Source organism: Macaca fascicularis, chromosome 11, assembly GCF_037993035.2.
Source record: "Macaca fascicularis isolate 582-1 chromosome 11, T2T-MFA8v1.1".
Taxonomy (NCBI): domain Eukaryota; kingdom Metazoa; phylum Chordata; class Mammalia; order Primates; family Cercopithecidae; genus Macaca; species Macaca fascicularis.
The window spans coordinates 107,478,726-107,686,231 of NC_088385.1; the positions used below are offsets into that span (position 1 = coordinate 107,478,726).

General features: G+C 39.0%; 2 protein-coding genes and 1 pseudogene across 25 annotated transcripts; all 3 read left to right on the plus strand.

Moving 5' to 3' along the window:
* Window positions 1-37,732: 37,732 nt before the first annotated feature.
* Window positions 37,733-122,672, plus strand: NR1H4 (nuclear receptor subfamily 1 group H member 4). 17 transcript variants are annotated; one of them, XR_012420529.1, is made up of 12 exons: window positions 37,733-37,937; window positions 56,653-56,787; window positions 57,601-57,733; window positions 75,187-75,237; window positions 76,344-76,709; window positions 92,564-92,716; window positions 94,666-94,799; window positions 96,260-96,363; window positions 96,693-96,792; window positions 100,427-100,573; window positions 120,138-120,251; window positions 121,509-122,672. XR_012420529.1 is itself a non-coding variant. In XM_065524694.2 (12 exons), the coding sequence occupies exons 3-12, from the start codon at window positions 57,655-57,657 to the stop codon at window positions 121,745-121,747; spliced, it is 1,482 nt and encodes a 493-aa protein (XP_065380766.1). In that variant the 5' UTR covers window positions 37,733-37,937; window positions 56,653-56,787; window positions 57,601-57,654; the 3' UTR covers window positions 121,748-122,672. The 17 variants fall into 17 exon arrangements, 10 of the variants coding, with proteins under 10 accessions (XP_065380766.1, XP_073863694.1, XP_005572047.1 ...); XM_065524694.2 differs by having other exon boundaries at window positions 96,265-96,363; XM_074007593.1 differs by having other exon boundaries at window positions 92,564-92,704; window positions 96,265-96,363.
* Window positions 122,673-132,295: 9,623 nt separating this feature from the next.
* On the plus strand, window positions 132,296-185,189 carry GAS2L3 (growth arrest specific 2 like 3). Of its 8 annotated transcripts, XM_074007591.1 has the most exons (12): window positions 132,296-132,421; window positions 151,104-151,224; window positions 151,741-151,817; window positions 154,201-154,248; window positions 159,775-159,943; window positions 161,046-161,161; window positions 170,551-170,692; window positions 176,571-176,634; window positions 177,260-177,398; window positions 181,084-181,191; window positions 182,657-183,965; window positions 185,049-185,189. In XM_074007591.1, exons 4-12 carry the CDS (start codon window positions 154,231-154,233, stop codon window positions 185,051-185,053), a joined length of 2,070 nt encoding a protein of 689 aa, XP_073863692.1. In that variant the 5' UTR covers window positions 132,296-132,421; window positions 151,104-151,224; window positions 151,741-151,817; window positions 154,201-154,230; the 3' UTR covers window positions 185,054-185,189. The 8 variants fall into 8 exon arrangements, with proteins under 8 accessions (XP_073863692.1, XP_015286913.3, XP_073863693.1 ...); XM_015431427.4 differs by lacking the exon at window positions 185,049-185,189 and having other exon boundaries at window positions 182,657-184,015; XM_074007592.1 differs by lacking the exons at window positions 181,084-181,191; window positions 185,049-185,189 and having other exon boundaries at window positions 182,657-184,015.
* On the plus strand, window positions 137,233-138,927 carry LOC141408085 (phosphatidylinositol N-acetylglucosaminyltransferase subunit A pseudogene; annotated as a pseudogene).
* Window positions 185,190-207,506: the final 22,317 nt, after the last annotated feature.

Genomic DNA, 207,506 nt, shown 5'->3' on the forward strand with positions numbered 1-207,506 from the left:
CACACCACCACGCCTGACTAAATTGTTGTAGAGATGGGGTCTCTCTTCATTGCCTGAGTTCAAGTGATTCTCCCACCCCAGCCTCCCAAATTTCTGGGACTATAGGCATAAGCCACAGGACCTGACCCCCAAACTCCATTTTAAATGCCTGGAGGAGGCCACGCTTGATTCTGTTACATTGATCAATGGTGGTGTTTACCCAGAACAGTTTAACTCAAAAGAGTAAGGCCACCCTTTTCTTATAGCCGCGACACTACTGAGCCATCATCAGGGGTTGTGACTTGCTTCTTCCAAATCCTCTCAGATCTACCTATGACTTTCTGTCCCCAATACCACGAGCCATTTCCGCTTTACTGGATAAATGTACCAGCCTGGCTGAGGTTTCTAGCTCTTTCCTCTTCCTGTCTCCAATCTCCAATCTGTTCTAACAGACCAATTATAAGATATCACTCTCATCGTTTCTATGAATCTAGAGTGGCTTCCTCCAGGCATTTCCCATATCAGGGAACATATTTTCTGAAAAAAAAAAAAAAATACAGGAATGATCACCTGATGCATGCAATTTATTAGGTAGGAAAAAACTTTGAAAACTTGGGATTTATGTGTAGGAGGTATGGGAGCATAAAGGGGAGTACCTAGTGGTGAGAAATTTGGGGACAAACTAATCTAAACAGCTGCCTAAGAGGGTCTTGATTAGAGCAGTTGGTTAATTACTGAGAAATTCCAGGAAAAAAAAAGCTGCATTCTAAATAAACGTTTATCAGCACATAACATTTGACTAGTCTGTTCAAAGGTTCCTGTTGCAACTCATTTTGGCAGCACTTGTGTAAAACCAAGGTAGAGCAGTAAGTGACAAAGGTTTTATTTATCTCCTGTTATTATCTGTTGACTTTTAAAGGGCTCAGTAATGAACAGTTGCAGATTAGCTAACCCATGGGAAAGGGTGAAGCAATGTCTTGTGAGGCCCCAGGTTCCCGTCAGCCCCTTTGGAGCCCTCCAAGCCAGTCAAGGTCATGGGCTTATACGGGGAGAGAACACCTCAATGAACCCTTTTATTGTAGAGCTGTGTGAATGAGGCCCAAAGAGTGGGAGGAATGTATTCAAAGCCACACCATTAAATAAGAATCTGGCCGATGTAAAATGAAACTACTAATTTGAGAGAGTTCACATTAATTGTGCTCTGATCAAACCAGGCACTTTCTATGTGTTATATCCTCTCTTTAGTACTTCAATCTTGTGATATAGGAATTATTTTTCCCATTTTATATTCAAGAGACCTGAGACTCACAGAGGCCAAGTATTAATATCTCACCCAAGGTCCCAAATAAATGACAGAGCTGGGATTCCAGTCTAATATCTTTGACTATGAAAACCTTTGATCACATTTTCTGAATTATAGTGTCTCCAAATGGAAAAAAAATTTCTTTCTCTATAAGCCTCATAGTTCCTGTTCTTTGGAATTTATAAACAATGATGATGATGATAGTAATAATAATAATAACTTATATTTGCTGAGTGTCTACCAGTTATAGCAGGCATTATCGTAGCTTCTGGGAATACCTAAGTGAATAGAAGAAAGAAAAATTCCTGAACATAATATATAAGCAATTTCTGTAGTTTTTTTTTTTAAAGGGTGGTAAGTGTGATGAGGAAAATAAACAGGGCAAGATAAGGGGGAATGAAAGTATTTGAGAGTGTGGCAAGTTCAAAAAGGAGAATCAGGGAAGGCTTCGCTAAGAAGGTCATACTGGAACAAAGACCTGAAGGACGTAAAGATGCAGGTATTTGGAGTGAAATATTTGAGGCAGACAGAAGAGGATATGCAAAGGCCCTGAGGTAGAAACATGCCCTGTGGATTTGAGGACATCGAGATGATTACTATGACTAGAATGATTACAGTAAAAGGGAGAATGGTGGGACATGAGGTCAGGTGAAATGGGAGCCAGATTGTGTGGGGCCTTGTAAGCCATGGTAAAGATGTTGGCTCTTAATTCTTTGTGAAAGGAGGGAATCCTTTGCAGCGTTTAGCAGGGTAGAGACAAGATCTGGCTTCCAAATTAAAAGTATTCCTCTGGCTGTTGTGTTGAGGAAAGTCAAAGATGAGAAGGACAGTGAGACCACATAGAAATCTACTTCAAATATCTAGATAAGGCCAGGTATGGTGGCTCACACCTATAATCCCAGCACTTTGGGAGGCCAAGGTGGGCGAATCACCTGAGGTCAAGAGTTCAAAACCAGCCTGGCCAACATGGTGAAACCTGGTCTCTATCAAAAATACAAAATTATCCAGGTGTGGTGGCACATGCCTGTAGTCCCAGCTACTCGGGAGGTTGAGACAGGAGAATCGCTTGAACCTGGAAGCAGAGGCTGCAGTGAGCTGAGATCACGCCATTGCACTTCAGCCTGGGTGAGACAGAGCGAGATTCCGTCAAAAAAAAAAGAAAAGAAAAGAAAAGAAAAAAAATCTAGATGAGAGATGATGATGGCTTAGATTAGGGTGATAGCAATGCAGGTGGAGGAAAGTGACTGGGTTCTGGGTAAGATTTGCTGTGGGATTTAAGAGAAAGAGATGAATCAAGGATACCCACAGCTCTCCTGCTGGCTAGCTACCTCTCTCCTTGCACTGAATCCTCTAAATAACAATGCCACAGAGGATTTGTGTGTTCAAGAGCCTTCACGATGTGTATGTGACAGATGGCAAAGCATTTTACAGTAAACTATTTCATGAAAACAATCTATTCATGTCATAGTGTTGTGAACTCTAAGTACTAAGAATCAGAATACAGGGCCATTATCTCTCTGCTTGATCCGTGATCTGAGTCACTTAACCTCTCTGAGCCTCCATTTATTTTTCTGTAAAATGGGGATCGCTCTTCTGCTGCCTCAATTGTAAGGGAATGTGAACTCTACGAGAGTAGTGACTGTTGGAATATTGCTGTACCCAGGCATTTCCAAATGTGCCCAACCCGTAGTAGGTTCTCAATAAATAGTTGCTGAGTGACAGAATGAATGCGAAAGACCTTTGGGGAAAATACATAAATCTATGTTAGGTCAATTCTTAGTGAACTAAGGCAACTGCTGAGACAAGGAGATTTTGTGGAGACCTGAATTAACAGGATAATTACTTTGCTTTGACTCTGCCCGTCATTTCTAGTTGTTCATATAATGGAATAATGAGGACATCCCCTCAGAGTTTCTAGCCTCTGGTGCTCATAAGCATTTTCAGAAGCCAACAGCACCTGGACAACTTATATAAGAACAGCTTTGATGAACAACCTTTTTGAAATTAAGAACATCTGCTCCTTTTTTAGTCTCATTAGAGTTTCTTTGCACCATGAATCTGTTCGCTAGTGAAGTTGACAATACAAATGTACAAGGTACACAAAGCCAGGGGGAATTGAATTCTAATCTCAATTCAATGAGGGAATGTGAACCTTGTAACAGTGACTGTATTGGATTACCACTGTACCACGATACTTAAAAAGGTGACTGACACATAGTAGGTTCTCAATAAATAGTTGTTGAATGGCTAAATTAATGAGAATGTACTTGAATTCTTTTGGGGAAAATACATAAATCTATGTTAGGTTTATGTATGTTAATACATGAAAGCACTTAGAATGCCTATACATGAAAGCACTTAGAAAGCATGTTAATACATGAAAGCACTTAGAATGGCTATAGAAAATACTTAAGAAGCACTAGTTGCCGGGCGCGGTGGCTCAAGCCTGTAATCCCAGCACTTTGGGAGGCCGAGACGGGTGGATCACAAGGTCAGGAGATCGAGACCATCCTGGCTAACATGGTGAAACCCCGTCTCTACTAAAACATACAAAAAACTAGCCGGGCGCGGTGGCGGGCGCCTGTAGTCCCAGCTACTCGGGAGGCTGAGGCAGGAGAATGGCGTGAACCCGGGAGGCGGAGCTTGCAGTGAGCTGAGATCCAGCCACTGCACTCCAGCCTGGGCGACAGAGCGAGACTCCGTCTCAAAAAAAAAAAAAAAAAAAAAGAAGCACTAGTTATTCTTATCACCTGTAAATTCTCTCCTTCCTTCCTTTTTCCCTCCTTCCCTCCTTCCCTCCCTCCCTCCCTCTCTTCCTTCTTCTCCTTCCTTCCTTCCTTCCTTCTTCATTAATCCATTTGTTTTACAAATGTTTTCTGACACTTATTTTGTGGCAGGTGTAGGGGAAATGAAGGTGAATGAGACATTGCCTCTGCTCATGAGATATTCGCATGAAGCCAATTAGAAAACAATTTGGAAGTGGCATTTGACTAACCCATCTCTTTCTGACATACTAATGTAACATAAATGCTTGAGTGGGTATCCTTATGTTCCCCAGACTTTTGAGGTCCCTTCTCTCATCATAGTGAAACAAAATGACTCAAGCCTCCATTGTATGCACTGTGGGGAACCCAGGACCCTGCCCTAAGCTTCCTGAGTGGTTACTTCTTACTCCAGTTTCTCTCCTGCTCTGTTTGTCATTTTGCCTTCTACTTTCTCTGTGCTCTCTCTGAATGGATTTACCACAAGCAACCCCAAATCACACCAACTCAAGGTGACAATGGATAAGAGATTTTTTTTCATGTGTGTTTTGTGTGGCTAATGGGAGGCGAGGTATGTGATTTAAACACAGAATCGGAAAACAACTGCAATGTCAGATTTTGGTATTCCTTGAAATGTTCAAGCCATTTTCCTCAATTTCCCCATTAGAAATGTTCCTCTTTAGACTTTGGCTTCTTGCTCTCTAAATGGAACTCTCTTTTACTCCTGATAATGTTCTTTTATGACCCCTCCTGCTCTTTCTAGAAATTGGGGTGTGGGTGGGGGTGCAAGTGTTGAAACAGGGAGACCAGAAATAAGGCTGTGGCAGAAATCTAGGCTACCGATGATGGTGATTTGGAACATCGTGAGTGGAGGTGGTGAGAAATGGGCAGGTAGATTCGGAATTGCTTTAAAGGTAGAGTTGACAGGTTTGCTGATAGATTAGATATGGGGTTTCAGAGAAATAAAGTTAAGGACGGCTCCAAGATTCTTGGCCTGAGGAACAGGAAGAAGAGAATTAGTAACAGTAATTCATGTTTATCGCAGAGTAATGGAAAATATCTAAAATATATGTAAGGAAACAGGAATTGCTCACAATTGCTATAATCTAATGATCATCCTTGTTAACATTTTGGTGTGTTTCTATCTGGTCATTATTTTCTTCTTTGTTAATTGTTCCAGAATGTGTGTGTGTGGGGGGGGGGGTATGTGCGTGGGTGTACAATACGCATATTTTATACATATACATACTCAAACTTATATATTTATCTTGCATTAAGAAAAAAATTAACATAATGAAAATACTTCTGAGCTATTGATACCCAACATTTTTCTGTTAGCAAGCAGGATATGGAGACACACTTCTCTATAACATTATTTTCTAACATTCTGTCATTCTGTCATTAAAACATTCTAGAGGCCGGGCATGGTGGCTCACGCCTGTAATCCCAGCACTTTGGGAGGCTGAGGCAGGCAGATCACTTGAGGTCAAGAGTTTGAGATCAGCCTGGCCAACATGGTGAAACCCCGTCTCTACTAAAAATACAAAAATTAGCCAGGCATGGTGGCGCATACCTGTAGTCCCAGCTACTTGGGAGGCTGAGGCAGGAGAATCGCTTGAACCCGGGAGGTGGAGGTTGCAGTGAGCCGAGATCGCACCATTGCATTCCAGGCGACAGAGCAAGACTCCATCTCAAAAAAAAAAGAAAAGTTTTAGAAAAAAATAATTTTTAACAATGCATAATATACCATAGTATAGCTGTGACATAATGCCTTTAACTATTTCTCTATTTTTGGACATCTGGGTACTTTCCATTTTTGTACTATTAAAGATAATGCTGCAATCTTTGTATGTAAATATTTGTGTATATCTCTGATGACTTCCTCATGAGAGGAAATATTGAATGGAAAATCACCGGGTCAACATTTTTTAAACAATTCTGATCATTCCTCAGAATTATACCTAACACATGGTGGTGATAAGCTAAGAGTTTAAAGTCCCCGACAGTGAACATTTAAACACTCACTTACTCAGTTTCTCACCACGCTTTTAAAACCGGTGCCTACTTCTCTTCCAACTTTGATTAAAGTATTAATTAAAAGGCTAACTATTATTAATCTGTGTTAATAAGCATGAAGAGCATTTGAAAGTTACGTAGAAACTGATGATTATGAAATATCCAACACAGCGCCCTTTATTTCATAACAGAAGAATTTTCTTTTTGATCAACGCTATGTCGATTTCTTTCACTTGTAGACCTCTGTTTGACAGGGCATGGTGCTGGGCCCTATATTAGATATTCCTTCCTCCCTCCCTCCCTCTTTCTTTCTTTCTCTCTCCCTTCCCTTCCCTTCCCTTCTTCCTTCCTTCTCTCTTTCTTTCCCTCCCTCCCTTCTTCCTTCTTTCCCTCCTTCCTTCCTTCCTTCCTTCCTTCCCTCCTTCCCTCCTTTTTTTTTTTTTTTTTTTTTTATTTTGACAAGGTCTTGCTCTGTTGCCCAGGCTGGAGTGCAGTGCTGTGATCACAGCTCACTGCTGCCTCCACCTCTTGGGCTCAAGCGATCTTCCCACCTCAGCCTCATGAGTAGCTGGGACCACAGGTGTGCACCACCACACCTAGCTAATTTTTTTTTTTTTTTTAATTTTTTGTAGAGACAGGATCTTTCTCTTTCCCAGGGTGGACTCAAATACCTGGAGTCAAGTGACCCTCCCACCTTGGCCTCCCAAAGTGCTGGGATTACAGGTGTAAGCGACTGCAACTGGCCAATTTTTCTAAAACTACAAACCAAATCTAAAAATAATGAGTGTTTTTCTAAACTGATGGCTTCTCCAGCTGCTAACTAAGGATATCATTTAGGATGATGATAAACAACTGAGACCTAGTAAAACAATTGGGGAATTTCAGATGTGCAGGCAAGAGAAAACATGAGAACAAAGTTAGATCTCTGGCTCTGAGGCAGACTTAGGCTTCCACAGTCCTTGCTGTATTGTTGGGTTTCTGATTTGGTTTGGCAGAGGTGCAGCAAGTGTGGTTATATTATTCACATTTAATATAGTTAGGCTCATTTGTTACTGTCTGTATTTCATTTTCTGTTCCCCTTCCTCTCTGCCTCCATGGACACACTCATCTTAGTTGGTGTTAATTGACTTTATTTTTTGACATGTGAAACATTACATTGATTCTAGAGTCAAGGCTATCCAAAAGGTATATTCAGAGAAGTGTCCCTGCACCAGCCCCACCCCCATCCCTACCACCCAATTCCTCTTTCTCCACCTTCTCTACTTAATTCCCACTTACTCCTTGCAGGTAATAATCTCATTAGTTTCTGGATTATCCTTCCTGCATTTCTTTTGTGCTAAGGAGCAGAAAGAGGTATATTTTCTTACAGAACCTTTTTTTTTTTTTTTTTCCTTTTTTTGAGACAGTCTTACTCTGTTGCCCAGGCTATAGTGCAATGGCACAGTCTAGGCTAACTGCAGCCTCCACCTCCCAGGTTCAAATGATTCTCTTGCTTCGGTCCCCCGAGTAGCTGGGACTACAGGCGCCCACCACCACACCTGGCTAATCTTTGTATTTTTAGTAGAGATGGGGTTTCACCATGTTGGCCAGGCTGGTCTCGAACTCCTGATCTCAAGTGATCCACCCACCTCAGCCTCCCAAAGTGCTGGGATTACAGGCCAGCCTGGCTCAGAACCTTCTTTCTTACTTGAAGGGTAGCAAATTGTATATACTCTTTTTCATTCTGCCTTTTTTCATTTGGCAATATAGCCTGGAGATTACACCCTTCCAGCTCATGGAAATGCTCCCCATTCTCTTTTCTTTTCTTTCTTTCTTTTTTTTGTCGGAGTCTTGCTCTGTCACCAGACTGGAGTACAGTGGCACGATCTTGGCTCACTCCACAGGTGTGGGTTCAAGTGATTCTCCTGCCTCAGCTGCCCAAGTAGCTGGGACTACAGGCACGTGCCACCATGCCCAGCTAATTTTTGTATTTTTAGTAGAGACATGATTTCACCATGTTGGCCAGGAAGGTCTCCTCTTGACCTCGTGATCCACCTGCCTTGGCTTCCCAAAGTGCTGGGATTACAGGCGTAAGCCACCAAGCCCAGCCTCCTATTCTTTTTTTACAGCAGCGTAACACTCCCTTGTGTAGATATATCATAGTTTATCCAATCAGGGTCCTAAATATGGGTGTTTAGGTTGTTCAATATTTTTCAGTTAAAACAGTAATGCAATAAAAATGCTATATATATATATATATATATACATACACACACACACACACACACACACACACACACACACATGTTGGACATGTATCTTCAGTGGGATTGCTGGTTCAAAAGGTAAGTGCAAATGTAGTTTTGTAATGCACTGCCAAATTTCCTTCCAGGATTATTTTACCAGTGTGTATTCCCATCAGCAATGTATAAGGGTGCCTGTTTCCCCATAGTCTTGCCAACAGAAAGTGTGGTCATACTCTCATTTGTGTCAGCTGAGAGATGGTACCTCTTCAAACTCTGACTTCTGTCCCCTCAATTTGGCAAGATTGCCAAGTGAGTTCTGTTTGGATAACCCTTCACGCACTGGGGTCTGGAAACTGCCTCCAGGAAGAAAGATGGCGCAATTGTAACGCTTAACTCATTTGTTTCACTTTTCTCAGGGATGATAGCCCTAAGTCCTATTACCTAATGTCTAAAAACCATCATTTCACATATTTTGTCTAGTTTTCTGGTTGTTTAAGGAAAGAGCATAAAGCCTTTCCCTGTTACCCAGTCATGGTTAGAAGTGGAAGCTGGTTCAACATTCACCTAAGATTTCCAGACAGAGAGAGGAAATAATCAAAGATCAGCAAAGCAATAGAAAAACATTCTAGAGCTGAACAGAGATATGTTCTTAGATTGAGAGGACCCAGAAAATTCCAAGCAGAATGAAGGCAGCAAAAACCCACGTGGTTAAAATTTCTGAACTCTAAAATGAAAAAAGAAAACAAAATAGAGAATGTCTACAGAGGAAAAGAAAAGAGAAAGAGAAGCTTTCTCTACAAAAGGAAGAGAAGTTGAGTAGTAACAGACTTCTTATTGGTGGAACACTAAAATACAGTGGGCCAAATTTTCTTTTTTTTTTTTTTTTTTTTTTGAGACAGAGTCTCGCTCTGTCGCCCAGGCTGGAGTGCAGTGGCGCGATCTCGGCTCACTGCAAGCTCCGCCTCCCGGGTTCACGCCATTCTCCTGCCTCAGCCTCCCGAGTAGCTGGGACTACAGGCGCCCACAACCGCGCCCGGCTAATTTTTTGTATTTTTAGTAGAGACGGGGTTTCACCGTGGTCTCGATCTCCTGACCTTGTGATCCGCCCGCCTCGGCCTCCCAAAGTGCTGGGATTACAGGCGGCCAAATTTTCAAAAGCCTGAGGGAAATTGATTTGGAACCTAAAATTCTGTATCCAGGCAAATTAGAATACGACTGGTAGTAGGATTTTAAGAGAATATTGTGAACAGCTTAACAGCAACAAATTTGAAAATAAAGTTGAGGCTGGGCGTGGTGGCTCATGCCTGTAATCCCAGAACTTTGGGAGGCCCGAGGTGGGCGGATCACGAGGTCAGGAGATGGAGACCATCCTGGCTAACATGGTGAAACCCCGTCTCTACTAAAAATACAAAAAATTAGATGGGTGTGATGGTGGGCGCCTGTAATACCAGCTACTCGGGAGGCTGAGGCAGGAGAATGGCGTGAACCCAGGAGGCGGAGCCTGCAGTGAGCCAAGATTGTGCCACTGTACTCCAGCCTGGGCAACAGAGTGAGACTCCATCTCAAAAAAAGAAAAAAAGAGTTGAACTGGATAATTTTCATGGGAAATGCAAATTACCAAAATTGACTCAAGAAGATATAGAAAAATTGAGTACACCTACATTCATAGAGGAAATTGAAAATTAATTTCAAAACACACCTACTAAAGAGGCACTAGGTTCAGAAGTATCTATAGGAGAGTTTTACTGAATTTCCAGGAACAGATGAGAAACTATGGAAAGCTTTGTAACTCATTCAAAGAGGCTACCATGGCTGGGTGCAGTGGCTCACACCTGTAATTCCAGCACTTTGGGAGGCTGAGGTAGGCGGATCTTTTGAGGTCAGGAGTTCAAAACCATCCTGGCCAACATGGTGAAACCCCATCCCTACTAAAAATACAAAAATTAGCTGGGCATCGTGATGGGTGTCTGTAGTCTCAGCTACTTGGGAGGCTGAGGCAGGAGAATCGCTTGAACCCAGGAGGTGGAGGTTGCAGTGAGCCGAGATGGCGCCATTGCACTTCAGCCTAGGCAACAAGAGTGAAACTCTGTCAAAAAAAAAAAAAAAAAAAAGCTACCAGACTCTGTTACCAAAGTCAGACAAAGATAATGGACTGTGAAAGTCTAGTTCGGAAAGTCAAAGCTTGCCAGTTATCGAAAAATAGTAAAATACAGGAAAAAATAGAAAACTAGATATGTAACACTGTTACTCAGGTAACTGAAAGGACAGAAAGAGAACTCTCAGTTACCACAATTTTAGCAGCTGCAGAAAGCAGTTTCTACTTCAGGGGGTGAAGGAATAAAGGGAATAAGTTGGATTTATTAGTATATAGAAGTTCGGAGGAGGAGCCACATGAACTGAAACTCAGATCTCTGAGCAAGGGCTGCTGCCCTGCCTGTACTGGTGTCTCTGAGGGGAGGGGCATGATGAGGCTGGTTCTGCAAGTGTTGGAAAACCCCGAACTGGATTCCATTGTTGCTATGGGAAAAGCCACTGTATGGATAAAGAAACATTGCTGGGCTACCGCACTCAGGAAAAGGAAGCAGACAGAAGAGCATAGCAAGCTGTCACGCAGGAGCAAATCCTTTCTTCCTCTTCTAGCCCTGCAGTCTCCTTTGTTAGTCTAATAAGAAGCCAGCTGGCAAGGCAGAAATACAGTTTTCAGAGTTCCAGCTCCAGCATCTCAAATCAAAGCATGGAAGGGCAGGCTTGGAGCTGAGAGACAATCATGGAACAAGTGACACAGTGAGCACACTCAGAAGGAAGTTTATGTCCATCCCACTTATAAATGGATGAAAAATCTTAAGCAAATAATTTGTATAAAAATGGGACTTTTTTTTGCCCAAAGAAATACACTATAGACAAAGCTAAGAAATGTGTGACTGGCTGGGTGTGGTAGCTCATGCCTGTAATCTCAACATCTTGGGAAGCCAAGGTGGGAGGATCACTTGAGTCCAGGAGTTTGAGACCAGCCTAGGCAATATGGTGAAACCCTGTCTTTATAAAAATAATACAAAAATTAGCCAAGCATGGTGGCACATGCCTGTAGTCCCAGCAACTTGGGAGGCTGAGGTGGGAAGATCGCTTGAGCCCTGAAGGTCAAGGCTGCAGTGAGCCATGATCCGCCCACCTGGGTGACAGTGACAAAGCGAGACTCTGTCTCAAGAGAAAGAAAAGAAAGGAAACGTGTGACTGATTGGGAAGAATGTTTTTGCAACATGGTTAACAAATACTTAGCCCCCATGACCTTTTCCAATATTAAATCTATAAATGTATGGATTTAGGACTTTTAGTTATTTATTAACAATGTACTATGAGCGAGGCACTATGCTAGCTCTTTGCAGACATGATTTAGTTCTCAGAACTACCCTATGGAGTTGATATTATTATCTCCATCTGGCAGATGAAAAACGGACACTCAGGAAGTATAAGAAACTTGCTTAATTTCTCACAGTTTCTAAGCGGTGAGGCCAACATTCAATACCAACTCTGACTAACTTCAGAGCTCTTTCCCATGCCCTTTCCTCTTCCTTGTGCTAAATTAGTTTACCTTGAACATTTCTAAAATTGAGCTATTATCTCACATAAAGTATTTTCTGACCTCATCTTTTATGCTATGATACAACACAGTATTATGCCCTTAAATTATCACTAGCACAAGGAAAGAATAAATGCATTATAAGGATAGTGTAATGTCACTGAGCCTACAAATATTTATTCTAAGTGCAGGGAGAGGGATAACTTATCACATCCATTCACAATTAAACACTTGGCAAAAACAGTAGCTAGTAGAGAAATTTGAAGTTGGCCAGTTCACTAATTTGGTGCATGATGCTGTCAGAATTATTCATCAGCTTGGCTTCATGCTGACAAGCAATTATTTCTCCAAGGCCAAGTGAATTTCATGACCCAAACCCATAGGAAACTCTTAAGCATGGAATTTAAAGATGTTCACTTTATCAACAAATGACTCCAAACTAATTCTTGATTTGGAATGATGGGGTGAAACAAAGAATGAAGGTCCCATAAATTAAAAAATCTTTATTTAGATTTTAAAAACCTATGGTTTCTGTTTTTCACTTTATCTTTGGCTAAATATTTGAACAGATTTGGAATTACACAGCCAAATGGATCGTTTTGAGTTACATTCTTTTTTTAAAAAAAAATACTTTATTTTTTAGAGGAGTTTTAGGTCCACAGCAAAATCGAAGAGAAAATAGAGTTTCCATATACCCCTGCCCCACAAATGCACATCTTCTCCTACTAGCAACACCCAGCACCACAGCGCTACATTTTTTACAATCAGTGAACCTACACTGACACATCTTTATCATTCAAAGACCATGGTTTGCACTGGGGTTCACTCTTGGTGTTGTACATTCTATGAGTTTGTACAAATGCATAATGATTTGTGTCCACTATTGTAGAATCAGAGTATTTTCAGAGTTACATTTAAAAACATTTATTTCCTCGTGGTACTGCTATATTATAACTACTGTTAGCTTTGTGATACGGGATGGTTAACATCTCTTGGGCTAGTTCTTCTCATACCGCTTGGCAGGTTCCTCTATGTCCTTTTAACATTGGCATTTTTCTGAGTTCTGTCCAAGACCACCTCTGCCAGCCTCATCTACTTCTATGACTCCATTTCTCAAGGGTATGCAGAAGATGTCTGTATGACGTTGGGAAACTCGCTGCATATGTCAGCGTCCCCAATAACGGCTTAACAATGATGATATTTAAGTATCTCAGAGAACAATAAGACTGGATATAGTCTGTTCCAGGGTTGGCTCAGGGGCTCAGAGGTGTCATCAGAAACCTGGGCTGTTTCTGCCTTTCAGCGCCGCCATTCACAGAGCTGTCTGGTGGCTTCAAGATGGCGGCTGGAACTCCAAGCTTTAGATTCTATCGTAACACGTTTAAAGTGAGAAGGCAGGAAGTTTTGAACGCGGAAGTGAGATTTCTTCTCATGCTGTTTTATCAGGGAGGAAAATCTTTCTTAGAATTTCCCCAGTAGACTCCCCTTGCCTTCGAAATGGATTATATGTGCACCCTCAACCAATCAGTGACAAAGAGAAATGGGGTTACCATGATTGGCTTAATTTTTATTCATCACGTAAACTGAGTACATCACTGCCTGAACAAAACTGGGGTTCTGTTAGCAAGGCATATGAGAGAAGAGGTTGTTCGTCAATTAGCAGTGTTCATCATAGCACTAAAAAATCAATGACTCCAACTCAGAACTACATGAAGTTTAGACCCATTTGTGCAAATGCCTACAAAATATCTCAGACCCCTCAGATTCCATGAACTCATCATCTTCTATGACAGTCTTCAGCCCAAATCCAGTCTTCGGCCCTCCCTGACAGTCTTCAGCCTTAACACACACACAAATCCCCTCCTTCTGCTTTAATGAAGTGAATGGGCTTGCCATTCATTCAGGTGCCCAAAACAGAAACCTAGGGGTATCCTTAATATCATCCATCCCCTAACCTTCACACTTTGAGTTCATAACAAATTCCGATTGGATGTATCTTCTAAACAGTACTCAGATTGCTGGACTTCTCTTTGTCTTCCCTTCTACAGAAGCAAGCCAATTCTCCAAATGATTGACTTGCCAATGATCCAACTCATTTATACAGTATTTACAACATTTATTGATCATAGTTTTAACATCTTTAATAGAACTTTTTACCAGCTTTAATAAACATTTTGAATTTTGTTTACTGATAAATAACATTTTTAAAAAAAATTTAAGCCAATTCTGTTAGTCTGGAGTCTCTAGAAGGAGAGTATGAAACAAAACGTACATGCTATTGCTTTTTGAAGAGAGGGATACAATCCTACAAAAGACAAAGAGAGGGAAAAGGGCAGATAAGGAGGGAAAGCAATACAAGCTGGTATGCTGCCAAGTTTAGGCACCGCTTCTTAGGAAAACATCGCTGACTAATGTGGGATTTCTCCAGAGTGGTCACGTGGAGTCACTGATTCTCAGAACAATATGCTGTGGAAGAAGAATAAGGGCAAGAAATTTATTTGCAAGTTTGTTTTCATCTTCTGTCTCATTGGTGAAAGTCAGCTCTTCAGGCCATTGAGTCTCCCTCATTTGCCAGTCCCTCTGGGTAATTGTGAGCTGGGAAAACTAGAGACTCCATGGGGTTAAGTCTGGTTGAACCTGCACAAAGGACGTGCTGAGGTTCCATGCCTAAGCCCAGTCCTCATTCCCGAGGAGGCTAAGAAAATTGGAGACATTAGGATATGAGGTGACAGTGGCAGCAGCTGAGATGTGAGTCTTCTCTGGGATTCCTCCAGCCTGGGAAGAAAGGCAAGTGGCCAAGGCTGGAGAGTGTGTGAGGATGAGTAGACCTGGAGTGGTGCACCCACTGAACTCAGTACATAAACCAAGGATCACACGCTGCATGAGAAATTAATGAGAAGATCCTAAAAGTACTTAAAATTTGACCCCTCCCCTGACATATGACAGAATTCTTTCAGCTATTTATGATATTTTTCTGGATACTTTTGAATGCTATTTATACTTTTTCAAAATCTGGTTCCTTTTGTTTTCTTTCACCAATCCCTCAAATGCCATAAGACCCATAATTTGTTATTCCTAGAATTAAAACATTTAAATTCAAATGATATTTACTTCTCCATGGATTAAAGATCTGTATTTGAAAAACAAAACTTTAAAATTATTAGCTTAAAATATACAGGGGCGTTTTTATGATTTCAGGTAGGAGAGGATTCTTCATCAGAAGACAAAAGCACAATTCATAGACAGAAAGAAGTAACATTAAAATGTTTAAATTATGTACATCAAAATTAAAAGACAGCTTATAGCCTGGGAGATGATAATATTTGCAATGCTTATAACTAAAAAAGGTTAAGATTCTCAAAATATAAAGAATAGCTATCAATGAACGGAACAGCCAAATAACCCAATAGTAAAATAAATCACAGTAAGAAAACTAAGTGGTGAGTAAACCTAGCCAGTAATCAAAGAAATGCCAATTAAATGATAATGAGATACCATTGAATACCCATTGTATTGGCAAAAAGTAAAAAAATCTGACAATATCATATACTAGTAAAGATATAAAGGAATGAGAGTATAAATTGGTAGAGCAAGTTTGGAGAGCAGTTTAGCAAAGTTTATTAAAATTTAAAATATGCATACACTATAAAACTACCATTTCATTTCTAGGCACACATTCTAGAAAATGAGCCTTTGCATCTGGAGTTAGAAAGTTCACTGAAGCATTGGTTGAAATAGTGAAAAAGTAAAAACAACCTTAATGTTCATTAATGGAAGAATGAATACATTGCAGAATAATTATAAAATAGCATTAAAATTAATGAACAAGAATCTAATGTTGAATAAGAAAGCAAATTGCAGAATGATATTCTTATAATTTATATATTTAAAATTTGAAAACACACTGATACTTATGATTAGGTAGATAGTAAAAGTGTAAATATATATGTAGGAATGATAACACACAACACACAACACTCATGAGAGTGGCTACCTTAAGGGAAGAAGGATGGAGAATGGGATCCGGGAGGGTCCACGGGGCTTCCAACTATATGTAAGGTTTTATTTCTTTAAAATAAAAACCTGAAACAAATCTGAAAAAATCTTAAGGTTTCTTGAATTTGATTGCTAGTGATTTTCCAACTGTATGTAGGGTTTTATTTCTTTCAAATAAAGAATTGAAACAAATTTGACAAAATCCTAAGATTTCTTGAATTTGATTGCTAGTGGTTTCTTGGGGTTAAAGAATTTTGTTTTTTTCTGAACATTTGAAGACTATACTTTTTTCAAAAAAATCTGAAAGAAATAAAAGTTATAAACTTAATAAAATCTACATAGAAATTTTAAATTGAACGTAAATGTAAACTAAAGTTAAATTCAGCAACATGCAAGATTAATTGGAATTGGTTGAGAAAAATCCCATCCCATTGCATATAAAATGCTAACATTTTAAATTTATAACCCAAAACAATAGAAGTCTGTTAACTTGATAAGAGTCTGCTGAATGATTCTACATGAAAGAAGAAAACAATAACACAAGAGAAATGAGCAGGGCTCACTCTAATGGATAATCTGATTAGAATGCCTGTCACATAACTGTTGATGCTGCTGATGTTTGCCAATATCTGGGTAAAGAGGTATATTTGGCAGGATACAGTATTAGTGGCAGTCACCAAGAACCAAAACAAAAGTAGCTTAAACAAGGGAAAAGTCTATTTCTCTCTCACGTAATAGTCAGAGTATAAATAGTCTGGGACAGGAACAGCAGCTCTGTAGTGCTAGCGACCCAAGCTCCTTCTATCTTTTTGCTCTGTCATTTTCAATACATACCATTCATTTATGGTCCAAAATGGCTGCTCCAGCCTTCACCATCAGGTCCACATTTCATCCAATAGGAAGGAGGTAAAAAGAAAGTGGAGGACATACTCCATGACTAGTAAGTTGCTCATATGAGGTCTGCTCATATTCCGTGGCTACTCCTAGCTGCAAGAGAGGCTGAAAAAGACAGCCTTTATTCTGGGTGTCCATATACCCAGCTAAAATTCAAGGGTTCTGAGTGAATATAGCAAGCATGGATATTGAGAAACCATTAGGAATCTCTGTTGAGGTGGCAAAAATAATTCTTTACTAGCTGGTATAAGATTCATCTTAGGGAAGGAAGTGCCTTTGTTTAGGAATATATCTTTAAGAGCCATTTGAGTGTGAAAATATAAGCATTGGCAGAGAGAAGGTAGAATAAAAGGAGTCTGGATGTTTCCCTGTATGAAGATATATATATTTTTTTCCTACGAAGAGGAGAGAGGAAGGGGTACCAAGTTACTTGACAGAAATCTTGTCCCCCCCAAAGTTTTTTGTCTGTCACACAAAGAAAGGTCTTGTGACGTTGTGTTTTATGTATGGGTATGTGTGTGTGTGAAAACCCAGGAAAGGAACTGAGGTTCGTGTGTGTGCCAGCATCACGAGTGACAGGGAGAGCACTTGAGTAAGTAATGAGTGCACAATTGGAAAGACGTAGAACCACCCCTCAGCTTTATACTGGCTTGTTACCCTTGAATCCAACTTTGGAAGAGTTATTTCCCTAGAGTCTCCTGGGTTTCTGTACTAAATGAACTCCTGGCCGGCTTCCTTTAACAGTCTTCTGACTGTGCCAAGTCCTAGGAAGAACACAGCCCAGGATCCAGCTGTGGGCCCTGCTAAACTCAGTCTCCATCTTGGGGACTTGGGGGTCCATTTACCCCTCTCCACTCTCTGCCCAAGCTTCTCCTGTCACTAAGGAGAAAGTACAACACCAAGATTCCACTCCAAAATGTTATGTGAACTTGATAATTTTGTATTAGTAGTAATGTTTGAGAATTTGGTGCAAATAGTCATGAAGAAAATAGTCAATCTCTTAAACACTGGGCGTGGCTTTGAAAGTTCTCTAAAAATTGACTCTGAGATTTTAAAACATTCTCGTTTTCTGGCTGAAGGTAAAAAATCATGTTTAAATTGTTCTTATTTTAAAAGTTATTTGTATCTCAAGTGGACTCGGTTAAATGATATTCATTTGTTCATTCATTCATTCACTCTGATAAGTGCCCCAGAAGACAACACACTACATTAGATATGGTCCTTGTCTTCATGTAGTTTTCATTAATTGATTGGTTCATTCAGTGATTCAACAAATATTTATTGAGCACCTACTATATGCTTGCTACTGGGCTAGGAACAGAGGATGAATGGGGAATGAGATGGGCTGCCAGACTTCAAGAAGTTTTTGGATGAGGCAGCCATGGAAATAAACACTATAAGACAGTATTATGTGTGTTATAGAAGAGACAGGCTTAATGTACTGTGCTTGTTGATAGCAAATACACAACTTTTAAAGTCAGAGTCATTTGTGGTTCTTTAAGACAAAAAAAAAAAAAAATTGCAGACTGGGAGAGCCCTCCTGGTTTTCAAGGCATCTGTGATTTCTCTGGTATTGTTTATAGAACAGAGCCTGAGAAAAATCTTTCTTGCTAACAAGCCAGAATTTAGTTTATAATTAGACAAGAGGACTCAACAACAAGGGGTGATGGAATATGACCGAGAATCTTGGAGAAGACTAAAAGAAAATAGTTTAAAATTAATTTAAAATGTGAGGCTTTAAAAATGTCCATTTATTTTTCATGGAAAGCAAGCTCAACCCACCTCAGAGACAAGGTATTTACGCATGGAATTATTTGCTGTATGTTTACCTGCTTTAACACAAGTAGTGACTATTAAACATTTACCATCTGCCAGGCCATGCTAGGTGCTTTTTATACATTATCTTATTTAATCTTCATAAACATCTCATGTGGGAATTCTTAGCCCCATTTTACAGGTGGGCAAACTGAGGTTCAGAAAGCACAGTTTGTCTCAGTTTATACTGCTAGTGGAGCAGAACTGAGATTTGACTCTAGAGGCTATGGGATTCCAAGCCCTGTGTGCTTAGCTCCTATGCAATTGTATGTCCCAGGACTTACCACATTTACGATAAAACTACTTTAGTTATTTATAACTTACATTTATTATTTCCTGGCTACTTCCAAAAGATGCATGTAATAAAAATACATTGTACTAAACATATAATAGAAAAGCACTTACAATAATGACAAAAAGGAAATCAGAGCTCTATGAGGCAGGGACAAGATAATGAAACTAAAGTAATCATTTTCCATAAATGTTCACTGAATGAATAAATAAATGAATTAAGCTACAATTAGAGGGTCCAAACTTGGAAGTTTCTAGAAGCTAGACCAAAAAGTAGAAACATGATGAGTTACATACATAACATAAGAAAGCATATAAGCTTAGCAAAACAATTTTTTGCATGGACTTTAATAATGAGGGTAACACAAATGACCATGTCTTCACAGTCATTTCAACTGTTATATTTCAGAAGAAACAAAAATGATTTGCAGATAAAAGTTGTTTATCCAATAGTCTCTAAAAAACAGATGGCAAATCCTTACAAAACATTTCTCTGAGGAACTAGCAAATATGCTGTAGGTATGTCTCCTTCAGTTATGCCAACATAATGCAGTACTTGAGCTTAAAGATTGTAGAATTGTAAGACTGTGTTTGATGAAAAATAGAAACCCCAGAACACCTGACAAACTGTGATGGAACCAGCTGTGAGAAACTCAGTAAGACTAGATGACCAAGGGCCAGACCCACTCCCACTTCCATTTGCCTTTGCTTTTTTCTTCACCCTCTGATCTTACATTTATTGAGCACCTGGGCTATGTGTAAAACCTGATGGTCAACCCAAGGATAGAAACCAAGATCAATAATAGTGGCCTTTGCACTTAAGGAGGTTTTATATTCTTTTCTGCTACCTAATACAGAAAGAAATATTCTCGCCTTCTTACAACGCAGCTAACACTAAGGGTTTCCTTCCAGGAATCTACTAACTGCACACCTGAGTGGATCCCATCTCATTCTCCCTACTCACATTCCTGGAAGGAAACCCTTAGTGGTAGCTGCATTGCGAGAATGCAGTAATATTTCTTCTCTGTTCTTTGTATTAGTTGTGGTTTTTGGTGCCTAAACTGCCAGAAGAATAACTATGTTTTCATGTCCAGCAAGCACTCCCAGATCCCTCGGATTCTTAACGAAGGAAAAGTCCTCTGCCCAGAGATTCCCCTGCATAGGGAAAGAGTGTAAGTGTTGGAAGACTGATGGGCCTTGGTTCACATCCCACTATTTGGACTTTCTAGCCTTGGCTTTAGGCAAGCTCCGTAGCCAGCTTCAGCTTCCTTGGCTGTATAGAAGGAAACAGGATCTACTTTGGAAACTTTGAGTAAGTATCAATTACATTAAAAATGGCAGGTCAATACATGACAAGTATGATGATTATCTAATTTTCTTTGATTCTTCTATTTGCAGCCATAGAGTTTTATATTAAGATTTGTCTCAATTACTTTCAGTTGCTTTTTACTTTTATGCATTTTTTCATTTTAAAAAATATGAAGTAGGTTTAGAGTTTGCTAGATAATATGCGTCATGAAGATAGAAAATGCATCAGCCTTGTGTTGTATAACAAGCGGCTGGCCTAGCACCATGACTCAATAAATATGTATTGAATGAGTGAATTAATGAATGAATTAGGGCAAAGTAGGGAGTGCTGTGCCATAACTACAGTCATCCTCATTACACTATGCATCAAGGTTTCTGATGTGGAAAATATAGTTCTTCTCATATTAAATTGTACCAGAAGATAACTTCTGTTTTTGAAGGGGCTGAGGGACCTAAACACCCCCCACCCCTCACAGGCCTGATTGATAGTCACATATTCCTTTTCCTGCTATTGCTAAAGATCAGTTTGATTTTTGTAATCCTCTTCATCTTACGTCTTTTTACACCTTAGGAGGGAAACAATGAAGTCCAGGTCTGATAATAACTTTAGACTTTGTATATGGTTGCTATAGACACGTTTGCTCATTTTACCATGTAGATAATATCTTTGCTTTCAATATTGTGCATTCAGCAATCAAGTCCAGGGAACTCACATTTGCTGATAGGTGATTTAATGTTATGCTATAAGAGCAATACTTTAACAAATTAGCCATTAATGAAAAATCCCACAGTTAGTTGTATTTGATCTTTGGCCATGGACTCACAGAGCTGATATTACCAAAGTGATTCATAGAGATTGGTGTTTGGAACTGAATTCTAAAAATCAATTAAGGAAAAGTGTTAATAAACCAGGAATGTGCACTCACAGATATATAATAATAACATCAGAAGGGATTTTACTGAGGAAGAGACATACGAGAGTTTTCTTCAGAAGAAGAAAATTTAAGTAGGCATCAACAAAATTAAACCCAGTAATTAAAACCCAATGAGTAATGATCTAGCGTTCTTTATAAGATAATGCTGGGCCTTGTTCTGATGATAATCTGATTCTCTTTGATAAATATAGTAGCAGGGAGGGATAACCTTTGAAAACAAACTTTGATGAAATAACAAAGCATTCACTCTTCTCAGCTTCATGCACAATATCTGATCCTCAAGCCTGATACAGACACACTCACTTCCTTTGCCTAGAGACTGGAAAGAGAAGGCTGGGATGACAGTGTCTTATGTCTGGAATAATTCATCATCCCACAGTGAGATGTGTCTCCCCACAGTATTACCTTGTCTTATATCTTCCCAATATGATAGATGATGATGAATCGTTGTAGTAGGAGGATGAGTTTATTTCTGAAACATAAAATCCCAGAGATTGGTGTAGATCTTTTGCCTATTGTCCCAGTCCTGCTTGTAAGACACCAACCTGGGAGCATATACCCCAGGGGTAGAGTCTGATTGGCTGGGCTGGACCAGGGGAGAAATTTCTCTCATGTGGCAGAAGCAGCGCTCTCAAAGGCCACAGTCTGCATGGTCCAGGAAGGAAGATTTCAGCCAGAGCTGCAGAAGTACCACCAAGGTCCAGGAGTGAGAAGGTTTAAAACTCAGACTAGAAACTCAAGTCTAGGAAAAAAATAAACCAGTTTGCTGTTTTGTTAAGCTGGCTAGAAAATAAATCTTGATCATCATTTAAGACTCTGCTCCAGAGTTGTGTCAAGATCTTACCTGTAGTCAAACTTTGCCCACCACAGAACACCATCCGTGGTGTTTGCAATTAGACTATCCATTGTCCCAGTCTGCATGAGACCTTGCAGTTCAGTGGTTTCTGCACCACACTTGGCGTGCCCAAATACTTAGCAGGACTTGGAATCCCTGGGAGTAGAGCCCAGTCTTTCTAGAAGCCCCAAGTAGCTATTCTTTGGAGGTCCTCCCCACTACCCAAGGTAAAGTGGAGTACGCATTCTCACTAACCTATTTCCACTTCCCAGTCTTAGGAATATCTTTCCTTTCAAACACTAAGTGGTAGATAAGTTCAAAGGCAGAATAAACAGGGCACTTGCCAGGCAGGGGTGCACACACGTATATAAACACATACAGAAGCTTTTAAAATAAACGTTTAAGAGTAAATAAAATAAAATCATAATATTCATCAAAAGGAAAACTTTGAATGTAATTGCACTTCTTTTACTGATTTGGATAAATATTGTTTCACGAAATCAATCTAGAGGGTCAGGATAAGTGTTTTTAAAAAATGAAAGAGTAAAATAAAATAGAAAATATCAAAATAGATGACACATAGAAAGTCTAAGTATTTTCTTGTAAGCTTTCATTTCAGTTACATGTGTACAAATGTGTGTGTCACTGTGCTATGATATGAAAGTTATTACTGTAAGTCATAGTCCAAATTCTTGAAAAACTCTGCTCTGTATGATATGCATCCAGAGAGTGAGGTTGTTAGAAATGTCATTTTTGGGAAAATGACTGACACCAGAACTTATAACCAAAGCAGATGAAATGAATGGTTTAATATTTATTCCAATCTTAGCTATTCAGGAGGCTGAAGTGGGAGGCTCCCTTGAAGCCACGTGTTCTAGGCTACAGTTAGCCATGATCATGGCACTGCACTCCAGCCTGGGTGACAGAGCAAGACCCTATCTCTAAAAAAATAAAGTGAATAAAATAAATATTTATTTCAGAAAAGTCAAGATTTCATTATATATATATTATATATATATATTTTATATATATGTATATATTATATATATATATATATATAACATTATTGATGACACACTTGGGATATTTTCTTGAATCAAAGAGACCTTCAGACCATCCCAAGTAACTGTCTCAGTCACTTAAAACCATGGCTAGTAGCCACTGTCTCTTTTGCCCTAAAGGGCGCTAGCTGCTATTTAATGACAATTTACTATATGTAAGGCCCTGTTCTAAAGGCTTTATATACAGGATCTCTTAGTCCTTATGACAACTTTATGAGGCTGGTATTCATTCCCAGAGTTGAAGATGAAGACACTGGGAAGCAGGCAAGGTGACTGACTTGTCCAGCAGAAGGATTCAAACCTGATTGACATCCACATCCCCAAGTCTAATCTGGAGGGAGGGATAGTGATACCACATCTTCCCTGAGAATCTGTCCCTTCGGTGCTTAGCAACTTAGCTTTATTCTGACAGAAAGATTTTCTCTGGGTCTAATTTAAATTGCTTATGCTGCGTCGAAGCCCTTTCCCTCTTTGTCTCCTTTGTGGCGGCCAAGAACAGCTGGTCACTGTCCCACTAACAACGATGCGTCGTTTAGTAGGGGACAGTAATTTTCCTCCTTCAGAACCAACAATCCCAGCTTCTTGAACTGCTTTTCCTTGGCCCTATTTTCTCCCAACCCTTCAATTACTTCTTTGTTTTTCGCCCAGTTCCTTGGGGATAGCTCCACAGCTTCGTTCCTTGTCAGCAATGGATGTGGGGGCAGGATGAGCTTGGGGCACTTCTGGTTTTTATTCCTCTGAATTTCCCTGGCTTCTAAACTCATTCAGCCACTGGGGGCCCTGCCAGCCCCTCTCAGACCCTCTGCACACACAGATCTTTCTTGGTTTCCACGCATCCACTTGGAATTGTGCAGGGCGCGGGCGCCTCCAGGGCCCTTCACCTCATGTGTGGATCACTATTGTTAAAATTTGTCAGTCTGCCTAACTCAGCTTCTCCCCCTAGGATGCCCTCCCCCACCCTCCAAATATCCTTGAAATCCCCTACTCAAGTGCTCAGCAATTCCTCATGACCAGGAGCTTGGAATCTCGCCCACCCTTGGCTAGCTACATGCCTTTTCTATTTCCTTCTAAGCTCTTTTTATTTTCTGCCTCAGAATTTTTATGTATGTGTCACATCGTTCTTTTTTATGATCAATTTGTAGTTTAATTTTTAAGACAGGCAAAACTTTCACATGGTATAAAATTAAAAAGGTACAAAAGGCACACACAGCAAGCATTTTTTCCTAATAACTTGTCCCCCAGAGGCACGTGACTAGGGTTACCAGTTTTTTTGTATATCATTCCAGACATATCCCACTTACCTATTTTGTGATTTTACATATACATACACACATTTATATGTGATACATATCCAATATTTGATAGATATACACATGCATATGTACACATACACATATATATGTTATCCACACATCAGATATCTACTGCACACAGTTTTCTGTGCTTTATTTTCAACTAGAAGTGTAGCTTGGTGAGTATTCCATCATGTTTATAAAGAGCTTCTCCATCTTCTTCATGGCTGTATAATACTCTGTTCCACGGATAAACCCTAATTTATTTCATCAATCCCTCCTGAAGGACTTTGATTTTAGGAACATAGACTTTGGAATCAGACTACCTTGATAGACTTCTGGCTTGATCACATATTAGCTATATGATCTTGGACAACTTACTTAACTTCTCTGTGCCTCAGTTTTCTCACTTGTAAACTGGCAATTACCATTGCACCTCCTCTTAGGGTTGCTGTGAGGATTAAATATGTTAATTAATGTCAAGTACTTAGAATAGTGAATGGCACATAGTAAACTCCAGTAAACATTAGCTATTGATTAGGTTATTTCTCAAGTTTTGCTATTGCGTTTTGTGCTGCAGTAAATAACCTTGAACATAGGAGTGATACTCAAATATTTAACAGCTATTACAGCGTGGGCACTGATGAATCAGAATGATGCTGGCCATAGTGCTGAAGCAGGGTTCCAGATGAACCATGTGGTCTCAGGCATTTACCTGTTGATTTGCTGGCTGCAGCAAGGGCTAGGAGTTCTCGGGGAGGGATTGTATGGCAAGACAGCAGCATTTACTCGTCAATAAGTAAGCATTTTTTTTTTTTTTTGAGACAGAGTCTTGCTCTGTCACCCAAACTGGAGTGCAGTGGCACGATCTTGGTTCACTGCAACCTCCACCTCCCAGGTTCAAGTGATTCTCCTGCCTCGGCCTCCTGAATAGCTGGGATTACAGGTGTGCACCATCATGCCTCGCTAATTTTTGTATTTCTAGTAGAGACGGGGTTTCACCATGTTGTCCAGGCTGGTCTTGAACTCCTGACCTCAGGTGATCCACCCATCTCGGCCTCCCAAAGTGCTGGAATTACAGGCATGGCCCAAGCATTTCAATATTCTAATAACCAGCTCTGGAGCATACCAGAAAAGGTGCAGTTAGTTAGCTATGCATTCACATATCACTTTATACATATGTGCATATATCTTTTAGGATAAATTCTGGGAAGTGGAATTGCTAAGTCAAAGATTACGAACACTTGCAATTTGTCCTCCTTGGAGATTGTACCAATTTGCATCATTTCCAGCAATATGTGTGGGTAGAACTTCTTTTTATCTTTGCCCATCTAATAGGTGAAAAATGATACCTCAGTGTGGTTTGCATTTCTCTTATTGTGATTGAGTTTGAATGTCTTTTAATCGACTTAACAGCCATTTAGGCTGGGCACAGTGGCTCACGCCAGTAGTCCCAGCACTTTGGGAGGCCAAGACAGATGGATTGCCTGAGACTGGGAGTTCCAGATCAGCCTGGCCAACATGGCGAAACCCTCTCTACTAAAAATGCAAAAAAAGTTGCCAGGCGTGGTGGTGTGTGCCTGTAGTCCCAACTACTTGAGAGGCTGAGGTATGAGAATCACTTGAATCTGGGAAGCAGAGGTTGCAGTGAGCTGAGATCACACCACTGCACTCCAGCCTGGGCAAAAGAGCAAGACTGTCAAAAAAAAAAAGAAAAAAGAAAAAAAAAGATTTAATAGTCATTTACACATTTTCTTTTTTGTCTTTTATTACGGTTCATATTATGATTGAGTTTTAATGTCCTTTTATGTGTTTAACAGTCCTTTACACTTCCTTTTCTGTGTATTGCCTTCTCATATGCTTCACCCATTTCACTTTTGTGTTGTTGGTCTTTTTTATATTGATTTGTAAGAGCTCTTTATATATCATATGCCATTTGTTCTTTTACTTAACTGTACACATTTATCAAGCACCTACAGCAGGCTTGGTGCTGTTCCAGGTCGAGGGATACAGAGATTTAAAAAAACAATAACACAGTACTTACCTTCAAGTAACTTCAAGGCTAGTGAAGGAGACAGGTAAAAAAATAAACATTCACAATAAAGAATAAAAAATAATTTGAGAGGGTGAGCATGGGGTGCTTTGAGAGCACAGAGGAGAGAGAAAACTGACATGAACCATGTCTGATTAGGGAATTCTGCAAAGGATGTTCAAAGCCTTTGAGTGGAAGATGCTTGATAAATACTTGTTCTGTGTGTAAAGACTGATTGGCTCCTGTGGAAAAGTACCTGGTTGGCTCCTCTGTTTCAGACTCATTTCTAAGGAGGCCAGTATTCTTTCTGACTGTCATCATATCTGACTTTGCTCCGTAGTTACAACCTATTCCCAGCCCCTGAAGCACACAAAGAATAGTGGAAAAGTGTCATTACAATCACTGCGAAAGCTCTAACTTCACACTTTTCTGATAAGTAGCTTTATCTCTGTTGAAGAAAGATAGTTTACCATTGAGCTATCAGCTGGATTTCACAAATAGTTGGGGGCTTTTCCAAATATAAAACAGGCCATATCCCCAAATATGGTAATTTGTTCTACCTATTAATCATTTAGCAACCTTTGGGTTTTCAATGCTGGTTGGACATAATATAGTACTCAGGCCCAACAGTGACCTTCATCTTTCTATTATATCTTTTATTGAGGACCTGCTGTGAATGTTTCACATCCAATTAACCCATATAGTAGCACATGCTTTTAAGTGGGTCATCCTATTTTAAGACTTCTTTTTAATAGTTGAATGCAGTTTGGACAATCTATTCCAGCTGGGACTGAAACAATTGAACACAAGCCTTGGGCAGAACAAAAGTTCTAAACAGCTACAGATTGCCTTGTGTGTGGTCTAGTGCACAGCTGATTCCTTGCAATAGTGTATGTCATAAACCCTCAAAGCAGCTCCTACCTTATCCACCAAGGCTGAGAGTTCTTGCTTCAGCTCTCAGCATTGCCAAATAAATGAACTCCACTTTTCTGTCAGGAAGACGGCATGTTGTCTGAATTAATGGATAAGAATGGCTACATAAGTTGTAGGGGCTCAGTGCAAAGTAAAAATATGGTACCTCTGGTTTAAAATTATTAATAATTTCAAATGATGACTGCAGAATATTAAACACAGCTAGGGAGAGGCAGAGGCAGATCGACAATCATAGATGTAATGTGGCTAAAATAACATGGAGAAGGGAGGTGCAGATTGTTTTCCATGCCCTGAAATGTATAATTTCCTCTATTATAAACCATAACTTATGGTATATATTTTTCAATAGCTAATTTTGTGCGCCTTCCTTCCCCTTCAAATTAGGCCCAGAATCAAAGTCTTTTGGGCCCCGATTTAATGAACTTTTGACTCACCAGTATTTTTCAAACTTTCTAAACTGTGACCTTACAACAGTGTTACCTTGAAATCTAGATCTCATCAACACACACATATACAAGTAAATAAAAGCTCTATTAATGGATGTTTTTACTCACAATGCAAATATTTGCTCTGCTGTTCTTTTACATACCATTTCATTGAGCACAAACACGTGCCAGTCATGACCCACTACACTGATTTTATGAACCGCTAATGGGACATATCGCACAGTTCAACAAATACTGCTTGAATGTCTATGTTGCTTATCTGCTGGCAGTGGTAGGTGAAGCCTGAGGATATTTCACCGAAAACCTCCTTTAGAAAAAGAACCACCAAGGCCCATATGAGCTGCTAATAGGGCAAGAAATAGAAATATTTGAACTCTAATAGGGGAATCTAAATTGGGACAATCTTTCTAAAAGTAGTTTGTTAAGTTTACTGTACAGTCTTAAAAATGTGTTCACTCTGACTCAGTGATTCCACCTTTAAAAATCAGGCCAAGGAAATAATCATTGATGTAGGCAAAGACTTAGCTACCAAGGATGATCAATGCAATATCATTTATATAGTGGAGGAAAATTGGAAATAAATGGTCAACAGTTGAGAATTAAAGGAGGGCTTATATCTATGAACTGGATGTACTGCCATTAAGTCATATATGTAATGAAAGGTTTAGTGATAAAAATATTTATGATTTTTTTTTTTTTTTGAGATGGAGTCTTGCTCTGTTGCCCAGGCTGGAGTGCAGTGGCCGGATCTCAGCTCACTGCAAGCTCCGCCTCCCGGGTTCCCGCCATTCTCCTGCCTCAGCCTCCCAAGTAGCTGGGACTACAGGCGCCCGCCACCTCGCCCGGCTAGTTTTTTGTATTTCTTAGTAGAGACGGGGTTTCACCGTGTTAGCCAGGATAGTCTCGATCTCCTGACCTCGTGATCCGCCCGTCTCAGCCTCCCAAAGTGCTGGGATTACAGGCTTGAGCCACCGCGCTCGGCCATATTTATGATATGTTAATTGAGGAAAGCAGGAACAAAACAGTATATACTGTCAGTATGAAAAAGATGAAGATTTATATAAATTTATATGCATTTAAGGCCAGCCACGGTGGCTCACACCTGTAATCCCAGCACTTTAGGAGGCCAAGGTGGGTGGATCACTTGAAGTCAGGAATTCGAGACCAGTGTGACCAACATGGTGAAACCCCACCTCTACTAAAAATATAAAAATTAGCTAAGTATGGTGGTGCATGCCTGTATTCTCAGCTACTAGGGAGGGTGAGGTGGGAGAATCACTTGAACCCAGGAGACAGAGGTTGCAGTGAGCTGAGACTGCACCACTGCTCTCCAGCCTAGGTAACAGAGTAATACTCTGTCTCACAAACAAACAAACAAACAAACAAACAAAAAACCTGTATTTAAACATTTAGAAGAAAACATATCAACTATTAACAGTGTATTCTCTGAATCTATGGTGTATTAGTTTGCTAGGATGGCCATAACAAAATACCATAGACTGGGTGGCTTAAACAGTAGACATTTATTTCTTACAGTTCTGGAGGCTGGAAGTCCAAGCTCAAGGTGTTGGTAGGTTTGTTTTCTCCTGGGGTTTCTCTCTTTGGCTTGAAGATGGCCACCTTCTTGCTGTGTCCTCAGATGGTCTTTCCTCTGTGCATGCATACTTCCGGTACGTCTTCCTCTTCTTATAAAGACACCAGTCCTATTGGAGTAGGTCCAATCCTTATGATCTAATTTAATCATAATTATCTCCTCAAAGGCCCTATCTCCAACTATGATCACATTTGAGATTAGGGCTTCAACTTGTGAATTTTGAGGAGATTACAATTCAGTCCATAACACATGGGTTGTAAGATTATGGGGGAATTTTATTTTCTTCTTTTTGATTTTCTGTATTTTCTACAGAAAACTTACAGACTCTACAGTAAACTTAACAAACACTTTTAGAAAGGTTGTCCCAACCTTTCTACAATGATCATTGTGTAATTTAAATTTAAATGACTTGTTTAATTAAAAAAATAGGCCGGGCGTGGTAGCTCACGCTTGTAATCCCAGCACTTTGGGAGGCCAAGGTGGGCAGATCACAAGGTCAGGAGATCGAGACCATCTTGGCTAACACAGTGAAACCCTGTCTCCACTAAAAATACAAAAATTAGCCAAGTGTGGTGGCGGGCGCCTGCAGTCCCAGCTATTCGGGAGGCTGTGGCAGGAGAATGGCGTGAACCGAGAGGCAGAGCTTGCAGTGAGTCGAGATCATGCCACTGCACTCCAGCCTGGGCAACAGAGCGAGACTCTGTCTCCAAAAATAAAAAATAAAAATAAAAATAAATAAAATAACCAATATAGGCCTCCTCTAAAAAGAAGAGTGGGGCAGGGAAGATAATGAAAGCAACATGCATTTGATGCAGGTAAGTGAAGAAACTCATTTGAGACTGTACAATATAACTACAATATAGTTATATTATCTAACTACAATATAGTTATATTATCTAACTACAATATAATTATATTTTATCTCCTGGGTTACATAGTCAATAAAGCAGTTTGTGGATACTTTCTTTTTAAAGGGTTCTAATCATTAGCACTGGCTGTCCAAGCTCTGATGAAGCTTCAGCTTTATTCTTCATCCATCTGTAGAAGAGTTTCTCCACAACATGGACCCAGGGACTTCAGTGAGTCACTTAAAATAGCTTGATTTCAGTTACTTAAAATAGTGCGATGGCTCATGCCTGTAATCCCAGTGCTTTGGGAGCCTGAGGCAGGAAAATCTATTGAGGCCAGGAGTTCAAGACCAGCCTGGGCAACAAAAAATTTAAAAATTATCAACAAGGGCCGGGCGTGGTGGCTCACGCCTGTAATCCCAGCACTTTGGGAGGCCAAGGTAGGCAAATCATGAGGTCAGGAGTTCGAGACCAGCCTGACCAACATGGTGAAATCCCATCTCTAATAAAAATACAAAAATTAGTCAGGTGTGTTGGTGCATGCCTGTAATCCCAACTACTCAAGAGGCTAAGGCAGGAGAATCGTTTGACCCTATGAGACAGAGGGAGGTTGCAGTGAGCTGAGATGGTGCCATTGCACTCTAGCCTGGGCGACAGAGGGAGACTCCATCTCAAAAAACAAAAACAAAAACAAAAAAAATTAAAAAAATAGCCAGTCATGGTGGCACAGGCCTGTAGTCACAGCTGCTACTTGGGAGGCTGAGGCAGGAGGATTGCTTGAGCCCAGGAGTTTGAGATTACAGTGAGCTATGGTCATGCCACTGCAATCCAGCCTAGGTGACAGAGCAACACTGTCTTAAAAAAACAAAAACAAAAACAAACAAACAAACAAACAAAAAACCAAAAAAAAAAAAAACCCAGCTGACTGCAGGGGTGGATGGGGCTCCCACATGGCTGCTAGCTTCTGGAAGATTTCATATCTAGTGGAGTATGCCATTTTCTTCTCTTCAATGTTTTTTACCACACACTTTCATGTGATATTTCAGGTTGATCCTTACAATAACCTTATGACATAGGAATTCATTCCCTACTATTATATATATTTTTTGTATGAAGAAACTAAGGTCCCAGAGATTGACTGGCCAAAGGTCACATGATCAGACCCAGAGTTCAGACCCAGGCCCCTGACCCTAACATCCATGCTTTCAGTACCACCCCTACCATGTTGCCTTTAGGTCTTGGAAATTTTGTCTCCTTCTGAGAACTCAGCTGCTGGAGCGCTGTGGTGTCTAATAAGAAAAAAGAAGTGATTGAAGGCTGCAGCCACCAAGCGCTTTCCAATAGATTGATTCCGTGTTGGGACAAAGACTCACACTCACAGCCAAGCCTGAGCCAGTGGGGAGAGAGGCCAGTTGGATTATCCATGCTCTTTCTCCTTCCCTTTCCTTGTCCATTTCAGTGTCCCCTTTGTGGCCACCCCTTGTGAAGCTGAATGCCCTGAAACTGTACTCTGACTGTAGTGCTCACTCAGGCCTCAGAGTCTGGCATAGACCCCTCCCTTGAAATACTAATATCCAAGGTTTACCTGTTTTGTTTCCTGTTTGTTTCAGAATCTTACAGTTCCTGACCTGTTGTGAACTAATTCACTGAGGGGGAGAGGTGAGGAGTGCAGATGTTTAATTGAAAAGAGAGAATCCTGGAAAGGATAAGGAAGTAAAAATATTAATAAAAATAATAATAATTTCTATGGATGCAAATCTTTTTTGGCAGGATGGCCTTTCTGCTATATTTGTAATATTATACCAGAGTTGATCACTAACAATATGTTAATGACTTCTATCTCTATTCTATTCAGCAATTAATTAAAATGTCCCAGTACTGATAAGCATTTCACAGAATAAATATTTTGATCTCACTTTCCCTGGGTTGATAGTGGAGTACAGGATAGGAGAAAGTCTATCAGCTTTGGAGAAAACAAACCTGTATTTAAAGCCCCTGATTTGTCTCTTTTGCATAAGTCTTTGTCTCTTTGCCTGAATCTCTCAGGCTTAGTCTCCTCATTTGTTAAAGGAAGATAATACTGTCTGGCTTCTAACTTGTAAGGACTAAGTGAAAGAAGCTTTCATTCTCCCAGGGCTGCCCTGGAGCCAGCTTACCCTGGTTCATGAGAGTCCGTTGTTAAATTTTCAGGGCATTCTGAGCTGGTTGTTGTTAAACATAGCCCTTATCAAAAATTAAATTATATAAACTTATAATTAAAGACATTAAAACAAACAAAAGTAATAAATACTCAAAACTGATCATGCCCTAATTATTTTGCTATTTTATGGTCGTCTATGCTCTTGTGGTTATTTATGCCTAGTGCATCTGTGTGGTGGCATATAATGCTGTGCCAGTTTATATCCTCCCCAAGTCCGTTGGTAGGTGACATTACATTGGTAGTTTGAAATTGGCCACGATGAGAATATTTATGACATGAAAAAAATTTACAAATCAAGACCTGATTTATTGTATTGTCGATTTTCTAAGGCAGGCTTGTTCAACTTTGGTATTATTGGTATTTGGGGCTGCATAATTCTTGGTTGTGGAGGGAGAAGCTGTGCATTGTAGGATGTTTAGCAGCATTCTGGTCTCTCCTTACTAAATGACACTCCCTCCGAGTCGTGACAACCACAGCTGTGTCCAGATATTGCCAAATATGCTTTGGGGAGCAGAATTGCTGTTTCTCTCCATTGAGAGCTACTGGTCTAAGAAGTTGGCAAATTAAGGTCAGTGGGCAAAATTTGGCCCATGGATGTTTATATACAGCCCTCAAGCTAAGAAGTTCTACATTTTTAGAGAAATGTAAAACATAACAGAGACTAGGTATGGTCTGCAAAGCCTAAGATATTTACTTTTTGGCCCTTTAAAGAAAATGTTTGTTGACCCTTAGTCTTAGTGATAAAGAAACTGTTAACAAAGAGATTAAACTTAAAAGTGCATGATGTTAGTAGCTGTTACATTGTGAAGAACACACACAATAACTGAAGAAATGTTCTCCCAGTATATGAAAACTATTATTTGATTCAGCAAAGAAGCTACTCACATCACTCACGAACAAGTGAATTTCCAACATACATAAAGTTGGAACTCAAAGAGGGTTCAGTTTAACAAAGATAATTGTATGAAAATCATAGTTTATCAGTAGATCACATATAACATTTCAGAATGATGTTTATATTGGGGAAAGGATTAGTGGTCTGGAATGCGATTCCATTTGTCAAACCATGGTTGAAAGGCAACCGTAAGTTGGCTATCAATACAAGAGTTTGGCAAAACTCAATGAAAACATTCCAGTTGACTCACTGGCTACATGGAATTTACAATATACAGAAATTGTATCTTTATTATTATTTGTAAAACATGTGTTACTTACCTGTTCTATCAGTAAAATTTAAAATAAATGTTTATATGTATATATTCACGCACCTCTCTGAGAGCTGGTTGTTAATCACTTACCAGCACTCCACTGCTCCCACCTCCTGTTCTACCCCTATTTCTTTGTTCCTCCCCCACATTCTTCCTTGAAAGGCATTATCCTCTTTATTTCATGGGATTTTCCAATCTCCCTCCTGTCTTAGAGCCTTTGCTGCTGTCTTTTCCTTACCCTGAAATGCTCCTTTATCTCCTCCTCAACGCCTTTCACTCCCCACATATCAGAGATCCTTCCATCTTAGCTAAAACATCACTTTCTTAGGGGAAGGCTTTTTAAACCCCTTTGGCATGGTGGGGGCTCCCTGCTAAATACAATCACAGAACCCTGTACTTCTCCTTCATAACATGCTGTCACAAGATAACTTACAAGATTATCTGTGTAGTTTTTATTAATTGTCTGTCTCCCACACCAGGCTGTAAATTGCATCACTGCAGGGACCACATCATTTTGTTCACTGCTGATTCACCAGTGCTTAACTGACTGTTTGGAAAATATTAACTGCTCAGTAAATGCTTGTTCCTTTTCCCCTTCTTTCTTTCTGTGCTAGTTAGAATTTATCCCATGAATACAGAGCACATTTTCTGTTTGTTATGATTAATGGAGAGTATTGTATGACACCCTGAACTTTTCCATCTTATCACGTAACACAAGTGAATGTTATTCATTCTTTATGGGATTTACTTTATTATTATTATTGCTGTTATTATTTTGCTGAGTCTCCCTCCTTCATGGGATGGTGAGCTTTCAGAGCTTGGGTTTTGGGCCTCTCCTACTTAGCACTAGCACATTGCCTGGGGCATCCAGTTATCAGGGACACAGTGGTGAACAAGATAGGTGTACTCGTCTATTTATGTCCCATATAGTGAGAGAGACATGAAATATGTCCATGTATGCCAAGTGGTGCTCAGTGCTTAGTGCTACAGGGTAAAATAAAGCAAGGTAAGAATGAGAAGAGAGGCCAGGTGTGGTGGCTCACACCTGTAATACCAGCGCTTTGGGAGGCTGAGATGGGAAGATTGCTTGAGCTTAGGCGTTTGAGACAAGCTCGGGCAACATGGCGAAACCCCATCTCTACTAAATACAAAAAATTAGTTGGGTGTCGTGGAACGTGCCTGTAGTCTCAGCAACTCGGGGGACTGAGGCAGGAGAATTGCTTGAACCCGAAATGCTGAGGTTGCAGTGAGCCAAGATCATGCCACTGCTCTCCAGCCTAGACGATAGAGCCAGAGCCAGACTCTGTCTCCTTAAAAAAAAAAAAAAAAAAGAGAAGAGATATCCTGGACTGAGGAGAGAAATGGCATTGTATTTGGTGTGTCCAGGAAAGGCCTCTCTGGTAAGATGAGTAGAAACCTGTAGCATGCAATGGAAGGTCTCTGGGCAAAAATCAATCCAGGCGATGGAACAGAAAGTACAGGGGCCCTGGGGAAAGAATGTGCTTTATGAGTTCAGAGAACAACAAGGAGGCCTCATGACATGTCACATGTCACTCATGACAGGCCACATGTCACTCATGACAGGGTGAGTGATAGAGGAAGTTAGAGCTATGGTGGGATGGGGTAGGATTCAGGGTCATTTAGATCCTTGGGGTCACTGTAAGGAGTTTGGCCACTACTCTGAGAAAGATGAAAGCCAGTGGGGGTTTTGAGCAACAGAACAACATGATCCTTTGGTTTTGGTAGGATCACTCTGGTTGCAATGCTGGGAACAAATGACAGAGTGCAAGCATAGAAATAAGGAGGCCACTTAGGAGGCCATGGCACAAACCCAGGTGCAAGAAACCTGGCATGGACCAGAGAGATGACAGTGGAGGTGGTGGGAAGGTATCAGATTCAATACATATACAGTGAAGGTAAAACTTAAACATTTGCTAATGGATTGATTGTGTGGTGTAAAGAGAAGAAAAATAATTGTTGAAATTTTTGAATGGGCACTTATGTCATGCCCAGCACTATGTGCTACACCTTTGGAGATCCAAAAGGATGAGAAATACATGCCACCCTCAGGGAGTACCCAGTCCAGTGGGCAAATACGATTGTCAGTGTGAAGGTCCAGAGAAAATAACAACAGTTAACCCCTACACAGCACTTTCTGTGTGTCAGGTACCAGTACTTTGCATAGATTAATTCATTAAATCCTTACAATAACCTCATATGAAATACATAGTAATTATACCTTTATTTTACAGATGGGGAAACTTAGACAGATGTTAAGTAAAAGCCAAAGGTCTAAGGTCACACAGCTTGTAAGTGGCAGAGCTGGGATTTGAACCCAGCCAGTCCAGTGCCAGAGTCTGTGTCTTCAGTCATTGTCTCCTTCTCTGCTGGAGAGAATGAAATCACAGTACAAACTCTTACCATCCAAGAAGAAATGGGCTTGGTGTCACACAGAAGTCACATAGGAGTCCCTCAGGCAGCCCATAGCTGCAGAGTGCAGTGAGTGTCAGTGCAAACTCTCTTCAAATGAAAATGTACAGGCCTGGGGTGCCCCTCTTCCTTGTGCCAAAGGGGCTGGAGGATGCACCATAGTACATTGGGAACCCCCAGAAGTAGGTAGGAAGTGGGAGCCTGTAGGACCTACAAAAAGGCTATTTTATAAGAGAAGCAGAATATAACATTTCTAACAGGTTTGAATGTAGATCTTCTACCAGCTGACCTTGTGACGGGAAACAAATGACACACATCACAGATGGGAAATGCACACATCACATACATACACACACACACACACACACACACACACACACATACGTGCATGTGCAGCCATGCTACTTTGCAAAGTTGGTTCTCAGCTCACTCATTGATTAACAGAGAGTTACACAATGCTTTTTCCGTGACAGGCACTGTGCTAAGCCAGGTAGTAGATACAAAGACAAGTCTACTACCATGCCTGGTTTTCATAAAAGAGATAAAACAAGTAGAAAACTATAATATATAAGGTCAGAGGAGTTAAGGGACAGCAAGGAAACTATAAATGAAAGATCAGGGAATTTGGTAGGGAGAGTAGGGGCAGATGAGGAATGGGGCTGGCTTCAGGGAGCACTCTGCTTCTGTTTCATGCCTGGAAGATGTGTGGGTGTGCAAAGAAGGTAACAGAGGTAGAAGGAAGAGTTTGTGCAAAGGAGCGGAGGCGGGAGAGCTTGGTACAGGTTGGCAGAGGTTGGGATGTCTGGAGACAGAATGTGAGAAAATCCTAGAGACATTAGGGCTAGATCTTCAGGGGTGGAAGGGGTTCTAAATGTCACACATTTTTGTGTTTGTTTTTTAGGCATAGAGAGTGCATTGGGGATTTTTGATGAGGGGAACGCCTAGCAAGTTGCTGGGTACATAGTAGGCTGACAATCAATCAATGATGGTTCAACTAATGAAGGAAAGAAATAATAATGGCCACAAATTGTTGGGTGATTGCTATCTGCCACACTTTTTTATAAACATTTTAACTGCTCATGTAATTCTCATCATAGCCCATGAGATGGTTTCTCCATATCCATTCTACAGATGAGGAAACTGAGACTCAGAGAGGCTAAGGGTCTTGCTCAAGGCTGTGACTAAAGAGTTGGCATCTAACCAGAGTCCATGCTTCCACACTGCTGTGCAATTTGGAAAGAAGAAGAAGGGTAGAGAAGAAAAAGGGGTTATGGGACCAATGTCATCCAGAAAGGAAGCTATGATAGGCCCAAATTAGGAGAAGAACAACGTGGGTTGGAAACAAGAGACATTCCAAAGACACAATCAACCCAAATCTATTATTGTTTGATATGAGTGCCTGGGCAGAGCGAAGGGTCAAAAAACCTCCCAGCTTTCAGTCCCTGGGAAGCGATAGAGCTATTCAAAGAAGTTGGAGTGAGAGAGAGGGAAGATGACAGTTTGGTTTTAGTTAATGTGCACAGAAATATGTGTGCCCAGGAGCCCCCAAAATGGCCAGAGGAGAAGTGCTTTCAAAGGCAAGCTGCAGGGCTCCTTGGTTTGGTCACATTCCTCATTCTGGGACTCTGCGGGTTTGTCTTGGGAATCTCGAGGCTCTCCCAAGGTTCCTTTCTATGTTTACATCATTTAGCAGGGAAGGATTGTTAATGACTAATCTGTGTCCATGAGGCACAGAGCCAAGGAAGAGATGCTGCTGCTAGCCCGGAAGGCCGCCTGTGATCATGCACAGCACACTAGAACTCTCTCCTCCTCTTCACCTCATTGTCTCCCTGACTTATCCTAATGCGAAATTGGATTCTGAGCATTTGTAGCAAAATTGCTGGAATCTGGAGAGGAAGACTCGATTCAGAATCCTCCCAGGGCCTTGAAAGTCCATCTCTGACCCAAAACAATCCAAGTAAGTACCTAATTCCTTTGGGAGTGGGGTGTCTATCTCATGGCAACAGAGAAAAAATAGTCACTTAAAAGTTTCTCTTTGACATCAGTAATTTATGTCAATAAATGAATTCTAAGTTAGTAGAGTTTGATATAAAGTCCTGAAAATTAAAAAAAGAAAGAAACTCAAAAATCAAAAGAAACAGAAGTAGAAGTTAATGAGTCTTAGCAGTTGCTTACCTATTGAAAACTTATTTAGAAATATTCTTTTAACATTGTGGTCACCTGAGTAAATCACTGGAGACAGTAAATTTCAGAAATGTTTCTGTTCTGATTCCATAAACAATTTGACCTGTATAGCGTGCTATATTTTGGTGATTTATCAAATCTTGAAGTGAGTTTGGGAATATTGCTAATGTCAGATGACTTGGGAACTAGGAATAGGACATTTAACCTATGCTTAATTGAAATGAAATTTTTCCCTAAAAGAAGAGTAGGTGGAAAAATTCTTCTTTCTTGACTTCAGTTGCAAATTCTTCTATTGCTTTGCACTTCAAATATTAATATCAAATGGAAATATTTTTAAAAGACAGAAATGTGAGTATAAGGAAGAACTTTAGTGATGAAATTGTCCAAGGACTAAATCTATAGATAAGATATCTCGTTGTCTCCTTACTGAAAAAGTGAATGGGGCAACTGTGGAGCCTCACTTACTTCTTTTAATTGGGTTTTTATTTAGAAGGGAGGGGCAGGAGGGAATGACAAGTGACTCACCTTGAATTCTTCCTCTAAGAAACACCTGAGCTTTGAGCTTTAAAGAAATCTGATGCTGTTTCTAGTGCTGTTTTAGAACCACTTCAGGAGTATTGACAAGAGGGGTAGGGACCCTTAAAATAATATTAGTGATAAATAAGAAGGCAGGAAGAAACTTTTGGAGGTGATGGATAGGTTTATGGTATAGATTGTGATGATGATTTAATGAGTGTATACCTATCCCCAGACTCATCAAAGTGTATACATGGAATATGTAAAGCTTTTATATGTCAGTCACACCTCAATAAAGTGGTTTATATGTATATAATTTTTTTTTCTGTTCCTAAAAAAAGGAAGGGAGAAGGGAGGGAAAGATGTACATGGAGCTACCATTTTGTTTCTAGTTGTGATTTTATAAAATGATAGATGCTTTTATCTTTGTGTTACCTTCCTACCCCCAGTCCTCCAAATTATGGATCTGTGCCATTTGTACCATGGACTTTTCTGTTTTCTGAGGATGTTGCAACAAACACTGATGCAATTCCTGGTTAACTGATGAAGTACTGGCCAGGGACAAAGCTGTCTTGACCCTTCCTCAAGATTTGCAGCAATTTCCCACCATGTACCTCTGCCCTCTCCCCGCAGCTGGAGAGGCAAAGCCATGGAATCCTTGTCCTTCCTCTCGTTTCCACCTCTCCAAGATTCGGCCAGTTGCAATGGAATATCCAATGGTTGTGAGGCCCTTGTACTCTGTAAGGAAAAGAAAAGAAATGTGTGTATGCATGAGTGTGTGATGGAGCTAACTTTTCTTCAGTGCCTACTAACATGTCCTAGCCTTTACTTCACCTGCCTGTTTCCTTCTTACAACAACTCTGTATGGGAGTTTTTCTTTCTTTATTTATTTTTTTAATTTATTTATTTTTTGAGACAAAGTCTCGCTCTGTCTCCCAGGCTGGAGTGCAGTGGTGTGATTTCGGCTCACTGCAACCTCTGCCTCTTGGGTTCAAGCGATTCTCCTGCCTCAGCCTCCTGAGTAGCTGGCACTACAGGTGCGCGCCTCCATGCTGCTAATTTTTGTATTTTTAGTAGAGACGGGGTTTCACTATGTTAGCCGGGTTGCTCTCGGACTCCTGACCTCAGGTGATCCGCCCGCCTCGGCTTCCCAGAGTGCTAGGATTACAGGCTTGAGCCACTGCACCCAGCCAGGAATTTTTCTTATACTCATTTTACAGATGAGAAAACAGACTCAAAAAGGACAAGTAACCATTGCACAGGCAGATGGTTAGGAAGTCGCAGGACCTAAATTTGAGGGTGAGTCTTTGTGACTCCAAAGCCTCTTCCTGGCTACTCCGATATTGGTGGAGGCTGGGAAAACTTGAAATGGGGAATGATGGGGGAGCGGGGGGATCCTAGCCATTAAGCATTCCAGCCTGACAGGGGTGATTTGTTAAACCCAGGAACAAGTTTGACGTTTCCTGAAACCTCCTGCATAGGGCGTTTTTGAGTGATTGCACCATCAGTAGGGAAACTGAAAAGTTTCGAACACTATTTGTTTTCACCCAGAGACCAGTCTAGGATAGCTTGTTGGACATTTCATTTATCAGCATTTTAATTAAAGACCACAATGAACTCTCCATGCTGCTGTGATTAGGGACATCTTAGAGGAGCTCAGAACTGCTGTGGCTCACAGTCTCTGGATTATGAGTGCCATGAGAATGCATATGATGATGTGACAGATTTTCACATTGTCATTAGGTGGGTGCATAAAGGACAGAAAAGGTTCTTTTCTTCATAGAAAGAGATTTCCCTTCTCTTTGCTCTCAGTCTCATTTTTATCTTAATCTGTAGCAACATAGATTATAAAGGGAAATTTAAAAATATAGGAACAAGCCAGACACAGTGATGAGTGCCTGCGATCCCAGCAGCTCGGGTGGCTGAGGTGGAAGGATTGCTTGAGCTCAGGAGTTCAAGGCTGCAGTGAGCTATGATCATGCCACTGTACTCTAGCCTGGGTAACATAGTGAGACATCACCTCAAATTTTTTTTAAAATAAGAAGTAGGAAAACTTTTCCTCCCATGTATTTTTTATTGTCACAGTCGTTCCTACCAGTGACGATGTAGCTAACAGGCATCACTATACGAGTGTCCTTAGTCACCAAGCTGTATAAGGAGGCAAAAATCATTATTACTTACAAATATCCATCCTTTTCTCTTTTCTCTCCCTTCTCTCACCCTGCTCTGGAATCCCCTAACCCCTTTGCTCTTCACAGTGAATTATTTTCTCCCTCAGTTTGCCCATTTCCAATTTTGGCCATAAAGGAACATCTACTATTCCTACTCTATCTGCTTTGTAAATTTGTGATAAAATGACACTAATATAATGCAACTTGATTGCAAAGTAAAATTGCAAATATTGCACAGGAAAAAAATAAGATTGGTTATTTGTTAGGATTAAGAAATATAACAGGGTTGTGGTGATTAAAATAAATATGTATAAATATAAAATAAATTTTTATTAATTTTCATTTTTTTAAGATAAAATCCTAACAAAACTTTGAGATTTTGCTTCCCATTTTAAAGAGATTTAGATGGCCTTTTCCAGGTCTCAATGAACCTGAGATAATCTGGGTCTCTTACACTTTAATTAATGTTATGAATGTAAAGAAAAGGAGAAATGGTATGGCTTTGCATTTTCAAAGTCCTGTAGATATATTTAACACAGTTATCTGGAAAACATGGTAAATAATATAGCTGTGCATGGAGAAGACAGTCCTGCTGTGGGATGTTGCTGATTACAGAAAATAAGAACACTGCTCTGGGCTGAGACTGTTCCTAAGCAGAGAGCTATTTGCTGCCATGTCCTCAAGAGCTATGGAAGCTGCCAGTGTAGATGACGAGTTGATACCAGCCTGGGGCTTAAGGAGCAAAAGCTGGTTGCCATCCAGAATTTGCAGGGCAGAGACGGGACAAAAAAATGTCATTCCAAAGTGGTCATGTAAAAGATTCTTGTTCTCCTGGAGTCCCGACTGAATGTGAGGCTATAATTGGGCTTCAGGGGGGCCAGGGTCACTTGAGACTACATTTAAAAATCTATGCATTTTACAGAGAATTTTCAGGGCAGTGAAATCATTCTATATGATATTACCAATGGTGGGCACATGTTATTATACACTTGTCAAAACCCATAGAATACACAACACCAAGACTGAGCCCTAATGTAAACTATAGTCTTTCGCTGATAAAGATGTGTCAGTGTAGGTTCATCGCTTGTAAAAAAAAAAAAAAAAAAAAGTGCCACTCTGGTGCTAGTTGTTGAAAGTAGAGGAGGCTGCGCATGTGTGGGGGGTTGGGGGGAAGAGGTATATGGAGGCTGTCCGTACATTTTGTTCAATTTTATAGTGAACATAAAACTTCTCTTAAACATGTATTAATTTAGAAAAATCTCTGTAGTTTGTATATGTCTTTCCTAGAGAGAGGTTTATAATTTTCACTGAAGCTCAAAAATGCTGTACAGTCCTAAAATTGTTTTAAGAAAATGAAGCAAACCCTTCTCTTCTAGAGAATCTAAATATATCTGCTTATAGCACCTGATTATATAATTGGCAAAATTCAGGACAGGAAATGATGCCCTAGGAGACTGACATATCTTAATGTAGTCACTGTGTTAAAAGTTACAACATTATAACTAAGTCTAAAATATTTTTTGACCTTCCCCTAGCCCCATTCTCCTCTACTTCACTGTTTCAATGCTAATACAAATCAAAACACTTTAATCTTGTTTAACCACTTCCTAATATTTGATACTATAGAGCACAGTTCATTTAGTCATTCGACTGTTGATGGTTTTTTAGGTGGCTGGTTCCCTTTCTGCATTAGAGACAATGTTACAATGAACATCCTGGTGCACACTGGCAAATATTTCTCTAGGAAAGATAGCTAGGAATTAAAATTGCACTTTATTTTAACATACACTGCTAAAGAGCCCTCCAAAAAGACTAAAATCTATGCCCCCACTAGCAATATGTGAGAATACATATTTTCATACACTTCGAATATTATCAAAGTTAAAAATTTTTGATAATCTGATAGGTGAGAATGGTATTTAGTTAGAGTAATTTCCATTTTTCTAATTATTATTAGTTTCAGATATTTTCTGTGTTCACTGGCCACTTGTGTTTCCACTTTGGTGAACTTCCTTTTCGTATCCTTTGCCAGTTTCTCTCTTGGATTGTTTATCCTTTCTGTTTTTATTTACAGGAATCATTTATATATTGTTTGTACTAATATTTTTGGTGTTATTTATGTTGTAAATATTTTCATCCATTTTCATATATTTAGCTTTGTTTATAATGCCTTAATCTCTGTCTTACACTTCAATGTTCTCAAATGTATTCTTTTCCTATTTACTTCTTATTTAATAAAGTCCTCAATCCCCAAATCCATAAAGATCATAAATATATTTTCTCCCAATAATTTTATAATTTTCAAAGTCTTTAATCCATCTGAGATGTATTTTTCCAAGAATGATGCATAAGGATATCTTTATTTTTACCCTCAAAGCATAGGCAATTTTCTTGCCACGATTTCTTGAATAGGTCATCCATCTTCCACTGATTTGAGCTGAGTCCACTAGCTACAGCATAGACAACATTTTAGGGTTGCTCAGAACACAGCATGCTATTTTCCCTTCCTATAGCCATCCCTGTCGTGTGCCGTTTTCCTAGCCTAATGCCTGTTCCTTCAAGATTAAGTTCAGGAATCAACCCTCCACGCTCAGAAATATTTCCTTCATTCTCCTCGCTATACCCTTGTTTAAAACTCATCAATTACTTCCATTTAGAAGAACATCCAAACTTCTTACCATAGCCCACAGGCCATACAAGAGCTGCCTACTCTCAGACCTCATCTCCTATAGCCCCTCCTTGGCTCACTCATTTCCAGCCTCGCTGGGCTGGTGTTGTTCTTCCAACACTCCAAGCCCAGGCCCTTAGCTTTTGCTGATCACTCTGCCTGAACTTATTTTCCCTTTGCGTGACTTACTCATTCTTGTCCTTCACATCTCAGTTCGAATGTCCACTTTTCAGAGAGCTCTTCTCTGACTCCCCTCTCCAAAATAGTGTTCGACTACAACACTGTATCCTTCTCTTTTACTTCCTTATTATCCTCATTAGAAATCCTATTATTTGTTGACTTGTGTATTATTCACTTATCCCTCTAGAATGTAAGCCCTCTGTCTTACCTACCACTGTATTTCTAAAACCTAGACTGAAACTTGGTATACTGTAGAGAATTAATGAATATTGGATGAATGAATGTCCCTGCTTGGGCTCCTGATGGCACCTGTGGTTAGCTCTGTTGTAGCAATCCTCACACTACTATAATTGGGTTTTTCTTGCCTGACTTTTCTACTAAGCTTTCTGAAAAGTCATTATTTTTTACTATGTCCAGTGCCTGTCAATAAATGGACACTGACTAAATAAATGAGTGAATGAATGGGAAATTGATGTTGAAATGCCATTTTTAAAGAGTAAGTACCTTACCACACATAGCTAAAGAGACCAACAGGCACATCCACCATACTAGTGGGAAATCTTAGATCTATGAGTTTATTAGAAACACTTCTATCTTCCAAGTTACCACAGGAGACAGTTTTACTGATGGTTTCATGATTATAAAAGGACCGCCACCTTCCCACCTCCTATGGGAATTTTCTTACTGCTCTTCCAGTTTCCACTAATGCGTCTCCTCGCTGCCCTTCTAGCCTCAGATCATCCCCCAATCCCAAAGCCCAGGCTATATATGTTAGGGGTTTTCTTAGACAGCATCTCACTTCTAGGTACTGATTTCTCTACCAGTTATTTATTTCTTTGTAACAACCATCCCAAAGCTTAGTGGCATAAAACAGGAATGATCCATTAATTCTCATAGTTCTGTGGGGCAGCTGAGCAGCTTCTCTGCTGGTTATACCTGGGTTCACTCATGTTGCTCGTTCAGATGTGAGATCAACTGGAATGAAAGAACCGAGATGGCCTCACTCATGTCTGGGGTCTTGATGTGGCTGTCAGCTGCGACAGTTGGAAGAGCTGAACTTCTTTCTCCATGAGATTTTTAAATCTGGGATATCTGCAAACAGTATGGCAATCTCAGAGCAGCATTCTTAGATGTGAAAAACAGAAGCTGCAAGGTTTCTTAAGGCCTGGCTTGGAAGTCCCACAACCTCACTTCTACCACATTCTGTTGGTCAAGGAAGTTATTAGACCAGTTCAGGTCCAAGGACTAGGGAAACAGACTTCGTGCATTGATGAGAAGAGTGGCAAACTCACATTGTAAGAGTGTGTGGAAAGGAAGCAGTTGTGGTGGCCATCTTTGCAAACAATTTACATGAGTAAGAGGCACAATGTTTCAGAAGATCCAATGAAGTATTTGAAAAAGATGACAAGTTAGTCACGGAGAAAGCATTAAACAAATAGCTTCTTGACCATTTTGACTAATGTACATACATGAAAAAAGAAAAAACAAACTTTCCTGATTATGAAGAGCCAACATTTAGAAGACAACCACCACAACAAAACTATTCCTGGTAGTTCTAATGGAAGAGAAATTAACAACGGGAAATTTGGGAGATTAATTAAAACTATTCCGGCCCAGCATGGTGGCTCACTCCTGTAATCCCAGCACTTTTGGGAGGCTGAGGTGGGCAGATTGCTTGAGCTCAGGAGTTCTAGACCAGCCTGGGCAACATGGTGAAATCCTGTCTCTACAAAAAATAAAAAAAATTAGCTGAGGCCAGGCACGGTGGCTCACGCCTATAATCCCAGCACCCGTCTCCACTAAAAATACAAAAAAATTAGCTGGGCATGGTTGAGGGCACCTGTAGTCCCAGCTACTCGGGAGGCTGAGGCAGGAGAATGGTGTGAACCCGGAGACGGAACCCGGGTTGCAGTGAGCCGAGATCACGCCACTGCACTCCAGCCTGGGCGACAGAGTGAGACTCCGTCTCAGGGAACAAAAAAAAAAAAAAAAAATTAGTTGGGCCGGTGGTGCATGCCTGTAGTCCCAGCTACTCGGGAGGTCGAGGCTGCAGTGAGCCAAGATGGCACCACTGCACTCCAGCCCAGGTGAAAGAGAGAGACCCTGTCTCAAAACAAACAAACAAAGAAAAAACAACAAAAACCCTGAAACAAAACAAAACAGTTCCTGGGGTGGTCGACTCATGTATAAAATAGTTCCCATGGGGAGACTGAAAAGCCTATTGCCTAAGAGATTTCCAGTAAAAATGGTTACCGTTCACTAATTAGTCTACATTGTGGAGAAGCAGACTTAGTTGTTAGGTTTTTTTATGTGACAAAAAAAAAAAAAATCCTTCTTCGGCTCTTGTGTGTGTTGTGTTGTATGCCTCTATTCACTAATTTCTGTCCTACGGCCCAAACAAGACTGATTCTAAAGGTGGTTATCTAGTAGGGTATATTATTCATTCACTTATTTATGTATTAGTTACTTTATTTATTCATGCAACCATTTGTTCGTTTACTCAATTAACAAGAATTTATTGTGCATCTAAGATGTACCTGGTTGGCATTGTGCTAGGCATTGGAGATCCAATGTAATCTCTCCCAGAGCTGCTGGTTTAATGGGAGAAACAGAAAACCAAATCCACAAAAACAAAGGTTGAATTACCGTCGTGACACCACTACAAAGAAGAAGTACCCAGGGTTATGAAAGTCTCCTGGAGTTTGTGCTAGTCAAGGAGTTGAGAAGCAGGGCTAGACCTAGAGCTAGGCAAGTGAGGCACTGAGGGTGCAAAATTTAAGAAGACATTCACTTCTGGTTTCCTGGTCCTAGAGGCCTCAACTCCAGGTGCTTCTTCTACATCTAGTTGGAAATAAAGGTCAGCTGTTGTTTAGGCACCATTGTGTAAGCTCCAGAGAGCAGAGAAGCTTCGAAAGCTGTGGATATCTGGTTGATGCAGGTACTTTTATTTATTTATTTATTTGTTTGTTTGTTTGTGACATAGTCTCACTCTGTCACCAGGCTGGAGTGCAGTGGCACAATCTTGGCCCACTGCAACCTCCGCCTCCCGGGTTCAAGCGATTCTCCTGCCTCAGCCTCCCAAGTAGATGGGACTACAGGCGTGTGCCACCATGCCCGGCTAATTTTTGTATTTTTAGTAGAGATGGGGTTTCACCATGTTGGCCACAATGGTCTTGATCTCTTGACCTCGTGATCTGCCTGCCTGGACCTCCCAAAGTGCTGGGATTACAGGCATGAGCCACCGCGCCCGGTAGATGCAGGTATTTTTGATGTATAGACCTGAAGGAAGTATGCCTTTCAATGGAGGTTTTAGAAACAGCAAAAGAAGTTTGAGAAGAAACAAAATAATACTGTGGTTAAACCCTGTTCCAACTTACCTGATTGATTTGTGCATGTGAACAGCTAATGCTGAGTGCCTTAGCAGAAGTGACTTTACAGAACTGCCCAGTGACCTTCACTAAGGATTGCGGGTGGCTGGTGGTAGTCTCGGTGGGAGAGCTGCATGACAGCATGGATTGAGAGTTAGACACAGGTTACATCCCCACTCTGCTTCTTACTAGTTACATGACCTGGGAAAGATTGCTTAGTCTCTCTGAACCTCAGTTTTCTCATCTGTAAAGTGTTTATATTAGCCCTTGCTTAGCTTATGATGGATTAAATCAGATAACATCACATGGAACCTGCTTACTCATTAAAGTTATTTTAAGTTTAATTTTAAAAATTTAATCAAAATGTTAATTTAAATATTAAATGTTATTTTAATCTATCACCAAAAAATCTATGTAGTGGTTACTAAGATAGTAATAAAAATTGTTTGGTCCTTATAGAACACTGTTTTCAGAATGATGTGGTCCAATGGCCGTATTGGCTCACAGCCATCCTTGTTGGCCATACATTGCGCTTGACGTGTCTCTGGATTTTTGGAAGTATCTATTTAATGTAAATCTGTATTTCTGTCCTGAAAAGAACTTCAGTTTGAGTGCTGCTTGAAGACCAAATGCTTGGAAAAATAAAATATTTTTTCTTTTCCTAGAGCTCTTTTCTCTTTTTCCTTAAGAACATATTTCCAGGCCAGGTGTGGTGGCTTATGCCTGTAATCCCAGCACTTCGAGAGGTCAAGGAGGACAGATCACTCGAGGTCAGGAGTTCAAGACCAGTCTGGCCAACATGGTGAAACCCTGTCTCTACTAAAAATACAAAAATTAGCTGGATGTGGTAGCGCATGCCTGTAATACCAGCTACTTGGGAGGCTGAGGCAGGAGAATCGATTGAACCCAGGAGATGAAGACTGCAGTGAGCTGAAGTTGCATCACTGCACTCCAGCCTGGGTGACAGAGCAAGACTCTGTCTCAAAAAAAAAAAAGTATTTCCACCCTTTGGGCAGAATCTAAGACTTCCTCTGAGCATAAAAAGATGATGGTTAGAAAACCTTCATGTTTTTTCCTACCCTTTAAAAATGGATTACATAGATATCCAACAAAGTGTACACTTTGCTATCAACAACTGAGTTCATCTGAGACAATGTCACCATGAATGATGGCTTGATGTGTAGAGTTCATAGTGAACTAATGCATGTAATCGGTTTTTATCTTCATCCTCCAAAAACTAAGATTCCTCTATCGTCAGAGTCAAAGTTATTTAATTGCAGCAGTGTCTTTCCAAGGTCTCCGATTGCAAGTGGTTTATGCTAAATCAGAGGAGCTCCATACACCATGAACTTCCCGTGACACACAGTATCTAAATAAGTAAATATTGATAACCAGAAAGTGGGAGTCCAAGCTACCAGTAACTATGTGTCTTATCACAATAAAAACAAACAGTGCATACCATTTCTAAAATAATTCCTGAGTCCTTAAAGGATGACTTAGGTTACAGCATTTTAGAAATAAACATTTTGTCCCTGCTTTCACCAATACCCAAGGCTTAAACTTTGCATCATCGGGCTGCTGCTTCTCCTTCCTCCTCCTTTTTGTATGGCGTACACAAGTTCCTTCCTTCCCACCTGTACTGACACCACACAAGTTCCTTCCTTCCCACCTGTACTGACACCACACAGGTTCCTTCCTTCCCACCTCTACTGACGCCACACAGGTTCCTTCCTTCCCACCTCTACTGAGGCCACACAAGTTCCTTCCTTCCCACCTCTACTGACGCCACGCTGCTGTGCCCTCTGGTCATAACACAACAACTTATTGAATGTTTCTCCTTCTTTTACTGCTTCCCCTCCCCAGCCCACCTTCTCACTAGAGTAATCGTAACTACTGATTTCATTGTGCCACTCAAAATTTCCAGTAGCTCCCCACTGACCACAGTTAGGCTCCCCAAGCATTTTATGGGAAGGAATTACTTTTTCCTCGAAGCTTTAAGAATGGTGTGTAGCAAGGGCAAGAATGTGTGAGAAAGAGAGAAGCCCCGTATGAACTTATGTATTTTTACATAGGAAGCTTTCCATATATAATTTCATTCGATCTTTTCATTGTGAAATATTTTCAACATGCAACAAAATAGAGTAATATAATCAAATTCCTTGTATTTACTGCTCAACTTAGAAGCAGAGTATTACAGATATTATAGATACTCCCCATGTACCTGCCCACTCACATTCTGCAGTTCCATTCCAAATATGAGGCTCATTACTTTCATTCACGTCTTTACAGTTAAGGCAAGGATCACAAGCGTTTTCTACAAAGGATAGACTGAATATCTTAGACTTTGCAGACCATATGGACTGTATTGTAATCACAGTAGTTAACTCTGTCACTGTAGCTTAGAAAGGAGCCATAGACAACAAGTAAACAAAAGGGCAAATCTGGTCTTTGGCAGGCTGGGTTGGGTCTGAGAGTCATAGTTTGCTGACCCCTGCAGTAGAGTAACAGTAGTAATATGTAGCAGTGTTTTGCATATCTTTACATCAAACTGTATGTATTATTCTGCAACCTGATTCTTTTGCTCAATATGATGCTTTCCCATTTATTCATATGAATACATCTAGTTCTAGTTCATTTTATTTTAGTTTAGTTTTTAATGTTTTTGAGATGGAGTTTTGCTCTGTTGCCCAGGCTGGAGTGCAGTGGCGCGATCTTGGCTCACTGAAATCTCCGCTTCCTGGGTTCAAGCGATTCACCTGCCTCAGCCTCCCAAGTAGCTGGGATTACAGGCATGTGTCACCACCCCCGGCTAATATTTTGTATTTGTAGTAGAGATGGGATTTCAGCATGTTGACCAGGCTGATCTCAAAACTCCTGACCTCAGGTGATCCACCCACCTCGACCTCCCAAAGTGTTGGGATTACAGGCGTGAGCCACTATGCCCAGCTGCTAGTTAATTTTATAGTCATTTATTTTAGTTCAGATTATAATTATTTTAATTGCTGTCTAGTATTCAACTGTGAATGTGTAATTTATTTATTGTATCCATTCTCTTTTTGATGGACATTATGCTGTTTCCAATTTCTTACCATTGGAAACAATGTGGTGAACTTTTTTATGCATGTCACTGTATACATATATTTGAAAACCTATGAAAGGTTCACTTTTTAATCTTTACAGCAACCCTATTATTTCAATTTAACCCCCCAATCAGGGGAGCCTCTCGGTGGTAGTGTCGGGAGGAGGTGCTGAGTGAGCAGTTCCAGGTCACGTGTGAAGCTATGGAAGGTCAGAACTGGCACTCCACCCTTAATCTTCTCATGTCTCATCCCCAGTGATATTTATACTAGACCAAAGCTATTATTTCTGCATACGTAAAACATGGCTAGCCATGCAAAGAGAATACAAAATAAATATAAGCAATGCTTCCTCTCTTCTAGAAGTTTACAATCTGGTGATATAGTAAAGACAAAAGAGATGAAGTCAAAGCATTAATTACTGTACGAGGAGGAGGGAGAGAAAAACGACAAGGAAGTATCCATCAACAAACTGGGACATACAGGGGAAAAACTGATAAGACTGAGAGGTATAAGAGCACATTTGAGCAAATGGAGACATGCTGTGCCCTTGAAAGGCAAAATTAAATATCAGAAATGAGCAGATTTTCTCCCTAAATATCTACATTTGGCACCATCTCAAACTCCCAAAGAAACTTTCCTTTTTAAGAGTGTGATACAAGATGTGATAATTTTATCATAGAAAACAAGCGGGAGTATCTCAGGAAATGTTGAAAGAGAATGATCAATAATAGGAAGGGATGATATTGATACAAGAAGTAACTGCACGATCAATGGAAAACTAAAGTCTTAATCAAAGGAGCATTATAAACCAATGGGTAAGGGAAAATGTACTCAAGAAGCAATTCTGAAAAAAAAATTCCACCTTGTACCATAAACTAAAAATAAGCAGCAATAAAAGTAACCTTTAAAAAATCTGATATATTTAACTACATACAATGCAAAACTTTTTAGATAAAGGTAATTTAAAGGCATGTAGTAAATATAATAGAATGCTAATACACTCAACATACAAAGAACTCTGCCAAGTCAATAAAAAAAAGAACACTTCAATAGAAAAATGGCAAAGGAAGTAAACTCAAAATGGAAACTGTCACAGATAGCCAATATAGATGTAAAGACATGTTTTTCAAACTTACTGCTAATCAGAGAAATGTAATTTAATGCAACAAGATAGAATTTGTCACCTAATAAATTAGAAAAAATTGTTCAAAGTGAGAGTGGGTGATGCTCATAAAGGTATGACGAGAAAGGCACTCTTATTTACTGCTGGTGGGAGTGTAAATGGAAAAAAAATGATAGAATACAACTTGACATTTTTTATGCTTTGCTGTATTGCCTCAATTTTCTGCAATGACCCTTTTATTTTAAAAATACTTTAGCTTAAAAAATAAATTTTAATAACTTTTCAGGAAAGCAGTGCATGAAGGAATTCTTAAAGTTGGGGTTTTATTAACAAACTATTAATTGAGACTGATTAAGCTAATAGAAGGGGCAGCTGGCTAATCCATCCTGCATCCACCCTATCCCTCTTCTAGGACAGGGGTGGGGAGTGGGGGAGTCAGGAGGAAGGTAGGGAAGTGAGCATGTTCAAATCAAATCTTTTTCTTTACCCGCTGATTTTTTTTTTTTTTTTTTTTTGAGACAGAGTCTTGCTCTATTGCCCAGGCTAGAGTGCAATGGCGTGATCTCGGGTCACTGCAACCTCTGCCTCCCAGGTTCAAGTGATTCTCCTGCCTCAGCTTCCTGAGTAGCTGGGATTACAGCAACCTGCCACCACACCCAGCTAATTTTTGTATTTTTAGAAAAGACGGGGCTTCACCATGTTGACCAGGCTGGTCTCAAACTCCTGACCTCAAGTGATCCATCTGTCTCAGCCTCCCAAAGTGTTGGGATTACAGGTGTGAACCACCACGTCTGGTCTTTCGCTGCATTTCTAAGGAGATTTGCTTCCTCTACTTCATGTGTTCTGCCAACTGTTGACCATGGCTATCACCTGACAGTGTTGTTTTCCTTTCTTTCTTTTCTTTTTGAGATAGAATCTCACTCTGTTGCCCAGGTTGGAATGCAGTAGTGCAATCTCGGGTCACTGCAACCTCTGCCTCCCAAGTTCAAGTGATTCTCCTGCCTCAGCCTCTTGAGTAGCTGGGATTACAGGCCTGCGCCACCATGGCTGGTTAATTTTTGTATTTTTATTATTCTTATGTTGGCCAGGTTGGTCTGGAACTCCCAACCTCAAGTAATCCACCCACCTCAGCCTCCCAAAGTGCTGGGATTGCAAGCGTGAGCCACTGCACCCGGCCATAATGTTGTTTTCCTTTCTGATCTGGTGTTCTCTCCTCTGCAATAGACTGCTTTCTCTACTTGTGCCTTTTGGCCTGGAGAATGAGCTGCCTCATTTGTAGAGACAGTGTAATGGACAAGGCGTAATTTTGATTAAATGGGTACTCATAATAGCTAGTCATAAAGTAAATCCTGAAAACTTAAAAAATGTTTAAAATCTTAAAGTCACTAGAAATGAAAAAAATTCAAGTTTATATACATATTTTAGTGGCAGAAAATATGATAAAATGTCCAATAACAGACTCTCACTGTAGACGTATGCTACCTTAGGATAAAATTCTGTCGTGAAGTGAATGGAATGAAATATAAACTTGAGGAAGAACAGAAATGATTAAAAAGTTTCCAGCTGTTAAAGAATAACTTCATCTATTTCTTAAAAGGATAAGGGAGGGTATAAAGTTGCTGTGATATTGAGATTTAATTGAATTATTTAAAAGTAATGCAACAACATGTAAAAATGTCAATTTTTATAATATGTCAGAAATTATATTTCTTGCAACTATTTTATTTTTTAGTGAAAGACATTAGATGTCAACCCAAAAAGTGTGTTGAAGGAGCATATTGTTTTTCAAGGGTCTTTTAAAGGTTAAATGAGCTTATTCTCAACCTGTAACATGACTCCTTTTATGGAAGGGAGGATTTGAAGGAAAAAAGAAAGACTTCAAGCTAAAGTCAAGGGTCTCCTGGGAGTTCTTCTATTGCAGTTCCTTCCCCGACATGAAAGTGAAGAGTATTAGAGAAAGAAGGGCACCGAAGTAACCGTAATTAGACAAATAACGTATATGGAAGCTCTTGGCAAATAGGCTAAAGCTGCTAATCTCAGTAAGAAGCTGTTAAGAGGTAAAGAAAATCTGACTATTATGAGATATATTTAATTAAGTGGGTTTACATCCCCAAGGTACTCTTTACATTTATTAATAGTTTACCTCTAATACTACTTTGATTGTTTGAATCCCTTCTGTTATTTGTTTAAGACAGGGATTAACATACTTTTTCTGTAAAAGGCTAGATAGTAAATATTTGTGGGTTTCTGAACTGTGCAGTCTTATGTTGCAACTACTGTACTCAACTCTGCTACTGTAGGGAGAAAAGAGCCATAGATATTCCATAAACAAGTGAGTGTGGCTGTGTACCATTAAACTATTTATAGGCACTGAATACGAATTTCATATAATTTCCATGTGTCACGAAATATTCTTCTTTCAGTTTTTTTTAACCATCTGAAAATGTAAAACCATTCTAAGCTCTCAGGCCACACAAAAACAGGCAGCCAACCGGCTTTAGCCTGCAGGCAATAGTTTACGAACTCTGGTTTTCAATACAGTATTTAAAGGCTCTTTTATACTGAAGAGTGAGAATATTCTGGAAGGATACACAAGGAACTAGCCATTGTAACAGTATTTGGGTAAGGGAAATGGGTGTCTGAACTGGGAAGACTTTTTTCAGTATACTATTTGAATTGTTTACCATGGGCTTGTGTTACCATTTCAAAAATTAGAGTTTTTTTTTTAAAGCCCATTCAGGAATTGTAAACCCAATGAATCTGACCTGAGTGGACCCTGCTATCTGGATTCTAGAGAGTTCTGCTGTTAGCTAATCAGGGGCATTCATATGGTGGGTCTCCAATCAGGGATAATAACTTAAATGATGCAGAATTAGAGGAATTGGACTTTTCATTTGGAGAGCAAGTGATAAATTATGTCCTAAGCTTTTTTGCCAATAGGGCTTATACCATTTCTCCAGGAAGAGCAAGTCAAATGTCATAGAATTTGGCAGAACTAAGCAAGAAAAACAATAAATGCAGGTAATTTAATAGAGCCAACATTTCTTGAGGGCTGACTGTATGCCAGGCACTTGATTTGAAGGTGCCAAGTTTATATATGAATGTATTGAAGAAAATATATCACAGGAATCCAAAATGAAGATGAGTGTGCCTGGAAAATATTAAAAAGCTGTAATGTGTGGTGGAAGTACGGGGGAGCTTGCTGAACATGGCTCAAGGTTAAAAAAGACAGAGACAAGGAGAGCACAGAGGGAAACCTAAAGTCAGAGTCACAGAGCTGTGATATTCTATTTTTAAAGACCAGAGGAAATGGGTTTTAAGTTACAGAGTATAAGCTTGGGTTGAATATTAGGAAAACTTTCTGACCGTTCACATTGTGAGTTCCTGGAAAATATTATTATGGGAAATGGTGGAATTTCCTATTCCCAAAATAGGAGAAGCTCTAAAACAATAATTGCCTAAATTTTGATGCAGAGTGGGAGTGTTTAAGTCCAGTTATCATACAATATACAGGCACGTATATACATGTAGTATCATGATTCAATATGTATTTATATATACACATTATATATATCCTTATACAATTGATATGTACATACTGAAATTTGAATTTCCCTAGTCCTCAACTAGCTTGTGAGTATGAATGAGGTTCTGTTAATAACAACAACTCAACTTTTTTTTTTTTTTTTTTGAGACTTTAGCTCTGTCGTCCAGGCTGGAATGCGGTAGCATGATCAGAGTTCACTGCAGCCTCGACCTCCTAGGCTCAAGTGATCCTCCTGCTTCAGCCTCCCAAGTAGTCTAGCTGGGACTACAGGTGTGCATCACCATGCCCAGCTAATTTTTAAATTTTTAGTAGAGATGAGGTTTTGTCATGTTGCTCAGGCTGGCCTCGAACTCTTGGGCTTGAGTGATTCTCCTGCCTTGGCCTTTCAAAGTGATGGGATTACAGGCAGTAGTCACTGTGCCTAGCCAGAAACTCAACTTTTACTGAGTTACTCTTCAGGACCTCCAGCTCCCTATCAGAGCCTCCTTCCCCGACAACTCCCCAGTTATTTCAGGAGTGCCTTGGGGTCTCTTCATGTTTATAACTAGGTGTGCTCTGGCTGTTCCTTCCACTCCATTTTGTGTCCATGGGGCAGAGCAGTGCCCAACCAGTAGTCATGATTCCCCTGCTGGGCACCTCTGTTGCCCAGCCCTCTTGGCTTCAAAGTTCCACTGTGACATATGGCAGAGTTGTTTGAGGATGAGGGTGAGGTTGAAATGAGCTCTCTCTCTTCTGCTTGTTGCATTGGAAGGCTCTGCCTTATACCTCAATGTTTCCAGACTTCATTTTTATTTACAACCCTTTTCTTCTCACCTCTGGGTGGTAGGAAGGTCTCCTGAATCTAGTTTGGGTTGGTCAAACACAGCTACACTGAAAATTACACATGTCTCTAAGGCTAAGGCTTTCCTTTGGGGTGAAGTTCATGGTCCTTAGCTCCCCATGAGTTTAGAATGGATTTTCTCCCACCAAGCCCCTTATATTAATGGATAGTAGAGTTTGGCAGTAGGGCGTGGTGGAATTTGATAGGCTATACCACTGGTTTACCAGAGGGACCCAGATATGCTTGGACCTGACAGTGGACACAGTTTGTGTCTCTTCTCAGGAGACTCTCCCTCATTCTTGCTTCTTCAGCTAGTTCCCTTCTGGTGTTTTCCCATCAGTGCAGATTGCTCTAGTATCACCTATCTTTAAAAATTGCCCTTGAAACTGCATCCTCCTTCAGCTACTTCTCTATCTCTTGACTCCCTATCTCTTCACATCCAAACCTCTCTGTTACAGCATCCTGTTCTTCGCCCTCATAAACAGCTTTCATGACAATATATAATCATCTGTGTATTTGTGTGATTATTTGTTTAATATTTATTCCTAATTAAGCTTGATGTCATGGATCATGAATGTTTATTTTCCTGTTGCCATTTTATCTTCAAATATCTAGCACAGAATTTAGTGCAGAATATATGCTCACTGAATATTTGTTGCAAGCATGAATAAATGAATGAATGAAGCAAACAGTTTTCTGGTGCACTACCTTCCCAGAAGCCAAGTGCATCTGAAACTCACTTCTGTTTGAGCTAGGACATTTGCTGAGTGAGAGAGAAAGAGAGACGTGAATAGTGGGTAAATACTAATGAAATACATACTTATCCAAAAAACCCACTATATTCTCTTCCTGGGCAGCAAATATAGATAGCTGTTTATTTGTAAATAAAGTCATGTCTTGGTGGAGACAGAAAAAAAGGTTTGAAAATCATCATCAGAAAACAGCTTGGGAAAAGAGATTCTGATAGCACACATTATCACTTTTAATTATTTATCCTTTCACATTACTTCTTTAGGGAGGTAGAAAACATTGTGGAAGGAGTGAAAGAAGAAAAGAAGACCTAGAGACATAGCTCAAAGTGAACACTGCTTCTCTTGGGTTCCTGGATTTCTTCTGGACATTTCCTCAAGATGAAACTTCAGACACTTTGGTGAGATTTACCATTATTTTTCTTTTTACTGTATCTTTTTAAAAAGCCCCAGATCAATACATGACCAAGGTAGATCATGACAGTGAAAATGAAAGCCCCTGAAATGTCCTCTAAAAGGCAGATATAAGGAAGATCTCTGATTTTCTGATCTGCTGACATAATGCCTAGATAGTAAAAAAAAATTCCAGTAGGAAGTGGCTTTAAATCACTATTAATATTTATAAAAACCTATTCCACTTTAGAATAAAGTTTAAGATAATGAATCATGGATTCATCTGATTTTATTTTATTTATTTTTATTTATTTATTTATTTTTTGAGATGGAGTCTCACTCTGTCACCCAGGCTGGAGTGCAGTGGCGCGATCTCGGTTCACTGCAAGCTCCACCTCCTAGGTTCACACCATTCTCCTGCCTCAGCCTCCCAAGTAGCTGGGACGGATTCATGTCATTTTAAATCAAGGCCTTTTATATATGTTTCTTTTTTCTAATAAAGACATAGTCAAAATGTCATCATATCTTGCCCAAATCTCCCAAAGGCTGAAATTTGAATGAAAACATATGATGTTTTTTTCAGATAAATTAGAGAGTATCTCCTATGAAAGCACATATCTTGGGCATTTTTAGGTCCAAATGAAGTATAAAAATGATAAATATTGAGAAAAGAGATATACAGAAAGGCTATAGTAAAATGCATTCAAAGGGAGCCATTTGTACTCTTGTAAACGATGTCACTCTTTCCTTCTCTAGCTTTCCTAACCGACCTGTACCCCATCCCCACAGTCACAAACTCTATTTATTTATTTTCCTTTCAGGAGTTTTTTTTGAAGGCCACCATAAAGAAAGTGCATTTCAATTGAAAAATTTGGATGGGATCAAAAATGAATCTCATTGAACACTCCCATTTGCCTACCACAGATGAATTTTCTTTTTCTGAAAATTTATTTGGTAAGTTGTCAAGTTCATTTGAACGTCACTAAGAACAAACTATGATTTGGGAATACATGAGGAAATGCCTAGATGATGAGTCCAACCCAGGGTCAAGAACATGTTTTTGTTCCTTCTAAGTACTCAATCAATGTTAGCTACTCTGCAAGGTTAGAGGAAGATCGGACCTTGGATTCATAGAACCTAATGGTCTTCATTTTTATAGATGAGGACTGCAAAAGCTTTGTGAATTGCTCAAGGCCGCGAGGCTAGATAATTAACAGAGCAGGGAGTAGAAAGCGATTCTTGCTCTAAGGCTAATTCCAATATTATTATAGCAGGTACTAAACTATGAAATCATGATTCTTATGGCTTAATATGATACCTATTAAAGGCTGAGTTTACTTAGGTTATAGCTGGGCAGATTTCCTTTTGCAGTTCCTCCGGTCCTGGGGGATCTATGGCACAGTGTCAGGATTAGTCATTTAAGCAGGATTGAGGACGACTTGTACTAAGTAGTTTTCAGTAGATCTGTAACTAGATGATACCATAAAATGATATATTGCTCCACTTTATGCATTTATGAAAAACATCTCATTATAAAGAGTTTCAACTGAGAACATTAACAAAGAGTCAGCCAAGGCAATATTTTGGGTGGGGCAGGGAGCCTTTCTGCCAGTGTTAAAATAATTCCCTTCTGCATAATGGCCCTGCTGGGAGCCTAGGATGCTCCCAGTTTTCACCCTACGTTAATATATGGGCCATGATATACCATAATAGTGAAAATGCAAACACTAGAAGTTCCTCAAAGTTCAATGTATGAAGGCATGACTGCTTATTTGCTTGCTGATATTCCTGGGACCTGTTAATTAATAATTTGTGCTGTTACCTATTAGTCATTAACACTTTAGTGTGTGATAGCTGATTAGGCCATTTCCGAAAAGGGATCATTATTTGTAATAATTATTTACATGTCTACCTGCCTCCATACAGTACAAATGCATTTAAGGGCAGTGACCATATTTCATTAATATTTTATTATTCAGTGCATATTTAGTAGGCACTTGATAAATAAGAGTCCAGTAATAAATAATAGAAAGGAAAGGAAAAAGAGGTTTAGGGAAAAAACAGATGTTGATCAGTAACTCTCAGAGAGACCAAAGGCAGCAGTAATTATTTATTAAATGCCAGTTCTCCCAAGTACTTGCTGCATCTTATTTCTTCCAGTTGGCTTATCTTCATCCTGTAGATGCAGTCAAGGGCAGTGGCAGGCCCTGCCTCCATGTCTAGCCACTTCACCATTTGCTTCTGTCCTGCCTCCCCTTCTATGGTTCCTCAGAACAAAATCAATGTATAGACATCTTAATGATTTTTTCCTCTAGCAATCAGAACTCACAGAATAATTAGGACTGTTGGCATATACCACAGATAAAGAAAAATTCCACTTAAGATTTTTTTTTCAAATAAAAACTGCCATTTCCTGCTGGAAAATTTTATGACTGTAGACTGAGATTTCTGAGCTTAGGCCTCATGATTCATAAACCAATCTATTCAGCTCCAATTTGTACACACACACAAAAAAATTGTAGTGTTTTCCTTCCAAGCTAGCCCAATTTTTAGCCAGCACACAAGATTTCAGGGTGATTTCTGCAGCCATAAGGTGAAAAAGATGTCAGTAAATACGGAAAAAACCATGAAGATGCCATCAGGTTAGAAGCATCTCAAAATGATTGCTAAGGAAGCACTGTGCCTTCTGCTTTTATGGTATGGTTCTCTCCTCTCTCTTTTTTGCTGGACCACATTCTTATTCCATTTCCTAACACTGCATTTAAGGTTTCTGAGAATATATAGCATGAGCTGCATGAGCTGCAATGCACAGCTATAATTCTTCGCTGGAGCAGTTTCCTTAACTCTTCATCTGGTCCCCTCTTCTGGTAAGCTAATCTGACCATGTGCGACCATTAGGACTCCTTTTCCTTTTCTCCACTAGGCTGTAGAGCCAAGTTTAACATTATTTTCAAATCTCTTTTCCCTAGGCCCTCAGTCTCACTCCACTTAGCATACCTGAGCTAGGCTGGGTGTGGTGGCTCACACCTGTAATTCCAGAACTTTGGGAGGCCCAGGTGGGCAGATCACAAGGTCAGGAAATCGAGACCATCCTGGCCAACATGGTGAAACCCCATCTCTACTAAAAATACAAAAATTAGTTGGGCATGGTGGCGCATGCCTATAATCCCAGCTACTTGGGAGGCTGAGGCAGGAGAATCACTTGAACCAGGGAGTCGGAGGTTGCAGTGAGCCGAGATCGCGCCACTGCACTCCAGCCTGGTGACAGAGCGAGACTTCATCTCAAGAAAAACAAAAACAAAATCATACCTGAGCTAAAGGTATGCCAAAGGGGAGGATGAAGAAAATTTTGATTCCTTTATTCCTCTTCCTCATCTTCTTGTGTGTCATGATGACACTGATGGCTTCTATGGCCCCTTCATGTGTTTAGAGTGGAAGGCATCAGGGAAAAGACTGGCCCATGAATGAGTAGCCCACAGGCCTAACTCAGTACTCCTGGGTCTCAGCTATCCCAGGGGTTCAGAAGGGTTAATCCATGGGTTCAACTGCCCAGAAAGCTGGACTCTTTTCCAGTGGTTAACTGTGTATTCAAAACAGCAGTCATGTTGTTACAATAAGGGCAAACAAGGTTAATGGAATAGTCTACAGATAGCTGTCATTTCTTCTCTTCAAATATCAGGCACTGACAATATGCTGGGCCTTGGAATAAAGCAGGGAATAGGACAGGCAAGATCCTAGTACAGAACAAACTCACAATAAACTTGTAAATAAAGCAATAAACAAAATAATATCGTTTTTATATCTTATTTGGACCTAAAGATGCCCAAGGTAGTGATACATGCTATGAAAGCAACAAAATAGAGTGATGCCCTAGTGTCTGGAGGGATAGGCTGCTCTAAGTGGTATAGTCAGGAAAGGCCCCTGAGGAGTCCACAGTTGAGCTCAGCCTGAAGAGAAGGCAATACCAAGTGCAAAGGCCCAAAGTCTGGAATGGACTCAGAAAGGCCTTGTCTTCTACTTGTTTTTATTTAGGGGTAGACAACTGCTTTCCCATTAACCAGCTGTGCAACCTTGAACAACTCACTCAAGTTCAATTGGTAAAGGTAGATTATCAGGCTGAGAATTCTAGGATCCTATCTAGGTTAAATATTTGAGTCTACAAAAATGCTACCGTTGGTGACTCAATGGTTCTCACCTGGTACATGGCTCAACAAGTCCTTTTAAGGTGGTCCTGGGCATGGTTCCCTTCACTGCAGGTTATTATAAAGGCCGTAATTCAATGACATCTTTAAGGCATTTAGAAGGTGACCTGAAGACAAACACTGACAAGCACTCACTATTGGGTGCTGGAGACACTAATGACCTTTTCAGTGATAACCTGCAGCTTCTTCTAGAGGTGACCATGGGTCCCTCACTCTTCAAAGGCTTTGCTTAGAGTGAAGGGGAAATGTCTTCACCCCTGTAATGTTTATTCCAAAAAACAGAGCCCAAATGAGGACTTGTGTGAAGGCAGTTTATGTGAGAGGTGATGGGGGAGCAGAGGCGAGGGAGTGGGTGATGTGACAGGGAAGGAGGGAAAACAAAAGAGGTCAGTTGTCAAGATCCCTGCTGTGGGTGAGGCCAGCTTGATGCCACTGGGAGTAGCACAGAGAACTGTCAGCAGAAGGGTCAGGGACTGGAGCATATATTAATATTAACTGGCCCCTGACCCCCGTTGGTTGAGCGTCACCCCAGGCGGCATTAACTCCCCGCACTTCTGGACTGTTTTTGAGCTCAGGCCAAGCTGTCTCCTGTGAGATTAGAGAAGTCCTGGGCAGAAAGCATAGGGATGGGCGGCATGCTCTTGAAATGACAGGCGGTCAGCCTGCGGTCATCATCTGAGCTCGTGTATGATCAGTTGCCACAGATATGGCCCAGATCAGAGATGGGCTGAAGGGATGTGACAGCACCACCAGAAAAAGAAGAAAAGAAACTTGGACAGAATGGAATTAGAGAGATGGGGGTTGGAATCACCTCCGTGAAGTCCTTTAATTTATTCTGTTGCCAGACATCCCTGATAAATCCAGATGGGAATCTAGCCCATCGGTAACTGAAACCACATAGAGGCCTGGGGGTGGAAGGACACAGTTACCACACAGAGATTTGTCTCTTTTCCTCTGGGAGATCCTGCAAGCCAGGAAGCTTGGTCAAAGATTAATTTAGTGGATAAAAAAGGCGTCTCTGTTGAATGAATAAGGCAAGGTTTTATGCAACTAGAGCATAATAAAAAGTAATAATGACAAAGTCCACAGCTACCCACCATTTGACAGAGTGAATACGATAGGAGATGGTATATTAACTAAAGTCTATATTTACTTTTAGCAAATTATGGTTTAAAAACTCAAAACTTACAAAAACTTAAAGACTAAATTAAGAGACAAAGCATTCCAACAATAAGAGAAGCAGCAAGAGAAAGTACAGTCTTATCCTCCCACAACCAATGCTCCTGGTACAGTGGTTCCTGATTCACGTAGCACAGTGACACTGGGAATGGAAATAAGGAATAAAATAGAGGGAACTGAAATCTCAGAGGCAAGTGAGATTCTCTGACCTTGTTTTCGCTCCTGTGAAATGAGGATAATAATGTCACACTTCACAGGTTGTTGGGAGGAAGGAATGGGCTGTGTGGGAAAGTGCTCTGTAAGCTGCAAGGCATCCTAAACTGTTACAATTAATCCAGAGTTTGAAATGTAGTTGTTACATTTTAAATTGTTGATAAACACCATTCCACTCATTAAAAGAAGGAAGTACTGCTAATCTCAACATTGTGGAGTGCAAAGAACTTTCAAGGGGCCAGAGAGAATCAACAATATGTAAATAAGGCTGGGCACTTTGGAAGGCCAAGGCAGGCAGATGACCAGAGGTCGGGAGTTTGAGACCAGCCTAGCTAACATGGTGAAACCCCATCTCTACTAAATATACAAAATGAGCTGGGTGTGTTGGCGCATGCTTATAATCCCAGCTACTTGGGAGGCTGAGGCAGGAGAATCACTTGAATCCAGGAGGCGGAGGTTGCAATGAGATGGGATAGTGCCACTGCTCTCCAGCCTAGGCGGCAGAGTAAGACTCAGTCTCAAAAAACAAACAAACAAAAAAACAAAACAAACAAACAAAAAAAAAAACAAAAGCAAACAATATGTAAATAAATTTCTGGGTACCCTAAGGAGGGAACACATATTCTATCTCACGTTTGCATTATTACATTGTTAACAACAGCTTTGGAATCCATGTCTTGTATTGCATTTAATATGGTATCTAATAGTCTTTCCAGAACCCCATTCTGATTGAGGCCTAGCAAGTGTCAGGAGGTAGATCCTAATCCCTTTCACTTCTTTTGGCTATTTCTCATTACCTTATGCTTCACTCAGCTGTGTATGTCCATTTTCTCAGGGTGTGCTTTATTTCTTTATTTTTATTTTTATAGAGAAAGGGCCTTGCTGTGTCACCCAGGCTGGAGTGCAGTGGCATAATCAGAGCTCACTGCAGCCTTGAACTATTGGGCCCAAGCCATCCTCCCTCCTCAGCCTCCTCATGCTTTCTTTGTATCAGAATACACTCACTTTGAAATCTGCTTCTTCTCTATGACTTATGCTTAAATTAAAAGAATCTTCCAGATGTTACAGAATCAGTCAGATGTTTTAAAATGCAATTAAAGGTTTTGAGATGCAGTTTTGTAGAATATTTCTGACATTTGATTTCAGGTATTTTTCCATCTCACTGAATTCAACTCAAGTGAATGTAGTTCTGACTTCTTGGGTGAATTAAAGTTGAAAGTTTCCAAAAGATGGCGAGATACCATTATCTCAGATAAAATGAAGCTTTGCTTTAGCATACTTGAAATATTTTGCCACTGCTGTTTCTTCTCCACAGCTCTTCCATAGCTGCAAGCAATCTCTAAGGCATTTAATTTACTGTGACTTTGGTTTTTTCTTTCCCAAGGAATCTCAGATCTGGTTCTCTTGTTAGTGGAGTAAAGAAATGGGAGAAGGAAAGAAATATTGAATGAGCCTTTTCTTATTACAAAATAGATTACTGCTTCTTTCAGCTAGGGCTTGCAGAGTTTGGAAAAGGTGTGCAATGAGTCAGAGAGTTGGCCAGTTGGTGAGTGATTCCACTGCAGTCTAGGCCTTAGCTCTCAACCTTGCAGGCTAAGAAACAGATTCTTAGGGATGCAAGTTGAAAAGGATTGACTATAAAATCATATTGCAAATATATTAACTTACAACAATAAAAATAACTGTAATGATAACAGCTAGTATTTCTTGAGTGCTTTATAGAAATTCATGTGTCAGATATCAAGCTAAGTACATTTTAGGTTTGTTAACAGATTTCCTGGGTTGATTTCAATCTCTGCCATCTACTACCCTGTGGTCTTGGACAAATTCCTTAACTTTGTGCAAATTACTTGCCTTATTTAATAGGGTGATAAGAAGAATGCCTGACACATCACAAGTACTCTATTTGCCACTAAAATTCACTCTCACAACACACCTATAAGGTAGGAACCATTACTATTCCCCTTTTATGGTGTGAAAATGAATATTTAGTGATGTTAAATAATGTGCTAAACATTCCATAATTAGTAAGTAGGCAACTGAAATATAATCAGGACAAGGAAACAAAATCAAATGTTTAGGTCTCCAGGCTTAGAGAATACTTCTATTCACCTTCTCAACTGGGAAGGTCTTTCAATAAGATTATCTTCCTTTAAAGTCTGCTGACCATGTCTGTTCTGAGGGATAGTTCTCAGAAAAAAAGCATTGCCAACATTTACTCTGGGACCTCCCTTTTTTCATGCCTTCATAACTGATGCCCCACTCAGCATGAGGGATACAACATTCACAGTGCTCCCAAATATTGTGCCAAACAGTGCCATCAGATAGAACTTTCTGTGATGAAGGAAATGTTCTAGATCTACTTCGTCCAATACGGTAGCCACTATTCACGTGTGGTTATTGAACATTTAAAATGTGACTGGTGTGACTGAGGAACTGACTCTAATTTAATTTAATTTGAATAGCCTGATATGGTTTGGCTCTGTGTCCCCACCCAAATCTCATCTCAAATTGTAATCCCCACATGTTGAGGGAGGGACCTGGTGGCAGGTGATTGGATCATGGGGGTGGTTTCCCCATGCTATTCTCACGATAGTGAGTGAATTCTCACGAGATCTGGTTGTTTTATAAGTGTGTGGTGCTTTTCCCTTCCTACTCTCTCTACTGCCGCCTTTTGAGGACATGTTTTGCTGCCCTTTCACCCCCTGCCGTGATTGTAGGTTTCCTGAGGCCTCCCCAGCCATGTAGAACTGTGAGTCAATTAAACCTTTTTTCTTCATAAATTACCCAGTCTTGGATAGTTCTTTATAGCAGTGTGAAAAGAGACTAATAAATAGACATACATAGCTAGTGGTTACTGTTTCAGACAGCAGATATATTCAGGAAAAAAAATCAATTTTTAGGGAAAAAATAATATGAGGCAATTGATCATCCCTAAGAGAAATGCAAAGGTACCCAATCTGTCTTGTTATGAGAACATTCTGTGTGAATTTCACTCAGCAACAAGGGTTTCCTGAGTCAACTAAATAATCCTGCTCATTTCTTATCTAGTATAGATGTTTCTGAGGGCAACCGACAGGTCCGTTTATTTTGGCCAGTGAAAAACTCAGTGGAGAATTCTTGAAATGGAAAATTCTGAATCATTTGTCTAGCTTCATATCCTTTGGGTAGCTCTTTCACCTATGATCCTCTCAGGGCAAGGATAGCTCTGGGATTGTGAGGAGGGGAGAATGAGGTCAGAAGTAAACTGAGAACTGAAAATGGTTTTGCAGATGGCGACCGTTGATCAAGCAATTCAAACTGAAATATACCTATAGACCACCACTCTTTTCCTCTTTCTTGGTAATTACAGCAAGTGTACCTTAGTTTTTCCACCACGGGATTTTGAGTCAGAAGACCTGGGTTAAAGTCCCAGCTTCATACCTTACTAATGGGATGACTATAGACAAATCATGACCCAGCCATCCCATTACTGGGTATATACCCAAAGGATTATAAATCATGCTGCTATAAAGACACATGCACACGTATGTTTATTGCAGCACTATTCACAATAGCAAAGACTTGGAATCAACCCAAATGTCCATCAGTGACAGACTGGATTAAGAAAATGTGGCACATATACACCATGGAATACTATACAGCCATAAAAAATGATGAGTTTGTGTCCTTTGTAGAGACATGGATGCAGCTGGAAACCATCATTCTCAGCAAACTATCGCCAAGAACAGAAAACCAAACACCGCATGTTCTCACTCATAGGTGGGAACTGAACAATGAGATCACTTGGACTTGGGAAGGGGTACATCACACACCGGGGCCTATCACGGGGAGCGGGGAGGGGGGAGGGATTGCATTGGGAGTTATACCTGATGTAAATGACGAGTTATACCTGATGTAAATGACGAGTTGATGGGTGCTGATGAGTTGATGGGTGCAGCACACCAACATGGCACGAGTATACATATGTAACAAACCTGCACGTTATGCACATGTACCCTAGAACTTAAAGTATAGTAATAAAAAAAAATAAAAAATAAAATAAAATAAAAAAATGTATTTCTAAATATATATATTTATATATAGATATATTAGATATATATAGATATATTAGATAGATATATTAGATTTATATATATAGATATAATAGATATATATATATAAATATATATATATTTAGAAATAGGTTTAAAGATAGTGGAAATTAGAAATAATACCTCCCTCAAAGGGTGCAAGTGAAGATCTGATGAGATAATGCATATAGAACCACTTTGGAAACTTGTGAAGGCTATAGAAATGTCTTAGCAATGATTATTCCACTTGTATAGCTCACCTTTGCCTTTTAAAACTGCTTTCATATTTACTATCTCATTTTATCTGCAGAACAGGCCTAAGTAGGGCAAGAATTATTATCTGTGTTTTACCATCTATTGATGTGGACAAATGGGGCCCACAGAAGCTGAGAGACTCACGTAAGGTTACACAGTGCATCTGGCTACATTATGCCTGGGCTCCACTCTGGATCAACTGAGTCCCCTTCTAAAGCCCTCATTTTTAAAAAACAACCAGTAGACTTAAGCTTGATGTCCAAAAGTTATGCTGCAGAGTAAAAAATAGAATTATTCCTGTTCAATAAGCAACCCAAGGTACAACATGAGTCCAAAGCTGAGCAATCATAACATCAACATAGTGATGACGGGTAGCCATCTGTTGTGCTAAGCATTTTATAAATACTATTTTAGTTAATAATCACATATAATTCTTTGAGGTTATATAGTTATCAACCTCGTTTTACAACCAAGGAAATCAAGGCAGAAAATGGTTCAGGAATTTGTCCATTGTCCACAGAGCCAATAAGTGCCAAGACAGCCTGGATGTATTAGTTTGCTGGGGTTGCTGTAACAAAGTAACATGCACTGGGTAGCTTAAACCACAGAAATTATCTCATAGTTCTGGATGCTGGAAGTCCAAAATCAAATTGTCAGCAGGGTTGGCTCCTCCTGAAGGCTGTGGGTGGAGGATCTGCTCCAGGGCTCTCTCCTTGGCCCACAGATGGTCGTCTCCTCTCTATGTGTTCACATCAACTTCCCTTTCTGGGTTTCTGTCTCTGTAACCAAGTTTCCAATTTTTATAAGGATACAAGTCATATTGGATCTTAATTTTAATTTGATTTTCTCTGTAATGACCCTATCAACAAATAAGGTCGCATTCTGAGGTACTGGGGTTTAAGGCTTCAACATATATACATCCTCATCTTACAATGGTTCAACCTACTATTTTTAGACTTCACAATGGTGTGAAAGAGACACTTTCAGCATAGTTTTGCATACATTACATGAGATATCCAGTTCTTTATTATAAAGAGGCTTTGTGCTAGATAATTTTATCCAACTGTAGGCTAATGTAAGTGTTCTGAGCATATGTAAGGTAGGCTAGGCTAAGCTATGCTGTTTGGTAGGTTTGGTGCATTAAATGCATTTTACTTATGATATTTTCAACTTATAATGGGGTTACTGGGATGTAACCCCAGATCATGAGGTCAGCAGTTCCAGACCATCTCGGCCAACATAGTGACACCCCGTCTCTACGAAAAATGCAGAAAAAATTAGCCGGGCGTGGTGATGGGCGCCTGTAGTCCCAGCTACTCGGGAGGCTGAGGCAGGAGAAGGGCGTGAACCCAAGAGGCGGAGCTTGCAGTGAGCCGAGATCCCGCCACTGCACTCCAGCCTGGGGGACAGAGTGAGACTCCATCTTAAAAAAAGAAAACGTACCCGAGACTGGGTAATTTATAAAGAAAAAGGTTTAATGGATTCACAGTTCCACATGCCTTGGGAGACCTCACAATCATGGTGGAAGCTGAAAGGCATGTCTTTTTTTTTTTTTTTTTTTTTGAGACAGAGTCTCGTGCTGTCACCCAGGCTGGAGTGCAGTGGCCCAATCTCGGCTCACTGCAAGCTCCGCCTCCTGGGTTCACGCCATTCTCCTGCCTCAGCCTCCCGAGCAGCTGGGACTACAGATGGCATGTCTTACATGGTGGCAGGCAAGGGAGAATGAGAGCCAAGCGAATAGTTTATATAGTTTATAAAACTATCAGCTCTTGTGAGACTTACAGCCTCGAGAACAGTGTCGGGGAAACCAACTCCATGATTTGATTATCTCCTACTGGATCCCTCCGACAACACATGAAAATTATGAGAGCTACAATTCAGATGAGATTTGGGTGGGGACGCAGCCAAATCACATCAAGCATTATGCTTTAAAATGCTTCCATTTTAAATCATACCATTCTGCCACCTTTTGATGGGAACAAACGTCAGGACCTGGAGCATGGCACTTGACCTCCAAATCCAGTTTTAGAGCCACTGAACAGAAACCTACCCTCTAAAAGTTCTTAAACTGGAAAAGTGCTCCCCCAAAATGTTTATCTAAGAGACTGGTTTCCAGCTTACTAGGCAATTTGGCATTGAGGACTTTTCTCATAAACATTTACAAATATTCTGCTCCGTAATGAAGTTAATCAGTAAACCACACAACCTCTGTCCTCTCTCACTCCTTACCTAGTCTCATTTTCAGTTGCTGTGAATAAGCTAAGAATGGTAATGCAGTTTCAGGAGTTAGAAAATCCAATTCAAATTAGTCCTCACTGCAGCTGTACACCGTCAGGATTTTTCACGGAAATGATGAGTATGAAGCCCGCAAAAGGTAGGACACCGTTCACAGGTGCTCTCAGGTCGTGCTCTTGCAACTGGACTGAGGAAATCTGGGGACATTGGTTGGAGATGACAGTAACAGATGTCTGTCAAAGATGGTGGCTCAGTCAGACCCAGAAGACTGGGGTGGGAGTTTGGGTTGGAGTGATTTTTATTGGATTCTAAACAGACGAATATCTTATTGGGATGAAATCTAAGGATGCCTCCCTTAAAATTATTCATAGACTATTATGTCAAATTATCACTATTCTTCCAAACCAAACATTAGACAGTTCTAACATTGATATCAGTGGACACTTGAAAAAACATTTTAACACACATTGTTTAATGCAGTGTTCCTAAAATGGCAAGTCTCAGTTCCCAGGGGATCACAAAATCTATTTAGTGTCTTCTGACCAGCATTAAAAACTGGATTAGAACATAATAGAATAGAAATACCAGAGTGTCCCTCAAGGAGTAAAGACAAGTGGTATTTCATGAAATCTTGTTTCAGTTACATATGTATAAGTATGTACAGGGGATATGAGATAAAATGTATCTAAAACTGTAGGTTGTGGTAAAATAAATGAAGAGTTTGGGAAACACAAATTAATGAAGTAGTTTCACAACAGGTTTCTTCCAACAGTCCATAAAAAATCAGATAAGCACAGAGTTGAGCTTTAGGCCCAGGCTCTTGGTTTTCTCTGAATTAAAACATAGATTATAATTAAAACAGTATAATGTAAATCACATTTTAATATTTTTTAAAACAGAAATTCATCTTTTAAATTTCCAGCAAGAAAAAACTCAAATAATTTTTATAAAACTGATCATTGTGAACATGTTTTTGCTCATAGACTTGGTAGCATACCATTTTGTTTAAATGTGATGTTTAAAAGTGATCGACACCGTATTTAGAAATGGAAATGAGTTGGAAGGCCAGGGAAGCAAATTTCCCATTTACTTCAATTTAACCAACATTTGATAAACATTTACTATGTGTCAGGCATTGAGTTAGATGCCAGGAATATAAAGAAGAGAATATAATCTAATATTTTCCATCAAAGAGTTCACAGACGAATCACAACAATCACAAAAGTATGCATGTTTATGTGGTGTCAGGCACTATGCAGTTTATATTCTTTGTCTTAGTTCATCTTTATTACAGCCTCTCATGCAGGCACTACATTATTTCAGCTTTGTAAAGGAAGCAACAGAAGCTTAAAGAAGTTCCATGTCTTTCCCAGGTTCATATCCCGAACAAGTTGTGGGTGAATTGAATCCAGATTTGTCTGCTCAGAGGGCACTCTTAGGCAGTATCTCATACCATCTCAAGTTCAGCGTGGAAGATAAGCCTGTAAACAAAAGAAATGATTGTATATACTTCCAATACGTGCCATAATAGAAGTGTGTACAGAGGTAGGAGAGGTGAATTCCACCTGGGGGAACTGGGGCAGGCCTCCTGCTGTAGGTGACCAGAAGTAGGTGATCAGCTGACAAGGCAGGGAGAGTCACTAACATCACAAAGGCCCAATGCCAGGAATAGCAAACAACTTTGCGGTAAAGCCTTGCCGTTTAGTGAAGAAACCATGGATTAAGAAATAAAGTAAGGCAGAAAAAGCAACTTTTCTAGGCACTGCAATTCAACAGAGACATTCATTAAACATTTACTGTGGTCAGCATTCTGCCAGGGATGAAAAGCTGGATATAACCTGGACCCTTTCTTAGGAGCATCAGAAACTCATTGTGAGATTATGGGAGAGTGCCATTGTTTTTATGCAAACCTGATTTCCCATTTGGGGGTACAGTGGTTCTGGTCCCAGACTCCTTAGAGCTGCACTGGCTAATATGCCACATGTGGCTATTCAACTTTAAATTTTAACTTAGAATTAAATAAAATTTAACTTTCAGACTCTAAGTATCACTTGCCACATTCCAAGGGTTCAATATCCCTATGTGGTTTAGTGGCTACCGTATTGGTAGGCATAGAACCCTTCTATCACCTCAGAAAGTTCCCTCAGATGACACTCCTTTAGAGAAGGTGTTGAAACCTGGAGACTGTCTATCTAGAAAAATTTTACTTTATTTTCAGGGCTTCTCAGACTCCCCTGGAGTCCATCCATGTGTTCTCATTTAAGAACTCTTTCCTAAACTTTCATGGAGAACCATCACAAAGGAATCCTAATTCTTATACTCTTTGATAGACTAATTCCAAAATAAAAATTCCTAAATGTAAATTTTAATATGTATTTTCCCTTTTAAATTGTATCAAAACAGAAATAAATTTACCTTTTCAGAAAACATACTCTAAAGTCAAACACCTCTATTCCCTCCACATCTTATTTTCTGCCAGACAATGTTGTATTTGTTTACTTGTTTACTTATTTTTGTCCCAACCATTGACATCCCCACTTCCCAAAACACACAAACAAGAGAAAGGCTGGGCCTTCATATGTGTCTTTTCACTTTCATATCCTCAGACCCTAACACAGTGACTGCTAAATAGCAAGTGTTTATCACACACACATACACACACACTCACACACACACAGAGAGCATGAGCATATGTTTATAAATATATATTTGTAATGAAAGAACTATCCTAATACTTATATCATCAAGACAGACTATGTGTTAATAATTACTTATTAACTATCAATTAACTATCACTAAAATCAGGATTTTGCTAGATTCTTTAGGAAACATCTCTTTTAATGACACTCGACTTACCAAAACTGCTTCTCAACAGCCGTATTTTACACTCAGAACTATCTTCTGAGATAGCAACAGTCCCATTTTTACAGAAGAGATTGAAATAGGAAAAGCTTAGCCAGTTAAGATCTCACGGTCAGTTAATGGTGGAAGTTGTCCTAGTCCAACCATTTTGGAATATGTTGGCCATGCTGGTTCTTTGGTTGTAAGGTTCCTGCGTAATTACTTCTCTATTTGTGGAGATTTAGGGGACACACTATGAAATGCTAGAAGTGAATGGGCTTTGAGTATAGAAGGTTTTTTGTTGTTGTTGTTTTGTTTTGTTTTGTTTTGTTTTGTTTTTTTGAGATGGAGACTCACTCTGTCACCCAGGCTGGAGTGCAATGGCGCGATACTGGCTCACTGTACCCTCTGCCTCCCAGGTTCAAGTGATTCTCCTGCCTCAGCCTCCCGAGTGGCCGGGTTACACACGCCTACCACCATGTCTAGCTAATTTTTGTTTCTTTAGTAGAGACGGGGTTTCACCATGTTGGACAGGCTGGTCTTGAACTCCTAACCTCAGGTGATCCACTCACCTTGGCCTCCCAAAGTGTTGGGATTACAGGCATGAGCCAATGCATCTGGCCAAGAATAGAAGTATTATTTAATATTATTGTGTACTTTTCTCATATTTTTACTGATGTCCTACTCTTTTAGCATGATATTATCTATATCTTTGTGAAAACTTTCCATTCTGATCTAGATTATTCCAGAGAGTGATATGACAGTGATATCATTATCTGACTTGACTTGGGACTCCTTTGTGTTTCTTGATTATGAAAATAATTGTTTTATTGAAATAATGCTTAAAGATTTTAGAATTGTCATATGAGGAGAAAAAAAACTGTACACATTTCCTTGGATGCTACAGAATCCAGATTCTATCGGTTTTTGATCTTGGGCAAATTACTTATCCTTACTAGAGCTGTGGCAGAGAGAAATTGGGCTGAGGGAGGAAGGGGAGTTAAGGGAATAAGATAGGTTAGAGGATAAAATCTAAGTGTAAGTGAAACTAAATGTTTTTAATACTTTTTAGTTTTTTTCAATTCCGTTCACTCCAGAAATTTTCATCGTATTTGGTGATGAAATAGATCAGGATTTTGCTTATTTTTATCTTTTCTTTTTGTGTAATAGTTCCATATTTTTCCCCTTCCATTTTGTGGTGGTAAGACAAGGCACCATTTCTAAAATATTTTGTCCGTTAGACATACTCTTTTTTGTTGTTGTTGTTTATTTTGTTTTGTTATTGTTTTTGAGACTGAGTCTTGCTCTGTTGCCAGGCTGGAGTGCAGTGTCGTGATCTTGGTTCACTGCAACCTCCACATCCCAGGTTCAAGTGATTCTCCTGCCTCAGCCTCCCAAGTAGCTGGGACTACAGGTACGCACCACCAAGCCCAGCTAATTTTTTTGTATTTTTAGTAGAGATGGGGTTTCACCATGTTGGCCAGGATGGTATCAGTCTCTTGACCTCGTGATCCACCCACCTCGGCCTCCCAAAGTGCTAGGATTACAGGCATGAGCCACTGTACCTGGCCTATGCTATTTTTATATGGATAAATCAGACAGAAGGAAAGGAAATTGATTTTTGTACAGATACTGTATACCATGTGCTCTGTCAATCATTTCCTGGGTTAAAGAAGAAAGCATTATTTTCAACATGTAATATGTATATTCTGAACTTTGCCAGTGTAAAAAGCCCTGAATTCTAATGTTCATAAACTATTAGTCATATACTTATGGAGACTTTTAGATATAAAGAAGATTTAGAAGATCATCTAGGGTGGAGTCTTTTCTTTACAGATAAACAGAGGGAGCCCAGGTAGGGTAAGTAACGGTTTTTAAATGCCATGTAAGTAGATTCAGGAACATGACTCCCAGGGACCTGGAAACCTCTTCTGTTGGGAAAACTTCCCAAGAGAAGCAATACCTACAGGGAATGTACAGATAAGTGGACATTAATGAGATGAAGCCCTGGGAGGGGTTGGCTGTGTTGAGAACCATTCCAGGCTCAGGAAGCAGCAGGTGGGAGAAATCCTGAGTCTGGAAGCAGCAAGGCACATTCAAGAAACAGAGACATCCAAACATGCAAAATGGCTGGAAAAGAAAGCAAGGGTAGGGTCATGCAGAAACCTGCAGGCCCGTTATATGCAAGCGGAGGCCGAGAAGGGGGTAACAAACGCAAGTAGGAGGTGCAGAGAGGGGCTTTGAATATCATGTTTTTAAGCATCACACACCTGAAATCACCCCCAGAGAGCAGCAATTCAGTGCATGGACTTTGAGATTAGACTCCTAGAGCTCAAATCGCATCTACTTAGGTAGGTAGGAGTAAAGTTGCTTGACTTCTACGTGTCTCATGGTACTCATTTGTAAGTGGGGGATAATAATGTTACCTAACTCATAGGGTTTTGTGAGAAATAAATGAGAACATACAAGTGCCTGCCGCTACAAAGAACTCTATAAAAGTTTTCTGCAAAATATAGTGATAGTAATCATAATAATTATAGTAATCGTTTCAACTATCTTTTGAGCACAGCAAAGAGCATTGCCAATTCGAAATCCCCAAAGCCCCAAAAAAACCACGTTTTTCTAAAAGTTTGGCACACACTTTTTTGGTGACAGAACCTGACCTGAATGAATGTGAAACTATTTATAGTCTTTACTTACTGCACTGACTGTGAATATTCATATATTTCACTGTGGAAAATATTGCTGTATTTGACTCTGGGTTCTGTTCCAGACTGTGCTGGGAGGGATATATAAATAGCACAGTATTCTGTTCTAAAATCCTGAAAATTCTGACTTCTAAAACACATATGACTGCAAGGGTTTCAGATAAGGAACTGTGAATCTGTATCATCTCATTCATTCCTCAGCCTAACCCTTGATATCGATGTTATCATCCCAAACTTGCTGCCATGAAAACTGATGTTTATCAATAGTTTGAATAATTTGCTCAAAGTCCCACTGTTCGTAAGAGATGGAACTGGAATTTTGGTCTAAAATTGTCTGACAACATTTGGAAGAGTCAGACACATTTGTAAACTTTCCTATCTCTTATTTATGTCTATTTTTTCAGCATTTGCATAATTTAAATATTTTTTATTTTCTAAAGAGCCATAGTTGATGTTTCCAGGAAATAGAAGCATTTTCATAACCTGATGGTTTTCTATTACCTAGAGGTTTTCTAAATAAGGGGCTCCTTTAATAATGATGGTAGTAAGAATAATAATTATTATTCCTATTTTAAGTCAGCTATAATTTATCGAGCACTTCCTGTGTGCCAAACATTTAGCAAAGCACTTGGCACACATTATCTCATATAATCTTTATATCAACCCAGTGAGGTAGGTATTATTATTCTCTGTTTTCTTAGGAGAAGACTGCAACTTAAAGACATTAAGGAATTGCCAGCTGCACACAGATTGTAAGTAACAGAGCAGGAATTTGAATACAGTAGATAGATTGCAGGCACTGTATTCTTTTTTTAAAGCTCCTCCTTTGTTTTATAATGATTAAAATAACGCATACATATACACATGGCAAAAACTACAAACAGTAAAAAAATTATGCAATCTTCTCTCCCAGAATATAATGTAAAAATATCACTTCTCACAGTCACCACCACCTACTTTCTTCTGTATCATGCAGAAATTTGCCTTTGCGCACACACACCTGCACACATACACACACACACACACACACACACACACCCCATTAGTGTTTAATACCCATGTGAATATACACATTGGTCTATAGCTTGCCTTTTTCATATAGCACCTTATTGTAGAAATTTTCCATGACAGCACATAGAAATCTAAATAATTGTTTTACATCTACTTAATATTTCAGTGTATGGATATAACAAATTTATTTGACCAGACTCATATGGATGAATATTTAGATTGTTTTCCAATTTATGGCTCTGCAAATTTGCTGCAAGTGAATATTTTTACAAAACACTTTTTCATAGAGGTTCAAGGATATTTCTAAAATAAATTTTCAAGCAGTGGAAGATTTATGCTGGGTTAAAAGGACATTGAAGTTTAAAAAACTGGAAAATATTCACAAATTTCCACCAAAAAGTATTTGTTTCCCCAACAGTGTGTATAATCAAACTTTTTAAACTCTCACACATTTGAAGATGAAAATGGTAATGTTTTAGTTTCAATTTAAATTTAATTATTGGCAAAGGTGAGCACATTTTTTCGTTTACAAAACACTTATGTTTATATTTCTAAAACTATTCCTTTCCTTTATCCCTTTTTCCATAGCTTCTCAAATGTTTTCTTATTGGTTTTCAAGAGCTGTTTATACATTAGTGAGATGACTCTGTCCTCTATGTTGCAGAACATTTTTAATTTGTCATTTAATTATATTATGTATATATACTCTTAAAAAGTTGTAAACTTTTATGTAGTTAAATGTTTCAATCTTTTCTTAGAGCCCACACTCCTAACCATTACGCCAAACTGCCTCTCTAATTTCCAGAATGATGACATTCATTCCAGTTTTGTTGTCACTTTTGTTCAGGTGTTTTAACAGAACAAGTGGCAGGTCCTCTGGGACAGAACCTGGAAGTGGAACCATACTCTCAATACAGCAATGTTCAGTTTCCCCAAGTTCAACCACAGATTTCCTCATCATCCTATTATTCCAACCTGGGTTTCTACCCCCAGCAGCCTGAAGAGTGGTACTCTCCTGGAATATATGAACTCAGGCGAATGCCAGCTGAGTCTCTCTACCAGGGAGAGACTGAGGTAGCAGAGATGCCTGTAACAAAGAAGCCCCGCATGGGCGCGTCAGCAGGGAGGATCAAAGGGGATGAGCTGTGTGTTGTTTGTGGAGACAGAGCGTCTGGATACCACTATAATGCACTGACCTGTGAGGGGTGCAAAGGTAAGCATCTTTGATTGGCAGTTTTCTCTTTCAGATTTTACTGTATTGGTTGTTGAAATCCCTGAACTAGTTGCTTCCCTTTTCCCAGGCAACTTCCCATTTTCTCCTTCTCTGCTCCTACCTCCTCACCTTTGTTGTGCAGTCACAGATCTGTAGGAAAAGACTATTAGAGTTTTTAGCTTAATGTTTAAGACTGTGAGAGTATCTAGCTTAGTTGGAGTATTTAGCTTTTTTCCTTTCCACAACCTCACACATAGCTAAAGGAAACTTATGATTAAATTGAATTTGTTGTAGGTTTTGTTTGTTTTTGTTGTTTTATGGTATTTGTCTTTCTGTGCTTGGCTTATTTCACTTAATGTAATATCCTCCAGGCTCATCCATGTTATCACAAATGGCAGGATTTCATTCTTTTTTATGGCTGAATAGTATTCCGTTATGTATACATACCACATTTTCTTGATCCAGTCATCCATTGATGAACGCTTAGGTTGATCCCCTATCTTGGCTATTGTGAATAATGCTGCAATAAACATAGAAGTGCAGATATCTCTTTGACTTACTGATTTCATTTCCTTTGGAGATATACCATGTGGTGGGATTCCTGGATCACATGGTAGTTACAGTTTTAATTTTGTGAGGAAACGTCATACTGTTTTCCATTATGACTACACAGATTTACACTCCTACCAGCAGTAAGGGTTGACTTTTCTCTACATCCTTGCCAAAACTTATCTTTTGATTTCTTGATAGTGATTCTAAATGGAGTGAGGTGCTACTTATTGTAGTTTTGGTTTACATTTTCCTGATGATTAGTGGTGTTGAGTGCCTTATGCCCATTTTATGGAAGTGGAAGCTGAAGCATAGACGTTAATCTACTTACCCAAGTTTTCATAGCTAATAAGAGCTTCAAAATTGTAGCTTATAATCTAACTCCAGAGCCTGTATGATTGACCACCAGGCTATGATGCCTTTTATTGGTTGTCTACTAAGTGATCATTCTGCTCTTCAGTTGTCTGCTCAAGGGTAATATTGACTAACTCAGTGGCGAGAGGAAGAAAACCAAACAGTCCGTTTAGGTGTTAAGGTATCAGTGTTATCTAAGCCAAGGGAATGAACCCCTGAAATCACTAACCTTGGATGGCTTATCTCCTTAGGAGTGAATTTGTCTTTCTCTCTTGTGAACTGGGCTTATGACCAAGTGAAACTTGATCCACCTGCAAAGAGTTCTGGGGCATGGCAGGGTAAATGGAGTGAGACCAGTGGGCCAAGGACAACCCTAGAAAACACTTACCTTAAAGGTGGTCAGGGGAAGAGAAACCCACAAAGGATATAGAATAGAAGTAATCAAGATAGACGTCTTCAAGGAAGTGCAGGATCACAGAAGAAAAGGAGATGAAGAAAGTAGTCAGAAGAGAGCCAACCTTTGGGGAGGTTTAGGAAGGAGAAGCTGGATTTGGAAATAAGTATATTTTTAACAGCAGAGAAAGACAAAATTTTTCCATTGATTTTGATTTGAGACTTTGCCCCCATGGTGTCAGGAAAAGGACAAGCATGTAAGGGAGAGGATGGGTTGGAGCCAGGCAGGGCCCATGTTCTATACCAGGGATTGGCACATTTTTTTCTGTAAACATCCAGACAGTAACAAGTTCAGGCTTCACACCACGGCAGCCTCTGTTGCAACTAATCAACTCTGCTACCGGAGTGCAAAGGCAGCCACATAGAAAATTAGCATAGCTATGTTTCAGTAAGCTTTACTTACAAAAATAGGCAGGAAAATTAAAAACAAAAAACAAAAAACAAAAAACAAAAACGGCTGGCTGCAGTTTGCTGAACACTGTTCTTGACCAATGACTCTTTTTTTTCTTTTGAGATGGACTCTTACTCTATCACCCAGGCTGGAACGCAGTGGCAATCTCGGCCCACAGCGACCTCCACCCCCTGGGTTCAAGTGATTCTCCTGCCTCAGCCTCCCAAGCAGCTGGAATTACAGGCACCAGCCACCATGCCCAGCTAATTTTTGTATTTTTAGTACAGATAGGGTTTCACCATGTTGGTCAGGGTGGTCTCAATCTCCTGACCTCAAGTGATCCACCTCTCTCGGCCTTCCAAAGTGCTGCGATTGCAGGCATGAGCCACCACGCCTGGCCTTGACCCATGACTCTTAAGGGTTGGAGTACAAATTAACTGGAAACTGTGTAGTGAGTGAGCACAAGACTCAACTCACAGCCCATATGTGAGAGAAATGTAACTTTATTTTTTTTAATTGGATTTAATTCAGTCTCAAGCTCTGGTGGAAACTTTATTTCATTTTATTCAGGATCATTCCTTTCACCCCAGCCAAAATTCTTCTGGGGGTTTATCTAAGTACCAGGATTAAGGTAGGGTTGTGGAGGGATTGGGCAATGGGGAGTGGGGCTCTGGTCTCACAGCTGTGGGACTGGGTGGGGCTTGGTGCCACAGCTGTTGACACAGTCCGAGATCTGTTAGAGTGCCGTTCTATTTGGTCTTCAGACCCCAGTGGAAAAGGTCTCTGTGGCATCATCCTGGGGTCCTGAGCACACTCCTCCATCACATCTGGCCCTGTCTGTCTCCTTCATTCAGCTCAGGTGGGTGGGTTCTGATGTTGCCTCAGTGCTGTGTTGGGATGCCTGGCTGCCCAGAGAAACCATGCCGCCATTTCATCTGCTCTATGCCATGCTGGGTGCAGAGAACCCTAGGGTTTTTTCCAGTTCTACCCAGGAAAGGGTACAAGAATCCTCGTCTTCTAGGATCCCAAATGACATAGAGTTTCTATCATCTCTCAATCCACCTATCCTAGAATTCTGTCTGGGGATAGGGAGTTGGGAGGGACAGAGCTCAGGACCTTCTCAGGTACCTAACATGTCTTAGCTCTTTGACTTCCTCTTTAGTTTTCTGCTTCCTCCCAACTTGAATAAGTTTTATCTGGTCTTTAGGATTTGGGGGCTTAAGCTCTGGTGACTGAAAAGCCAAAAACAGGCTCCTTTGTCTTCCTTACGTGTTCTCCTGTGAAAACAAATGAAAATTATCCTAGCTTAGTGAATAGACGAATGAGGAAGGGCTGTGAGGAAAACCAGAGGAGAAGGACAGAATAGGGTGGAGTGCACATCAGAGGACCAATGCCTCATGCCTGCAGGTCTTGTGAGAGCTGCTCAGTCAACCTGGTTTCCCCACTGACCCCGCCGCCCACTTCCCCCATGCACATCTCTTGGACATCTGCACTCAGCAGATGCAAAGCGAATTTTACTCTGTAGCTTTCCATCAAAGGGAGCATGGGCTTTGGGGGCTGGCAAGCTCATATTGAATCTCGGCTCTGCACTTCTTGGCTGAATAAACAAGTTACTTAATATTTACTGGTTAGAGTTCAGCGAAGTAAAACAGAAACCAACAATTCAGGCAGAAAGGAATTAATACAGAAGTTGGAAGAGTCAGAGTAACAGCATCTATGCTGAGTTTCCAGGAGACGCTCAGAGCCGCACTGCAGAACTGGCCTGCCGGTTGCTCTTCTACCAAAAGCAAGAAGATGGGGACTCAGGAAGCCACCTCAGGACTGTTGGCTCCAGGAAGACACTGCTTCAGCTGCCATCTAGGGATCAGGAAGTTGCCTTCACTGGCAATCACTAGCTCCAGAGCCGGGGCTTGCCTGCCAAATGTGCAGCTATAAACGATGAATACCCTGCCCCCTGCCTTTCAATACCCTCAAAGCTAGCGACTAGAAGCCAGGATGCTGCCACAGCAAAACTCCACCATCCCGCTTACCAGTAGAAACAACAGAACAGCTTGTTTCTACTTTCTAAATGTCTTACAAGAGCTTAAATCATATCCACCATGTTAGCTGCAAAGGGAGTCCGGGCAAGTTCCTGCCTCTGGTAATAGGATGTGAACTAGACTAGATGGGAGGTGCAGTAGATATAGAGCTAGCTAATCCTTAAAGACTATACAACACTTACTTTCTCTGAGCCTCAGATCTGCAAAATGGGGATATTATGTATTTTGCAGGCCATTTTTGTGGATTGTACAAGATTTATATTATATTATATATTAGAATTTACCAGCTCTCTTGCTTTAGGATTTCACTGGAGATTTGTCAGACCTGTGATACTTAAAACAAAGAAAACACAGGAGAATTTTTAAAAAAAAGAAACCTTAGAAACAAAACAAAGATCAGGGTTAAATTTCCTCATTACATTGGTCTCTTTATCTGGTTCCACTAAAAATATTTTAATTTGCTTTGGTGTTTTTATTTGTCATAAGTATTTATGGCATCAATGAGAGAAATGATGGTTTTCAATTTTTTTAAGTAATAACTTTGGAACACAAGCATCGTGCACAGTGACAATGACTGCCACTTTCCCAGCACTAGATTAAATCAAGAGCTTTCTTTTGCCCTCAGTTATCAGTGAGGCATATGGAAATGTGCTAATGTCTGAATGAGTTTTGATTCAAACTTCAAACCTCAACCAACAAAACCGATCAGCATCTGACTGAAAATTTCAAATGGCTGCATTTCCAAATAGGTGTCTGTCACATTCGTTTCAATGCCAAGAGAGTCTACACACATCAGAAAATGGTAGAATTCCTAAAAGATACTGTCTGAGTAAATGAGTGACCCTACTGCCTTTCTGAATATATTTTTGTATAAGATCGTGAACCAGCATTAGACTTAGCTTTGAAGTTTTAAAAAAGCTTCCAAAATTATTGAAACTATTCCAGTATAGAATAGATGTAGTGTTTCCAAAGGATCTTTTGTTTACGGACATTTGTGAAAGCTGAGGAGTGCTGACCTATATATAAACTTATTGACATTCTATTTAAGATCAAGTGAGGTCTGATTTTAAACAATTTAATAATGATCCTAATGAATTCTAGAGGTCAAATTATCTTGGAGTATGGTGCAAGATGGGGTTCCAAACTATTTCACTGCATTGGAAGCCTTTTGTAGTAAGTGTCATGAAAATCATGGGAAGAGTAGGACCCTGAGGGCAAGCAACATGGTTCCCTATCCCAGCTGATTGTCTTCCCAGGTGTCCTAAATTACTTAACCTTTCCGAGCTTTAGACTCCTTACCTGTAAGATAAGGACAACAATGAAGATGATGATAAGGATGAGGAGATGATGATGATGATGATGATGATGATGATGATGATAATGGTGATGATGGTGGTGATGGTGATGATGATGGTGATGATGGTAATGTTGGTGATGTGGTGATGATGATGATAGTAATAATCATGTTGATAGATAACCTATATCAAGTGATTACTGTGTGCAGGAACTGTTCTGGGGGGCTTTATATGTACTAGTTCATTTAATCTTCAAGACAGTCTTTTGTAGCAGGTATCTATAGATTGTCATGAGGATTAAATAAATTGATGTGTGTAAAGTACTTAACACAGTTCTTCCCAATGGAAAATCCTAAATCATTGCCTGCTATTATTACTATTATCAGTGAGTTGTTGTGAATTAAAAAAAATGGATATTGTTTTTAAAATATCTTGCTCAGTACCTGGCACTCTTTTTAAAAAGTATTTTTTTTAAAAAATTTCAATAGCTTTTGGGGGCACAGTTGTACAAGTGGTGTTTTGTTACATGAATGAATTGCATAGTGATGAATTCTGAGATTTCGGTGTATGTGTCACCAGAGTAGTATACATTTTATCCAATATGTATTTTTTTATCCCACACTTCTCTCCCCTCCTCCCTTCTGAGTCTCTGAAGTCTATTATACACTCTGTATACCTTTGAGTACTCATAGCTTATATGGCGTTTGGTTTTCCATTCCTGAGTTACTTCACTTAGAATAATGGCCTTCTGTTCCACCCAAGTTGCTGCAAAAGACATTATTTTATTCCTTTTTATGACTGAATAGTATTCCATGGTGTATATATACCACAGTTTCTTTATCCACTCATTGCTCGATGGACACTTAGGTTGCTTCCATATCTTTGCAATTGCGAGTTAGGTTGCAATAAACATTTATATGCATGTGTCTTTTTATCTAACTACTTTTTTTCTTTTGGGTACTCACTAATGGGATTGCTGGATCAAATGGTAGGTCTACTTTTAGTTCTTTAAGAAATCTCCATATCGTTTTCCATAGAGGTTGTACTAATTTACATTCCCACCAACAGTGAGAAGCATTCCCCTTTCACTACATCCACACCAACATCTATTATTTTTTGACTTTTTAAAAATGGACATTCTTGCAGAAGTAAAGTAGTATCTCCTTGTCATTTTAATTTGCATTTCCCTGATGATTAGTGATACTGAGTATGTTTTCATGTGTTTTTTGGCCATTTGTATGTCTTCTTTTGAGAAATGTCTATTCATGTCATTTGTCCCCTTTTAGATGAGATTACTTGTTTTTTCCTTTGCTGATTTGTTTGAGTTTCTTATAGATTCTGGATACTAGTACTTTGTCAGATGCATAGTTTGCAAATATTTTCTTCCATTCTCTGGGTTGTCTGTTCACTCTGATAATTATTTCTTTTGCTGTGTAGAATCTTTTTAGTTTAATCAGGTACCATTTATTTATTTGTTTGTTTTTTGTTGCATTTGTTTTTGGGGTTTTAGTCATGATGTACCTGGCACTCTTACCGTGCTCAATAATCATTAGATGCTATTTTGTTGATGAATTCTTATTTGGTATTCCTCTGTTCATCCAGCCTCCCCAGTTGGGGTCATACACTGTTTTCAAAACTCTCCCTATTCCTATTAATTAACCCAATTCTTTATTCAGCAAGTATTATTAAGTACCAATTTGTATGCCAGGCTGTATTCTAAGCATAGGAGATGCCTTGGTGAGCAAACCAGACCAAATTGTTGCCTTCATAGTCACCATTCTAAAGCAAAAGCAGAAAAACAGTCTACATAACTGAGCTAAAGTAGACAAAAAGAGAAAACAGTCAAGCAAACAAAAAGATTAAGAAATATAAAATCAGTAAAAGAGTATCGAAAAGAAGATAGAGAAAAATGCAATGGTAACAAGATAATTTCCAGGGGACATGAACTGATATTCCATATAAACACATAGGTGATGAGGCAAGACAAACTAAGATGATAAAAACTAAATTTAAAAAAGAGAACATGTTTAAAGCAAACATATAAACAATATGTATGAGTAGTGATTAAAAGAAACGTCCTAAAGCATAAATTACTAAATGAGAAAAGTTACAAATCTACACCCAAGAAAAAGTGGAAATAGGCATTTAAGCAGGAGTTTGGAGGTGAAAGGTTTAACCCCACAGAACAAACGAATTCACTTGGGCTCAGGCAGCTACAAGCAGCATCAGGCACCTCCCAGTGCTGGAATTCACCTATTAGGAACCCAGACCACCCCTAGGAACCCCAGGGAAGATGCTGGGAGCAGGTACTGGTCACTGTGGGCCACCAGCTTCTGGGAGTTTGCCTACCTGGCACTTTAAATAGTTGTTGAAGATATCCAAAACCAAGCGCCAGCAGAGCATCATAACCTCTGTCCTCATCCTCTCAGTAGACATCCAGTAGGTCTGACGGTGTCAGTGGGCTTTTGCTTTCTACTCCTTTAGACTCCTTCATCACTTAATAAGCATTTTGTCAAAGCAATGAGTGCACGTGATTCCAAAGTCAAATGGTAAGAAAGGCATATCATTAGGAAAAAGCCCCAGCCCTATCCTCTTCCCCTGCTCCTACAGGCAACCCCTAAGAACCACTTCAGTTTTCTTTGCTTTTTGTATTGTTCTTTCTTTCTTTCCTCTTTCTCTTTTCCTTCCTTCCTTCCTTCTTTCCTTTCCTTCCTTCCTTTCTTTCTTTCTTCTTTCTTTCTTTCTCTTTCCCTCCCTCCCTCCTTTCCTTCCTTCCTTCCTTCCTCTTCTTTCTTTCTTCTTTCTTTCTTTCTCTTTCCCTCCCTCCCTCCTTTCCTTCCTTCCTTCCTTCCTCTTCTTTCTTTCTTTCTTTTCTTTCTTTCTTTATTTCTTTTTCTTTCTTTCTTTCTTTCTCTCTCTCTCCTTCTTTCCTTCCGTCTTTCCTTCTTTTTCCTGCCTTCCTGCCTTCTTGCCTTTTTGCTTTCTTGCTTTCTTTTTTGACAGAATCTCGCTCTGTCGCCCAGGTTGGAGTGCAATGGCGCGATCTCAGCTCACTGCAAGCTCCGCCTCCCAGGTTCATGCCATTGTCCTGCCTCAGCCTCCTGAGTAGCTGGGGCCACAGGTGCCTACCACCAAGCCCGGCTAATTTTTTGTACTTTTAGTAGAGATGGGGTTTCACGGTGTTAGCCAGGATGGTCTCGATCTCCTGACCTCGTGATCCACCGGCCTCTGCCTCCCAAAGTGCTGGGATTACAGGCGTGAGCCACTGCACCCAGCCGTTGTGTGGATGGTCTTTATTTATTTCTGTAATACCATTTTCCCTCCCAACAAACATGGAAGAAAAAAAGAAGGGACTGGTGGGAAGAAATGCCCTGGAGGACACACCTCTCCAATCTTTGCAGTTTTGAAGAGGGAGTGTTGAGGTGGAAGGCTTGGGGATATGGGGAGGATGGCCAGCCCCTCCTCTTGTCTCCCAGGTGGCTCTTGGCAGCCTTATAAAGCTTAAACTCATCAGTTATTTTGGAGACAATGCTTTTAAAAGAGTTGGAAGTCTGGGATATATGCTTAAATGGAAACTGGTTGAGATATCTCCAAAGCAATTTGCACACCTCCATCTTCCACTGCACTGAGTTCTCTTGGTCCCACTGGGGCTGCATGCACAGCAGCATGCAGTTCTTGTACAGTCTCTGGAGTCTGAAGGAGTTCCATTTGATTTTATCAATGATCTGCACAACTACCTCTTTCCTAGTTAGGGTGTGTCAGGCCAACTTCATGGTTGCCAAGTTACCCTGGTCGATGGTCTTGATGAGCCAGTAGTTTCCAGGAGGGGTATCCTCAGCAGAGATGCCTGAGAGGTCCTGCAGTATGTTAAATGATAGGGCTTGGAGTCAGGGTGTCCCAAGGTAGGCTCAAATTTGGGAAACGCTGATTAAAAGCTTGGTCCAGATCATCTCAAAAGAATAAAACTTCCAAAGCCCACCTGATGACCTAATCTTTATAATAGAGTCAAAACACAATGCCAGAGAAAAATAAAAATAAACAAAAACAAATGCTAACACACTAAATTTAAAAAGCAAAATAAGAAAAAGAGATACGAATTTGTAGCTTTCCTTTCTTATAATGTCTTTGTATAGTTTTGGTATTAGGGTAATGCTGGCCTCATAAAATAAGTTAGAAAGTGTTCCCTCTGCTTGTGTTTTCTGGAAGAGATTGTACAGAATGGTATCATTTCTTCTTTAAATTCTTGACATTTAAATGCTTGACAGAATAAACCAGTGAAACCATCTGGGCCTGTTGCTTTCTGTTTTAGGTTATTAATTATTGATTCAATTTCTTTAATAGTATAGGCCTATTTTGATGACCAATTTCTCCTTGTTGAGTTTCGGTAGGGTATATGTTTCCAGGAATTTCATCTAAGTTATCAAATTTGCAGGCTTAGAGTTATTCGTATTTCTTTATTTTCCTTTTAATGTCCATGGGATTAGTAATGATGGGCCTCTCCTTCATTTCTGATATTGGTAATTTGTGTCTTCTCTCTCTCTCTTTTCTTGGTTAGCCTTGCTGTGCTTGGTTAGCCTAGCCTTATTAATTTTATAGATCTATTTTAGTGAATCTATTAATTTTTAAAGAACCAGCTTTTGGTTTCAGTGATTTTTCTCTATCATTTTCTTACTTTCAATTTCATTGATCTCTGCTCTAAAGTTTACTTTTTTTTTTTTTTTTTTTTGCTTATTTTGGATTTAATTTGTTCTTTTCTAGCTTCCTAAAGTGAAAGCTTAGATTATTGATTTTAGATCTTAATCAATATATGCATTTTAGTGCTATAAATTTCTCATAAACACTGCTTTTGCCACATCCCATACATTTTGATCAATTGCGTTTTCATATCCATTTAGTTCATTTTCACTTAGTTCTTTAAGTAGTCACCTCTATGTCTTCTATATGCATTATGTGTAACCTTTTAGAAATGCTTTGTGATGTAAGATGTGTTATATTCCTATATTTCTCTAAATCAAATTTAATCTCTTCTAAGTTCATAACTCTCCCGGCTGATGTGAAATTCATTTGGTCTGTGTTTGAGAATACTCCTTCCTCCAGGATCGTGCGCAAACCTCAGGATCATGTTCAAATTTTAATTGGTCCCTTGAATATGAACAACTCAGCCACAGTCCAGCATGGACATCTTACCCCAGGGTTTTCAAGGCCATGGTTCTTAGTATCTTCCTGTCCTCATCTCAGAACTACATCATTGGAGATCTGTCACTCCTCTAGAAGCTCTTTATTAGTGCTGGTTCAATACTCACAGAACCTCCCAGACTCATCCCATTCCCAATTCTACAAGCATTGACCTCCACCTTCAACATCTTTGAGATGATCCAATATAACCGTTTCAATGAGAGGTTGAAAACAAAAATCGTACGTGAGAGTTATCTTTATTTAGAGACAGAAACATTGCAGCTTTTGTGCCAGCAAGTGAAGAAGAGTTTCTGCCCTCTTGGGATGGAAAAGAAAATGAAAAAGCAATAGAAGCAAGAACAAAGCACACATAAATACCTTGATCAGTTATCCGTTCATCTTAATGTTCCTACAATTATTGCAAAACAATCATTTATGAACTCAAATTGGGGAAGGTAACAAGTTTGTTATGGGCTGGCACTTGCCATGCTGTGTAAAACTTGGGTAGATTCATGTCTCAAGATAATTTTTAAAAATGTAAACTTCCTACTAAAAGGACAGCATAAGGCAGTGGTTAAGAGCACAGAGTCAGCTGGGCACAGTGGCTCATGCCTGTAATCCCAACAGTTTGGGAGGTTGAGGCAGGAGGATTGCTTGAGTCCAGGAGTTTGAGACCAGCCTAGAAAACATAGCTAGACTCAGTCTCTACACAAAATTTAAAAATTATTAATAGCTGGGCATAGTGGGGTGCACCTGTAGTCCCAGCTACTCAGGAGGCTGAGGTGAGAGGATCGCTCGAGCCCAGGAGTTTGAGACGTCAGTGAGCTATGATTGCACTGTGCGCTCCACCCTGGGCGACAGAGCAAGACCTTGTCTAAAAAAATAAAAAATAAAAAGAGTGCAGAGGGTGAGCTTATCAAGGTTCACATCTGGACTCTACCATTTGTTCTCTGCAGGACCTTGAGCAAATTAACCTCTTTGTAACTCAGTCTCCTCTTTGGTAAGAAAGCGATAATAATAGTATCTGCCTCATTGGATTGTTATGAATAGGAAATGAATTGCCATTTACCATTTTAGAACAGTGCCTGGCACAAAATAAGTGCTGTATATGTGGAGACAGATCTAGAAGCTCTCTCCATTTAGGTCATCTTGAATGGAAAGATATCTAATTACTCACCTCTGTGTGTTTGCTGCTATTTTAAAAGCTTGTAGACCCTTAAACTTTTACAACATCAACCAATATTTTATTGATTGCAAAGTAGTGGGTGGCCTACTACCAGTCGCTACCAGTATCAGTCACTGGAGTCTGGTACGTGCATGTGTATGTACACATATGTGTGTATGACTTGAGAATAGGGTGTGGTATGTGGCTTCCACCAGTATAAAGAAGCACGAGAATTGCTTAAACCCAGGAAGCAGAGGTTGCAGTGAGCTGAGATCATGCCACTGCACTTCAGCCTGGGCCACAGAGCAAGGCTCCATCTCGGAAAAGAAAAAAAAAAATAGAGGTAGAAAAGCAGTGTGCAATATTCTGCAGAATCGAGGAATCCATATAAAAGTACCATCCTCTAGCTGTTTGCTTGCTACCCCAGGGATCCCACTGGTGCTACACATTCCCCAGATGGCAATGCCAACTCTGTCTACTCATCCTGTATTACTAGCAAGGCTCTGTTCCTCAGTGAATTTCCTTTCCATTCATTTTCAAATGACTTTTCTGATATGAGCATTGTTGAATATGCACAAGAAAGAGCAAGACAGAGGCAGAGTTATGTGTATGGATAGATTTGCATAAGTATAAATACAGTATATGTACCCATATTTAAATGATATAATGATAATATTGTGTTGCTATCTCAGAGTGAAAGCTAATTAATTCAACTATTGAGATGATAATGATTTCTTTTTCAGTTAATACCAGAGTCAAAAAACCCTGCAGAATGATTCCACGCACTGTTCCTTTGACTCATCTTGGAAGAAAGAGTTTTATTCTGTTAACTATTAAGCTGTCTATCAGTATCTATGACAGTTTTAAAGGAAATCATTCCTGGGAGGGGCAGAAGATTATTAGTAGGAAGGCTGACTCATGTAGGCTCAAGAGGACATTGAGGTCATGATTTGGTACCAGGAAAGAAAAAGTCCTCTTTTTGCTTTTAGTCTCTTAAAATGCATGCTTTGGTATTTGCACTCTCAATATCAACACTGATCTGCAGCACAAAGTCTTTTTTTAGACTTTATTTGGTTGGATTTGACATTTAGGAAAATGTTAAGATCTCTCCTACTGAAATTTACACCATCTGAAAAATTCACAAGCAAGTCCGTGACTTTCTTAACCTTGACATCTCTAACTTTTCCTTCAGCCTCTGTTTTCATATTTCACGAGTTACCAAAGCCTGATATTCTCTCTGTTTCCTCTTTTCTATTCTGTCCCACTTTAGTTCAGACATTGGTAGCCTCTCAGTTGTATTATGGCAATAGTCTCCTGTCTCTAGTCTCCAATACCCATTTCACCTTTCTTTACCTTGCTCTAAGGAGCTTCCCAACATACAGGTTAGGTCATACTTTCCCCTGTCAAAGCCTTTAATGGCTTTCCTCTTTCAACATGGTAAAGACTCAACTCCTTTGCTTGGTATTCAAGGACACGTCATCAGATTCTGTTCCTACTACAAGTGCTTACCCGTCTCCCACTAATTCTCTCCATACTCTACCCTACTGCCACCAAGACGGAGTATCCACCCTTTCTTGGAATTTTCATAACACCCTGTTTGTTCATTTTTCTGAATGTCTTTCCTCCCTCATGGTCCATGTTTCTAAAACCTTACTTATTCTTCAAGGCCCAAATCAAATTCTATTTCCTTCATGGACCTCTCCCTGATTCTGGCTACTCTTAATTAATCAGGATCACTCCCAGTCTATACAATGCCTTTTCTTCGAGGCACTTGACTTCTAGCAGTTAGGAAATTGTCATATTATACTTACCTTGTTAGAACAATTTTTAAGTGCCTTCTGCTGGAAAATTGTCATAAGAAATATGCAGCTCTACATGGGTGCAATGTAATTGCTGCCTCTCCTCCTTAAATGTGGCACAATCTTTACAAGCATATGGTGTGGACCTGCTTCTACATTTCAATAATTTATTCCTTGTTTAGCTATCTTATTACTCATATTTTGTATTATGCTGTAAATTTACTTCTGTTTATTCCAACTAAGTATGCAACTATGAAGACAAGAAATGTCTTATTCATCTTGGTATTTCCCAGGTCAGAGAATGCAGCTTTCAGATAGTTTTTACTTAACAGTAAATTATTTTACTCTCTTATGACCCAAGGGTGGTAATTGCAAGACAGTGGTTAAGAGTACAGGCTTTAGTGCATGACTGCCTGGGTTTGAACCTTCCTAGCCAACTACTAACCATGTGATCATGGCCAAGGTACTTAAACTCTCTGTACCTTTTTTCTTCATCTATGATATGGGGACAAATAATACTATCTTCATCATAAAATTGATATGACAATTAAATCAGTAAATGGAGGTAAAGTTGTTCAAACAATAGCTACTAAGTGCTTAATAAATGTTAGATATTATTCCAACAGTCTGTTAAAATAAGAAGGACTCCTCTCAGTTTTGATAGAGACATGAAGACACTAGATGCTACATTCCAAGGTGAGCCCATCTGGCAGAAATTTCACAGTGGATATTCAAGTACTAGTTAAACATGTCACTTATTTTGAGAGAATGAAGAGATCAGGAGTTGGAAATTACAGAGAGGTCTTGTAAAGATTTTGGAGCATGTGACTAGTGTGCTGTGTGAATCTTACATCCCTACTACAAAGGAGAATGTTGGAAGTGGGAGTGTCTGTCCCTCGGGCCACCACTGGAACGTGTAGTAACTTTTTGAGGATTGGAAAATGGTGTCCCCTTGTGTCCCCAAAATGTATACTAAAGAGGTCCTATTGCTCCAAGCCCAATGAAAGAGTCTTCAAGATGATTACTTGAGTAGGTTGACATGTATCCCCTGAAGCTGATAGACATGGGGACTTTGTGTCTCACTTTCACTTGAGAAGTTGAAAGGCAGGAAGCCGGGTGGCTGACTGCTCCTGGATAAGTGGGAGAGATTTCTCTGCTCCACAGAGATTGCTAGATCAGAGAAAGCCATTATGGGGTTATCTTAGGTCCATGTCAAGAGAACCACAAGGAGTGACCTCAGTGTAAAAATCGTGGAGTGAATCGCCAAATTCCTAGATGTTGAAGGAGACACATACCATGGGCTAGAATAGAGATGTATTTGCCCTCATCAAAAAAGTTCAGATGAGGCTGGGTGTGGTGGCTCATGCCTGTAATCCCAGCACTTTGGGAGGCTGAGGCGGGCAGATCATTTGAGGTCAGGAGTTTGAGACCAGCCTGGCAAACATGGTGAAACCCCATCTCTACTAAAAATACAAAAATTAGTCGGGCATGGTGAGTGGCACTTTTCATCCCAGCTGCTCCAGAGGGTGAGACAGGAGAATCGCTTGAACCCGGAAGGCAGAGGCTGCATGAGCCGAGATTGTGCCACTGCACTCTAGCCTGGGTGACAGAGTGAGACACTGTCTCAAAAAAAACAAAAAACAAAAAACAAAGTTCAGATGAAAGTATCCCAAAGATGAGAAGTCTCTAAAGAACCCAACCCAATGGAGAGTCAACTTTGAAAACTTGCTACACACAAACCGGCTTACAGCAACACTAGTCCAGTAACTGCCTTCCTGTCATTTCTTCTCTTACCTCTCTCACAGTCCTCTCCCTATTCAACACTGCCTCCTTGACTCTGAAAGTGTCAGGAACTATGGTTAGTCAGATGGAGGAGAAAGCAGAAAGTGGGGAAATGGAGCAGCAGAGTTGAAGCCGGTTACCTCCCTTTTTCACTCTAGGCATCTTACCTGTTAATAGGCTGCAGCTGTGCTATGCCTTCTCGGGGGAGACGTTTGCTTTTAGCTCAAGGTTGGCATTTTTATTATTATGCCAGGCTGGCATATAAAGTACTGAATTGAAACCTTGAATGCCATTTTCTCCCTGAATGCCTGGTTAACAGCAACTCACTTTCTAAAACTTAGCTCAATGCTCACTTCCTATCCTGACCTCTTTATCCCAAACTGAGGAGTCTGTGTGTTTGCTCTGCCGCCATGCAGTGTTTAGAGCCCAGACAACATGTAATTCCACTTGTTTCGTTGTTTGTGTGTCTTTGTCCTCAGCCAACCTTTAAACTCTCGGAGCCCAGGGGTGAATTGTTTGCCTTTGTACCCTCGGCACTTAGTGCTCAGTGGCATAGAATTGTCCCCCAATAAAGATCTATGAAAGTAATTTATCTTAGAAAACAAATTCACATTTTTCCTAAGAGAGGCTATAATTCAAACTTGTCTTTATTTCTGAAAGATAAATTAAAAACAACAGCCTTCTTGACAACACAATGTCATATAAAGTATTTGTCACTGGTGTGTTCAAGGGTGGCCTGGGTGCTCTTTAGCAGTTTGTGAGAAAATGTCCTGGCATCTCTCAATCCATACCTGTGTTTTTCCTGAGAAGCTGTAAGAGGACTTTTTACACTTTTCAGTGTTTCTCCCACAGGTTTCTTCAGGAGAAGCATCACCAAAAACGCCGTGTACAAGTGTAAAAACGGGGGCAACTGTGTGATGGATATGTACATGAGAAGAAAGTGTCAAGAGTGTCGACTAAGGAAATGCAAAGAGATGGGAATGTTGGCTGAATGTATGTATACAGGTATTCACTTCAAGCAACTACATTTCACTAAAAATCTCTTAAGGAGGCAGATGTCAGGTAACTCATCACGACAGTGCTACTTCACATATTAAAGAAGGAACCTAAGCCATCTAAGTTCTTGAAAAGGGTAATGAACCACTGAAATTGTCCAAACTGTCAACTAAAGAGCATTTTAGTCACCCAAAAGAAATGTCTATTTTTGTTGTTGTTGTTGTTGTTGTTCTTTGTCGCAGTGAACTATACATGGAGCCCAGTGGCATTAGCATACCATTCAAGTAACGTGCTTTAATAAGCTACGAATGACAGTCTAAAAGTTTCCTCTAAATTTGATTTTAATATACTTATTATGTATTGCTTAATTAGCATACAAATTCACTATTGTGGAAAAAAATAAGAGTGCTTTATAAGGTATAACTGCCTCTGAATTGTCTAAATAGAGTTTTAAACCAAGTCATTTTATTAAGAATCTGTCTTAGTGCAGCTTTGAACCAATTTGTATAGGTTTACACCGGAAATTAACTACTCCCAGTTTTAATATAATTTTGTCCTTCTATCTGATAAGGAGACACTGTATTAAACTGCTGGCTTTGTGAGGAACTATAATCTTCATCAAAAATTGGAATGCATGCTAGTATATAACATAATTAATTTTTCATTCTGCAAATTCTACAGACCACTCAGATTCTGAGATATGTCCTGTTTCTCCTCAAAACACAAATAGACAAACAAATGTCACCAAGGGGATGATAGCATTCAGGCAGGGAATGCCACATGAAATAAAAGCCTTCAGAAGGTGACTCCAGTTCTATTGTTACCAAACTGTACAGGCAACTGAGATGGACCCAGGGAAATAATGCGTGCCGGTTGGGGGAAAATAGGTCTGTGTAAATAATCCAGCTCTGGGTGGATGAAAGTTTTATAGCAGCTGATCACAATCTCATCTTAGCATACATGAAATGAGAGCCTGCAATAGGGGCTGCTGCTGGAATCCAGTCTCACAATGGAAACACTTACTCTGACACTGCGCAGCTCATATTGCTCATCACTTAGATATGAACTTGTTCCAGCTGGAGCTCTGAGGACATTTTGCATGAAGCCACATATAGCAATCTATAATATTTACGAACACAAACTCGTCCAGTAACAGATGCAGATATTTCATGGTTCTATAAAATAAATTACCTGTACAAAGAAATTCCTGGAACTTTGTTTTATTGGCATTGAGAGAAGAGTAAGGACGTTAAATGGGATGAAGGGAAGATTGTTTTACATTATTTTTAATAGCTCCCTTTAAGTGTAAATCAATGAGGTTGATTGATCATTCAAAGACATTTTTAAAGTCACCTTGTATTATTTTTATTTTTAACTATATTCTCGGGAATTGGCACTGTTCTCAAAATTAACAGGATTTTAAAAATATCCCTAAAGGATGCTAACATTTATTTTTCTCAATAAGTTTATATATGTTTAATGTGAAATTCAATATCCTTCTTCTGGTACAATATGTAAACATGGCTGAAACTAATATTAATGGCATGTTTTAAAACACCAATTTTCATGGTCCCCTAGAGCAGGAACAGGGAGAGTGTCATTCACCTTTTCATTGACTGAATCCCTTGCATTTGTACAATGCTTTCGTATCACAAATTCTTTATATAAAGGCCATTTTTAAATGATCTGATTGCTTTTAATCTACAAAAAACTCTATAAGGTAGATATTATTCCCATTTTACAAATGAGGAAACTGAGATTCACAGAGGTTAAACTACTTGTTCAAGATTAAGTCTCAAACCTTGGCCTTCCCTTTTTAAAACGCATAAAGGGCTAGCATTAGTTCTGTGTCATTGCATAGGGGATCTTCTGGGCCAGGTACATATCAGTGGTTTTATGACCACACACCCAACAGTACTTTCTGTGATTGGTGAAGTCTCTATGCTTATTTATTTTAGGCTTGTTAACTGAAATTCAGTGTAAATCTAAGCGACTGAGAAAAAATGTGAAGCAGCATGCAGATCAGACCATGAATGAAGACAGTCAAGGTCGTGACTTGCGACAAGTGACCTCGACAACCAAGTCATGCAGGGTAATAATATGCAATGGTGTCTGCCAAGACTGGCAGGAACTGAGTTTCTAGGTACATAGTGAGCTGGCCAGGAGGCTTTCAAATTAAAGCCACAGGCACAGCTGAATTTCTAGTCCAATTGTTCATTAAAATGGATTCCTAATACATACTTCAATGTAAACATTCAAATAGTAGCAGTGCATAAACTAAAAAGTGAAAGTTTTCCTTCTCTCTGACTCCATTCCAGTCCTACTACCTAGTGTTTGCCAGCAGGAATGATTTGGTGTATAAAATGGATTTTTTCCCACTGAGTATTGACCATTTTTTCCCTCTTTTTGAGAAGAAAGGCTCAAACTGGGAAGAATGTGGTCTCAATAGAGGCTATGGATTAATCCTTATAAATGAGTAAAACAGGGTGAATACACATGTGTGGACCCATAGAGAAAGTGCTACACACTGAGGTCACAAATTTCTCAAGAAATCCATTGAGCAACTCAAGACAAAATAGGGGAACATCATCCAAGATGTTTAGACAAACACATTGTGAGAATGCACAGGACACTTGATGGAATTTTATTTTGCCATTAGCTGAAAAACCAATAAGCTACGATTGTCCAAACCATACCCTTCTCAATATTTATTCATTATTGACAAAACTTTATCCACATTTAGTTTTATAAATCCATAATTTTATATTTATTTAAGAAAAAGTATTTTATATGAAAGCATTATTTTGCCATAGTGCTTCGTCAGTAACACTTTGGTATAAGAAAGCAAAGAGTTGACATAATTATTCACACTCTTCAAAAGATGCTGTAGAGGGAGAAGGAGATGTTTGGGGTCTGAATTGTCCAGATTATTGACTCTCTATTTTAGAGGTTGACAAACATTTTTCTTTAAAGAGCTTTGCCCACATAGTATCTACAACAACTACTCAACTCTCCCATTTTAGTGCAAAAGTAGCATAGACAACACATAAACAAATGAGTGTGGCTGTGTTACAATCCAATGGATTTGGTCCATGGACCACAGTTTGTTGATTCCCTCCTCCACATGAGTACTCTTAGATGATTTCTCCAAGTGGAATTCATGTTGAATACCATATGAATGTAGTATTCATAGTAGTCATACTATGTGAGAACCTTTCATTAGTTATAATTAAAGCTTGAACTTTCAGTGACCTTCAATATGAATGGGCTCACTAGTCTTCATATCCAGACTACCATTTATTCCTAAGAAATACACAAGTGAAATATTTTGTTATTCATATTTTATAGATGGGAAAATACAGTGAAATGTGATATGGCCTGCCCGAGGACCCAGAGAAAGAAATTATACACTCTATTAGAGCTCATAATTCCTGCTGTATTTATGGCTTTTAAAAAAAAATAATTTCTGCTATTAGTTCCCTCCAGATGAATGCCCATATAGAAAGAAGGCTTTATACACAACTTCCCTAACACCTTTTATTTTCTTGCCAGTGTAGGAGAAAACTGAACTCACCCCAGATCAACAGAATCTTCTACATTATATTATGGATTCATATAGCAAACAGAAGATGCCTCAGGAAATAACAAATAAAATTGTATGTATAATATCTGAAAATATGTGGGTTTAATGTTAATATTTCCTGGAGATTTTACTGCCTTGAAGGTATAATTTATATGTGAATATGTTACTTTGAAATGATTAGAGCTGAGAATTCAAGTTAGACTTTTAAACTCTTAGCAACATTAAACAATTCAAGAGTAAGAAGTCTCCCATCTATCTTGATAATTGCCCTCCAAAGATCTGAGAAACAGTAAGATGAGTTTTCAAATTTTATCATCTAAATCTAGTTTTTCTTTAGTCTAATAGGTTTTATATTATCATTTTCTTATCTACTTATTAATCTTTTTTTTTCTTAAAATTTAGTTAAAAGAAGAATTCAGTGCAGAAGAAAATTTTCTCATTTTAACGGAAATGGCAACCAATCATGTACAAGTTCTTGTAGAATTCACAAAAAAGCTACCAGGTACTTTTTAAATAATCAAAGTTAATATTTATTGAGAATTTAAATATGCGCTCACAGATTAGATTACCTGTTTTACACACGGTGTTTTATTTTTCAAAACATTCCTGTGAGATCAGCTCTATTTTCAGTATTACTTTGCCAAGTATTTTCACATGTACTTATTTCACTGCTATTCTCTGCAATAGTCTTGTGACATTGAGAAAGGCAGGTCTGTTCTTTGTAAAATGAAAATCATCTAATATCTGATTTAAACTAACAAGTCTAACTACTATAGACATAAGATATTAGAACTAGAAAGGATATTTAAAATAATGTATAATAACTCTTTGAAATCAGTAGATTAAAAATTGAAACTTTGCAAGGTTGTCATTCACCCATTTATTCCTTCAGGAAGCAGTTGTTGATACCTACTCTATACTAAGTGCCTGACTGTTACCTTCAGGGAGAGTGGTCAAAGGTGATAATAATAATAATAATAAATACACATACATACACATACATACAAAGTGCTGTTTGAACAGAGAGGAACTGGTTGCTAATTGTGTCTAGGAAAGATGGAGAGACTTCAGGGAGGATCATATTTGAGTTGAGTCTAAAAGAAAAAGAAGTTTTCCAGTTGGCATGGAGAAGAAGCAGCATTCCAAGATGAGAGATCTGCTTGTTTTTTTGTTTTTGTTTTGTTTTGTTTGAGACGGAGTCTCGCTCTATTGCCCAGGCTGGAGTGCAATGGCATGATCTTGGCTCACCGCAACCTCTGCTTCCCTAGTTGAAGCAATTCTCCTGCCTCAGCCTCCTGAGTAGCTGGGACTACAGGCACATGCCACCACGCCCAGCTAATTTTTGTATTTTTAGTAGAGATGGGATTTCACCATACTGGACAGGCTGGATTCAAACTCCTGACCTCAAGTGACCTGCCTGCCTTGACCAAAGTGCTGGGATTACAGGAGTGAGCCACCATGCCTGGCCGAGAGATCTGCTTGTTAAAAGACACTGAGGCATACAAGAATAGGATTATTCGAGGTGAGAGAGAAAATTCAGTGTGGTAATAGCATAGTGTCTGTGGTGGGCTCCTAGGTTAGACAATAAGGTAAGTTGGTACCAGACTGATGAAGGCCTAACTAAGGAATTTAATCTGTGTCCCCTGGATAGTAAAGAGATTTTGGTGGTTTTTGTAACAGAGGGAAATGATGAAGTTTTTGTTATACAGAAATGACTTAATCAGGTTCATGTAAGATGAATTTGAATGGAAACGGCCTGGGGGCAGGGAAGATCAGGTAGTATGCTACTGCACAAGTCCAGGCAACAGGGCTTGAAATAAAGCAATAGCAGTGGGGAAGAGAAGAAGAAACAAAAAGAAGAGAGATTCAAAAACTGATAGGGCTTGAGGAACAGTTGTATGTGTAAGGTGAGGGAGAGGGACTTAACTTATCCACACTCATTCTGATGGTGCCAGTATAGAAACTAGAATGTGGGAGTCTTCTTATATCCTAGCCTCAAATTCTTTTTGCCACATCATCAATGCTATCTAAGCTAATGGATTTTAGTTGTTTCAATGTTTATGAAAATATTGGTGTATTGAAATCCCATGGTCTAGAAGAGTGTAATAAATACCTTGTATAGCAGCATAATACTATAATATTAAATTACAGAAGATAACTTCTGATATAGGATGTTAATTAAACATGTTAATTTGCCTTCTTTTTGCCATCATTATGCTATTATTTTATTAAATGTGTCACAGATAGACATAAGCCTACATAAAACTCATAAAGTGTGAGGAGAAAGTTCTCACTATCATTGAAACACTACTATGCTGTCATTTCTTTATTAACAATGAAAGAGGAACTTAATTTACTATATGCTAATTAAACGGAAGACAGTATCAATAAAAAACTGGATGACATAAAAGTAAAAACTGTGGGGGAAAGAACTGGACAAGGGAGATGTTTTTGGTTATTTATGGGAAGAGATTTTGTAAGTTCACATGGTCACTTGGTCTTGAATCAAGAAATAATTGAAGACAAATAAAAACTTTATTCATAAGAAGGTAGCTTATCTGAAAGCAATAGTAACATCTTAGCATATCTTAATTCCCAGTGCCTAGCTTAATTCCTGAGGGAGTGAGTACAATTATGTGTGTTCAATGAGTAAAGCAGAAGGAAAAAATTTAAAATATGGAAGGAAATAAAAGGCAAAAGACCCTTGAGAAGGAAAAAAATGGACAATAATGACAGAGATAGCATTATTACAAGTAGTAATAGTAGAGATATAGTACCAATACTGAAGGGATATTTTGTGAAAAACTGAATTGAATCATTCCATTCAGTATTCATTGAGCACACCCTGTGCCAGGCACTGTCCAGGGTGCTGGAGTCCCTGAAAGCAGTAAGGCATGGCCCCTTTTCTCAAAGAAGCTCTTAGATTCTCTAGGATGGTGGCTCAGTCTTTAGCGTTGTTCTCTCCTCTATACTCCCTTTGCTATTTAGTTCTTCCTACGCCATTTAGACCCTTATGGTGTTATCTCTATTTATGTGAGTATATGTGCCAGCATGCACATGAGCTTGTGTTTTGTTTCCCATTCATTCATTCATTCAATCCGTCAATTATCCAACAAATAATTCTTAGGTACCTGTTATGTGCCAGGAAACAGAGATACAAAAGAAAATAAAAACAAAGCCTCTACCTCCAAGAAATGTACACTCCAGTAGAGGTGGCAGATAATTAATGAATAAGCAAATAAATCTATAATATCATGTCAGGTGGTGATAAGTTCTATAAATTAAAATAAAGAAGGTAGATACTAGTAGTGGTGGGGAGTATATTTTAGATTGGGGAATGCTGGAGCAGAGGCTTGATTGCAGGAGGGAGCGGGGCACGGGGCTTGGGGATATCTGGGAAGAACATTCATCTCTGAGGCAAAAAGAGGCTGTGTGCTCACAGCAGGGCCAGGGGGTCAGTGTAGCTGGAACACAAAAAGTAGGGGGAATAAGGAGTAGAAAATGAGTTCAGAGAAGCTGTTGGGACTGTACCATATAAGCCTGGATAACGACTTTGAATTTTCCAGGCAGTGTTATATTTCATCAGGTTGGCAATTCTTACCATATTTTTCTGATTTTCCCCTACCCTGTGTGTTGCAGTACTAAGTTCAGAGCAGATACACCAATTTGACTTTGATTGGCTTTTTTTTGGGAAATACTACCCATTCTTTAGCTTGACTAAAGACTCATGAGTTAGCTGAATATTCTGGGTGCATATGAAGTTTTTTCTGGCTTGTAGATGCTTCCAATCTGCAGAGTTGACCCTGTCACATCAGGTGTGACTAACAGAATGGCTCAAAGAAAATCTGCCTGCATCTAGTTTCTGAGGGTTTCTTCATCTGAATCAGTGTATCTATGCCATAATATATGTATCTGCTTGGACTTGACATCTCCCTTTGCCCAGCTTGTTTAATAAATTCTGCTCAATGAAGATAACAACCTCTATTTTGTTGGCGAGTACAAATGGACTCAACTAGACTACCCAATTGTAAAACAACTACAAAATCACTTAATGAAAATGTTTTATCAATGGCAATGATGGTTATCATAAAATATTGTTACTCCTTGATACTAATTTGATTATCATCATTACCTAGGATTTCAAACTTTGGACCATGAAGACCAGATTGCTTTGCTGAAAGGGTCTGCGGTTGAAGCTATGTTCCTTCGTTCAGCTGAGATTTTCAATAAGAAACTTCCGTCTGGTCATTCTGACCTATTGGAAGAAAGAATTCGAAATAGTGGTAAGTGATTTGGCTAATGGTAAAAGAGTTTGTTTCTATGAGTAAAATTTGTGTGCTCCATGAAGGCGGGGCTCTTGCCCATCTTACGCAATGTTATATGCCTGTTGTGCCTAGCATGAAGAATGACTCTAAAAAGATACATGTTAAATAGATAAGACTTCTAGAGGCTTGGTTCAAATATCTCTGTTGTAATAGCAAAGTAGCAAAACTACCCCTTTACCGCACTAAGATGAAGAGCCAAAGGAAGACTTTTGTAAAGATTGGAAAATTCATCTGATTTTTAAAAACTAGCACAAAGGAACTGGGATTCTTCAGCCAAAAAAAAAAAAAAAAAGATTATTTATTTAAAATCTTCAGGTATGTAAGACTAAGTATCCAGCTATTTTATATCTGTATCAAAATAAAATAAGAAGACATTTTAATAGTAACATTTATATGTCATTTACTAGGTTTCAGATACTTTTCTTTTTCTTTCTTTCTCTTTTCTTTCTTTTCTTTTCTTTTTTTTTTTTTTAGACAGAGTCTTGCTCTTTGCCCAGGCCGGAGTGTAGTGGTGTGACCTGAGCTCACTGCAGCCTCTGTTTCCCAGGTTCAAGCAATTCTTGTGCCTCAGCCTCCCGAGTAGCTGGGATTATAGGTATGTACCACCACACCCAGCTAATTTTGGTATTTTTAGTAGAGACAGGGTTTCTCCATGTTTCCCAAGTTGGTCTCAAACTCCTGGTCTCAAATGATCAGCCTTACTTGGCCTTCCAAAATGCTGAGATTACAGGTGTGAGCTACCATGCCCGACCAAAGTTAACTTTTTTTTTTTTTGGAGACAGAATCTTGCTCTGTTGCTTAGGCTGGAGTGCAGTGGCGTGATCTTGGCTCACCACAATTTCTCCTTCCTGGGTTCAAGTGATTTTTTTGTGCCTCAGCTTCCCAAGTAGCTGGGACTACAGGTGCACGCCATCACACCCAGCTGATTTTTATATTTTTAGTAGAGACAGGGTTTCACCATGTTGGCCAGGCTGGTCTTGGACTCCTGGCCTCAAGTGATCCACCTACCTCGGCCTCCCAAAGTGTTAGGATTAAAGGCATGAGCCACCACACATGGTCGGTTTCAGACACTTTTCTAAATACATATATGATTTCATCTAATCTTCTCAAATATTCTATGAATAAATACTATTATCATTCCCATTTTGCAGATGAAAAAGCTGAGACAAAGAAAGATTAAATAACTTTCCCAATGACAGAGAGGAAGTCTGATTTCAGAAGCTTTGTGTCAGATGGGCGCAGTGGCTCATGCCTATAATCTCAGAACTTTGGGAGTCAGAGGTGGGTAGCTCACTTGAGATCAGGAGTTCAATACCAGCCTGGCCAACACAGTGAAACCCCATCTCTACTAAAAATATAAAAAATTAGCTGGGCGTGGTAGCACTGTAATCCCAGTTACTCAGGAGGCTGAGGCAGGAGAATTGCTTGAACCCGGGAGATGGAGGTTGCAGTGAGTCAAGATTGCACCACCGCACTCCAGACTGGGCAACAGAGTGAGACTCGGTCTCAAAAAAAAGAAGTTTTGTGTCTTAACCACTATGCTATACTAACTCTCAAGAGTTGAGATAATAGCACAAGTTACTCAGTGTTTAACTTATTGTGGAGTAACACTGTGACAGGGAAGCTCAAGAGACATTGAGATGAATTACCAGGAATTCTGTGCAATTTATCTTAGAAGATCCTTAAGACAGGATGAGTTCTTATTTTCCCGAGAGATTTCATATATGGGTTGGGAGTGGAGAATGAATGAGATGACTTCTCAAGATCATTTCTTTCTAAAGTATTATCGTCTTATTATTAACCAAAGCAAATTTAAAGACTTTTAAAACCAATATTTTAGGATAGAGATTAGAGGGAAAGTTTTCAGGCAGTTCTGCATCTGTAATATAAGTGAAATAATTTTTTAAAAGGAAAATTATTTTTAATTTTAATGACATATTTCCATAGTCATTGTGTTTTTTCCTAGTTAAAAACAAAAAGTGTAACTAGCATCATTGGTAGATTTTAAAACCACACACTTTAAAAAGATGTATTATTCTTAACATATTCATTGATTTACTAGTCTATCAAATATTTAAGGGCAAGGTACTATGGTGGCAGTGAAGAGAGAAATCAAGCATGTTCTTTCCCCTAAGAAGCTTACAGTCTAATGGGAAGAGATTAACTGTCCATGATTATGATAAAATATGGAAGAGAAAAACAGAGAGATGGTGACTCCTAGTTGACAGAGCTCCAAAAAAGTTTTATTAGCATTTGAGTTGGGACTTGAATGAGATTTGATTTGGATACCCAAGGTGCAGGAGAGAAGGACCAGCAGGAGCAAAGAGAAAGAGGCAAGAAAGCTCAGGGAATGCACACAAAGAAGGGTGAGTAGCTGAGCTGACTGGATTAAGGGTTACATTAAAGGGAAATAGAGAGGAAAAAAAGACAGAATCAGATGATTGAGGGCCTTGGATGCTAGGATAATTATTTTGTTATTTCCCAAGTAACAGGAGACATGGAAGATTTTTGAGCAGAGGAGGGAAAATGTCAAAATCAAGCTTTACAAATTTTCTAGCAGTGTTAGGGTAAGCCAGTACAGAAGTCACCTCTTAGGAGGCAAGAAGTCTCAAAGATGTGACGCTTGCTGTCAGGAGAAATGGAGAGAAGAGAAAGGATCTGGGAGATATATCTTTGTGGCTTATCAACTTTCGAAAGACATTATGTTGTCAAGAAACATGGATTTTGGTCCTGGACTGATTGTGTGTGTGTCTGTCTGTCTATCTCTCTCTCTCTCTCTCTCTCTCTATCTCTCTCTCTCTCTCTCTCTCTCTGTGTGTGTGTGTGTGTGTGTGTGTGTGTGTGTGTGTGTGTGTGTGTGTGTGTGTTTGTCCAGGCTAAGGGGAAAAGGTTGAATCAGGTAACCTCCAAGGCACCATTCAGTTCTACAAGTCTTACTGCTTTTCTTCTCTTAACTAATTCAATTTTCCTGATGGGTGGTTTAGCTAGTCACTAGGCCAGCTACTGAAGTATCCTGATTTTAAAGCCACAATCAATAACTGACAGTTCAACTTAGGAAAGAATTAAAGGACAGGCTGAATTTTCACATGTATGGATATAATTGTTGTTTTAGACTATTGAACATACACTGGTGGTTCTCTCTTTATGCAGAAAATTATAGTGGCTTCAACCTGTGATGGGCAAGGCCTCAGCAGCTTAGCTTTGTCATTTATTTGATTCTGGCTTCCATGGACTGTGGCACTGCTCCCTTTAAGAAAATCCCAGTCAGCCGAGCACGGTGGCTCACGCCTGTAATCCCACCACTTTGGGAGGCCAAGGCGGGTGGATCACGAGGTCAGGAGATTGAGACCATCCTGGCTAAAACAGTGAAACCCAGTCTCTACTAAAAATACAAAAAATTAGCCGGGCGTGGTGGCGGCGGGCGCCTGTAGTCCCAGCTACTCAGGAGGCTGAGGCAGGAGAATGGCGTGAACCTGGGAGGTGGAGCTTACAGTGAGCCGAGATTGCACCACGGTACTCCAGCCTGGGGGACAGAGCAAGACTCCGTCTCAAAAACAAAAAATAAAAAATAAAAAAATAAAAAGAAAAGAAAAGAAAATCCATCAGTAAAATCTAATTCTTACAAAACTAATAAAATAAAAAGGAATGATGACTCATGACAAAATTTATGCATTTTACTGATAGGTCTCTACTCTCTCTACTCTAGCAAATGTGTGTTTGGTTTATTCATGGAGACAGTGGTGATTAAGGATACTGACTGTGGAATCTGGATTGAATATGGGCTCCGCTACTTATTAGCTGCATGTCCCATTTTTTTAAAGCTGTTGAAATAGACCTCATAACCAATTTGATCTCTTTGAAATCATGTTTAACTTTAATATTTATTCTGCAGTCTTGCCTGAAGTTTGATAATAAAAACTTAATAAGACAGGGTTTTCTTCTTTTTGAGTCAGTATTTTATCCCAGGCACCTAGCATGTGCCTGGCTCAGAGTGGGTGCTCAACAGAATTCTGTGGAACAAATGAAAAAAATGAATGAAGGTGTGTCCAGAGCTATAAAACTGGTCTGTTTATTTACTTTCCAGATGGTTGTTTCCCTGAATATCAGAGTTGTTAATGTCCAAAGCTGACAAGTAACCAACACAAAGTTGGTTAAACATTCTTCTAAACCTTGCCTATTGTAGTTAATTTGGGGAACAGATATCTCTTTTGCATTTGAGTGTAAGAAAAGGAAAAAGACAGTTTGGATATGGAAATTCTGTTGTGTTCTCTCTCCTCCTCCTCCTCAAAGATGAGTCATTTAAAGTTGATTCAGTTGCCAGACAATGAAAAAGAGGGGTGCAATGTCTGCCATATGAATGAAAATGTTTTAATGAGAGGGCATCTGCAGGAGAATTATCCAGTGGTTGTTACTATCTTTCTTTCCCTGTCTCTTTTTCTCTCCTGGATGCTCAGCTTCCTTAAAAAAAAAAAAAAAATCTTTGTCTGGCTCCATCAGATCTCCTGGGTCCTGAGCCAAGTCAGATGCTGCCATTTCCATGATGGCCACTGGGTTAGTACCAGATTCCTTCCCCAGCCTGAGGTAGGGAAAATCCCTTCCACTGTGGGTCAGCTAAAAGGGGAAAAATAGTTTTCCAAAAAGTTTACAAGACTACTAAGAGGAAAATTATGCTTATAGAAAGGCATGTATAAGGCTGAGCATGCTGGCTCACACCTATAATCCCAGCACTTCAGGAGGCCAAGGCAGGAAGATTGCTTGAGCTCAGGAACTTGAGACCAGCCTGGGCCACAGAGTGACACCCCATCTTTACAAAAAAATTTAAAAAATTAGCTGGGCATGGTGGCACGGGTCTGTAATCCCAGCGAGTTGAGAGGCTGAGGTGGGAAGGTCGCTGGAGCCCAGGAGGTGGAGGTTGCAGTGAGCTGAGATTGTGCCACTGTACTCCGGCCTGGGTGACGGAGTAAGACCTTGTCCAAAAAAAAAAAAGGTGAGGGTCATATATGCATAATGTTTGGATCTATTAATTATAGCACCAGAAAGGTAACAATTATTCAGCACCTACTGTGTGTCTGGCTGTATTCTCAGTGTTTGTGTGAGCTTTGGGTCCTACAGGAAGCAGATATCAACATGGGACTAAATGTGTCAGAAGTTAATTGGGGGAAATGCCTCTGAAGAATAAAGGGGGAGGAAGCAGGCGGAGTCCAGGAGACTCTACACCACCATGCTGATCTGACACCTGTGAAGGGGGAGCAGGAAGGCATGATTGGGCATGAAGAGCATCAGATCAGATCACAGCACAGTCCTGAGAAAGTCTCAGCTAGGCCATTGAAGAGGGACCTAGTCTGAGCTGCCCACTGAATGGGCCAGCACTAACACACCCACTATGCTCAGTCACCAGTTGAGACAAGACTGGTCAAAGTGTGTCCTCAGCACTCACAGGGTGGCATCTGGAAGCTATCAGCCAGCCATACTGCCTACTGTGGGCTGTCTTTAAGGGTGATCTGAGTGGGCCATCTCCATGGCTGACATTCTGCTACACGAAAAATATTGTTTGCTCGTTGTAGCACTTTGAGGTAGATATTACCAATTCTATGCCAGACCTAGACCCTGTTAATCCCAGTAACAAAATATCAGTCCCAAGTATCCGTTTGCTCTGATATTACCCTCTAACTTTCCAGCGTGCCACCTTCCAGTACCCTGACTCTAGGGATTCTTTGTTCCAAAACAATGTCCATTGCCGGGTGCGGTGGCTCACACTTGTGATCCCAGCACTTTGGGAGGCTGAGGTGGGTGGATCACGAGGTCAGGAGTTCAAGACCAGCTTGGCCAACATAGTGAAACCCTGTCTCTATTAAAAATACAAACTATTAGCCCAGCGTGGTGGCAGGTGCCTGTAATCCTAGCTACTTGGGAGGCTGAGGCAGGAGAATTGCTTGAACCCAGGAGGTGGAAGCAGCAGTGAGCCAAGATCGTGCCACTGCACTCTAGCCTGGGTGACAGAGTGAGACTCTGTCTCAAAAAACAAACAAACAAACAAACAAAAAAAAATCCATTTGTTGACCTTCCATCCACTAACTCTCCAGCCATTGACTCTACTCCCTTTTGCCTAACCACACTTTCCTCAGTACTTGCCTTAGGGTTCGTGGTTCATCAATATGATCATTTCCTTGGATCATTCACCAGATATCCTCAACTCTTTGTCTTTCTTTCACCTAAGAAAACCCTCTGGCTGATGAGTACAACTCTTTACCTACTCTGTGTTTGAGCCTGAGAACTGAAACAGTATGACTGGCTTACCCAAAGTTAGTGATCAAACACTTCAAGTGGACTTCAGTACTTTCCATGTATCCCTTTTCCCTAGTCAGTTCACTCTTGTTCTTATGGAAAATTGTCTTGTACCTTCTCTCTCTTCAAATTTCCAACATTTCTTCCCACTCATTCTCGACGATAACTTTGTTGAGAAAAGGTATCTTTCAAGAACATGCCATAGGAGTTGGGGCTCAAGGATATGTGGTCAAACCCCAGCTTCAAGGAAATGTGATTAAGCTTAGAGAAAGATGAACTCCCCAAGCTTAGTCAATATGTCAAGACAGGGGTTGTCACAAGAAACAAAGCCAGAGCCAAGTTCCTAGAATTAGGTGCACACAGAGCTCCCCAGGGTTTTCTGAGAGTTGACTTCATCCACATGATCCAATGTGACTCCCTACCATTTTGGTAACATTCCAGCAAGTGGGGAGGGCAAAGGGGAAAAAGAGTGGTACACCCTCCCTTTAAAGGAATAATCCTGAAGTGGTATGCACAACTTCACAGAGTTCCTCAGAGTTTTCTGAATCTGGGCCAGAATTGAACCTGTTGAGGCAAGTGGTGTGGTTCTAGCCATGAAGACACAAAAGCTTCAAAAACCAAAGTCAGGCAGGTTACACCTTGGGGCTCCCATGATTTCTGGCTACCACATATTGCTGGAGCCTCTCTGCCACAAATCAGCTACCTCTGGCAGAAACAATTGTCTTATTCCTCTTTTTATTTTATTTTATTTCTTTATTTATTTTGAGACAGAGTCTCACTCTGTCGCCCAGGCTGGAGTGCAGTGACTGTGATGTCCACTCACTGCAAACTCCACCTCCCAGTTTCAAGTGATTCTCCTGCCTCAGCCTCCCGAGTAGCTGGGACTACAGGTGCCCCCCGCCCCCACCCACGCCTGGCTAATTTTTTGTATTTTTAGTAGAGACGGGGTTTCACCGTGTTAGCCAGGATGTTCTCGATCTCCTGGCATGGTGATCCGCCCGCCTCGGCATCCCAAAGTTCTGGGATTACAGGCGGGAGCCAACGTGACCAGCCCTATTCCTTTTTATTAAATTAAGCACTTTATAAACACTGGTTTTTTGCCTGAAGAATATTTCTGATGGGCCAGGCGCGGTGGCTCACACCTGTAATCCCAGCACTTTGGGAGGCTGAGACGGGCGAATCACGAGGTCAGAAGATCGAGACCGTCCTGGCTAACATGGCGAAACCCCGTCTCTACTAAAAATACAAAAAAAAAAAAAAAAAAAAAAAAAAAATTAGCCGGACGTGGCGGCGGGCGCCTGTAGTCCCAGCTACTCGGGAGGCTGAGGCAGGAGAATGGCGTGAACCCGGGAGGCGGAGCTTGCAGTGAGCCGAGATCGTGCCACTGCACTCCAGCCTGGGCAACAGACAGAGACTCCATCTGAAAAAAAAAAAAAAAAAAGAAAAGAAAGAAAAGAAAAGAAAAAAAGAAAAGAAAAAGAACAAAAGACCCTCTGATGATCAGTTGTAAAGATGATTTACATCCTAAACCTTCAGAACAGGCAAGCCTTTCTGACTCGTGTCATCTCTCATCAGAATATCTTCTCATATTTCTCAGTGTGGTGGCTCATTAGCCACCCCCTCTCACTTGAGATCCTTAGTCAGCTTTGAATCTTATCATTTTCATTTGACTCTACCACTAGGGCAACTGTCCAGTAGCAATGGAAGATCATTTCTACTAGGACCTGTATTTGTTTACTTATTTTTTTTTAACAAGCATTTACTGAGTACTTCTATTGGATAAGTACACTGGTGGTACAAAGATGAATAAGATGAAGTCATAATCCTCAAGGACTTCATCTTCTAGGGGAAATATATATATGAAAAGAATTAATCACAATAAATTTCATGCATAATTTAAGTTAGAGGTTTGGCTGCTGTAACAGAGACAAAAAATAAAGAGGGCTTAAACAACATGGAAATGTATTTTTATCTTATAATAGTCTGGGCATGAGGAGAATGGGACTGATAGGAAATCTTCGTAGTGTCCCTCTGTCATAGTTCTATCCATACAGATGGATGTCATGCTCATCCATCCACAGAGAGCTGACTTCATCTGCATGGTCCAGTATGGCTCCCCACCATTTTGGTAAAAACACATTCCAAGCCAGGCACGGTGGCTCACACCTGTAATCCCAGCACTTTGGGAGGCCAAGGTGGGTGGATCACGAGGTCACAAAATTGAGACCATCCTGGCTAACACAGCGAAACCTCATCCCTACTAAAAATACAAAAAATTAGCCGGGTGTGGTGGCATGTGCCTGTAGGCCCAGCTACTCCGAAGGCTGAGGCAGGAGAATCGGTTGAACCTGGGAGGCAGAGGTTGTAATGAGCAAAGATAGCGCCACTGCACTCCAGCCTGGGCAACAGAGTAAGACTCCATCTTAAAAACAAGCAAACAAATAAACAAACAAAAACACATTCCAGCAAGTAGGGAGGGCAAAGGGGAAAAAGAATGGCACACCCTCCCTGTGAGTGAATAATCCTGAAGTGTTACACGTAACTTCTACTGGCATTCCATTGGCAAGAACTCAACTTCTTCATCACACCTTGAGACAAGAGACCTGTAAAGAGAACTACTAATGCAATAACTAGGTAAGACATGATGAGGGTCTTGCTGGTTAGAATACATATAATCAAAAAGAAAAAAACCTTGCTTGTAATTTCATAAGTTTCAGAACTTGTGATACCTCAAGTTTCAGAAAAGCTCAAGAATGAAGTTTTCCAGAATATGATCTGTGTAAATAAATATGCATGTTTCTAGTTTATAATAAGATACTTTCTCCAAATATCAACCATACATTGTGACAATAAAAAGCATCCAAACTCACATGCTGCTGAATATTTTATTATGTATAATGTTTTAATTTATTAATATTTATGAATTTCCTTCTCCCAGTGGATTTTCAGAACATTGCCTCTTCCCCACGACACATAAAAACCTGATCTTGCAAGATGACCTTTCAGACTAACTTTTTATTCTTATGCTAATACAATTCATTCTTATTTCTATTGTACATTTAATTCCAGAGTAACATAACGTCTCAAAGTTACTCTGTTTATGCCTACGGAACTCTTTAAAGAATATGATGTGAAATTTCTTTTTTTGTTCTTCAAATTCATACTCTTTTGTTTGCTATTATTAAATTCCAATCACGTACACAAAGATAAGTGTCTCTGAGATGCTTTTTAATGAGAGTTAGAGTGTTTATTTATGTTAATTGAGGCTTTAGAACATATCTGATATAATTTGTGCTTGAGTCGTTTCTATACAATTCTAGTGCATCATTGATTTTATTCCTAATGTACCATTACTTACAAACTAGGGGTTTAAGTTGGAATTGTTAATAAAAATAGGAATAATCATAGTATATAAAATATTATAGGACTGAAATAGGTTTTCTAACACTGAATGAGTTTATATTTTGTTTTGTTTTGTTTTTTTGAAACAAAGTTTTGTTCTTATCGCCCAGGCTGGAGTGCAATGGCACGATCTGGGCTCACTGCAACCTCCGCCTCCTGGGTTCAGGCAATTCTCCAGCCTCAGCCTCCTGAGAAGCTGGGATTACAGGCGACGGCCAACATGTCCGATTGATTTTTTGTATTTTTAGTAGAGATGGGGTTTCACCATGTTGGCCAGGCTGGTCTTAAACTCCTAAGCTCAGGTGATCTTTCCGCCTCGGCCTACCAAAGTGCTGGGATTACAGGTGTGAGCCACCGCACCTGGGGCAAGTTTACATTTTTAACATTAAGGAAATTAGCAATAACCTCTCAGAAATCAAAGCAATTTGTTCTGTTCACTTCAAATATAAATAACCCCTGACATTTATAGTAGTTTTGGGCCTTTTTCCATCCCCACAAGAGACATAAATAAAATATTCAATTCAGTAAGAATTTACCAGTATGACAATATATCTCATGTTTTGCAATGTTTTGTTTTCACATGCATCATCCTGTTAGTGCTGCTCTCAATGACCCTCACTAGGTGAGTGTTACACTCCTATTTTATAGATGCAGAAATGGGCTTAGAGAGGCAAGATGACCTGCCCAAGGTCATACAACTAATCAAAAGCATGTGAGGAAATGAAGGCGGGTGTTCTAACTCACAGCCCAGCTCTCTTTCTATATGTGGCATCTGTCACTCACCAAGGCCTAATATTTGCCCAGTTTTCTGCTAGCAGGGAACATAAAGTAAAACATGGCTTCTGCCCTTCGGTTGAGGGATAAAGTATAAGTAGCAGTTAGCAATTTCAAATTGCTTTAAGTCAGTGATCAAATGAATAGACAATGAAGTCAGAGAAAGGAGATAATCTTGTTAGAGTGATGAAGTTGTAGCCCTTAGTAGTACCATACTAAAGTATACTGTGCTTATTTTTGTGATATGATTTCACTGCTTTAGCCTTTTCGGCTTACACAAAATGAAAACAGTTACCAGAACTGCATTTTCCAAAGATGCAAATCTAAGCTGATTATCAGTTCAGATACTGTCTTTGAGAGGGGTTGGAAATGTAAAGAAACAAATGATAGAATATTTATAAGAAGGATAAATGCTTAAGTTAAAATTTAGAAATCTTAACACCTCTACTTTTGCTTTTGAAAGTGGTCACATGATAACTTTTGCATGGGCAAATTTAGGACTCAAATTATAGGAAGAAACCTTCCTTGGATTAAGAGGAAACATTAAAGAAATACAAGTGAGGATATTTCCATTGCCCCTGGGCAGAATCCATTGTTCCTCAGCTGTATTTCCCAAGTTTTTTGTACTTGTTCAGTTTTAGATATTATGTATTTATTTATGTCAAGCGGCCCCTTGATATCCATGGAGGACTGATTCCAAGATCTCCCTTGGATACCAGTTAATGGCTGCTCAAGTCCCTGATATAAAATGGTACAGCCTTTGTGTATAACCCATGTACATCCTGTTGTATACTCTAAATCACCTCCAGATTACTTATAATACCAAAAACAATGTAAACGGTATGTAAATAACTGTTTCACTATATTGTCTAGGGAATAATGACAAGAAAAAAAGTCTGTACATGTTCATTACAGTTGCAATACTTTTCCCAAATATTTTTGATCTGTGGTTGGTTGAATCCATGGATACAGAACCCACAAAGAGCTGACTGTATCTACTTCTTCCATTAACCTGTTAACTGCCTGAGGACTTCATATTCCCAGATTCCCAGCACTAATATGGTGCCTGACACATAGCAGGAATATAAATATTGGTGAATTTTGTTGAGTTGAATCTGGAACTTGACAGTCCAAACTCTGGTAACTCCTAAGCCCTGGTGAGACCTAATTAGGCCGGATAGTTTTTAGCCACTAGGACTAATGGGAAGTATATCATTTATAATATATTTTAAATTAAATATTTTATGTTTAAAGTAATTCTTTTTTGAATGGCTAGTTTAATGGCAGCTCTCTACTTAGGGCCAAAAGTATAACACAAATGACTCCCTGGGGGAAAGTTTAGCAGTTGAAATAGAGGACATAGTCCAATCTCTTAGCACCACAAGAATATGTCCATTGTCTTAATGGCATCCCTTGTCCCCATCATATCTCACAACTATGTCACCTTCATCATAAAGGACTACCAAAACATACTACTGCCTGATTTAACATGCATTTATTAATCTCCTATTATGTCTTCAGAAGAATGCTAATTATTAGAGATGCAGACGTGAATAAGAAATATCTGGCCAGTCACAGTGACTCACTCCCATAATTCCAACACTTAAGGAGACCGAGGTGGGAGGATTGCTTGAGACCAGGAGTTCAAGACCAGACTGGAAAACATAGCAAGTCCCTGTCTCTACAAAAAATAAAATATCTGGATGTGGTGGTGCACACCTGTAGTCCTAGCTACTCGAGACTGAGGCAGGAGAATTGCTTGAGCTACGCAGGATAATTGCTTGAGCTCCCCAGGAGTCCGAGCCTGCAGTGGGCTATGATTGTGCCACTGCACTCCAGCCTGGTAACAGAGCCAGAGTCTGTCATAAAAAAAAAAAACAAAACATCTATGAAGCACCCTTTATGGGCCAGGCAGCATGGCAGGCACTGGAGATATAATAACTGATTCCCACTCTTATAAAATGTGTATAGTATTTCACACTCCGGTGAAAAGGAAAGATGCGAATTGTGATAAGTTGCAATAGAATTGAAGCTAGACAAGAAAGTAACTAATTCTGCTTCTCTGTGGCAGGGAAAGCTCCATAGAGGAAGCAAAATTTGAACTTGGCCCTGAAACATGGATGGGGTGCCTTAGTCTAACAAGGATCCTGCCTTGTATTTCAGGAAAAAGCATGAAGACATAAAAAGTGTATCTCACTTGTTAGGGGAGCTGTCAGAATGCTCTTGGCTGATAGCTACAGAAAACAAACTCATCATGGCCTAAAAAAGTAAGAAAATGTCTTAACTCAAACAAGAAACCCAGAGGAAGAGTGACAGCAGAATTGATTAATTTAGGAGCAGAACCCACCATTGGAAACACGGATCCTTCTCATCTTTCTGCTTCGCTGTCCTTGGCGTATTGGCCTTCCCCACAGGCTGGTTCTCCTCCTGGTCATCTAACGGCCAAAGCAGCTCCAGGCACTATGTCTAGGCACAACACCGGTCAAATGAAAAAGAAATGCTCTCTTCCTCAATATGGAAATCTTCCTTAGGAACTTCCCAGTAGACTCCCCTTTAGTCTCATGGGCCCAAATTGCACTGCTGTCCCTAACTACACCAACCTCTGATGTGGGAAATGAGACCAACAGTGGCTCTTGGGCTGGAGCTGGGATTTGCCTCTACCATAGCGTATGGCCATGGGGCAGGGAGGGGGAAGGGAGCCTGTGTAGGCAACAAGCTGAGTCAGCTTTAGGAGCCTTAGATGAATCTGTGTCATTAGTTCCTAGGGAAACTATTGGGCTGCTGGGAGATTAGTTTGAAAGGAAAGCAGAAGGCAGATGTAGCCTTGTGTGCCATGCCAGGGGTTTATACCTTGACCTCTGTGCTACGGGGTGATGTCATTTCTAGAAAAGTTTCAAGTTGTGTGGTTTTAAGGAATTAGTATCATTTTTAACCAGATGCTCAGTCCATCTTGAGGACATCATCAGAATAAATCATATAGAGGTATTTAAGATGCCAGGATATATGTCTTGTGTAATACACATACTTGTAAATAACACATACACACACACACACACACACACACACACACCCACCCCTGCTTAGTTTTTGTTCCCAATTACGACTAGAAAGCTAATTAGGAAATAAAAGACTCTTAACATTTAAAATACCTAAAGCAGTATAGTGTTAATTCTATCATACGGTTATTCTCTCAAAGAATATTTCTGATTATTGAACATAATTTATTAATCACAGACCTCTTTTAACAAAAAGGGAAAACACATAAGAAACAGGAGCAGAAACATGAAATTATTTTTGCATTTTCAGACTTTTCCATGGCAAAGTCTTTCACGGTTAAGTTAGAAAATAGCCCCACCTTGTGACCAAAAATCAGCTAATTGGTCTTTCAAGCAAAAATGAAGCAAATTTTAAACAATTCTCCAGCAAGAAGAAGGAAGCAGGAAAACAGGAAAAGGCTGTCCCCTTCAGGATGATGTTAGTGTTACATCTCTCATGTTAGAAATTGCTGGTTTACACGCCCTTTGTTTATGTTGGCATGGTTAACTCTGACTGTTGACTCTAATTCCAAAAGTAGATTTATATTTATCTATCCTGTAGGAAAATTATTTTTTAACTCTCCCATTATTTCTTTTCTACATTTTCTCTATATTCACTCTTGGCTTTTACAACATGCACAAGATGAAATAATCATTTTAAAAGTTTAACCTTATTTTCCCCACATATTATCAATTGTAATTAGATAGCTAATGGAGGCAACATCTCTGGAGGGTGTGTGGGGATTTAGAAAGGCAAATGAAATAGGAAATTTGGTAATCAAAGCAATTTTTAAAAATTTTAATATTTTCAAATCAGCTGTCTTGAATATCATCCCCAAATCTTCATGTACTATTTAATTTAATGGCATAGTCATAGATTACTATTTTAGGTAACCACAACTGATGAGTGTAGCCTCTGAATGCTGAAGAAAGCATAAAGATTGACATTTTTTTGAAGATGACAAAGAACAACCTTACCAAGAAAATAGAGAACTTAGTGCAGCTTTAATACCTGGAAAAATACTGAGACAAATCACCGATCAGCCAGTTTGTATTTATCCCCAGTAATTTGCAGAATTTGTTGGTTTTTAAAAACCAACATGGCTTTGTAAAGACAAAAGTTCACACGTTTAATCTAAGACTAAGATGAACTGAGATTAAGATGGACTAATGTGTTGATTCAGTTCTCTTGAATAATGATAATAATAGCTACTATTATAATTATCTACTTGACATTTTTTGAGGATTGATTGTGAACCTGGCATTGTGCTAAGCACTCTCTATATATCTCACGTAACACTACTGTTATATGGAGTACACATTATATTACATGTGACAACATTTCACAGATGAGAAAATGAAGGCTTAAAGAGTTAAAGTAATGTCCCAAGACCAAGTCGTGGAGTTTGGTTTCAAACTCAGAGCTGGCTTATGACCTCTTAACCAGTAGGTTTGCTGGAAGCCAGGACTGGTGTTCTCCAGGCTCACATTCTCCAATCCTCTGAACTTTAAGTTGTATCTAGTTGGGTCATGGGTATTTAGTTCATTCTGTAACAGCTGGATAAAGGGCAATGTCCCACATGATGTAATCCCCAAACTGCTCAACAAAGACATTGTTGTTAATAGAGTCCACTGGAGTCAATTAAAGAATCAAAGTCAAAGGGGAGAAGAGGGTGGTATTTTGACCAGAGAGGAAAAGGGCAAGGATTTAATTTGGGAAGACTGTTTTTTAAAAAATATTTAAACATTTATTGTGCTCAAAAATTAAATAAATCCAAAAAATTAAATAAATCATGTAATTCTCTTTATAGGATGGGCACGGTGGCTCATGCCTGTAATCCCAGCACTTTGAGAGGCTGATGCGGGTGGATCACATGAGGTTGGGAGTTTGAGACCAGCCTGACTAACATGGAGAAACCCTGTCTCTACTAAAAATACCAAATTAGCTGGGCGTGGTGGTGCATGCCTGTAATCCCAACTACTTGGGAGGGTGAGGCAGGAGAATCGCTTGAACCCGGGAGGTGGAGGTTGCAGTGAACTGAGATCACACCATTGCACTCCAGCCTGGGCAACAAGAGCAAAACTCCATCTCAAAAACAAACAAACAAACAAACAAAAACACCTGTCTTTTAAAGTACAAAATAATTCATCACCTTCCTTTATTATTTGCCCATTATTTCATCTGAATGTTTATAGCTAAGATTTTCTTAAAGTAGGTTACCCATGATTACAGCTGCCTAAGAGACCTGTCTCATGGCATGTATATGTGTTTCATCAAAGGTAGTTTGGGAATGTGTGTGGGATCAAGATTCAGAAAATGTAGACTTGGGTTTTCCATTTATTATGCTAGTAAACTTAGCTTACCTCTCTGAGCCTTACTTTCTCAAGTCTGAAATAGGGATAGTAATACTGGCTTATCAGTACTTCCCGCACAGGATTCTTGTACAGAATCAAATTTGTTTACATATTTGAAAAATATGAAATACTGTATCCACGGAAAGGATGGGTACAATTATTGAAAAGAAGAAATCCTAGCGTACTTTGGGATCTTTTACTACCATTTGCACCACTGTAAGATAGAGAAAATGAGAGCTGTGTCCATGCATGTTAGAAGTAATTTTTTGGCCGGGCGCGGTGGCTCAAGCCTGTAATCCCAGCACTTTGGGAGGCCGAGACGGGCGGATCACTAGGTCAGGAGATCGAGACCATCCTGGCTAACACGGTGAAACCCCATCTCTACTAAAAAATACAAAAAACTAGCCGGGCGAGGTGGCGGGCGCCTGTAGTCCCAGCTACTCAGGAGGCTGAGACAGGAGAATGGCCCGAACCCGGGAGGCGGAGCTTGCAGTGAGCTGAGATCCGGCCACTGCACTCCAGCCTGGGCGACAGAGCGAGACTCTGTCTCAAAAAAAAAAAAAAAAAAGAGAAGTAATTTTTTTCCTTTTTGTATTCATTTTATTTTAATTTATTTTAATTTTACTTCAGATTCAGGAGGTGCATGTGCAGGTTTGTTCCATGGTGCGTTAATCTGTTTTGCATTGCTATAAAGGAATACCTGAGACTGGGTAATTTACAAAGGAAAGAGACTTATTTGGTTCATGGTCCTGCAGGCTGTGCAAGCATGACACTAGCATCTGCTCAGCTTCTGGGTAGGCCCCAGGGAACTTTTACTCATGATGGAAGGTGAAAGGGGAGCAGGCATGTCACATGGTGAGACAGGGAGAAAGAGAGATACTAGGCTCTTTTAAACGTTCATATTTCACAGTAACTAATAAAGTAAGAACTCATTCATTACCATGGGGAGGGCACTAAGCCATTCATGAGGGGTCTGCTCCAGTGATCCAAACACCTTCCACCAGGCCTCACCTCCAATACTGGGGATTACATTTCAACATGAGATTTAGAGGTGACATGCATCCAAACTATTTCACATGGATGTATTGTGTAACGATGTGATTTGGACTTTTGGTGAATGCATCCATCATCCAAATCGTGAACATTGTACCCAATAGGTAATCTTTCAACCCTCACCTTCCTCCCACCCTCCCGCCTTTTGGAGTTGCCAGTGTCTGTTATTTCCATTTGTATGTCCATGTGTACCCCTTTTTTAGTGAGGACATGTGGTATTTGATTTTCTGCTTCTGAGTTATTTCACTTTCGACACTCTTCTAAAAGTGAGAATTTAGGCTTTCTGGTAAGTATACCATTAGATGATAATTGTACTCTTTAGCGTCTGGAATCAAAGTTTATTCTGATTTGCTCAGCCAAAGCTCTTTAACTCTGGATCTGGTTTGGAAGAAATGGAGCAGTCTATTCTCATCTGGACCAATCCTGGGAAACATCCTCATCTCAATTAATCCATAAGTCACATCACAGGTTTCTTTGTTTGTTTTGTTTTGTTTTTCTGTGACCATGATTCTCCATCCAATGGCTCTTGTGGAATAAAGCAATGCACAGAACAGGCACCAAGGTAATATTTATTGAATGCAGGAAGTGGCACTAATAGTCTTTTTTATTTTTTGAGACAGCATCTTCGGCTGGGTGTGGTGGCTCATGCCTGTAATCCCAGCACTTTGGGATGCTGAGGCGGGTGGATCACAAGGTCAGAGGTTAAAGATCAGCCTGGCCAATATAGTGAAACCCTGTCTCTACCAAAAATACAAAAAAAAAAAAAAAAAAAAAAAATTAGCCGGGCATGGTGGCACACGCCTGTAGTCCCAGCTACTCAGGAGACTGAGGCAGGAGAATCACTTGAACCCAGGGTGCGGAGGTTGCAGTGAGCCAAGATCACACCACTGCACTCCAGTCTGGGCAACAAGAGCGAGACTCTGTATCAAAAAAAAAAAAAAAAAAAAGAGAGACAGCATCTCACCCTGTCACACAGACTGGAGTGCAGTAGAACAATCACAGTTTACTGCAGCCTCAACCTCCAGGCTCAAGTGATCCTCCCACCTCAGCCTCCTGAGTAGCTGGGACCACTGGCATGTGCCACTGCACCCAGCTAACTTTTGTAGTTTTTGTAGAGACGGGGTTTTGCCATGTTGCCCAGGCAAGTATCAAACTCCTGAGCTCAAGCAATCTTCCAGCCTTGGCCTCCCTAAGTGTTGGGATTATAGGTGTAAGCCACTGCACCTGGTTAGAAGTCTTAACTGACAAAGAGGAGTGAGCTAGATGAAAGAGAAAAGGGATATTTCAAGTAGAGAGCACAACATGTACAAAAACTGGGCAATGTGAATTGTTTAGGGAACTACAAGTGGCCGAGGGTGGCTAGAGGAAATGCAGTGTGATGGAGTGCAGCTTAGCCTTGCCACTGTCAGGACTTTGGAGCCTGCCAGCTTTGGTTTGAATCCTAGTTCCACCTCTCTCAGCCGAGTGTCTTTGGGCTAGTTATATAACCTCTCTGTATCTACCTCATAGGGTTTACAACTATTAAATGAATTATGGTATATTAAATGCTTAAAATATTGCACAATACATAATGACTACTCCTACTATTAATCTTCTTATTGTGAATAGTGAGATAGGCAGGGTACAGGTCCTAGAGGCTCCTACGTTAAAAGGAAGAAAATTAAAACTATATGCCTAAAGCCATGGGGAGGTTTAGATGGTTTTTGTAAGAAGTAGGGAGAAAGTGTGTGATTTGATTTTTAGAAAGGTCATTCCAGTACCTGGATAGAGGATGGATCAAAGGGAATCAAACTAAAGACAGAAAGGCCAGTGAGGAGCAACTGCGGTAATCCAGATGAAGAGAGTTGGAAGCTTAAATTAAGTAAATGCCAGGTGCGATAAAGAGGAGAGGGAGCATCAGGTGAGAGTGAGCAGGAGAAGTCACAGGCCTGGGTCCCTGAATCTCAGTTGTCAGGCCTGGGGAGTTGGGTGGTGTGGATACCACTCACCAAGAATGGGAACGCCAGGAAAGAAGTGGATTTGGAGAAACATGGGGGAGCTTAGTTCTGTAGTACATGGTGTCTTTGATTTTGGACATACTGGGTTTGAAGAGAACAGCCAAGTACTGACGCTTGGTAGGTAATGGCTTGGTGCTTCAGGAAGAGATCAGAACCCTTTGATAAGAGCACTGGCCCATTTAGAAATGAAGCTGTCTATACTTATGGACTGAAGAACTACCATTTTTTGTTAGTTGTTTAAGATGTGATCTCTGCCTTAATTATCGATAGTCATATTCAAAAGATTCACTAAATCTCACCTGGAAAATGGAGACGTTTTTTAAATTCTTTTGGCAATTCAGCAGCATTATCATTGATTATTCAGTAGTGACTGAAACAAAGACACTGCCAAAATTAGACATACACTCATTGCTTTGGCTATGTTTTGAGAATTTTGTCAACTGATTGTCTTTGCAATGTCCTTCCTTTGGACATATAACAAAAATAATAAATATACAGTCATTATTTGAATGTGTGCATATAGTTGCAAAATTAGCATGTGTTTATATGGATAATGTGTTTCTAGTTTTACACTGTTTCATCACTCAAAAATTTTATTATGACTGCAACTTTCCCCCATAGGTATCTCTGATGAATATATAACACCTATGTTTAGTTTTTATAAAAGTATTGGGGAACTGAAAATGACTCAAGAGGAGTATGCTCTGCTTACAGCAATTGTTATCCTCTCTCCAGGTAATTTCAATGTTACATTTTAATTTTTATGCCATTTTTTTCAGTATACTAGTAATAACATTTATTGAAAAAAATCTGGAAGACACAGAAATATAAAGAAAAAGTAAAGTGGCCTATAATTCTACCATCCAAATAGAACCATTATTAACCTTTCAGTACACTTCTTCTCAGTCTTTTTTAAAAAATCACACTTATTCATTTAATAAATGTATATTGAACACCTACTGTGTACTAACCATGGTGCTAAACCCTGGGAATGCAATAAGACACAACTCCCATGCAACTTGCATTCTGGTAGGATGAGAAAGATAATAAATGAAGAAACAATAATATTTTTTCAGAAGGTGGTAAATGCTACAAAAAATGTAATGAGAATATAAAGAAAGAGAGTGGCACAAAAATGGTGTTTTAATTCGTGGTCACGGGAGGCTTTTCTAAGTGGGTGGCATTGGAGCAGGGATCTAAATGAAATTACATACTTTTTAACATAATAGGGAACTTTTTTCTGAGTTTATATTTCTTCAAAAGTCATTTCCCAAGTCATTAAAAATTTACATTGGTAAAGTTGTAATATGTGCTACGTATTCCATTGTATGCATATACAATCATTTACTTAATCTTTACAACATGTTTGTATATTCAGGATATTTCCAGTTTTTTTGTTGTTGAAAATATTTTTTTCAACAGTTTTTTTGTTGTTGAAATGAATACCTCTTTCCATATTTTTTTTTCTATATTTTTGGGTTACTTTAATAATTTGGGAGTCGAATGATGCCATGTTCATGATTTGTAAAGCATAAAAACAATGCTAGCCTTAGACCATTTTTATACACTATATTGAGGCAGAAGCTAGTTGTTATTTTGCTTTACCATAAAAATTATGACTTGTGACTGAAAAGCTATTCAGCAGAACCTACTAAAGTTGTGCATGGATATGTCCTATGACCCAGTCATTTCACTTCTGAGAATATACTCAACAGCAAGGATGCTGATGTCCACCCTACAGGTTATCTTTAGGGGTTTTGATTGGAAGGGGAATTAGGGAGGCTTCTGGGAAGCATTACGTGTGTTGTATCTTGATCTCATTATAATTACGTGTGTGTGTGCATAAAAATTCATCAGGTTGAACACTTAATTTTTACATTTTGTGTACAACATTTAACTTACACTTCGAAATAGTTAACGTTGCTATAATTATGCTGAATTAATGCTTTTCCACTTTTTAATTTTGTCATTTTATTCTAAACTTCAAAACAGATAGACAATACATAAAGGATAGAGAGGCAGTAGAGAAGCTTCAGGAGCCACTTCTTGATGTGCTACAAAAGTTGTGTAAGATTCACCAACCTGAAAACCCTCAACACTTTGCCTGTCTCCTGGGTCGCCTGACTGAATTACGGACATTCAATCATCACCATGCTGAGATGCTGATGTCATGGAGAGTAAACGATCACAAGTTTACCCCTCTTCTCTGTGAAATCTGGGACGTGCAGTGATGGGGATCACAGGGGAGGGGTCTAGCTCCTTTTTCTCTCTTATGATATTAATCTGAAGTATAACTTTTCTTTATTTCACTTGTACCCCGTTTCACTCAAGAAATCTTGATATTTATGTTGTAATTACATGTATAACTTCCACAACTGTAAATATTGGGCTAGATAGAAAGACTTTCTCTACATTGTATTTTAAAAGGCTCCAGGGAATCCTGCATTCTAATTGGCAAGCCCTGTTTGCCCAATCAAATTGATGGTTACTTCAATTCTATCTGTTGAACTAGGCAAAATCTCATTTTGCTCTTCATCTTACCATATTGCTTATATTTTATTAAAGAGTTGTATTCAATTTTGGCAATAAAGCAAACATAATGGCAACAGGCTTTTCTTTGGGAACAAAGTTTGATAAATATACAAACTCATTTCTTTAAATGTTGAAAGACATCCTATTGAATCTGAGGGGATAATTTACAGAAAGATACTGTCTTTCATTATGTCAATGGAACTTTTGTCATCCCTGAAAAAGTCCTGGTGAATTTGTAATAGTCCTCTGATCATTTCCTTTTCTTTGAAGTTCAAAGAGAATAGCAAACAGAAAAGTTAACAATTTTCACATAAAATATTCCCTCAAGCAATCCTTTCTCCCATAGTTAGTCTTGAGGCAGGATTCACAAATTCAGAGTATGCAGCTAACTGCAGTGATGGGACCTTCCCTTTCCTCTCTTGAAAGTGCTCCATTGGCTTCATTGTATCCAATCATCTTTCTGTTTTGTTTTGCTTTCGAAAACATTCCTACAGCTGGGTGCACAGCTGCTGTATACTTCCCCCAAAGCAGGAATTACTTCATTTCCTTCCTTCATTGTTACACTGTTGCATTCTTCTCTCCATTATCCTTTGGTGAATACAATAAAACACCTTCTATAAGTAATGGGTTTATATCTCCCTTTCTCCTAAAATTAGCCAAAGTGGAACATGATTAGCAAGCAGTTTTTTTGTATCAAAATACTAGGACAACCCTGGAATTCTAAAAATAACCAGTCAGTGGAAAACTGTGTTGAGGCTAGCATCAATTGGATTCTGATACAACGCAAATGTCTTGAGTTCCCAGTAAGTACAAGATTCATTTGCTAAACTCCATGGAGGATACAGAAATGATTAAGACCCAGTAACAAGAGCTGAGCGCAATGGCTCACACCTGTAATCCCAGCACTTTGGCAGCCTGAGGCTGGAGGATTGCTTGAGCCCAGAAGTTTGAGACCAGCTTGGGCAACATAGGGGAAACCCTGTCTCTACAAAAAATAGAATAAAATCAGCCAGGGGCTGTGCTGGTCCCAGCAACTTGGGAGACTGAAGCAAGAGGATTGCTTGAGCCCTGGAGTTGGAGGCTTCATTGAGTCATGATCGCACCATTGCACTCCAGCCTGGGCAACAGAGCGACACCCTGTCTTCAAAAAAAGAAAAAGAACAAAACCCAGTAACTGCCCGGAGGGAGTTACAAAGGCTGCAGTGGAACTTGCCGTAGGCTTACCCTGGAACTTGGGAAAGTTTCATAGAGGAGATGGTACTTCTGCTGGACTTAAAGGGATAGCCCTGAATCAGTGGGTCCAGGTAGGAGGGAAGGGGTTCAAGGTGAAAGGGGTGGCAGGAGCAAAAGGAGGAAGGTGGTGAGTTGCACAGATGTTAAAAGACCACGTAATCTGGGAAGGGAGGGAGGATGCACAGTCTCTTTCTAAATTTCAGTTTCACCATTGTGAAATGCAGAGATCAGCACTTATTGCATAAGGGAATTTGGCTTATTAATGAAGAGTAAGTGGGAAGTAGCAGGCCCACCAGGGAGAGGGTTGGTGAGGAAAGGACATTGAAGAAAGAAGTAAATTTCCGAATGCCTGAAAAGGTAGACCTAGTTTGGGGGAGCTGAGTACAGTTTGGTGTCTCTGGATCTCATGCCACCTGTGCAGACAGCAGTGAGAAATGAGGCCGGAACTGGTGGGGCACTGGAGACAGAGCAAGAAGCTTAATCCTATAGGTCTGGATTTATTCAAGTGGTTAAGACCTTGTAACAGCAAACAATAATGCTCATCACATAGAAAACTAATTGTGATGCTATAAGGAATACATACTGTTTTTGTTCCTGGTTTCTGACACAGCTTCTAAGAGCCTTGGGATTTCCTGAGTGATGGGGTAATAGGAGCATCTCTTGGTGAAAATAAAATACAAATTATAAGTGCTATGAAAGAGAAGTATGTCCCTTGCTCTGATATGCACTTTTATGGGTCATTTTCTACACTAGTAGAGTGATTTTTTTTTCTAAAATGCAAATCTGGTTACATGTTCCCCATCCCACTTGATGATTTCCCATTGACTTGAGCAAAGACCCAGAACTCCTTGAGAGAGCAGCTGGCTATGGAGACCTCCCCCGCCGCCCCACTATATGATCCTATCGGTTTTGTCTCCTGCCCTACCTATATTCTAGGCTTCCAAATAAAATGCACTCCCCAGAGGTCTATCTTCTCTTACACAAAATGAGAAAGAAAGTATAGAGACGGGGGAAAGAAAGGGGTTTGCTTGTTTTCTCCCTTTTCTCTTCCACCCCAGGTCCTGAGTAGGGGTGATTTTGTGTCGCAGTGGGACATTTGGCAATGTCTGGAGACACTTTTGGTTTTCATAACTTGGAGGTAGAGGTGCTACTGGCCTCTAGTGGGTAGGAGCTAGTGATGATGCTAAGCTTCCTACAATGCACAGAATAGTCTCCCTCAGCAATTATCTGGCCCAAAATGTTAACAGTGCTGAGGTTTAGAAACCCTGCTCTCTCCCATCCGGTGTTAGTTCATTTAGGCTGCTGTAAAAATATACCGTAAACTGGGTAGCTTATAAACAACAGGAATTGATTCCTTACAGCTCCAGGAAGTCCAAGATGAAGGCACTGGCAGATTCAATGTCTGGTGAGGACTTCCTGGTTCCTAGATGGCATCTTCTAGATGTGCCCTGACATGGTGGAAGGCATTAGCTAGCTCTCTTGGGTCTCTTTTATAAGGGCACTAATCCCAGTCATGAGGCTTCACCTTCATGGCCTAATCACCTCTCAAAGGCCCTACCTCCTAATACTATCAATTTAGGGGTTAGGATTTCAACATATGAATTTTGGGGGGACACAAATATTCAGACCATAGCATATCCCAAGAAAATATGACTCCTACAGAGTACTCTCTCTTGACCTGATCTAGCATCTAGCTTCAGCATAATTCTCATGGTGGTGGTTTTCTAGTTCATAACAACATTGTGGACAGTCATTTTATTAATGAATCCAAATACTGGATATGAGTAACTGTTTTTGAAATTTTGTTTTCTTTGTTTGTTGTTCAGAATGAGAAACTGATTTCACTCATTGATCCTATAGCAGCAGAATTTTACTTTTCCCCAGATTTTTACAAACTTACAATTTATTCTTTTTTCCTTATGTAAAATAATAAATTTAGTACACTATCACATATCACATTTGGGTGTTAGCTGACTTATTTGTTGGACACTCAGAATCCACTGCCTTTACTTCTGTAAGAGTACTCTGATTTCTGCAGGGGAACCACCCTCTTCCGTCTCTTAGTCCATATGTTGTAAGTGGAGTTGATTCCACCCCCAGCTCCTGAGTTGGAATGTGACTCAAGCATAGCTAATCAGAATATCACATATCTTAGGTCACAGTCATTGGTTTAGAATTGGGCAGGTGACTTGTTTAAAGAAAATGAGATATATTGCTGGAAGTATTTTTAGGAGGAAGGCAGTGTCAGTTACATGCCTCTGTGTGTGTGTGTGTGTGTGTGTGTGTGTGTATTAATTGTTCCAAATTCTTCACTCTCTCCCTGTAGTAGAATTGAATGGTCAGGTTATTTGACTCGTGAATTTGCAGTGCCTCTCACAGGAGTAGGCAGAACATACTTCCCCACCCACTGATGTTGAGCTTGTCTTTGTGGCTTGCTTTTGGCAATGGAATGTGGGTAGAAGTGAGAGTGTCAGTTTCGAGCTATGGCCTTAAGAGACATCCCATGTTTCTGCTGCTGCTCTTGCACTTCCGCTATCTTCCATGAAAAATGAATGCCCTGGATAGTTGCAAGTCTCAGAATGAGAGACAGAAGGAGCACACCTAAACTCAACTTACAGCTTGAAGCAGCATCCCTCCTCTCAACCATGAGCTAACATGCAGATCGACAAACAAGAAAAATCCATGTTTACTACTGTAAGCCACTGAAAGTTGGGAGTTGTTTGTTATACAGCATTATCATAGCAACAGTCTAGCTAATATATCCTATTTGTGTTCAGATCTGTTCCCTTCCTTCCCTTCTCTGTTCATCTAGGGAGGGAGGGCTAACCCCTGACAGGCTACATTTTATAGGTTTCTCTGTTAACTGGCTTTGGCCAGGTTCAATCAATGGAAGGTATTGATGGGAGACTGGAGGATGAGAAGGGAAAAGCCAGGATATTTCTCCCTCACTCTCTTTGCCTCAGATTGCATCTCTGGTAAAGATTGCATCTCCTACATGGTTCCCAGTCCCACTGGGAAACTCCCCCCACCCCAGTGCTGATGGCCCTGGTTTCTAAACTCATCTTTTGAACTCTAAACCCTAGAATTACAGTGGCTTCCTACTATTGCTAATCTCTGAGTTGTCTTACCTGCTCCTGTTTACCTTCTCAACTGTTTTGCAAAACCAAGTCTGTGTTAAGTTCCTGCTTTTTGATGCACCTATAATGGTTTGTGTCTTCTGACTTGAGAACTGTATCGAATGACTCACTTTTTTTTAGTTAGACTCTAACCTAAGAGAATGAAGAACTAGAACTTCTGGAAACCATCATATAACCAGGAGGAACCTGAGAATAAAGTCAACATGAAAACCAAAGCCAGTAGAGACTGGATTTTGGTGACATTATCTAACATCTTAGATCAAGCTGTACCTAAACTTAGAGCGTTCTATCCTGGGATTTTAATTACACGAGCCAATACCTGCCCTTTTTTTCTTAAGTGAATTTGAGGATTTTTTTTTTTTTTTTGCTATCAAATATAACCAAATGTGATAGAAACTTGATGATACTTGAACAGTAAGCCATTTAGAAATAACACGTGCTCTTTAAGAGCCTGGCGTGTCTACAATGCTAATATTTGTGAAGATGTCTTATAGATGAACTGTAGGAGAGGGAGTGTAGCTCAATGTAATCATTCTTGCTAGGCTGTTAGATTTTTACATCTCTCTCCAGATACAGATTGTATTCGTTTCTTAGGGGTACTCTTAACAAATTGCCACAAATTTGAAAGCTGAAAACAATAGACATTTATATTATTTCAAGTTTCTGGAGGCCAGAAGTACAAAATCAAGGTGTCAGCAGACCAAACGCCCTCCAAAGGCTCTAGGAGAGAATCGTTCCTTGCCTCTTCTGGCTTCTGATGGCTCCTAGCATTGCTTGACTTATGGCAGCAAAGCTCTAAGCTCTGCCTCTGTCTTCATATGGACTTTCTCTCTCTCTGTCCTTTTCTGTCTCTTGTAAAAACACTCTCATTGGATTTGGAACCCACTCTAGTCCAATATGATCTCATTTCAATCCTTACCTTAATTATACCTGCAAAGACTGTATTTCCAAATAAGGTCACATTCTGAGGTTCTGGACGAACATGAATTTTGGGTGGCACTATTCAATCCACTATATAAATTTAACACACCATTTTAGTATTAACCGTAACTTGTTATAAAATTTCATATAATTGAATCGTTTATACATATTATTTGTTAACACAAATCAGTAGCATTCTTCTAAGATAGAGCTTAGTATTTTTAGAATAGTTGGCTCTCAACAGATTATCTGCTGAACAGATAGTTTAATTAATTGTGAATAAATCAATACCTCTATTGCCCAAATATTTCATCCAGTACTTTACACAAGGCACAATCCATAGATTGACATTCAATAATGTCAGAATTAAAAACATTTATAAAACAACAAAATGCAGGACAAAACAACTAATAAACCAATCAAATTTTAAAAAAGTCTTCAGTGTATTTAAATTACAGTGTATTTTAAGCAATAGAAGCATTCTTGGATGGCTGTGAAAAGGCCAAATCATAGTTCAAGACCCAATGGTTATTTGGTTATCACAGACCCTTCTGTATTCTGTACACCTTTATGGCAGATGAATGATTATTCCTAATGTAATACCTTTTAAAATTTAGATTTCCAAACATGGTGCTTTCTTTAAAAGTGGGGCACATCTCCACAATTGGAAAGTCAAACTGGTGAGTCTTGTTTTGCATTCTACAATTATGCCAATTTCATGTAAAGATACAACCTCTAAAACATGGTTATTAACCTAACCACCTATTAGAAAGCCTACACTTGAAAGTAGATTGCAGCTCATTAGATGAAACCCTTAATTACTAATTACAGTTTTTAAATCAAGATAGGTAAATGGTAAGTGTACTTAGATAGTTGGGTACCAGCTGGGAATTAATGTAAACGTAAGGAGATAGATAGATAGATACACACACACACACACACACACACACACACACACACACACACACACACACTACAGAGGAGAAAAGAAACAAGAATTAAAATAATTTAGAGGCAAGGCCAGGCATGGTGGCTCATGCCTGTAATCCCAGCACTTTGGGAGGCCAAGGCAGGCAGATCAGAAGGTCAGGAAATCGAGACCACCCTGGCTAACACGGCGAAACCCTGCCTCTATTAAAAATACAAAAAAAAAAAAAAAAATTTAGCCGGGCATGATGGCAGGCGCCTGTAGTCCCAGCTACTCGGGAGGCTGAGGCAGGAGAATGGTGTGAACCCGGGAGGTGGAGCTTGCCGTGAGCCAAGATCACACCACTGCACTCCAGCCTGGGCAACAGAGGGAGACTGTCTCAAAATAATAATAATAATAATAACAATAATAATAATAATTTGGAGGGAAACTCCTCCCCTAATCCCCACACTTAACCAGTGAAGGATGTGGCCTTAAAGAAAAGTGTTTTGCACAGATTTCCTGACTCAGGATTCACTTGCCACTACTCTGTCCTTATAGTTTTATAAGGTAGAGAAGTTACAAAGACAAAATAGAATAAAAAGCAAGTTATCATAAAAATGCACTGCTGACAAGATTTTAGTAAAGGGTTTAGAAATATTAAGTAGTATGTTTATGTGTGTGTGTGTATGAGGCAGAGAATTTGTGTACATATCATATAGCATAGTTTCAAGTTTTAATAAATGCTATTCAAATGTTTAGATACATAGTATGCACATAATAAAAATAAAAAGTTGACAGCTAACGACTCATTAAACAAGAGCTGTATAACACATTTTTTTCTTAAGTTTCTGTAGAGCAATGCCCATATTTTGATGTTAGGGTTCAAGAAATCCAATGTAATACTTTAATTCAACTCAAAATTTGGTTGAATGAGGTGGTATACAAACTGCCCTTTTGTTTTAAACAGAAACACTAATGAAACATAGATTTGAAAAATAGGTCCTGTAAATATCTATCTGTTTTGGTGATGTGAGCAGCAAAGTGTTGTGGGATTGATTTTAATATTAAAAGTGTTACTGAAACACCAGGAGTTTGGTCTAGGTCCTGCTGCTTGCAGCACAGAAAGCCAATGACTGAGACGACAAGTACTGCCAAGGAAGAAGGTTTTAATCAGGTGCTGCAGCTGAAAAGATGGGAGATCAGTCTCAAATCCATCTTCCTGACCACTAAAATTAGGCCGTTATATAGCAGGGAAGAAATGTAGCAATGTGTGAGAAAAAAGGAACTAGAGAGGGGTTAAGGAAGCAATCAGGATGAATGAGGGGCCAGGCTTTCATTGTCTGGCTGAGATGATCTGTTGAGTTTCAGTTCTTTGATACTTTTTGAGAGGTCTAGGGATCCTTTCCTAAGGAAGGAACTCAGATAAAACAAATGTAAGTTTTAAGTTTTAAGAACAGAAGGGTCAGTTTCTATGGTTGGGACTATTGAGTCAATTTCAAAAGGGGCAACCACTATCTGGTTTCAGGTTCATTTACCACTTAAATGTCAACTCCTAGTTACCATCTTCACTCACCCGCCTACCCCAGAATGTAAGCTCCATGACAGTAGGATTCCTTGTGCTTAGAATAGAGCCTGACACAGAAGATGTGTAAAATAATATTTGTTGAATTTACTTCTCAAATCTATATCTCCTACACAGATCAATTTAAACAGTGTCAGGTCTAATTTTCCAACAATCTTCTGAACATCTCCACTTGCACACTCCTCTCACACTTCAAACTGAACACACTCCAGACCAAAATGCATTATTTTCCCCCACAGCTTGTTTTCCTTGTATTCTTTAGATTGGTACCATCATCAATCACATAATAACTAAGTCCAGATGAGTCAGCTTCTTAGGTATCACCAGATACCTCTTCCTCACCATCCCTTCTAAATTAGGTAACCGTCATCTTTTAATTTAAGAGATTGCTACCTGTCTTACTACCATCTTCAAACATCTTTGAAAAAAAATTTTTTTCCCCTAAAACACAAATCTGTTCCTACCAGTCCTTCCTTATAATCATCCCAATTGCCTGTGGGAAAGAAACTTAATTCCTCAGCAACTACCAGGCCTTTCATCTGTGCCTACTTCTCCCACCTGATCTGTCTCCCAATCTGCAGACTTTAGTCATTCAAAATGAGTATTCCCAGAACATTTCATGTGCTCTCACATCTCTGGAACCTTGTCTTTGTTGCTCTCTCTGCCTGGAAATTAATTCTTATTCCCAGTTACCCCTCCCTCCTGGCAGAGTCTTAATTCATCTTTCAAAATTTAGCTCCTTTCAAACCTCTGCCATCATCACCCTCCAAGACTGTTAGGGGTTCCTTCTCTCACAGACCTCCACAGACTTCCATTTGGCCTTTACCACACTGCTGAGCACTTTGAAGCCTAAGGCTGTTTTCATTTCAGTTTCTTTAGCAAGCAACAGTACATCTCATTGTTTTGTCGAGTGAAGGAAGGAATAAATGCTAGAGAGAGGTGTCATTCCAGTTCAGTGCCCACCCTTCACAGATGGAGACCTGAGGCCCAGAGAGGAGACGTGATTTGAGGAAGGTTAAAAGAATGAATAGGGCCAGGTGAGGTGGCTCACGCCTGTAATCCCAGCACTTTGGGAGGCCAAAGTGGGAGGATCACTGGAGCTCAGGAGTTCAAGACCAGTCTGGGTAACATGGCAAAAACCCATTTCTACAAAAAACACAAGAATTAGCCTGGTGTGGTGGCACATGCCTGTAATCCCGGCTACTCTGGAGGCTGAGGTGGGAGGATCGCTTGAGTCCGTGATATCAAGGCTGCAGTGAGCCGAGATCCTGCCACCGTACTCCTGCCTGGGTGACAGGGCAAGACCCTGTCTCAAAAAAAAAAAAAAAAAAAAAAGGGGCCTGGATTGCAACACAGGCCTCGGGGACAAAGCCAGTGATTTTTTTTTTTTTAATTTATTTATTTTTGCTATGAAACAAGCCACATTTACAGATATAACCGACTTCGGATTGTTACGTTGTTAGGTTGATGTCTAGTCTCAGCTTTATTTCTTTTTCTTTTCTTTTTTTTTTTTTTTTTTTTTTGAGATGGAGTCTCGCTCTGTTGCCCAGGCTGGAGTGCAGTGGCCGGATCTCAGCTCACTGCAAGCTCCGCCTCCCGGGTTTACGCCATTCTCCTGCCTCAGCCTCCCGAGTAGCTGGGACTACAGGCGTCCGCCACCTCGCCCGGCTAGTTTTTTGTAGTTTTTTTTAGTAGAGACGGGGTTTCACCGTGTTAGCCAGGATGGTCTCGATCTCCTGACCTCGTGATCCGCCCGTCTCGGCCTACCAAAGAGCTGGGATTACAGGCTTGAGCCACCGCGCCCGGCCATCTCGGCTTTATTTCAACCCTGGGAGCTAGTAAACATCCCTGACGTTGAAGTTGTTGTTTTTTGTTTTTTTTTTTTCAGGCTCCCGTGTTTGCTGAAGAGCCAACATCCTCCTTTTGTGACTTGGGGCTACAGGATTCCTCCTCATCCCTCCACACCTGAGAAGAGGGGCCTCTCTCTGAAAGATTTCTGCTGAGGACCCCCATTCCTGCTGGGTTCCAGGCTGTGTCTGGAAACCGTGGCGCCAGGCCAGCCAGCTCCCGAGTGGATGTGGGTTTGGGAGCGGCTCTTAACAGATCAGGATAAAACTCAGGGAAGCGCCTTCAGCTGCACCGCAACATTCCAGAACGCTCAGAAGCAATTCTTAGAGGCGAGGTTCATTCACCTCTCAGGCCTGTGGAAACAACGGGAGGGGCTGTGCCTTTCGATATGGCTGTCGCTGAGGGGCCAGATCGGAGAACCTGCTCGGACTGAACCACTTCGCCTTTCAGTGGACAGAGGGACTTGGCCACCGAAGCTCCGAGACGCCCAGAGGCGCAGCGCTGGAGGCGCTGACAGGCGAGCGCTCTCCGGTCGCGTGCTTTCCTGCGGCCCGGGGGCGGGGCCTCAGACCACGCCCCCCGCCTTATGATTGGTCCCTTCGAAACAGGCGGCGGCGAGCGGCTACTGACCCGGAGGCCCAGGCGGCGGCGGCGGCGGCAGTGGTTGGTTAGGGGCGTATCCGCCCCGCACGGATTGAGCCGAGTTGTTGCCCTGGTGGGAGAAGTGACCCTCCTGCGCCTGGTGAGTACTTCCCTGTTTGCCTTCTCTTTTCCTCGCGAACTTTTACTCGCTATCTCGGGGCCTCCGCGCCTCAGCCTGAGGATTCCAGGAGCCCCCAGCGCTCTGAGGCCCCGAAGCGGAGGTTTGTTGGGTCCCCGGGCTGCGGGAGCCGGGACGCTCTGCGACTGCCTGGCTGCGGCAGTCGCGTGCTCTGATTGGCCCCTGGGGCCGTCAAGGTGAAGTTGCGCTTGCCTTCACCTGTCCACCCAAGTGCGGAGAGAGGGGCGACAGGTGTGTGGGGCGGTTGGGGCTGCTGGTGTGGGCGAACTCGGCTGGGAAGGAGGGATCCAGCCACTACCCGCCCTGCTTTAAATCCAGAGCGGTATCAGAGCCTGAAGCTACTGTAGGGTGTCCAGGGGCACCCTCATCCCTAAGCGCCTTGCACTTAGAGGGTCGCTTTTTTTCAGCTCATCACCCTCGAAAAGAATTGATGAACTCTCTGGCCCTGCAAAGAGAAAGAGATAGTTATTCTTGCCCTCTAGCAAGGTTTATAGGCTCTTCCCTATTTTTTCTCCCAGTCCATGCGGGGTCTAGAACGCCCACATGTGCGGAACTGGGGAATAGAGCTGGAGACCCTGCACGATGCCTTCCGCCCACAACCCTCAGTTTGGAGGACTGCCCGGGGAGAGGCTGACAAAAGAAAGGGAAGGCTTGTAGAGTGCCTTGGAAGTCAGAGGAAAGTTCTGGAGGGCGTGCTCCTCTATGCAGTCACCCCTGGTTCCTTTCCTAATCTTTTCACACCGAGGGATTGAATGTTGTAAATTTAGAGTGCTTTGTGGCATGGCGTGGTGGAATAGCTGATCCCCAGTCGTTACTAAGAGGTAATTTTTTGCAAACCCAGTCTAGGTCAGAGCCTGGGTTTTGCTTCGCTTGTGTGGAGAGCAAAAAAACAAAAAACAACAAAACAAAACAAAAAAACCGCTTTGTGAATCGCTATCTGATCACCTATCTTGGCACTTAAATGATTAGAAATTGAAATTCTCACCACCTCAGATCCCCTTTGGGAACAGATTGGAATTGTTTCAAATGACAGAAGTGGAAACTCTGCTGATCTGGTGTAGATCCTGATACCTGTTGTCTGACTCATCTGTTTCAAAATCTCATTAGAAACCAACTGTCATTGAACAGTAGGTGTTTGCTATATGACATTAATGAATTATAATTAGTAATTTTTTGTTTTTAGTGTGACAGTTGCTAAGCATGGGGGCTCTGAAATCAGACTTTATTGGATATCTAACCTTAGACACATTATTTAATCCGTCTAAGCCTAAATTTCCTAGTCAGTGAAATAAAGTTAATAATAGTTCCTACTTTATTAATGAGAGGGTTGTTGTAAGGATTAAACGAAATTCCACGTAACTAATTTAGCACAGTGCGTGATACATAGTTATTATTATTTCTCTGCTGTTTAACTTGGATAAAAAGTTTTGAGTTGTCCCCAAAGGGTGGGGAGAGGTAGAAGGTGAAGGCAGTACCAGAGATAGGGATAATTATTGTTCGTTGACTAAATTATACATGTATAGCATTTAAAACAGTATCTGACACATAAACACGTGGATTACTATTTATCAAACACATCATTATATACCAGGTATTGTGTTCTTTACTTATTGTTAAACCTCTTAGCAATCCTAAAATGTAGTTCATGTGTTCATGTTATATCTTTTTTTTTTTTTTTTGCTTTGTCGCCCAGGCTGGAGTGCAGTGGCGATCTCGGCTCACTGCGACCTCTGCCTCCCAGGTTCAAGCAATTCTCCTGCCTCAGCCTCCCTAGTAGTTGGACTACAGGCGTGTGCCACTACGCCTAGCTAATTTTTGTATTTTGGTAGACACGGGGTTTCACCATATTGGCCAGGATGGTCTCTATATCTTGACCTCGTGCTCCGCCCGGCTCGGCCTCCCAGAGCGCTGGGATTACAGGCATGAGTCACCGCGCCCGGCCGTTATCTCTATTATATAGGGGACAAAACTGAAGCTCAAAGAAGGGAAATAACTTACTAGGGTTCACCTGGAATTAAGTGCAGGCTTTCTTCTGTGTTACACACCTTTATATTCCTGACATTAAGTAACTTTCCTGCACTGGATCGTCAGTGTGACCGAGATTAATTTCTGCTGTGGGTATGGGTTTATTTTGAATACATTATGGATTTTAAAATAACGAGAAATAACTTGTGATGGTAAATCAAAATGTGATAAAAGAATAGTGTCAACAAAATGCATGCTATTAGTAAAAAAACCAATGATATTTTGGAGTTTTGATGTTTGGAGAATGGCCACTTCAGAAGTGATATTCCTAATTTATATTTGATAAATAGAAATGATGTTTGGAGAATTGGTCATTTCAAAAGTAGTATCTCCTCATTTATATTTCTCATTTAATTTTTGTTTATTCACTATGTTTTTACTAAGCTACTCTTCCATTTTTTTTGCTATCAATTTAAGTTTGTAGATAATAGGAAAGGTTCAGTTATTTGGGTAGATTACTGAAGAGCTTGCTGTTGATGATGAGGAAAGTAAGAGATTAAACTTAATATGTATTATGTTTTACTTTCTTACAGCAATGTGTGTATTTTACTTATTGTTGCTTTTCATACTTTGACATTAGATATACCACTACATATCTAATGAGTCATGCAATGGACATAGAATTATATTAGATATATCTTTACATATCTAATGAATCATGCAGTGGACATAGAATCTGAGAGAATAGGAAACTTGAGTCTGTTGGCCAATTTGTCTCACATTGAGTTTCTTCATTTTTAATTAGAGTTTAGTTGTCATAGAAAAATGTTTCAGAAGTAATGTTTATGAGATACAGACCATAATTATAACTGTATTTCTTTAGCGTTTCTCCTAAAAACTCAAAGTGTTTTCATTTGATTACATTGTTACAGAGTAGGTAGGGTGTTTTCGTTAACAGAAAGCCACCATGTATTTCATAAGTGTGTTACAAATTTCCAAAAAACTAGAATGTAATAAAATGTAGCAGATTACTAAATGTAATGTCATCTTTGCCTCTGTAAGCATCCTAGAATTTTTAGTATTATGACCATTAGTCATGTGCTGGGTATTGCTGAAGTGGTGACTCATAGAGATTTCTGCCTACTGTCATACAACATAAATGTTTCTCTAAGAAAGTATAATATTAGCTATGGTGAAGGGCTCACTTTATATAGATAGTTAGCTGTTGAAAAAAATGTTTTATGTTCAGCATGTCTTCTTTGTTACACACACACATAATTTTGAAAAGCTCTGTGATCCCAGTAACATTACGTATACTGTTACACAGGTTGCTTTTGTTCACACAACAAAGTACACATCTTTTCATATCAGTACCTATAGCTCTATCTTATTCTTTGAAGTGGTTAAATTAGTCTACTGTATGGATGTCCCATGAGTTATTTGAGCAGTTCCCTGTTAATGGATAGTTAGATATTGTTCTTAGTTTTTTATTTTTTATGTTAGTGTTTATGTATGTTCCCATACATTCTTTTAATCTATCATGTGTAAAGGCAAACTGATCTTAAGTTCATTAAAAAAAATTGTATACCACAAAATTTTTGACAAACTAAAAATTATATCTAATATAAAATTAAGTTATTCGGGTTGGATCTCTGCCAAACATTTCAAAAGGAAAATTTCAAATAAAAAAAGATTCTCAACAAAGTCTATATTTTTCAAATAGCATGTAATGTTTTATTAAACTGTAAACTTTTTTTTCTCTTAAAACTCTATCTGCAATAGAAGCATCTATTGCATTTAGGAGTAATTCTAGTACTAATTTTAACTCTGATTTCTATAGTGACATAGAATAAATGAAGACTGTTAACCACCTTAAGGATCTTATTTTTAAAAGTATAGAGTGCAGCAAAATAGAAGCATGTAATATTGCTATATCCCTAAATTGGGATGATGATTCAGGGAAGACTTTGGAGGAATAGAATCTGGACAGGTAAGGGTGAGTCTGGAAAAGAGGTGCAAGAAGAGCATAGATGGATCAGCAAGTGCGAAGACCTAGAGGTGAAAGCATGGTGCTCAGGAGGATCTTTAAAAAGTTCACTAAAGCTGAAGTATAAGAGTCAAGAGACAGGGCTGGTGGGGATCCTACAAACCTTTGTTAGCTTGGTTGAGGAGTTTGGTCTTTATCCTGAAAACACTGGACAACCATTGAGGGTTTTAAGCAGGGTAGTAGTAAAATGCCCTCGGATCAGAGTTGTGAAAAATCACTCTGGCTGCGGTTCATGAAGAACAGGGTTGCAAGGCTGGAGAAAAGGTGACTGTTTCAGTAAACCTGGAGAAAGATGATGTGGCTTGAACTAGAGGAGTGGCTGTAGGTATTGAGAAAATTTAGAGGTAGAAGCAACGATATGGTCACTGTTCTGGCTGAGAAAAGATGGAGCAGGTGGAGGTATGAGAGAGGAGGGAATTAAGAATGTCCTGGTAACTTAGTGAATATTAATGGTGTTCCCTGAGATGGTAAACACAGGCAGCCTCTGTAAACATATAAATGAATGAATGGATGGATGAATGATAGATGTACAAAGGCAGGACCATTTGATGAGGAGGAGGATGATAGTAAATACAAAGCACTTGCAGGAGGTTTAACCTATCAGTTTTTTTTTTTTCTTTTGCATGCTTTATATAGCTGGTGCTCTTCATTATTTCAACAGATGAGGTTTGCTGCATCTTCTAATTGTATATCATATTTTGGATACATATTACTTTCTCTAGGTCAAATGTCCTGACAGACACTCTTGGCAAATCTTCCTTCTTCACTTAGGATGTGTATTAGCGGCAGCTGCGGGAGGTCTGGACACAGGTGGCCATGGAACTCGCTGGTAATAGAGGACACATCTCTTAACTGGGTTGCTCTAAGAACTGATGCCTAAACCATCTCAGCATGGCATATAAAGGAGAAAGTGGGCATGGCCAGCCTCCCTCAGCTACACTCTCTCGGGTTAGCCCTGGAAGTCTTTACCCACGTAGAACCCGTACCCATAATATATGTATGGCATCTGACTTTTTCTACCCAAATATGGAAGGTGTGGAAAGCCACATTTACCAGCTCTGTCAGTGCCCGATTGGAAGAGGGCATAAGGTTATAATTGTGATTCATGCTTATGGAAATCGAAAAGGCATCAGTTACCTCACTAATGACCTCAAAGTCTATTACTTGCCTCTGAAAATCATGTATAACCAGTCTATGGCCATGACCCTCTTTCACAGTCTGCCATTGCTCAAGTACATATTTGTTCGGGAGAGAGTCACAATAATCCATTCACATAGTTCATTTTCTGCCATGACCCATGATGTTCTCTTCCATGCGAAGACAGTGGGGCTTCAAACAATCTTCACAGACCATTCCCTTTCTGGATTTGCTAAGGTCAGCTCAGTGCTTACAAACAAACTTCTGTGTCTCTTTGTGACATAAGCCATATCATTTGCGTTTCTTATACTAGTAAGGAAAATACCATACTATGAGCAGCACCGATTCCTGAAATACTGTCTGTCATTCCTAATGCTATAGATCCTACTGACTTCACTCCAGACCCATTTAGAAGGCATGATAGTGTAACTATTGTTGTCAGCAGACTTGTTTACAGAAAAGGAACCAATTTGCTTAGTGTTATAATACCCAAACTCTGTCAGAGATGTTCAGATTTAAATTTCATAATTGGAGGAGAGGGACCAAGGAGAATCATTTTGCAAGAAGTTCCAGAAAGATACCAGTTGCACGACAGGGTGCATCTTTTGGGAGCTTTAGAACACAAGAATGTTAGCAATGTCTTGGTTCAAGGACATATTTTCCTTAATACCTCCCTTACTGAAGCATTCTACATGGCGATTGTGGAAGCAGCCAGTTGTGGTTTACAGGTTGTAAGTACCAAGGGTTGGTGGAATTCCTGAGGTGCTTCCAGAAAATCTTACTATTTTATGAGAAACTTCAGTAAAATCTTTGTGTGAGGGATTGGAAAAAGCTATTTTCCAACTGAAGTCGGGCATTGCTGGCTCCAGAAAATATCCATAACATAGTAAAGACTTTCTACACCTGGAGGAATGTTGTGGAGAGAACTGAGAAAGTGTATGACCGAGTATCGGTGGAATCTGTGTTGCCAATGGACAAACAACTGGACAGACTTACTTTTCACTGTGGACCAGTAACAGGCTACATCTTTGCTTTATAGGCTGTTTTCAACTTCCTCTTCCTTATTTTCTTGAGATGGATGACTACAGATTCTATCATTGATACTGGAATAGATGCCGCTGTGCCATGGGGTGCCTGGACTCATACATGTTCTCACAGTAAAAGAGGGGATGAGAATATTAAGATATCTAAAACCAGGTAGAAGAGAGCCTACATTGTAAGATTTTAAACATTTGTAATAGTTGTATTAAGACTATGGAAAATAACCTTGCTTTGAGGGGGCTTTTGTTTTTTATTAGTTTTTTATAAGTTAATTTAGTAAGTGATTCTACTTCTGTGTCATTCAATGTTTTCTTTTGAGGAAAGATAAAAACTTAGGCAATTCCTGAGTATAGAAGCCTTGCACTTATTTAAAATGTAGCAGAGAACATTTAAACTATTCAGGTATGAAAATTTTCAGACTACTGAAATCCCTGTAGCAGAGATGTTTTTTGTGTTTTGTTTTTTGTTTTTTGTTTTTTGTTTTTTTTTGACACAGATTCTTGCTCTGTCGCCCAGGCTGGAGTGCAGTGGCATGATCTCAGCTCACTGCAAGCTCCGCCTCCCAGGTTCCAGCCATTCTCCTGCCTCAGCCTCCGGAGTAGCTGGGACTAAAGGCACACGCCACCATGCCGGGCTAACTTTTTGTAATTTTAGTAGAGATGGAGTTTCACTGTGTTAGCCAGGATGGTGTCTATCTCCTGACCTCGTGATCTGCCCACCTTGGCCTTCCAAAGCGCTGGGATTACAGTCGTGAGCCACCGCCCCCGGGCAGCAGAGATGTTTTAATGTTATATTTTGAGAGCTTTGGGTGCTGAAGGGCCAGACGTTCCCTGGGCATTTTTGGGGGCCAGTTTTTAATGTTATACCATTAGTTAGACACTCACTAGATGTTTACAAGTTTTCTTTAGGGAAGTACAACAACTATATGAACTATGTTAAGTCATGTTTATATACATTTATTAGAAATCTAAGTCATGCCTTTAAACATTTATTAGGTTCACTCAGTAGTTGTTAACATATAATTAACAGATTCCTTGAGTAAGATACCATCAGTTACCAGCACATTTTGAGCACCTGCTGTGTATGGAATGTTGAACTAGATGCTTCCTGCCGTTAAGGACCAGAAGCGCATTCACTCTTCATCATTCAAATGGCTTTCTTCATCCTAGTTATGGTTGATATAAGATAAATATCCAACATGCCAAAAATGCTCATGCCAGTTAATGCCAGGAAAAAAATCACCGACACACCACTAGTACTTCTTTGGTTCTGTTCTATGCATTCTTCTAGGTAGAGCCTTCATCTTCAGTTGTGTTTATGAAGATATTTTTTGCTTTTTAAATACTAGGGACTGATATCACTGTTGATAGTGCAGAGAAACTCTCCATAATTAAGTTTTCTGTAAAAGCCTTCGTGTTTTCTGAGCAGAATGTACGAGGTGTGCCATCCCAAAACCAGCTGCTACCCTGTCCTTTTAATGTAAGTCACTCTCCTTTGCTGTGGCCTTGCTGATGTCTGATAAGTGTTGTCAGTGTGCAAAAGACTTTATTTCATAATGTTTTATTTACAGCAAACCAAGTCTGAAAGTTTTAAGAACACAGTCTTTGTGGGTGGATATTATTAACTGTAATTGTTGTTGCCCAGAGCCATGGGTTTTTTAACCCCAGACTGTCCACATGGTGTGTATTATTCTTTGAACTTTTAAGGTTTTTGTGAGAAAAGGACTGTGAAATCAAAACAAGGAGGCACTTGTGGGTGCACTAGATAGATTCCGTCAGTATTGTGGTTCTGTGTAGGATTTTAAAAAATGACAAAATTCACAAAACTTACTACTTTTTAAAAAGTAACATGTCTTTTTGTACTGATGTAAAAGTACATGAAGTACTTTTGTACTTTTGTCTGGTTGTACTGATGTAAAATGAAATATATTTGTGTTTTGTTTGCAGTAAAATGCAAAAGCAAGAGTGCAGTTTTTAATATCTAGAAGTTAAGGAGTTCTTTTGTTGGAGAAAAATAGACTGATCTAAATCAGTCTTACTGAGATTTTTATGCATAGGAACTCACATATAAACATGAAATAACACTCCTAATATTCATGGTAAAGTGAGAAACTATAACATTTGGTTTTTATTTATTCTACTCAACAGGTTTTAAAGGCACACCACCATTTTTTCCTTATTTTTTGCTTAATTTTTAAAAATTGTCATTTAATTCTTAAATTGTCATTTATTTGAGATGGAAATGAGATTTAAAGTTAGCTGCCTTTGCATGTAAAATATATAACTTGCAAATTAAAATCTTTTTTTTTTTTTTAAAGAAAACAAATGGAAGTAAATTTGTTTTACATAAATCTTAATTTTCAACTTTCCTAGATACTGTCACACGTGTCCATGTGAAGAGACCACCAAACAGGCTTTGTGTAAGCAGTAAACCTTTTTAATCATTGGGTGCAGGCTGACTGAGTCTGAAAAAGGAGTCAGCAAAAGGAGATAAGGGTGGGGCAGTTTTGTCGGATTTGGGTAGGTAGTGGAAAATTACAGTCAAAGGCGGTTTTTCCCTTGTGGGCAGGGGCGTGGGTTACAAGGTGCTTGGTGGGGAACTTCTGAGACTCATTGTCCAGAAGGAATGTCACAAGGTCAATTGATCAGTTAGGGTGGGGCAGGAACAAATCACAATGGTGGAATGTCATCAGTTAAGGCAGGAACCGGCTATTTTCACTTCTTTTGTGGTTCTTCAGTTGCTTCAGGCCATCTGGATGTATAAGTGCAGGTCACAGGGGATATATGATGGCTTAGCTTGGGCTCCGAGGCCTGACAGATACCTTAATTGTAACTCAGTGTTACACTGGTCAGTATTTGGAAACACATTGTTCTACCCTGCTACTTACATTGATTTGAAAGTTAATTTACACTGACAAGGAATTTATGAAAAATATATTTCTTTTGATGTTTCAAAGGTTGCCCATGACAAACTAATTTGTTAAAACATGCTACATGTCCAAAAATAAAGACCCAGAATGACAAAAAAAAAAAAAAAGAAAAAGAAAAAAAGAAAAAAACAAAAAACAGATGTGTATCAGCTTCTAGTTATGGCTATAACAAATTACTACAAATTTAGTGGTTTAAGACAACACAAATTCATTATCTTATGGTTTAGCAGTCAGAACTCAGGGTCTTTCAGCACTAAAAGGTGCTGACAGGGTTGTGCTGGGTTTGAAGCCTCTAAGGGAGAGTTCCTTTCCCAGTTTCCACTGACACCTGCATATTCCTTGGCTCCCTCCTCCATCTTCACAGCCTGTAGCGTAGCACCTCAGATCTCTCTCTGATGCTCTTCCATCATGACTTCTCTTCCTATCTCTCTGCAGCTGGCCTCACATCACCTTCAGTGAGTCTGACCTTTGTGCATCCCTCTTGTTTTTCTTTACCCCCAAGAGAGGGTTCTTGGATCTCATGCAAGAAAGAATTTAGGACAAGTCCATAGAGGAAAGCAAAAGAAAATTTATTAAGAAAGTAAAGGAATAAAGAATGACTACTCCATAGGCAGAGCAGCTCTGCATCCCTCTTACAGGAGCTACTGGACTGCAGTGGGTCCACCAGGAAAATCTCCCATCTCAAGATTCTTAATTAATCTAAAAGGCCCCATTTGCCTTGTAAGGTCACATATTCACAGGTTCTGAGGATTAGGATATAGATAACTTTGAGAGCCATTATTCTGTCTACCACACATGGAGTTTATTTAAGATGTAAAAATGTTTATGTCCACTGGGGCGGTTGTATGAATTCCTGAGTAGCTTATTTATCAGAATCCTTGCCCCTTGGCAGAGCTGTTGTCCTGTTAACTTGGAACCTCTGCCTACACAGCAACCTTAGTCATTTATTTATTTATTTGAAACAGAGTCTCACTGTGTCACCCAGGCTGGCGCGACCTCGGCTCACTGCAACCTCTGCCTCCTGGGTTCAAGCGATTCTCCTATCTCAGCCTCCCTAGTAGCTGGGACTACAGGTGTTTGCCACCATGCCGACTAATTTTTTTTTTTTTTGTATTTTTAGCAGAGATGGGGCTTCACTGTGTTAGCCAGGATGGTCTTGATCTCCTGATCTCATGATCCACCTGCCTTGGCCTCTCAAAGTGCTGGGATTACAGGCGTAAGCCACCGTGCCCAGCTGTCATTTTTTTTTCCTAGTAATTCCTCTGGTATATCAGGCAGCTCACTTGACCTGCTGGTACCTTGACCATAATCACTGTACGTATTTTACCTGGAACATGTTGGGTGAGAGGCAAAATTATGTATCAATTCAGGTCATATAAATAATACTAAGAAATAATAAATGATATCAAAAAGGTCCCCAGAAGATGCCATTCACTATGTGGCTGCTTCTAAACTTTACTGTCACATTTCATCTATAGCAGAAACATTGTGGAGAAGGGAAACAATCAGTTTTTCTAGGGATTTTCACATTTTTAACATTTCTCCTACAAAAGTTTCTCCTAAACTCCAGAAATGTTTCCTAAACTCCAGGCTTTGAATACTTCTATCAACACTATTTCCAATAGCAATCCAGGAAAACTTACGCTTGGCTAAGCAGTATACAGGAATAGCTCAAAATAGTAAAAAGCACCACATAGGCAAGTAATAGGGAGAAATGTGAATTCAAGAGCTAAAGATATAATCAGAATTAATTCAGGCCAATCAGGAAGGGCTACTAGAAAGAGATGAATCAAAAAAGTTATAAAGCCTAGATTAGTTAAGATCATGAAGCAGTTCTCCCAACTGTTTATTCTCTGTCTCCTTTGCCGACTCCTTCGAAGTGTAAATGTTGGATTTTCACAGGTCTTGTTCTTAGTCCCTTGTCACTTCCTTCTCCATGTCCCTCAGATGATTTCATTCTTTCCAATGGCTTTAACTCCCAAGTACTTGCTGACAATTTTTATCTCCTCCTGAATTTTTTTCTTAGTTCTAGATTCATATTTCCAACTGCCTACCCGACATTCCTACTTGAATGTCTTTTTTTTTTTCAGACAGAGTCTCATTCTGTCACCCAGGCTGGATTGCAGTGGTATAATCTCGGCTCACTGCAACTTCTGCCTCCCAGGTTCAAGCAATTCTTCTGCCTCAGCCTCCCGAGGAGCTGGGACTACGGGTGCCGCAGCCGCGCCCAGCTAAATTTTGTATTTTTAGTAGAGACAGGGTTTCATCATGTTGGCCGGGATGGTCTTGATTTCTTGACTTGGTGATCTGCCTGCCTTGACCTCCCAAAGTGCTGGGATTACAGGCGTAAGCCACTGTGCCTGGCCCCTACTTGAATGATTTTTTTTTTCCTTTCTTTTTTTTTTTTTTTGAGAGGGAGTCTCCCACTGTTGCCCGGGCTGGAATGCAGTGGCGCAATCTTGGCTCACTGCAAGCTCTGCCTCCTGGGTTCACGCCATTCTCCTGCCTCAGCCTCCCAAGTAGCTGGGACTACAGGCACTTGCCACCATGCCTGCCTAATTTTTTTTGGGTATTTTTAGTAGAGACGGGGTTTCACTGTGTTAGACAGGATGGTCTCGATCTCCTGAGCTTGTGATCCACCTGATTCGGCCTCCCAAAGTGCTGGGATTACAGGTGTGAGCCACTGTGCCTGGCGCTACTTGAATGTTTTTAAAGCCTTCCTGAAACAAACATAACCAAAACATAGCACTCTTTTTTTTTTTGCCCCCCAAGATGGAGTCCTGAGTCTTGCTCTGTCACCCAGGTTGGAGTCCAGTGGAGCAATCTTGGCTCACTGCAGCCTCCACCTCCTGGGTTCAAGCAATTCTCCTATCTCAGCCTCCCAAGTAGCTGGGATTGCAGGTGCCCACCACCACGTCTGGCTAATTTTTGTATTTTTAGTAGAGATGGGGTTTCACCGTGTTGGCTAGGTTGGTCTTGAACTCCTGACCTCATCATCCACCCACCTCAGCCTCCCAAAGTGCTGGGATTACAGGCATGAGCCACTGCACCCAGCCAACACAGCACTCTTGACCCATGTATGCTGTGTGTCCTGCTTCACTTCACCCTCATCTCAGTAAATGCTGCCTCTGTCTCTGATCAAATTCCCTAAACCTGAAACTCAGGAGTTGTTCTTGACACTTTGCTGTTACGTTCCTCTCCTTTATCACATCATCTCTGACAACTGCCAAATCCGTTTGTTCCTAACTCCAAATATATGTCAGATTCATCTCCTTCTTTCCAGTGGAGACTGTTAGATTCTAACTCGGTCACCATTGTTTGTCACTGAACTACTGCAGTGGACTCTTCCCTCTTCCACACTACTCTCCCATCTCATTTCTTATACATTGTTTCTTTGGCTCTCACCTTTTCTATCCCTACTTGTTTCTCCTTTTCTCACTGTTTCCCCTAGTTCTTTTTCCTACATCTTCATCCACTTTTCTCCCCTTTTCTCTGTTAAACATGTCACTGTTTCACTCCGCTATTTCTCTCTCTTCCTCAGATTTCTTTTAAAACTGTGAATTAGATCATGTCACTACTCTCTTAGTTAAAATTCATTCGTGGCTTCCATTGCATTTAGGATAATACCTAGTGAGGGACTTCAATAAACCACTGACAGCACTAGACAGGTCATCAAGACAGAAAATCAACCAACAAACAATGGATTTAAAGTATACCTTGGGACAAATGGACTTAACAAATATATACAGAACATTTCATCCAACAACAGCAGACAGAATACACATTCTGTTCAACAGTGCATGGAGCTTTCTCCAAGATAGACCATATAGTAGGGCATAAAACGAGCCTCAATAAATTTAAGAAAATTGAAATTATATCAAGCACTCTGTCAGACCACAGTGGAATAAAACTAGAAATCAACTCCAAAAGGAACCTTCAAAACTATGTAAACACATGGAAACTCAATAGCCTGCTCCTGAATGAGCATTGGGTCAAAAACGAATCAAGATGGAAATTTAAATGTTATTTGAACTGAACAACAGTAGTGACACAACCTATCAAAACCTCTGGGATACAGCAAAGGTGGTGCTAAGAGGAAAATTCATAGCCCTAAACGTGTATATCAAAAAGACTGAAAGAGCACAAGCTGATACTCTAAGGTCACACCTCAAGGAACTAGAGAAACAAGAACAAACCAAACCCAAACCCAGCAGAAGAAAGAAAATAACCAAGATCGTAGCAGAACCAAATGAAATTGAAACAAAAATTACAAAAGATGAATGAAACAAAAAGCTGGTTCTTTGAAAAGATAAATAAATAAAATTGATAGACCATTAGCAAGATTAATCAAGAAAAGAGAAAAAATCCAAATAACCTCACTAAGAAACAAAACAGGAGATATTACAACTGGCAACACTGAAGTACAAAAGATCATTCAAGGCTACTGTGAACACTTTTATGCACATAAACTAGAAAACCTAGAAGAGATGGATACATTACTGGAAAAATACAATCCTCCTAGCTTAAAACAGAAAGAATTAGATACCCTGAACAGACCAGTAACAGTGAGATTTAAATGGTAATTAAGAAATTACCAACAAAAAAGAAGTCCAGGTCCAGATGGATTCACAGCAGAACTCTACCAGACATTCAAAGAAGAATTGGTACCAATCCTTTTGACAGAATTCCACAAGATAGAGAAGGAAGGAACCCTTCCCAACTCATTCTATGAAGCCAGCATCACCCTAATACCAAATCCAGGAAAGGACATAACCAAAAAAGAAAACTACAGACCGATATCCTTGACAAACATAGACACTAAAATCCTTGACAAAATACTAGCTAACTGAATCCAACAACATATCAAAAAGATAAACCACCATGGTCAAGTGGGTTTCATACCAGGGACACAGGGATGGTTTAACATATGCAAGTCAGTAAATGTGATACAACACATAAACAGAATTAAAAGCAAAAATCACATGATCATTTCAGTAGATGGAGGAGAAAAAGCATTAGGCAAAATCCAGCATCCCTTTATGATTAAAACTCTCAGCAAAATCTTCATACAAGGGGCATACCTTAATATAATAAAAGCCATCTATGACAAACCCACATCCAATGTGATGCTGAATGGGGAAAAGTTGAAAGCATTCCCTCTGAGAACTAGAACAAGACAAGGATGCCCACTCTGACCACTTCTCTTCAACATAGCACTGGAAGTCCTATCCAGAGTAGTGAGACAAGAGAAAGAAATAAAGGGCATCCAGGCTGAGCATGGTGGCTCATGCCTGTAATCCCAGCATTTTGGGAGGCCAAGGCCGGTGGATCATGAGGTCAGGAGATCAAGACCATCCTGGCTAACATGGTGAAAACCCGTCTCTACTAAAAATACAAAAAACTAGCCGGGTGTGGTGGCGGGCACTTGTAGTCCCAGCTACTCGGGAGGCTGAGGCAGGAGAATGGCTGGAACCCAGGAGGCGGAGCTTGCAGTGAGCTGAGATCACACCACTGCACTCCAGCCTGGGCAACAGAGCAAGGCTCCATCTCAAAAAAAAAAAAAAAAAGAAATAAAGAGCATTCAAATCAGTAAAGAGGAAGTCAGACTGTTACTGATTGCTGATATGATTGTTTACCTTGAAAACCCTAAGGATTCCTCCAGAAAGCTCCTAGAACAGATAAAATATTGGGGGAACCCGCCTGCCCCAATATTTCAAGGTAGATTCTTTCTATTTTACATAAGTGTCGGCCGGCTGAGAAGTAAAGAGAGTACAAAGAGAAGAATTTTACAGCTGGGCTGCCGGGGGTGACATCACTTATCGGTAGGACCATGATGCCCGCCTGAGTCTCAGATCAGCAAGTTTTTATTAAGGGTTTCAAAAGGGGAGGGAGTATAAGAACAGGGAGTAGGTACAAAGATCACATGCTTCAAGGGCAAAAAGCAGAACTACTAATAAGGGTCTAACAAAGATCACATACTTCTGAGGGAACAGGACAAAGGGGAAAAGCAGAACTACTGATAAGGGTCTATGTTCAGTGGTGCACGTATTGTCTTGATAAACATCTTAAACAACAGAAAACAGGGTTCGAGAGCAGAGAACCGGTCTGACCACAAATTTACCAGGGCGGAGTTTTTCCCCACCCTAGTAAGCCTGAGGGTTCTGCAGGAGACCAGGGCATATCTCAGTCCTTATCTCAAGCGCGTAAGACAGACATTCCCAGAGCAGCCATTTATAGACCTCCCCCTTGGAGCGCATTCGTTTCCAGGGTATTAATATTAATATTCCTTGCTAGGAAAATAATTTAGCGATATCTTTCCTACTTCCACATCCGTTTATAGGCTCTCTGCAAGAAGAAAAATATGGCTGTTTTTGCCCGACCCCATGGGCAGTTAGACCTTATGGTTGTCTTCCCTTGTTCCATAAAAATCGCCGTTATTCTGTTCCTTTTCAAGGTGCACTGATTTCATATTGTTCAAACACACATTTTACAATCTATTTATACAGTTAACACAATTATCACAGTGGTCCTGAGGTGATGTACATCCTCAGCTTACGAAGATAACAGGATTAAGAGATTAAAGTAAAGACAGGCATAAGGAATTATAAAAGTATTATTTGGGAACTGATAAATGTCCATATTAACATGAAATATTCACAATTTATGTTCCTCTGCCACGGCTCCAGCCGGTCCCTCCATTTGGGGTCCCTGACTTCCGACAACATTAAAACAATTCAGCAAGGTTTCTGGATACAAGTTTAATGTACACAAATCAGTAGCTTTTCTATACACCAGCAGCAACCAAGCAGATAATAAAATCAAGAACTCAACCCCTTTTATAATAGCTGGAAAAAAAAAAAAAGAATATACCTAACCAAGGAGTCAAGGACTTCTACAAGGAAAACTACAAAACACTGTTGAAACAAATCATAGACAACACGAACAAATGGAAATAAATCCCATGCTCACGGATGGGTAGACTCAATATTGTGAAAATGACCATACTGCCAAAAGCAATCTACAAATTCCCCATTGAAATATCACCATCATTCTTCACAGAATTAGAAAAAACAGTTCTTTTTTTTTTGAGATGGAGTCTTGCTCTGTCATCCAGGCTGGAGTGCAGTGGCGTGATCTCGGCTCACTGCAAGCTCCGCCTCCTGGGTTCATGCCTTTCTCCTGCCTCAGCCTCCCGAGTAGCTGGGACTACAGGCGCCTGCAACCACACCTGGCTAGTTTTTTGTATTTTTGGTAGAGACGGGGTTTCACTGTGTTAGCCAGGATGGTCTCGATCTCCTGACCTTGTGATCCGTCTGCCTCGGCCTCCCAAAGTGCAGGGATTATACAGGCATGAGCCACCACACCCGGCCTAGAAAAAATAATTCTAAAATTCATTTGGAACCAAAAAAGAGCCCGCATAGCCAAAGCAAGAGTAAGCAAAAAAACAAAACAAAACAGAAAACAAATGTGGAGGCATCACACTACCTGATTTCAAACTATACTATACTATGTCACCATAACAGCATGGTACAGCTACAAAAATAGGCACATAGGTAATGGGACAGAATAGAGAACCCAGAAATAAACCCAAATACTTCCAGCCAAATGATCTTTGACAAAGCAAAGAAAAACATGAAGTGGGGGAAAGGACACCCTTTTCAACAAATGGTGCTGGGACAATTGACTAGCCACATGTAGGATTCTCATCTCTCACCTTATACAAAAATCAGCTCCAGATGGATTAAGGATTTAAACCTAAGACCTGAAACTATAAAAATTCTAGAAGATAACATTGGAAAAACCCTTCTAGACGTGGGCTTAGGCAAGGATTTAATGAACAGGAACCCAAAAGCAAATGCAATAAAACAAAGATAAATAGCTGGAACCTAATTAAACTAAGGAGCTTTTAGTTTGCATGGCAAAAGGAACAGTCAGCAGAGTAAACAACCCACAGAGTGAGAGAAAATTTTCATAATCTGTACATCTGACAAAGGACTAATATCCAGAATCTACAATGAACTCAAATCAGTAAGAAAAACAATCCCATCAAAAAGTGGGCTAAGGACATGAATAGGCAATTCTCAAAAGAAGATAAAAAATGGCCAACAAAAATAAAAAATGCCCAACATCACTAATGATCAGGGAAATGAAAATAATCAAAACCACAATGCAATACCACCCCACTCCTGCAAGAATGGCCATAATCGAAAAATCAAAAAACAGTAGATGTTGGCATGGATGCAGTGAACAAGGAACACTTCTACACTGCTCTTGGGAATGTAAACTAGTACAGATGCTATGGCAAACAGTGTGGAGATTCCTTAAAGAACTAAAAGTAGAACTACCTTTTGATCCAGCAGTCCCAGAGGAAAAGAAGTCATTAGTCGAAAAAGATACTTGCACACGCATGTTTATAGCAGCACGATTCACAATCGCAAAATCATGGAAACAACCCAAATACCCATCAATCAATGAGTAAAGAAACTGCTTGTGCTCCCCCTCATATATATAATATATCTATCATAGAATACTATGCAGACATAAAAAGGAATGAATTAACAGCATTTGCAGTGACCTGGATGAGATTGAAGACTATTATTCTAAGTGAAGTAACTCACGAATGGAAAACCAGACATTGTGTGTTCTCACTGATATGTGGGAGCTATGCTATGAGGACACAAATGCATAAGAATGATGTGATGGACTTTGGGGACTTGGGGGGAAGAGTGGGAGGGGGGCGAGGGATAGAAGACTACAAATATATATGGTGTAGTGTATACTGCTCGGGTAATGGATGCACCAAAATCTCACAAATCACCACTAAAGAACTTACTCGTGACCAAATACCACCTGTACCCCAATAACTTGTAGAAAAATAAAAAATAAAAGTAAAAAAATTATGTATTCATTTAGGTATTTGCTATTTTCAGTCTTCTCAACTGGTGTATTAGCTCCACAAGGGCAGTAACACGTCTTTTACGTTCATCACTGTGTCTCTTGCCTGTGATGTCTAGTTCAGTAAAGGAGGTGAATAAATAAATGAGTGTATACCACATGAAAAAAGATTATAGTGCAAACAGTTAAATAGCCCCAGAAATAAGTATAACTGATAGAGAGGACATTGAGGAGACAGGTTGAAGGGAATGAAGGGTCTATGTTAAATAAATTCCTAAATATTTATTCTAGCAAAGTGAGTTGTCAATCACAAATTTTTATCTGAGTATCCTGTCGATTATGATGTGTTTATTTTAAAGCTTTTACTCACATTTATAACTATATTTATTTTTGTGTTAGTAAAAGAAGCTTTCCAAATTATGCTTAATGATATCTGAGTATTACTAGCTTTGTTTTCTTATCTCTTTTTAATTAGATAAATTATATCAAATGAACTACAATTATGTCTCATCACCATATTTGTAATTCATTTGTTAAATGCTAACTATGTATCTGGTACTTTATAGGTATCATCTCATATAATTTTTACAGCAGCCATAAGAAGGAAATGGTCATATCTCATTTTACAGATCAGAACACTGAGGCTCAGAGAAGTTAACTACTCCAAAGTCATATAGCCAGTATTTTCTGGAGCTGGAATTCAAATCAGATGTGTTCAATACCTTCTACTACCCCATTGCTGTCTTTATGGTGAGTTATTTTAGTACACATTAAGAAATACATGAAATATGATTGGTATAGATATAGTATTTCTATTTTCTTTATTAGGCAGTTAGGAAACATTTAACTCAGAATTTTAAAGCTGAGAAACTTTTTTCTGAGTAAATCAGAAAGGATGTATTCTTCAACTATTTTTCTAAATGAAGCATTAGAAAAGGATGAAATATTTTGACATACAGAAAGGCATACAGACTAGTATAATAACATCTTTGTTCTTACCACTTATCTTGCAATAAAATCTTACTGGTACAGTTGAAAGGCCCTTGTGCATTCCTCCCCAGGGTCATTTTCCTCTCTCTTCCTCGGTGGTAACTGCGATATCAACTTGATCCTACCCTTGCAGCTTGTGTATCTTGGCGATAATCTGGTGGCTGAGTGCTGAATGGATATGTGGCACAATGGCAATTAATGTTATTCTTTTTCCTGAAGAAACTTACCTTATTTCTTTGCTTTTTTTTGTTTGCTACTCTTCCTGGTTGACTTCAGATTTGTAACAGATTGGAGCCATGACACTTTGAATTCTCCCCATCATACCGTATACCGTGAGAAAGGATTGAAAATATATAAGTTTCAGAGCCTATATCTTTGGGATGAAAGATCGGTTCATTAGTTGGTGTTTTTAATCCCATTATGATCTGAAGTCAAATTAGAATGAAGAGCCTTAATACAAATAATCTTGAGTACCTCATGACTTTTAAAAAATATCTAAAGATGAGTGGGTTAGGCTCAAATTCTGATCAAATTTCAGATGGATGAGCACATTCTGTGTTTCCAACATTTTCCTCGGATTTTAAAAGTAAAGTATAGTATTCCTAACTTTGTATGATCTATGCATAAGAGTGTCTTGTGAAAGATTCCCAACAGGTTTAGAGTGTAGTTTAGACTTGGTTACATGAGAGGTCTTCCTTCACACTCGCCAAATCTAAGGGAAAAGGCTTCCTCAAGTTGGCAAAGAATTGAAATAGACTCCTTCAAAAAGGCAGAAAGACAAAAACAAAAAATAAGGACAATATGTTGCTAATTAAGATGCACAATGAAGTGTTACTGGTTCAGTGTAATTGATTTATATGAAACAGATTTTTAGGGAATGATAGAAAAGAGGAAAATAGGTAATAAAATGAAGGAGAAGCAAGGTACAGATCGGGGACTGGGGCTAAGAAGCTACTCTTGGGAATAAATGCCTGAGACACAAAAATATCTTGGAAAGATGATAGTGAATGACTAGAAAATACCAAAGACTGGTTTTTAGTATCTGTTACATAGTGAGTACTCATTACTTAATTGATGATTGACTGATAAAATCTCATCAATGAAAAGCACATGTTCATGTATGAAGATACATAATAACTTGTCTGCATATATTTATTAAAGAATTTCTTTTTTAAAGTTAATCCAGATGGTTATATTTTTGTCATCTTAAAAGTATTTTTTTCTGTTATGCAAGAAGAATGATTTTAAAAATGTATGTGAAGACTCCTGCTAAAGTTCAAGTGACCAAATATTGTGCATAAATTCTTTATTTCTTTCATAAAACTAATTTTGTTGAATTTTCCATAAAAAGTGCAACGACTAAACATTCTTGTGATAGCTTCTTTGTGAATGTGTCACTGTTCTTGATTTGCACACGCCTTATAATTTAGGCTTTCTTTTGTTTTGGGCTGGCAGCTCCAACTGTTAAAGCTCTTGTCTGATTATGTGGAACTCCATTTTAATAGGAGCAGCTTCTTTGCTGCATTTTTAAAAAATGGTCTTGGAAGCTTCTTACTTCCGAGAAGTGGATCTTTGTTGCGGACAAAGGATTATTTATGCTAAAGGAAAATGTATTCCCCACTGAATTAGCTCGTGGGAAGCATAACAAGCTCATTAGGAATGCTCACTTGTACTTTGGCCTTTTGCTGTGGTGGCCTTTTGCTGTGGTGGATCAAAAAGGACATTCTGTTGTCTTTTGCCTTCCTGCAAAGAAAATGTATTATAATGTTAGGCTTTTCAGTATGGTTTAGCTCAGGTTCAACTCTGGTACTAGAAGAATGTTCCTGAAAGGAAAGTGGTATGTATAGCTGACACTGTGCATGAGGTATGTCTGATATAACTTAGAGAAAAAATAACTTTTTCTTGGAAAGTAATAGCATTAGCTTTGTAATTATTGTATATTTTTTCTTAAAATATTTTAAAGGTGGTTTGTAATAAAAATAGACTAGCTTATTATGCTGCTATGAGCAATAAAAAATCCTAGGTTTTTATAGTCTATACTGTTGAATGTTTTTAAACTCTTCACTTTTATCCCTTTGAAAATATAGGAAAGAATTGTATTTACCTAATTCAATGAATTAAAGTATTTTTTTCCATGTAGATTTCAAGAATACTACTTTGGAGCTAAAATTGCTGTTTATTTTTTGTCTTTGGAAAATTATTATGGGGAGGCATTGAGCATTTTCATTCACAGTTAAGATTGATGTTTATCTTTATTAGCAGAATAAGCTTATAGTCAAGTTTGTGAATTTATGCAAAGTCCATATGACCTGTTAGGATTTTGATGACAATCAGATAAAGGACAATTTCAATATCAGTTGTTGTAACATTTATATTTACATTATGTTCACAGGGGAAAATAAAATTCTGGGAGATTTTTTATGAGCTAAGTTTTGTTGTTGATTTTTTTTTCAAAACTGTCCAGATGGTTCAAGAATTACTTTGATGCTAATGCCAGAAAATACATATTATATTAAAGTCTGTTTCAGGTTTTCCTTTTTCAAATGAGTAGTCCTTTATGAAGTAAAAAGCAAGGAGTGATACGAATTCGCTTATAGTCAGACTATTCTAACTAGAAGAGAAAGTTTTGTATTTGCAGTCGAGTAAACACATTCCTAAATCTTGTAATTTGGGGGTTTGGGGGAGTAGCAAAACTGCCACTGTTAACTGTATGTTAATATTTTGTTCTTTTTTCAGAAAAGAAATTTCATTTCAACATAGGTGACTATGCAGCCTGCAATTCAAGTAAGTTTTTTTCTTGGAAAAATATTTAAATTATGAGATTAATATAATTGAACTATAATAATTAGCAAACATAAAATTATCACAAAGTGTTCTTACTGTGCTAGTTTTTTTAAGCGTCACATTTTAGTAACAGAAATACTATATTTTAACTTTTTAGTTCTCAAAAACTTAATTCTAAGCTTTTGTTTATACTGAATATTTGTAAAATTCAAAATTACCTTAGGATTATCTCTTCTTGGCCTTTTGGCTAAGAACAAGTGTAAAAATACCTTAGGGTTGGTAGGTCTGTGTTATTTATACCACTGTGGGAAAAGAGGTGGAATATTTTGTGGTTTTCCCCTCATTACAATTTAGTATGTATTTACAGTTAAAAGAGCTTTCAGTGAAAACAAATATATGTTTTTAAATTTCAGATAGTTGTTCATGTGCTCTATAAATGCCTGTATATGACTGGCCATTAAAGTTTTAAAGAATGTTTTTTTTTGTTTTTTTGTTTTGTTTTTTTTTTTTCTGTGGAGGGGTGCAAGCTGGGTGGTGTAATGAGACAACCAGAATTGCCTTATATTTGAATGATTTCCAGAGTTGGTGTTTGCTATATTATTCTTACTTTTTAGGTTTTCTTTATTTTGTATAAATAGAACATGATTGAATATTAACTTAAAAATAAAAGTCACATTGAAGGTCTGCCTGGAAAGAAGCAAGCAACTGATAATAAAATTTCCTTTGGGAAGTAAAACTTGGCATCAGTTAGATTTCAGTTGTGATCCTAGTTCTTGCCCCCTTGATTCCAAGATTCTGGCAAGTTATCTTACTTCCGAGTCTCTGCTTCCTTACCTCTATGGTGAGGATAACAGTGATTAATTTGCAGGGTAGATGTGAGGAATCAATGAGATAACATGTGCAAAGGGACTGTTAGAATATATATTGCCTGTAAGCACGTCAGAAGTTTGGTTGTATCCTTGGTATGATACAGTTTTCCAGATATAAACCTGGAGATAGTACCTGTGTCATAAAAGTCAGTCAGTCTTTCCTCCTCCTCATCTTTCTTCTCTTCTCTCCTTTCCTTTCTCTTGTCAACATAACAGTGGATGACAGCCTAGAGAAGAGAATTTATCAAATGGTGAAGAACAGCCCTGCATGTGACCCTGTTGTCCACCTTCCTATACTCTGCAGCTATAATCTCCTACTCTACTAAATAGAGTTCCATCATACTTTTCCTTTTGGGACTGGGGAGTCCATGACTGTCTCTCAAAAGGTCTTATTCTTCCCCTTTGGGTCCTCTCACATCCACTGGCATTTGCTCAGAACTCTGTTATTACTCAAAATCATTTGTGAGCTGATTACTTCTGTTCATCCCCTTTTTATCCAAGTCTCAGGAATGTCATTAGTTTCTTATCATTTATTTTCTTGATTCCTTATAGAGTATTTTTATTGCTGCCACATTGCCCATGTTTTTCCTTATCTCTACACTAATGGACATTTATATTTTGTTAACATGGTAGATTCTTTCATAGTTTGTGTAATGGTTTCATAAAATCTTCTCTGATCCAGATTCCAAGGTCTGTCTTTATTGATTTTTTTTTTCCCAAGACTATCCTCCCTTCACATGTCTCATGGAGGTTTTTGCTGCTGAATGTAAGGACTTCCCAGGATTTCCACCTCTTTCTCTGCCAATTATGTTAGACAGTTACTTGGTTATTAACTGTCTTACAGAGAGGAGACATCCAGTGAATAGTTGTTATTAATTGACGTCTTACTAATTTAATAGTTTAAGATATTTCTTGCCATTCATCTGTGTCCTTCATTCTGATTAATAAATAAACATTAATAAATAAACATATAGTATAAATATAAACATATAGTATAAAAGCATATAGTATAAAAGCCAATGGACAATAGTATATGACCTTTCTGGGGTCATAGTCCCATTTGAAAATCTGACAAAGGCTATGAAATCACTCTCTGTGAAAAGGCCCATTTGTACATAGGCATAATATTTTGCCTAAATGTAAGCAAGTGCAAGTACCTAAGTTAATCTGTAGAGTACCCATGAATTAAATATCTCTTAATGACAATATGGCAGCTTTCAGCATGCTTGAGAACCATCTTCATACATGCAGTTTTTGTTAATGTCTAACTTTTAATAGTAATTTCTACTGACTAGCCCAGGTTATGACTAAAGTCGTCTGCTTGCAATAATAGGAAAATCCAACATGTACTCTTCTCTCTAATGTGACAAGAAGTAAAAATGACTTTTTAAAAAATGTTAGCGTCTCCATTTTCATACATGATTTAAAAAACCACCCTCTTAATTTATGCTCTTCTTTCCTTGACAAACATTTACATCTGCTCTGCTTTTTTTCAGCTCAACCAGATGGTTAATGGACAAATAACATATTCCATTGACTGTCAAATACAATTGATTGTAAGATACATTTTGATTTTGATGGTACAGAGTCATTTGCTAATATCTATTCCTCAATTATTGAACAAATATGTTTGAATACTATGTGCTAAGCATTACATTGAGTCCGAAGATTATAATAGAAATAAGATATGCTTATAAAGGGAAGAATTAGTAAAGCGTTACTGTACTTCCTTGGAAATAATTTTAAGAGAATTCAGGGAAATAAATAATATCGTTTTCCTATTCATAGGATCCTCATATATTTAGGAATTCATTTCCCAATCCCTACCCTAATTCCTGAAATAAATATCCCTTAAATAACTTACATTTCTTTTTTGTCTTTGACAGGGTTTTTAAATTTACTTTTATTTTATTTTATTTTTTATTTTTTATTAGATTTCCCTACCCCTGCATGCCTCTTGAGTTTATTCACTTTCTTTGTTTGCCTTGGGGTTTAAAAAAAAACTTCTTTATTTCTCAACATAGGAGATTGGAAGTAGTTTCCCCCGCTCCCCGCCACCAATTTGTGTGCATTACCTATAGAATTGCTATGACTTTTTATCTGATATAGTAAGACTTGTCTCAAATGAACCTCAATACACTTAATACATTTTAAGGGGAAAATGGTCTACATTTAAAAATCAAGAAAGGACTAGATTCACTTGGTATTCCTTTTACTTACAGTTCTTTTTTAAAAGTTTGGTTTTAAAAAAAAATTAAAGCCATCACAGACTACAGAGTAGTTAAGTGTAGTACAGAGAAATTTGTTTGCCTGAACCATTTGAGAGGAAGTGACGACTCTAATGCTCTATTACCTCTGAATATTTTAGTGTGTATTTCTCAAAAACAAGGACATCTTCCTACACAACCACAATGAAATAATCAGAATCAGGATATTAATGCTGCTGCAGTACTACCATTTAATACGCAGGCCACTTTCAAGTGTTGCCAGTTGTCTCAATAATAACCATTTCAGAATTATGTGTTGCATTTAGTTTTCATGTCTCTTTAGTCTTCATTAGGCTGGAACAGTATCTCAGTCTTTGCTTGTCTTTAATTACCTTGATAATTTTGAATATTTCAGACCACTAATTTTGTAGAATGTCCCTCAATTTGGATTTGTTTGATGTTTTTTCATGACTAAACTCAGGTTATGCATCTTGGGCAGGAATTTTTCTCATTGCATCCTATCAGGTGGCATATGATTTTGATTTGTCCTGTTATTGATAAAGTTCACCTCCATCATTTGGTTCTGATGCTGTCTGTCAGGTTTCTGAACTGTAAAATTACTCTTTTTCCCTTTGTAGTATTTTGTGTGCAGGTACTTCGAGACTATGTAAAAATCCCATTCTTGTCAAAATTTCAGTGTATTCATTTATATCTGTGTTAACTCATAGTTTCCTATTTTATTCAGTGTGGTATAATCCATTTCTGTTATTTATCTCAATGCTCAAATTGCCCTCAGTTCAGCCAGTAGAAGTCCCTTCATGCTGGCTTAAGTGTCCTTTTGGCGTTCTTTGAGAGGTTCTTTGCTTTCAGATAAGAGATATTTGAATTCAACACCAAAGGATTCATTCTTGCTTCTCTCATTCTATATTTGCATCTGTCTTCAGTGAGAAGATTGGCTCCCATTTGATAAATCCTCATGTGTGTTACTGTTCTCTCATTATTGCTGCCACCCACACCCTGGGTAGATGCTTAGCTCACTTGGACTCTGACACTCTGTATTGGGACATTCCCTCTTTGCACCTGTTAGATGCCCTCTTTATCCTACTCAGGGTCTGACATCTTGCACAGGGCTGTCTCCACACTTGGATGCCCACTCACCTCACTCAAGCTCTGACTCTCCATTCCAAGCCACCCCACTCTTGGAATCTCCTATGCATTTCACTTAGGCTCTAATAATATTCCTTTCTAAGTTGTTCAGTAAGGAGAAGGACAAGAGGTATTTATGTCTGTTTTAAAAAGTGACTTCATAATGACTTGATTACTTCTTTTACAATCTGAAGAATTGATACAGCCTTTTCTATAATCTTACATTAAAGAATCTCTAATTGTATTTCAAAATTTTGCAAGTGTTTATTATAACATCTATAAAATTACAAAATTTATAGAGTGTCAGTTTTTATTCTAAACTGTGAATTGGCCAGGTAGTATTTCATGCTCTGTGGGCCAGTAGGCAAAATTGAGATATTATGCAGTTACTTATATAACAGCCATTTTAAAATGTAAAAACTATTCTTAGCTTCTGGGCTTACAAAATCAGGTGAGACAAGATTTGCCCCATGGACTATAGTTTGCTACCCACTTGTTTTAAACTAAACTACTTGGACATTTTTTAAAAAGATAACACTGTTATTATGATTTGAAGCTTACAAAATGCCATTTATGCTTCATTCATTCATTTATTCAACAAATGTTTATTGAGTCTCTGCTATCTGCTAGGCCCAATGCCAGATGCTACAAAGGTGTATTTTATAAGGCAGGAATCAGTAACCCATCTTACAGCTAAGATATTAAGACTCTGGTCAAGTAACTTGTTAAACTTAAGCTAACAAGTGAAGGCAAAATATTATTTGTTGAATTGTACCCTCTTGCTTCAATAGTAGAATCCATTCATTAATTTGGGGTTTTCTTACATTGACCACAATATTGAATATTGAAAATGTCTTGGCTGGGCGCAGTGGCTCGTGCCTGTAATCCCAGCACTTTGGGGAGTCTGAAGCGGAAGGATCGCTTGAGCCCAGGAGTTCAAGACCATCCTGGGCAACATAGGACGACCACATCTCTGCAATACATAAAATTAAAAACTTAGCTGGGTGTGGTGGCATGTGCCTGTGTTCTCAGCTACTTGGGAGGCTGAGGTGGGAGGATTGCTTGAGCCTGGGAGTCGAGGCTGCAGTAAACCATGATTGCATCACTGCACTGTAGCCTGGGCAGCAGAACAGGACTAACACGTTGCTTCTAATTTATATATTTGCTGTGAGCTACAGCAGCTTTTTATATGTGTCTATTATGTATGATTTATGCTTCATCATTTAAATATTGATGTGGATTATGATGACTTTTAGCAAAGGTTTTATTCATTCAGTTGATTGATTTTTTTTTTTTTTCGTTAGGTATGGTTTGGAGAAGATCTGCCTCTAAGTCCTCGGAGTCCTCTGACCCCCAGACATGGACCAGGATTGGCTAATGTTTGTCAGTATGATGAGTGGATAGCTGTGAGGCATGAAGCCACTCTGTTGCCCATGCAAGAAGATCTGTCAATCTGGTTATCTGGTTTATTAGGTGATGCTTGAAACAATACCCCAAATTGTATTATCTTATTCAGTATGCATTTATTGAGAGCCTTACTCTTTGTCAAGGAGTGATTGTTACAGATGCTGGGGATACTCTAGTGAATGAAGTATTCAGTGCCCTTGCTTTCACCAAAGTTACATTTCAGCTGGGGAAATACTCTGATTCACCCTGAACCTTGGGTCTTGAATAGTAGGAAATTTGAGATTTAACCGAAGAGGTCAATAAACTTTGAATAATGAACATTTTCATTGTTAATATTAAAATCATCTTTAAAAAGTGTATTGATCTTTTTTTTTTTTTTTACTGATTCACCCCCCTCACCCCCGACCTGCCTTAGTCTTGTATAAGCCATGAACTTTGAGTGAAATATATACTGTAGATAAAATGATTACAATTTCTGAGGCATTGAAGGATAGAGGCATATGAAACCTAGGAGGAAGTGTCAGGTTGGAGAATGTCTGGCATCATATTTTTTACACTATTAGAGAATATGATGAATGCTTTAAACTTTCTCCCCAGAAAAATTTTACTTTAAATAATTTTATGTGGAATTCTTAAGTTTTCATGAAAAAGAGTATCTTAAATGATATAGCCCTTCCAAGATAATAAAATACCAAATATTATCTGTATTTGTCTATTATCAGTTTGATGGATAATGTTTAGAGTTTATTATGTAATAATAATGTTTTTAAAGAAGATAATCTAGAAGTAAAACGTTAGTATTCCTTGGGTATTTGTTATGGTATTGTCTTTAATTTTAAAATTGGAACCAAGTCCATCTTATTTATAGAGACTATTATTCTTGTGCAAGGAATATTAATACGCAGTGAATTTATTTCAAATGAAATAAAATCGATGTCAATTTTCTATATTTTTTCTGTACTTCTACATTACAGATATTTTTGTTTCAGTATCATTAAGTTAACTTGCCATTATTTGCTATTTTAACTGTACCTTCTAAGAGTATTTAAGAGTCTGATCTGATATTTTTCTAGTGTTTTGCTGTAATCTGATTCTACTTAATTAATTTTAACCATATTGTTTGAATTTATGTTTCTAGAAGAATCTTAACTTTGAAATATGTTTTTAGGTATTAAAGTTAAGGCAGAAAAATTATTGGAAGAACTTGATAATGGAGTACTACTATGTCAACTGATTGATGTTCTTCAAAACATGGTGAAAACATGCAACTCTGAAGAATCAGGGGTAAGTAAATGTTTGACACTGTTGATTTTATGTCTCGGTACCTATTAATTTATGTATATTTCTTATCTCTAGGAGGTTGTAGACTTCCATGCCAACTGGCTATGAGATGTTGAATAATTTACTTAACCCTTTTCGAGATCTGGAAAAATGTTCTCTTTCATAAAATGACATTAACAGTTACCTTAGGATTTATTTGTGAGAGTTCAGTCAAATTAAATGAGTGAATGTACAGATGGTGTCTAACATAGTGCTTGATGCATAGTCAATCCAGCTCTTCTTGAGAACATTAACATAACTTCCTTTTAGAATTGTTGTGAGGGTTACTGATGGACATTTGGGTTGATTCCAAGTCTTTGCTATTGTGAATAGTGCCGCAATAAACATATGTGTGCATGTGTCTTTATAGCAGCATGATTTATAATCCTTTGCGTATATACCCAGTAATGGGATGGCTGGGTCATATGGTACATCTAGTTCTAGATCCTTGAGGAATCTCCATACTGTTTTCCATAATGGTTGAACTAGTTTACAATCCCACCAACAGTGTAAAAGTGTTCCTATTTCTCCACATCCTCTCCAGCACCTGTTGTTTCCTGACTTTTTAATGATCGCCATTCTAACTGGTGTGAGATGGTATCTCGTTGTGGTTTTGATTTGCATTTCTCTGATGGCCAGTGATGATGAGCATTTTTTCATGTGTCTGTTGGCTGTATGAATGTCTTCTTTTGAGAAATGTCTGTTCATATCCTTTGCCCACTTTTTGATGGGGTTGTTTGTTTTTTTCTTGTAAATTTGTTTGAGTTCTTTGTAGGTTCTGGATATTAGCCCTTTGTCAGATGAGTAGATTGCAAAAATTTTCTCCCATTCTGGATTAAGAAAATGTGGCACATATACACCATGGAATACTATGCAGCCATAAAAAAGGATGAGTTTGTGTCCTTTGTAGGGACATGGATGCAGCTGGAAACCATCATTCTTAGCAAACTATCACAAGAACAGAAAACCAAACACCGCATGTTCTCACTCATAGGTGGGAACTGAACAATGAGATCACTTGGACTCGGGAAGGGGAACATCACACACCGGGGCCTATCATGAGGAGGGGGGAGGGGGGAGGGATTGCATTGGGAGTTATACCTGATGTAAATGACGAGTTGATGGGTGCTGACGAGTTGATGGTTGCAGAACACCAACATGGCACAAGTATACATATGTAACAAACCCGCATGTTATGCATATGTACCCTAGAACTTAAAGTATAATAATAATAATAAATAAAAAAGAAAAAAAAAAAAGAATTGTTGTGAGGGTTAAATGGGAAAAGAGCTTGTGATGGTTCCTGGCACACAAGTAGCAGCTGCTATTATTATTTTCTTCTTTATATATTTTCCATATATTGTGTTGGTGGTAAATTCTATAAATATTGATTGGATAAATAATAAATGTTTTTAGACAGTGTTCATTCGTTAGCCCTGAAGTCATGATTTGAAGTCGGTAAGGTTTCCTCTCTTTTCATCAAATGTAGGTATTCTCAAGAGTTTGGAGTCTGCAAATTTACACACAGTTGGTGGAAATATAAGGGAGTATCATCATTCTAGGGGACAGTGGATGATATGTGTGTGTGTATATATGTATCACTGAAAATAAGGTATATCTTGTAAAAATATTTTGTGGGTACATACTAGGTGTGTATATTTATGGGGTACATGAGATACTTTGATACAGGCATGCAATAAGTAATAATCATCGTGGAAAATAGGATATCCATTCCCTCAAGTATTTATTCTTTGTGTTACAAGCAATCCAATTGTACTCTTTTAGTTATTTTTAAATGTACAATTAAATTATTATTGACTGTAGTCACCCTGTTGTACTATCAAATACTAGGTATTATTAATTCTTTCTAACTATATTTTTTGCACCCTTAAACATCTCCACTTCCCCCACCTCCCACAATCCTTCCCAGCCTCTGCTAAGCGTCCTTCTACTATCTCCATGAGTTCAGTTGTTGATTTTTAGCACCCACAAATAATTGAGAACATGTGATGTTTGTCTTTCTGTGCCTGTTGTATTTCACTTAGCATAATGACCTCCAGTTCTATCCTGTTACAAATAACAGGATCTCAGTCTTTTTTATAGCTCTATGGTACTCCATTGTATATATGTGCCACCTTTTCTTTACCTGTTCATCTGTTGATGGACATTTAGGTTGATTCCAAATCTTGGCTATTGAGAACAGTGCTTCAGCAAACATAGGAGTGCAGATAATCTCTTTAATCTACTGATTTCCTTTCTGTTGGGTATATACCCAGTGGGTTGTTGGGTCATATGGTAGCTCTATTTTTAGTTTTTTGAGGAACCTTCAAACTGTTCTCCATAGTAGCTGTAGTAATTTATATTACCACCAGCAGTGTATGAGGGTTCCCTTTTCTCCACATCTTTGCCAGCATTTGTTATTGTTTGTCTTTTGGATGAAAGCCATTTTAATTGGGGTGAGATGATATCTCATTGTAGTTTTGATTTGCATTTCTTTGATATCAGTGATGTTGAGCACCTTTTCTTATATCTGTTTGCCATTTGTGTGTCTTTTGAGAAATGTCTATTCAAATCTTTTGCCCATTTTTAAATTGGATTATTAGATTTTATCCTACAGAGTTGTTTGAGCTCCTTATATATTCTACTTAATAATCCGTTGTCAGATGGATTGTTTGCAGATATTTTCTCCCATTCTATGGGTTGCTCTTCAATGTGTTGTTTCCTTTACTGTGCAGAAGCTTTTTAACGTGATGTGATCCTATTTATTTTTGATTTGGTTGCTTCTGCTTGTGGGGTATTACTTATGAAGTTTTTGCCCAGACCAATGTCAAGGAGAGTTTTCCCAATGTTTTCTTGTAACAGTTGCATAGTACGAGGTCTTAGATTTAAGTATTTAATCCATTTTTATTTCATTTTTATATATGGTGAGAGACAGGGTTGGTCAAGTTTCATTCTTCTGCATGTGAATAACCAGTTTTCCCAGCAGATTTTATTGAAGAGACTGTCCTTTCTCCAATCTCTGTTCCTAGCACCTTTGTTATAAGTCAGTTCACTACAGTTATCTGGATTTATTTCTGAGTTTTCTTTTCTGTTCCATTGGTCTGTGTCTCTTTATGCCAGTACCATACTGTTTTGGTTGAAGTCAGGTAATGTGATTCCTCCAATTTTGTTCTTTTTACTCAGGATAGTTTTGACTATTCTCAGTCTTTTGTGATTCCATATAAATTTTAGGATCTTTTTTCCATTTCTATGAAGAATGCCGTTGTTATTTTGGTAAGGATTGCATTGAGTCTGTAGATTGCTTTGAGTAGTATGACCATTTTAACAATATTGATTCTTCCAATCCATGCACATGGAATATTTTACCATTTTTTGGTGCCCTCTTCAATTTTTCATTAGTGTTTTATTGTAGAGATATTTCACTTCTTAGCTTAAGTTAATTCCTAGGTATTTAATTTTATTTGTGACTGTTGTAAATGGGATTACTTTTTATTTCTTTTTCAGATTGTTGGCATACAAATGCTACAGATTTTTGTATGTTGATTTTGTGTCCTGAAACTTTACTGAATTTGTTTCTCAGCTCTAATGGTTTTTTTTGTGTGTGGGGGGGTCTTTAGGTTTTTCTAAATACAAGATCATATCATCTGCAAACAAGAATATTTGACATCTTCCTTTCCAGTTCGGATGCCAAATCTTTCTTTCTCTTGTCTGATTACTCTAGCTAGGACTTCCAGAATCGTGTTGAATAACAGTGATGAAAGTGGGCATCCTTGTTGTGGTCCAGACCTTAGAGGAAAGGCTTTCAGTTTTTCCTCATTTGGTATGATACTAGCTGTGGGTCTGTCATCATATGGCTTTTATTATGCTGAGGTGTGTTCCTTCTATACCCAGTTTCTTTAGGGTTTTTATCACAAAGGGATTTAAATTTTATCAAATGCTTTTTCAACATCAATTGAAATGATATATATGGTTTTTATACTTCATTTCGTTGATAGATGTATCACACTGATTGATTTGCACATGTTGAAACATCGTCGCATCCCTGCGATAAATCCCAATTGGTCATGATGAATAATTTTTTAAATGTATTGTTGAATTCAGTTTGCTAGTATTTTGTTGAGGATTTTTGCATCAATATTCATCAGAGATATTGGTCTGTTGTCTTCATTTTTTAATATGTCTTTGTCTGGTTTTGGTATAATACTGGCCTCATAGAATGAGTTTGGAAGTAATCCCTCCTCTTCTGTTTTTCAGAATAGTTTGAGTAGGACTGCTATTAGTTCTTCTTCAAATGTTTGGTAGAATTCAGCAGTGAAGCACTCGGGTCCCAGGCTTTTCTTTACTGGGAGGCTTTTTGTTACAGCTTTGATCTTTTTACTTGTTATTGGTCTGTTCAGGTTTTGTTGTCATACAGTTGCTCAGTATAATCCTTTAAATTTCTGTGGTATCAGTTGTAATGTCTCCTTTTTCATCTCTGATTTTATTTGTGTCTTCTCTCTTTTTTCTTAGTCTGACTTAAGGTCTGTCAATTTTATTTATCCTTTCAAAAAACCAACTTTAAGTTTTGTTTATCTTTTGTTATTGTTTTTGTCATTTCAATTTCATTTATTTCTGTTCTGATCTTCATTATTTCTTTTCTTGTACTAATTTCGAGTTGATTTGCACTTGTTTTTTTAGTTCTTTAAGATGCATTGTTAGGTTATTTATTTTAAGTTTTTCTTCTTTTTTGATGTGGACACTTACAGCTATAAATTTACCTCTTAATACTGCTTTCACTGTATCCCATAGGTTTTGGTATTTGTGTTTTCATTATTTTTTTCAAGAAAATTTTTCAATTTTCTTCTTAATTTCCTCATTGACCCACTGGTGTCAGTCATTCAGGAGCATATTGTTTAATTTCCATGTGTTTATATTGTTTCCAAAATTACTCTTGTTATGGATTTCTAGTTTTATTCCATTATGGTCATTTTCAGGTTTTAAAAAATATTTTAGGAGTTGTTTTGTAACCTAACATATGATCTATGCTTGAGAATGATCCACCTGCTAAGGAGATTAAAGCAGCTGCTGAATGAGATGTTCTGTAAATATCTGTTAGGTCTATTTGTTCTATAGTGAAGATTAAGTCTGATGTGTCTTTTCTGATTTTCTATCTGGAAGATCTGAGCAATGCCGAAAGTGGGGTTTTGAAGTCTCCATCTATTACTGTATTGGAGTCTCTCTCTCTCTTTAGCTGTAATAATATTTGCTTTATTTATCTGAGTGCTCTAGCATTGGGTCCATATATATTTACAATTTTTATATCCTCTTGCTGAATTGACCTCTTTATCATTATATAATGACCTTCTTTGTCTCTTCTTTGTCTTAGAATTCATTTTGTCTGATATAAATATAGCTACTCCTGTTTTTCGGGTTTCCCATTGGCATGGAGTATCTTTTTCCATCCCTTTATTTTCAGTCTATATGTGTTTTTATGGGTGAAGAGTGTTTCCTGGAGACAACAGAAAATTGGGTCTTGCTTTTTCATCCATTCAGCTACTTTGTGTCTCTTGATTGGAGAATTTAATCTATTTACATTCAGTGTTATAATTGATAAATAAGGACTTACTCCTGCCATTTTGTTGTTTTCTGGTTGTTTTTTGGTCGGCTCCTTCTTTCCTTCCTTCCTGTCTTTTAGTGAAGCTGATTTTCTCTGGTGGTATGCTTTAATTTCTTACTTTCTATTTTTCATGTATCTGTTGTATGTTTTTTGATTTGAGGTTACCATGAGGCTTGCAAATAATATCTTATAACCCATTATTTTAAACTGATTGCATAAGCAAAAGAACTATTAATAGCAAGGGATATTGTCACAGAGCTTCCCAAACCTAGAGAAAGATATCAATATTCAAGTACAAGAAAGTTATAAAACACTAGCAGATTTAACCAAAGAACACTACCTCAAGGCATTTAATAAACTCCTAAAGGTCAAGGATAAAGAACTCACTTTAGCATTTCTTGTGGGATGGTCTGGTGTGGATGAAATCCTTCAGCTTTTGTTGTCTGGGAAAGTCTTTATTTCTCCTTCATGCTTAAAGGATCCTAAAAGCAGCAAGAGAAAAGAAACAAATAATATACAATGGAGTCATGTTCCCCCAGGCCCTGGTTGGGTCCGGAGATGCTGTCTGGGAGCCAGAGATTGAAGTCTTAAACCTTAGAAATTTACCTGATATTACTGTTTTACTGCAGCTAAGCCAGCACTCAAACCACAAGTCAAAGTCCTTCCCACTCTTTCTTCCTCTTTTTATGGGCAGAGGAGCCTCTCCCTGTGGCTACTACCACCACTGGCCCCTGTGGGTTTCTGCCAGGCCACTACCAGTAGAACCCAAGGGCTCTTTAGTCAGCTTGTGGTGAATGCTGCCAGGCCTGGGACTTACCCTTCAAGGCAGTGGCCTCCCCTCTGGCCCAGGCCAGGTCCAGAAATGCTGACCAAGAGCCGAGGCCTAAAGCTGGGGACTCCTCAGAGCTTGCTTGGTGCTCTACCCCACTGTGTCTGAGTTGGTCCCTAAGGCACAAGACAGAGTCAGCTTTACTTTTCCCCTTGCCTTTCTCAAACAGGAAGAGTCTTTCATTGTAGCCACCATAACTGGGAATGTATTCAGTCCCACCTGAAGCTAGTATGTCTGACAGCCCAACGCCCATGGCGTGTTACCTGGGTATCACTGCTGGTTATTCAGGGCCCAAGGGTTCTTTACTCAGCAGGTGATGAATCCTGATAGGTCACCATTGTGACAAGGCAGCACTGAGTTCAGCGTAAAGTCCTCCAGTTGCTGTGCTGTCTGTCTTCCAAGTGCACAGCTTTCTCTGCACCTTGTGGCTGCTGCCAGGGGTTGGGGGAGGTGGTGCAAGCACACGCTTAGCCTGGTTGATGTCTCAGTAGGTCATATGCTCCTCCCCTCTGGTCCACTGGCTCTGAGTCCATCTCAGCACTGGGCTTGCCTAGGACTTGCAATTCTTGTGGCCTAGACTGTCCCTCAAGTTCACTTAGGTCCCCAGAGCACTCCAGTTTATGGTAGCGAGGCTTGTCTGAACTCAAGCTCTTATTACTGTAATGGGTGAGTCCCCTCTAGCTGGGGTTGGTCCAAATGCTTTCTCCATGGGCAGACGTCAGTTACTAAAGCCTGGTTCTGCCTTTTGCTGTGTAAGGACAGCAGTGAGTTCAATGTAAAGCCTCAAAATCACTGTACTCTCCCTCTCCCAGATACACAGATTCTCTGTGCCATGTGGTTGCTGCCAGGAAGATGGAGGGAGAGGTGGGCAATTTAAGACTGTCTTTCCTTCCCTCTTCAAGGTCTCTCTCAGCGATATGAAATTAAAACCAGATTTCTGGTCTGATTTTTGATTCTTGTAATGGTGCTTCTTGTGTGTAGTTAGTTGTTAAAATTTGATGTTCCTGTGGGCAAGACAAATGTTGTAGGTTTGTATGGGGCTGTCTCGCTCTGCCCCCTAAAGCACATCTTTTGATACATAGGTCTATTTGTAGGAATTTATTCTGAGAAAATAATCAGAAGTTTGTGAAAGTGATAGTACAGAAATTAGGAACAACCTAAATGTTCATCAATAGAGAAATTGGTAAAAATTAATTATGATAACCAGCCACATTGGAATATTATACATTCATTAGAAACAATTTTTTAAATATGTTGTTTTGAACCCCACATGGTGTCTACACCCTGTCATTTAGTGTATATGCACACATGCACACACAAATGAAATTGAAGAATGGCATATGTGACGTTTTGTAGACACAAATATGTGTATAGTTGTGCATAGAGATGTCTTGCCGAAATGTGGGTGAGAGGATTTCAGTTGATACTTTGTAGTTTGCTGTTGGTTTGATTTTTTTTTTTTTTTTTCAGTGATTGTATATTCTGTATTCAATCAGGGAAAAAAAAACTCCTAAGGTTATTTTAGTTTTGGAAATAAATAGTAACAGGAAGGATATACAAGGAACTAGTAATAGTGGTTAACTCTAGGGAGAGAGAGGAACTGGGAGTAGGTGAGAGAAAGGCGTAATATCCTACTGTACCTATTGCATTAACAAAAATCATATTCATGGATTGCTTATTCAAGTAAAAATTTAAACCGAACCAAAACAAAAAAATCTCTTAGCCTCAGCAGAATTATCTAAATAATCTTGGAGCAGATAGTAAAAAAAATTAAGATTCTGTGAAACTTAGATCATCAGTTTTCAAAGAACTTTAATTAAGAAGGAACAACTACTTCCTTATTTGATAGTCTCCTCAAGAAACTCAGAACCATCTTTATGAATCTACATGGAAGGAAGTAAGCAAAAATGGGTGTCTGTAATTTTTTTTTTTTTTTTTGAGAAAGAGTCTTGCTCTGTTGCCCAGGCTGGAGTACAGTGGCATGATCATAGCTTACTGCATCCTGGAACTGCTGGGCTCAAGTGATGCTCTCACCTCAGCCTCCTGAGCAGCGGGACTTTAGCTACGTGCCACCATACCTGCCTAATATTTAAAAAAATATTTTGTAGAAATGAGGTCATACTATGTTGCCCAGGCTGGTCTTGAGCTCCTAGCCTCAAGCAATCCTGCTTCAGCCTCCCAAAGTGATGGGATTACAAGTGAGTCATCATACCCATCTCTTAACTTTTAACATAGCAATAATTTGAGGTTTATATTGAACTATGTGTAGAGAGACATACCGTTGAGAGTGCTTTGCAATTATTAGGCTGTCAGTTTTTATTTTAATTTAAGATTCTTACGTCATTTTAAAAAGAAAGAGGTGAGAGATGCTTGATCCTACTGCTAATTTTGACCAAATTGTTTTTCTAGGAATCATTTTTCTGGAATATACTTTAAAGCAGCGGTCTTTTTGGCACCAGGGACTGGTTTAATGGAAGACAGTGTTTCCACATATTTGGGGCTGGGGGGGTTTTGAGATGAAACTGCTCAACCTCAGATCATCAGGCATTACATTCTCATAAGGAGCACGCAGCCTAGATCCCTTGCATGCACAGTTCACAATATAGTTCGAGCTTCTGTGAGAATCTAATGCTGCCGCTGATCTGATAGGAGGCAGAGTTCAGGTGGTAATGCTTGCTTACCCACTGCTCACCTGCTGTGCGGCCTGGTTCCTAACAGGCCACGGACCGGTACCAGTCTGTGGCCCAGGGTTTGGGGACCTCTGCTTTAAAGTAAAATAAAATGTTTTCAAAAGTATCTTTTTTCTCCAAAGTTGTGTACTTTTTGGTTACAGGTGATGGATTGAACATTTATTTAGTAATATCAAAATGAATGTTTAATGAAAATATCCTTGATACATTTTTGAAATTATTCTTTTATCTTTTCCAGAATTTTCCAGCGAGAAAAGTGCCCTGTAAGAAAGATGCTGCATCAGGTTCATTCTTTGCTCGGGACAATACCGCAAACTTCCTTCATTGGTGTAGGGACATTGGGGTTGATGAAACTTACCTCTTTGAATCTGAAGGTTTAGGTAAGTGATGTTGTTGACATTCTTGTTTTTAATGCTTATTAGGAGATTTTAATATCCTTAACCTCTAATTTTTCTTTCCAAATAAGGACTCAAATGCCTCATCTCATTTTCCTAGAAAAATGTATACTTTGAATATATGTTGAACTATTGGAGAATCAGGGCCGGGCGCAGTGGCTCATGCCTATAATTCTAGCACTTTGGGAGGCTGAGACGGGCGGATCATGAGGTCAGGAGATCGAAACCATCCTGGCTAACACGGTGAAACCCCGTCTACTAAAAAAAAATACTAGCTGGGCATGCTGGCGGGTGCCTGTAGTCCCAGCTACTTGGAAGGCTGAGGCAGGAGAATGGCATGAACCCGGGAGGTGGAGCTTGCAGTGAGCCGAGATCACACCACTGCACTCTAGCCTGGGTGACAGAGTGAGACTCTGTCTCAAAAAAAAAAAAAAAAAAGAATCAGATATTAAATAAATTAAATATATTAACCTTTTCACTTACAGTTAAAGATTTTATGTGTCTAGAATGCCCTGAAATTCTAAATTCCTAAATGAGTTGGCTACATTAAGAATTACTCTACCAAGACTAAAAAGTAGTAACTTCCCTTTCACCATATAATTACGGAAATGACAGAAGGCCTAATAATGTATAATCATGGTGTTTAGCTTTACCTTATAACAACAGCTGCCAACTCTAATGGATTAATATTTTTGACAATTCATTTTGAGAAGTCATGCTCCGTTGAAGAATGATTGACGTATTTTCTCATTTCCTTTAAGTCAACAGAAGCACCTGTATAGTGACTAAAGCGGTAGCTATTTAAGTTTTGTACTATATTTGAAAGCATTTATGTATGTGTACATACACACCCATACCCACCCCCCTACCCCCACACACTGAATTCACAATGTGATAAGCACAGCAGTATACCAAGGGCAGGGCTGTGGGAGTTGTCTGCCCTGGTAGAAGTTTTGTCACTGACATTGTTTAGGATTGCTGGTTTGTGGTGATAGTAAAAAGCAAACTGACTTTTAGTTGGTGCATTATTGTTTTAAAATTCTCTACTGACAGTGCACACCCTTATTGCCTGCACACAGAGTAAGTTGCCTCCTGTTTACTCTGCATCTGGGCACCCGTATCCAGTGCAGAGCAAGCATGGGATGCTATTTTATCCCTCTGTTTGCACCTTGCTTTAGATCCAGGTGGGCTGATCTTTATTGACAATGTAGTTGATGTAATGGCATATCTACTTTCTAGAGATCAAAAGAAAGTGGAAATGCTTTGAATTCTCTAGTTTCTGGTTTATAGTTTCTGAAAGGACATAAGATGGTTGTATATTTCTCATTTTCAGTAGAAGGCATCTTCTCACTCTCCTGAAGGTCAGTATAGGACTAAGTAAAGCGCTGTCAATAGCAGTAATTCATTTTGAGGCATTGAACCAATAAGCTAATGTTTTTACTCTCCAGAGGTCTCAAAGATGAGCCTCTTAATTTTTCACACTTTGCTAGCAACTCATAGCTATTTTATGAAACAAATATACTATTTTAAGAAACTTAGAAAGTATTTAGAAAAACAAGTTTAATAAAAATTTTAGGATAAATTCCTCTGTTGGTATGAATTTTAAACTCAAATGTAGGCTTTTTATTGCTTTGAAAGAGTATACTTTGTGCTTGGGGTGTATAATAGATGCTATGCTATTCATAAGTCAAAGAACAATTACCATTTTTATTGAGAGAATCAGGGCAAATGCAGTTCATGCACATATTGCACATGATTAGATTAGGATTCAGAAATTTCCTAGACTTTCTAGCTTTAAGGACTGGAACAGAAAGGTAGATGATCCATAACTACTACTGTATCATTGCATTTAGCGTATGTTCTATGATGATCAGGCCTTTTTAAAAAATATTTTAAAGATCCCTGTTTACCTTTATATTGCATTTCCTTTTAAATTTATTTTTATTTTTAGTATTGTATTAAAATGCACATAAAATTTACTATCTTAGGCTGGGCATGGTGGCTCACGCCTGTAATCCCAGCACTTTGGGAGGCTGAGGCAGGCAGATCACCTGAGGTCAGGGGTTCGAGACCAGCCTGGGCAACATGGTGAAACCCCGTCTCTACAAAAATACAAAAATCAGCTGGGCATGGTGGTGCATGCCAGTAGTCCCAGCTACTCAGGAGGCTGAGGCGGGAGAATTGCTTGAACCTGGGAGTGCAGTGAGCCAAGATCACGCCACTGCACTCCAGACTGGGTGAAAGTGAGACTCAAAAAAAAAAAAAATTACTATCTTAACCATTTAACCATTTTTAAGTGTATTAGTTTCTTTTGTAGTAGCATAAAAATTGAGATATGCTGTGTACATAATGTAAAATTTATAATTTTAAAATGTACATTTCAGTGGTTTTTAGTATATTCACTATGTTGTACAATCATTACTACTATCTAATTTTGGAACATTTCTAGAAAATCTATACCTATTAGCAATTAGTCGCAGTTATTCTCTTCCCCCATGCCAAGGCAAACCCTGTTCTCTGTCTCTATGGGTTTGCATATTCCTGATGTTTCATATAAATGGAATCATACAATATGTGGCCTTTTGTGTCTGTTTCTTCTACTTAGCACAGTGGTTCATTTATGTTGTAGCATGTAACAGTACTTCATTCCTTTTTATGGTAGACTAATATTCCATTGTATAGCTATGCCATATTTTTTAAATTCATTAATCAGCTAGTGGGCATTTGGATTGTTTCCACTCTTTGGCTATTGTGAATAATGTTGCTCTGAACATTTGTGTACAAATTTTGACGTAAATATCTTTTTTTTGAGACAAGAGTCTTGCTCTGTCACCCAGGCTGGAGTGCAGTGGCACAATCTCGACTCACTGCAAGCTCTGCCTCCCGGGTTCATGCCATTCTCCTGCCTCAGCCTCCCGAGTAGTTGGGACTACAGGCACCCGCTACCATGCCCAGCTAATTTTTTGTATTTTTTAATAGAGACGGGGTTTTACCGCGTTAGCCGGGATCGTCTCGATCTCCTGACCTTGTGATCCGCCCACCTTGAACTTCCAAAGTGCTGGAATTACAGGCGTGAGCCACTGCGCCCGGCTGTAAACATATTTTTTAATTCTTTCAGATATATGCCTAGGAGTGGAATTTCTAGGTCATATGGTAACTCTGTCTATCTTTTTGAGGAGCTATTTTCAAAGTGGCTGGACCATTTTACATTTCCACCAGCAGTGCCCATGTGTTCCAATTTCTCCACATCTTTGTCAATACTTGTTATTGCCTGTTTTTTTTTTTTATTATAACCATGCTAGTGGGTGTGAAGCAGTATTTTGTTGTGGTTTTGATTTGCATTTCCCTAAGGACATTGAACATCTTTTTATATGCTTGTTAACCACTTGTATAACTTCTTTGGAGACTGTCTATTCAAATCCTTTGCCTATTTAAACAATTGGGTCATTTACCCTTTTTGTGAGCTTGCAAGAATTCTTTATATATTCTAGATACTAGGGCATATTAGATAGGATTTGTAAATATTTTCTCCTAGCCTTTGGGTTATTTTTTTACTTTCTTGATAGTGTCCTTTGATATATGCAAATTTTAAATTTTGGTGACGTTTATCTATTTTTTTTTTTTTTTGCTTATTCATACTTTTGGTCATCTAAAAATCCGTTGCCTAATTAAAGTCATACATATTTTTAACCTATATTTTCTTCTATAAATGTTACAGTTGCTGCCTCTTAGTTTTAGGTCATTGATCTATTTTGAGTTAGTTTTTGTATATGGTGGGAGGTAGGGGTTCAAATTCATTCTTTTGCATATAGATGTCCAGTTGTGCCAACACAGTTTGTTGAAAAACCTGTTCTCTCCTTATTGAATTGTCTTAGCATCTTGTTGAAATTAATTGTACATAAATGTATGGGTTTATTTCTGGACACTCATTTCCATTCCATTGATCTGTACATTTATCCCTATGCCAGTGATACACTGTCTTGATTACTGTAGCTTATAGTAAGTTTTGAAATTGGGAGGTGTGAGTCTCCAACTTTGTTCTTTTTCTAGATTGGTTAGGCTTTTCTGTGCCTTTGGAGTCCCATATTAATTGGATCATCAGCTTTTCCATTTCTGGGAAAAAAAAGGGCTGTTGTAATTTTGATAAGGATTACACTGAATCTGCAGGTCGATTGGGGGAATGTTGCTGTCTTAACAAATTGTCTTCCAATCCATGAACATGAGATGTCTCTATTTATAATCTTAAAATTTCATTCAACAGTGTTTTGTAGTTTTCAGTGTATAAGTGTTACAATTCTGTGATTAGGTTTACTTCCAAGTACTTTGTTCTTTTTGAAGCCATTTTAAGTGGAATTATTTTCTTCATTTCATTTTCATACTGTTCATTTCTAGTGTATGCAACTAATTTTTGTGTGTTGATGTTATCTCCCACAACTTTGCTGAACTTGCTTATTAGCTCTAACAGTTATTTTGTAGATTCTTCAGGGTTTTCTTCTATACATAGGATTACGTTACCTGTTTTTTGTTTTTTTGTTTAGTTTTTGTTGCTTTGTTTTTTGAGACAGGGTCTCACTCGGTCACCCAGGACTGGAGTATAAGTGGCATGATAATAGCTCACTGTAGTCTTGAACTCATGGATTCAATTCATCCTCCTGCCTCGGCCTCTTGAGTATCTGGGATTACAAGTGTGTGCCACTATGCCTGGCTAATTAAAAAAAAAAAAAAGAAAATTGTAGAGACAGAGTCTCACTTTGTTGCCCAGGCTGATTTCAAACTCCTAGCCTCAAGCAATCTTCCCGCCTCAGTCTCCCAAAGTGCTAGTAGTATTATAGGTGTGAGCCACCATGTCTGGCCTATGTTATCTGTTAATAGATGTAGTTTTCCTTCTTCCTTTCAAGTCCAGATACGATTTATTTATTTTTCTTGCATAAATGTCATGGCTACAACCTCCAATACAATGCTGAATAGAAATAATAACAGTGGACGTCCTTGTCTTTTCCTGGTCTTGAGAGGGAGACTTACAGTTTTTTACCTTTAAGAAAGATAATGACTGTGGGTTTTTCCTAGATGCCCTTTATCAGATTGAGAAACTTTCCTTTTTTTCCTGGTTTGTTCAGTCTGTTTTTTTTTTTTTTAATCATGAAATGGTTGGATTTTGTGAAGTGGTTCTTTGTCTCTTGAGATAAGATAATTGTGTGTGTTTTTTCTTTACTCTGCTAATAGTATATTGCATTGGTTGATTTTCTTATATTGAACTATTTCTGGCATAAATGACACTTGCATGGTATATAATCCTTTAATATGCTGCTGGATTTGGTTTGCCAGTATTTCTTTGAGGATTTTTGTATCTATATTCATAAGACATACTGGGTTTTCGTTTTCTTATGATGTCTTCATCTGGCTACCTTTGGTATCAGGGTAATGCTGTCATCCTAGAATGAGTTAGGAAGTACTTTCTCTCCTCTTTGTAAGAGTTTGAGAAAGGTATTAACACATGATTCAATGCTAAAGATAGCTTAAAATAAAATTGAGGTATTATATATCTTTTAATGGTATCTCTTGTTGAAAGATCTGAAACATAAGCAATGTTACTAAGCCCTCAATTTTTTAGACTTTAAATGCTGCACAAATAAAGGTCCATGGTAATTTTTCATTCTGTTCTTGTTAGCTGGTTTTTTTTTTAAACTAATTTGTCGAAGATAATAAGTAGAAAAAATAAAAGTGCCTTTTCTTTATTTTTTCTGAACTAGTAAACCCACTGTCTTCATTATTTTTTTTTTAATTTAACTCTCTTCTTCCATGCTAGAAATATGTTTCCATACTTAATTTTGCTGTATAAAATAAGTGGTTTTATTTTCCACAGTTTTGCACAAAGATCCAAGACAGGTGTATCTTTGTCTTCTTGAAATTGGTCGAATTGTGTCAAGGTATGTATTTCACCATATTTCAGAATTTCAATGTTATAAACATTTTAAATCTACTGAATTTTAGAACTCTATTTTCTATAAATTAAAAAATTGCTTTAAATTAATTTGCTATTTTTTGTTTCTTTATCAACTTTGTTCTGTTTGCATGAGCATATGTAAACATCTGAGTTCTCAATATAGCTTGTCTTCATTTACTGTTAAACTGCATTTACTGTTCAATTTTTTAGATTAAGGATAGGGTAAGAGCATGTAGTCTAAGGCAGTTGAAGTCAAAGCAAGTCCTCTGAACACAGAGAGGATCTGGCAGAAGGCCAAGGCGCGGTGTCCCCCATACCTACTTCAGTTCTGTCTTTACTCACCAGGTGATTTGAAAGCCATCTTTCAGGATCCCAGGTAGAATATTGGGAGCATCCTGCAACCCAAATATGTGCTATGATGTGAGGATTATAATATAGATATTTTGCAATCTATGATACATTAAACAGCATTTTCAAATATCCCAGTGAAACAATTGGTAGAAAAGGAGCATATAGACTTTACTTCAGAAAGAAAATCTATCTTGATGTGCAGGCAAGTACCTGGGTCAACTTTGCTTGAATAATCAGATCTCCTGGTTGGTTTTCAGATATGGGGTTGAGCCACCAGTGTTAGTAAAATTTGAGAAAGAAATTGAGTTAGAAGAGACCTTGCTTAATACTTCTGGGCCTGAAGATTCCATCATCATTCCAAAATCGTGCTGTCAGCATGAAGAGCTACATGAAGCTGTAAGTAGTTGCCACACTTTCTTTTGACCATGATACCTTGAAGTCTCATAGTTTTAAGCACTTCTAGTTTGCTACAGGTGATGCTATTTTTAAAAGCAAGTATTTCTTATTCGGAATATAAACCAGTATTATTCTCCATTCTCTGATGAATTCAGGGCATTATATTTTAAAGGTGATTTGTTATTGCGTGTGTATGATGAGGAATAAATGCGTAGTTGAGGAGTGGTGGGGCAAATTGATTGGAACTCATCATGAAGAGCACTATAGGCCACAAGAATTCATTGATTCTTTTTTCAGTCTGGTAGTATTGTAATCTGATTTGCAAATTATAAGGAATATTCTCATGGTCATGTAGAGGTGATATTGGTTTTATGGTAATAATCCAGGCATAAGATGAGAGCTTGAACTTGAGCAGCAGTAATGGGGATGAAGCAAAAGGAACAAATATAAGACATATTTAGGAGGAATTGTTAGAAGAATTGACAGGAATTAGTGACTGATTGTGTGAGAAAGAGAATCTAGGGTGATTTCCAAGGTTTCTCTCAGTAGATGGAGAATACAGGAGGAGGGAAAGTTGGGAGGGAATATTGATGGGTTTTTATATTTTTTTTGAGAATTCTCTCCTCCAGAATATATCCGAACTTATTAGATGATAAGTTACAACTGGATAGTCTTCTTAACTTTATCTGTTCATTAGGTAGAAGTTAATAGAATTGCTCTTCCTTGGGTTGTGGGTCTTCTACAGTGACTACAGTGTGAACCATGAAGGTGAACTGAGCATGAACATTTTCTGCTTAGACTGTTGTTTGGACTGTAGCATTTTATGCAAGTGTGAAATACACAAAATTAAGAAATAATGAATAAATCATTACTAATAAACATTTTAAAAGTATTGCCTTGATTGTTTTGTTTAATGTAATAAAAGTCTATAGTAAAACTATCAGATAACCTTGCAAGACAGATTAAGAACATGTCAGAATGAACAACTCTTTTATCCGGCCAGAGTATCTACCTACATTATGCTATTGATGTGTGTGTGTGTATATATATTATATATATATAATATATATAATAATTGTCAATATCAATATGGGAAGCAGAAAGAATGCAGTAGGTAGAAAATAAAATTTAAAACTCATGTAACCTTAAAGAATGATAATTAAATAAAAAGGAAACATTGGAAAAATATTTGTATCAAGTGGAAAATACAGTGTTTTCATTTCCCTATTATATAAAGACCTTACACAGTTTGATAAGAAAATCATTGTAGTAAATAAGTGGGCAAGGTCTGTGTTCACACAGGAAGATAGCACAGTGTCGAAACTTGCTGATAATTGAGGAAATCAGATTATAACAGCTATGAAATACCATTTGCCATTTGTCCCATTAGCAAGATTTTTTAAAATTATGAAGCCTGGTGCTTTTAAATTCTAGTAAACTGTATTTAGGGTTTACTGTTGGCAATGGAAAATGACGTAAACTTTTGAAAAAGAAATGGACAAATATTAAGAGCTACAAAAATATTACTTTTTCATTTTTATTGTAGTTGAAGAGGGAAAATGTAGCATAAATGAAAGTGTTTATTGCATTAGGACTTAGAATGGTGAAAAATTGAAAGCAATGTAAATGCCCTCAAATAGGGCAACGGTTTGGCAAATTAGGATTCATAATCTTAACAGGATAATCATTGTGATCATTATGAAGAATATGTAGCAACAAGAAACATTTATTTTGTGTAAAATATGTATATACAAACTGTACAGAAATGAGAATGAAAATAATAGTAATATAGTACCTTTGTAGATTATTTTTATTTCCTTAGCTATTTCCTTCAGTATTATGATGTAAATTATGTAATAAAATCAGAAGAAATCATTTCTTACCTACAGCTCTTATTTCTTTTAGGCTCATGCCTTGTTCTGATTGTGGGTTAGTGCTGATTTGTACTGCTCAATATAAGTGAGCTTCAGGTATCTTAAACAAGGAAAAGATATGCCTTCTTATATCTACATTCTTGTTATGAAAATTAAAAAGAAACATTTCTCTAAATATATATGTGCTATATGAATACATTCAATGTCTACCTGTAAATACATGATCTACAGATATCTTTGTTGAAAATAAGGAACAATTATTATCTGATTCATGATTTAGGGTCCTGTTACAAAATATACAACTGCAATTCTGTATACTTAGGAAATTTTTACAGACAGAAAGTGGTGACTAGAAGATATATCTCCTTTCAGATTACTTTGGTTAACTAATGTATCAACATGGTTCTAATAACTGTAAGCCCTTTCCCAGAGTTCAGTTTATTTTTCACCATTTTATGCGCATGATGTGTGTGTCTGTATGAACGTAGATGCACATGTGCACGTGTGCATATGAACAAGATAAACTTGATTGGGTGACTTATGAAAATCAGTTCTATTTGTTTATAAGCACATTATTTTGTTAAATATATGATACAGGAAAATAAATTCTGGACCTTTCTTATCAGGCCCTAGTGAATCCACAAGTGTTCATTAGATTTAGGTAGATATTTAAGACAATCATATAAATTTCTATTGGTGCTCAGCTAAATTAGGCATATCTAAAGAGACTCTCTTTAATATCATGCCTAAGTTTAGTTATATGAATTCGTTTTGATAAATTGTGTGTGGCAGTAATTGAAAAAAACATTCATGACCTTCCTTTTTCAAAAACATAATTTTAGGAAAAGCCAAATATTTTCCACAGTGGCTGATGTGTGACTTTTTTCAGTCATAGATATTTCAACAAGTATCTTTACTTAATATATTTATATTTCCCTGTTTTGAATATATAATTCTTAAATTTGTTTTTATATTTACTGCAGTTCTACTATTTAAACATATTTATAATAATAAAAAATTCTGTAAGCTTCTTGACTGGCTGAAGTAGAGTTCCCCCATGCCAACTCCTATTTCCTTAGCAGGCTATTGAAACAGAGCACTTTTAGAGAAATGCACCTTGAATTGAAAATTTTAAGAATTTTACCCAGTCTTGAGAGAATAGATGTGAATATGTTTCTGCCAATTTTAATAATAAATTTGAGCAAATCTAGATATTTCCCCCACAATATTAGTTTAGCACACTGTTAAGGGACAAGTGAAAATTCCTACTTAGCCTTTATCTGACTGGCCTGTCTTTGATTTGACATGTATTATTAACTCAGGGCTTAAAACAAAGGTAAGCTTAGTAACGAACTCATATGTTTCCCAAAACTCAACAAATGTGTTAATTGACCTCACTGTGTTATGTGTTCGAAGATGAAGGGTGGGTGGGAGGGAGGGAGGGAGGGAGAGAAAAATAGAAGAGAGAGAGAGAGAGAGACAGAGAGACACCAGCTAGGCTGTTTGGATCTGAAACCTGGCTCCGCTACTTACTAGCTGTATGATCTCAGGCAAGTTTAACCTCTTTGGTAAAACTAGGGAAAATAAGAATTTCTTTACCACAAAGTCGTGCTGGGAAGATTGTGGCTTTTATGTTAGATTAGCAGTGTCTAATCTCAATATTTGTTAACAAGCACAGGAGAAGCGATTACATCGTTGAACCTAGAATTTTTATTTTTAAGTTTGGTTTTCCTTGGCTATCAAATAATATTGCACTTTAAACAAAATGCTTTTTATAACAAGCACTAAATTTTATTTATTCATCATCTTAGGTTAAACATATTGCTGAGGATCCTCCTTGTAGTTGTTCTCATCGATTTTCTATTGAGTATTTGTCTGAAGGACGGTACCGACTAGGGGATAAAATACTCTTTATAAGAGTAAGTCCATTATTTACATTTTATTTACACATAAATACTGTTTTGAAATTGGACTTATTGTTTCACTAACCTTTTGCTCCCCTTTTACTTTTAAAAACATTGGAAAAGATGCTATTAATGGAAGGATTTCACTGTACAAGGAAAATGGAGTAATTTCTTTCATGAGTATATGATGAATTTAGGTAAACACTCATCACACAGCAAACAACTAACTTCAGGATAGCTAAGATTATTTAGACAGTGAATATAATAGGGGAAAAATCCTTGTATACCTCAAGGAACTTATTTCTCAAATTTTCTTAGAAAAAGGAATTTTCCATCATAAGAAGAAAAAACAAAGCATCTAATAAGATTGAGTATCCATAGTAAAAAAAAAAAAAAAAAGAACTGTACAGTTTATAATAATACAAGCCTTGGACATTAAACAGAAAATATTTTTCTCATTGACACAGAATCAGTATGTATACCAGTATGCTGATACATATTTTCATTTCCCTCCTTTGTCCTATCTACAGTTGATTAATTGTTCCTTTTGCTGGTAAGGAGATTGAAATTTCACCTGTTCATCATCCTTTCCACTTCTCATACAGAAGCTGGCTTATTTCCAATTTAGGAAAATAATATAAAAGTATTTAAAAATATAATTTCACCATCCATATTTTCTTCTATTTCACGTATTATTATTACGTCCTCAGCCCCACCTAGCTCATACAGAAACATTTACATGCATTTTCTTTTAATTAGCTTTCTGTTTTAAAGCAGTATGATGTGGTAGTACACAGAGCATAGGACTTAGAGTTAAAATTTGTGGGTAATCTCATACAGTTGTGCAGATTTGCCTGCTGAATGGACAGGGCCCTAAAACCCAACTTGAGATATATTGGCAGAGCCAGGATATCTTATTTTTAGGATGCAAGTTATATGTAAATACCTTTCTTACAAATAGGAAGATTTTTTTTTTTTTTGAGACAGAGTCTCGCTCTGTCGCCCAGGCTGGAGTGCAGTGGCGCGATCTTGGCTCACTGCAAGCTCTGCCTCCCGGATTCACGCCATTCTCCTGCCTCAGCCTCCCGAGTAGCTGGGACTACAGGCGCCCGCCACCACGCCCAGCTAATTTTTTGTATTTTTAGTAGAGACGGGGTTTCACCTTGTTAGCCAGGATCGTCTCGATCTCCTGACCTCATGATCCGTCCTCCTCGGCCTCCCAAAGTGCTGGGATTACAGGCGTGAGCCACCGCGCCCGGCCCACAAATAGGAAGATTTTGTATCGTTAGTTGCATAATTCGATGTGAGTTAAATTTATTATATTAATAACGAGAAAGAAACTGTCAATTTGTAGTGAGGCTGTTGGCAAATGCTCTGAATTTCATAGATCACAGACATCACATATTGTAACTGCTAATGAATTGTAACTGTAAATCTCACAGTATTACAGCTTTACTTTTTATTTTCCTTTTGGGGGCAGATGCTTCATGGAAAACATGTCATGGTTCGCGTTGGTGGAGGCTGGGATACTCTTCAAGGATTTTTGCTTAAATATGACCCCTGTCGAATATTACAGTTTGCCACACTGGAACAAAAAATTTTAGCATTTCAAAAAGGAGTTTCTAATGAAAGTGTACCTGATTCGCCCGCCAGAACACCTCAGCCTCCTGAAATGAATCCTTTGTCAGCAGTTAACATGTTTCAGAAACAAAATTCAAAACCCAGCATGCCAGTTCGTATTCCAAAAAGCAAGGAAAAACAGGGACGTCCACCAGGTGCATTGGTACCACCATCTTCACTGAAAGGAGGTAATCTGGGCCCTATGTCAGTCTGTTCTAAATTGCCAAATTCTCCCGCAGCATCATCTCATCCCAAGCTCAAGTCTTCAAGAGGCATAACAAAGAAACCGCAGCCTCCTTCAAACAATGCATCATCTTCACTTGCTTCATTAAATCCAGTAGGTAAAAATACTTCTTCACCAGCTTTACCAAGAACTGCACCTTGTATATCTGAGTCACCAAGAAAATGTATTGCATCCCCCAGTACCCCTAAGGCCAAGGTTATTCCAGCCCAGAATTCAACAGATCTGCCTGAGTCCACACTTTTGCCAAATAAGTGTTCTGGAAAAACTCAACCTAAGTATTTGAAACATAATCATATTTCTTCCAGAGATAGTGCAGTATTTCACTTAGCTGCACATTCAAATTCATCCTCAAAGTGTCCTAAGCTACCTAAAGCAAATACACCTGTAAGACCTAAACCTTCTTTCCAGTCCTCTGCAAAAATGACAAAATCCAGTTCCAAAAACATAGCCACGGGTCTAGGAACACAGTCTCAACCATCCGATGGTGCCCCACAAGCAAGGCCAGTCCCAGCACAGAAACTTAAATCGGCCTTGAATTTAAATCAGCCAGTTTCCGTGTCCTCAGTTTCTCCTGGAAAAGCTACACAGAAATCAAAAGATAAGAATATAGTTTCAGTTACCAAAAAGCAGCCTCAGAATAAAAGTACTTTTCAGAAGACAGAACCCAGCTCCTCGAAGTCTCCTGGCCGAACCCCACTGTCCATCGTGAGCCTTCCCCAGTCTTCTACCAAAACACAAACTGCGCCGAAGGCAGCACAGACTGTCGCTAAGGGCCAGCATTCAACTAAAGGGCCTCCCAAAAGTGGCAAAACCCCAGCTTCAACCAGGAAACCACCCTTATCTGTTAAGGATGCAGATAGTGGAGATAAAAAACCTACTGCAAAGAAAAAGGAAGATGATGACCATTATTTCGTCATGACCGGAAGTAAGAAACCTAGAAAATAAATACATAGTCATTATAAAAAAAGAGAAAAAGAAGAGTGAATGTGTCAGCTTCACATCTTAAAAGTTTCTCCTGTTTGTGTCTGTGTAAATAGGTGCAGACACTAAGGATAGTGAGGATGGAGGTTGGGATGAGGAAAGGGTTCATCAGAATTCACATGTCTGAATTCAGAAGGAGCCCTTCTGAAGCAAACAGTTGTAAAATCACTGCAAGGTTTTTATTAATAAGAGACATGTATATGATTTTCAGTCTATAGCATCTTTGTTAACATCTGCCTGTTGCAGGAAATGTAAAAGTTACTTAACACTACAAGAATTTTAACAATAGTTGCTCTATTTTTGAATATGTATTAAATATGGAGTTCATATACCTGCTAATATCAACGATGGTGCTCTTACTATTAGGTCATTGCATTTTGGTTTAAAAACAAACAAAACAAAAAAAAACAACGGTTTGGCACTTGTCCCACAAAAGGCATCTAATTTAATGTTCTGATCAGAATTGCCTGATCCAACAATACTAAGTCATGACTGCTGCTGACTAGCTTGGCATTACTCTGTGTTAGGCAGAATTCTTATTATTTATTTTTTTTAAGCTTTCCAAATCGGAAGGAACTGATTGTTTCACGTGGCTTATATTTACATTGGTAATATTTTGTCAGCAATATTTTTGGTAAAAAAAAAAAAAACACAAAAAAACAGCAAATTAACTTACTGAAGTATAAACAAACGTTAACAATTTTTTATATTATCTATAAAAACTTAGACACCTTATATTTCACATGTTGTGCAATGTGACGGGAAACTGGTTTAGTAGCTTTTAGCATATTAAAAATAATTTTTATAATGTAATTTCCTATAAGTGCAAATCTGACATTTTACATTACAATAATGTGAAACATCAGAATTATGTTTTAACAACTTTAAAATTAAGATGATACTGAAATAATTGTTATGCTATGTAAAAATTGTATCATGACATTCTACCATGAAAAATTCTTTAAAAAATTAAAGAATTTTTCTCTAGATAGCATAATACCAATTTTAATTAATTTCTTCCAACTAGGTTAATTTTCTTTAATAAAGTTATGCTGCCTTCAGTTTTCCAATGGCAAGTAGACAAGATATGTTCAAGGTTTTCTGCACTGTAGGCACACACCCTCAAGAGGCATATCCTGATCATGTAATGACTGCATAAACTCCATCGACCTAAGGTGATACTTGTAAATAATTTATTTTTAAGGAATGGTGACTATTTAAAAATTGTTAATGTACTTTGAGAAGTTTTAAGAGTGTTTTTAATAACTTTACAGTATTGTCAGTTATAGGTTATTCAGTATTCAGGTTTGTGTTTCTCTGTTTTAAACTAAAATGTGTTTTCTAAAGAAAAATATAATAGTTTACACAAATGTACAATCATAGAGTAAGCATTTTAAGCTGGCTACTAATGTTCTATAGATTACAAAGCAAGAAAACTTTCCATAAAGATAAGTGATCTTTTGCCTGAAGAGTACAGATAAAAAACAAAGATGTGTGCAGGCAAAGATGAGTGCAAGGGAGAACTGATGCTTCTCTTCTTTAAAGAGACAGTCACCAAATACTTGGTTTAGCTCAACTGTTGACTTGGGCATTGAGAGAGATGATAGATACATCTTTGGAAAGTGAAGTCAATGTTCAAGAGGTGCTAGAAGCTTTACTTTTTAGTGATCAGAAATATTTAATGCATCTTTTCAGACAGGAAGAATTCTATCAAGTATTCCCTTATAAAACCAAATAACACTTCTTCATCAGTAACTTTTAGAACTTAAAGCAAAATGTAAATGGAATTGTAGTCAACCTATGAATCCTAGTAGATTTTACAATATGTAATTTATGTTGTTTACAGTATATAAACACTAAGGTTTGTGTTGAATGTGATCAGGAATAAAAGTATCCCACAGGCATCTGACAAAAATTCCAGAATTAACCAAAGAATTATTTATTTGAGGTTGGGCAATCCCAGCATTTTGGGAAGCCAAGGTGGGTGGATCACGAAGTCAAGAGTTCGAAACCAGCCTGACCAACATGGTGAAGCCTCTTCTCTACTAAAAATACAAAATTAGCTGGGCATGGTGGCACATGCCTGTAATCCCAGCTACTCAGGAGGCTGAGGCAGGAGAATCGCTTGAACCCAGGAGACGGAGGTTGCAGTGAGCTGAGATTGCACCACTGCACTCCAGCCTGGGCGACAGAGAGACTCCATCTCAAGAAAAAAGAAAAAAAAAGGTTTATTTGAATAATTGGAAGTCAGTTTATACATTACTATTTTTCAACAGTAGGGAATTTCTCCAATTACATTCATGTTGAATGAATTTTTATTTATACGTAGCTTACCCTTCCAAAATAAAAGTGGGTTTTGTTTTGTTTTGGTGTTGTTTTGTTTTGTTTTGTTTTTTGAGATGGAGTTTCGCTCTTGTTGCCCAGACTGGAGTACAGTGGCACAATCTCAGCTCACTGCAACCTCTGCCTCCTGGGTTCAAGCGATTCTCCTGCCTTAGCCTCCTGAGTGGTTGGGGTTACAGGCATCCACCACCAGGCCCAGGTAATTTTTTTTGTATTTTCAGTAGAGATGGAGTTTCACCATGTCGGTCAGGCTGATCTTGAACTGCTGACTGCAGGTGATCCACCTGCCTGGGCCTCCCAGAGTGCTGGGATTACAGGCATGAGCCATCACGCCTGTCGAAAAGTTTTGTTTGAATAAACAATATCCGAAAGACAATTCGTTTCTTCAGATATATTTTGAAATTCTCCTAGAGAGCTAGTGTTTCTAATAATTTTCACAATTTAAAAACAGCTTTTACACTGTTGAAGCTGGGAAAACTTTCCATCTCTTCTTAATAGTGCAAGATATTGTAAATTCTTTTCTGTGTTTAATGTTTAATGAAATGAGTATTAAACTTAAATTACTGAAGTACCTGGGAGAAGTAATGATGTGTACTTTCAAAAAAATGGAAAATGTTTTTATTTTTATTTGCTATAATTTGTTAACATGACTGATACGTAAAATTAAACTTTGGAGCACAATGAAATGCCGCTTATTTTTACCTTGTTTGGGCTTAACGTAGGTATTTAACGTTTATGTCTTCAAAATGCCTTGATAAATTAGATAATCTCTGACTTTACTGTCCATATGGAGTTTGCCATTCTTTATGGATAAGAGAATTTAAGGAAAAATTACTGCTCTTTCTTCAGTCTTTTTATATCTATCTGACTTAAAATCTGTTACTTTATTAAAAGGCTTCAACAGGTTGTTAGGATGTATTCTTACATGTAAGAATAGGATGTATTCTTACATGTAAGAATAGGATGTATTCTTACATCCTAACAACCTGTTAGGTTCACATAATGACCCCATTTGAATCCAAATTTGTGTATATTCTTTTCTTATGCCAGCAGTATTTGTATACTGTTTTAACTTACGTTTGTTCTCTTGAGTATTAAAATTTAAACATATATACCAAGGTCTCAGTTTCTTTTTTGGAGTATTCTGAATACACTCTGATCACTTAATTCATGTTGGAAATTGCATATAGGAAGCATTCATAATTTGAGAAGAATACTATTTAAAATGCTTTCTTTATATTTGTGGAATTTATTTCACTGCACCCAGGAGATTATAAGGCTTTGTCATTAATCAACAGTATTTCTTCCCCAAGTTGCTGTATATGCTGGATGTTTGTTCCAGAAAGACCAGACTCAACGTTTAATAATCTTTGAGATAATAGAGATAATTTGTTGGTTATCAAGGTAGAATTCTATAGATCATACAAGCATCATGTTCACCAAAGATGACTGATAGTAGGAATTTCCAATTTTCAATTCCTGTAATCCTGTTTTAATTTCACACTTTGATACAGTGAATATATTCTTGCATACTCATCTTTTTCCTACATTCATGACCAGAGCAATTATAAAAAGCAGTTAATTCCATATATATTTCTTGTGACATTTCCAAAAAAGGAAAGAAAAACAGCTTAGACAAAATTTTAATTATATTTTCCTAACCCTTTGTGAATGTAAAATTTTATAACCTAAAATTCATTTTATGAAATTTTGGGTAACATTGGGAAAGTTATTTATTTATTTATTTATTTATTTATTTATTGTTATTGAGACGGAGTCTAGCTCTGTCACCCAGGCTGGAGTGCGATGGCACAATCTCGGCTCACTGCAACCTCTACTCCCCAGGTTCAAGTGATTCTCCTGTCTCAGCCTCCCCAGTAGCTGGGGTTAGAGGCGTGTGCCGTCACGCCTGGCTAATTTTTTGTGTTTTAGTAGAGATGGGGTTTCACCATGTTGCCCAGGCTGGTCTCGAACTCCTGAGCTCAAGCAATCCACCCACCTCGGCCTCCCAAAGTGCTAGGATTACAGGCGTGAGCCACCGTGCCCAGCCTGGGAAAATATTTAAAATGTGCCAGTAAGTCTGAAAATATAAAGGCACACATTTTATTAAATTTAAGCTGTTTTCTTACACTGTTTTGTTCTTGTAGAAAAACACAGTAAGACTTGAGGAAATAGTACATGCAAAGATATGGTTATAAGGATATTAATTATAGAATATTAATATTGGTATAGCTATAAAATAACAGTCATTAAAAACATTGTAGACGATGACTTATCTTAAAAGTAGTACATATGGTGATGAAGTGGTTTGTTTTGAGAAACTGCAGTGATAAAACATTATTACATAATATTTCTTCTGCATTCAGCCAGGAATAGCACAGTACTTGTTACATCGTATATGGGCTCAATAAAGGTTATCTATTAACCTCTTGTGGGCAGTCTTTTAGTGTTTCATATCATACATTAATATGATTTTCTTAAATTACTTTAGGTAAATTATTGGAATGAACAAATAGAATAGAATGAATTAGAGTTGCGTATGACTGTTGACTTCTAGTAGTGAAATGTGGCAGTGTTAAAACTCTAGTTAATCTACTCAAACCATCATTTTTATTAATACCTACTGATTTCTATTCTGGAAGATAGAGGAATAAGTCATATTCAAGAACCTTGGATTTATATAGCACTTTGCAAGTCACAAAATACTTGTAATTACATAATATGCAATCTTTCCAACAATTCCATGAGATGGGTATTATCATTAGAATGTAAGCACCAGGAAGGTAAGAATTACATCTGTTTTGTTTACCACTGTGCTCCCAAAGCCCAAACCAGTCCCTGGCACTTGGTAGGCATTCAGTAACTCTTTGTTAATAAATGAATGAACTCCCTTTTTACAGATGAGGAAACTAAGGCTCAAGAAAGTTGTTAGTCAATTTAAAAATACCTACTGGGATAGATTAATTGGATTTTATTTAAAGGATGATTTTTTTAAAGCTGTTTATACTTTTCCACAAAGTTGTTGAGTTGTTCTCCATGTTAATATCCAGAAATAGGACTTATGTAGCATATTTAAAAAACATCTGGAATATCACCTCTCGCTTTTTATTTCTTGGAAAAATCTTTGTTTTTGAATTACCCTTTATTAAATATTGTAAACTTGAAGATTTAGAGATTAGCATATTCTTATATCTTCTAGTTTAATATTTATAAATCACTGTGTACAAAGCATTGTTCTGGGAACAGTGAAATATTGCATTCAGTCCCAGGACAATACGATAAAGGTGCTCTGTAAATATTTGGTGGATAAATGAACGAGAAAAAAATCTAGCACAAAATGCTTATGCAGTATTGGCAATTAAAATAAATTTTCTGACAGTGCAATGGAAATAGACATTGATCAAAGTTACTGTAAGTAACCCTAGAACCTCCTTTAAAAAAAAAAAAAAAAAACGTTTAAAAATAAATGATTGTCCACTGAGCAGGTTTCATATGCTTCGCCCAAAAGAAAAAAAAAAATGTAAATTTCTCTCACATAGCCTTGAAGATGTGATACAAAGTTGTATTATGTAGATCCCTTTAATAATTCATTGCACCATGTTAGACATGCCGGAGTCTAATGACTAATGGTTGAATAATAGGTTCACCTGTGGTGTGTATTGGAAGGAGAGTGAAATGTGACATTTAAAAATTTTTTTTTTTTTGAGACAGAGTCTCGCTCTGTCGCCCAGGTTGGAGTGCAGTGGCCAGATCTCTGCTCACTGCAAGCTCCGCCTCCTGGGTTTACACCATTCTCCTGCCTCAGCCTCCTGAGTAGCTGGGACTACAGGCGCCCGCCACCTCGCCCGGCTAGTTTTTTGTATTTTTTAGTAGAGATGGGGTTTCACTGTGTTAGCCAGGATGGTCTCGATCTCCTGACCTCGTGATCCGCCCGCCTCGGCCTCCCAAAGTGCTGGGATTACAGGCTTGAGCCACCGCGCCCGGCCTAAAATTTTTATTTGAATCCCAAGCACCGAAATTAAATGAAGGCAAGTGTCTTCAAACAGCAATTTGCAGTAGTTTCTGTTTACCCTAAGCATCAGAAAAAGTATCTTTTGAAGTGTGAGTGCGTGAAGCCCCAGGAATCCTTACAGGTAAGGGGGAAAAAAAATCAACCCTGCTGAGAATTATAGTCTTTGAAATCTATGAGGCTCAATGGGGAAGTTAAGTGAGAATAGTTTGGAATCCTAAGGGGATATGCCAGCGGATAGGAGCCAGTCATTTTTCCTTTGACTTTACCCATTATTTTCCCCCATCCCAACTCTTCACCTGGCACAGTTATCCTTCATGTCTCAGCTTAAATATCACTTACTCAGAAGCCTCCAGACCCTCCAAGCTTGGGTTGGGTGCCTCCAACCTTACATTTTTTTCATCATTGCATTGCATCTAACACTAATTTCCCATTATCTAAATCTCTCACCAAACCTAGAATGGGAACTGTCTCACTTGTTCACAGTTGCACCCCCTGTGTTTAGCACAGTGCCCAGATGTTTGTGGAAGGAAGGAAGGAAATGTACTTTTACTGATAAGAAATAAGCCATCAATATGTGTAAAGAGAACCTCTAGCTTGATTTTGTTGACCCACCTACAGTGCAGGGAGTTTCCCTGAGAAAATGGCATGGTGGAGTTTGAAGAGGCCAGCAGACATAACCTGTTTTACTTTTAGAGAGGAGAGGAGGGAGGAGGAAAAGAGGGCAGTTATGAGAGGCCTTAAAGTTACGGATTTCTTTTGTTGCATTAACATCTAGAGATTGTAGTATTTTTACAGAAGAAAGATGTTGGAAACGTCCCAATTTATTGTCTAGGTTTTTTAAATTTTAAAATATTTATTTTCAGGGTCGTGAGAGGCTACTCAGAGCATAACACTGACATAGACTAGCAAGGGTCCTGCCACCACCCAAGTTAATCCTCACAGGGAACAGAGGAGGAAACTCAATCTGTTAGTTTTATTTCTTTAAAACCAATCTCTGAGCAGCAGAATAAAGTCAAAATAATCGAGGTAGTCATCCCAGGGCGTGATGGGAGTCATCCCAGGTGCTAGCCCCTTCAACAGGTCCTCGATGTACTGAGTCTAGCACAGTAGATTCCTTTTATTATCTGTATTTATGATTGGTTCTAAAGCAGTCTACTTGGCCACAATGCAGTAAGACATCATTCATTTGCTCATTTAGCAAACAAGCTCTCTGAGAATCTACTCTGATATCAAGTGTCTGCTCAGACACTAAGTTAGGTGCTAGGGATATTGCGATAAGCCCAATTACTGCTCTTAAAGTGATTACAAGCTTCATTCCAGCGTTGCCTTTTTTTTTTTTTTTAATGTGATGTTCTTTTTGACTGTAGCCTACTCACTTCTTTCTTTGTGATATATTTCACTCATGGGATAAAATACCTCTATGAGAACAGCTTGTGTTTTCCCATATTGCTTCAGATTGGGAGCCCATAAAAATTAAAAATGAAAAAAGAAACTGATATTTGTGTCTCTGCCTCAAGAACAAGAGTCATTTACTGCTAAGAGTGGTTACTCAGAAAATACAATAGTGAGAATCAAGTCCTAAACCAGTGACTGAAAACACGAAATCTGAGCTTTCTCTGGGTAAGCCATTAGTTTAAAAATAAACTCACATCTCTAATACAAGAATGCTTTTCTAACTCTCTAAAATATTTCCTGTGCCACTAGGGATTGATTCCACCCTGCTCCCTCCACTAAGCTCTACCTCGGTCTTAACAAATAAACCATGATAACAGAGATGAAATCTCAAACCAGCTTCCTGTGTGATGGGCTGGTCTCCCTACAGCCATTTCAATTACATAAGAGGACCACAGCTTTGAGCAGGTGCTCCCTGTGATTCAACGTTTGTGTCTTGTCCCGCTGCTCCAGCAGATGACAGAGGAAACTTGTTCTGTAAAATACATTGCTATGAATCACAGAACACCTTCCAGACCTTTGCATCCACCTGGCTGGCCTCTAGCCCAAGAGACCCAAAGACATTCTAGAAAGATCTAGTGTGTTTATTTCAGCTCTTATGGTTGCAAGAAGCAGAGAGTCCCTTTAGCTTTCTTGAATAGTGTGTTGGTTTATGAATACATGCAACCAAAAGGATAACAAGAATCCAGTAGCAACCCAGAAATATGTGTACACTGAGTCTTACAGAAGCTGGAATTAGAATCATTCAGAAGTCTAGGACTCTAGAGACAAGTAATCTTGTAGCAGGACAAGCTGCAGACAAAACCCCTCAGACACCAACTTAAAGAAGGAAAAGCTTTATTCGGCTGGGAGCTTCAGCAAGACTCGTCTCCAACAACCGAGCTCCCCAGGTGAGCAATTCCTTCCCTTTTAAGGGCTCACAACTCTAAGGGGGTCCACGTGAGAGGGTCATAGTCGATTGCGCAAGCAGCGGGCACATGACTGGGAGCTGCATGCACTGGTAATTAGAACGGAATAGAACAGGACAGGGATCTTCACAGTGCTTTTCCTATGCAAATAACCGATTAGGTCAGGGGTCGTTCTTTAACTACCAGGCCCAGGGTGTGGTGCTGGGCTGTCTGCTTGTGAATTTCATTTCTGCCTTTTAGTTTTCACTTCTTCTTTCTTTGGAGGCAGAAATTGGGCATAAGACAATATGAGGGGTGGTCTCCTCCCTTAATCTCATCTCCCTTCCTATAGCCTGAGTTCCCAACTCTTTGCTCTGGTGCTCTGCCATGAATATACTGTTGCCAATGTCCCAGTTTCTGCTCTGCTTTCTGTGTTTTCTTGCATCTTCACAAAAACAAAACAAAACAAAAAAAACCCTGTCGATATCATTTGCCAGTCTAAGGTCTTAATAGAGAATCTGATTGTCTTAATCACCATTGTGTCTTTTGGGGAGAGCATTTTGCTCTAGCCACTGCCTAGGTCACCAGTCAACCAATGAACTGGCTACCTTTAGATCACAGATTTTGACCAATTCGTGTGTGAATGGTCACATGGTCTGGAGCATGGCTACCTTAGCACAAGGGTGAGAATAGCTTGGCTGACTTGTCTTAGCAGAAGCTGCAGCCCAGCAGTTTTCCCTAAAAATCCGGGCATGATTGATTTGTGTAGTGCTCTTGGAAAACAAGTCCAGAATTCAGTTGAATTTTGTCTGAGCTACCTAGGGAGGTCATTTATATTAAGGGACCATCAGTTTCCAGCATTGACCTTTTAGGTCATTGAGACCACTGTGATGGAGATGTGTCCCCTGGACCCTCCCAAGTTCAAACCTGTATTTTGGTGGCTAGAAATGTTTAAATATATGAATTTTTCTGAGGATGAGCATCTATAATGTCCAAATCAGCAAAATTGTAGTTTTTTCTTGGATTCTTGAGAATCACCTCCCTAAATGGACTCACAATGGGACTTTCCAAAGCCCTTTTTCTGAGTAGGAGATAAAAATGTTCCAGAAGTTCACTTCTCAATTTCAAGAGGTGCTATCTCAATGCTTACACTGCATTGTCAAAACAAGCTACAGCAATGTTATCAGTTCCTTAATACTAGCAGTAAAACCAGTGCTTGGGAATCATGTAAATAAAACAATGGATTGGTTAACTTTTTCTGTTGGTGGTTTTAGTATTTTGTAGACACGGTCTGAGGTGCTCACAGTTTATTTTATGAGACACACTTATTTCTATCCATGAAATTCTGTCTCAACATGACTTCCAATGACTCCTTGAAACAGCTTTTACCTGTCTTGACTGTTTTTCCCTCCTAAGAAATTTCTGTTAGATGAAAGGGCACAACTGTGTAAGTTAAAGATGATTTTTATTCAACCCCCAAGCTGTGAAACCAGTAGAGATGTTAAATATATTCACTGCTTACCATGCCCATTTGCTTCCTAGCACAGCAGGACTTTGCTTTTCCTTGCAATTCTTCCTTGTTTAAATAACTGCAAAAAGAAGCCATTTGCAGATTTTACCCCCATATTTAGAGCTTCTTTCTAAACCCTGAAGGGGTTCTGAGATTGCACTTAATTAGAACCCACTTTGTGCCAGACACTGTGCTAAGTTCTTTACATGTAGTAACTGATTTAATTTTTACCAATCTATAAGGTACCATTATTATAATCCCCATTTTATGGATGAGGAAACAGGCACTGAGAAACTTTTTCCATTCCTCTGCTTTTTGAAGAAGATCTGACGCTAAGTCATCTCAAACAAATACTTGATCATGAGCTATTTAGCTTTCTCCAGAAGTGATGCCACTGGTCAGAAGAATATGCTGGTGATGCTGGTCACGAATGACTCAGGTGTGTTGGCCATGTCCCCAGGGTGCCTGGTTTGTGCCATGCCGGCGTACACAGATACACACAGCCCTTGGCCTCTCCCAGAGCAAGGACAACCAACTATATCCTCTCTCACATCTTCAATTTCTCTCTTCCCAGCTTTTCCTTAGTCCTAAAAACATGCTGAAGTCTTCACTTGCTTGCTTTCTTCTTTTTCTCCCTGCTCCCTCACGCGCAAGTTACTGCCATGTATTGGTCAGGCTGGGCTAGGCTTTTGCAGAAACGATAAACGATCTTTGTGCCTTGTGGCAATAAAGGTTACGTCTCGCTCATGCTAGATGTCCATCAGGGTCACCTGGGGCTCTGCACATCGTAGTTGCTCAGAGACCCAGGCTGATGGAAACTTTGTCTTGACAAGTGCTTTGGCAATTGATTACCATGACACGGAGAAGTGGGGGATGCGAACAGTCAACCCCTTCTTTTTGACACTCCTTTCTTGCTCCTCCCGCCATAGTTTTTCTGATTCTTCTCATGAGTCTCTGATCCCTAACTCCTGTTTTCTGACTTTTCTTCTTCCTCTGCCCTTTCCATGTAGCTCTTTCTTAAGAACTATCTCTTGGCCCTCTTCTCTCCTAATAGATATCCTCTCTTGGCATGTCTTCCAAACTGTGGTTTCCAGTAAGATTTCTGTGTGAATAATTTCCAGATCTTTATTTTCATCTCTATTTCCCTGAGCCCCAATTTCACTGTCAACAGCCATCAGTCTTCAAATCTATCTAAAACGGAATTTTCATCTCTACCAAATCTACATTTCCTCCTGGCTCTCCTATTTCTGTTGACTCCTCTCCTGTCCCGACATTGAAACTCAAACTATTTTAGAATGTGTCTCAAATCCATCCCCTTCTCTGTTACTGACCATGTTCATGGCCTCCTCACCTCTCTCCTGGAAGACAATAGCTTCCTAATAGCTCTTTGACCACACTTTCAACTTTTCTAAATGGTTCAGGGCTACACACTGTACAATGCTAGGAAGCACCATTCACAATGTATTCTAGGGTAATGGTGCCCCCTGGAGTTGTGCAGTGGAGTAGCTCTGCAGACCCCACCCAACTGACCTTACATAGCTCAAGTTGAATCCTGACGCTCCACTGCTCAAAAACTTCCTTGGTTTCCCATTCCAACCTGAACGAAGGCCACATGCCTTGGCTCTGTCTCCTACAGGTCACAATGGAAGTCACCCTCCCTCTTCTGAAATTCCACATCTCTCCTACACCAAGTAGCACTTTCTATCCTGCATTTTAATGATTTAAGAATACTCTTACCTCCTCGATGTGTGAAAATTTACTTCTTACTTGAGAAGTTAAATTAATAAAGATTCATTTGTTGCAAATGATAGGAAAACATAAGAGAAATGGCTTACCTTTAAAAAGATAATGTATTGGCTCACATCAATGAGCCTTGCAGAGAGTACATCCTACTGCTTGAGGCATAACTGGATGTGGACTTACCCCACATCCTCGGGATTCTCTCTTTCTCTTTCCATTTGAGGAAGCTGAAACCACAACAGGCCTGTCTGGGACAGCTGGAGCCAAGGCTGCCACAGTAGTGAGAGCAGAAGGAGCACACTCTCACTTCTCCCTTTTCCTCTCTTCCAGTGGCCCACTGGTGCCTTCCACTGGCTGACCCTAGAGTCTGGGACATGCAGCTGTGCAACTCAGAGCAGAGCAGATCAGGGGAACGAAAGGAGTGGGTATGAGGGCAAACAAGCAACCACAAGCACGAATACCTTTCTCAAAGTCTCATAGCAGTAAGTGGTGGAGCCTGGCCTTGAACCCACAGCTGGGGCTTTGAATCCTGCCCCTCCATGCAGCAAGGAGGCATGAAAATACATTTCAGCCTGAGGCATCTGAGTGAGCTAAGGCCAGCTGGGAAACTCTGGAAGGTGTATGGAAATAGCAGAGAGTTTCTTTGGGCTGCCGTGTTAAGGTGCTTACAGAAGAACAATGGCAAATAGAAGTCCACATTGCATAAAGCCTACAGGACTGGGCTGGAGTTTGGTTTTTGTTCAGGATGCAAAAGGGAAGTTATCAAAAGAAAAGGAAAAGTTAAGGTAAGTTATAGTTATAAAAGTGTCAGAAACAGGAAAAAAAATACTTGGACTCACCTCAAATAAAATCAAGATACAAAATGAAATAATTCTAAAGAGCAAAAACTACAATACCATAAAGAGTTGATTTGTTTCCTGATTTTTGTATGGTTGCCATCTTGGATACTGATAACAGAAATTAGGAATGAACATTCCTTTATTCCTTCAAGTGAAAACCTACTATGAGCTGGGGACTGTGTGGGAGTTTTAGAGGATGTCAACATGAACCATTTGTTGAGTTTTTCTAATATTTCCCTTGTCTTTTGAAGTGCAGGGGAGTGCCCCATGTCATGACCTTTTGTCTGAAAAGAGATCTGAGGCATACAAAAAGTACATTGAAAGGTTGTTCACTTTGTATTCTATGTGTGGTTTTAAATCTCAAGGTTATATGCTCTGGCTGGCTTTGTCTGAAGTTAAATGGCCTGACTTGCAAATAATATTGATGGAATGTGCATAAAAAAAGAAGTGACCACAAGGACAGAAAATGTCTCTGGGTGAGGGCGGTAAACTGGGAGATTTTTACATGTTTATTGGGGTAAGACTGACTAGTTCTAAGCCCCTTGATGCTTTTATTTTTAAAATCACAAACTGATAATACTTGCCACTTAATCATATCATTCACATCTTCTATAATTCAGATGCTTTAACTAAATGTCTGATTCTGAATCATACAGTAGGCATATCACAAAGGAACACTGTATGTTATATAAACTGGACATCTGCAGATGGCTAACTATCATTTTGAATCAACAAGCAGCGAGTTAGCATATATGTATCCCTAGGTAGTTGAAAAATGTAGTCCAACCTCCCCCATAACCTAAAACTTAGATAACCCATTTATTTATTTATTTATTTATTTAACATTTATTTAGCACCTGCTATCTTCCATGAATTTAACAGAGATTTATTAATTGCCTATATGTGTTCAGCTATGCCTGATGGTGAACAAAATAAAGATGGGTTGACCCCTCATGGAGCTTACGCTCTAATGGAAGTGGCATCTACACCTGTGGTTTGGTGCAGATTGTGCTGTGAAAAACCTCACTGTTTAGCAGAGAAGACAGACTTACAGTCAGCACAGCTGCAAACACAATGTGATGAGTGCATGAAAGTGTGCTTTGGGAATGAGTGGTGATCTCTGAGTGCCCAGGCAAAGCTTTTCCAAGAAGCGAATGCAATAGCTGGACCAGGAAAGAAGAAACGGAGCTTCTGGACGTTTGGAGAAATGCATTTTAAGTTGAAGGAGTGACAGGATGCTGAGATATGGAAATGGGAAACAGCATTCCGTTTGGAATGTGTGCTCTGAGGGTGTGGGAACAGTGGTCAAAGCTAAGTCATGCAGAGCCTTGTGGGCCACGTGATGGAGTTTGGGTTTTATTGGGAGGCATATGGAGGTAATTGATGAATATGAAACAGAGGAATGACATGAATGGGTGTGCCCCTTAAGAAACCATCTACCAGCACTAAGACTCCAGGAACTGCGATCAGTGTAACTTGGCCATTCTCTGTGGGCGTTGGGGGGTGTTGTATGTGTATGAGGGAGGAGTCTAGGAGGCTCTCACACTTCTGTCTGTTTGCAGCAGCCTCTATTTGACCTCCAGACTCCAGACTTTTCATACTAAACACATTATGCAGGCCACAACCAGGTCTATCTTCTTTGAACAGATCTTTTGCCATGTAGCATCTTCACTCCAAAATTTTGAGTTTTTTTTTCCCCAAGATGGAGTCTCACCCTGTCGCGCAGGCTGGAGTGCAGTGGTGCAATCTCAGCTCACTGCAACCTCCCTCTCCCTGGTTCAAGTGATTCTCCTGCCTCAGCCTGCCAAGTAGCTGGGACTGCAGGTGCGGGCCACCACACCCAGCTAATTTTTGTATTTTTAGTAGAGACAGGGTTTCACTGTGTTAGCCAGGATAGTCTCGATCTCCTGACCTCATGATCCACCCTCCTCGGCCTCTCAAAGTGCTGGGATTATAGGCATGAGCTACCGCACCTGACCAATTTTGAGTGTTTCTTACACCGCAAATGTGAATTTTTGAACTTCCTTTGAAAGATCTTCATTGAGTCTTAAAATCCCCTACTCACCCGAACACTCCTTTTCTCACTGTTAAACAAACATTCTGTCCTCTTCCATCTCAGTGCCCTTGCTATCTTCTTGCTAGGTATCCTAAGTGCACCATCCTCCAAGACTAGTTTAAGCCTCATCACCTTTATGCAGTCTTCTGACCACTTCATGCCTACCTGATCCACTGTATCCTCATCTACTGTAGCTTGGAGCTAAGTGCCTGACACTAGACTATAATAAGCTTCTCCAGGCAAAGAATTTTTGTCTATTTTGTCCACTGCTATATTCACACACTAAGAATAGTGCTTGGAAGGTAGTAGGTATTTGACAAACATTTGCTGAATGAATGACTATGAAGTCCTTTATAAAAATGTAACAAATAAAACACTATCAAGAATAAAACACTTAATGAATCTGATCATGCATTGAGTCAACAAGCATGTACTGAGTGAATTCTATGTGACAAGCATTGTGATAGCTTCCGGGTATTCAAAAAATAATTAGACTTGGAGTTCATCCTCAAAAAGTTCATAGTGAGAACAAAATCATTGTCCTACAGAATCAAATTCTGGTGAATATTTACATTTTCACACACATTAAAAATCAGTAGGGAACAATATAACCAGTACATTTTTGTCAAAAAGAAAACAAGAATTTCATGTCCTTTAGATTTCAACATTTTAAAAGTCTGATAATACCAAAACTTGGTGAAGATGGGTAGTAACAACAACCCTCAAACATGGCTAGTAGGAAGGAAAATCAGATGCTTTCTAATTTTGGGATGCTTTCTTAGTTATTTAGTAAAGGTGAAGACGTGTGTACAAGACAATCCAGCAATTTCAGTCCTACATAGAGAAACTCTCAGATGTGTGCACATGGAGACATTACAATCATGCTAATTACAGCACTCTTTAAAATGAACAGCTAGAAACAACCGAGATGTCCCATCAATAGCAAAAGGGATAAGTAAATTACGGTTGTATCCAAACAATTGAATCTTCTGGAAGCGAAAATAAATAAACTTGAGCTACAATTATTCACATAACTCAATCTCATAAATATATTGAATAAAAAAAACAAATTGTAGAATGATAATTTAGCAAGATCCTAATTCTGCAAAGTGTAAACATAGAAAATAATACAGTATGTTATTTGTGGCTTGATATATATGTAATAAAAGTAAGAAATATGCCTGATAGGGTGCCTAAACATCCAGGTTTGCCTAGGACCTTCCCTGTTTTAGCACAGAAATTCCTGTATCTCGGGAAACTCCTCAGTCCCAGACAAATCAGGACAGTTGGTCACCTTACTTGAAAAAGGTAAACACTAAGCCTAGAATGGTGGCTACTTCTTGGGGAAGTGAAGGAAATGGGACTGAACAAGGTTATACTGGGTATAGTTCAGCTGAATTTGTAATGTTCTATTTCTTAAGTTGGATTATGAGTATGTAAGTGAGACAATTCAATGCAGTCAGATTGGGAACACAGATCCAATAGAGTAAAAATAAATTAGAAAAAAAAGGGTATCTCAAAGCAGTTATTTATCCATGAACTTAACCGGTTATGGAGAAAGGACGATCATTTCATCTTTGACCATAACCTAAAAACTGCCAAGAGTAAGAGCCACCTCATCTGAGATGTTTCTTTGAGTATTTCTCCCTCCCCTCTCACCACCATCCCCTCTCAGTCCTTTCACCTATATAAGGATTGCAGAGCTTCTTCTGGAAATACACACACAGACACAGACACACAGACACACAGACACACACACACACACACACAACACACGCACTAGGCACTCAGAGCCAACATTCATACAGTAGTTTCCTGAACTACCTGTAAATATCCCTTGTCTCTCTTGTCTTTCTTAACCAAGTTCCCTGAGGGCAGGCTCTGCTTGACACTACCTTCACATTCTGCTGGCAGGAAGGGGAGTGCTCCAGAGCCAGGGCCCTGGAAATACTTTACATCGTGATTTCACCACTCACTAACTCTGTGACCTTGGGAAATTAACCACACCTCAATGTCCTCAACTATAACATGAGGATAGCACTCCTTATAAGGCAGATATGAGGACCAAGTAAGAAAATGCTTCTAAAACACTGAGTGTGATGCTTGGGAAATACGCTGAGCCTAATATGGTTGATTGGTAAAATTTTAAATAATTAAAAACAGTAATTCTAAGGTACAGGAACAAAATATATTAAATACATATTTCAATACCATGCAAATTATTTTAAACTGTGATATAGGATTAAAATAAATCTAGTGAGGAAAGGCAGGAGGAATAAGCTTCACATTCTCACCCAACCATCTGTAGAAATATTAAAATTAGAACATTTTTATGACAGAGAATTGTCATGTTCGTTGAACTGAATTGTGAAAAAAAAAATGGTCAGGTTCTGTTTAATGTAACGATTCCTATGAGACTAATTAAAGTCTGAAACTCTGTTTCTTTTTTTGGAAGCCATGTCTGCTTAAAATGAGCTCTAATTGTCCCTATTTACACACTGACTGCAGAGTGCCCATCCTGCAGCAGACAACTCTGTAATTAGCTCCATTCAAGAACAAAGCAGTGACCATCTTTCAGCTGCTTTCTGGCTTTTGAGCTTAGGAAGCAAAGAAGAGTTTTTTTGGCTCCCTTGCAAAATGGAATTTAAATCTGCCACAAGCAATCAGTTGCAAGAATGATAATTGCACAGTTTGTTACAATTGATTTATACAGGCCCCAGGAAAGAATGAAGATCTCCTGACTAAAATTGTCAAATGAATAATTAATGATATGTGAAATTTTCCTTCCTTGGGATTTTACTGGCTGCATCTAGAATAAACCGGTAATGCTGACCTATTACTCATGCACTGTATAAACCAGCTGATATTTTGAGACTGTCTGTCAATCACTCTCATAGATATCATCCTCCTGAATAGTCGCCATGATCTGCTTCATATTCAACATTCTGCACTTTTCAGATGAAGAACTTTCAATGAAAAAAATTAATTGAATTACAACTTGTAAAAGAACAAATGCAAAGGTTAAAATTTTGCTACTGAGTCCACAAAACTTTTAAGCATCACCTAAATCTTTTACAAAGGAGCATGTGAACCAGATTAGTGCCCCTGCTCCCCCACAACACACACACGTGCACATGCACATTCAGCTCAGAGGAAATGGAATGATTCCACTTGGGTGTGTCATATACAACTATCTATTTTATCTATTTTGCTTGTTTAACCCCATCTATAAGTCTTTTTTTATTATGTGAATTTAACCCATCTACATTTATTGTGATTACTGATGTATTTGAACTATCTGCCATCTTACTCTGTTTCTATTTTGTTTGTCTTTTGCTTCTTTTTTCTTCTTGCCTTCTGTTTTCTTCTTTCTCCTTTTTCTTTTCAACAGTTTGCAAACATTCCATTTCTATCATTTCAATGGTTACATTAAAAAGGTTAATACACATACAAAATGCAACTCTTAAATGAAACAAGGAACTTAGCATGCTTGTTTTCTCTTTCAACCCCACCCACTACCATCTTTTCATATTATTATTATCTAGAATGTCAGGTCCCTCTTGTCTTTAAATAAGAAAAAATAATTATTCCTATTTTTTGCAGCCCATAATTATTTCTATTTTATAGTCAGTAATTGTATCCTTCCCCTTTTTCAAGGATTTCTTTATCTTCCTTTAGTAATTCTGTGGGAGAAGATCTTTGGATAATAAACTAGGTTAGTCTTTGCATGAAGATGTCCATTTCATCCTCACTTTTAAAAATATATGCTTGCCTTTGTGAATAGGAAATCTCATCACATGATACAAAATTCAAGTAAGCTAAATGTTGTCTCAGTTGGATATAGAATTCTAGATTGAATACTGCTTTCTTGAGGCATGAATATCACTATATTTTTTCTGGCATCCACTTTTACTGATTAGAAATTTTCCTTCAGCCTGATTGTCACTTATTGTGGTTTTTCTCTGGTGGCTTTTAAGAATCTTCTCATTCTTCTTGATGTTCTGGTTATTGTATTCTACAAGGTGCTTAGAGTGGAAATTTTTTAAAAAGTTGTCCTGCTTGGCACTTGATGTACCTTTTTACCCTGAAGACTCAGGTCAGACTATAACAATCTGTCTTTCATGTCTCGAAACTTCATTTTCATATTTTCTGCCACTTTATTTCTCTGGCTGTTTTGGGTGATGGCCTGACTTTCAATCATTAATTCTTTCTTTAACTAAATCCCGTCAACTGCATTCAGACTTTCCAGGATTTTTTTTTATTGGTACCTTTTTATAATTCATTGTTCTCCATTATAACCTCCATTGTTGGATATTCTGTCTTTCAAGATTTTAAACATAGTTCAAAGTCCTTTGGGGATTCCTGTATTTCTATTTCTTTGGCTATAAAATGTCCTCTATTTGTTGGGTTTGTTGGATCTCTTTCACAGATTTGGATTAACTCATGAATTGTTAAGCCTGTGGCCTCAGTCCTCACTTATTACTTGGAGGACTCTTTAAAATCATGACTATAGATTTTTAAATGCAAAAGTATATAAGCTATTATTTTGATGTATCTGGGCTAGAAAAAAGTTCCATGTGCTCTTATTTCTTCATTGTGACTGGAAATTAGCTACTTTGATTTAAAAAGTAAAAGTCTGAAAGAAAAAAATAAAGCAGAAAAATATATCAAATATGTTTGGATAAAGTTAAATAGAACACAATGAAAAAATTCACGTATAGATTATAGTTCTAGGACATTTTTATATAAACTTGAGTTTCTCTCTTTGGTTGGATGAGATGTATTTAAATGCAGTGTTTCTCTGAAGATAATTAATTGTGAATTATGAAATCACTCACTTTTTTTTTAATTCAACAAACATTTATTCAATGCCTCTGCACAGAACTGTACTAAGTATAGTTATACAAAGACCAGCAGGCCCTAGTTTTTTCATCTGTAAAATGGTGTTAGGATATTCCATGCAAGGTGGTTGTAAAGAGCAGATATGAAGACTATAAATTGCCTAGCAGAATTCCTGGCACATTGTAGGCATCTAATAACTGCAATAGTTATTCTCTTTGTCATTATGGATATTGTGTGAGTTTTGAACATAAACAGGTAAACAGATATTCAAACACACAAACACTTTTAAGACACAATGAAGGGACTGATCAACTGTGCTTGTGATGGCTGGGAAGTCTTTGTATAGTAGAAGACATTTGAACTGGGTCCTGAAGATTGAGTAGGAGTTTGCTAAATGGAAAGTGTAGGGGAAGTGGAAAACCATATTCAAAGACATGGACACTTGACAGTTGTATTGTATTCCGGGAACGGAAATTGTATTGTATTTCGGGAATTGAAAATACTCAGGATGTGTGGAAGATGTGGGGTGAGTAGAAGCAGGGAAAATGTGTTTGAAGAAGGTAGGCAGAGTTCAAGAAAAGAGGGAGGGACATTTCAGTTAGATGCTGCAACAGTTTGGAGGAGAGATGATGAGGGATGCAAGTCAACAAAGATTGTAGGAGTGAAGAGATGGGAGAAGACTTCAAAACAGTTGGGAAATAAAATATACAGTACTTGACATGATAGAATGTGGAAGTTCGAATGCCAATGAAACCACAGCTGTTAGATGTGGGCAAGTGACTTAACCTCTGTGGGCATTTACTTCCTCAATTGTAAACTGGAAATAAAAATAGGACGTACTTCATGGGGTTGTAGTAACGATTAAGAAAGACAAGATCTGTACAGCATTTTTAAAAGCACCTAACTCATAGAAAGTTTCAGTAAATAACTATGTGAGATGTGGAGGGTGCTGGAGGAGTCAGCAATGAAGCCCAGGTTTCTAGCTTAGCAACTGAGAGGTGGCTGCTGCTGCTACTCATGGAGACAGGGACCTCAGAGGAGGAACAAGTTTGCCTCCGAGGTCCTGCCTATCAATTAGGAAGAATCAAGCTATTGTTAAGGGTCAGCTGGAACAGGCCTCCAAGGAGCTAGGCATCTCCTTTCTTAGACAAACCAGTTCAGAGCTTTCATCTGTACCATGGCTGTGCGCAAGCCGAATACACAATACAGGGAGCGAAATGTAGGGCCTAAGATGGAAGTGTCCAGGAGGTCCTCGGGGAATCTCTGGTCACCTTACAGCTGTAATGAGAACTGTACAGAAGGTGGCTGAAAAAAAAATAGGAGCATTTTAGGAAGCAAGACTAAAAATAGCTATGCTCTGTTTGGAAGCTGAGAGGAAGAAACCATCCACTAAAGGATCAAACTCCTGATCTTAAAATTTTCATTTAGGGTTTGTGTAAGTTTCCATTTGCTAATATCATGCCCTCATGTTCAACAGTTTTTTAGGCCATAATATGTCATGTCACCCTGTAATGAAATAATACAGCCCTGTATTATTATTAATACAAGAATTAATGAATTAATAATAATACAAAAATGATTATCTTATATTATTATTCTTGATGGACAAGAAGAGATATTATTATCTCCATTTTACAGATGAGAAAACTGAGGCTCAGGGAGATATTATTTGCTGAAGTCCTCATAGCCAGAAAATAAGGCAGAATCAGGACAAGTGACAAATATTTTGATTTCTGGTTCCTTTCTCTTTCCCTTTCTTGTTATTGCTTCTTGATGTGCGTCTTATTCATGGGGAACCCTTCTTCCCGTCTCATGATGTATCTTTCCTATGAAGAACAGTCAGTCAGTTTAATTCCTGGCCCCATTCCCTTTTCTCAGTCCATCCCAGGGAGGTAGTAACTTCCTTGATTGGTAAACTTTGGAAGAATTTCACACTTTTTTCCCTCATGGAAGGAGATTGTCTGACCAGAGAGAAATTCTACTCTGCTCTTCAATTCTAAAAGGTAAGGGGATAGGAGAGCTTTTCTGATTCATTTCTGCCTGGAATTTGGTACTTAAATCTCCTAATCATGTCAGCAGGCTCATTCGGTTAGTACCCTAAACTTTGCCCTTCCACCTAGCTTCTGTAATGAATAACGTTGTTATTTTGGTTTCTATCTTTAGTCATTAGTTTATTTCCCAACTTGCTCAGAACCTGGACAGAGAAGGGTCCTATTTATTGGGGATTCCCTTGGAGACCTCCTACATATCTGCAATACTCTAGAGAGTTTAGAAACAAGAATGAAGTATGAGTTCAAACAATCATGGCCAGATATGACAATAACCACAGGAAATGTTACATGACTCAGAAAATATGTTAGACATGGCAAAGGAAAATATCTTGGGCCCCCAAAATCACTAAGCTAAAGAGAGAATTCAAGCTGGGAACTGCTTAGGGCACCTGCCTCCCATTCTATTGAAAGTTTTCCCTGTGCGCACTGAGATAAACGCATGTCTGATTGCTTCCTTTGGAAAGGCTAATCAGAAACTCAAAAGAATGCAGTGGTTTGTCTCTCACCTATCTGTGACCTGGAAGCCCCTTCCTAGCTTCCTCCACGTTTCCTGCCTTTGCTTTGAGTTTTCCCACTTTTCCAGACTGAACCAATATACTTCTGACATATACTGATTGGTATCTCAGGTCTCCCTAAAATGTATAAAACCAAGCTGTGCCCCAACTCCTTAGGCACATGTGTCAGGACTTCTGGAGGCTGTGTCGCGGGTGCACATCCTCAACCTTGGCAAAGTAAACTTTCTAAATTAACTGAGACCTGTCTCAGATTTTCTGGGTCCACAGACATTAACATAAGTTAGCTTGGAGAAGCCACTTATGGTATAAGTAGCAATTAATAGATGAAAATGCTGAAAAAGAAACCCATTCTCTTAGGAGAAAAATCAATGGACTAGATAACAAATTAACCTCTATTCGCTGCTTAGGTCTCTAGAAGAAAAATAAAATAAATATAAACCAAGTATGCAGTAGTTGTAAGAAATAGCATCATAAGGCTGGGTGCGGTTGCTCACGCCTGTAGTCTTAGCACTTTGGGAGGCTGAGGCGGGTGAATCACGAGGTCAGGAGTTCGAGACCAGCCTGACCAACATGAGGAAACCCGTCTCTACTAAAAATACAAAAAAATTAGCCAGGCATGGTGGCACACACCTGTTATCCCAGCTACTCGGGAGGCTGGGGCAGGAGAATCGCTTGAACCCGGGAGGCAGAGGTTGCAATGAGCCGAGATTGCACCACTGCACTCCAGGCTGGGTGACAGAGCAAGACTCTGTCTCAAAAAAAAAAAAAAAAAAAAAAAAAAAGAAAAGAAAAGAAATAGCGTCATAAATGAAAGCTAAGATGAGGCATAAGTTTTGAGGAAAAACCAGTTTCTATGAAATAATCTTAGACATGAGCTTCTTTCCTTAAAAAGCATCTTGGCCGGGCGTGGTGGCTCATGCCTGTAATCCCAGCACTTTGGGAGGACAAGGTGGGCAGATCATGAGGTCAGGAGATGGAGACCATCCTGGCTAACACAGTGAAATCCCATCTCTACTGAAAGTACAAAAACAAAATTAGCGGGGCATGGTGGTGGGCGCCTGTAGTCCCAGCTACTTAGGAGGCTGAGGCAAGAGAATGGTGTGAACCCAGGAGGCAGAGCTTGCAGTAAGCTGAGATTATGGCACTGCACTCCAGCTTGGGGGACAAAGCGAGACTCCATCTCAATTAAAAAAAAAAAAAAAAAAAAAAGCATCTTAAGATGCAGCCTGCCCAGATTA

What these genes read in the sequence shown, in the direction of transcription:
- GAS2L3 (XM_015431427.4), top strand. An exon ending in CTGGTTATCTGGTTTATTAG is followed by an intron (nt 159,944 to 161,045) that starts GTGATGCTTGAA and finishes ATATGTTTTTAG; the next exon opens with GTATTAAAGTTAAGGCAGAA. An exon ending in ATAAAATACTCTTTATAAGA is followed by an intron (nt 181,192 to 182,656) that starts GTAAGTCCATTA and finishes TTTTGGGGGCAG; the next exon opens with ATGCTTCATGGAAAACATGT.
- NR1H4 (XM_015431422.4), top strand. Translation starts at nt 68,967, where the DNA reads ATGGTAATGCAGTTTCAGGAGTTAGAAAATCCAATTCAAATTAGTCCT. An exon ending in TTGCCAGCTGCACACAGATT is followed by an intron (nt 75,238 to 76,343) that starts GTAAGTAACAGA and finishes ACTTTTGTTCAG; the next exon opens with GTGTTTTAACAGAACAAGTG. An exon ending in ATTCACAAAAAAGCTACCAG is followed by an intron (nt 96,793 to 100,426) that starts GTACTTTTTAAA and finishes ATCATTACCTAG; the next exon opens with GATTTCAAACTTTGGACCAT.